This window comes from Bubalus kerabau, chromosome 6 (genome assembly GCF_029407905.1).
Source record: "Bubalus kerabau isolate K-KA32 ecotype Philippines breed swamp buffalo chromosome 6, PCC_UOA_SB_1v2, whole genome shotgun sequence".
NCBI classification, from domain to species: domain Eukaryota; kingdom Metazoa; phylum Chordata; class Mammalia; order Artiodactyla; family Bovidae; genus Bubalus; species Bubalus kerabau.
Genome location: NC_073629.1, coordinates 55,484,875 through 55,773,232, shown reverse-complemented (window position 1 = coordinate 55,773,232; position 288,358 = coordinate 55,484,875). Strand labels below are relative to the sequence as shown.

The 288,358-nt window shown below is 37.1% G+C and overlaps 2 protein-coding genes across 7 annotated transcripts; one reads left to right on the top strand and one right to left on the bottom strand.

Moving 5' to 3' along the window:
• Nucleotides 1–72,840: 72,840 nt before the first annotated feature.
• PKN2 (protein kinase N2) lies at nt 72,841–230,490 on the top strand. 6 transcript variants are annotated; one of them, XM_055585261.1, is made up of 22 exons: nt 72,841–72,953; nt 144,120–144,420; nt 166,909–167,063; nt 174,849–174,966; nt 175,351–175,496; nt 175,582–175,795; nt 191,853–192,038; nt 192,998–193,107; nt 202,606–202,749; nt 203,073–203,148; nt 203,728–203,902; nt 204,124–204,244; nt 206,287–206,417; nt 206,499–206,574; nt 206,652–206,743; nt 214,210–214,386; nt 218,834–218,896; nt 220,464–220,540; nt 223,592–223,734; nt 227,186–227,293; nt 227,762–227,842; nt 227,929–230,490. In XM_055585261.1, the coding sequence occupies exons 2-22, from the start codon at nt 144,189–144,191 to the stop codon at nt 228,130–228,132; spliced, it is 2,829 nt and encodes a 942-aa protein (XP_055441236.1). In that variant the 5' UTR covers nt 72,841–72,953; nt 144,120–144,188; the 3' UTR covers nt 228,133–230,490. The 6 variants fall into 6 exon arrangements, with proteins under 6 accessions (XP_055441236.1, XP_055441233.1, XP_055441232.1 ...); XM_055585258.1 differs by lacking the exon at nt 72,841–72,953 and adding an exon at nt 97,101–97,534 and having other exon boundaries at nt 191,853–191,990; XM_055585257.1 differs by lacking the exon at nt 72,841–72,953 and adding an exon at nt 97,101–97,534.
• Nucleotides 230,491–249,887: 19,397 nt separating this feature from the next.
• GTF2B (general transcription factor IIB) lies at nt 249,888–280,661 on the bottom strand. The gene is made up of 7 exons (XM_055585256.1): nt 280,506–280,661; nt 275,566–275,672; nt 256,920–257,053; nt 254,653–254,799; nt 254,181–254,310; nt 252,760–253,041; nt 249,888–250,306 (listed from the first exon to the last, which is right to left on the bottom strand). The coding sequence occupies exons 1-7, from the start codon at nt 280,520–280,522 to the stop codon at nt 250,173–250,175; spliced, it is 951 nt and encodes a 316-aa protein (XP_055441231.1). The 5' UTR covers nt 280,523–280,661; the 3' UTR covers nt 249,888–250,172.
• Nucleotides 280,662–288,358: the final 7,697 nt, after the last annotated feature.

Genomic DNA, 288,358 nt, shown 5'->3' with positions numbered 1-288,358 from the left:
CTGCATTGGAGAAGGAAATGGCAACCCACTCCAGTGTTCTTGCCTGGAGAATCCCAGGGATGGGGGAGCCTGGTGGCTGCCGTCTATGGGGTCACACAGAGTCGGACACGACTGAAGTGACTTAGCAGCAGCAGCAGCAGCAGCAATGGCGAAAGCAAACATTAAACAAATAATAGCATAAATGATCATTTGAATAACAATTTTAATAAGTGATCTGAAGGAAAAGCCAGTGTGTTCTTTGCTCATACAACAGAAGACCCTAACACAGAGGTGCTTGGGCTTCCTAGAAGCTGTGGTATTTATGCTGAGAGCCAAAGAATGAATGAAATTAGCAAGATGGAAGAGGGGGAAAGGGATGTGCAAAGCAGGCAAGAAAATAAGATGTGATAAAATTTCAAGATGGATGGAGGAGATGGCTATCTTCTTGGTACTTCTTTCTCAGCCCTTCACAGTATGTTTCAAAATACTGAACACTTAAGTTTTAGGAGCCTCATAAAATTACTGAAAGAGTACTCTTTGGTCTTTGGTCCCATGAGCAAAATGGCATGAGTCATTATTTCCTTTTGAAACACAGGAAATGTTCCCATCTTGTTGGGTTTTAGAATATCAATGCCACAGACCCATTTTAACCATGCTACATTTTTGCAAGCACAGGCTTTAATTGCTTAAGCGAAGAGTCCATTGTCCATTGTTTCTAGTAGTTTGAAAGCAAAAGAACATTATACATATAGAGATGTTCCCTCATATTTGCTTCTCCACTTCAGGAGAAAATTTTCTCCCACCTCCTATATACACTATATTTCTTAAGGGCAAGAATCATACAAGAACCAGGTCTTACCCAGCCCTGCATTTTCAGCTTTCAGCACAGTATCTGATACACAGTAGATGCTACATTTAAATCAAACGTTAATAATCATTTGTATTGAATCATACATTCAGATAATAACTGTGATAGATAACAGGACAAGATTTTATCAAGTTCAAAATTTAAAGAATCTTTGAAACATTTTTTTTAAACAGTCAAGCTTAATTTACAATTTAAAAAAATCTTCCATGCAATCATTTGTGAATAAGTGTTACCTGAGAGTATAAGTAGAAAGTACAAGCAAACAACCAATGCTTTCTCCTGGAATTAATCTCCTGAAATGAATCCAAGCTAGGGTAGTGCAGCCTGTTGATTCCTTAGCAGAGATTTTAGTAAAGATCACCTGACTAACATTCAGAACTCACATAATTTCAGCATCAAGTGATGCAAGGGGAGGCCTAGCGTACCTGGATGATACTTCTGCTCCTTACTGCCTGTCCCTCACTCCACCATGAGATGACAGGCGCTTGTGTTCTCAAAGTGCCACCACTTAGGCCAGCTCTTTCTCATTTTTGTTAAAGTATGGAAACAACTGCTATACGACTTCAACCATCATCTCGTCATCACATTCTCAGCAAGTTATTTGGGGTCCCAAGTGGCATTTTGTACTTCTATATATATTTCAGCAAAGTGTAATTCTCCTTTTTAGTGACTGTGCAATATAAAAAAGTTATTGCAGAAGAGATCACTATGACATTTTGATAAAAGAAGTTTTTATTTTGAGAGAAGAGAAAAATCATTGCAAATGTGAATGCAAATTTCCTTGAGAACAAAACAAAAAAGTAACTATGACAATGATAGCATTGTACATTGAAGATTACATCAGGCAGTACAGCTTCACAAAGTAAAAATTCTATGTCAAGTATAAACTCTAAATATCCATCTCCTTCGAGTTAATTATTAACTACAAATCTATATAGCAAGGAAGAAATGTCAAGTTATTGCTCTTATTCTATTACTGATAGACTGTGAAATATCTTAAAAATAATGTTCTAGGGGCATCCTTGGTGGCTCAGACCATAAAGAATCCTGCAGTGATGGAGACCAGAGTTCAAGCCCTGGGTTGGGAAGATCCCCTGGAGGAGGGCATGGCAACTCACTCCAGTATTCTTGCCTGGAGAATCCCCCTGGATAGGGGAGCCTGGTGGGCTACAGTCCATGGGGTCGCAAAGAGTCGGACATGACTGAGAGACGAAGAACACACACACCCAGGGCTCCTCTGGTGGCTCAGTGATAGAGTCTGCTTGCCAAAGCAGAAACATGGGTTTGATCCCTGATCCAGAAGCTCCCACGTGCCATGAAGCAAGTAAACCTGTGGGCCATAACTATTGAGCCTGTGTTCTAGGGCCCAGAAGCCACAACTGTTGAGCCCATGTGCCGCAGCTACTGAAGCCGAGAGCCCTAGAGCCCGTGCACCACAAGGAAGAGTAGCGCCCAGCACTCTCCACAACTACAGAAAAGCCTGCACATCCATGAAGACCCAACACAGCCAAAAATATATCAATAAATAAATGTTTTAAATATAATAATGTCCTAAGCCATAATTGTATGAGTGTATACATGCAGTACTTGGATACAATCTCAAAAACGACAGAATGATCTCTGTTCATTTCGAAGGCAAACCATTCAATATCACAGTAATCCAAGTCTATGCCCCAACCAGTAACGCTGAAGAAGCTGAAGTTGAACTGTTCTATGAAGACCTCCAAGACCTTTTAGAACTAACACCCCAAAAAGATGTCCTTTTCATTACAGGGGGCTGGAATGCAAAAGTAGGAAGTCAAGAAACACCTGAAGTAACAGGCAAATTTGGCCTTGGAATACGGAATGAAGCAGGGCAAAGACTAATAGAGTTTTGCCAAGAAAATGCACTGGTCATAGCAAACACCCTCTTCCAACAACACAAGAGAAGACTCTATACATGGACATCACCAGATGGTCAACACCAAAATCAGATTGATTATATTCTTTGCAGCCAAAGATGGAGAAGCTCTATACAGTCAGCAAAAACAAGACCAGGAGCTGACTGTGGCTCAGACCATGCACTCCTTATTGCCAAATTCAGACTTAAATTGAAGAAAGTAGGGAAAACCACTAGACCATTCAGGTATGACCTAAATCAAATCCCTTATGATTATACAGTGGAAGTGAGAAATAGATTTAAGGGCCTAGATCTGGTAGATAAAGTGCCTGATGAGCTATGGAATGAGGTTCATGACATTGTACAGGAGACAGGGATCAAGACCATCCCCATGGAAAAGAAATGCAAAAAAGCAAAATGGCTGTCTGGGGAGGCCTTACAAATAGCTGTGAAAAGAAGAGAAGCGAAAAGCAAAGGAGAAAAGGAAAGATATAAACATTTGAATGCAGAGTTCCAAAGAATAGCAAGAAGAGATAAGAAAGCCTTCTTCAGCAATCAATGCAAAGAAAGAGAGGAAAACAACAGAATGGGGAAGACTAGAGATCTCTTCAAGAAAATCAGAGATACCAAAGGAACATTTCATGCAAAGATGGGCTCGATAAAGGACAGAAATGGTATGGACCTAACAGAAGCAGAAGATATTCAGAAGAGACGGCAAGAATACACAGAACTGTACAAAAAAGATCTTCATGACCTAGATAATCACGATGGTGTGATCACTGATCTAGAGCCAGATATCCTGGAATGTGAAGTCAAATGGGCCTTAGAAAGCATCACTACGAACAAAGCTAGTGGAGGTGATAGAATTCCAGTTGAGCTATTTCAAATCCTGAAAGATGATGCTGTGAAAGTGCTGCACTCAATATGCCAGCAAATGTGGAAAACTCAGCAGTGGCCACAGGACTGGAAAAGGTCAGTGTTCATTCCAATCCCAAAGAAAGGCAATGCCAAAGAATGCTCAAACTACCACACAATTGCACTCATCTCACACGCTAGTAAGGTAATGCTTAAAATTCTCCAAGCCATGCTTTAGCAATATGTGAACTGTGAACTTCCTGATGTTCAAGCTGGTTTTAGAAAAGGCAGAGGAACCAGAGATCAAATTGCCAACATCCACTGGATCATCGAAAGAGCAAGAGAGTTCCAGAAAAACATCTATTTCTGCTTAATTGACTATGCCAAAGCCTTTGACTGTGTGGATCACAATAAACTGTGGAAAATTCTGAAAGAGATGAGAATACCAGACCACTTGATCTGCCTCTTGAGAAATTTGTATGCAGGTCAGGAAGCAACAGTTAGAACTGGACATGGAACAACAGTACATCAAGGCTGTATATTGTCACCCTGTTTATTTAATTTATATGCAGAGTACATCATGAGAAACGCTGGACTGGAAGAAACACAAGCTGGCATCAAGATTGCCGGGAGAAATATCAATAACCTCAGATATGCAGATGACACCACCCTTATGGCAGAAAGTGAAGAGGAACTCAAAAGCCTCTTGATGAAAGTGAAAGTGGAGAGTGAAAAAGTTGGCTTAAAGCTCAACATTCAGAAAACGAAGATCATGGCATTTGGTCCCATCACTTCATAGGAAATAGATGGCTAAACAGTGGAAACAGTGCCAGACTTTATTTTTCTGGGCTCCAAAATCACTGCAGATGGTGACTGCGGCCATGAAATTAAAAGATGCTTACTCCTTGGAAGGAAAGTTATGACCAACCTAGATAGCATATTCAAAAGCAGAGACATTACTTTGCCAACAAAGGTCCATCTAGTCAAGGCTATGGTTTTTCCTGTGGTCATGTATGGATGTGAGGGTTGGACTGTGAAGAAGGCTGAGCACCGCAGAATTGATGCTTTTGAACTGTGGTGTTGGAGAAGACTCTTGAGAGTCCCTTGGACTGCCAGGAGATCCAGCCAGTCCACTCTAAAGGAGTTCAGCCCTAGGATTTCTTCAGAAGGAATGATGCTAAAGCTGAAACTCCAGTACTTTGGCCACCTCATGCGAAGAGTTGACTCATTGGAAAAGACTATGATGCTGGGAGGGATTGGGGGCAAGAGGAGAAGGGGACGACAGAGGATGAGATGGCTGGATGGCATCACTGACTCGATGGACATGAGTCTGAGTGAACTCCCGAAGTTGATGGACAGGGAGGCCTGGCGTGCTGTGATTCATGGGGTCGCAAAGAGTCGGACACGACTGAGCAACTAATCTGATCTCTGATCTGATCTGTACTAGCATTAAAATCATGGACAGAAAAATGCAAGAATAGAAGTGATCAGGGATGATCTATGCCATAGTTACCAAAATAACTAATAAATAATATTTCTGTCTCATTCTAACAAATATGTAGTAATAAGTATAATGTATTATCAATATATGTGTTTAATATATACATATTATACTGATTTAATAATAGATTTACAACTTGAAAATTTATTTAGAGTGTTCTGTTCTAAAACTTTAAAATAACATCCTTTTAAGACTGGGGAACTTACTGTCACACAGGAACACTTAATGAAACACACATTTTTAACACCAGGGCAGAGCAGACAGCTTCGATTAGGAAACCTAGAGGATATTTCATTTGATTGCTCTAAAGATGAAAAGGCAAGAAAGAAAAAGGATGAAACAATTTCAGATGCTTTCAATGCACTTATCAAATCAGAATGAACTGCTTTTGACTATGGGTGCAATAAGTCAGAAGGCATTCACTAAACCAAAAAGCAAGAACTTCTGTTCCACCATGACTAATTCAACTTAATGAAATTATTTAAAAAAATAAAAACTACACATATGAGACATAAGAAAAAAAGGGAAGATAGAAAGGCAAGCAACAGCTGGTATGTTTCATGAAAAGACAATGGCTACGATTTTGAACCGATTAATGTTAGGATTTCTGCCTGACCTTGAATTTGACAAAATTCAATATAAAGACCAAGCTTATAAAAGGCCTTCAATTATAAGAGGTTATCTAAAGAGCACTTAAACTGGTTTTCAAGATGAAATACTAACTGAAGTTTGTATTTATTTCGTAAACAACCATGTTAACCTTGCTATTTGCACTGCCAATGACATCTTCCCAAGACTATAGAATCCCTTTGCTATAAATCTTTACAGATAAGCAGCTCATTCCTTGTTTGTCAAACTATGGTAGGAAGTTGTACCAGGAAAATAATATAGAAATGAATCAAATGCAATACTGTATATTACAGAAACAAAATATATTATAGAACATGCCGTATACTTCATAATAATCTTTTCTCCCCTAGAAACAAAATTGACATTACAGTAACCAACATTTATACCTCTGAGAAAGGCCTTAAGAGCTAATAAAATATAATAATAGTATTAATAACCCCTTGCATGTGTTTATTGCTTTATGGTTTACAATCCTCTTTTGTCAGTATTCTATCAGTTGATCTTTACAAGAGTCCTGTAAGACAGGTTAAGGCTTGTCTTAGAGAGGGGACTTGATTAGCCCAAGGTCGTATGGCTAATAAGAGGAAACTTAGAATTCAAACACAATCTAATTTTTCTTTGCAACTACTTCTGTGAAGTTACTGTGTTTGGTCAGGGATAGAAGATAGGAAAAAAGAAAATATTGCAATGTCAACACTCATAAAATTTTATTTGATCTATTATAAAAAACAGAAACCCAAAACTTTCAGCATTTAATATTTTTTAAATATCTTCCACAGATTTATTTAATAAAGCAATACTGCACAGAATTTCTTATATAGTAGAAACCTTATCAAATGTAATCAGGGACAGTATTAGGGTGCTAATTGAAGAAATCAGTGGAAGTATGAAATCATTGAAAGATAATAAATACTTAAAATATTTTATTTTGTTAAAACATATAAATGTTTTAATATTTTATATTTCTATGTTAAACGTATAAATGTTTTAATATTTTATATTAGATGTTATATAAAATATTTATTCACCAATTTTTTATAGGTGCAGATTTTTATTTGAGAATGGGCCCAGTGATTGTCATCTTAAATGTCTATCTTACAGCAGTCCCATATATAACTTATCATGTACAATTTTCAGTTTCAGTTTATTCAGTTTGAAGCAAGAACTTATTTAGTTGAGTAGAAACTGGATTTGCCTAATGTCAAACTATCTCCTCCATGAAATATATTGACTAGAAAGGGAAAAATGCAGTCACTACCTTAACCAAGTGATAACATAACCAGTAGTGAAATGTATCAACATCATGAACCCTTTGATATCAAGCACTGAGAATGGCAGAATATCACTTCTATAGTATTTTTGCCCAAAATGTATACACTGATTCCAATCATAAGGAAACAGAAAACAAACACAAACTGAGGGTATTCTACAAAATAAATGATCAGTTCTCTTTAAAAGTGTCATGGTCACAAAAAGCAAGAAAAGATTGTGGAACAGTTACAGATTGGAGAAGATTAAGGAGAAATAACAGCTAATTGCAATGTGAGATCCTGAATTGCATGCTGGAATAGAAAAAAGGAAATTAGGGGGAAAACTAATAAAATTCAAACAAGATCTGTTAGTAGTTAGTCATGCACACTCAGTTCAGTTCAGTTGCTCAGTTGTGCCCGACCCTTTGTGACCACATGGACTGCAGCACGCCAGGCTTCCCTGTCCACCACCAACTCCCGAAGTTTACTCAAACTCATGTCTATCACATTGATGATGCCATCCAACCATCTCATCGTCTGTCATCCTTTTCTCCTCCTGGCTTCAATCTTTCCCAGCATCACAGTCTTTTCCAATGAGCCAGTTCTTCACATCAGGTGGCCAAAGTATTGAAGTTTCAGCTTCAGCATCAGTCCTTCCAATAAATATACAGGACTGATTTCCTTTAGGATTGACTGGTTGAATCTCCTCGCATCCCAAGGGTCTCTCAAGAGTCTTATTCAACACAACAGTTCAAAAGCATCTGTTCTTCAGCACTCAGCTTTCTTTATAGTTCAACTCTCATATCCACACAGGACTACTGGAAAAATCATAGCTTTGACTAGCAGACCTTTGTCGGCAGAGTATCGTCTCTGCTTTTTAATGTGCTGTCTAGGTTGGTCATAGCTTTTCTTCCAAAGAGCAAGCACCTTTTAATTTCATTGCTGCAGTCACCATCTGCAGTGATTTTGGAGCCCAAGAAAATAAAGTCTGTCATTTTTTCCATTGTTTCCCATCTATTTGCCATGAAGTCATGGGACTGAATGCCATGATCTTAGTTTTCTGAATGTTGAGTTTTAAGCCAGCTTTTTCACTCTCCTTTTTCACTTTCATCAAGAGGCTCTTTAGTTCCTCTTCACTTTCTGCCATAAGGGTTGTGTCATCTGCATATCTGAGGTTATTGATAATTCTCTTGGCAATCTTGATTCCAGCTTGTGCTTCATCCAGCCCAGCATTTCTCATGATGTACTCTACATATAAGTTAAATAAGCAGAATGATAATATGTATCCTTGATATATTCCTTTCCCAATTTGGAATCAGTCTGTTGTTCCATGTCCAGTTCTAACTGTTGCTTCTTGATCGGCACACAGATTTCTCAGGAGGCAGGTCAGGTGGTCTGGTATTCCCATCTCTTGAAGAATTTTCCACAGTTTGTTGTGACCCACACAATCAAAGTCTTTGGCATAGTCAATAAAACAGAGGTAGATATTTTTCTGGAGCTCACTTTCTTTTTTGATGATCCAATGGACATTGGCAATTTCATCTTGGGATCCTCTTCCTTTTCCAGCTTGAACATCTGGAAGTTTTTGGTTCATGTACTATTGAAGCCTCACTTGGAGAATTTTGAGCATTATACTTTCCTAGCGTGTGAGATAAGTGCAATTGTAGGGTAGTTTGAACCTTCTCTGGCATTGCCTTTCTTTGGGACTAAATTGAAAACTGACCTTTTCCAGTCCTTTTCCAGTCCTGTGGCCACTGCTGAGTTTTCCAAATTTGCTGGCACTTTCACAGCATCATTTTTCAGGACTTGTAATAGCTTAGCTGGAATTCCATCACCTCCACAAGCTTTGTTCATAGTGATGCTTCTGAAGGCCTACTTGACTTCCCACTCCAGGATTTCTGGCTCTAGGTGAGTGATCACACCATTGTGATTATCTGGGTCATTAAAATCTTTTTTTGTATAGTTCTTCTGTGTATTCTTGCCACCTTTGCTTAATATCGTCTGCTCTGTTAGGTCCATACTGTTTAAATCCTTTATTGTGCCCATCTTTGCATGAAGTGTTCCCTTGGTATCTCTGATTTTCTTGAAGAGATCTCTAGTCTTTCCCATTCTATTGTTTTCTTCTATTTCTTTGCATTGATCACTGAGGAAAGCTTTCTCATCTCTCCTTGCCATTCTTTGGAACTCTGCATTTGATGGGCATACATTTCTTTTCTCCTTTGCCTTTAGATCTCTTCTTTTCTCAGCTATTTGTTAAGGCCTCCTCAGACAACCATGGCCGACTCTTCATGATCCCATGGACTGTAGCCCACCAGGTTCCTCTGTCCATGGGATTTTCCAGGCATGAATATAGGAGTGGATTGCCATTTCCTTCTGCAGGGAATCTTTCTGACCCAGAGATCAAACCTGCATCTCTTGCATTGGCAAGTGGATTCTTTCCCACTCTGCCACCTGGGAAGCCCAGTTAATATAGTAGTATTATGCTAATGTCAACATCTTGGTTTTGTTGATTGTACTATGGTTATATAAGATTAACACATTAGAGGAAGTTGGGTAAAGTGTATACAAGAACTCTATGTACTATTTTTATAAACTTATAAGTCCAAACAAAATCAGTTCAAAATAAAAAGTTAAAAACAACAAATACATGAAACATTTGCAAAGCAATCTGACTGCAAATGAGTAGGAATGCAGCCAAACCCCAATAGTTAAAATAAACAAAAGGGAGTAAAGCAAGTTGTAAAATAAAAGGAACCAAATGGCCAGCATTAAACAAAGAGAAACAAGATTCTAACTTCATAGATAAAGAAATGCAAGTTAAAATATCTTTGCTTTCAAACTGACACATTGGTTTTACATATAAAATTCAGTGTTTTATTGCATACAATTCAGTGTGTGAAGATACGGGGAGAAAGGCATTCATAACCACTACAGGTGGGAATGTAAATTGGTATATACTTCTTTGAGAAAAATTTTTTAAATTTAAATGTCCATATCCTTAGGGCCAGCATTTCCATTCTCTAAAAAGTTATTTTGAAGAAATAAATGTCAGGAATACAAAAGACATTTATTGCATGAAAAATTTTAAACAACCTAAATGTTCATCAATAGGGAAAAGAAATTATTATGATGTATTCATGAAATATTATGCAATAATTTAAAAATATAATCTAGAGTTATATTAGTTGACATAAATAGATATACATGAATTATTATTATGCAAAATATGGATAGAAAAGAACATGTATGGTAATTATCAATTATATAGTATGCCTGTTTATACTATATATACATAAATATATTTGTTTTTTTTCATATTTTGATTTTCTATTTCTTCTACAACTAACATATATGACCTTTGCAATAAAACTTTTTAAATTCATGACCCACTCAAACTTTATTTACTTTTCAAGGATCTCTGTGTGAGGAGGGTCACTAACTCCATTCAGCTAACAGATGGAAAACCAACTATGGGATAGGCCTGCACTTTTAGGACATGTCACTTGGTGGTACACTGTTTCTCTAGCAGATATTCAAGACATTTTAATTTGTTTGCCATACACACTTTGTGCTATGATCCAAAGATAAAAATCCAGTCCCATATAGCCAAACCTCAGAGATACTGTGAGTTTGGTTCCAAACCACTGCAATAAGCGAGTCTTGAGAATTTTTTTATTTCCCAGTGAACAAAAAAATGTATGGGGACTTCCCAGGTGGTCCAGTGGTTTAAGACTTCACACTGCCAAGGCAGGGGGCATGGGTTCAATCCCTAGTTGGGGAACGAAGATTCCACATGCTACATGGCACAACAAAAAAATTATTTTTTGATTCTTGAAAAGTTATGTTTATACAGTAGTAGTCCATTAAGTGTGCAAAAACATTATGTCTACAAAATAAAAAGACTCTAAGTAAAATTACTTTATTCCTAACATTGCTAACCGTCATTTGAACCTTCAGTGAGTCATAATCTTTTTGGTGATGGAGAGTGCTGCTTTGATGTTGATGGCTGCTGATTGGTCAGGGTGGTGGTTGCTGAAGGATGGGTGGCTGTGACAATTTCTTAAAATGAGGTTTGCTGCACTGGTTGGCTTTTCCTTTCATGAACGATTCTTCTGTAGTATGCAGTGCTGTTGGATGGCATGTTACACACAGCAGGACTTCTTTCAAAACTGGAGTCAATCCTCTCAAATCCTGTTGCTGCTTTATCAACTTAGTTTATGCAATATTCTAAATCCTTTGCTGTCACTTCAACAACCTTCACAGCATCTTCATCAGAATCAGATTCCATCTCAAGAAACCACGTTCTTTGCTCATCCATAAGAAGCAACTCCTCACCCATTTGAATAGTATCATGAGATTGCAGTAATTCAGTCACATCTTTAGGTTCCACTTCTAGTTCCCTTGAAATTCCTCCTTGATCCATGTGTTGCAGAATGGACGTTGTGTTAGCAGGCATGAAAACTACCTTAATCCTATTGCACATCTTCATCAGAGATCGTGAGAAATCAAGTGCATTGTCAATGAGCAGTAATACTTTGAAAGGAATGGTTTTGCTGAAAAGTAGATCTCAACAGTGGGCTTAAAATATTCAAAAACCACATTGTAAACAGATGTCCTGGCATCCAGGCTTTGCTGCTTGCATTTGTAGAGCACAGGCAGAACAGAGTTAGCATAATTCTTAAGGACCCTAGGATTTTCAAAATGATAATTGAGCATTGGCTTCAACTTCAGGTCATCACCTGCGTTAGCCCCTATCAAGAGAGTCAGGCCATCCTTTGAAAGCTTGAATTCAAGCATTGACTTCTCCTCTCTAGTTATGAAAGTCCTCTATGCCATCTCCTTCCAGTAAAAGGCTATTAGATGAAATAGAAACTAGACAAAGTTAAAAATCTGCTATTCGGTGCAGCCACTTTCATTGATGATCTTAGCTAAATCTTCTGGATAGCTTGCTGTAGCTTCTTTGTCAGTACCTGCTGTTTCACCTTGCACTTTTATGTTTCAGAGATGGTTTCTTTATTTAAACCTCATGGACCAACCTCTGCTAACTTCAGCCTTCCCTTCTGCATCTTCCTCACCTCTTTCAGCCTTCATAGAACTGAAGACAGTGAGGGCCTTACTCTGGATTAGGCTTTGGCTTAAAGGAAAGTTTTGACTGGTTTGATCTTCTATTCAGACCATTAAAACTGTCACCATATCCGCAATAAGGCTATTTCACTTTCTTATCATTCGTGTGGTCACTGGAGAAGCACTTTTAATTTCCTTCAAGAATTTGTCCTTTGTATTCACAACTTGGCTAACTGTTTGACACAAAAGCCTAGTTTTCAACTTGTCTCAGCGTTTGATATTCCTTCCTCAGTAAGTGTAGTCATTTCTTGGTTTTGATTTAAAGTTAGAAAAATGCAACTTTCTTTCACTGGAACACGTATAGGCTATTATTGGGTTATTAATTGGCTTAATTTCAATACTGTTGTCTCAAGGAATAGCAAGACCAAAGAAGAGGAAGATAGGTGGGAGAATGGCCAGTCAAAACACACAACATTTATCTGTTAAGTTTGCCATCTCATATGGGCACAGTCTGTGGTGCCCCCAAAACAATTACAATATTAACTTCAGAAATTTCTAATCACAGATCACCATAACAAACATTTGTTGCTGTTCAGTAACGTCTGACTCTTCATGACCCCTTGCACTGCATGCCAGGCTTCTCTGTCCTCCACTATCTCCCAGAGTTTGCTCAAATTCATATCCATTTAGTTATAGAGGTCATCTAACCATCTCATCCTCTTCTGTCCCCTTCTCCTCCTGCTCTCAACCTTCCCCAGCATCAAGGTCTTTGCCAGTGAATCAGCTCTTCACATCAGGTGGCCAAAGTATTGGAGCTTCTGCATCAGTCTTTCCAGTGAATATTCAGGGTTAATTTCCTTTAGGATTGATTGGTATGACCTCCTTGCAGTCCAGGGACTCTTAAGAGTCTTCTCCAGCACAATTCGAAAGCATCAATTCTTTGGCGGTCAGCCTTCTTTATGGTCCAACTCTCATATCTGCACATGACTACTGGAAAAATTATAGCTTTGACTATATGGAACTTGGTCAGCAAAGTGATGTCTCTGCTTTTAAATAATATGTTTAATAACAAACATAATAATAATGAAAATTTTGAAATATTCCAAGAATTTCCAACATGTGACACATAGACACAAAGTGAGCAAATGCTGTTGGAAAAATGGTGCCAATAGATTTGCTTGATGCAGAGTTGCTACAAAACTTCAATTTGTAAACAATGCAATATCTGAAAAGCACAATAAAACAAGTTATGCCCTTTTTCATTTATCTAAAAATGATTTTACCTTCTCTCAAATCACTGTTAATTTAATAGTCAGTTGCTCCATTGCCTTATGGTAGGCATTCAAGAAGACTCATTATTGGGCAAAAAAGACATAATTAAAAACAGAAACAACAGATGCATTAAAAATTGAACAGTTTCTTCACATCATTTTGCTGTCTTTGTAAATGTAGTTGAACGGGTTTCATGGGGGCCTTTAATATGATATTCTGCATTGTGGATCTACATTAGAAGAAAAGATCAGCATTTCTCAAATGTATTTCAATTCCCTTCTTTTGTATAAAGTATCTTTGAAGGAATGATATTCCAAGGAATACGACTTGGAAAACCCGCCCTCAACACTTGTCCATCTTGTTTAATGAAACCACCCTAGCATCAGTCCAGCTGAAGTTTCCATCATCCTCACTTCTTGTTGTGGACTTCATCTTGACTCCACTCATATTCCCCGCCACTATCATATCCCATCTTTTCATTTGCTATAAGTTGCCCACAAGGTGCTGAAGTCTGTCAAATACAAATCCTCTGTACTTAAAGCACTTCTTGTTTGTCTCTCCTACTAGACTATGAGCTCATTGAAAATAGTAAATATGTATAGCTCATCTCAGTACCCCCCTAATAACTAGCATGGTGTCTGTAACATTGTAGGTCTTACTATATATTTGAAGAATAGATACATTAAATAAGTAAATGAGTGAAAAGGGTAATATGTTTGTCAATAAAGACTAGAAGGAGCAGCTCAGTTCTAATAATACAAAAACATAAAACTTGCATTAAATATGCTAACATTAAAATGGCTTCCTCATTCATTCATTCAATCAAAAAACATTAAGTACATTGCAGACATTGTATACAAAAGTCAATAAAAAATAATTTGGCCTTCAAGATGTACAAAGTGTAGTAGATAAAAATTTATTTAATGCTTCAAATATTTTCATGTCTGATATTCACAATAATCTAACAATACATATTTTTCATATCTACATTTTAAATCTTTTAAAAAGTCATTTGTAGCTACAAAAGAACCTTATAAAATTGTGTAAGATATAAAGTAGAATGACTAAACAAGCTTCTGTGTAGGCACCACCCAATTTAAAAAGCAAAAACATTCAGATCCTCCATCTCCCCTTTTCATTTCGCCCAAGAGAAAATGCAAACTTGAATTCTCTCTTTACCTTTTTTTTCCACTTTATCTTTAACCATATTGGTTTTATTAAGCAATATACTACATACTTTTCCATGTTTGGACTACATGTGGAAACATACTGGAAACTTGCTGTTTCTCCCCAACATTGCAGTTTTGTCTTGTTCATGTAAGTCTTAATCCACATGGATTTCATTTTTCTATATGTGGTATGAGATAGATCTCCAAAGTCATTTTTTCACTTTCAGATTACCAGTCGTCCCAATAGCATTTAGTGAAAAGTTTGTCTTTTCCTAAGCAATGTGCAGTGTCAATGTTATCTCAGTCATAGGTCGAATTTCCATTTTTGGTATAGGTCTGCATCTGAGCTCTCTTTTCTATTTTGTTGGTCAATGTGTATACCCCTGCACCTAATCCCAGACCAACTGAAGAAACAGAGATGCATAGTAAATTGTTAATTTCTGATTTAAAAAAAAACAAAAAAACAAAAAAAAACAGTTCTTTCACTTTGTACTTCTTCTTTAGGAATGTTTCTTTTATTCTTAATCATTTGCTCTTGCATATACATTTAAAACTCATTTTGCCATATCTCCTTTCACATGTAACTGAGTTGTACCTCAAAATGGTTCACAATGAATTATGGTGAAGCCAAATATTGAACCCATTCCAGGGTTTCTTCCATCTAATACCAAGCATTACAGAGGAGATCTATTCTCACATGTTCCAATAAAAGACAAACTTATAAAGCTACTTCAGAATGTATCATGAAACAAATTTATCAGGAGATTCTTCAAAATGTAAAATGTTCTTTAAAACAAAGGGTTCCCTACACCCATACTAAGGTTTTTCAACAGATAGTTATGACGAGACTGCTAGTACTGATTCATCATTCATTCTCCCATTGTTTCTCACTGACAAAACCTTCATTTTGTTGGGAGATGAGGGCAAAGTGCCCAGCTAATAAAAACTAAATTCCCCAGCCTCCATTGTAGACAGACATACACACAAACAGAGGTATCCATGTGTCAGAGTTCTGGCCTAGGAGATATAAGTAGGTGTGTGAGGCAGGAAAAATGAAAATACCTAAGGGAGGTGGGGACAGACTCAGCTGGCATGCCCATTCTACACTTTGTGTCCTTTGTTCTCTCACCTTTCTGCATCTTCACGTGCAGACATGATGGCAGGTGCTACAGCAGCCACTTGCATTTGATCACAAAGGAAAAGCCAGCAAGTCCTTAGAGAACTGATATCCTTCAGTTTCTTACCATGCCTGCCTTCCTGCGTATTTTTTGTATCATGAAATAAAATTAAAATTTTGTCTAACTCAAGCCACTATTATTGATATTTGGGTGTTTTACTACACACAGCCAAATTTAAGCCATACTTGATAAAAGAGTAATTGAATTCCACATTTGTAAAGTTATACCTGCTTACAGTTATCTCTCCCATAGTATATAGCACAGAACTTTAGGGCTTCAAGCAGCCATTAAGTTAAAGCTCTTTGCCAGAACATAAAAGAAGCTCCACCTATAGGTATGCCTACCACTCATGTTGATGGTCAGAGTTAGCCACCTATAAAGCCTTCCTTGGACACGACTGAGCTACTAAACTGAACTGAACCGAACTGAAAGCCTTCCTCAGCGATCAATGCAAAGAAAGAGAGGAAAACAACAGAATGGGAAAGACTAGAGATCTCATCAAGAAAATTAGACATACCAAAGGAACATTTCAGGCAAAGGTGGGCTTGATAGAGGTCAGAAATGGTATAGACCTAACAGAAGCAGAAGGTATTAAGAAGAGGTGGCAAGAATACACAGAAGAATTGTACAAAAAAGATATTCATGACCCAGATAATTACGATGGTGTGATCACTCACCTAGAGCCAGAGATCCTGGAATGTGAAGTCAAGTGGGCCTTAGAAAGCATCACTATGAACAAAGCTAGTGGAGGTGATGGAATTCCAGTTGAGCTATTTCAAATCCTGAAAGAGGATGCTGTGAAAGTGCTGCACTCAATATGCCAGCAAATGTGGAAAACTCAGCAGTGGCCACAGGACTGGAAAAGGTCAGTTTTCATTCCAATCCCAAAGAAAGGCAATGCCAAAGAATGCTCAAACTACCACACAATTGCACTCATCTCACACGCTAGTAAAGTAATGCTCAAAATTCTCCAAGCCAGGCTTCAGCAATACGTGAACCGTGAACTTCCAGATGTTTTTAGAAGCTGGTTTTAGAAAAGGCAGAGGAACCAGAGATCAAATTGCCAACATCCACTGGATCATCAAAAAAGCAAGAGAGCTCCAGAAAAACATCTATTTCTGCTTTATTGACTATGCCAAAGCCTTTGACTGTGTGGATCACAATAAACTGTGGAAAATTCTGAAAGAGATGGGAATACCAGACCACTTGATCTGCCTCTTGAGAAACCTGTATGCAGATCAGGAAGCATCAGTTAGAATGGGACATGGAACAACAAGCTGGTTTCAAATAGGAAAAGGAGTACATCAAGGCTGCATATTGTCACCCTGCTCATTTAACTTCTATGCAGAGTACATCATGAGAGACACTGGGCTGGAAGAAACACAAGCTGGAATCAAGATTGCTGGGAGAAATAACAATAACCTCAGATATGCAGATGACACAACCCTTATGGCAGAAAGTGAAGAGGAACTAAAGAGCCTCTTGATGAAAGTGAAAAAGGAGAGTGAAAAAGTGGGCTTAAAGTCCAACATTCAGAAAATGAAGATCATGGCATCTGGTCCCATCACTTCATGGGAAATAGATGGGGAAACAGTGGAAACAGTGTCAGACTTTATTTTTCTGGGCTCCAAAATCACTGCAGATGGTGATTGCAGCCATGAAATTAAAAGATGCTTACTCCTTGGAAGGAAAGTTATGGCCAACCTAAATAGCATATTCAAAAGTAGAGACATTATTTTGCCAACAAAGGTTCGTCTAGTCAAGGCTATGGTTTTTCCAGTGGTCATGCATGGATGTAAGAGTTGGACTTGAAGAAAGCTGAGCACCGAATAATTGATACTTTTGAACTACGGTGTTGGAGAAGACTCTTGAGAGTCCTTTGGACTGCAAGGAGATCCAACCAGTCCATTCTAAAGGAGATCAGTCCTGGGTGTTCACTGGAAGGACTGATGCTAATGGTGAAACTCCAGTACTTTGGCCACCTCATGTGAAGAGTTGACTCATTGGAAATGACCCTGATGCTGGGAGGGATTGGGGGCAGGAGGAGAAAGGGACGACAGAGGATGAGATGGCTGGATGGCATCACTGACTCGATGGACACAAGTTTGAGTAAACTCCGGGAATTGGTGATGGACAGGGAGGCCTGGTGTGCTGTGATTCATGGGGTCGCAAAGAGTCGGACATGACTGAGCGACTGAACTGAACTTGTCTGGATGCCCCATATAAACTTTGATTGTTATTTCCCTCCAATTTCCCTCATTCTGGGGTTTGACATAAATGATGCTATTTTAATAAGCAGATATCAACACTTCAAATACTTTTCAAAACAGTCATAAGCCCTTGAAAGTGAAAGTGAAAGTCACTCAGTCATGTCTGACTCTTTGCAACCCCATGTACTATACAGTCCATGGAATTCTCCAGACCACAATAACTGGAGTGAACAGTCTTTCCCTTCTCCAGGGGATCTCCCTAACCCAGGGATCAAACCCAGGTCTCCCACATTGCAGTGGATTCTTTACCAGCTGAGCCACAAAGGAAGCATAAGCCCTTAAACGCAGGCAGAATTGTTGCATGAAGGGGGACCCCTTCCAGGGCCCGAAACTGGGCTCTTGTCTAACACTTAGAAATGAATTGTCTGAGGAGACACATGTGCTGACAAAGCAAGAGATTTTATTGGGAAAGGGCACCCGGGTGGAGAGCAGTAGGGTAAGGGAACCCAGGAGAACAGCTCTGCCACGTGGCTCACAGTCTCGGGTTTTATGGTGATGGGATTAGTTTCCGTGTTGTCTTTGGCCAATCATTCTAATTCAGAGTCTTTCCTGATGGCACACGCATCGCCCAGCCAAGGTGGATGCTAGCAAGAGGGATTCTGGGAAGTGGATGGACATGCAGTGTCTCCTTTTGACCTTTCCCAAACTCTTCCGGTTGGTGGTGGCTTATTAGTTCCGTATTCCTTACCAGGATCTCCTATCATAAAACAACGCATGCAAATGCTTACTATAGGGCCTGGCCAGGGTGGGCAGTTTCAGTCAGTGTGCTTCCCCTAACAGAATGGTAGGATTTAGTCCAATTTCCCTTGCAGATCTCTGTCATTCTAGACACTGATCATCTGGCAAGGCATCAAGCTAAAAGTTGTCAGGGAATCAGACACTTAAGATATAACCCTTGTCCTGAAAGAGTTTATAATGTAATAAAGAAAATAGACTCACTTGATGATTCAGCCTTCTGAGGTTGGAACTCGAATAGCTGAGATATGAGATTGAGTGAAAGGTCAAAGGGAACCTGTTCATTTCTACCATTTCATTTTTCTGCCATGGACCCAGAAAAAAAAAAAAGAATTGTGGCAACATTTTGCTTATCTCAGATGTCAGAGAATACCTGTTTCCTTAATTTTACATATAAGATTTCTGTTCTTTTTTATTCCTATTTCCTTATTTTGCATAATGAGTACTATCCCCATTAAATCTGTACGTCCCCAATCCCTTTAGAAAAAAAAGAACATAAAACTAATTTATGTGATATAATGCAAAGATCATTTGTTTTTGAATGGTAAATATTGGTTCTAAGACTCATTAGCTATGTGATTCTGAGCGGGTCATCTAACTTTTCTTAATACCATGCCTCTCCCCACAGCCTGAGTAAAGCCCCTTACCATAAGGAGTTCTTATGAGGCTCAAATGATAAAAATAGGAATTAAGCAAAAAAAAAAAAAGCAATGCATTGCAAATCTATCATAAACAAGCACTATTCAAAACATAGTGAATGAAAAAAGACACTTCCTGCCCACATGTAGTTACAGTATGAAAGTGAAAGTGAAGTCGCTCAGTCGTGTCCGACTCTTTGCGAATTACAGTATAGAATGTGAAAAAAGACATGTATAATAGTATCAGTAGTGAAAGTGTTAATAGGAAAAATAAAGCAGGCTATGTAATTATCATTATAGTTGAAAATAAGGCACTATTAGGGGGAAGTACCTTTTTTGGTATGCTCAACAAAGAGGAGCATGATTTGAACAGAGTCCTAAATGAAGTGAGACAGACTATGCAGGTATCTGGAGAAAAGCAATTTCAAAGAGACGAAAAAAGGCAAAGGCCTAGAGGCTGGAGTGTGTTTAACCTGTCAAGTACCCAGCAGTTGCCTAGTTAGCAGGACAGAACAGTTCCTTTGCAGCTCTGGGAGTTCCAGCTGATCGTTCTGAAACGAAGTTGCATCACTGCTTTATCTCCTTTGCTCTGGACTCTGTACCATGACACAAGCTCTTTCTTCTAGATTCCAATAACACGGGCATTCTCTCTCTTCTTCTTTTACTTTTAGCTTAAGCCTAGATTCTCACCACAGATACTTAAACAGTGTTCCCTTTTTTTAAGTTAACACACATTGAGAGCTAAACATATGTCGAGCACTTTACTTACTAAGCAATTTGTGTATCTTAAGTTATTTGATCCTCACAAAAATCCTAGAATGTAGCTATATTGTGTTCCATAAGTGGAAATAGCTTTGAGAGGTTAATGTGGTCACGTTCACACAGCTAATCAGAGCTTGAGTTGGAACTTGAACCTAAGCCATCTCAGGTTTATGCCCAACAGATTAACCACTATTCTATGCTGCTTGCTTGCCAGTTGAAGAAGGATCCTGCAAGCCCATTGATAAATAGATTTGACATAGACTGTTTCAGAGAAAATCCATTTTCATAATGAAATGATTCCCAGCTCTAGCCTTTCAGAACTTCTAGGGTATTTGCATTCATGCATACAACATTTCTTGAGCAAAAATTATGTGTAAGGAACTATGCAGGGTTCTGGGGACACAGTAAGCTGCTATGAGTTGTCTCTGTCCTAACAAGTCAAAGGTATAGAAAAACCATAGAAATGAAATGCATTTTCTTCCTTTAAGAGCATGATGTCACACAAATAGAATAACAAAATAATTATAAACAAAACGTTACTAAACTCAACTGCAAAGAAAAGTTGAAAATCACCTCTCTAAAGAGGTGGTCTTAAGTAGTCTGCCCTGTCCTAATCAGGTCCCATTTACCATCCTCAAGAGACTTCTCTCTACAATAGATTTTAAAATATCCCATTATAAGAATTAGCATTAGGTCCAAACATGTTCTTTATTGTTTGATGGTCTCCATCTATGTGCATTTTTACTACTTAGGGTTTGACAGGCTACAAACTAAATTTCAAAAACCATAAAATCTTAAAATGCTATTAACTCTCAGTGAACTTATTCTTTCATTTCCTGCCTCCTTCACCCTTATTAGAATTTCACCTTTTCTCTTTCCTCTATGAATTCCAGGCTCTGTGTGCCTATGCGGGTGAATGGCGAGCAAGCACCAAGACTATATTGAATCTGTTCTTATGCTCCACAGAAGATTAAGTCCTGTCCTTCATCTACAGACTACAAGCCAGTGAAGCTGAGGAGCAATCGAATAGCACACTCTGTTAGGCAGCAATGAATTTTATGACGTTTAAATGATCCCTAATGATTTTGGGGGAGAAAATCCAAGCTAACACCAACAGCACTGTGGAAGAGCATTTTCTGGGATGACAGAAACAGTCTGTGTGTCCAGTTCAATACAATAGCCACTAACAATGGTGACAGAGTATTTGCAATGTGGCCAGTGTGACAGAGGAATTGAATTTTTAATTTCATTTCATTTTAATAAATTAAAAATTTAAACCCCATATTTGGCTGCTGGCTACCATATTGGTCAGCACAAACACATAAGGGAAAGATTTCCCTTGATTTTTAAATATTCCTAATGGCATGAAGACTGCTAAAATTCTTAAACTGACTTCTATCATAAAACAATCATTTCATAATCCTCATCTTAGGGCCTGTACTGCGAATAAAAGGTGGCAATAGCCTGATTTGTAAAATTACATTTTCTTCTCGAGTGGCAACTGCAGATGTTATAGCTTGTTCATTAATGCCACAGAGCTAAATGTGCTACTTTAAAGAGATAACATTTACTAGAGCAAGATTTGGGGCATATTCAAAATGAGACTCCACCTAAAAGGCCAAAGAAAGCTTTTCAGTCCATCAATGAAAGAACTGACAAAATGTAGTTTATACATAAAGTAGAATATGATTTAGCCTTAAAAAGGAAGAGATTCTGACACAAGCTACAACGTGGATGAAACTTGAAGACATTAAGTGAAATAAGGTGGGCACATAAGGACAATACCACCTGATTCCACTTACATGACTTCCTAGAGTCATCAAAACCCCAGAGACATACTGTAGAAGAGTGGATGCTGGGGGCTCGAGAGAAGGGGTAATGGGAGTTATTGTTTAATGAGTGGAGACTTAAGACTTAAGACTTCCAGTTAAGGAAGAGGAAAAGTTCTAGTAATGGATAGTGGTGATGATTGTACAATAACATGAATGTAGATAATGCCATAGAACTACAAACTTTAAAATGGCTAAAATGAAAAATGCTATGCTATATATTTTTTACCACAATAAAATATTTTTAATAACTAATTCTTTAAAAAGTACTTCACATGATGAGTTCTTACAGAGCAAATCACACACTACAATGAAGCTAATCCTCAGTCTAACCAAAGCTCATAAAGGAAAAGTACAGCTCAGATTCAGCAAATAGTTCAGTTCAGTTCAGTTCAGTCACTCAGTTGTGTCCAAATCTTTGTGACCCCATGGACTGTAGTACACCAGGCTTACTTGTCCATCACCAACAAACAGAGCTTGCTCAAACTCATGTCCATCGAGTCGGTGATGCCATCCAACCATCTCATCCTCTGTCAGTTCCTTCCCCTCCTGCCCTCAATCTTTCCCAGCATCAGGGTCTTTTCCAATGAGCCAGTTCTTTGTATGGCCAAAGTACTGAAGTTTCAGCTTCAGCATCAGTCCTCCCAATGAATCGTCAGGACTGATTTCCTTTAGGATTGACTGGTTGGATCTCCTTGCAGTCCAAGGGACTCTCAAGAGTCTTCTCCAACACCACATTTCAAAAGCATCAATTCTTTGGCACTCCACTTTCTTTATAGTCCAAGTCTCACATCCATACATGACTACAGGAAAAACTATAGCTTTGACTAGAGACATTTGTCAGCAAAGTAATGTCTCTGCTTTTTAATGTACTGTCTAGATTGGTCACAGCTTTTCTTCCAAGGAGCAAGTGTCTTTTAATTTCATGGCTCAAATTCCTAATAACTCAGACATACTCCTTAACTTGAGAATGTGTGACTGGGTTATTTTTACTTTTTGTCTTGGGATCAACTTCATCAGTAAGGTTGGCCTGTGGAAATATTGAATTGCCCTAGGGTGCACTACTGACAGCAACTGGTAGCAGAGTAATTCTGATCTAACTTAACTTCCAGTGAAAGACTGCACTGAGCACATAAACCACAGACTGATAATGTGAAGGAGGAGGGAGCTGTTAGATTGGATGGGCCAAGGTCATGTCAGTGGTGCTCACAGCTGCAAACTGAAGACCCAGCATATGCCTCTATGTAGTAGACATTTAATAGATGTGCTGATTGTTTTCAGCAAAACAATGAATTAATTAATCAATAGGAAATATTTCTGCTTTGAGCCTAACCTGCATCTCCACATGTTGGGCTGCTCAGGAAAACAGATGGTATGTTATACCTGAATTCTATTCACTTGTGGGATTGAGAAATAATTGGGGGAAATAATTCTTCCAAGAGTCAAGCATGTAAGTTTGACTCAATAACAATGTTTCAGTTATACAGAGAATATTTATTTTGAGAACATCAAGGTTTGTGTTACTCGGAATTGTCTTCCATCCCAACACCTAGTCTTGCTGTGAGCCCTAAGGAGGGAAGAAACCATGCAGAAAAGTTCAATTCACTAAAATGTCTATGGCATCTTGGAAGCCCTCATCAGGATTTCATCAAGACCAAAGATGGGGGTGGGAAGTGATTTGAAGTGTAGCAGGATGGGTAGTGGCTTGAGTTGACACCACTGGTTTCAGCAGAAATGGCAAGACTAACATTCTGTATCAACAACTTTGGAGAGAAAGCTTTGAGAGAGACTAGAAATTACACCTGACACAGACTTCAGTGCCCTCAAAATGGACACAATGAAAACATTATTTGGATCTCCAAGTTTCCCGTAGTTGAAATTAAAGGGATGTTTACAAATATGAAATGCATCCCAAAGAGTTTCAGAAATATTTGAGGACAGTTTTGTTGAATCCTGGAGGTGGATGAAGGCAAAATTTCAATAATTATTATCTGTTATTGTCATTGGGTTTCCAGGTTGATGTTAACAAAGATGGCACACTTCCACTTGAACACTGTGACTGAGAAGATTACTGGGCTCATTCTTGATGGCACAAAGCCATCAAGAAAAAAAGAAAAGGATCACACTCCCCAGTGTCCTTTGTAGCTGTGAATGACCACATGACTCAGTTCAAGCCAAAGAATGTGTGCAGAAATAAAATATGCTCCCCTAGCAGACATTTCCCCAGAGTAGGAAATTGAAACCCACTCCTGTATTCTTGCCTGGAAAATTTCATTTCTTAGCACCTCGCAACCCTTTCTTCTTTTATGTGCCGGTTTCATCTTCGGGCTGTTTCTTTAATCAGACAAGATGGTAGAAACATTTCTAAGCTTCATATCTTCACCTTCAAAATCCAATGGAGAGCTTGGAGAGAGCAGCCTGGCAGGCTACAGTCCAAAGGCTCACAAAGAGTTGGACACAACTCAGCAAGTGAGCATAGTGGATATTTGGCAGGCCTGGAGTGACTTTCATTGATGCAACTGGGGTAAGGGGGATGCTACCAGCATCTAGTGGATAGAGGCCAGGGATGCTGTTAACCATCCTACAGTATACAGAACATCCTTGATTAATAAAAAATAATCTGGCCCAAAATGTTGATAGTGCTAATGTTGAGAAATTGATTTAAAGAAAAGAGACACATCCTTCTCTTCTTTGCCCCTTCCATTGGAATTGGGACACAATCATGACCCACGTTTGACCATGGAGATGAAAGCAACACCCTGGAGAAGATGGAGCAACACCCTGGTCCTTTACAGTTTTACAGCACAAAGTTACTACACCATATCAGATTTTAAATGAAAGTGAAATACACTTCTATCTTGTATAATATACTGTTATTTTGAGTCTTTATTTCATGTACCTGAAATTATTCCAACCCATACAAAAACTAAAAAAATTTTAAGTAATTCATTTGTTTGTTGGTTTGTTTGTTTTTTAATTTTTGGCTGCACAGGTTCTTCATTGCTGTCCACAGGCTTTGTCTAGTTGTAGCAAGTAGGGGCTACTCTTATTGCAGTGCACGGGCTTCTCACTGTGGTAACTTCTCTTGTTGCTTGTTTTCTCCATGGCATGTGAGATCTGGGGGCTTCCTTGGTGGCTCAGTGGTAAAAGAATCTGCCTGCAATGCAGGAGACCTGGGTTCAATCCCTGGATTGGGAAGATCCCCTGGAGAAGGGAATGGCTACCCACTCCAGTATTCTTGCCTGGAGAATCCCATGGACGGAGGAGCCTGGCAGGTTACAGTTTATGGGGTCGCAAAGAGTCGGACACGACTGAGCTACTAACACTTTCACTTTTCATGTGAGATCTTATCAGATCAGGGACTGAACCCATGTCTCCTGCATTGGCAGGCAGATTCTTTACCACTGAGCCACCAGGGAAGCTCTCCATTGGATTTTGAAGGTAAAGATATGAAGCTTAGAAATGTTTCTACCATCTTATCTGATTAAAGAAACAACCCAAAGATGAAACTGGCACATAAAAGAAGAAAGGGTTGTGAGGTGATAAGAAATCATTTGATCCCCCAGATCAAACTGCACCTATGACAAGACCTACCTCTGGCCCTTTTATTTGAGCCAATAAATGTTTTGTCACACAAATTTGAGTTAATTACTTGGTCACCTGCAACCAAAAGATTTCCAAGAGAGACAGAAAATTTTATGGTAGAAAAAAAATTCTGATAAGAGAAGGTTCACATGTGGGATCTTTTCATTTTACTCAAGAGTTAGGACATCATCTGCAACGTTTCCTGTATCAGGAAAACAATTACAACAGAAGTTTTGCCACTGCCTGTGTACTAGGGAACTGGATGTAAAGAGATTTGAATCACTAATGTTTCTTGGTGTGACATATGCCTCTTAGACTTTAGTCTGCTACCTTCATGTATTACACTCCTGTTTCTCTTCCCCCTACTTAACTTTACCCAGGTATCCAAACAGTCAGACTGGAGAGGAACTCTGTTTTCTTTCATGTTATTGTTCTTCTGTGTTTCATGTTGTTAGTCAAGGCTAGAGATCTTTAGCAATCATTCTGAGTATGTTTGATTGCTCAATTTCCCTAGGAATCATAAACTGTAATCCTTAAATAAATAGACCCAAATTTGTATTTGGGTTTTGTAAACTTCCACTTCATTTGCCTTTTTATTATTCCTCAGTTCCAGGTTCCCATTTTTATTAAACATTGCTTAGGAATTTATTTTCTGCTCAACAAGCTATCAACTTTAAGAGAACTTTGGGAGAAAATTCTTGTTTCCAAGATTTAACTGTTCTAATAATAGGATGTTAGGAAGGTGCCATGGCAGGTGATATTGTGGATGCTTTCAGACTAAAAGACTTGATCACTCAGACCAGACAGTTAATATGCTTGTGTCCATGATAAAAGTTTTAGTTCCCCTGTTGTCCTGTATTGTTGCAGTTAGCGGTCAGCCTCTGTGGTCGTTCTTGATCTTCATATATTACAGTGGTCGTGCTGCTCTTGATTCTAATATGTGCAGAACATTGTTGTCCCAGGTCTAGCCTATACTCAATATAATAGCCATAATTTAATGGCTCTGTAACCTAGGAAAGAACACTGGAATGGGTTGCCATTTCCTTCTCCAGTGCATGAAAGTGAAAAGTGAAAGTGAAGTCGCTCAGTCGTGTCTGACTCTTCGTGACCCCATGGACTGCAGCCTACCAGGCTCCTCTGTCCATGGGATTTTCCAGGCAAGAGTACTGGAGTGGGATGCCATTGCCTTCTCCTAACCTAGGAAAAGGTATCTAAATGCTCCAAGACTCAAATGAGAACAGATGGGAACCCAAATGAGAAGAGTGGTGTTGGGTACCACTGGTAATTACAGTGTTTCAATTCAAAAAGTCATATCCTACAACCAAAAGCTTTGGAATCTTAGCAATCCACTTCCAGGGATTTATTTTAAAATAATAAAAGACCTAGAGAGCTGTCAGGGATGTTACATTTCAATCTAAGACTTGAGGTCAAAGAACAGTTGCAAATGGATAAACTCCACAACTTTCACATATCAGATAATCAATGGAACTAACTACTACAGTGGGCTTCCCCGATGGCTCGGTGGTAAAGAATCCACCTGCCAATGCAGGAGACACAGATTCGATCCCTGAATTGGAAAGATCTCTTCGAGAAAGAAATGGCAACCCATTCCAGTATTCTTGCCTGGGAAATCCTATGGATAGAGGAGCCTGACAGGAGTCAGTCCATGGAGTCAAAAAGAGTTGTAAACAGCCACTAAAAACAACAACTACTACTACATTATTCATGAACAATTCAAGAGAAGATTACCTGGCAGAGCAGCTACCTTGACATTTTTATTAAACTACACTGACTCTTGCCTAGGGCCTTGGCATACAATGTTCTCTCTACTTGGAACAGTCTGTCTCCTCTCTGCCCTGCTGTTACCTGTACTTCCCATGAGACCTCAAGATAGCTCATATTTTCCCATGAGAGCTGAAGATCAGCTCTCACCCCAGACATCACTTTTTGTGGAAAACTTTCCCTACCTGATCCAACCATCCCACAGTTTCCAAACTATGGTCTTTATAAAACTTAACATAAAACTGAGTTTAAGTTGTCTATTTATTACTTACACAAGAGTATAACTTCCATGAGGACAGAGATATCTGTTATACACAAATACTAAGCTCTCAATAAATACTTGTTGAAGCAGCAGATTGATGGATAGCTGAATAGTAGGAAGGATGAATAGATTGGCACAGTGCATTTTCTCATGGTTGCACATTGTAAATCTGAAAAATGACAGGCCCACCTACAATTGCAAAGCATTTTTAATTTTCAAAGTGTTTTCTTTACCTTACTTCCCTGAGTGAGAAATAAAACAAAGGACAATCTTTTAAAATATGTGTGTAAAGATGGCTTAAAGATAAGAAAGTACCAAGAGTTTTAAACGACTTAAGAAAACATAATTGTATGGAAATCTGGATTTCTGAATTCTAACTCTGTATTTGTTTTGTTTATCCATATTCCTCTCCAGGATTTGGAACAAGGGCTTGAGTATTGAAAAGGCCATTGAGAAACCCAAATAGCATGACTCTTCATACACAATAAGATATTATTCTACTGCCATCTTAATATCATCAATCATTTGCACTAGTTAAAATGAAGATATACTCAATGATGTTATCAAGAAAATGAATGAGGTTAATTGAATATGACCAAACTGCAAACATATATGATTGCTTTGACTCTACACAATGGCCATGTGTTTTGCATATTGTTGTTTTCTAAGGGGCTGGAGATTACAGTTTTGATTAATTCTACTAATTCTGGGACTTAGAATCAAACTAAGAGGTATGCAATTCTTAGGCCCTTTCTTGTCCTTTATAAACCTTCCTTGGGAGGTCTTGAAAATGACTTTCAAAAACTGAAATTAGTTTTCTTTCTAATCCCCTAGAGATCAATGCAGTGAATTTCATCATGCCATGATGATTAAAAATGCTGAAATGAGTCATGATATAATTAGGGATTTCTTTGTCCAAATCAAGCCCCATGAACTATATCTCACACTGATTCAATTTATAAAAATCAGTCTGTTCTTCCTGATGCAGGAGATGAATTTTGGCAAGGAGACTTAAAAATCTCATAACTTTAAGTATATTTATTTAATCAGTCAATTTTTCTAAATGGTACTAAAGTGACTCAGGATTTTCCAGGTGGCTCAGCAGTAAAAAAATCCACAGGAAACGCAGGTTCTATCCCTGGGTCAGGATTCCCTGGAATAGGAAATGGCAACCCAGTCCAGTATTCTTGCCTGGAAACTTCCATGAACAGAGGAGCCTGGCTGGCTAAGTCCATGGGGTTGCAAAGAGCTGGACACAACCGAGCAACTGAGCACACGAAATATCTCAGTAAGTTGGCAGCTTATGCAAAGACATAGTAGCAGAGAACAAGGAGCACTACAAAAACTGCAGGAAAGTCAGTGCAGTACATGCAACATGAAGTACATGAAACAAAATGAAGGAACTTTTCCTCTTAGCCACTGGTAGGATAATTCCTCTAGGAGCTTAATTAACATCATATTTTTATTAATAAATAAAAAGTTTAATATGCTACTTGGGATGAGAGGTGAGACTACAAGGGACATATTTAAACTAAAAATAATGGCACTCAACAAGAATGGAATCTAGAAATAGAAGGCACTTTGTTTCGTTGAGCCCTTGGATGGAGCTGGGAATGTATATTTATAAACAAGGGTTAGAACAAAGCCAAATTGCTCAGTATAATAAAGGGATGAGTGTAAAGAGCTGGGGTGTGGTGCAGGCATGAGTGGATCCAAGAAGACTATATACCTTGGGGGGAAAGTAAAGACAAAGGGAAAAAAATTCTAGGAGTTCCACAGAAGAAAAGAAACTTCAGGGGGAACAAAATGTCAAATGGTAAATTGGGGATTGTTACTCTACCACATGTGATGGAAAATTCCCTTCCTATCCCCTGTGAATTCTTAGTGCTTCCCACTAAGACTTTTGTAAATAAGAATTTGTAAAGAGAATATGAAGACATGCAAGTGTTCTATGTCCATGTGGGTGTAAAGTAAAAATAAGGCTTGCTTTTACAGAGGAGACAGCTGGCCCCTGGGCGTCTATACATTGTAAGAGGACAGTGAGAAGGAATGAGTCTGGAAGGATAAGCAGGGTAATTTTATGACAGATCATGTGAGCCATCTAAAAATGTGTGCATCTTATCTCAGGGCTAATAGCAGTGAAAAAGATTGAAGGACAAGAATGACATCATCAGGTTTGTACTTAAAAAAAAATTACTCTAGCAACAACTCAGAGAATGGGTTAGAAGAAGCAATGATAGAGGCAAAGAAAAGTTACAAAGCTTTGCAGCAGTCTAGACACGAAATAAAATTGGCACTTAGTAACCTTAGTTCTTGGAGAAGGAAATGGCAACCCACTCCAGTATTCTTGCCTGGAGAATCCCAGGGACAGAGGAGCCTGGTGGGCTGCCGTCTACGGGTCGCAGAGTCGGACACGAATGAAGCAACTTAGCAGCAGCAGCAGCAGCAGACAAGAAACGGGAAAGCCTTGTACTGATTGCAGTAGCAGTGGAGACGGAGAGAACTGACAGCTGGACATACTAAAATGCTAAGTCAGTGGGTCTCAGTGACTGACTGGATGAGGGGGAAGGGGTGACCAGCCTCCCTAGTTTGCCCAAGATGGAAGGGTTCCCAAGATGTGAGACTTCCAGCTTTAAAATGGGGACAGTTCCAGGCAAGTCACTCCAGTTTCCATAGATGTAGGAACTTTATGCTAAAACCCAGAAAGTCCTGGGAAAACTGAGATGAGGTAATTATCTTAAACAGGAGTTGAAGTTGTGGATGAGTGAGTATGATATCTAATTTCTGGCTTGGGAATGGAAGTACCAGTCACTGAGACAAGAAAGACAGGAATAGGAACAAATTCAGGTGGGAAAAAAAAATACCATTTCATTTTGGGACATGTTTCAGAAGCCTATAGAACATGAAAGAGGAAATATCTAGGAGACAATTAGAATTTTTAAAGAATCTGATATTGGGGGAAAGAATGAAGGGAAGAGATAATTGGGGACTTTGGGATCAACATGTACATACTCCAATATTTAAAATGGATAATCAACAAGGACTTACTGTATCACACATGGAACTCTGTTCAATGTTATGTAGCAACCTGGATGGGAGAGAAGTTTGGGGGAGCGTGGATCCATGTATATGTATGGTTGATTTCCTTTGCTGTCCACCTGAAACTATCACAATATTGTTAATTGGCTATACTCCAGTGTGAAATAAAAAGTTTTAAAAAGATTAAAAAAAAAAGAATCTGGCACTCAGGCTATCTTTCTTAAGAAAGGAGATTGAATTTTAAGTATAGTGTTGGGAGTTATTGGCATATAGTTGGCACTTGAAGCTACGCAAATGAATAATATTGCCCAGGGATAGTTTATAACTGAGAAGAAGAGTGGAGGAAAGGAAGAGGAGGGAAGAGAAGGGATAGGAGGGGAGGGGGCTGAGGACAGATCCCTGGGAAACATCAAGACACATTCACAAGACATAAAAGGTGACTGAGATGGAGCAGCTATAATGGCAAGATAAAAACTAAGAATGCACTGTCTAGAATTCAGGACAAGACAATGTTGGAAGGAGGTGAGGTCAGTGTCAAGTGCTGCAGGCAGATCAAGTAAGATAAAGATTGAAAATTATCCTTTGGATTTAAGCACAACAGATCATTATTGATCTTGGTGAGAGTACTTTTAGAGAAATGGTAGAGAGATGCTAGACTGAGGAATGAATGGCAGATAAGAGAACAGAGATAAAGAGTAAAAAAAAAAAAACAAGTCTATTTCAAAAAGTTTCAAAGGAAGAGAGATATAAGTAGAATATATGGAGGAAGATGTGGGGTTGAGGAAAATTTTTTTATAATCAGTATCTTAGCCTGGGTCCTCTAGGAAACGGAGCCTGAAGTAAAGATTAAAACACTCTTGTTTGTGAAATCTGAGTCCAGGGATGCAGGGGTAAGGAAAGAGGGAAATAAGGCAAGCAGAGGTGCAAAGCAATGTGATGGGCTGCTTGGAGCCCTGATTGCCACTTTATAATGATGCACAAAGAAACAGGGGAATCTGCAGGCCTTTTTGAAAAGCTGTCAGAAGCAATCACACCTCAGCAGAGCCTGCAGAGGGGAAAGGTTGAGGAATTTATTTTATCCCTTCCTACTCTTGAATCTCACTGGTCATTTCATCCCACTGGGCACTTACTCCTCCACATTCTAGGCTATATCATCTGGCCTTAGCACTCATCAGGATGTTAAATTCCATGCCTGTAATGTAGTTTTTAATCCAATATGCATGAAACATTAAGGGCACCTTGGAACAGAGGATTGAACGTGTGGATCCAGGTGCTGGTGGTGGCTGTGGTTAATAGCCCAGACCAGGGACCAGCAGTGTCTTTGTAAAGAAAGTAACCAGGATAGTCTCAGGTGGACAGCAAAGGGACAATCACAACATTGTTTATCAGATATAATCCAATATACAATAAAAAGCTCTTAAAAAAATAACCAGGAAAATCTGAGAAGGTGCCCAAAGTTTGTGTTTCAATTACTGGAAAAGACTTAACACATTTAGGAGAAGGAAATGGCAACCCACTCCAGTGTTCTTGCCCGGAGAATCCCAGGGACGGTGGAGCCTGGTGGGCTGCCGTCTATGGGGTCGCACAGAGTTGGACACGACTGAAGCGACTTAGCAGCAGCATAGTATTAGAAGCCATAAGTCTTCAGAAAGTCACTGAAGTTTAGATGGAAACAAATAGAGGTTAAAAAAGAAGTCTTGAAGATGAAAAATCAACATAGTAAATAGAAGAAAAGCAACTACTAAGTTAGGGGAAAAAAAAAAAACTAGTAGATGTGATGCTCTGGAAGTCAAATGAAGAAAGTCTTTCAAGGAAAATATTATGTCTACTGCCAGAGATAGGTTCAATAAAATGGAGTCTAAAAATTAGCTGTCAGATTTAGGTTTGAAGGTCATTGCTGTTCAATTCTGTTAGAAAGGTGAGTGTAAAAGCCTCATTGCAGTGGGTTCAAAGAAAAAGAGAAACAGAAACACTTGAGAAAGTGAATATAGACATCTCTTTGGTGAATTTTGCTGTAAAGGAAAATAGAGAAACGGACTAGTTGTTGGAGGGCAAAATAAAAAGAAGCATTTATTTTTTAGATAAAATGTGGGGCAATTAAATGCATGTTTGTATGTTGTTAGAAATGATCCAGAGTCGAGAAAAAAGTTCATGATTAAAAAGAGGAGAGATGCCGTCAATTTCTTCCTATATATCCATTAGTATTTGTTTTACATATTCAGAGATTTCTATGTTTGGTATGTTACATTGTTATATATATAATAATGTTATAATAATATATAATGTTATATAGTTAAAAAAAAAAAAAAAAAAAAAAGACTTAACACATTTAGTCGCTGGGGAGGAGTCAATAGAGAAAAGGTTGACAGGAGAGAAGGAATCTCTTTGACTGAGAGGTTTGGCTACTGAAAAAAGAAGGTGGAGACAGAAGTAATTTCACAGGAAAGATGAAAGGAGATTGTCAATTCCCCACTTAAACTCTATTAAATTTCCTCAGTCCTTGAACATATTTATTTAGTGCTCACCTCCCTGATACTATTTGAGCTGGGCACCAAGAAAAGTCAACACTATAGTCCACCAACCTTAATCTAATCTTCCTCTAACTTTAGAAATCATATGTAAAGTTCTGTGCTCTTTGGGGACAGAGACAAAAATATAGGGTAGAATAAGATATTGTAGGGCTTCCCTGGTGACTCTGATGGTAAAGAATCTGTTTGCAGAGCAAGAGACCCGGGTTCGATCCCTGGGTTGGGAAGATCCCCTGGAGGAGGAAATGGCAACCCACTCCAGTATTCTTGCCTGGGACTTTCCATGGACAGAGAAGCCAGGTGGGCTACAGTCAACGGGGTCGAAAAGAGTGGGACATAACTAAGCAATTAACACTTTCACTTTCTGGTGGCTCAGTGGTAAAGAATCTGCCTGCAAGGCAGGAAACCCGTGTTTGACCCTGGATTGAGAAGATCTCCTGGAGGAGGAAATGGAAACCCACTCCAGTATTCTCTCCTGGGAAAATCCCATGGGCAGAGGAGCCTGGTGGGCTATAGTCTACAGGGTTGCAAAGAGTAGGACATGACTGAGCAAGCGACTGAGCACACACGCAAGCTATTATAATCAAATATTGTCAGGAAAGTAACAACCCAGATAATATCATCAAGGAATAAGGAATGGCACACTGCAATTTTCTGGGAAGGCCTCTTGGGCAAAGACTGGAGGGACGGCAGTAAGCCACCATCTTGGCTTTTAGCGTTTCTGTAAGACCTGGGTGCTGATCTTTCTTTGTCATCTACTGATTGTATCTGCCAAAATTACTTAAGCCTTTGAAGTCTTAGTTTCCTCTTTTGCAAAATGGAGATGATAATAATTGTTCCTAACACATTGAGTCAGAGAAGGCTATGGCAAGCCATTCCAGTACTCTTGCCTAGAAAATCCCATGGACGGAGGAGCCTGGTAGGCTGCAGTCCATGGGGTCACAAAGAGTCGGACACGACTGAGTGACTTCACTTTCACTTTTCACTTTCACACATTGGTGAAGGAAATGGCAACCCACTCCAGTGCTCTTGCCTGGAGAATCGCAGGGACGGGGGAGCCTGGTGGGCTGCCGTCTATGGGGTCGTACAGAGTCGGACACGACTGAAGCGACTTAGAAGCAGCAGCAACACATTGAGTTTCTGTATTAGATAATATATGACAGGAAAACAGTTTGCATAGCACCTGGAACATGCTAGGCATTGTTTTTTTATGGACCTTAAAGCTGTGCTAAGTGTTGAGGATTACCATGATGAAAAAGTCACAGATCCCTAAACCGGATAATCTTGCCAAAGAGGTAAAAAGGTTCATATCGGAAACAGATCATCGATGGGGAAGCCTCTGCACTCTCTGCTTCTGCCCCACTCATGACACCTCTGCCCTGGCTCTAAACACATAGAAATTCTGGACACAATTTAACAACAAGACAAACTTTAAATACACAGCTAAATTGTGAACAAGAAAGAAATACTATCTAGTTGTTAGAAATAAAGACAGAATTCAAAGTGAGAGCCATGAGCAGAAACTGAAGCCAAAATTTTACAAGGTGATTCAAAAAAATAGAGGCCTGGAGTCTTTAATACCTACCTGAGGGACAGGGGAGTCTAGGCCTCAGACACTTGATCTCTAGGACCTGAAACTGAGCTACCTGCATAAGCCTAGGAGCAAGGAAGGCTGCTCACTATGTGACATGGACCTGAAATAGGATCATCTATGCTAGAAGCAGTTCTCTGTATAGTACAGCAGATTAAAAACTTCTAAAAAAAAATTAAATCTGTGGTCTGAGTTGCACAGGGGCATGTGGTCTGAATTCAGACTACCTGTAAGTGAGGAAACCTAAGCTAGGAAGTTGACATAAACCTGGGCCAGAACAGATGGAACTTTTAAAAGTAAAAATAAGCTGGATACTGTTCATAGGAATATTTCCAGGACCTAGGACTCCCATGAAAAACAACTTACAGGAAGAATCAATGCACATCAAAAAAAAAAAAAAAGAATGTTTATCTTTAAGAACAAGAGGAAAAGAAAAATCTAAAATAAACTTCAAGATAAAGGAAGTGTTCAAAATTATAAAAGAAGAATCTGATGAGGCAGTAAAAGAACAGTGCTTCTGTAAAACACAGATCAAATTAAAAAAATGCTGGAAATTAAAAATACAAGCACTAAAATTAAATATACAATGGATAGGTTGAAATGTAAAGTAGACACAGCTGAAGAGAGATAAAACACAAAATCTAGAAAAATCACTCAAAATGCAACCTAGAGAAAATGAGAGGAAATAAATGAAAGCAAAATTAAGAGAAATAATGGATAGTGTGCTGCTGCTGCTGAGTCGCTTCAGTCGTGTCCGACTCTGTGCAACCCCATAGACGGCAGCCCATCAGGCTCCGCCATCCCTGGGATTCTTGAGGCAAGAACACTGGAGTGGGTTGCCATTTCCTTCTCCAATGCATGAAAGTGAAAAGTGAAAGTGAAGTCGCTCAGTCGTGTCTGACTCTTAGCGACCCCATGGACTGCAGCCTACCAGGCTCCTCCGTCCATGGGATTTTCCAGGCAAGAGTACTGAAGTGGGTTGCCATTGCCTTCTCCAAATGGGTAGTGTAGGAAATTCCAATAGATGGTCAATAGGAATTTCAAAAGAATAATAATCAGAAAGATGTAATATTGGAAGACAAAATGGCAGGAAGTGTTTTAGAATTGGAAACCCATGTATAGAATATGAATGGTATATACACCATTTTAGGACACACAGCACATATACCATTTTAGTGTGTTTGACTCTTGTCTGTCTCAAGTCTACTGTCTCTTTGAGCTACTACTGCAGTGATTGACCTCATTCGGGCAAAACACTTACCTCATCCTCATGCTGCACACTTGTCCCTTGTTACCTTGGCGCTTCTACATTTATATCAAGGTCCAGACGCTACAGTGCCCATATATGTATACCCCATGAATGAAAGGGAAAAAACACTCCACGGGTGAATCTCTGACATCAGCTAAGTTGTGTGCTTATCACGAATCAATCTGTAGTGTTTTCATTACTCTAATTCTTTACTGAATTAAACATTTTATAAACTGATGAAGTATGTGTGAGAAAAAAAGAATTTTTTAATGAAATTTAACTGGAATACTTTGATAAGACTAGATGAAAGCAGTTGCTAAAAAGTTACTGTCAAATGTAGATGAGACAAGCGTAAAAAATTGGGGAAAAAGTTAAAATCTCAAGGGATACAACACTAAGATTGCTTTGCAGGTATCTTCAAATTTTTGTTTGGCTTTCAGGAAATGAAAATTGGAAAACATAGGCAATGCATTATGATCATGATTGAAGAGGGAAAAAAAAAGACAAAAAAAACTTTAGAGCAAGGTTACATTTTAAAAACAAGTCCTTTACCTAACATCAAAATATTGATGAACTAAGACATCCCTGGTGGTCCAGTGGTTAAGAATTTGCCTGCCAATGCAGGGGACATGGGTTCAGTACTCTGGGCCAGAAAGATCCCACAGGCCATGGAGCAACTAAACCAATGCACCACAACTACTGAGCCCTGTGCCCTAGAGCCTGTGTTCTACAACAGGAGAAGCCACCACAGTGAGAAGCCCAAGCACTACAATAAATTAGCCTCCACTCATCACAACAAGAGAAAGCCCACGGGCAGCAACAAAGACCCAACACAGGAAAAAATAAAAATAAATAAATACATTAAATTTTTTAAAAATAATGGTGTATATATGTACATCTTTGGGATTTAATACAATATAAAGTAAAATGTTAATGGCATTCTCAATAGCCTTCCATGACATACTACTTCCATACTTATCTTCCAAATGCTGTGTTTGTTTCCCAAATCCAACCACTAAGCTAAATCCAGTGGTTTAACCAATTCTACATAATTTTACCTAGCTTAATTCTCCAATTTTATTTTCTAATCATATACCTTAACTTTAGCTCAATTAGACCTGTAATTCTTTGAACTCAGGCTCTAATTTTAAGCTCACGCTAGTCTCTTCAACTGGAAGAAAAGGAAGGAGAGAGGGAGACAGAAAGGAAAGAAGGGAAGGAGGAAGAAAGGGAGATGAAGCAAACAGGAAGAAAGGAAGAAAAGGAGGAAGGGAGGGACAGAGACAGGAAGGAAGAGAGGAAGGAAAGGAGGGGAGGAGATAGGGAGGGAAGGAGGCAAAAAGGATTAGCTGGATGAGCTAATTTCAACCCATCACCAACGCTCCCAGGACATCTGTCCTCCCACTCAGCTCAAACTACCCCATATATTGTTAGTCTCACTCAGTTGCATCTGACTCTTTGCAACCCCATGGACTATAGCCTGCCAGACCCCTCTGTCCATGGGATTTTCCAGGCAAGAATATTGAAATGGGTAACCATTCCCTTTTCCAGGGGATCGAACCCAGGTCTCCTTCACTGCAGGTAGATTCTTTACTGTCTGAGCCACCAGCGAACCCCATTTATTACATGTATTAAAATCTATGGATTCACAGTAATGGGTTATTACATGGGGCAAGCATAGGGAATGTGGGCTTCCCGGGTGGCTCAGTGGTAAAGAATATGTCTGCCAGTACAGGGAACCGCAAGAGACGCAAGTTCAATCCCTGGTTCAGGAAGATGTCCTGGAGTAGGAAATGGCAACCCACTCCAGTATTGCCTGGAAAATTCCACGAACAGAGGAGCCTGGCGGGCTACAGTCTTAGGAGTCTCAAAGAGTCTGACACAACTGAGCACACACACAGTTACACAGGGAACACATCAACCCATGAAAGAGTATAAATGAAGCCAAACGTGTGGAAGAGAGCAGAATTCAAAAATTTTGTAAGTAAAATGTAGGTAGCTAACTTTTAAAAGGACAGATGTAAATTTCAAGTGATATAAAGAGCTAATGTTCACTTGACTGTTTTATTCTGTAACTTTGCTTCAGTTCACTATCAAAAGAAATTTGTCAATATATACATAATCTTCTATGAAATGAGACGAGTTGTGAAGTCAATTAGGGGAAACTAAAGTACTCTGGATTGGAAAGGAAAAGACAGGACCCTCTGTTGGTTAACAGTCAGTTAAGCCCCAACAAAGGAGTTCTAAAACAACTGACTTTGTGATTTCAAAATAATTTCTAACTTAAATATTGAAGCTTTTGCATCTCTTCACTTCTTTCTCACTCCTGACCCAAGAGAGTTAATAATTTCGTTAGTTCCCCCCCCTTTTTTTTGCATTACATTTCTGCCCATAATTTTATTTTTCCATTGATTCAATAAAGTTTTTCTTAAAAGTGACAGAATTATAAAGACTCTAAGTTAGAAAAGACCTTGGGCTATTATCTTCCATTTTGCTATTTTCAGACAGCATCACAATAAAGCTATCCCAGGCAGATGAAGAACTATGTTGTTTTTTAACCTCCAGAGAAGATTCTACAATCTGCCAACACTGACAGCTCACACTGTCAGAAAATTCTTCCTTATATAATCTAAGTCTCTCATGCTGCTGTTCAAATCAGTTTCCACTCGGCAGAGCTGAGTCAATATTGAGAACAGCTGGTCTTCAGTCTCTATGTAGAAATTCTTCATTTGCTGCCACTGTAATGTAATATGATTGAATTTTCTGTATAGTTTGATTTAGTCCTTAGCTTATATCCTTCTCCAAGCTGATTAACCCCTGTTCCCCAACCTACCTGGAGAGTTCATTCAAACTCTGATCTGTACTCCCACTTCACTTTGTAAGCTTCTCTACCAGAACATTATTCCAATTTAGTGTGATTATATGTATACAGGACTATTTCCCCACACTTCCTCCTGCCTTATTTGTGTGCCTATCTCTGTGATTAACATACAATAGGTCCTCAATAAATGACTATTGAATGAATCAGTGAATTAATAAATGGCATCCCGATAAACAATTTTCTTCCAACATTTCAGGCATGGTTGTGGCCATCTTCTGTTAGCTAAGTTTCTTTGTATAACACATAATATAAACCAACTCTAGCAGTAAGAGCAAAAGCAGGGAAGTGAAAGCAAGAATATGTTACAGACTCCAAGAACTAAAGTGAGGCTCAGAAAGGATAGGATCTAGGGCAACTCCATGTATTTCTTCCGCAAGAAGTTGTGGCCTTCCTTTCAGAGCACTACACTGTGTCTCAGCTACCAACAACTTCCAGTAACACTGATGCTCTTCTAGCAACATTTCCATTTCATGGGAGAAATAAGCCCATTGTCTCACTTTAGGTGAGATGACAGACTGGAATCAACAAGCCATGGTCCAGGGAACTCTTTCCTAACAATGAGATGGCTGTCGAGACAAGGCAAAGAGAGCCCCTCTCTGTGTATCTTGGCAGCTCCTCAGAGAAGCGGAACCCTAGACTGTGGGGTCAGCACGAGAAGTGCCCACTCAGGCTCGTTGTCACCACTGAATTCTTGTGAGGATGTCACAGCTAAATAAATAAGGTAATTCAACCTTAACCTTTTTTAAAACTATTTTCTTTAGGCCTTACATTACCAAGATTTAAGAAGATAAAACATTTATACTACAGTGTTGCAGTGTAAATTTCCTTTGAATTACGGATCGGTACTTGAGTTAATGACAAATATTATTACAAGGTTTACGGCACACAGAAAAATCTCCCTTTCTGAAATTCGATGCAATTTATGTATCACTGAATTGGTAGCAGACTTATATGTGAAATACTGATTAGCAAGAAACAAATAGTGGCCAAGGCCACAAACATGCCCCAGTTGGCTCAGTATCCCTGCCCTATCTGGTCTTGAACTTCCTCAAGAGCATACCTACCAAAAAGAAGGTAGAGGAAAAGAAAAGAAGGGGAGGAAAAATGGACCAGCTATATGGCACTAACACTCTGCAGTGATTCAGGAGTATTCCATTTAAGTTAGATTCTTTCATATCGCTTAGCCCATTTTGTAATTGAGTTAAATACTTAGAGAGGTGAAAATAAGCCACAAATTCTTTCTATCCCCTCTCACAAAGAGGAGGCAGCTTCTCCATTCCCTAAATAGGGGATGGCCTTGAAACTGGGTCTAACTGAATGAGGAGAAAGTGACATTGTGTGAATTACACTGCTATGCCTCAAGAGACCTTATGAACAAGCCAGATAAGAGGATAAGAAACCATGTGGAAACTTCCATATTCTGGAGGGTGGGGGATTGCAGAAATAGATAACATACATCACAAAAACTCACAGCTGATTTCAGACTATAATAAGAAAACAGGGGTCCAATAAGGCATTTACATTATATATATGTTTCAGTTTAGTTCAGTCGCTCAGCTGTGTCCGACTCTTTGTGACCCCTGGACTGCAGCATGCCAGGTCTCCCTGTCCATCACCAACTCAGAGCTTGCTCAAACTCATGTCCATAAAGTCGGTGATGCCATCCAACCATCTCATCTTCTGTCGCCCCCTTTTCCTACCACCTTCAATCTTTCCCAGCATTAGGGTCTTTTCCAATGCGTCAGTCCTTCACATCAGGTAGTCAAAGTACTGGAGCTTCAGCTTCAGCATCAGTCTTTCCAATGAATATTCAGGACTGATTTCCTTTAGGATGGACTGGTTGGATCTCCTTGCAGTCCAAGGGACTCTCAAGAGTCTTCTCCAACACCATAGTTCAAAAGTATCAATTCTTCAGCACTCATTTATCCTTATAGGCCAACTCTTCGCATCCATACATGACTATTGGAAAAACCATAGCTTTGACTAGACAGACCTTTGTCAGCAAAGTACTGTCTCTGCTTTTTAATATGCTATCTAGGTTGATCATAACTTTCCTTCCAAGGAGTATGTGTCTTTTAATTTCATGGCTGCAATCACCATCTGCAGTGATTCTGGAGCCCAAAGAAAGTCTGTCACTGTTTCCACTGTTTCCCCATCTACTTCCCATGAAGTGATGGGACAAGATGCCATGATCTTAGTTTTCTGAATGTTGAGTATTAAGCCAACTTTTTCAATCTCCTCTTTCACTTTCATCAAGAGGCTCTTTAGTTCTTCTTCACTTTCTGCCATAAGGGTGGTATCGTCTGTATATATGAGGTTATTGATATTTCTCCTGGCAATCTCGATTCCAGCTTGTGCTTCATCCAGCCCAGTATTTCACATAATGGACTCTGCATAGAAGTTAAATAAGCAGGGTGACAATATGCAGCCTTGAGGTATTCCTTTCCCGATCTGTAACCAGTCTGTTGTTCCATGTCCAATTCTAACTGTTGCTTCCTGACCTGCATACAGATTTCTCAAGAGGCAGGTCAGATGGTCTGGTAATCCCATCTCTTGAAGAATTTTCCACAGTTTGTTGTGATCCACACAGTCAAAGGCTTTGGCATAGTTAATAAAGCAGAATTAGATGTTTTTATGGAACTCTCTTGCTTTTTCGATGATCCAGTGAATGTTGGCAATTTGGTCTCTGGTTCCTCTGCCTTTTCTAAATCCACCTTGAACATCTGGAACTTCATGGTTCACATAGTGTTGAAGCCTGGCTTAGAGAATTTTGAGCATTACTTTACTAGCATGTGAGATGAGGGCAATTGTGCAGTAGTTCGAGCATTCTCTGGCAATGACTTTCTTTGGGATTGGAATGAAAACTGACCTTTTCCAGTCCTGTGGCCACTGCTGAGTTTTCCAAATTTGCTGGCATAGTGAGTGCAGCACTTTCACAGCATCATCTTTTAAGACTTGAAATAGTGCAACTGGAATTTCATCACCTCCATTAGCTTTGTTCGTAGTGATGCTTTCTAGGGCCCACTTGATTTCACATTCTAGGATGTCTGACTCTAGGTGAGTGATCATACCATCATGATTATCTAGGTCATGAAGATCTTTTTTATATTGTTCTTCTGTGTATTCTTGCCACCTCTTCTTAATATCTTCTGCTTCTGTTAGGTCCATACCATTTCCGTCCTTAATTGAGCCCATCTTTGAATGAAATGTTCCCTTGGCATCTCTAATTTTCTTGAAGAGATCTCTAGTCTTTACTATTCTATTGTTTTCCTCTATTTCTTTGCATTGATCACTGAGGAAGGCTTTCTTATCTTTCCTTGCTGTTCTTCGGAACTCTGCATTCAAATGGGTATATCTTTCCTTTTCTTCTTTGCTTTTCACTTCTCTTTTTTTCACAGCTATTTTTAAGGCCTCCTCAGACATTTTGCATTTCTTTTTCTTGGGGATGGTCTTAATCCCTGTCTCCTGTACAATGTCATGAACCACCATCCATAGTTCTTCAGGTGCTCTGTCTATCAGACCTAATCCCTTGAATCTATTTGTCACTTCCACTGTATGATCGTAAGGGATTTGATTTAGGTCATACCTGAATGATCTAGTAGTTTCCCCTACTTTCTTCAATTTAGATGCTTCAAAATGATGCTTCCATAAGCCTCTTATCCTTCTCCATCAGAGGGCAGACAGACTGAAACCTTTGGAACTCGGAAGGTCATAATGGCTGAACTCTTACCTATAAGAAATGGGGGACATAAAGGCCTTTGTGCCTGGAAGCCCCACAGGGCCCTGCTTGGTTTCAGTACCTCTTGCTTTTTATTTGTGCTAAGTCTCTTCATTTGTGTCCAACCCTTTGTGACCCTATGGACTGGAGCCCACCAGGCTCCTCTGTTCATGAGATTCTCCAGGCAAGAATACTGGAGTGGATTGCCATTTTCTGTCCCAGGATATCTTCCTGACCCAGTGATAGAACCTGTGTCTCCTGTGTCTCCTGCATTGGCAGGCAGATTCTTTACCACTGCGCCACCTGGGAAGCCTTTTATTTGGTATGACACAAATCATAGTCTTCCTTCAGAAATTTTTGATATGTGTTTTTCTTTACCATAAAATTAATAAGTAAGTCCAGCTTAGTTTCCTAACATTTTCGAATGATGTTCATACTTAAAATGTGGTTAATTCATGATCATTCTTCTCTAGGTTATTTAAGATATTCAGACAGCCCATAAAATCTTTTTCCAAATGTAAGACCATTTGCAAAATTCTTGCCTCTCTTTTTGCATCATTTACTGAGAGAATTAAACTTATGTTTTATACGCTTCCAGTTCTGTTCTCCTGAGTGAATTATCTGAAAGTTAACTGGGTAGTTGAAATCTATGGTCCATCTCCCTGGATGTAGAGATTTGGCTTGTTCCACTTCATCTTCCCTGACTTCCTGATTTGGAGATCTGTCACAAGCCCCTGCTGTGAGAGTGTCTTTATTCTATTTTCCTTATCTTTACCCAGAGACTTTCAAGAACTCTTTGTTCCTCCTATTTCCATAGTTACTTTGGTATTTGAATATCTTCCTAGGTCTCATCCTGCTAGAGAGAGAAGTTTATGGATGCTTAGCCTGAATATGGAATGAGAGCTGGGATACTTTATAATAAGCACAGAAGCCAGCCTAGGAATTCCCACAGCTGGTCATATCATATACCCTTCTGTACTCATTATTTTTACTATGTTCTTTGATAATATTCTGCTTCTCAAAGACTAAATGAGTCAGTTTCTTGCCCTGAAAAAAAAAATCTTACTCATTTTGTATGGTTCCACCTTTTATTCATTTTTAATCTAATATCTTTATTGTCCTTATTTCCAGTTTCTGATTTTCTCTTCTCCTATAATGATTATTGGGTTTTCTTCCCAGGTGGCTCAGTGGTAAAGAATCTTCCTGCCAGTGCAGAAGAACTGGATTAGATCCCTGGGACAGGACAATTCCCTGGAGAAGGAAATGGCAAAACCACTCCAATATTCTTGCCTGGGAAATCCCATGGACAGAGGAGCTTGGAGGGCTACAGTCAATGGGATCACAAAAGAGTCAGACACAATTTAGTCACTAAACAACAACAACAACAAGATACCTTGCTTACTCTAAATCGAGCCTCTTTTTTTTTTACCTCAGAAAAGAGATAGTAATCACTCTGATAAACAGGAGACAAGAAAAACTAAGTTCCATAGAATAAGAGTTGGAACATTATTTTAAGAGATTCCTGCATTCTTACTATTTCTCCAGGCATCAATATACCAGGCACCTCTATTCACATTCATCACTTGCTCCTCCAAAAGAAATAATGCTTTTCTGGAAGGTTGGGGAGAGGGTGGGAGGGTACTCCATGAGAAGACCAAAACACTATTGCCTGAAAACATCAAAAATAAATTACAATCCTTTTTATTTGGAGTTTACATTAGGGGGAGGAGAGAGAAAGCAAAACTTTGATCTCTTTATTCAAAAAGCACTTATTGACCACCTTGGCTATACAGTTTACATCTGCATGCCTCAGTTTCCAAAGTGCTTCATGTAAATTATATGTGAGATAAGTAGGCAGATAATGAGCTATTGCACATGAAACACTTTAATGATAATACACTGTATACATGCAAGAAATATTTCCATTTTATATGTTAAGCAAATGGCGGTCTCAAAGAAGCTGTGAGACCTGCCTAATCTGATATGCCTGTTCTCCTGACCCCTGGGAACCTCTGCATCACACCTGTGAGTCTCCTCTATGCAGATCTCTGACTTTAAAGAGTTTACACGTCTGTTATGGGAAAATGCTGTACACAAAAAAGAACAAATAACATCACCACCACCTCTATCATCATCATCATTTAGTGCTTACTTTCTGCCAGGCATTGTTTTACCTGCAATGATTCATTTAATTCTCTCAGCAATCTTGTTAGATAGACATTATTTTTATTTTCAATGTAGCATAGAAATAATTAAGATGCAGAGAGGTTTAGCAACTTGACTGAGATCACCGGGAATAGTGAGTGGTAGTACCAGGATTTGAAATCAGTTTCCTGGTCCAGAGTCTATACATCACAGACCACTATACTTCACTGCCTTTCTACAAAACAGTATATGGAATTCCATATTCAGTATATGAGTGTGGTAGAGCATAAGGGAGATTCATGTTGAGGAAAAGAAAGAAAAACAAAGAGAGATGGATAGAAGGAGAAAGGAAGGGAATGGAGAGGAAGGGAGGAAGACAAGAATTTGTGTCCCCCCAAAAAACTAGTATAGAACAGAAATTTAAGTTAAGATTTACTTAACTGGAAAAAGCTAAGAAAATATCATAAGCAAAAAAGAAAAAGAAAGTCTGTGCTCGGTGTTTTCAGGAACTGCCAATGGAACCATCTGACTAAAACCGAGGATTTAGGTAAGGGCATAATAGAAATTAATACTGGAGTGTTAGGTATGAATAAGTTGTGACTGGTCTATAATAAAAAGCTAACTTTAGGACTCAGCAATAAACAACAGGAGACCAAAATGCCTTCCTAGCGAGAGGCTAAAGTCCTCAAAAATCTGTTTTTCTATCATAAACAGAATAGATTAGGGAGGGGAAGACACAAGACCTGTGGGGATGACTTAAGCAACTCTTGCGCTGGCCCCTGGAGGTCACAAGGGCTTGAACTAGAGAGATGTGAAGAGGAAGGGAAGGACAGAGAAGCCCAGTGGACATTATTCACGGAAGATTCATAGGTTCTGGTGACTGACAGGATGCAGAAAATGGGGAATGCAGAGCTGACTCGACACTTGCAAGCCTGTGAGAATGAGAAAATGATAAATGTCATTCATGAGAACAGGGTGTTCATAAGGGAACTGAGTTGGAGACACATTCGATTTGGACCAAGTAGATTTGGCGTGACAGGGTGACATCGAAGGGGAAACATCAAGGAGTCAATCAGCAAGTATCTATTGAGCCCCTCCTTTGTGTTAAGGCCATGTGCTGGTGCCTAGGGCTACTGTGTGACAAGACAGACAAGGTCTCTATGCTTGTGGAGCTTGGGGTAGAACCTGGACAGATGGAAGACTAGGCAGACTTGAAGAAAAGTCAGGGACAGAGATCAAGATTTCGAAACTCTCTATCCAAAGTGGTAACTAGAACCAAGATGCTGTCCTATACTCTTTCTCTCTCTGGCTCTTTTTTTTTTTTAACCTTCTAAGAGATTCTTACAAAAGACCCTGATGCTGAGAAAGACTGAAGGCAAAAGGAGAAGGGAGCAGCAAAGGATGAGACGATTAGATAGCATCACTGACTCAATGGACATAAATATGAATCTGAAAAAACTCTGGGAGATAGTGAAGGAGAGAGGAGCCTGGCATGCTACAGTAGCCCATGAGAATGCAAAGAGTTGGACATGATTCAGCAACTGAACAACAAAAGAGATTCCGTTATTATTATTTAGGCTCTCACCCCATCAACTGAATTACTGTTAAGAGTTGTTTTTCTTCACAGAGAATTAAATTTTTTAAATGCTTACTTAGGAACCCAAAGAGGCAGGGAGGTATTCCAGGTCAAGAATTTGCTTGAGTTGGCTACATCCTACAAATAGGGATGATCAAGCTCCCATCACAGCCAGCATCAAACAAGAAGAGAAGAATTTTTAAAAAAAATGTAGAACAGACTATTTTTAAATTCTACACAGCAATCTATTTGCTGATAAATGAGCTATGGCCCCTAATGTTGGCCACGCAGTCTCTAGGCCAGTGATGACTGTTTGCAGCTCATATCTGTGCATATCATTAGACCTTGTGCTTTCTTAATTACAGAGCAGAGAAACCAAGATCTTGATCATTTTTGATGTATAGGTCAAAGGTTGAAAATGGTGCCCAAGGGTTAGATTGGCCCACAGGCCTGTTTTGTTTGGCCTGCACAGTGTTTGCTTTTTTTTTTTTAAAGTTTGGGTCAATATTTAAAATTCAAGTTTTGAATTTAGAGGTTATAAACAAGACTCAGGATTTCCAGATGCTCTTGAAAAATTAGAGTACCCATCAACAATGGGTTAGCTTTTCTGACTGACAATATTGGAACAGAATTAAGTCAGATCTGTTCCTTTGGACACAGCTCATACCTTCACACGAGAAATACAACCTTTCAAATGTGTAGATCTCTGCGGAAGTTCAGCAAAGGCCCTTGTCTGCAGGAGATAGTAGAGCAGAGGTCTGTGGCCCCACGCTAAACTGATATATTAGGAGGAATAAAAATGAAGGAGTTAACCAATAACCAATAGAGGGCTCTTTCGGGAGAAAGGGGCTTTGGTCATTAACAGTGAGACCTTGAACAAGTAATTTATATTTTCTAAAACTTAGGTCTCTAATTTGTAAAATGAAATTAATAGAATTTATCCCCCAAAATTGTTGATTCCATTTAATGAGGTCATGTTGCATAAAACCCTTAGTAGAGTGCTTAGCTTCAGGTGCAAATACAAGCTGGTTTTTCTATATATTTTATTCATCCATGTTTATTGTGCACCTCTTGGAGCAACCCCCCCACCCAGAGAGTTAAAAAGCTGGCTTAAGACTCAACATTCAAAAAACTAACATCATTGCATCCAGTCCCATCACTTCATGGAAAATAGATGGGGAAACAATGGAAACAGTGACAGACTTTATTTTCTTGGGCTCCAAAATCACTGCAGATGGTGATTGCAGCCATGAAATTAAAAGACGCTTACTCCTTGGAAGAAAAGCTATGACAAACCTAGACAGCATATTAAAAAGCAGAGACATTACTTTGTCAACAAAGGTCTGTCTAGTCAAGGCTATGGTTTTTCCAGTGGTCATGTAGGGATATGAGAGTTGGACTATAAAGAAAGCTGAGTGCCAAAGAATTGATGCTTTTGAACTGTAGTGTGGGAGAAGACTCTTGTGAGTCCCTTGGACTGCAAGGAGATCCAACCAGTCCGTCCTAAAGGAAATCAGTCCTGAATATTCACCGGAAGGACTGATGCTAAAGCTGAAACCAATACTTTGGCCACCTGATACAAAGAACTGACACTGGAAAAGACTCTGATGCTGGGAAAGACTGAAGGCAGGAGGAGAAGGGGACAACAGAGGATGAGTGGTTGGATGGCATCACCGACTTGATGGACATGAGTTTGAGCAAGCTCCAGGAGTTGAAAATGGACAAGGAAGCCCGGCATGCTACAGTGCATGGGGTCACAAACAGTTGGACACCACTGAGCCACTGAACTGAACTGACTGTGACATTGGAAATATATAAGAATAAACATTGTTCATGTCCTTGGGGAATTCCCTAGTAAGAAGTCAAAGAGTTCAGGAAAAAAGGATTAGCAAGAGAAAAAAGTTTCTGAAGTGGACAAAACCATCTAAGATGAAAAATTAGAAATAAACAACTGGAAAGAAGCAAAAGAGTCTCAAGACCAGAGTCAAGAAGATTGTATATGGGAAAATATCACAAAAGGTGAAAGCGAAAGAATATTTTAGATTATGTTGAATTGGGGATTTCTATAAAGAAATAATGTTTTATATCATGTTAAATTTGGAATTTCTAGAAAGAAACAATATTCTTGCTCCACAAAATATTATCTTCAAACAATAACTCTGTGACAACTAACCCCTATAGCACTTGCTACATATCAATCACCATTCCTAGTGATTTGCATATATACATATGTACTAGTTTATTTACTTTGCAGAACAACTTTTCAGATAGGTTCTATGATTTACCTTTTACAAATGAATAAATAACAGCACACAGAGTTCAATAATTTGTCCAACGTTATTCTACTATTAAATGGTGGATCTAAAATTTATAATAAAACTAGGCATGTCCATAATCCATGCTCATAAGAGAATCTGGAAGTAGATCCTGGAAGAAGGGAGGTATTTTCATAGCGGAAACTCTTCCAAGGGAGAAAGAAAATGTGGTCTAACACATCAACCCAAAGTGCTGTTCTCCTGGGATACATATGCAGGTAACTTCATGGAATCTGTCCTTACACTTTTTCTGATCAACTTTGCCATCAGGAAATCTTGGCTTTAGTGCCAAACCATGCTTTTGAAGGTCTGAGGAAGAATGAAGGGAAGAAGATCTGACTTGGGGCATGTCCAGGAGCAAGCACACCATCTCTGCTTTCCAGCTGAGGGCTAAAATTTTAGGAGAGAAAGCTGGATTTGGAATGTGATTGACTGACCATATAAACAATGTCATAGGATGGGATTTTGGTTGCTCTTACACTGAAGATATTGCAATGAAGAGACCTTCTCAGAGTAGGAACACGTTACTAGCTCAGGGAAGCAAGAGATTCCCAGTGGCTTTCCAAATGGCTCCTGAATACGTGTCATGATTCAGTTACATACCAGATCAATACCAGGAAATCCACAAACACACAAAAGTCAATAATAATACTAGGACAATTTTACTGAGTACTTATTCTGTGTCAGATGTAGTCCCAAGTGCTTTCCATGCAATATGTAATTTAACCTCACAACTCTACGAGAGGGGCAGTATTATTTTCACTTTATGGATGAAGAAACGGAGACACAAATGCCTCCACAGCTAATAAGGTCTGACATTAGAGTTTGAACCCAAGTAGCCTGACCTGCAAGCTCTGTTCGTTTCCAAGGCAAACCATTCAATATCACGGTAATCCAAGTCTATGCCCCAACCAGTAATGCTGAAGAAGCTAAAGTTGAATGGTTCTATAGAGACCTACAAGACCTTTTAGAATTAACACCCAAAACAGATGTCCTTTTCATTATAGGGGACTGGAATGCAAAAGTAGGAAGTCAAGAAACACCTGGAGTAACAGGCACATTTGGCCTTGGAATACGGAATGAAGCAGGGCAAAGACTAATAGAGTTTTGCCAAGAAAACGCACTGGTCATAGCAAACACCCTCTTCCAACAACACAAGAGAAGACTCTACACATGGACATCACCAGATGGTCAACACCGAAATCAGATTGATTATGTTCTTTGCAGCCAAAGATGGAGAAGCTCTATTCAGTCAACAAAAACAAGACCAGGAGCTGACTGTGGCTCAGATCATGAACTCCTTATTGCCAAATTCAGACTTAAATTGAAGAAAGTAAGGAAAACCACTAGACCATTCAGGTATGACCTAAATCAAATCCCTTATTATTATACAGTTGAAGTGAGAAATAGATTTAAGGGCCTAGATCTGATAGATAGAGTGCCTGATGAACTATGGAATGAAGTTCGTGACATTGTACAGGAGACAGGGATCAAGACCATCTCTATGGAAAAGAAATTCAAAAAGGCAAAATGGCTATCTGGGGAGGCCTTACAAATAGCTGTGAAAAGAAGAGAAGCGAAAAGCAAAGGAGAAAAGGAAAGATATAAGCGTCTGAATGCAGACTTCCAAAGACTTTTAAGAAGAGATAAGAAAGCCTTCCTGAGTGATCAATGCAAAGAAATAGAGGAAAACAACAGAATGGGAAAGACTAGAGATCTCTTCAAGAAAATTAGAGATACCAAGGGAACATTTCATGCAAAGATGGGCTCCATAAAGGACAGAAATGGTATGGACCTAACAGAAGCAGAAGATATTAAGAAGAGGTGGCAAGAATACACAGAAGAACTGTACAAAAAAGATATTCACAACCCAGATAATTACCATGATGTGATCACTGACCTAGAGCCAGACATCCTGGAATGTGAAGTCAAGTGGGCCTTAGAAAGCATCACTACGAACAAAGCTAGTGGAGGCAATGGAATTCCAATTGAGCTATTTCAAATCCTGAAAGATGATGCTGTGAAAGTGCTGCACTCAATATGCCAGCACATTTGGAAAACTCAGCAGTGGCCACAGGACTGGAAAAGGTCAGTTTTCATTCCAATCCCAAAGAAAGGCAATGCCAAAGAATGCTCAAACTACCACACAATGCACTCATCTCACATGCTAGCAAAGTAATGCTCAAAATTCTCCAAGCCAGGCTTTAGCAATATGTGAACTGTGAACTTCCTGATGTTCAAGCTGGTTTTAGAAAAGGCAGAGGAACCAGAGATCAAATTGCCAACATCTGCTGGATCATGGAAAAAGCAAGAGAGTTCCAGAAAAACATCTATTTCTGCTTTATTGACTATGCCAAAGCCTTTGACTATGTGGATCACAATAAACTGTGGAAAATTTTGAAAGAGATGGGAATACCAGACCACCTGACCTGCCTCTTGAGAAACCTATATGCAGGTCAGGAAGCAACAGTTAGAACTGGACATGGAAAAAAAAAAAAAAAAAGAACTGGACATGGAACAACAGACTGGTTCCAAATAGGAAAAGGAGTACGTCAAGGCTGTATATTGTCCCCCTGCTTATTTAACTTCTATGCAGAGTACATCATGAGAAACGCTGGACTGGAAGAAGCACAAGCTGGAATCAAGATTGCCGGGAGAAATATCAATAACCTCAGATATGCAGATGACACCACCCTTATGGCAGAAAGTGAAGAGGAACTCAAAAGCCTCTTGATGAAGGTGAAAGAGGAGAGTGAAAAAGTGGGCTTAAAGCTCAACGTTCAGAAAATGAAGATCATGGCATCCGGTCCCATCACTTCATGGGAAATAGATGGGGAAACAGTGGAAACAGTGTCAGACTTTATTTTCTGGGGCTCCAAAATCACTGCAGATGGTGACTTCAGCCATGAAATTAAAAGGCGCTTACTTCTTGGAAGGAAAGTTATGACCAACCTAGATAGCATATTCAAAAGCAGAGACATTACTTTGCCAACTAAGGTCCGTCTAGTCAAGGCTATGGTTTTTCCTGTGGTCATGTATGGATGTGAGAGTTGGACTGTGAAGAAGGCTGAGCGCTGAAGAATTGATGCTTTTGAACTGTGGTTTTGGAGAAGACTCTTGAGAGTCCCTTGGACTACAAGGAGATCCAACCAGTCCATTCTGATGGAGATCAGTCCTGGGATTTCTTTGGAAGGAATGATGCTGAAGCTGAAACTCCAGTACTTTGGCCACCTCATGCGAAGAGTTGACTCATTGGAAAAGACTCTGATGCTGGGAGGGATTGGGGGCAGGAGGAGAAGGGGACAACAGAGGATGAGGTGGCTGGATGGCATCACTGACTTGATGGACGTGAGTCTGGGTGAACTCCGGGAGTTGGTGATGGACAGGGAGGCCTGGCGTGCTGCAATTCATGGGGTCGCAAAGAGTTGGACACGACTGAGCGACTGAACTGAACTGAGCCTGACCTGAAGCCCATATTCACCACAATTTATTACAGGTACACATGTAATTTTGATTTCTAAATACCTTTTAACTAGACTAATATTTTTCACTCAACTCACAGCACATTTCAGGCCTTATTAAGGCCTGAGCCAAACTTGTTTTCTAAACCTCAGAAGGCCTCCTAGCATTTCTCTCCTGCTAATGCTTCTCTGGTGGCTCAGTGGTAAAGAATCCACCTGCCAATGCAAGAGTCGTGGATTCAGTCCCTGGTCCAGGAAGATCCCACATGCCACAGAGTAACTTAGCCTGTGGGCCACAACTACTGAGCCTGTGCTCTAGAGCCCAGGAGCTGCAAACTACTGAGCCTATGTGCTGCAACTAGTAAAGCCCGTGCTTCCCAGAGCCCGTGCTCTACAACAAGAGAAACCACTGCAATGAGAAGCCCATGCACCACAACTACAGAGTAGCCCTTGCTCACCACAACTAGAGAAAAGCCCACGCAGCAATGAAGACCCAGCATAGCCAAGAAAATAAAATAAATATTAAAATTTTAAATAAAATAAATAAAATGTAGGTACAGACATAGATAGCAATGTAATGCTAGTTCCTAGACTTATTGAGAATGAAATAAGTATTTGAAGTTTGATTTGGTGAGCAAATACATCTTTAAGTCTATAAAGATTAAGTAGTGATGTTTTCTATTTATGTGGAGTAATTGTCAATTAAGTGGCATAATAAGATAGTGAGTCTATTATATACTTACCATATCGAAGTTGAATAAAATCTTACCCATGAAAAACTAAAATCTCTTCACTGAAGTCATATAACAGTTCACCACTAGATGGAGCAATTAAATTTTGTATTTTTTCACTAATGGCAAACCTTCAAGCTTGTTTTGAATTTAGTCCTGATTTTAGGTTACTTATTAACTGTGCTTTTTCCTTATCAGATGTTTTGATATTTATTATAGTCTCTAGTAGAGAAAATTTAATGAAACAGCATTGCTATTTAGTGCATCTGATGCTTGTAGACTTAAAGGTTTGTGAGAAAAAATTGGTCAGACAAAAGTTCATAATTTCAAGGAAAATACATAAGAAATTCAACTTAAACAGATTTTAATATGCTTAACAACTGCCTTAGCTGCCCTCCTATCTGTAATCTCCTACCGAACAATGTGCCTCATCCAGTCAAACCAAGCAAAAAATACCCTTGACCCACTAGAACAAATTTCACAGAGTTGGTTTACAGATGGCGTCATGTACTGATGGTTTTATATGTGCATTAAACAACATAAGTCCTGGCTGGAAGAGCCAAGATGCTGTTTGACAGTGGGCATAGGAAACACAACAGTTTAGGGGTAATGATTTCTGTGTAATTGAGGGTCATTTTCCTAGACAATGTGTATTATACTTTTCCCATTGAAAGCCAGAGCAATCATCATTTATTTAATAGATATTCATCGAGAGACTGCTAGGTGCTGGGTATCATAATCTCTATGACTTTCATCTCAGAGACAGAACCTTGTCTCAGAATTGGGCTGAGCTGACTGTGAGATATCAAACCCCACAGAACATTATTCTGAGCATCATTGTTAAGATAGCTACTCATAATATATGTGCTCATATTTCAAGCTGAGCCATATTCATATAATTTTGTGTATTCATTATAAATACCTGAGTTAGAGAATGTTTTTGTATATAACATTAAAATTCTCTCTGGACCAATTATAAGGGTCAAGATTCTGTTGATCAAAAAAAGCAGGTCAGGTAAGCAGCCCCTCTTAACAGAATGCTGCTGCTGCTAAGTCTCTTTAGTCGTGTCCGACTCTGTGCGACCCCATAGACGGCAGCCCAGGCCCCTCTGTCCCTGGGATTCTCCAGGCAAGAATACAGGAGTAGGTTGCCATTTCCTTCTTCAATGCATGAAAGTGAAAAGTGAAACTGAAGTCGCTCAGTCGTGTCCGACTCTTGGCGACCTCATGAACTGCAGCCTCCAGGCTCCTCCATCCATGGGATTTTCCAGGCAAGAGTACTGGAGTGGGCTGCCATTGCCTTCTCCCTTAACAGAATGATACCTCATTAAAGCTTTTTCCTGCCTGAATAGGCCAGCTGCACTAATGCTGGCTTTCCTCATGAGCTGGTTGGGTTAGGCATTCACTCACAGACCATTTCATTTTATCTTATTTAGAGTTTGAATAAGCCTGATTATCTGGTTTCCTAGTCCTTAGCAGATTTGAAATAACAAACAAGAAAGAGAATGACAATAACAAACATTTATTGAGTATCCATTATTTTCCAGGCATTGTTCTAAGCAGTTTTATTTCACTTAATCTTCATGACAACCTCATGAGGTAGGTGCTATTATTATCTGCCACTTCATTCATGAGGAAACTGAAGAGCAGAAAGGTTAAGTAACTTGCCCAGGGTTTCCTGCTCTTACAAGACACATCCGAGATTTCTACCCAAACAGCCTGGCTCCACACTCCCTCTCAAGTCCACTACCTCTACTATGAAGAAGGGATATTAGCTGGCAGGCCTTAGACAGCAGCAAGAAATGGCTTGACAGCAGGGGAAAAGAGGAAATTTGAATGGCAGCTGAACTGATTTAAAATTCGCAGTAACCTTGGATCGTTTAAAACACCAGAAAATTATTCTTTAATTACATGTTTTCTGGATTTTTTTCAGGATACTTCAGATTTTAAGTATTTATTTCCATAATCTCCATAGTGACACTCAAAATTTTCCCACTATTTTTCCTACTTTACAATTAAGAAAATAGTTACTACACACAAAACTTTCTTAGCAGTAAGTGCAATCAATGATGTAGCTCAGAGATCATGAGAGTCAGTGTCTGAGTGTGCCTGTGTCCTGGAGGAAATATCACTGATCCAAGTTCTCTGAAAGTTATTTGTGTTCCAAGAACTAGGGCCCATGATTAGGGGCCAGGATTTCTAAAATGGGGGCCTGGGGTGTATGCAGATGGCCTCTGCTAAGGGGAAAACTTAGAAAGAAGCCACCACAAATCTTATTCAGGTGGCAGGGCATGTGCCCCACCCCACTTGCAGAGCTAGTTACCAGACATGCAAGTGTGCATACTAAGAAACCAGTTCTCACAGCCAGTCCTGTGACTCAGCCGAAGACAGGAAAGCTGTGGTAATACAGACCCCTATCCATAAGACAAGTGAACACGAGGGAACACTGGGGTACTACTGCCTGCTTCCCCTGGAATCAACATCCCGTGTTAACTTTTTGGGGTATGCCTCCCCTTTTTTCCAAAAAAGGAAAAACTAGAAAACCTTTGGTGGGATTCCGTCAACCTCCTATTGTTGTTTAGTCAGTAAGTCATGTCTGACTCTGTTTATGACCTCATGGACTGGAGTGCTCAAGGCTCCTCTGTCCATAGGATTTCCCAGGCAAGAATACTAGAGTGGGTTGCCATTTACTTCTCCAGGGGATCTTTCCATCCCAGGGATTGAACCTGCATCTCCTTCACTGGCAGGTGAATTCTTTACCACTGAGCCACCAGGGAAGGCTGTTAACTTCCTATAGGAAGACAAAAACAGTATAAAATAAAAAGCTCAGTGTATAAATTATGCTAAGAGTGGGGTGGGTACAAGGATGGGTCCACGTTTTATGATGCCTGATGCTAGCACAATTTGGGAGTATCTTTTAAGAAAAGGAATAAAAACTTATGAATTTAATTTAATTAATTTAAAACAGGGTCAAAAATGAATATTTATACAGAATAAGAACAGAAATTACAATAAATTACAAATTTTGAAAAGCTGAAAAATATCACAAACTTCCCTAAATCCAGAAATATAACATTTTACTAATTAATTTTATGATAATGTAAAATAGTTTGCTATATTTTTGGCTATGTATTCTCTGATAACATCTTTAAATGATAACGATTTTATAAAATTATCTATAAAAGAAATTAAAAGATAATTTGTCTTTCCTCTAGAATGATTGATCAAAGATTTTTAGTTCCCTGATCAGGGAGCAAACCTGTGCTCCCTGCTTAGGGAGTGCAGGGTCTTAAACACTGGACTACCAAGGAAGTCCCCAAAGTTTTTTATTATTATATTATTACCAATAGATTAGAAAAGTTTCTTCCAGGTTCACAGTTCACTATTCCCAATGTCATTTTTAGGACTGCTGTCAAACTCTGAGAATATCAAATTTTTATTATAAATCAACTACAAGATTTTAGGGCAATTTAAGTTTTTTTGGCAGGAACTATGTTAAGAATTTTGCTGGCATATTGAGTGCAGCACTTTCACAGCATCATCTTTCAGGATTTGAAATAGCTCCACTGGAATTCCCTCACCTCCACTAGTTTTGATTGTAGTGATGCTTTCTAAGGACCACTTGACTTCACATTCCAGGATGTCTGGCTCTAGGTGAGTGATCACACCATCGTGATTATCTGGGTCATGAAGATCTTTTCTGTACAGTTCTTCTGTGTATTCTTGCCACCTCTTCTTAATATCTTCTGCTTCTGTTAGGTCCATACCATTTCTGTCCTTTATCAAGCCCATCCTTGCAATAAATGTTCCCTTGGTATCTTTAATTTTCTTGAAGAGATCTCTAGTCTTTACTGTTCTATTGTTTTCCTCTATTTCTTTGCATTGATTGCTGAAGAAGGCTTTCTTATCTCTCCTTGCTATTCCTTGGAACTCTGCATTCAGATGCTTATATCTTTCCTTTCCTCCTTTGCTTTTCACTTCTCTTCTTTTCACAGCTATTTGTAAGGCCTCCCCAGACAGCCATTTTGCTTTCTTGCATTTCTTTTGCATGGGGATGGTCTTGATCCCTGTCTCCTGTACAATGTCAGGAACCTCCATCCATAGTTCATCAGGCACTCTATCTATCAGATCTAGGCCCTTAAATCTATTTCTCACTTCCACTGTATAATCATAAGGGAATTGATTTAGGTCATACCTGAATGGTCTAGTGGTTTTCCCTACTTTCTTCAATTTAAGTCTGAATTTGGCAATGGTTCATGGAGTTCATGGTCTGAGCCACAGTCAGCTCCTGGTCTTGTTTTTGCTGACTGTATAGAGCTTCTCCATCTTTGGCTGCAAAGAACATAATCAATCTGATTTCGGTGTTGACCATCTGGTGATGTCCATGTGTAGAGTCTTCTCTTGTGTTGTTGGAAGAGGGTGTTTGCTATGACCAGTGTGTTCTCTTAGCAAAACTCTATTAGCTTTTGCCCTGCTTTATTTTGTACTCCAAGGCCAAATGTGCCTGTTACTCCAGGTGTTTCTTGACTTCCTATTTTTGCATTCCAGTCCCCTATAATGAAAAGGATGTCTTTTGGGGGTGTTAATTCTAAAAGGTCTTGTAGGTCTTCATAGAACTGCTCAACTTCAGCTTCTTCAGCATTATGGGTTGGGGCATAGACTTGGATTACCATGATATTGAATGGTTTGCCTTGGAAATGAAAAGAGATCATTCTGTCGTTTTTGAGATTGCATCCAAGTACTGCATTTCGGACTCTTTTGTTGACCATGATGGCTACTCCATTTCTTCTAAGGGATTCCTGCCCACAGTAGTAGATATAACGGTCATCTACGTTAAATTCACCCATTCCAGTCCGTTTTAGTTTGCTGATTCCTAGAATGTCGACGTTCACTCTTGCCATCTCCTGTTTGACCACTTCCAATTTGCCTTGATTCATGGACCTAACATTCCAGGTTCCTATGCAATATTGCTCTTTACAGCATTGGACTTTACTTCTATCACCAGTCACATCCACAACTGGGTACTGTTTTTGCTTTGGCTCCATCCCTTCATTCTTTCTGGAGTTATTTCTCTACTGATGTCCAGTAGCATATTGGGCACCTACCAACCCAGTGAGTTCCTCTTTCAGTATCCTATCATTTTGCCTTTTCATACTCTTCATGGGGTTCTCAAGGCAAGAATACTGAAGTGGTTTGCCATTCCCTTCTCCAGTGGACCACATTCTGTCAGACCTCTCCACCATGACCCATCCATCTTGGGTGGCCACACATGGCATGGCTTAGTTTCATTGAGTTAGACAAGGCTGTGGTCCATATGATCAGATTGGCCAGTTTTCTGTAATTATGGTTTCAGTGTGTTTGCCCTCTGATGTCTTCTTGCAACACCTGCCGTTTTACTTGGGTTTCTCTTACCTTGGATGTGGGGTATCTCTTCACGGCTGCTCCAGCAAAGCACAGCCATTGCTCCTTACCTTGGATGAGGTCACCCCTCCTGACCTTGAATGTGAAGTAGCTCCTCTTGGCCCTCCTGTGCCCGTGCAGCCACCACTCCTTGGACATGGGGTTGCTCCTCTCGGCTGCCACCCAACCTCAGACACGGGGTACCTCCTCTCAGCGGCCACTGACAGAATGACGACTTGTACCAGAAAGCCTTCAGTTAGCAATTATTATTAAAGTCTGCTCACAGTAAAGCCAATCTACTGACACTGGGTTGTGTTGAAGGAAAGTGCAGGTTGCAGTGATGGAAGTGTACAAAAGAGTCCAGGAGAGCTCGTGCTGAAAAAAACAAAAAAAAACAAACAAAAAAAACCATGAACTCAATATGCCAGCAAATTTGGAAAACTGAGCAGTGGCCACAGGACTGGAAAGGTCAGTTTTCATTCCAATCCCAAAGAAAGGCAATGCCAAAGAATGCTCAAACTACCGCACAATTGCACTCATCTCACACACTAGTAAAGTAATGCTCAAAATTCTCCAAGCCAGGATTCAGCAATACGTGAACTGTGAACTTCCAGATATTCAAGTTGGTTTTATAGAAGACAGAAGAACCAGAGATCAAATTGCCAACATCTGCTGGATCATCAAAAAAGCAAGAGAGTTTCAGAAAAACATCTATTTCTGCTCTATTGACTATGCCAAAGCCTTTGACTGTGTGGATCACAATAAACTGTGGAAAATTCTGAAGGAGATGGGAATACCAGACCACCTGACCTGCCTCTTGAGAAATCTGTATGCAGGTCAAGAAGCAACAGTTAGAACTGGACATGGAACAACAGACTGGTTCCAAAAAGGAAAAGGAGTATGTCAAGGCTGTATATTGTCATCCTGCTTATTTAACTTATATGCAGAGTACATCATGAGAAACACTGGGCTGGAAGAGGCACAAGCTGGAATCAAGATTTCTGGGAGAAATATCAGTAACCTTAGATATGCAAATAACACCACCCTTATGGCAGAAAATGAAGAAGAACTAAAGAGCCTCTTGATGAAAGTGAAAGAGGAGAGTGAAAAAGTGGGCTTAAAGCTCAACATTCAGAAAACGAAGATCATGGCATCTGGTCTCATGACTTTATGGCAAATAGATGGGGAAACAGTGGAAACAGTGTCAGACTTTATTTTTCTAGGCTCCAAAATCACTGCAGATGGTGATCGCAACCATGAAATTAAAAGACGCTTACTCCTTGAAAGGAAAGTTATGACCAATCTAGATAGCATATTAAAAAGCAGAGACATTACTCTGCCAAGAAAGGTCCATCTAGTCAAGGCTATTATGGCTTTTCCAGTGGTCATGTATGGATGTGAGAGTTGGACTGTGAAGAAAGCTGAGTGCCGAAGAATTGATGCTTTTGAACTGTGGTGTTGGAAAAGACTCTTGAGAGTTCCTTGGACTGCAAGGAGATCCAACCAATCCATCCTAAAGAGATCAGTCCTGGGTGTTCATTGGAAGGACTGATACTGAAGCTGAAACTCCAATACTTTGGCACCTCATGTGATGAGTTGACTCATTGGAAATGACCCTGATGCTGGGAGGGATTGGGGGGAGGAGGAGAAGAGGACAACAGAGGATATGCTGGCTGGATGGCATCACCGACTCAATGGACATGAGTTTGTGTAAACTCCGGTAGTTGGTGATGGACAGGGAGGCCTGGCATGCTGTGATTCATGGGGTCACAAAGAGTAGGACATGAGTGAGAGACTGAACTGAACTGAACGTTAAGAAACTCCTTGAATTCACAACATTCAATTGGCCAGGTTGCTAGGGTCTTCGAATCAGCCCAGTCAAGTGTTGGGCCCTGAAGCTTAAGCTTCAGTGACTTCATGATAAACCCTCTTCTGGGTAAGCAGACAATTTCCAGCTGAGATTTGGGAACCAGTAGAAAGCTCAGTGGAAGATGTCTAGCTACGCATAGTGGAACACTCCCACAAGTGGCCATCTGAAGACTGGGAGCCACTTCTAATCTTAACGACTAAGCTACACAGCATCAGCAACAACACAGAGGCTTCAGCTAGGGGATAAATCTCTGCAAGCAAAATAAGGAAGCATTGCGTGAATTTGGACCATGTCAGTCAATGGTAAGAGTGGCCAGAGCTATCATACATTATTGGTCAAAGGGAAAACATATTCCTTCTATTTCCTTTCTCGATGCCTGACTCCTTTAGAAGAGGTTTAATAAAATGCAGAGGCAAAAGGAATAGTGCATCATAATAGGTGGTTTTCAAAAATCAATACTTTACTTCATTTTAGAGGAGACCTAGAAAATATGGTATTGCAATTGATGTTTGGAGGTCACTCCTGATAAAACAGTGTATTGGCTTTGGAGGCAAGTGGACTTAACCTCAGACTTCATCATCCAGTTTAAATTATTTTAATATTGATTGATTAATTGATTTGGCTGTGTCAGGTCTTTGATGAGGCATGCAGGATCTTCATTGCATCATACAAGATCTTTCACTGTGGTGAACAAATTCTCTAGTTGTGATGCTTGGACTTCAGTAGTTGCGGCCCAGGAGCTTAGTTTCTCTGCAGCATGGGGAGTTAGTTCCCTGACCAGGGATCGAAACTGAGTCCTCTGCATTGCAAGGTGGATTCTTAACCACTGGACCATAAGGGAAGTCCTCACTTTCAAAATGTATTAACTCATGCTACCCTGGTTTCTCCTATACCCAATCTACACCCCATCTCCTTCATCTCCAAACAACTGTAAAAACAAATTCCAGGAATCATAACTGCTCATTGGCAAATATTCTAGAATGTATTTCTGAAAGAAAGGGCTTGTTTTGTTCAGCTTGGGCCACTCTAACAAAATACCATAAGCTGGGTAGCTTATAAGTGACAGAAATTCCTCACCATTCTGGAGGCTGAAAATCAGAGATCAGTATGCCAGCACATCAGGTTTTGGCCCTCCTCCAGGCTGCAGACAGCTGACTTCCAATTGTAACTTCACACGGCAGAGCCAAGAAAGGAAGCAAGCTCCCTCCTGCCTGTTATAAGGGCATCAATTCCATTCATGAAGGCTCCGCCCTCATGCCCTCATCTAACCCTAACCTCGCAAAGGCCCCATCTCCTAATACCATCACACTGGGGGAAGGGGTCAACATATGAACTTTGGGGGACACAAGAAATAGCTAGTCATATCTTCCTTTACCAATGTAAAAAACCAAAAACTTAAAAAATGAAAAACAAAAATTTTAAAAGAACAATGAACTGAAAGTGAAAAAAAAAATGTTTAAATCAGTTTTTTCCAATATGCATACATGGCAAATTCTGGACTTTGATTCATCCTTTTAAAACAAAGACAATTCCTATCCCACGTAACTCTCATTCTCTCATTATTATTACAAAGAGCAAGTAACACTTCTCAGAGCTTTAGTACCTCATCTATAAAATGGGAATAATAAATAACCACCTTATAAAGTTGCTATGAATATTGGAGGAGATGAAACATTTGAAATATCTGGCACATACCACCATTGAGAAAAAGAGATTAGTTCTCTTTCACTTTTGAATCCCAACTTCAACTTCAAACAATACTGCTACATTTCATGGTGTACAATCCTTGCTCTGATATTCTCTCTCAAGTATTCACAACAATCTGGAAAAGTAAATAGCTCAGGTTGTGTGTAATCCAGGGATCAGAGCGATTGACTTGCCCAAAGTGCACAGCTGTTTAACGATGGAATCAAGATTTGCATAGAAAAAGCTCCTTCATCTTCTGTGTTCTTTTGAACCTGTGACTTCAAGTGAAAGCTAAGTTTTATTCTGGATATTAGTTCACAAAGGCATATATATATATATATATAAAATAGTCTTAAGGAAAACTTCCATCTAAAATGGTTATATATTTAAAGTTTTTCAAACTATTTGATCTCAGAAATTTGTTTCTTAGATGTTCAGGACAAGAGGTTTCAGTTTTATCTATGCCAAAATGAGCTATGTGAAGGCTTTTAAAAACAACTACATTGACACTCAAGTGTCCAATTTGTACATATTTCAAGTGCAGTTTTTTAAAGTTGAATGTCTATTGGTTTTAAATAATCACATTTTAAATCTGTTAATGATAGTTCACAATGATTTTTAATTTCTTAACAAACATGCCTATATTTTCTAGTAAAATAAAACCAGAAACCATTCCTGCAAGAAATACCACAACCTGACCAAATGCTCATTCTAATTAGAATGTTTATTGCAATTCAGGTTGCAGGTGGCCCAAAACCCTTTAAATTTCCTTGATGTGGTGTACTTAGAAAGTAACAAGTCACAAAGTGTGTAGCTTTCCACCACAGCTCTTCCACTAGAAACAACAGCATGTGTTCGCTTAACCCACTTCATCTGGGTGAATACTAAGTCTTTCTCAGCTACAAACCTGTAGGAAAAGTTATCTTACAGCTCAATAGTCCTGTATTTTCTTTACATGAGTCTCACATGATTCTTCTTAAGGTCATTTCGAGGTATTTTATATAGTTTCCTGCTATTGTAGGTGAAATTCCCCTAGAGGGATTTTTTTCATTGATATTTGCTGTGCCTGAGGGCTTAGTCACTTCAGTCGTGTCCGATTGTTTGCGACCCTATGGATTGTAGCCCACCAGGCTCCTCTGTCCATGGGATTCTTCAGGCAAAAATACTGGAGTTGGTTGCCATGCCCTCCTCCAGAGGATCTTCCCAACCCAGGGATCAAACCCACGACTCTTAAGTCTCCTTCATTGGTGATTGGGTTCTTTACCAGTAGCACCACCTGGGAAGCCTGGTATTTGCTGATACATAAGTAAATGATTGGGCTTCCCTGGTGGCTCAGTGGTAAAGAATCCAACTGCCAATGCAGAAGACTCAGGTTCGATCCCTGGGTTGGGAAGATCCTCTGCAGAAGGAATAAGAAATGGCAATGCAATCCGATATTCTTGCCTGGGAAATCCCATGGACAGAGGAGCCTGGTGAGCTACAGTCCATGGGGTCACAAAAGAGTCAGACATGACTTAGCAACTCAGCAACAAGCAAATTATTGCAAACCTGGGTGACAGAAGCTCCTAAATATTTCTGGTAATGGATAATTACTAGCCAAAAGATTACACCAGAATTCAAAATGACCTTGAAACATTAGCAAAATGTTAGAAACAAAGAATATAGTATTTAGCGGAGCAGGCACAACACAAAACGACAACCACCCATTTTTCAAAAAGAAAGGGATTCTGGAGAAGGCAACGCCAACCCATTCTAGTACTCTTGCCTGGCAAATCCCATGGATGGAGGAGCCTAGTAGGCTGCAGTCCATGGGGTCGCTAGGAGTAGGATACGACTGAGCGACTTCACTTTCACTTTTCACTTTCATGCATTGGAGAAGGAAATGGCAACCCACTCCAGCGTTCTTGCCTGGAGAATCCTAGGGATGGGGGAGTCTGGTGGGCTGCCATCTCTGGGGTGGCACAGAGTTGGACATGACTGAAGCGACTTAGCAGCAGCGGTGGCTATACAAAAGACTGTCAGCAAAACATGTAGGGTCAAAGTGAATAAGTAGCTGACCATGAATGAGCAATGAAGGCCTACATTTTTTCTTATCAGGAATCTGGTATGTGAGAACCGTCAGTCCACATCCCTGGTGTGTTCAGTGCTAGTGGAACCTCTACCATGACACACACTAATGCTGACAGGCACCTCTTTACGAGCAAGGCAGAGATCTTAGAACCTAAGTTGACATGACAATGCTGAGGACACCTATACATTTTTTTAAAAATTAGAAGATGGAATTACCAAAAAGATAAAGGTGCTATAATAATAAGACAGAGACCAACAGTAGCCATGCACACAGATGACAAAAGATAAAACAGGCTTAACCTACAACTTGAAGTCTTGCCATAAATGGCAATGTTTTTGGATAGCAGGTTTATTAGTCACTAAAATGGATTAACACATGAGATTGTCAAATTTCCTGTTCTGGAAATGTAATTTATTAAAGTTCTCTACTGTGTTTCTCAATTCTAAGAATACTGACAACTCCAGTGACCTCAGGCTGTTTTTGAAGATGCTAGTGGCTAAGATATCCACAGCTAAGAAAGTAAATAATTCACCTTGCTCCTGAATACAAACAAAAGGATAGTCCAGCTAGTGAGTGACTGGGAAAGTACAGAGTGTTTATCTTACAGTGCTTAGTGGAAGAGGAACATGGCGTGTTTGTTATACCCAGCAACCATCCAGGTCTAGTCTGTGGTGTCTGCTGTGTTTCACAAGAAAAGACAAGGAGAAGCAACTTGGAAATAAGGTAGGATCTTGTTGGATCAAATACAAAACTACCTCCTAACACAGACAAAAAGAGACTCCCAGCATCTGAGAAACAATCCTTAATCAAGAGGGACAGATTCATTTAAAGAGGTTTTGGACCAAGGTATGAGAGTTTAAGGTTGGTATGACCTCTTAGAGAAAAACGTTAAGAATTGATAGGGAAACATAACAGCAGTGCTAAAGATTATAGCACAGATGAAGAATTACTCCATGCTTCATTTAAAAATAAAGAGGAATATACCTTTTTTTTCATGGTATATTCAGGATTATTTGAGATATGGCCTCTTGAACTGCCCCAGGTCAGTACTCATGTTTTTATTCACCTCTTTTTGGAGCCCCATGAAGGTCACTATTCATTTTTTTTTTTTTGGTACATACCAGTATGTTTTCCTTTCCCATAATCCTATGTTCTTCCCTTTGTAATATGCCCTTTTCTTACTTAAAACTTATTCTACAATTCATTACATTCATGCTGACAACTGTTTCCTATTGTCTTAAACTTAACCTCATGAAAATGTGCAGATAGATCTGTAATGCAAACTGACTCTCCCTAAATTGGCTGTCTTACAGTTTGCCCCCTGTATTTATATCATTTCCTGACTTGTAATTCACTACACTGGCAGTACAGAGCAATGACACTGAGTAAGGCTAGATGTGAAACTGGAAATACGTGTGGAAGAGTCAGTCTTCTACTTACAAAGGAAAACTATACTTAGAATACCTATAGTACAGAGACTTGAGTTGGCATAGTTTGGAACAGAACATGTGCTCTCATTTTGAATACAGGGAAGTAATACTTTTTCCCTTTGATTTTCTTTGTCAAAATTTTCAGGAGATGTCCTTAGATTATCAGATTAATGCTGACCTGAGACAGCAGAGAAAGGATTCCAGTTCTTACTCTGCTGACAACAGATCTTTACACATGGTTAGATTATAGGATAAGTCAACATATTTTTTAGAGGCACGCTTTTGTTCATAAGGAATCCTTGGTTTGGTCTAAGTTAGGCTTTAATTGTTTTCAGAACATTTTATTAAAGCTCCAAATATTATAATTAATACACACTAATAAAATATTATTTTAGGGTCATTAAAAATGATGAAAATAATACAATATTTGATAGCTCAGTGAAATCTAAATTTGCATTTTTATCATTTGAGATTTGGCAGAAATAGCAATCAAATATTACTCTGAATCAATGTAGATCACAAGGGGCCTTGTAGGAATCAATGTAGATCACAAGGGGCCATACAGACAGATAGGATTTTAACTGAGAAGTAATGGGGAGCCACCTTAGAGGAGCAGCAAAATCTGATTTGCATTTTAGAAATGCATCTCTAGTGGAAGTAAATACATCTAGTGGATGTAAATACATCTAGTGGAAGTGAGGCTAGAGACTGGGAAGCCTTTTAGAAGGTGATTGCAGAAGCCCAGAGGTGATAACAAGCATCTGAGGGAGGATCTAAGGCAATGGCCATGAAAATGATGAGAAGATTAATCTGAGATAGAGAGTAGGTTTGACATGACTAGTACTAGATGAGAGATAAAATACAGAACTGAGGAGGCCTTACAAATAGCTATGAAAAGAAGGGAAGCGAAAAGCAAAGGAGAAAAGGAAAGATATACCCATTTGAATGCAGAGTTCCAAAGAATAGCAAGGAGAGATAAGAAAGCCTTCCTCAGTGATCAATGCAAAGAAATAGAGGAAAACAATAGAATGGGAAAGACTAGAGATCTCATCAAGAAAATTAGAGATACCAAGGGAACATTTCATGCAAAGATGGGCTCGATAAAGGACAGAAATGGTATGGACCTAACAGAAGCAGAAGATATTAAGAAAAGCTGGCAAGAATACACAGAAGAAATGTACAAAAAAGATCTTCATGACCCAGATAATCACGATGGTGTGATCACTCACACTCACCTAGAGCCAGACATCCTGGAATGTGAAGTCAAGTGCGCCTTAGGAAGCATCACTACAATCAAAGCTAGTGGAGGCAATGGATTTCCAGTTGAGCTATTCCAAATCCTGAAATATGATGCTGTGAGAGTGCTGCATTCAATATGTCAGCAAATTTGGAAAACTCAGCAGCGGCCACAGGACTGGAAAAAGTCAGTTTTCATTCTAATCCCAAAGAAAGTCAATGCCAAAGAATGCGCAAACTACTGCACAATTGCACTCATCTCACACGCTAGTAAAGTAATGCTCAAAATTCTCCAAGCCAGGCTTTAGCAATACATGAACTGTGAACTTCCAGATATTCAAGTTGATTTTAGAAAAGACAGAAGAACCAAATATCATATTGCCAACATCTGCTGGATCATCGAAAAAGCAAGAGAGTTTCAGAAAAACATCTATTTCTGCTGTATTGACTATGCCAAAGCCTTTGTGTGGATCACAACAAACTGTGGAAAATTCTTCAAGAGATGGGAATAACAGACCATCTGACCTGCCTCTTGAGAAACTTATATGCAGGTCAGGAAGCAACAGTTAGAACTGGCCATGGAACAACAGACTGGTTCCAAATAGGAAAAGGAGTACGTCAAGGCTGTATATTGTCACCCTGCTTATTTAACTTATATGCAGAGTACATCATGAGAAATGCTGTGCTGGAGGAAGCACAAGCTGGAATCAAGACTGCCTGGAGAAATAGCAATAACCTCAGATATGCAGATGACACCACCCTTGTGGCAGAAAGTGAAGAACTAAAGAGCCTCTTGATGAAAGTGAAAGAGGAGAATGAAAAAGTTGGCTTAAAGCTCTATATTCAGAAAACGAAGATCATGGCATCTGGTCCCATCACTTCATGGGAAATAGATGGGGAAACAGTGGAAATAGTGGCTGATTTTATTTTGGGGGGCTCCAGAATCATTGCAGATGGTGATTGCAGCCATGAAGTTAAAAGACACTTACTCCTTGGAAGAAAAGCTATGACCAACCTAGACAGCATACTGAAAAGCAGAGGTATTACTTTGCCAACAAAGGTCTGTCTAGTCAAGGCTATGGTTTTTTCCAGTGGTCATGTATGGATGTGAGAGTTGGACTGTGAAAAAAGCTGAGCGCTGAAGAATTGATGCTTTTGAACTGTGGTGTTGGAGAAGACTCTTGAGAGTCCCTTGGACTGCAAGGAGATCCAACCAGTCCATCCTAAAAGAGATCAGTCCTGAGTGTTCATTGGAAGGACTGATGCTGAAGCTGAAACTCCAATACTTTGGCCACCTCATGAGAAGAGCTGACTCATTTGAAAAGACCCTGATGCTGGGAAAGATTGAGGGCAGAAGGAGAAGGGGACGACAGAGGATGAGATAGTTGGATGGCATCACCGACTCAATGGAGATGGGTTTGGGTAGACTCCAGTAGTTGATGATGGATAGGGAGGCCTGGCATGCTGCAGTTCATGGGGTTGCAAAGAGTCAGACATGACTGAGCAACTGAATGGAACTGAACTGAGGATAATTCTAAGTTTTCTGGCTTGACCAATTAGGTGGCTAGTGGTGTTAATAACTAAAGTAGATAATATAGAAGGAAATGTAGATTTGAACAAAAACAATAAAATGAGCTTGGTTGAAGATAAATGGGGTTTGAGGTAGAACTACTTGTTTGTTCTTTAGAAATATTGTGATTAGGACAAAGATATGAGCAGGATAAACATATGCATAAGTAAGTAAGTGTTAGTTGCTCAATCGTGCCCTACCCTTTGTGACCCCATGGACTGCAGCCCACCAAGCTCCTCTGTCCATGATATTTTCCAGGCAAGGATACTGGAGTGGGTTGCCATTTCCTTCTCCAGGAGATCTTCCCAACCCAGGGATCGAACCCATATCTCCTGCACTGCAGGCAGATTCTTAACCAACTGAGCTACAAGGGAAGCCTAATTAACAGGAGTTGATGAATTGGCTCAGGTGTGAAACACTGATTCCTAGCCATTTCCCAGGCCAACATACCTGCATGATATATCGCAGCCCCATTGGTGACTGTGTCAATAGTGGCTTTATAGGTATGTGATCTTAGCACTCTCTCCTTTGAGTGTTGAGAAAGAAAGTGACAGAATCCTTAAGAATGGATATACTTAAAGCACTACTGCTTAAACTCAATGTGTACAGATCACCCAGTAAGCCTGCTAGAAGGAAGATGCCTAGACTCACCCCCAGAGACTTGGATTCAGGGTGTAAGACCCAGGACTACACTTGTTTAAAAAGTAACTTCTACTATGTTGTATACACACTGAAGTTTGAGAGGTTCTAATAAAAAGAAAGAAGAAAAGGTAGTCAGAAGTTTGCATATGTGAATTTTACCTTTAAAATGACCATGTATTTTACTTCAATCCAATTATTCTTTTTGTTTGTTTTAAGTTCATGGTTTTAGTCAAAAGCTAGAGACTATTTTTCCTAGAAAAGTTTGTAACAAACACATTTTCCTGCTTTGATTCATAGCAGCATGATTCCCAAGACTTAACAAGGAAAAAACCTAAAGTTAAAAACAAAACAAGCCATGAAAAAGAACTGGTTTATAAACCCTGGAAATTTCTAATTTAAAATTTTAGACTCATTATGCTTAATGGAAAGGGTGCTAGACTGAAATTCAGAAAACCTGCATTATTTGGTATTAGTACTAACCTTGAGCAAGTCCTTGGAAGTTTCTAGGCCTTCATGTTCCCATTTACCACAAGAAAACCTTGCGTTGGGAAAGTCTCATAAGATTCTAGATAAAGATGAAGTGTGATCTTTTAACTTGTATAGTAGGTTGAGTCAAGTAAAAATGATGCTATTAGTATTTAACCATTTTGACCTACAAAAAAATGGCAATTCCGTATGTTTCAACATATCTAGGATCAAGCTGGAGGAGGCCATGGAAACCTACTCCAGTGTTCTTGCCTGGAGATTTCCCATGGACAGAGGAGCCTGGCATGCTATAGTCCATGGGGTGGCAAGGAGCCAGACATGACCGAGCAAACTAAGCACGGCACAGAACAGCACAGGATTGAGCTGACCCACTAGGCAGGAGCAGCCCAGGGGCTCTATATCACCCCATCTCACAGTCACAGTTTGCTTTATGTTCTCCAGCTACAAGTAGTCTTTCTCTACAGCCACAAGCAGAGCAGACACACATTTCCATCCTTCAGGTTCTGTGATTTCAAATTGAATACTCCTGAAGAAGGATTCAGATTATCATGGCTTGGATCATACCTTCACCTCAGCCAAATGCTGCAGGGTACCATTTCTGGATGGAAATGGATCACTTTCCTGTCCTAGTGACCAGAGGTATAGAATATCATGAATGGCTGCTGTTAGTTCCCTCAAAGAGGTGTGGTGCTGAACAGACAAAAACTAGATATCCTCTACATGTCTGTATGTCTCTGGGTGTGTCATGACTTAAACCATACTTTATTCATTGAAAGTAGACATTATGAACAAACCAGCCAGAAGGAAGATGATTTCGATTCAAAATCTTTATGACTTGGGAAGTTATTTCCTTCTTTTGAATCTATTTTCTCATCTGAAAAAAATTTATTATAAATACCTCAAAGGTTTATTATAGGATTATATGACAGTATGTATATGAAAATTTTCATGTGTATGACATTATAAAATACTATAGAATTTAAAGAATCTTTCATTCAATAAACTATTGAGTACCTACTAAGGGCTGTGAACCTTGTTAGGTGTTGGGAATATAAAGATGAATACAATATGATATTTTTGCCCTTTGTAATATCACAATAGAGTAGTATAACACCCAGTATTTAAATTACCTCAGTGCATCTTTTAAAATATTTTAAATAGATCAAGTGCTTGACAGTTGATTCAAAGAGTACAGTAGTGTAACAAATGCATGCATGCATGTTCAGTCACTTCAGTCATGTCCGACTCTTTGCAACCCTATGGACTGTAGCCCACCAGACTCCTCTGTCCATGGGATTCTTCAAGCAAGAATACTGGAGTGGGTTGCCATTGCCTCATCCAGGGGAACTTCCCAATCCAGGGATTGAACCTGCATCTCTTATGTCTCCTGCATTGGCAGGCGGGTTCTTTACCACCAGCGCCATCCAGGAAGACCTTTACAAATGCAGGGGTAGGCAATATATTACAGAATAGAGATATTACTAAAAATCTGAGTGTAAAATGAATTTCTTCAAAGCAAATCTTTCACTTGATTTACCTATACTGACAACACTTTATTTGGTTCTGTTCACCTCTTGAGCAAATGATTAATTTCCTCAAGATTAATATTTATTGCCTCAAAACTGGCTTTTATCAATAAACAATCATATAGCTAGTATTCTATTCTGTGTCTTATCTCTATACACACTTAGCCTGAAAACAGCAATTCTTACCACATAGTCTCTTGCACACACAATTTTCAAACTCTTTCCTAAACAAATCAATTTTGAACTTGATTTGTGTTAGTTTTTATTTTTATCTTTTCTTGGCACAATTCTCTTATTAAATTGTATTGTCCCACTTAAGCTCATGCCTTGGGAAAAGGTTGGTAAAACTGAGACTTGTCTATAAAATGATCTTACAATTGTCCTGCCATTTGGAATCTAAAATTACCAATATCACTAAGGACAGTCAAACATTTCTCACAGTGGTCTACATTCTCATCATTATGAAATACATTTTGACACATGACTCATTCAAAATGTTCAGATCAGTCGCTCAGTCATGTCCGACTCTTTGTGACCCCATGAATCGCAGCAAGCCAGGCCTCCCTGTCCATCACCAACTCCCAGAGTTCACCCAGACTCACGACCATCGAGTCAGTGATGCCATCCAGCCATCTGTCGTCCCCTTCTCCTCTTGCCCCCAATCCCTCCCAACATCAGAGTCTTTTCCAATGAGTCAACTCTTCGCATGAGGTGGCCAAAGTACTGGAGTTTCAGCTTTAGCATCATTCCTTCCAAAGAAATCCCAGGGCTGATCTCCTTCAGAATGGACTGGTGGGATCTCCTTGCAGTCCAAGGGACCCTCAAGAGTCTTTTCCAACACCACAGTTCAAAAGCATCAATTCTTTGGCACTCAGCCTTCTTCACAGTCCAACTCTCACATCCATACATGACCACAGGAAAAACCATAGCCTTCACTAGACGAACCTTTGTTGGCAAAGTAATGTCTCTGCTTTTGAATATGCTATCTATGTTGGCTGTAACTTTCCTTCCAAGGAGTAAGCGTCTTTTAATTTCATGGCCGCAATCACCATCTGCAGTGATTTTGGAGCCCAGAAAAATAAAGTCTGACACTGTTTCCACTGTTTCCCCATCTATTTCCCATGAAGTGATGGGACCGGATGCCATGATCTTCGTTTTCTGAATGTTGAGATTTAAGCCAAATTTTTCACTCTCCACTTTCAAAATGTTAACAAGATTAAACAATAAATTCTAAGAAAGTTTTCAGGAACTTCCTGCTAAAAAATATTTGCTTGCTCTGCACACAGTTTATATGACAATCACATATTTATTCAGCATGAACTGGCCACACTGCAATGAGTTCCTGTCACTACTGCTGCTGCTGCTGTTGCTAAGTCACTTCAGTCGTGTCTGACTCTGTGCGACCCCAAAGACAGCAGCCCACCAGGCTCCCCCATCCCTGGGATTCTCCAGGCAAGAACACTGGAGTGGGTTGCCATTTCCTTATCCAGTGCATGAAAGTGAAAAGTGAAAGTAAAGTCATTCAGTCGTGTCTGACTCTTAGCGACCCCATGGACTGCAGCCCACCAGGCTCCTCCACCCATGGGATTTTCCAGGCAAGAGTACTGGAGTGGGGTGCCATCGCCTTCTCCGCTTGTCACCACTAGAACTGTATAAAATTCTCAAACCAAAGGCTAGCTTAGTGTTCATAATGCCACTCCTTCTTGCTTGTACTTTATACTTATTGTTCAGTTTGGCATGGGTTCCTAGCTCACTCTTCTTGAAATGCTTTGCCTGGCTTTGCATATTCATTTATTCAGCAAATATTTACTGTATCTTTGGGGGGTAGGTACAAAATTAACAAGGCACAATCTTTGTTCTCAAGGCCCTTACAAAGCAGTAGAGGAGACAGAGACCTAAAAAGACAACACAGGAGAACAATGTAATATGGGAAGTATGGTTTGTGTCTATCTCCTCCTAGTTCCTTTAGGTGATTCTTCCTCAACTCTACTGGTCTAAAAACTCTACTGGCTGATCATATGGGTTCAAGGATGGGCATGAAACTTGCCCACGTCTATCAAAGGACTCCTCAGAGCTTTCCTGCTGGAGTTAGAAGGGGAGGAGTATCCCTATGTCACAAGCTTCAGGTGTGGAGCCTGAAGCATGCAGGTGATTTCACTATTCGAAATGAGAAGTAGCACTTTTCCCACCATATGGAGAAAACAATTCAGGAGAGACCACAGGTAACATCTGAGGAGTAGCAGAGGAGAGCAAGACCTGAGAGATGAAGAAAGCCTTGCTGGTCCCTCGGTCTGGTATGCCTGAAGCTGTCACTTCCCTAGACTGACCATATGGGTTGGTAGGCAATTCTGGGACAGTATGGGTGGCTCCATAATCATCAGGGATCCAGGCTCCTTCTGCTTTTCTGCTCTGCAGTCCTTAACATTTGACTTCCATTCTCATATATCAACTGCACTTTCAGGCGAACTTTTATTACAGTCTCTATCATTTCTTAACATTTCTGGCACAGACATTGTGTTCTGTGCCAGTTGTCATTTATCCTCAAGTGGTGTTGTTTTCCTTATGCTCTGCCCACTTCACTCATAACTGAGTTAAACTCTGTAAGCTTTGAGAGTATTGTCCCTAATCAAAATCAAGAGGGACATCTACTTAAGTACACTCCTATTGGGCTCAAGCAAGAAGTCTAACCACTCCTTTGTTGTAAATCTTCTGAAGAAAAAAAAAGACTCATCAATGGCCATGTTCTCAACTCCAAGGGTATGGGACAATGGTGTATCTACCTATTGTGAAGGAGATGAGGTATATCTAGTAAACTTACTAGATAGATGTAGATTGTTTTTAAAGTTTGCTAACAGTGCTGTCTTTCTTTTTAGAGAAGACTAAAGTTCATTCATATAATAACATCATTTTCTGTCTCTTGTATTCTTGTATGCTTGATAAAATAGGAAGATAAAAGGGTCAGAAGTACTGGTTAATTTACAACCTTGAAGCCTATTTAAATATATTCATAAGTGTGTCATGGGGGGATGGGTGGAAGGCTCCAGAGGGAGTGAATACAGGTATACTTATGGCTGATTCACGTTGTTGTACAACAGAAACCAACACAACATTGTAAAGCAATTATCCTCCAATTAAAAAAAAGTGTGTCAGAGATTTGAGCATCCTTTATATGCAGTAGCAGCAGAATATCTAAGTATAACCCCAAAGCAGGCAGACATTATGATAAAGCTTGGAAAGGGACAGGGAGTAGAGACCAACTGTCATCACTAAATATGCAAGTCATCTAACTAGTCATGAAAAGTGCCAAATGGGATTCGCTTGTTGGCCAAATGGGGCCCTGTGTGAACTTTAGCATATGTCAGTAGTCTCCTGGGAAAGTCCCACCTTAAGATTAGGAAAAGAAGATTGATGTTAGATTTAGGAATGGAGAGTTATGGATAAGGAAAGGGAATGATCTACTTCTGAGACCATGGCTTACTCCTCTAGTAATTTGGAAGGAGCAAGCTGTAAATAAAGGGTATCTAAGACGAAGAATTTCAAATCAGAGATGGTGTTGCCAGAGATGTGGACTCTGCTACAAAATTTGTCTTAATGGAAAAATAGAAGGAGTCTAGGCCTTCAGGTGTAGCTGTTAGCCCCAAACAATGAAAAAAAAAAGAAAATCACCTGAGAAAAATACTGGCAAGAACCTAGATGTTGGTGATGATGGCAATAAGCAGATTTTAGCAGCAGAAGATGGAGCAGCCAATTTTATAGGAAGAACTCATCCAAAAATTGTGTGATTTGGGAGAGTGCTTAGTAAGAGATATTATGAGCCTATGAGATATATTAGAGACTGTGACTAGCGAAGTGGCCTTAGGAAAAAAAATAAGGGATAGAAGTAAGAAACAGTTCAGTTCAGTCACTCAGTTGTGTCCGACTCTTTGCAACCCCATGAATCGCAGCACGCCAGGCCTCCCTGTCCATCACCAACTCCCGGAGTTCACTCAGACTCACGTCCATCGAGTCAGTGATGCCATCCAGCCACCTCATCCTCTGTCGTCCCCTTCTCCTCCTGCCCCCAATCCCTCCCAGCATCAGGGTGTTTTCCAATGAGTCAACTCTTCGCATGAGGTGGCCAAAGTACTGGAGTTTCAGCTTCAACATCAGTCCTTCCAATGAACACCCAGGACTGATCTCCTTTAGGATGGACTGGTTGGACCTCCTTGCAGTCCAAGGGACTCTCAAGAGTCTTCTCCAACACCACAGTTCAAAAGCATCAATTCTTCGGTGCTCAGCTTTCTTTATAGTCCAACTCTCACATCCATACATGACCACTGGAAAAACCATAGCCTTAACTAGACAGACCTTTGTTGGCAAAGTAATGTCTCTGCTTTTTAATATGCTGTCTAGATTGGTCATAACTCTCCTTCCAAGGAGTAAGCGTCTTTTAATTTCATGGCTGCAGTCACCATCTGCAGTGATTTTGGAGCCTAGAAAAATAAAGTCAGCCACTATTTCCACTGTTTCCCCATCTATTTCCCAGGAAGTGATGGGACCAGATGCCATGATCTTAGTTTTCTGAATGTTGAGTTTTAAGCCTACTTTTTCACTCTCCTCTTTCACTTTCATCAAGAGGCTTTTTAGTTCCTCCTCACTTTCTGCCATAAGGGTGGTGTCATCTGCATATCTGAGGTTATTTATTTCTCCCAGCCATCTTGATTCCAGCTTGTGCTTCCTCCAGTCTAGCGTTTCTCATGATGTACTCTGCATATAAGCTAAATAAGCAGGGTGACAATATACAGCCTTGACGTACTCCTTTTCCTATTTGGAACCAGTCTGTTGTTCCATGTCCAGTTCTAACTGTTGCTTCCTGACCTGCATACAGATTTCTCAAGAGGCAGGTCAGGTGTTCTGGTATTACCATCTCTTTAAGAATTTTCTGCAGTTTATTGTCATCTACACAGTCGAAGACTTTGGCATAGTCAATAGAGCAGAATTAGATGTTTTTCTGAAAGTCTCTTGCTTTTTCCATGATCCAGCAGATGTTGGCAATTTGATCTCTGGTTCTTCTGCCTTTTCTAAAACCAGCTGGAACATCTGGAAGTTCACGGTTCACATATTGCTGAATCCTGGCTTGGAGAATTTTGAGCATTACTTTACTAGCATGTGAGATGAGTGCAATTGTGCGGTAGTTTGAGCATTCTTTGACATTGCCTTTCTTTGGGATTGGAATGAAAACTGACCTTTTCCAGTCCTGTGGCCACTGCCACACTAATGAAGTAATAAACAGACAAGACTTGGAAACTGACAATGGATAGGTGGGAAGGGAGCAGAGAGGTAAGGAATAAAAATTCACTTTGTTATTTTAGGTCTAAATAACTAGAAGAAATATATAAAAAATATAGATATACTATCTTCATATAAATAAAGAAAACTGGTAGAAAGATTATTTTAAGGGGAAAGGTGATATGTTCAGCTCTAGATAATTTGAGTTTGAGGTGAATGAGAAATATTCAAGTGGAAATGTTCAGAAGAGTCAGTAACAGGAAATGTGAGACTGAAATTAAATGAGAGAGGTCAAGGTTACATTTCTAGATTGGAAGCTATTCTCAGTGATATTAGTGGAAGCCGGAAGAGAAGATGACATCACCAAGGGAGATGCTAGAGACCAAAGTGTGCCACGTGAGCATGTCTTTTCCCTTGTTCATGCATATTAACCTTAAATATGTGTACTGCAAATACTCATTTATCGCCTTGAACTGGTGATCATTTACAGCCTATCGTCTGAAACATAACACAACAGGGTACTTGGTTTGAATTTGAATTTCAAAATTAGATTAGTGCAATCAAGAAATTTAAATATATATGGTGGGTGAGAATATTTGGATACCAAAAAGTTGCTCCTAACTTGTGTTATAACCTAAGTTTAGTGACAGGTACATTAACATTTAAACTTGCTGCTGCTGCTGCTGCTAAGTTGCTTCAGTTGTGTCTGACTCTGTGCAGGTCCATAGATGGCAGCCCACCAGGCTCCCCATTCCTGGGATTCTCCAGGCAAGAATACTGGAGTGAGTTGCCATTTCCTTCTCTGCTGCTGCTGCTGCTAAGTTGCTTCAGTCATGTCCGATTCTGTGCGACCCCAGAGACGGCAGCCCACCAGGCTCTCCCGTCCCTGGGATTCTCCAGGCAAGAACACTGGAGTGGGTTTCCATTTCCTTCTCCAGTGCATGAAAGTGAAAAGTCAAAGTGAAGTCGCTCAGTCGTGTCCGACCGTCAGCGACCCCATGGACTGCAGCCTACCAGGCTCCTCCGTCCATGGGATTTTCCAGGCAAGAGTACTGGAGTGGGTTGCCATTGCCTTCTCCCATTTCCTTCCCTAGCCAATACTAAATGCATAGGTTGACTTTCACATAATATTTTTCCTTAATTCTATTGCGATATGTTTTTTTAAAGAAGAATTTCAAAATCACTTCTGAATTTTTTAAATTGTATGGCTTTAAGTTAGATGAATGAAATATGCCTTTTCAAATATAGCATTAAAGATTTTAGTACATGGTATTATCCAAACTATTACTATCTGTGTTCATGTTTAATTATATAAAGAACATTATGCAAATATTTACCTGAACAAGTAAGATATCATTATTAATGATGACTTGTGAATATAATTAGAAATGAGTAATTAGGAAAAATACAACAGTAATAAAGAGTATATTTCAAAAGTAGTACACTAGGGATATGAAAATAAGCCCTCTATATGTCCTTTACATACCAGTATAATATGCATATGGTGTTCCTGCCTATGAAATGATTTGAAATGGAAAGGTAGGAATAAAAGAATCATAATGGTCTCTTATCCTCTGAGTAATTTTAATCTTAACTACTATATTTTATTACTCAGATTTGAATAGACTAGGTATCTTAGAGCAAGTCTTATCTTCTGAAGAGCAGATTGTTATCTTATCTTCCAAAATAACATATTAAAAAAGGAGTTTTGAGGCTGGTGGATCAAGATGGAGAGTAGGAATACTCTGAGCTTACCTTCTCCCATGGACACACCAAAACTACAACTACATATAGAACAGTTATCTCTGAGAATGACCTGAAGTCTAGCAGAACAAATTTTCTATAATTAAGGATGTAAAAAAAGGCCATACTGAGAAGGGTGGGAGGGGCAGAGATATGGTCTAATCAGAACCCACCTGCCTAGTGCAGCAACCCACAAGAAGAAGGGTTATCACAACTAGGAGGTCTCCTCTGAGGAGAAAGGGGTCTGAACCTCACATTGGGCTCCTCAGCCCTAGGAACCAGCACCAGGAAATGAGCCCCCATTACACCTGGCTTTTAAAAAAACAGTGGGGCTTACCTCTGGGAGAGGAGGAGGGCTGTGGGACACCAAGACTCCACTCCTGAAGGGACTTGCATAAAAACTTACTTACTCCAAGTCCCAGCAGAGAAGTAGCAGCTTGGAAAGCACAAGGGTCATATGAAAAGAAAATTCAGATTTTAATTTTAGAGCATGTGCCAGAGGGAAGGGATCTGATGGAACTCTCTCCAGGGATGGAAGCATTCAAGGCACCCTATTTTTTATTAAACTCTCCTTCCATCTAGCTGGTACAGAGCTGGTAGCTACCATTTTTGTCACTCTCTATCAACCTTGCTAACATCATGCACCTTGCCCAGGCATTCTTCTGAGGACCAGCCCTGCCCAATAGGCCTGCCCTAGGAGGCCCCTCCAAAATGGTTCCCACCCCTCCCCACTTGGTGGGCAGCACTGGCCTGCACCAGCAGTATCCCCCCAAAATGGCTCCTGCATTGGGGGGGTCCAGCCCACACATCACCATGCTCACAACAGCTATAGCTGGACATCACAGCCAGTCATGCTGGGGACAAGTCCTGCATATTAGTGTGTCCATAATAGTCATAGCCAGGCCTCTCATTCAGCCAACTTGGGGGCAAACTCACCCACCAGCAATCCCACAGCAGTCACAGCCTAAACACAACAGTGAAATACATGCAGCACATACAGGGGATACCCCTAGAGCACCTAGCTCTGGGGACGGGGGGCTGGGGATAGTTCCACTGGCCCCACTGAACACTTCCTACATTAGGCCACTCTTTCAAGACTAGGAGACTTAGCTGACTTACCTAATACATCGAAACAAACACGGAGAGTTAGGTAAAAACGAGGAGACAACAGAATACCTTCCAAAGGGAAAAATAGGACAAAACCTCTGAAAAGGAACTAAAGAAATGAGGGTAAACAATCTACCAGGGAAAAGGTCAAAGAAATAGTCATAAAGACACTCACCAAATTTGAGAGAAGTCAGTGAAAGGGTCAACAAACAGAAAATATTAAAAAGAACCAATCATAACTGAAGAATATAACTAAAGTGAAAAATACACTAGAGGGAATCATCAGCAGATTAGAGGAGGCAGAAGAGTGGACTGAGATCTGGAAGACAGGGTAACGGAAATCACCCAATCAGAACAGCAAAAGGAAAAAAGAGTTTAAAAAATGAGTGTAGTTTAAGGGACCCCTGGGACAATATCAAGCATGCTAACGTTTTCATGATAGCGGTCCCAGAAGGAGAAGAGAAAGATATACAAAATCCATTTAAAGAAATAATGGCTGAAAATTTCCCTCACCTGGCAAAGAAAACAGACATCCAAGTCCAGAAAGCAAAGAGAGTTACAAATAAGATGAAATGAAAGAGACTCACACCAAGGCAGATTAGAGTTAAAATATCAAAAAAGTAAAATAAAATAGAGAATCTTAACAGCAGCAAGAGAAAAATAACTAGATATGTACAAAGGAACTCCCATAAAACTATCAGCCAACTTTTCAGTATTGACTTTACTGGCATGAAGGGAGTGACACTATACATTGAAAGTACTGAAAAAAACTTACAAATAAGAACACTCTACCAAGGTTATCATCAAAATTGAAGGAGAGATAAAGAGTTTACAGACAAGCAAAAGCTAAAGGGGTCTGTCACCACTAAAATGGCCTTTTAAGAGATATTAAAGGAACTTGTTTAAAAGAAAAAGAAAAATCCATAACTAGAAACAAGAAAATTATGAAAAAAAAATTCACTGGTAAAGGCAAACATAAACTAAAGGTAGTGAATCAACCACCTACAAAGCTAACATTAAGGTTAAAAGACAAAAGCCGTAAAAAATCACCTATATCAAAAATAATTGAGTGTTATATAAAATTAAAAGATGCAAAATATGATATAAAAACATAAAACAAGGCGAGTGCTTTTAGAATGTACTCAAACTTGAGTGACTATCAAAACAGACCCTACATACATAGGTTGTTACATATGACCCACATGTTAATCATGAACCAAAAACCTGTAATGGATACAAAAAAAATAGAAAGGAATGCAAACATATTAATAACACTAAAGAACATTATCAAATCACAAGAGAATAAGAAAGGAACAGAGAACTACAAAAAAGAAAATAAAACCTAGAAAATAATTCACAAAAGGGTGACATGTACATACTTATCAATAGTTACTTTAAATGTAAATAGGCTATATGCTTTAATCAAAGGATATAGGATGGCTGAATAGATAAGAAAAAAACAAGATCCATATATATGTTTACCACAAGAGACTCACTTCAGATCTAAAGACACACATACAGAAAGTGAAGGGATGGAAAAACATATTTCATGCAAATAGAAATAAATATGAATGGAAATAAAACTGGGGTACCAATACTTAGACAAAACACAAATATTTGTCTCTCCTAACAAGAGGCAAAGAAGGGCATTAAATAATGTAAAGGGTTCAAGCCAACAAGAAGATAAAATACTTGGAAATGTATATATACCCAACATAGGAGCACCTGAATAAATAAAACAAATACGGACATAAAGGGAGAGAATAGCAGTAATATATTAATAGTAGGGGATTTTGACACCTCACTTACATCAAAGGATGGGCCATCCAGACAGAAAATCAATCAGGAAACACTGGCCTTAAACAACAGGCAGATCAGACAAACTTAATGGGTATATGTAGAATATTCTACACCAAAACAGAATACAGCTTTTTTGCAAGTGTAAATGAAATTTTCTCCAGAATAGATCAAATGGCATGCCACAAAACAAGACTTCATAAATTTAAGAAGGTTAAACTCATATCAAGTATCTTTTCCAACTACATAGTATGAAACTAGACATTCATTACAAGAAGAAAACTGGAAAAATAGGATAGTACTTGGCATAAATGTTTATTATTGTCATAAGAAATCTATTCGAACCATGCAAATACACATATTCACATAACACATACATATTACATTTTGTTGTTTGTGACAGTTAGGTACAAAAAGTACCAAGGTAAACAGGTAGACACATAAGGAAGCTTCAATTCAGTCTCAAGAGTTACACTTAGAGCTAGTATAGGTCCTCTGGAGAGAGGTAAAATTGAATGTGTGTTTTATTTAACTTTAAGTTCTTCTGTTGTTTTAACCTCTTTGCTTCTTTATTCTTTACTGTTTACTCTTTGTGACTCAATTAAACAGATGCCAATATAGTCATGCAGAGAAATACAAAATAGTGCCAACACAGTCAGGTGAAAACAATAACAATAAAATTGTAGGAGCAATTTGAACTAAAGCTAGAACTCAGATCTTAAACTCTGTCTAAAATGAAAAGGAAGAATTTTCTTTTCTCTAGGTTGGCTGGTCATATTGTTCGGATTCACAGGATAATTCAAATTAAGAAGCAAATGGGACTCTAATACATTCTTTTGAAATTTAAGGAAATTGAATTTGGGTCACAAGTAACAAGTTGACAATTGATGGACAGAGTTGAATAAGTCATCCAATTAATTTAATTCTAATATATACATATATCTGTAAATTATTTTTGCTTTCAATTGCTAAATGTAAACATAATTATTCTATTTTGCTATCTATTCAGATACTCTATTTCACAAGTTGAGAGTGGAGAACTGACATAAATTTGAAAAAAATGTATAGATTTGACCAAAGGAAGAATTTTAAGATTGCAATTCACGGGGTAAAGGTGGATTATTTTTTTTTTTTTGGAAATTTTAGAGTTATTCTCCTGGTTGGGTTAGGTACAAAACATTTTAGAATTCTAGATTCTTAAAGTATACCAGTTCAGTTCAGTCGCTCAGTCGTGTCCGACTCTTTGCAACCCCACGAATCGCAGCACGCCAGGCCTCCCTGTCCATCACCAACTCCCAGAGTTCACTGAGACTCACGACCATCGAGTCAGTGATGCCATCCAGCCATCTCATCCTCTGTTGTCCCCTTCTCCTCCTGCCCCCAATCCCTCCCAGCATCAGAGTCTTTTCCAATGAGTCAACTCTTCGCATGAGGTGGCCAAAGTACTGGAGTTTCAGCTTTAGCATCATTCCTTCCAAAGAAATCCCAGGGCTGATCTTCTTCAGAATGGACTGGTGGGATCTCCTTGCAGTCCAGGGGGCTCTCAAGAGTCTTCTCCAACACCACAGTTCAAAAGCATCAATTCTTCGGTGCTCAGCTTTCTTCACAGTCCAACTCTCACATCCATACATGACCACAGGAAAAACCATAGCTTTGACTAGATGGACCTTTGTTGGCAAAGTAATGTCTCTGCTTTTGAATATGCTATCTAGGTTGGTCATAACTTTCTTTCCAAGGAGTAAGCGTCTTTTAATTTCATGGCTGCAGTCACCATATGCAGTGATTTTGGAGCCCCCAAAAATAAAGTCTGACACTGTTTCAACTGTTTCCCCATCTATTGCCCATGAAGTGATGGGACTGGATGCCATGATCTTAGTTTTCTGTATGTTGAGCTTTAAGCCCACTTTTTCACTCTCCTCTTTCACTTTCATCAAGAGGCTTTTGAGTTCCTCTTCACTTTCTGCCATAAGGGTGGTGTCATCTGCATATCTGAGGTTATTGATATTTCTCCCGGCAATCTTGATTCCAGCTTGTGCTTCTTCCAGTCCAGCGTTTCTCATGATGTACTCTGCATATAAGTTAAATAAGCAGGGTGACAATATACAGCCTTGACGTACTCCTTTTCCTATTTGGAACCAGTCTGTTGTTCCATGTCCAGTTCTAACTGTTGCTTCCTGACCTGCATACAGATTTCTCAAGAGGCAGGTCAGATGGTCTGGTAATACCATCTCTTGAAGAATTTTCCACAGTTTGTTGTGATCCACACAGTCAAAGGCTTTGGCATAGTTAATAAAGCAGAATTAGATGTTTTTATGGAACTCTCTTGCTTTTTCGATGATCCAGTGGATGTTGGCAATTTGATCTATGGTTCTTCTGCCTTTTCTAAATCCACCTTGAACATCTGGAAGTTCACGGTTCACATATTGCTGAAGCCTGGCTTGGAGAATTTTGAGCATTACTTTACTAGCATGTGAGATGAGTGCAATTGTGTGGTAGTTTGAGCATTCTTTGGCATTGCCTTTCTTTGGGATTGGAATGAACACTGACCTTTTCCAGTCCTGTGGCCACTGCTAAGTTTTCCAAATTTGCTGGCATATTGAGTGCAGCACTTTCACAGCATCATCTTTCAGGATTTGAAATAACTCCACTGGAATTCCATCACCTCCACTAGCTTTGTTCGTAGTGATGCTTTCTAAGGCCCGCTTGACTTCACATTCCAGAATGTCTGGCTCTAGGTGAGTGATCACACCATCGTGATTATCTGGGTCGTGAAGATCTTTTTTGTACAGTTCTTCCGTGTATTCTTGCCACCTCTTCTTAATATCTTCTGCTTCTGTTAGATCCATAGCATTTCTGTCCTTTATTGAGCCCATCTTTGCATGAAATGTTCCCTTGGTATCTCTAATTTTCTTGACAAGATCTCTAGTCTTTCCCATTCTATTGTTTTCCTCTATTTCTTTGCATTGATCTCTGAGGAAGGCTTTCTTATCTCTTCTTGCTATTCTTTGGAACTCTGCATTCAGATGATTATATCTTTCCTTTTCTCCTTTGCTTTTCACTTCTCTTCTTTTCACAGCTATTTGTAAGGCCTCCCCAGACAGCCATTTTGCTTTTTTGCGTTTCTTTTCCATAGGGATGGTCTTGATCCCTGTCTCCTGTACAATGTCACGAACCTCATTCCATAGTTAATCAGGTACTCTATCAGCTCTAGGTCCTTAAATCTATTTCTCACTTCCACTGTATAATCATAAGGGATTTGATTTAGGTCATACCTGAATGGTCTTGGTTTTCCCTACTTTCTTCAATTTAAGTCTGAATTTTGTAATAAGGAGTTCATGATTAAAGTATATATATGGACAAAAAAATCCAGACCCTGAAATGAATTGATGCTGTAACTGTGGGATATTACACTTATTCTGCATGTCTGTCTTCACCAATCTATTGTAATTTCTAACCATGTGAGGTAAAGAAGGAGGTGAGTAGGGGAGAGCAGGGGGTCTGTGTCAGGGGGAAAATGATGGTATGTTGGAAAACATATTTTGCCACTTATAGATATAACTACCATTTTTCTACAAGCTACCTCCATCAAAGAGATACATCGATATCTCAGCACGTGTAGAAAGAATGAATATGTAGAAAACCCTGACTATCACACTTCAGATCTTTCTCAGGAATGTCCTATCTTTCATCCATTAACATTGCCTTAGACAAAGATGTTCTGTATGCACTGCATACTGATAACACATTACATATTTAATATATTTTAGCTTCGTTTTTCACAAAAGTTTTTATAGCTTCTGGCCTCATTTACTTTTCAAAGAAAAACAATGAATTGAATGTATTATTACAGCTAAGAAATTTAAATTTCTTTCAGCATTTAAGGGATAAGAGAAAGCCTGAATTGAAATCAGCTTTCACTTGGTACGTAGGGCAAGGAAAACAGGTGTTAATGAAAAATGATTCACTTAGAGCTGTCATTACCAGCATTGTTAATCTATATCAGAAGCCAGTGGGAGGAGAAAAATGCATTAGAAGGTTAATAGTTTTGGAATGACAGTTCAAAAATGAACATTTGAAGTAATGTAAGATCTGCTAAATAACCAACAGGCTGTAAAAAATTATTTGCTTTATTTTTCTGTTAACTATACTCCATGCCAAACTGAGAAGTTGAAAATGAGAAAATTTTGTTTATCTGCTGGTTTTGTTAAATATAACAGAATTTTATCATTATACAGTTATATGCAAACAATGTCTACACTGTGAGCTATAATATATGGGCATAACATAAATAGTATTTATTAAAATAACTGAAGAAAGTAACAAGTGAGCATTTATTTCCCATTATGTATCTCCTCTTGGAGAAGGCGATGGCACCCCACTCCAGTACTCTTGCCTGGAAAATCCCATGGACGGAGGAGCCTGGTAGGCTGCAGTCCATGGGGTTGCCAAGAGTCGGATATGACTGAGCGACTTCACTTTCACTTTTCACTTTCATGCATTGGAGAAGGAAATGGCAACCCACTCCAGTGTTCTTGCCTGGAGAATCCCAGGGATGGGGGAGCCTGGTGGGCTGCCGTCTATGGGGTCGCACAGAGTTGGACACGACTGAAGCGACTTAGCAGCAGCAGCAGCAGCATGTATCTCCTCTATGTATCTATGTTCCTTTGTCTTTATTCATATACTGATGAATATATTATAATGAATTTCAAATTTTAATATGGTTTGATCAGTATCAAAGGTTATAATGTAATTGATTAATGTAATATTTTATTAACTGTTTTAGTACAGAGAAGTATTTATGAGACGTGTTTCAAGTCAGGAAGGCATGCATTTCTTAGGTGAATTACTCGAAGTACAGATTTTATCAGCAAAAGAAAACAGTGCAAATGGATATTGATAATATAGGTAAGCCATTTACCACTATTTAAGAAGTATTTATACTAAAACAAACATAATCTGGAAAAAAAACTTTAAAAAACTTATGTTCCTTTGAGTGAAAGCCCATAAAATATGTTTATACCCAAAATAGGTTGTATGATTATATATCCATTACTAAAAACTTTAAAAAATTCTAATTTATAAGGTCAGTCATTTTCATTCTTTGTTTTAATATAGATAGCTCTGAAGAGCTTTCCATTCTTAGCATGTGAAAAATAGGAAGTGTTTTTCTATGTCACAGATGAACTCATGAGAAAATCTTTGAATATCTTCTCTGCAGCCCCAATTTCAAGTCAATAGATTAAGTGCCCACATTGTTTGCAACTAAGTCACAGCTGTCTAAATTGCTTCAGAAATGTTTAGCAGATTGCTTTATAGCAGGATAACACAGTTTGAACCACAGTTTCTTGAATACATCTTGCTGAGAGCTTATCTCATTCAAATGATGAAGGCAGCTGAAGCATGGTATTTGAATCAACCACATTTTGTTCTAATAAAGGAAAATTTTAGGAAGCTCTAGTTGTGACAGGCAACACAGTAAAGCAATTGAAATGTGGATATTATATTTTACACCATTCAAACTACTTGTGTATATGTGTGTGGTGATATTTTAAAAATAAAATTTTTTCATTTGGCGAGAAGCTTACAGTTAAACTGTAAAAGCAATATACAAATCATGTGAATTGCGAACATATAAAAATAAATATGCAAATGAGTATAATATTCTTTTCCAAAATAGCATCTTTTAATAGGAAACACTTCATAAGAATCTTTACAGAGTGATGTATTTTAAAGTCATTTTTATATTTCATAAGTACTTATAACTAGCAGCTCTTATTTTTAATTAGAAAATACACATCTCTTCAGCCATACCTGAATAAACTATAGATACGAACATGAGGAATGGGTACATTCACATTTAAATTTTAAAAATTCTTATCAAAGAAGTTCTTATAAAGTACTTTCTACACATGAGCTTTACATATACTAGATGCTGTTGTGATTACAGAAGTCTGATATATTTTTTTTTTTACTCAAGAAGCTAAAAATCTACTTGGGAAACATGAGTATAATAGGATCCTAGGGTGTGTGGCTTATAAATATAAACCCAATAAATTGTAGATACTTTAAAAAGTTGTTGAGAAAGTGAATGTGTTATATACAAGTTAACTTTTGTTTTTAACTGATTAGAGAATGTATTTAAATATTTCAGAAAAATTCTATCAATGGCAAGTTTGAGAAGAAGGCTTATCTAAATATCCAGCTTGGAATGTATGCTCCAATTATCTATTGCCATGTATTGAGTTGGTCAAAAATTTCCTTTGATTTTTTTTAAGTAAAAATAAAAAGACACATTTTTCATTTTCACTAAGAACTTTATGGAACAATGGATTCACCATTTTATTACACTACCTTATGCCGTTTTTCAGGTAACTTCATAACTCCATGTTCCCAAAGGTTTTTAAGCAAAGAACTGTTACAGGTGCCTTTTCCAGTCTTCCAGGAAATTGAAAATTTTTTCCATTAAAAGAATTTTGTAAAGACCAAAACAAATGGATACCCAAAGTTGCAACATCTGGTGAATAGAGCAAATGAATCATAACTTCCCAGTCAAGCTGTAAGTTTTTTGCCTGGTCATCAAAGACACATGCAGTCTTATATTATCCTGAAGGAAGATTATGCATTTTTGACTAATTCCAGATGCTTTTCATTGAGTGCTGCCTTCAGTTGGTCTAACTGGGAGCAGTACCTGTTGGAATGAAAAATTTGGCTTTCCAGAGGATCTCATAATAGAGGACTCCATTCCAATCTCACCATATACACAACATCATCTTCTTTGGATGAAGACTGGCCTTTGGTGTGCTTCATGGTGGTTCATTTCATTTGCTCCATGAACTCTTCCATTCCACATTATTGTACAGTATCCACTTTTCATTGCCCATCACAATTTGTTTGAAAAAATGGAACATTTTCATTACATTTCAGTAGAGAATCACATGCAAAAATAAGGTTCCAAAGGTTTTTTTGGCTTACCTTATGTGGAACACAAGCATCAGAGTGATTAACATAACCAAGCTGGTTCAAGTGATTTTCATCACTTGATTTGAATATTTTGAGTATGTCAGCTATCTCCTAGGTGATATAACATTGATTGTTCTCAACTAATGTCTCCATTTGATCACTCTTAACTCCAACTGGTCTATCCGACCATAGAGCATCATTCAGCAAGAAATGTCCTGCAACTAGAATTATCTTACAGAAAAAACAAAATGAACTTTTTGGCCAACCCAATATACCTATTGCTCCCAACCCCTGAAACAAACAATTCTATTATGCTCACAAATTATAAATTCAGAAATTTGGACAGAATATAGCAGGGATTATCTCTTCCCATAATGTTTATGGCCTCAAATAAAATGATTCTAACATTTGGTGACTTGAACAAACAGGGGCTGAAATTGCTGAGACAAGATTTGTTACCAAAATGGTTCTTCACTCACCTGTTTGGGGCCTGGGCTAAGATGATTTGAAGGTTGGGCTTAGCTGGGACTGTCGACCAGAATATTTATATACAGCCTCTCCATGAGGCTTTGGCTTCTCACAGAACGGTGGCTGGATTCTAAGAAAGCTGAGATTAAGAGGGAGTGTTTTAAGAAAGAAGTGTTTTAACATAGTAATGTCTGCAGGAGAAGAAGGGGATGACAAGATGAGACGGTTGGACAGCATCACTGACTCAATCGACAGGAGTTGAGCAAAATCCGGGAGATAGTGAAGAACAGAGAAGCCTGGTGTGCAGCAGTCCGTGGGGTCTCAAAGAGTCAGACACGACTTAGCAACTGAACAACAACGCTTGCCATGACTGTGAAAAAAAATTGTTTTTTTTTTTTTTAAACTGACACAATGTATGTTTACTCTATGACACAATGTAGTCACTCAGTGACTAAAGAATCTGATAGTTACAGATCTGGAGCTTGTATTTTAAAGCTTGAGAAGTAGAACACTTTGCTGACTATAAATTCTATGTAATGGATACTGTGAATTGTCAACCAAAATCCAAATTCCTCTTCTTCAGTAAAAGGGTTGACCCATGACTAGTCAGACAGCACAAGTCTCAGCCTCGTTTGAGGCTGTGTGGTCAAGTACCTACATTCTCACAATGGAAAGGAAACAGAAATGATGTGTGCTACTTTTGAATCTGGGCCTTAAAGCAAAGTACATATCATCCTTCATGCTCTTTTTTCCTTCCTACAAGGTAGATCATGGAGTTGCTTGACCCAGCTTCAACCATGCAATTGAAAATAATGCCACAGAGGATAGTAGAGCAGTAAAATAGAAAGCCCCTGGATTTCTGGATGACCTTATGGAGCATAGCCATTCTGAAAACTTGGATTTCATGTGTGTGAGGGAGTAATACATTTCAGTGTTTTTTAAATCACAGTGTTGTCTGTTAAAAGTTTAGCTTTACTCTAATTTAGACAGTAGATGCACATGACTTAATAGTAGCTGGGTGCTAAAGAAATGATGGTAAGAAAAGCCAACTCCCTGTTGTCCAGCTCCCAAACACTTTAAAATGCTTGGTATGACTGATGTTGCATTCTTTGTGTCCATTCATTTTTATTGACATTTTGCAGTTGCCGAAGTTTTCTTCTCGAGGAAGTGCCACTAGCAAAATGGTCATGTTTTACATAATTCTTTTTTCATACCTATACTCCTTTTCTATTTTGAAAAGGATACATTTTTCATGTACCACATCAATGTTCCACTTGAAAACTACAGAAGTTTGTAATTATTTTGATGTGGTTGTAAAGCTTAAACTCCGGAAATACAGAGATCACACATCCATATTCACATTCAGAGAAATTGTACTAATTCAGAATCATCGGAAGTAGCTTCACAGGTTAGAAGAGCAGTTCACAAAGTGTGGTTCAGGTGGTCAGCAAGGTCAAACCTATTTTCATAATGATATTAAGGTGTTGACTCATCTTTTTCACTTTTATTCTCCCACAGATGTAAGGTAGAGTTTTTCAGAGGCTAAGTTCATGGGAAGAGGTCATCACTCTGATAGACAATGAAACGTGAATTTGTATATACGTGTACTTTAAAAACTCTTCAGTTTTTAACTTCTAACACAGTATACATTAGAAGCTGTAACCCACGTAAAAGTTCTTTAGTCTCCAATAGTTTCTTGGTCCAGAAAATTTTAATTTTTAATTATTAAAATGCATTACAGAATACTTTATACATTCCAAAAGAACAAAAAGTTAACAGAAATCTATATACTAACTACCAGATGGTTTGCCAATTGTAGAGTACATTTCACTTGAATTATGTAAACATAGAACACCTTTTTTGCAACAGGCAAATGAATGGCTGCATATTAATTTTTTTTTTTTCCAGTTGACATTTACTCACCAGTGAGATCTCAGAATAAGTATAAAGTACTTGGGAAAGAATCAACTGACCTGTGTTCAAGGACTCTGAAATCACCTTCTTTGTTATTATGTCTCTTTAAACTACAAGCCCCATGAAGACAAAGACTAGTCATGCATTGATAACCATTATACAGCAAGTGACAAGGAGGAAGGACTTTTCTCTTTCCAAAAAGCAGCTTTTTCTGCATCTTTGGACACATGGCAGAAAATAGTCTTTCTAGCACTAGGACCATAACACTTCCCACTCTAGAGCCACCAATTGACCAGCATTTCAATATTCTATTTCCAGTAGAATATTCTATTCTAAACCTGGACCTGTTCTATCATGGTCCATCCATAATTTTATGGATGATCTAGGTAAAGACAAATCAACATGGCTACAGAGACTTCTCTGGTGACAGAAGCGATTCTCAGAGAAGGGAATGAGGCTGAGCAGACGCCTCCAAAAGTACCTGCTATGGTCACTACAGAACTCATGTGTTCTGAACTTTAACAATCTTGCTCTTGAAATTATCTTCATAGAGCCTGACAAAGGGTTCCTAAGGAAGAAAAGGGTGGTGACCAAGTAGCTCTGACTCTGTCTCTCTTCTGAGTTTGCCTCTCCTTTGGGAGTCTCTAACTTTGATTACCACTGTTACTTTACTTTTATTCCTTGGGAGTAGGGAGTTATTCTTTCTTTTTTTTAACACTAACGTTGCAAAAACAATAACAAAACAAAAACAAAAAACCTTTCCATGAATTTTCCATAATGCTGTTGGAGAATTTCAAAAAACACTTTACTATTTAAGAACAAAAGAGAAATTGAAAAATACAAGGTAATAAAAACAGTGTGACTCACAAAGTAAAGGTTTCTGACCCTTTCCCTGGATATACAGTTCTTGTCTCATTTCTAAGAGAAAACAGAAGCCTTACCATTTGAATAGCTGACTGTCTCTTGCCAGCAGCCCAGAACACAACAAAAAATAAAGTTCAAGTCTACTAGGATTTTTACTGTAACAGTTCTTCTTTCTTAAGAAAATAGAAGATACTTTCTAATTATTGTTAATTAAAACTATTCTACATGTTTGGTCATTTCTATTTCTTAAAGACTTTATTTTCTTGGACTCCAAAATCACTGCAGACAGTGACGACAGCCATGAAATTAAAAGGCACTTGCTCCCTGGAAGGAAAGCTATGACCAACCTGGATACCTTATTAAAAAGCAGAGCCGTCACTTTGCCAACAAAGGTCTGTATAGCCAAAGCTATGGTTTTTCCAGTAGTCATGTACAGATGTGAGCTGGGCGGTAAAGAAGACTGAGAGCCAAAGAACTGATGCTTTTCAACTGTGGTGTTGAAGACTCAAGAGTCCCTTGGACTGCAAGGAAATCAAACCAATCAATCCTAAAGGAAAGCAATCCTGAATTTTCATTGGAAGCACTGTTGCTGAAGCTGAAGCTCCAAAACTCTGGTCACTTGAAACGAAAAGCCGACTCATTCGAAAAGACTCTGATGCTGATGGCAAAAGGAAAAGGGGGTGGCAGAGGATGAAATAGTTAGATAGCATCACCAACTCAATGGACATGAATATGAGGAAACCTCAGGAGATAGTGGACGACAGAGAAGCCTGGCAAGCTGCAGTCCCTGGGTTCATAAAGAATCGGACACGACTTAGTGACTAAATAACAAAAACAACTTCTTAAAGACCTTTAAAATATCCATGAAAAAAATTAATAGCTACCTTCATAACTAGTGACACAATTCAGATACTTTTTAGGTCTTTAATTTCTTATATGGAAATTAAATTTTAAAAACCCTCTTTTTCATAATTTTTTCCATTGTTAACATAAATGATAACATAACTTGAGATGAACTGTATTTAGGATTCTCTAAAGACATTTGCAAGTAGGGATTAAATACAACTCATTTGAACCAACATGATATATGTGTCCATTAAAACTTTTTCAAGTGTGCTTCATTTTGATAAATACATTCCACAATCTATTACTTGATCTTTCTCCTCACTATTCCCCCCATCATAGACTGGGATCTGGGTAGTAGTATGTTAAGCTAATTTACTGTTTAAATCACTTTTTTTTAGATTCTCAGGCAGTTTTTATATTGTCTTGACTCCCTTTTGTATTATTCTCCCCAACATAAACTAATATCAGAAATAATTCCTATAACTTTAAAAACTTTTTATGCTGGTTGCTTACATTTACATGTGATACCTGAAATTAAAATTACTATCAATACTTGATTTAGCATTGGAAACATGTAAAGTTTGAAGTCTTTTTCTTTGGTAAAAATATTAGAGAGATTATAATGTTTTGAGTTCAATTTAAATAAGGAATCTATTTTAAAGTACTTATAGCAGCATGCTGTAGGTTTAAACAAGCACAGGATTGGTAATTAGGAGACTAAGATTCCAATTTCCATCTCTGCCACTAATAATGTTTCCATGTTAATTAGTTAAGTAAATTATGGCTTATTTTCTTCTACCTATAATAAGAATTGGACTCAACATTTAAGTCTCTTCTAGTTTTAAAATTCCACAGTACTAATAGGTGAACACTTTTATATCTGTTTATTTTTAAAAAGAATGCTCATTGGCTATCTAACTCCTTACATAGGTATTTTTAAATTACATCATTATTAAGCACTTGCTATGTGTGTCAGCCATCTTAAATCCATTCTGGAAAAGGGCAAGAGAAAAACAAGCAAAATATATCTCATGCATTTGATGCCATTGAACTGTACACTTAAAGTTAGTTGATATATGTTTATTACACACAGACTATATATATATATATATATATATATATGTATCAGTTCAGTTCAGTCGCTCAGTCATATCCGACTCTTTGTGACCCCATGGACTGCAGCACGCCAGGCCTCCCTGTCCATCACCAACTCCCGGAGCTGACTAAAACTCATGTCCATCGTGAAAGTGATGCCAACCAACCATCTCATCCTCTGTCGTCCCCTTCTCCTCCTGCCTTCAATCTTTCCCAGCACCAGGGTCTTTTCAAATGAGTCAGTTCTTCACATCAGGTAGCCAAAGTATTGGAGTTTCAGCATCAGTCCTTCCAATATTCAGGACTGGTTTCCTTTAGGATGGACTGGCTGGATCTCCTTGCAGTCCAAGGGACTCTTGAGTCTTCTCCAACACCACAGTTCAAAAGCATCAATTCTTTGGCACTCAGTTTTCTTCATAATCCAACTCTCACATCCATACGTGACTACTGGAAAAACCATAGCTTTGCCTAGATGGACCTCTGTTGGCAAAGTAATGTCTCTGCTTTTCAGTATGTAGTCTAGGTTGGTCATAGCTTTTCTTCCAAGGAGTAAGTGTCTTAATTTCATGGGTGCAGTCACCATCTGCAGTGATTTTGGAACCCCTCAAAATAAAGTCTTTCACTGTTTCCATTATTTCACTATCTATTTGCCATGAAGTAACTGGACTGGATGCCATGATCTTTGATTTCTGAATGTTGAGTTTTAAGACAACTTTTTCACTCTCCTCTTTCACCTTCATCAAGAGGCTCTTTAGTACCTCTTCACTTTCTGCCATAAGGGTGGTGTCATCTGCCTATCTGAGGTTATTGATACTTCTCCCAGCAATCTTGATTCCAGCTTGTGCTTCATCCAGCCTGGCACTTCGCATGATGTAATTTGCATATAAGTTAAATAAGCAGGGTGACAACATACAGCCTTGATGTACTCCTTTCCTGATTTGGAACCAGTGTGTTGTTTCATGTCCAGTACTAACTGTTGCTTCTTGACCTGCATACAGATGTCTCAGGAGGCAGGACAGGTGGTCTGTTATTCCCATCTCTTGAAGAATTTTCCACAGTTTGTTGTGATCCACACAGTCAAAGGCTTTGGCATAGTTAATAAAGCAGAAATATATGTTTTTCTGGAATTCTCTTGCTTCTCCGATGATCCAGTGGACGTTGGCAATGTGATCTCTGGTTCCTCTGCCTTTTCTAAATCCAGCTTGAACATCTGGAAGTTCACAGTTCACAGTACTGTTGAAGCCTGGCTTGGAGAATTTTGAGCATTACCTTACTAGTGTGTGAGATGAGTGCAATTGTGTGGTAGTTTGAACATTCTTCAGCATTAACTTTCTTGGGGATGGAATGAAAACTGACCTTTTCCAGTCCTGTGGCCACTGCTGAGTTTTCCAGATTTGCTGGCATACTGAATGTAACACTTTCACAGAATCATCTTTTAGGATTTGAAATAGCTCAATTGGAATTCCATCACCTACCTCCACTAGTTTTGTTCATAGTGATACTTCCTAAGACCCACTTGACTTTACATTCCAGGATGTCTGGCTGTAGGTGAGTGATCACCCCATCATGGTTATCTGGGTAGTGAAGATCTTTTTTGTATAGTTCTTCTGTGTATTCTTGCCATGTCTTCTTAATATCTTCTGCTTCTATTAGATCCATACCATTTCTGTCCTTTTTTCTTGAAGAGATCTCTAGTCTTTCCCGTTCTATTGTTTTCCTCTATTTCTTTGCATTGATCACTGAGGAAGGCTTTATCTCTCCTTGCTATTTTTTGGAACTCTGCATTCACATGGGTATATCTTTCCTTTTCTCCTTTGCCTTTTGTTTCTCTTTACTTAGCTATTTTTAAGGCCTCATTAGACAACCATTTTGCCTTTCTTTTTCTTGGGGATGGTCTTGATCACTGCCTCCCGTACAATGTCACAAACCTCCATCCATAGTTCTTCAGGCACTCCGTCTATCAGATCTAATCTGTTGAATCTATCTGTCACTTCCCCTGTATAATCATAAGGGATTTGATTTAGGTCATACCTGAATGGTCTAGTGATTTTCCCTACTTTCTTCAATTTAAGTCTCAATTTGCAATAAGGAGTTCATGCTGAGCCACAGTCAGCACCTGGTCTTGTTTTTGCTGACTGTATAGAGCTTCTCCACCTTCGGCTGCAAAGAATATAATCAATCTGATTTCAGTGTTGACCATCTGGTGATGTCCATGTCTAGAGTCTTCTCTTGTATTGTTGGAAGAGGGTGTTTGCCATGACCAGTGCATTCTTTTGGCAAAACTTTAGCATAAACTCAGGCTTCGTGGTGGCTCACTGGTAAAGAATCTGCCTGCAACGCAGGAGACTTGCAGGAGACATGGGTTCAACCCCTGGGTTGGGAAGAAAGGAAATGGCAGCCCACTCCAGTATTCTTGCCTAGAAAATCCCATGAACAGAGGAATTTGACATATATGTATATGTATATATACATACATACACATGTATCTGAATTTGGTGGGACCCCAACATTTCACAATTGCCATATAAAATTGCATTACAGTTTTGGATACAAGTTGGTTTCTCCAAAGGACTCAGTCACTTTGGGGACAAAGACTTTCTTAATCCTAGCTGTAGTTCCAGGGTCTAGAACACTGTCTGGCTCTTACAGGGAGCACATTCGTTCTGGCTTTTCCAAGTATTTGATATATTTTAATTATCATTTTCAACCAATCAATGTACTAAACATGTTGTTACCGTTTAGTTGCTAAGTAGTGTCCAAGCCTTTGAGAGTCCATGGACCATAGCCTGCCAGGATCCTCTCTCCAAAGGATTTCCCAGGCAAGAATACTGGCATGGGTTGCCATTTCCTTCTCTTAAGAGCTCCTTCCCACCCAGGGATCAAACCCACATTTCTTGCTTGGCAGGCAGATTTTGGCGAATTCTTTACCACTGAGCCACCTGGAAATCCCAATGTATTAAACATATGATCAGTTTTTAAACGTTTGAAATACTTATCAGAAAAAATCTTTATCATGTGGAGTTCAGAAAACATCAAAGAACACTAGACCTTCAACAAATGTTTGTAAAACAAATGCATTAGACTTTAGAAGACAAAAAGATAAACTTAAACCCTAGCATCAGCCCAACAGATCTTACATGCAGCAATAAAAGTTCAGGACAGCATACTTAAAAAGTATGCTAATGAAATCATCCTTCAAGTAGCTATCTAACTAAACAATCGCTATCACTTTCCTTAAATAGCTTTTAACAAAGCCAAGGTGTCTCAGTCTCATATAGTAAGTCACCCAGTTGCCTAGAATATCCATTCACTGCTCAGACAAAAGCTAAGGGTCGGAGATTTTATTGACATTCCTGAATACTACAGTGTCATTTCTTGAACCCAAACTTAAGACTATCTAACTCTAGGTTACTAATAGACAGGTTAGCTTGGATGTTTACTACACCAGGGAAAGCTGGCTTTTCCCCATTCATGAGGTAAAACCGTCCCACCTCCTTCACTTTAGATTCAGTTAAATAATTCAAGAAACTACCTAATTAAATTCTAAGCTCAGCGGAATGCTACAGCCAAACCATAGTGCTAGCGGTAATCGGTCTGCCAATGCAAGAGACTCAAGAGAGGAGGGTTCGATCCCTGGATTGGGAAGATCCCTTGGAGGCGAAAAAGGCAACACCCTCCAACATTCTTGCCTGGAAAATTCCACGGACACAGGAGCCTGGCGGGCGACGGGTCCATGGGATTGCAAAGAGTCCGACACGAGTGAGCACACACACACACACATACATACATATACCATAGTGCAGCGCTTGGGAAATGATATTTTTAAAACACCGTGCATTAAAAGTTGCCAAAGGTCGAGAGCCGCTAACACGTCTTGAAATGTACAGACCACACCCAAGTTTCACCAGCTGAGCACCTTACTGGTCGCGGAGCGGCGCAAAGCAGGAGAGAGAGCAAAACGCAAGATTAATCGCTTGGGCTGCGGACTAATCTGTAAGATTTGAGTCTCGAAACGTTTGGTGTTGTGGAGGTTAGAAAGGGGTCCCTTTGCGTTAGGCCTAAACTTGGGCTAGAAAAGAGAAAGGGGCCTGGCGAAAAGAAAAGGAGTATGCTCCCGACTTCCAGCGTTCTCGGCAGGGCCGTTAAACGCAGCAGGAAAGCGGGCGTGTGTTTTCTTCTTCCATTTCCCGCCTCCCAGGAGACGCGAGCCCAAGCCGTTCCCCCCCTTTTCACCCCAACGGGGTCCAATGGCAGTCCCCGCCGCGGAGTCGCGTCGGAAGCCATCCCGCCCTTGGGGTCCCTACGCCCCACCTTCCCAGCCCGGCGGGAGGCGGTGGCCGTGGCCGTCACGTGACCTGCCTGCCGCCAAGTGAGGCCGCTTTTGCGACGAGGTGACAGCCAAATGGTGCGACAGGAGGAGCTGCCGCCGCGGCCGCACCGCCCTGCACCGAGAGGCTTAAGGCGGCTCCTGGCGTCGCCCAGAGGCAGCGACTGAGCAAAGGAGTCCGGCGCAGACGGGCGGGCGAGCGGCGGCGGCGGCGGCGGCGGCGGCGGCGGGCGGCGAGGGGGAGCCCGCTACGAGTACCCTCGCTCCCCGCCGCTCTCCATGAACCTAAGCCGCGCCTCCAGCAGGGGCTGCGCCTCCATGAATCCCTAGGTTTTTTCTTTCTCTCCCCACTCCTCATCCCCCACCCCGGATCCCGTCCCGCCTTCTCCCTTCGCCGGCAGCGGCTGCGTCCAGGTGCGGAGTTCAGAGCGGATCGCAATGGCGTCCAATCCCGAACGGGGGGAAATTCTGCTCACCGAACTGCAGGTAAGGGCCGCGGCCCGGGCGCGAGGAGGTGGCGGAGGAGAGAGGGAGGGAAGGAGAGGGTCTGGCTCCGGGTAGGGGGCCGTGGGGAGCCGTGTGGCCGCCGCGCCCCTAACCCGCTAAGTGCGGAAACTCGGGGATGTCACTCGGGAGCCGCTTCCTTCTGAAGCCAGAGCCTTTGGCCCCGCCGGAGCCCTGGCCTGCCACCGCTTTAATTTGACTCTACCCACCAGAGGGACCCCATCTTGCGGCCGAATTCCGCTCTCACCCGGTGCGGGGGCGGCCAGTCCGCTGCCCCCTTCTTAGTGTCAGAGCCGCCCGCGGACACCCCTGGCGCCCCCTCCCTCCTCTTGGCCGGGCCCCGCCCCGCCTTTCCCTCGAACACCGCTCCTTAAACTCCTTTGAATGACTCCTAAGCTGTTTTCTCGTCCCTCCCCTTCCCCTCCGACTCCGCACAAAGAGCGCCCCCGTAACTTCCAGCCCCCAGACAAGTTTTTTTTTTCTTTTTTTTAAGAAAAAAAAAAAAAAAAAAGGGAGTGGGGGGAAGTATCTCACCAAATGCTTGCTTCACTTCACCAGCCCTCTTCAGGTGACTAGATTTTTTTTTCTTTTTTATCTTGCGGGCCACTCTTTTTTTTTTTTTTTTTTTAAACGACTAGATACAGGTCCCCTTCTCAACTACTCCCCTGCTCAGATCCGGAAGCCCAGATGCTGATGCTTTTCAGGCTTTCATTTTCCCTCGTTTGAATACCAGAAAAAGAGCTACAGAAGTTGTTTACAAAGGGCAAAGCAGTCGACTCAGGGAAAATGTTGGGCACCACATGCTTGCAGAAGACGAGAACAGAATAGATCGCTTAATTAGTTAAGTCCACGTTAAGTAGCAATATTATTCTTTCCATTTTCCAGCTAAATATTTGATGATGTAGGCATGATTTTTGTTTTTAGACCTCTATGATGTGCGCTACCTTGTAGAGTTTATTTTTTTACTTTGGAGTGTACCAGAGATGTTTACATCTGGATTAAAGTTTCATGCTTGTTCTCTGACTTAAACTTATTTTGGTCTGTTTAAATATAGTCGTTTTCTAGCTACTTAAAGATTGAGATGGAAATTAAGAGAAGAAAAAAATAGCCCACTTACATTGATTTGTGTGTGTGTGTGTGTGTGTGTGCTGGGCAGTTAACTTTTTTGAGAAGGCTTAATCTAGGCATCCTGAAGGATTGATTCTTGATTTCAAAATTCAGTTGCTTCTACATTTTTTGCTGTTTAAATATATTTTTCGGTAAAATCCTGTATTAGTTGGTTTATTGTGCATTTAGATGTAAGCTTGACGGTACTGTTGTAATACTTGATATTTCCTCCATAAAAAATAGAAATTTCAGTAAGGTGTATCAATGCACCTTTGTGAGTTTGGAATCCTTTAGAAACGCACAGCTGAATTTCATATTACTGAACATGTTGCTGTATAGTGTTCTAATTACTCTTAGCTTTTTCTAAGGAGGTCTTACAACATACCAGTTTGCTAAATGAATGGAATTTGTTTTATTACTTTACATGAGCTTTTGAAGTGAAATTTGAGGCACATTGGAAACGCTTTCCATTATCTAGCCTTGAAATATGAAAAGCCTACTAATGACTGAAAAAAACCTTGGAAATGACAAGAGAATTTTCTTTGAGTAGAGTGGCTTCAGAATCATAAAGTATTTGGTATCCTTATTTGTATTTATAGAGAGTTGACATAAAAGATTTTTACTTTAGCACTGAATGTGAAAATATATTTTCATCTATATTAAAATATAAGATTTAGGAACTTTTGATAAGACCGTTTTTTACAGTAACAAGGAAGCATGTTAAATAAATAGGAATATTTAAACATGAGTATTTTAAAAATGGGACCAAACTAGGGGAACATCCAATCTAAAGCTAAACTTTTAAATAAACTAAAATATAACTCCCTCCAGAAAAAGCATAGTTTCTATTAAAAGTGTTACTGATAGGCTCTCATGTATATCCAGGGCATTTTTCTTGGTATACTTGATTCTTAGTTCTAATAAAGGTTATTGCATTTGAACTTTATCATGTTTATTAAAATAATTGAGAATAGTATTTATATCAGCACTCAAGATAAACCATGATAAAATTTGCTTCACAAGTATTATGCATCTGTTCAGACATTCTATTATTTCATTGGGTTATGAAACTAGAATATAGTAACCAAGTATTTATCAAACTTGTTTGGAGAACCAATTTTTAAAAACTGTCTAAGTTGTTTGAATTTATTTAAATTGAAAAGTTGTTTAATGTGAGGTTCTTAATGCTTTTCTGCTGTACAGATTTTAAGTATTTAAATAGTAATTTGTATAGCAAAATTTTAAATTGTTTAGTTGAAAACTGTTACTTTCCCTTATCTCACTGACAGTTACATGTTACAGCCTCTTTTAATGAAATTGATATTTATTTAGAAATATTGTATATCCAACTTTTAAAAATTTATTTTTCAAATTATATTACGGAATTTGAAATACTTTACTACTTGAGATGAAACCAGTAACTTTTGGTTATGAAAAGACAAAGAAAACCTGAAACCAGTCTTGTTAATTACTGTAATATTTTTGTATAATGTAATATTCTTCACTCTTGTTAGTCATTTAGGAGGCTTATTCAGCAAGGAATCATTAGTAAAGTATACACAAACTTTGGCTGGAGGCTTTAATGTGTAAGGAAGAATATTTGCTGTGGTAAAAACAAAAATAGGCTGTTAAAAAATATAAACTTGGTTGGTAATTTCTAATTATCTCTTATAATTAACTTATGTCCTGTTCTCTTGTTTTTTATTTGAAGTGTAGTGGGAAAATTAGTGAGATACTTTTGTAAAGCCAAAGAAATTAAAGTTTAATACCACAAAAACTGAATGAAAACTATATAAAGAATCTCAAAATGAAAATTTTGGCTACGACAGTAATTTTGTAGAGTGCAGACTCAAATATTGAGTAGCATACTAATAAAATTACCTGGTTGATTATTGGAAATTCATCTTCATCAGAATGGTTAATAAAGTGTTGGGAATCAAGTTCCCTTCTCAGCAGAATTTGTTTAGGTAGAGGTGACTTGCTTAAGTGGAAGGTTGAGTTAATTAGTCTTAAATTACAGGGATTCATTTCAAGAAACATTTATTGAGTAGCTACCAAAGGTATATCAGAGGGCATAAAGATGACAGGATATGGCTTTCACTTTCTACAGGAAAGTACAAAAACATTTCTTGATTATCTGCACTATGTCAAGCAATGTACTTGGTACCCTGTGTACTTTATATAATCTTGAAAACCATCCAGTACAGTTAATGTTGTTATTTCCATTTTACAGATCAGGAAACTTAAGTTCAGAAATAGTAAGTCATTCATGTTCACACTATAAGTCTTGAGCTTGAGTTTGGATTTATATCTTTCCCACTATACCATTTGTAATATGTGGACCCATAAATAAATATTTTGTATTCTGATGTTGTAAATATGTGAACTTTCTAAAAATTGACCCAGAATATAGTTAAACAAAGCTAACTTTAATTTAAACTTCTCTTTATTAGGTTCCTCTATAACAAGGAAAAGTGATTTCCACATTTAGTTAGGTCATTTGACAGTACTTTATTACTGCAAATAAGGTGTAGCATTCTATAAAGAATAACAGTACAAATAACCTTTTTTTCAGGTTTTCTTCATTTAAAATTACTGTTTCTGATGAAAGTTGTCAAACGTTTGCTCAAAACTTTCCAAAAGATTTCATATTTTTCTGTAGACTATCCATAAGATAAACTTTGCTTTAAAAATTTAAGCTATGTAACCAGGCTGTGCATATGACACTGAGTAAGTACTCAATACATTAATTCAAAGGTTCAGTTTGTCACCTAGGATGTCTTGACTGTTAGAAGTTGCTTATGATTACTTAGTTCTCTTTAATTTACATAGCTAATCCCTTGTCCCCAGAATATTCCCTTTAAAAGTTCAAAAGGATTTCTGCACTAGTTATGTTAAATCTACATATGAAGTGAAGTGAAGTGAAGTCGCTCAGTCTTTCTGACTCTTTGCGACCCCATGGACGGTAGCCTACTAGGCTCCTCAGTCCATGGGATTTTCCAGGCAAGAATACTGGAGTGGGGTGCCATTTACTTCTCCAGGGGATCTTCCCACCCAGGGATCGAACCCGGGTCTCCCGCATTGTAGGCAGACGCTTTACTGTCTGAGATACCAGGGAATTTTACCCATTTGATGGGAAATTAGGAGGTGACATCTATTTTGCAGTGATACTGAAAAGTAGACAGTGTCTGTGTTGTGAGGATTAAGACTTCAGTGTGAGTTGGAGGAATGTAGTATGAGAATGTAGGCACATGGGTAAGACAAGTTTCACAGCTTTTTTCAAGTTATCAATGGCTGGATGGCATCACTGACTTGATGGACGTGAGTCTGAGTGAACTCCGGGAGTTGGTTGATGGACAGGGAGGCCTGGCATGCTGCGATTCATGGGGTCGCAAAGAGTCGGACAAGATTGAGCGACTGAACTGAACTGAACTGGATGTAATACAGGTTTATTCTAGAAAATCAGGAAAATGCAGAAAAGCGCAAAGAAAATAAAATGTGTTCATAGTCTCATAGTTCTATCAGTCAGTTAACTGACAAACTTTTCGAACGTATGAGTCCGAGGGCATTTGAGTTCATTTCCTCTTTTTCTTCCTTTTTATTAAAAAAAAAGAGGGAGAGATACTTGACATATAATGTGTAATTTTAAGGTATACAACATACTGATTTGTTACTTTTTCTTCCTTCTATATCCTATATTGCTGCTGCTACTGCTGCTGCTAAGTTGCTTCAGTCGTGTCTGACTCTGTGCGACCCCAGAGACGGCAGCCCACCAGGCTCCCCTGTCCCTGGTATTCTCCAGGCAAGAACGCTGGAGTGGGTTGCCATTTCCTTCTCCAATTCATGAAAGTGAAAAGTGAAAGTGAAGTTGCTCAGTTGTGTCTGACTCTTAGGGACCCCATGGACTGCAGCCTACCAGGCTCCTCTGTCCATGGGATTTTCCAGGCAAGAGTACTGGAGTGGGGTGCCATTGCCTTCTCCGATATCCTATATTACTTACTAGAAATTTACAGAGAAATGAGGTTCATAGAGTTTTAAGACAGAAATAACTATAAGTTAAAAGTTGCCACTAGTTCTTGATAAATGGATCTAATTAGTTTTATTGACTGTTTTTGTCTCAAAATATTTTGATTTTGAATAAGTCTTTGTGCTGAAACTAGTGTTATAAAATGATAGCTCTAAAATGGTCACGTTTTCTTATTGTCTCTAATTAGTACAATAGAGATTAGTTCTAGTCTCCTTACAGCTCCTACTATTCACAAATGATCAATATATTTTTTAAATTATTTTAAGTTTTTATGTATTTGTTTTTGGCTGCGCTGGGTCTTCATTGCTTTTCAAGAGCTTTCTCTAGTTGCCGCGAGTGGAGGCTGTGGTGTGTGGAGCATAGACTCCAGGTGCACAGGCTTCAGTAGTTGTAGCACGTGGGCTCAGTAGTTGTGGTGCATGGGCTTAGTCGCTCCACACCATGTGGGATCTTCACAGACTAGGGATCCAACCCACATCCCCTTCATTGGCAGATGAATTCTTATCCACAGAGTCACCAGGGAAGTCCTGTTATCAGTGTTAAGTAGGAAAGGTATGGACAGGGAGGCCTGCTGCTGCTACTGCTGCTTAAGTCGCTTCAGTCGTGTCCGACTCTGTGCGACCCCATAGACGGCAGCCCACCAGGCTCCCCCGTCCCTGGGATTCTCCAGGCAAGAACACTGGAGTGGGTTGCCATTTCCCTCTCCAATGCATGAAAGTGAAAAGTGAAAGTGAAGTCGCTCAGTCGTGTCCGACTCTTCGCAACCCCATGGACTGCAGCCCACCAGGCTCCTCCATCCATGGGATTTTCCAGGCAAGAGTACTGGAGTGGGGTGCCATTGCCTGGCGTGCTGCAATTCATGGGGTCGCAAAGAGTCAGACAAGACTGAGTGACTGAACTTAACTGAACTGAAGGGCACTTTCCAGGTGTTTTCTGTTGGCCCCAGGGCTTTGCATCTGATTCCTTGGGCTCTCCTCTCTGATTTTTAAATTTGGCAACAGTAAATTTTCATGCCTCTTATCATGTAGTTCCTCTGTGTCTATTTTTAAACAAATGGGAAGAGTGGAGTGGTAGTTTGTAGAGATGAATATCACTTAAAATAATGTTACTTCCAGACGCATATATGATATATGAATAGAGTAGTTAATTTTGCATCATTTTCTAGTATTGTGTTCTATGTTAAACAATTGTCAAGTGTCTACTGTTTTTCAGAAACCCATTTTACTCTAGAGTATGACAAAATCATGTGACATTTAATATGGTTATATACAGCAGAGTTCAAACTTGGCAACAAAGAAAGTTAAAGCTAGTTAAAAGCTTTAAAAAGATATGTAAAATCTTGACTGGAAAAAAATATACTAATGGAAAAGTAAGCTTCTAATGTCTTAGAAAAGCAGAAATAGAGAACATTTATTTTGATACATGTCTAGATTCCCTTAATTTTAATCTAATGAAATCTTACATGAAGCTATCTTGTCACATTTAGTTTTTCATAATCTCAGAAACCTTAAAGTTCTCCAACACTATATATATAACTATTATCTGTTAAAAATTAAGAACAGGAAAGCCTGAGGAGTGTATTTGGTGATGATAATAAATACCTTAGATCCGAAGGTAACATCTGAAGGTAACATCATTTAGACATCAACATCTAAATGTTGATGTCATGTTATAGAGATGAACTGATAGATAAGAATTACATAATATATACCATTATTATAAGAATTTGTCTATTTTAGGAAATGGCAATGTTTAGTTTTTAAAATTGGTTGAAGCTTTACTGCTCTGGCTTACAAAAATCTTAATTTATTGGAATGTTGTTATTATAGAATTGAGATTTTATTTTAGATTGCAGAAAATATACTTATAACCCAATATGCGTGCTGAAATTATGTATTTTACAATTAATCATATTGTTTTCCCTTTGCTATAGTTATTTGTGTAGTAATTCTCTAAGGAGGTGCTTCTTTTGTCTGTTTCAGAATTTTCATTGAACAAATTTCATTAAATTTTCAGATTTTATTTTTCTTTTTATTAAACCTTAGGTACACTGGTTTGGATTAATCCTTATCCATCTATATATATTGTAATAAACACCCAGGAATCACTACACACTCCCTAACTCCCCCACAAAGCTAGGATCTTAACCTACACATGATTTTTCTTTATTCCATTCCCCTACCTCCACTTTCTTGTCATCCAGAGTAACCATCATGTTGAGTTCTGTGTTCATTCTCTTTCTTTGAATTCAGTTTTCTTGGACATATAATTCTAAAAGTTATATCTCTTATTGAGTTGTTTATAGTCTCTCCAAACTTGATTTTTCACTTATATTGCTGATTTAACCATATTGTATTTGCTGTGTAACATTTCAATGAGTAAAATATTCAGCTCTCCCCTTACGGGATATTTGGATATTTATCCACCGATTCTTCCTTATTGGGTGTTTATTTTATGGTTTTTGTAATTGTGAACAATGATGGATGTTCTGTGCATATTTTCTTCTTGCATATATATGAATTTCTAGTAATTATACACCAACATGTAGAATTGTCGGAGAAGGCAGTGGCACCCCACTCCAGTACTCTTGCTTGGAAAATCCCATGGACAGAGGAGCCTGGTAGGCTGCAGTCCATGGGGTCGCGAAGAGTCGTACACGACTGCGCGACTTCACTTCCACTTTTCACTTTCATGCATTGGAGAAGGAAATGGCAACCCACTCCAGTGTTCTTTTCTTGCCTGGAGAATCCCAGGGATGGGGGAGCCTGGTGGGCTGCCATCTATGGGGTCGCACAGAGTCGGACACGACTAAAACGACTTAGCAGCAGCAGCAGCATGTAGAATTGTTACTTCACATGGTAATGCCCAGCTTCCAGTGTGGTGGTGCCAATATATATTCATGTCAGCATATAATAGATAAAAGATCCTTTGCTTATCCATCTTCTCTGACATTTGGTATTGTCTTAATGTTTTGCAGATGAGGAAAGTGAAAAATGCGATCTTATCATGGTCTTGATTTAGGTCTTGATTTACATTTTCCTGAATTGGTTATTCAGTTATATGCATAGCTTGTCAATAAAGTGCTGTAGTTGATCAGATTTAATATTGAATATAAATAGAAAATAGTCTTCTCTTGCAGGATTTATTGGTATTTACAGATCTAGAATACTAAATACAGTTCTTATCATTTCTGTGGTATCTTTTGATGAAAAAATTAATCTTTATTTTAGTTAAATTTATTGATGGTCTGCCTGAAAAGCTTTTTGACAAATTGAGCACTCCTTAAAATTCCACTAAGAAAAATGCATTTGTTGAATATATAAATATATTTATATCATATAATCAAGAAAACTTTATAACTTAAGGTGCATTTTTGATAAATAAGTAAATTTTACTGATTGATCATGTAGCATTTTGATACATTGGCAAATTAGCCTGCTTCCTATTTTGCAACTCTTGTAATTGAATATATTATGCAATATGGCAAGTATGTATCAATACTCATCCAGTTGTTAAATTGGATGTGTATCCAATTGTTAAATTATATGTGTATCAGTTTCAGGACAAGAATTAAATCTTACTCAATTTTCTGTCCCTAGCACCCGACATATGGCTTATAGTTAATATATGCTTGCATAAACAAATGCATAATAAATAAATGATGTCTATGACTAATTCTATGACCAGTTACTACATCTGACTTCTCTGTATCCCTAAAGGTGATCATTCTTTCCCTGGTTGACCAAACTAAAAAAATCTACTGGTCACTTTTACTTGACTGCTGTCTCAGCTTATTCAGTTGATTCTTCTACTTATGTGAAGTGAATTCATTCATCACTTTGCCACTGTGTAAGTTTGGACTCTCATTATCATTTGGATTGGATTGCAATATTCCACCTCTACCTTTTCAGTCTCATTCTGTTTTTGTTTAGACTGTGTACAACTGCTAGATTGAGAAGTTGTCTGCAGCTTCCAGGGACTCCTGACTGCTTGTGAGATATAGTCCTAATTCCTTAGCTCAGCACTGAAAGCTGTCATTGTTGTGGCCTCAAAATACCTTTTAATTCTTAACTCTTTTCATGCAGACAACCTGTTTTTTAGGCATACTGTGATTAGCGATTTTTTCTCACCTATATTCTGTCTATATTGTTAGATTTTATCAACTGGAATGCTTCTTTAGGACATAGTTTAAATCAGCTTTTTAATTTTTTCCCTTATATTCCCCTAGTCATGTATAATGTCTCCTCAAAACTTAAGTAGGCTATTTTCTATCTCGTGACTTTTGCCATACATTGTATTCCACTGTAGTTGTTTGTATTCTATCTCATCTTCTCTCCTGTGTTGAATGCTTAAAATCTTTGATGAAAAGAACTATATATGCTGTCTTCATCTTTACCCTTTTGTCCTGAGCAGAGCAACTTGTACATAGTAGCTATGTATTAAAGTTTGAGAAGGCAGTGGCACCCCACTCCAGTACTCTTGCCTGGAAAATCCCATGGACAGAGGAGCCTGGTAGGCTGCAGTCCATGGGGTCGCTAAGAGTCGGACACGACTTAGCGACTTCACTTTCACTTTTCACTTTCATGCATTGGAGAAGGAAATGGCAACACACTCCGGTGTTCTTGCCTGGAGAATCCCAGGGACGAGGGAGCCTCATGGGCTGCCGTCTACGGGGGCACACAGAGTCGGACACGACTGAAGCGACTTAGCAGGCAGGTTGAATAAATATCAGTCTTTTGCCTAAAAGTCCCCAAATTTTAAGTGTATTACTTTAAACTTTTTTTTTCTTCTATTTTTGCTGTGGTATTTATGAGGGAATAGAACTGCATTATTGTTTTTCTTTAGGTGGAGCCAGTTGATCAGTATATGACTTTAAGTTTATTACCTTCAGTCGTAGTAATTTGATCTTCCCAAGTGGCTCAGTCAGAGAAGGCAATGGCACCCCACTCCAGTACTCTTGCCTGGAAAATCCCATGGACGGAGGAGCCTGGTAGGCTGCAGTCCATGGGGTCACTAAGAGTCGGACATGACTGAGCGACTTCACTTGCACTTTTCACTTTCCTGCATTGGAGAAGGAAATGGCAACCCACTCCAGTGTTCTTGCCTGGAGAATCCCAGGGACAGGGGAGCCTGGTGGGCTGCCGTTTATGGGATCGCACAGAGTTGGACACAACTGAAGTGACTTAGCAGGTGGCTCAGTAGTAAACAATTCACCTGCCAAAGTAGGAGTCACAGGAGCCACAGGTTCAATCCCTGGTTCAGGAAGATCCTCTGGAGGAGGAAGTGGCTGGAGGGTCGGGAAGATCCTCTGGAGGAGGAATACTGGAGAAGTTCTAGTATTCTTGCCTGGGAAATCTCATGGACAGAGGAGGCTGGCAGGCTATAGTCCTTGGGGTCACAAAAGAGTTGGACATGACTGAGCCTTTGAGCATGTACACAGTAATTCAGGGATCCTAAATTACCATGGGATTACATAATAATCCTAAATTCTTGAGGAATTCAGAATTTCCATAGGACAGAGGAGGCAGGCTCCTCCGTCCATGGGATTTCCCAAGCAAGAATACTGGAGTGGGTTGCCATGTCCTTCTCTAGGGGATCTTCCCGACCTGGGGATGGAATCCATGTCTCCTGCTTGGCAGACAAATTCTTTACCAGTGAGCCACCTGGGGAACCCAGTATGTAAGTTACAGTGTACAGTATAGTGATTCACAATTTTTAAAGGTTATGCTCCATTTATCAGTTCAGTTCAGTCGCTCAGTCGTGTCCGACTCTTAGCAACCCCAGGGACTGCAGCACGCCAAGATTCCCTGTCCGTCACCAACTCCTGGAGCTTGTTCCAAACTCATGTCCATTGAGTCGGTAATACCATCTAACCAGCTTATCCTCTGTCATCAACCTTCACCTCCTGCCTTCAGTATTTCCCAGCATCAGGATCTTTTTCCAATGAGTCAGTTCTTCGAATCAGGTGGCCAAAGTATTTTAATTTCAGCTTCAGCATCAGTCCTTCCAATGAATATTCAGGACTGATTTCCTTTAGGATAGACTGGTTTGATCTCCTTACAGTCCAAGGGACTCTCAAGAGTCTTCTTCAGCACCACAGTTCAAAAGTATCAGTTCTTTAGCACTCAGCTTTCTTTATAGTCCAACTCTCACATCCATATATGACTACTGGAGAAACCATAGCTTTTTATTATAAAATATTGACTGTATTCCCTGTGTTGTACACTGTATCCTTTTTCATACCTCTTAATCCCCTACTTCTGTATTGCCCCGACCTCCACCCCTCTCCCTACTGGTAACCACTAGTTTGTTCTATCAGAGAGTCTGCTTCTTTTTTGTTATATTCACTAGTTTGTTACATTTTTCAGATTCTACACGTAAATGACACCATACAGTGTCTGGCTTATTTCACTTAGCTTAACACTCTTCAAGTCCATCCATGTAGCTACAGATGATAAAATTTCATTCTTTTTTATGGCTGAGTAGTATTCCTTTGTGTGTGTGTGTGCAACACGTGCACGTACCACAATTTCTTTATCCATTCATCTGTGGGTGGACACTTAGATGCTTAGATAGCTTCCATATCTTGGCAAATATAAATAATGCTGCTATGAACATTGGGATTCATGTATCTTTTTGAATCTTTTGTGGGTTTTTTGGATATATATCCAGGAGTAGAATTACTGGGTCCTGTGTAGTTCTATTTTTAGTTTTTTTGAGAAAACTGTTTTCTGCAGTAGCTGTAGCAATTTACATTCTTACCAAGAGTTTAAGAGGGTCCTCTTTTCTCCATATCCTCACCAACGTTTGTTTAACTTTTTATTTCATCTTGAACCATAGTCGATTAACAATGTTGTGTTAGTTTCAGGTGTACAGCAAAGTGATTCAGTTATATAATACATGTATTTATTCTTTTCACATCGTTTTCCCAGTTAGGTTGTTACATAATATTGAGGGGAGTTCCTGTACTATACAGCAAGCAGGTCCTTGCTGGTTATCCATTTTAAATAACAGCAGTGTATATACATGTCAATTGGAGAAGGCAATGGCAACCCACTCCAGTATTCTTGCCTGGAGAATCCCAGGGACAGAGGAGCCTAATGGGCTGCTGTTTATGGGGTTGCACAGAGTCCGACACGACTGAAGTGACTGAAGCAGCATATACATGTCAATCGGAAACTCCCAAACTATGCTTCCCCCTACCCCGACCCCTCACCTCTGGCAACTATAATTTCCTTCTCTAAGTCTGTGAGTCTGCTTCTGTTTGGTAAATAAGTTCATTTGTATCTTTTTTCTTTAGATTCTGCAATAGGGGATATTATATAGTATTTTTCTTTTTGTTATTTGTGTTGTTTTTGTTGCTAGCCATTCTGACAGATGTTAAGTAATATCTCATTGTGGTTTTGATGTGCATTTCCCTGATGTGTTTTTTTGAATGATTTACATAAAGTTCCTGGTATATAGTAAACAGTAATCTTTCCCTTGGAAGTTTATATTTTAGGATTACTTCATTTTTCTTTAAATATTTAAGTTTTGTGGTTGACAGGCTGACTGAAGTTGGGCATAAAAGCTCTAGAGAACTGGTCATACTTCATAGGTTGTTTTCCCTTTTCTTCCCTCTTTTGCTTCATGTAGAATATAATGTGGATAGCTGTCTAAAAGGTGTATGTGTTTCCATGATTGTCTTAATTTAAAGTATCAGTATGCTGAAGTATGGTGTGTAAGAATAATAAAAGAAATCATAGATAAATGATGAACTTCCAGGATTAAGCTTTCATTTGAGAATCTGTTTCTTTGTCATGCAAAAAATATGCATTGTAAATATTGAGCAGTAAAACAGTTCAGAGATTTCATGAAGCAGTTTAAGTTCAGATTCTTATCTTGTCCTTTCCCAGAGGACTTTTTATAAATTTGAACTAAGATTATATAGTTCAAATTCCAAAATGGTCCTGTACATTTCAGCATTGAAAAAACAAACTTGTGGTAATAGACTTCTGAATTTTAATAAGTAATATCAACTCTAATTGAATATACTTGAGCTTTGATGTGTAAGTTATAGTAAATGTCCAATTGTCTGTTGCTTATTTGATAGCATAATTGACTTTTCATTTTATTGCTTTGGAGATTTTGTCTTTGCACTCCGGCATCAAGAGAGTTCTTTTTACTATAATTTTTTTTCTGGTGTGTGTTTTCGTTGTGTTAAAACCTCATAAAACTCTGTACAAAATTCTACAGTTAGTTTTGGCTTGTCCTTTTAAGGACTAGAAATCTTAAGTATCAGATCTAAGGTAAAATTATTTTAGTTATCAAATCCCTAAAAAAAAAAGCACTTAACTAAATCTTAAAAAAATGGACCTTTCCTTTCCTTTGAAGTTGGCCAGATGGTGAATAGCCTGTATTTGACTATACTGTAATGGTAATCATAGAAATGGAACTAGTATTAGTTATAAAGTTATCTCATATAAAATAAAGAGGAAAACATTGAAAAAATATGAGTAATATTACTAATGGCAATATCACTCTACGTTTGTGAAGCATTTTTGAGCACTGTTCTATGTATTATTTCAGTTGATTCTTAATCCTTTTAGTTAGGCATGAGGAGGGATTATTATACCCAGTTTACAGGTGTTCATGTTTACTCAGCCAATGCTTGCTTTAACATGAACTGTTGTCTTCTGATTCCTACCCTTCATTTTAGTCTTCTATACAATTCTAGTTCATTAACTTTTAAAGTTGTAATTTTTTTCTTTAGTATACCTAAAAATGGTTAACATTATTAGAGCTATTTTAAAAATGCTTGTTTTTTTTTTTTTCAAGAGAACAGAACTATAAAGGTAATATATAGTTTCCAACTAGCTATCAGTATTCATGGTAGTATCAAAGTCCTCTGTAGAATTTTTGTAATATAAAAATACTGTAGAGGTGTAGTGATGCCGGCAGCAGTAGTATGTAACTTCTGGAGAGTTTATCATGATTTAAAATATACAAAATTTAAAAATCATTTAAAGAAGCTATTACTAATGAGGTTGAATCATATTATGTAAATTATGTTAAAATGGGCCAGTCATGTTACCCACAATATCAACCTGCAAAGTGTTTCATTGTGCATGAGATGCATTAGTGCACTGAAAAAATACTTGTTTGTTTTATATCATTTAAAGGAATAATATATTTATTCATATAAGTGATGTTAAAGTTTAGTCTGTACTTTTTTCTAGTTTTTGACTGTGGGGTCAAATATAGTAACAAACTGCTTTAAATATAAAAGTTTTTAAAATTTTTATACATGCTTCATTTTATACACCCTTTTCCACTTGAGCATCTAATAACTTTCCTAAAATATTTTGTTGTGATGGTTTAATATTTCTAGTGATTGGAGCATTTGGGCCTAAATACATTCAAATAGATGTGTGAGAAAAAAGATGATCTGTTTGTTTTTGTTATCTACATTAATTTTATCCTCCTATCTTGCACTTAAGCAATTTCTCATTAGTGGTAGTATTCTCATCTCTACCCTAGTTTTTCCCTGCTAGGCTCTTTACAACCTGAGAGCTGTACTTTTATTATGCCCTTTTACTAAAATAGAATTCATGTTATCTTCTAAAAAAGTTAAATATAACTGTACAGTTAACTGAATGTATTTCTGTTTTGTTTTTCTTGTTGCTCATTATGTGACTTGCCCAAGGCCAGCTCTATTGCCAGGGCCTAAAACCAAATTAAACCAAACAACAAAATAGATAGTACTTTACAACTCAACTTTGACTTTACTTTGTCTAGCCTTGTGCCTTCTTAAAAGAGACAATACTCTCTGTCCAGCTAGATCCTGAAGAAGTAGAATGCTCAGCTCTTGGCTCTAGTGGGTTAATCTAATACACCTTTATTCCTTATGGGCTTACTATAGCTTTTTCTCAGCAGATCTGATGTTTTCATGTGTAGGAAGCACGGTATTCCCTTTTTTGGTGACTTTAGATTTCCAGTTAGCTATTTTATCAGAAGTACTTATTTGGTCAGATTATGATGCTTTTGAAAAGTTTTTTGATTGTGGTGAAATGTACATGACATTTGCCATCTTAATAATTCCTGTGTGCCTTAAGTTCAGCGGCATTAAGTCTATCCACTGTGTTGGGCAGCTGTCACCACCATCCATCTGTGGAGCTCTTCTCACCTTAGAAAGCTGACATTGTGCAACCATTCAGCACTAACTTCTCATTACCATCTTTCTTCAAGTCCTGGCAAAAACTATTCTATTTTCTGTCTTTATGAATTTGACATATCAATGGAATTATGCAGTGTATATCTTTCTGTGGTTGGCTTATTTCACTTCACATAATGTCCTCAAGGTTCATCTTTGTTGTAGCATGAATTGCCTTCCTTTTTAAGCGTGAATAGTATTCTGTTGTATGTATATACCATATTTTGTTTATTCACCCATTAATGGACACTTGGGTTGCTTACTTTAATGCTTTCTCTTCATATGTTTACACTGAGGTATTATACCTAGTTGTGATCATTTGATAGGCTGTAACTGTTCAATACAGTAGCCACTAGTCATATGTAGCTATTAAAACAAATTAATTAAAATTAAAATTTAATTCTTCAGTTGCATTAGCTACATTTTAAGTACTCAGTAGCCATGTGTGGCTAGTGACTGCCTTAGAAAAGCATTGATATAAAGAACATTTTGATCATCACAGAAAATTCTGTGGAATAGTACTATATAATGAATGCATAGGCCTATTTTAATATTTTTAAATTAAGGAAAACAGAAAAGTCTCTTGTGGATTATGGAAATATTTTTATTTGTATTTGAATAAAGAAATGTTTTCGTTTTGCTTAGGAAATAATTACGTCTGTTTAAAGATAGTGTTCTTTTGTGTTTTTTTTTTTTTACAGTGAGTCGAGGTTTTGGTTCACACTGATGGGGAAGTGTTAAAGTACTTTGTACTGAATGAATGTTAAGTAAATTGGTTTTCAAGGGAAGTAAATAATTAATGTCTTAGAAGTTTAATACATTAAAAATGTATAAAGTGTCATATATATTTATATATATCAGAGATTTTCAGAAAAATAGATTGCGTTTGAAATGCTGTTTTGTGTCCATCATTCTCTTAGGACAATATGTGTTGTGTTCTCTTTTAAGAGTGGGAGTTTAGTCAATCTCAGGTGTAGAAGACAGCATATGATGATTAGTAGTAATTTTTCCAGTTTTTCTTCATGTTGAAATCTTAAAACAGCTTTATCCTAGAAATTTTATGTTTAAAAATTTTAATTGTGTTTTTTATCAAGATATAATTGCTGTATAACAGTGTAATAGTTTTAGGTATACAACATTAATGATTTGATACAGTATATGTTGCTAAATGATTATCATAATAAATTAGTTAACATCACTATCACACATAGTTACACGTTTTTCTTATAAGAACTTTCATAAGATCTGCTCTTAACTACTTTCTAATATGCTATACAATATTGTTAACTAGAAATTCTGTACTGTATTCTAAGCATTTTTACTGTCATTGAAATTAGATGAAGCTTTTCTCTTTTTTTGCTGACAGTCTCAAATGCCATCTTTAGAAAACTAGGGGGCAAGTAGGGTGTGTGTATGTGTGTTTAGCATTCCTTCTATTATTCTGCGTTGTGTGTGTTCGTTAATACCAGTTTGTTGACCTGTCTTTTTAGATTACTTTTTAAAAATATATCAGAGGATATTTTTTAAATGCATGAAACAGTTTTTTAACCTACTGGTTATGTTTAGAAATTATTTTGATTGCTGAATAATTACTTGAACTTGAGAACTTATTTAAATCTAGCATTTTTATAGTAATTTAAAAAATTTTATTAATTCTGAGTATATTATTTGAAAGACTGTAAGTCAAAAATAAAATTCCTCATTTCTTATGAATAATGGTTCATATATTTCTTTTCAGAAGTAAATGGGAAATTGATCTAATTTCATTTTTCAAAGTCTATCAAATGACTTTTTTTATATCAAAACTTTTAACTGTTATTGCACTAATTTGAAAACAGTTTTTAGTTTGAACTAATATTAAGGAGCAAAAAATTAGGCAGTGTTTGTTCTTATCTAGTGGAAAGAGAATGGAGTGATATTGACAATAAGCAACTTTGGAATAGGTATCTTTTTAGGCTTAATTATTGAAGTTGGACTAAGAAAGGATACCAGTTCACATTCCAGCTCTTTGTAAAACAGAAACTTTTTGTTTTTCTGTGAATAGCTTGGCTTCCTATAGTTACAGTTAATGAGCTGGTACAGTAATGAGAAGTGGCTGAAGCTGAGGAAAGTAGATAATTTTTTAAATCTTGTATATGTAGATACCATAAAACACCTACAAATAATATACATTGAGTTCAGGAAAGAGTTATAAAACCAGAATTGCACAATTCACTATTTGAACATTAACATTTTATTTTTATCTGATGTGCTTAAAGCAATTTTTTTCATATCTAGACAAGGATAGAATTCATTAATTCAGTCAATAGGCATGCCTGTTGTGTGTCTGCTATTGTTATCAGTATAAGCAAATGAATTTTGGTATTATTGTGAAGTTAAAATAAGCACCTCTTAGTTTCAGTAGTCCTCAAAGGAAACTTTTTAAAAAATTAGTTACAAAAGTTGCATTATTAAGATGTGTATTTGAGAGACTCCTTGAAAGGCAGTCATTAGGCATTGCCAACTAGACAGCATACGAAAATTTTTTATTCAGAACTTTTCATTTATACAAAAAAGAACAGTTTATTTTAAGGAGTTGTAATGTTGAAAGGATTATGTGTCAAACTGGCCATGCAATTTTAAGTGCACTATAACTTTAGAAAACTGATCAAAATTATTTCTTATATTACTCAATAAAAAATAATTTTTAAATGTCCATAGAGTTTAGAGCAGAGGTCGCAAGTAATATGCCTTCACTGTCTGGGCAAGTAACAAAATAGTGAAACAGTTGAGTGTAAAGAACATACACGCAACGTGGAATTGACAAGTGTAAAAGCAACTGGCAGCAATCATTTCTTGACTGTGGTCATTTGTTTCCATGCTTTTTTTTTCCATTCTCTCATTGCTTTTTTGGGAGGAGAGATGCTCTAAATTTTAAAATATTTGTTTAAATTTTTGAAAGACTTCAACAAGACATTTTTAGGACCCTCTCTTCGAGTACAGTAATTTGTCTTTATTAAATTAAATATTGAAGTGCCTACCATATTCAGGTACTATGTTAAGAACTATAGGGTATACAAGTAAACATTGGACCTGGCTACTACCCTTTAGAACAGTAGTACTTCTTGGGATGGTAGAAATGTCATATATCCTTATGGTAATTGTTCCATATGGTAGCCACTGCTGCTGCTGCTGCTAAGTCGCTTCAGTCGTGTCCGACTCTGTGCGACCCCATAGATGGCAGCCCACCAGGCTCTCCCGTCCCTGGGATTCTCCAGGCAAGAACACTGGAGCGGGTTGTCATTTCCTTCTCCAATTCATGAAAGTGAAAAGTGAAAGTGAAGTCACTCAGTTGTGTCCGACTCTTCGCGACCCCATGGACTGCAGCCCACCAGGCTCCTCCATCCATGGGATTTTCTAGGCAAGAGTGCTGGAGTGGGGTGCCATTGCCTTCTCCGATGGTAGCCACTAGCCACATGTAAATCATGGCTGGAGGTCACACAGTTTCTAAGGGTGTTGTCCAGGCAGTTGCTATAGGACTTTAGAGAGGGGAGTGGTCACTTAAAGATAAACTTTAGAGAGGAGGTGAAATTTAAACTGGCTCCAGGGATAGGTGGAATTTTATTAAGAGGAAAAGATGTTCTTGGAGAGTGGGATAATGGGAACCAAATGCATGCAGGCAGGGATAGTTAAAGAAAACTTTTCATTCTGAAGGCTGCCTCAAATTATGTTTCTTGTTTTTTTCCTATTTTGACAGGCAGATACTTTAATAGTTGAAGTTGGCCTTGATATATTTGCTGGTTCTAAACTTTGGTCAATAGCTCAAGAAATAAGGCATTGTACTGTTTTTTATTCTTTGAGATGAACAGCCAAAAAGATGTAAAGAATGTAAACTTTTAAAAAATAGCTTTAGTACCTTTCACTCAGTTTCACTGTGAGTCTAACACTACTGTAAGAAATAAAGCCTTCTACTTTATATCATATTTACTCCTTTTCCTTGAAATATGCAGATTTCACCACTTTTAAAGTTTTTTCATCAGTTATGCGTTTTCTTTCTTGGATAATGAAAGATATTTTAACTCAGAGAGCTAAGGGGAAAGCAAATGAAAGCTCTCAAATGCTTAGTTTTCATGAGATATCCTAGTTTCAGTTGAAAATTTTTTCTATTTAATAGTTGCTGAATCTTTTTGGGGGAGAATTTAACTTGCAGCATAGTGTTTGAAGTATTATGTGTCTGTTCATTCATATATCACTTTAAAGGGACTTCTTAAGTAGTTTAGCCAGGGAAATCTTTGGCTAATGCACTGATATTTTGTGTAGAAAAATGTTTTGTGAATTAAAATACTCTAAAACCCTCTTAAATAATACCTTGTGAGAGAGCATTTCCTTGATTGTCTTATGTAAAAGTAGCAGTACTTTCCACTCTACCTTCCAGCACTCCTTTCCCCCTTCTGCTTCTGTGGTTTATTTATGTAGATTACATGAAATAGAGCATGTATTCCTCCTTTATGTGCCCCATACTTAGATGGGCACTCAGTAAGTAGTGTCCTCTAACCTTCCTCATTCATGATGAGTAAGCAAACTCTTGCCTTTTAAAATTTATAGTGAGAGATACTTTTTAAAGTGGTAGTAGTTATTTTAATTTATGCTAATAAATGGTAATTGTTTTCATGTATTACAATAAAACCTAAAGCATGCAGATAGTTTTATAACCTAAAGCACTGTTTCATCATTGTTATTACCATTTATTAAACACTTGTTATGTGACAGTCATCTGCTGGACATCTTACCCTTTTTATTTCACTGATCCTTACAATAACTCTATGAAGTATTAATTTATTTTCTTTATTTACATATGACAAACTGAGGCATAGGGAATTAAAATTACTTGCTGATATTACACAGCAAGTGAGCTCAACAGGCATATGAAACTAGGGCTGTCTAAGCCAGTGCTTTTGTTTGTATATTTTATATTTTAGTTTTTTCTTCCAGTTTTATTGAGCTATAATTGATATGTCATACTATATAAGTTAAAAGGTATATAGCATAATTATTTGACTTAACATACACCATGAAATAATTATCACAGTAAGTTTGGTGAACATATATCATCTCATTTCTTAAAGAGAAACAGGAAAAATATTTTTTTTCTTTTTGGTGAGAATGCTTAGGAATTTACTCTAATACCAGTATATGTATATGTATATATGTATATGTGTATATGTATATGTTATATGTATATATAACACAGAGCCGTGTTAATCATATTCATCATGTTTATTATATCTTGTCCTCATTTATGTTATAATCCATTTCCTTCTCCCTCCACCTGTGGTACCACCTATGGTAACCACAAATCTGATCTCTTTTTCTATAAGTTTGTTTGTTTGCTTGTTTTTGAAGTATAATTGACCTACAGCAATATGGTAGTTCTTGTTACACAACATATGGTTTGGTATTACTGTACATTTCAAATAATGACCACAATAAGTCTAGTTAGAATATGTTACCATACAAAGATATTACATAGTTACTGCCTTTATTCCCCAAATTGTACATTTTATACCGATTACTCATTTATTTTGCAATTGAAATTTATATTTCTTAATTTCGCTCACCTATTTTTTTCCTCCTCCACTTCACCCAGGGATCAAACTTCAGTCTCTATTCCATGATATATTTATATACACACCATACCTTCTTTATGCATTCATCTATTGATGGATGCTTGAGTTGCTTCCATATCTTGGCTGTTGTATATTGTATAGGCACAGAGAAATAAAATTACTTGTTTATGTTACATAGCAAGTTAGCCTAACTGGAATTTGACAGTAGGTCTATCTAAATCTAAATTTATGCTCTTTTCAGTGTATAGTTCATATTTTAACATTTTAAACAATTATAGAGGTGTACTGTTGAATTTTGTAATAAACATTTTCCCCATCACAGATGTGATTTGATTTACTATAGAATTTTTAGAACAACATAATGTGATAGAAAGCTGAGGCATCTTGTCTAGTCTATAGATCTATAAAGTATTAAGTGAGAGGGCAGTATACCAATTTAGCCAACAGTATATCAACTTAGCCTAATCTAATTTTACAGATAAGAAAAATGAGACCCAGAGAGATTAAGTGATTTGTCTGCCATCACTAAGTAAGGGAATCAAGACTAGAACTAAGGTATACTAACTCGAGTAGAATATGGTTTTTAATAAACAACCTTGAATGTAATAAAAGGAAAATATAACCATGTCTACGATAAGGCAATAAGATAATTAAAAGGCTTTCTCTTTTTAAAAAAACCTTTCTTTGTTGAGATCTAATTGACATACAGTAAGCTGCACAATTTGATATAGTTTTGGCACACCTCTACACTCATGAAACTGTTACTCATGAAAGCAATCATCGTAATGAAATGTCTATCACCCCCAAAATTTCTTTTTGACCCGTTGTGATCTTGCCATTACACACTCTTTCCTCAGTTCCCAGGCCCAGAAAACTGCTCTCTTTCTTTTTGTTTGAAGATTTTTTTTTTTTAATGTGGACCATTTTTAAAGCCCCTTTATTGAATTTGTTTCAGTAGTGTTTCTATGTTATGTTTTTTGCTTTTTGGCTGCAAGTCAGATGAGATCTTAGCACCCTGACCAGGGATCAAACCCACACACCCTGCACTTGAAGGCAGTCTTAACCAATGGACCACCAGGGAAGTCCCTTTCTAAAGTATAGATTTATTTGCATTTTCTAGAGTTTTACATGAACGGATCTTACAGTGTGTACTTTTTTTTAAAACATAATTTCTTACACTGTAGTGATTTTTGAGATTTTACCATGGTATTGTGTATAGCCATAGTTTGTTCCTTTTTGTTGCTAAGAAATATTCCATTGTGTGGATATACCACAATTTATCTATCTGCCTGTTCATGGATATTTGGATTGTTGCCAACTTTTGATTACAAATAAAGCTACTTACTAAGTTGGACTTTCCTAGTGGTTCAGTGATTAGGCCTCCATGCCATTACTTCAGGGGGGCATGGGCTTGATCCCTGGTTGGGGAGCTAGGATCTGGCATGCTGTGTGGCCAAAAAAAACCAAAAAGCAAAGCTGCTAGAAACATCTGTGTGCAAGTATTTTAGTGTATTTATGCTTTTATTGTTTTGGGGTAATTGCTTATGAGAAAAATAATTTGAGTATGAAAAATATCTCACTATTTTAATGACATCTCCTAACAGAGGTTTGGTGAGTTTCACTTCCTTATTGTTCATTCTGAATTTTCCCTGGTTGTGGTTTTTTGTTTGTTTGTTTTATTAACCAAAATATTGAAGGAAAGCAACTCTAACATTTTACATTTGTTCTTCCCAGGGTGCTTTAGATAATGTCAAAAGTAATCCATGAATAATTTACATTTGAATTGCTGCAGCACTTGGATCAATAATTGTTTTTACATTTTTCTTTTGAATCATTTTAACTTATTTTGTGTATTTGAAGAAAATCTAGCTTATCAGACAGTATGTGAGAAGAAAACTTACTTGCCATTTGGTTACATTCAGTAGCATGACTAGCACGAATGCTGATTGACAACTTGGAGTGAGGAGGGGAATCTCAAATTATTATTATTGTTATTGTTTCCTTGATACATAATGCCTTAGTGCCATTCTGTAGATTTGCGGTAATAGCCTACCTGTTATCCTCTAACTACGGTGTTTGTGGTTTAACCTGTCCAACTTGTAGTTCTTGTGTTAATGTGAATAGAAATAAGGAAACTAGTTATGGCTATTGACTGGCTCTCTGGAGGTTTTTGTTATCTAACCCCACCCGTAATGGAGTATGTCATTTTATAAGCTGTGTTCTATTTAGTAATAAAGAATAAGATAGTTCAAAGTCTTATTGTAACTATTTATCTTACTTTGGGGTACTGCTTATATCAGTGGAAAAGTTGGTTTTTCATTTTGGAGAATGTGAAATTGGATGTGTTGTGATATGATAGTCATATCACTTCAAAATTACCAATTTTAAATTGTGATTAAAATGTAGTTTAATTAAGTAATCAGACATAATTCATCGATGGGAATAAAGTATATGTTTTCCAAATAAAGTAGTCTAAACCCTTTAAACATATGAAGCATTGATTTTTAACATTGTTTTTAGAAATTACATTTATGCCGTAAATGTCACCTTTTGCTGCCTGATTTACATAACATACAAAGAAAATTTGACTCGTTCTTGAAATATGTAGTACTTCTTATTTCTGTACTAGATGACTTCAGTGGTAATTCTTTTTTCTTCTTTTCCACTCAGGTATTATTTCTCACTGAAGTATGTCAACTTTACTCCACTCAAAGCCATTTCTCCATTCAATAAATATTTACTGAGCACCTTCTGTATTCAAAGCATTATGGGGCCTGGTCAAAATGTTCAATAATGATCAAATATACTTCCTTCTTTCAGGGAATTTAAATTGTGAAAGGGAAGATAAATGTTAAGAAATTATACAGGGATATTGGGACTTCCTTCTAAACTAAGATAATGAATGGGGGGTTCGGTTCAGTTCAGTTGCTCAGTTGTGTCCTACTCTTTGCGACCCCATGAATCACAGCATGCCAGGCCTCCCTGTCCATCACCAACTCCGGGAGTTTACTCAAACTCATGTCCATCAAGTTGGTGATGCCATCCAGTCATCTCATCCTCTGTCGTCCCCTTCTCCTCCTGCCCCCAATCCCTCCCAGCATCAGGGTCTTTTCCGATGAGTCAACTCTTCGCATGAGGTGGCCAGAGTATTGGAGTTTCAGCTTTAGCGTCAGTCCTTCCAATGAACACCCAGGACTGATCTCCTTTAGAACAGACTGGTTGGATCTCCTTGCAGTCCAAGGGACTCTCACGAGTCTTCTCCAACATCACAAAAGAAGCATATAATCCTGGATCATCGCTAAAGCAAAACTTGTTTATAGGATTCATAATGGATACAATGTAAAGTTTGGATTAAAATTAGAACTAAAGACCAATCTGTTGGTTAAAAAAGTTAAAACAATTTAAGAATTTTCCATTGGTCTTATAGCAAACCAGTGACAGATCCATGACTAGAATTTCAGTTTTCTTATTCCTAATATCTCTCTCTGTCTACTGCCTTTAATATCCTACCTTTGCTTTATCATTGTCGATAGTTTTGGTTGTGAAAAGAGTTTCTGTATTGGAAGCATATGAGAGCCTGATATTTGCACATGCTCTCTATTAAAATAGACATGATTTTCAACTACATTTTTTATTGAGATGTCATTTTGCCAGTAATAATTTTAGTCATATTGAATAAGAGATATGCAGATGACACCACGCCTATGGCAGAAAGTGAAGAGCCTCTTGATAAAAGTGAAAGAGGACCGTGAAAAAGTTGGCTTAAAATTCAGCATTCAAAAAACTAAGATCATGGCATCTGGTCCCATCTCATGGCAAACAGATGGGGAAGCAATGAAAACAGTGAGAGACTTTATTTTGGGCGGCTCCAAAATCACTGCAGATGGTGACCACTGCCATGAAATTAAAAGACGCTTACTCCTTGGAAGAAAAGTTATGACCAACCTAGACAGCATATTAAAAAGCAGAGACATTACTTTGCTGGCAGAGGTCCATCTAGTCAAAGCTATGGTTTTTCCTGTAGGCATGTATGGATGTGAGAGTTGGACTATAAAGAAAACTGAGCACCGAAGAATTGATGCTTTTGAACTGTGGTGTTGGAGAAGACTCTTGAGAGTGCCTTGGACTGCAGGGAGATCAAACCAGTCAAAGGAAATCAGTCCTGAATATTCACTGGAAGGACTGATGCTAAAACTGAAACTCCAATACTTTGGCTACCTGATGGGAAGAACTGACTCATTTGAAAAGACCCTGATGCTGGGAAAGATTGAAGGCGGGAGGAGAATGGGATGACAGAGAATGAGATGGTTGGATGACATCACTGACAGGATGGCAGTGAGTTTGAGTTAGCTCCAGGAGTTGGTGATGGACAGGGAAGCCTGGCGTGCTGCAGTCCATGGGGTCACAAAGAGTCGGATATGACTGAGCGACTCAACTGATCTGATAGGAGATATGATTGAGCTGAAAAAAATGATTTCCATATTAATGAAGTTATTAAATCATAGATGTTTAAGTTATTACTTTGGATATACCAAGCATTTTAATAAAAGGAAAATACTTCAGGAATGTTTACTGCTATTGTTGTTCATCTGCTAAGTCATGCCTGACTCTTTGCAATCCATTAGAATGCAGCAGGCCAGGCCCTCTATCCTCCATTGTCTCTCAGAGTTTGCTCAGATTCATGTCCATTGGGTAGTTGATGCATTTTAACCATCTCATCCTCTGCCACCCCCTTCTCCTGTTGCCTTTAATCTTTCCCAGCATCAGGGTCTTTTCCAGTGAGTTGACACTTCATGTCATGTGGCCAGAGTATAGGAACTTCAGCTTCAGCATCGGTCCTAACAGTGAATATTCAGGGTTGATTTCCTTTAGAATTGACTGGCTTCATCTCCTTGCAGTCCAAGAACAGCACCGCATTTGGAAAGCAGATATTCTTTGGCCCTCAGCCTTCTCAGTGGTCCAACTCTCATGTCCATGACTACTAGAAAAATCATAGCTTTGAGTATATGGATCTTTGTTGGTAAAGTGATGTCTCTGCTTTTTAATATGCTGTCTAGGTTTGTCATAGCTTTCCTTCCTAGGAGCAAATGTCTTTTACTTTCCTGGCTGTAGTCACCATGCACAGAGATTTTGGAGCCCAAGAAAATAAAATCTGTCACTGCTTCTACTCTTCCTCCTATTTGCGGTAAAGTGATGGGACTAGATGCCATGATCTAGTTTTTTTGATGTTGAGTTTCAGGCCAACTTTTTCATTCTGCTCTTTTACCTTCAAGAGGCTCTTTAGTTCCTCTTCACTTTCTGCCATTAGAGTGGTATCATCTGCATATCTGAAATTGTTAATATTTCTCCTGGCACTCTTGATTTCAGCTTGTGATTCATCCAGCCCAGCATTTCACGATGTATTCTGTATAGAAGTTAAATAAGCAAGGTGAGAATATACAGCCTTGTTGTACTCCTTTCCCTATTTTGAACCAGTCAGTTGTTCCATGCAGGGTTCTAACTTGCTTCTTGATCTGTATGCAGGTTTCTCTGGAGACAAATAAGGTGGCTAGTCCTCCATTTCTTTAAGAATTTTCCTCATTTTGTTGTGATCCACACAGTCAGAGGCTTTACTGTAGTCAATGAAGCAGAAGTAGATGCTTTTCTGGAATTCCCTTGCTTTCTCCATGATCCAGTGAATGCTGGCATTTTGATCTCTGGTTCCTCTGCCTTTACTAAGCCCAGCTTGTACATCTGGAAGTTCTTATTTCATGTACTGCTGAAGCTTAGCTTGAAGGATTTTGAGCATAACCTTACTAGAATGTGAAATAAGAGTAATTGTATAGTAGTTTGGGCATTCTTTGGCATTGCCTTTCTTTGGGATTGGATTGAAAGCTAACCTTTTCCAGTCCTGTGGCCACTGCTGAGTTTTCCAAATTTTCTGACATACTGAGTGCAACACTTTAATAGCATCATCTCACGATTTGAAATAGCTCAACTGGAATTCCATCATCTCCACTAGCTTTGTTTGTAGTAATGCTTCCTAAGGCCCAGGATGTCTGGCTCTAGGTGAGTGACCACACCATCGTAGTTATCTGAATCATTTAGACCTTTTTTGCATAGTTCTTCTGTTTATTCTTACCACCTGTTCTTAATCTCTTCTGCTTCTGTTAGGTCCTTGCTGTTTCTGTCCTTTATTGTGCCCATCTTGACATGAAATGTTCCCTTGGTATCTCCAGTTTTCTTGAAGTGATCTCTAGTCTTTCCAATCGTATTGTTTTCATCTATTTCTTTGCATTGCTCATTTAAGAAGGTCTTCTTATCCCTCCTTGTTGTTCCTGGAACTGTGCATTCACTTGGGTATATCTTTCCCTTTCTCCCTTCTGCTTTGCTTCCCTTTCTCAGCTATAATGTATGTAAAGCCTCTTCAGACAGCACTTTGCCTTCTTGCATTTCTTTTTCTTTGGGATTGTTTTGGTCACTGCCTCCTGTACAGTGTTCCGAACTTCCAACCATGGTTCTTCAGGCACTCTGTCTACCAGATCTAATCCTTTGAATCTGTTCTTCACCTCTACTGTATAACCCTAAGGGATTTGATTTAAGTCTTATTTGAATGACCTAGTCATTTTCCCTACTTTCTTCAATTTAAGCCTCAATTTTGCAACAAGGAGCTCATGATCTGAGAGCCACAGTCAGCTCCAAGTCTTTCTTTTTGCTGACTGTACAGGGCTTCTTCATCTCCGACTGCAAAGAACATAGTCAAGCTGATTTTTGTATTGACCATCTGTTGATGTCCACGTGTAGAATCATCTCTTGGGTTGTTGGGAAATGGTGTTTGCTATGATCAGCATGTTCTCTTGACACACCTCTGTTAGCCTTTGCCCTGTTTCATTTTATACTCTAAGGCCAAACTTGCCTGTTATCCTGGTATCTCTTGATTTCCTACTTACACACTTCAGTCACCTGTGTTGAAAAGGATATCTTCTTCTTGTGTTAGTCCTCGAAAGTGTTGTAGATCTTCGTTGAACTGGTCAGCTCCAGCTTTTTCAGCATTAGTGGCTGGGGCCTAGACTTGGATTACTGTGATGTTGAATGGTTTTCCTTGGAAGCAAACCAGTATCATTCTGTTGTTTTTGAGACTGCATCCAAGTACTGCCTTTCTGACTCTTGTTGACTGTGAGGGCTAAGCCATTTCTTCTAAGGGATTCATGCCCATAGTAGTAGATATAATGGTCATCTGAATTAAATTTGCCTGTTCCCATCCATTTTAATTCGCTGATTCCTAATATGTCGATGTTTACTCTTTCCATCTCCTGCTTGACTATGTCTAACTTACCTTGATTAATGGACCCAACATTTCCGGTTCTTTCTTTCTGGAGCTGTTAGTAATTGACCTCTGTTTTTCCTTACTAGCATATTGGACACCTTCTGACCTGGGGGGGGCTCATCTTCCGGTGCCATATCTTTTTGCCTTTTCATGGGGTTCTTGTGGCAAGAATACTGGAGTGGTTTGCCATTTCCTCTCCAATGGACCACGTTTTGTCAGAAGGCTACACCATGACCTGTCTGTCTTGAGTGGCCCTGCACAGCATAGCTCATAGCGTTATTGAGTTACGCAAGCCCTTTCTCCATGACAAGGCTGTGATCCATGAAGGGAAGAATGCTTATAAGACCCTACAATTGTAGATAGAAATATGATCATTTACTAATATATTGCTGAGGAATTAGAGAGATGAAATCTCCATAATTTCAAACATACAGTATTAAAATGAGGTTTGAGGAATAGTAATCAAAATTTGAGGAGGAAGGAACTGTATTTTATGTACTTTTCTTTCATTGCCCACTACAGTTCTAATATAAACATATTTATGATTTGGTTGGTTTATAAAATTACTATACTTGGTATATTTATATATGTGTAAGCTTGCTCAGAGAAATGGAAACTTTAAGATAACATGACTGCAATTTTCAGATAAAGTAGATATGTTTCTGTGAATTTCAATCTGAGCCACTGCTTTATAGGAAGAATGGCATGATCATCTTTGTATCATCAGTGTCTAGAACTCTACATTTAATAAATTGTTGCTGAATGAAGCAGTTTTGAAAATGCAAACTTGTATGCTATGTTATAGAACAGAAGATATATGAGAGTTCCTATGCCAAGACCCAAATTATGGTTTATATCTGAACAGACTACTCCCACTTGTTTTGAATGTTTTTGTAGTACCTTGTGGAATATGACTTTTGTAGGAGGAACATGCTTGCAATTATGATTATTGTATACTACTATATAATTTGTCAAGAGAACTAAACACTCCACATTCTAAATTGTTAAGAATGTGTGATTCCTTCAGATGGGTAATTAAGAATGTGTGATTCCTTCAGATGGGTAATAATCAGGGGTTTTATGAGTTATTAAAAACAGTATATTAATGTACTGTTATATGTACCATAAAATATAAAATATTTTAAATTAAGGCTGTAATTCAGAATCTGTTTACGACACCAACTTGACTCCTAATATATTGGTGTCATTTTATTTGATATATTAATATTTGTGAACATCATCTTTACAGTATGAGAAAAAATCAGTGAGATACCACTAAAAATGTAAGTAAGTAATAGCTTGGAAGCTTCATTTTTAGTAATTATAAAAGAAGCTTATGTATTACATTGGACATAAATTTAAATATGTATTTAATACTTACATTCAGTATACTCTGTAACATGCCATTTAAACTTAATTCTTATCATGTTTTCAAGCAAATATATTCTCTGAGTAGAACAATTTTAAGAGGTTGGGGGGCCATTACCTTCAAAATTTCAGATGGGATTATTCTACATTAGATGACCATCCCAGAATTCTGTCGTCTTCTGAAAGTATCTTCTCAGTAATGAAATCTAGTATCTTTTACTGTTAGATAGCTCCTCCTTTATTTTTTGTATCATTCTTTCAAATGTGCATAGGGAGTATTAACTACCCATCTAAAGAAGTAAACATTACAAGTGCAATCGAATGAAGCCTTCTGGATACCTCTCTCTAGCATTTTTTCCCTTCCCATCCAACTACTTTACTTTATCCCCAACTACTTTACTAAATTTGGTATATTTAGAAATCATTTCCACACCAGAAGTTATTTCTTGATAAAAACTCTAATTCTGAAACTGTTTTTTCTTGTGTAATCAGCAGACCTGAAGACCAGTATGGACGGTGTAGTGGTTGCTCCTGTTTTCTTTCATATACCACATTTCCATCAACTTGCTAGTAAAACACTGTAACTTATCCTTCACTAAGTTTTAACTTGTTTCAACCAAGTCACTGAGCTCTTTTTTGTTTCTATTTGTAAACAGGTGTTACATATCTAGCATTAACTAATTAGGTTTACTTCTTCAGGGACCTTCTTTTGTGTTCTGTATAGTTTCATTGTTGTTCCCCAGGCCCAGCTCTGAGTAACTGACAACTTGCTTTCTATTTCTTCACCCTAATCAGTAAAATAAAACATTAAATGAGAACCCCAGGTCTGTTCCCCCCTTCCGTCCTCTCCCTTTCTCCCCTCCTTTTACCGTCCTTCCTCCCTCCCTTCTTCTCTCCTGTCTGTCCGTCTGTCTATAATCTGTTTATAATCTTAGTTTGGTTGCCTTTTATTGTATACTTTCAAACAACATGTGCATCTCTGGGCTTTTCCTTTCCAATCTCTTTTCTCTTAATATCTCTTTATTCTTACGCTGCCAAATTCTTACATTATGCTTGAAGGAAATATGCTACATATATTTTGTTTATGCCTATGTTTTAAAAAAAAATTTGCCATTTTAGCTAGCACATTGGAGTTTTTGTATGATAGGTCTGCTCTAAATTAAGCATGACAAATAAAAATTAATTTTAGTTCCATATCTTCTTCACTTTGATATCCTATAATCTTTTGCCAAAGCACTTTTTGACTGGTTTTAGTGATAATGGTAATGATTGAACTGACAAAGATTTTTGTATTTTACTAATTTAATCAGTCTATATTCTCTCAAGATAAAACTTTGATTGATCTTGACTCTTCTGGTATACTTGTAGTTGTTACTATTTTATTAGAGGCTTTTGGCTTTTTTTGTCATAGTATTTGACTCTGCCTGGTCACCACTTCCCTACCTATCTGACTGTCTCTATCTTATTGTCATCATTATAACCAAAATTTCTGAGTATTTCCAGAATTATCTTAGGAGGTGATAAAGCCCCTAGTAGAAACTCGGGCTAGAAGAAATGACTTGTGGTTCACAAGTATAGATAAACAAAAATACAGTGTGTAAGTAGACCTTTAAAAATGTTGTTTACCCTTTGTTTTTAAAAGTTTCAGTTGAGGTTCAAGAGGGAGGGGATATATGTATACCTGTGATTGATTCATCTTGATGTATGGCAGAAACCAACACAACATTATAAAGCAGTTGTCCTCCTATTAAAAATAAATCTTTTTAAAAAGTTTCAGTTAAAGTATAATAGTAATAGGTGTTTGCAACTGTTATCATTATTTCTTTTAGTATTAGGACTAGAACTATAGACACAAAACAGGGTTTGTATGTTTTATCTCCTGGGAAGCACAGGAATGGGGAAGGTTTGGAATGAAGATCACCAGTTTTACCTTCAGTCCTGTGAGGACAAATAAAATCTAGACACTGAGAAGGATTTGTTTCTCTGATCATCTAGAGCACTGCTTAATATAATTTTTAAAGTTGTTTAAATTTTTAACATGATTAATTTTGTATAAAGGAGGTATTCTGGGAAGTAAATTAGTCAAGGCCTTGTTGTATGCCTTTTTGTGAATATGGTGTATTTTCCTTAAAAGTCCTTTTTGCATATTAAGCTCCTAAGAAATAGGTAATAGCTAGAACTGGTTGACAGTTCTGTTCCTCGTGTTTTGAGAAGTCTCCATACTGTTCTTAGTGGCTCTATCAGTTTACATTCCCACCAACAGGGTAAGAGGGTTTCCTGTTCTCTACCCCCTCTGCAGCATTTATTGTTTGTAAGTTTTTTGATGATGGTCATTCAGACTGATGTGAGGTGACACCTAGAAGTATGATTGATTTTTGAGTCTTATTGTATCCTGTGATACTATTGGACTCTTTTATCCTAAAAGTTTCTGGTAAATTTCTTGGGATTTCCTATGTAGATGACCATGTTATCATGTAATAATGACAGTTTTACTTGCTTTTCAATCCATATGCCTTTTATTATTATATTGCAGTAACTGGATTGTCCAGTACTATGTTGGATAAGAGTGCTGAAAGTAGACATGCTTGTTCTGATCCTGCTCTTATTTAGCCTTTCACAACTACATATAATGTTAGTTGTAAGCTTTTTCTGGGTGCTCTTTATCAAAATGGGGAAGTTCTCTATCCTAGTTTACTGAGTTTCTGATTGTGAATGCATATTGGATTTTGTCAAATGCATTTTTTCTGAATCGTTATGAGCTCTTGTTCAGCTTAAAGTAGATATGAATGTCTTTTTTAAACCATATGTCCAGTGTGAAGTACAGCATCTAGCACAGGTAATGGGTATTCGGTAAATATTTGTGGGATAAATGGATCAGTTCTGTTTGGTCAGGATATGGGACAGTCAGATTTAATCAGGTGTTTATCCTTAGAGATCTGTAGGATCATGTAAGAGCATCAAGGGGCTTCCCTGGTGGCTCAGATGGTAAAGAATCCATCTACAATGCTGGAGACCTGGGTTTGATCCCTGGGTTGGGAAGATCCCCTGGAGGAGGGAGTGGCCACCCACTCCAGTATTCTTGCCTGGAGAATCCCCATGGACAGAGGAGTCTAGCAGGCTACAGTCTGAGGCTACAGTCTGTGGGGTCACAGAGAGTTGGAACAACTGAGCAAGTAAGCATAGCACAGCACAAGAGCCTCAAAGACCTCACTAAAATCATATGGTTTGAGTGAGATAAATATTTCCCAGAAGCTCAGGGGAGAAGAGCATGCAAAATGAGACAAAAAAATTACTAGTGGCATCTTTTAGAACAAGGGTGGAAATATGACCGTGAGTTCAATTTTGTGGTGTAAAATGAGATTATTTAGAGTGATAGAGAAGACAAACATTTATTGGGGAATATTTTTCTTGATATTGGAGAAAAATCATATATAGAAGTTTGAATTGCAGTTATTAGTAATAAATTAGAGAAAATTTTAGGTTTCAAAGCAGGGAGCTAGACCTGTCAATATTAGTTGGAACTCTGATTTGTGGTAAGAGAAAACTTGAAGTCACACTAATTCAAGCAAAAAAGGAATTGGTTGGCACTGTGACTAAGAAGTAGGGGCATGAGGGTATGTTTGCTTTCAGTTCAGTTCAGTTCAGTCGTGTCCGACTCTTTGTGACCCCATGAATTACAGCACACCAGGCCTCCCTGTCCATCACCAACTGTCGGAGTTCACTCAAACCCATGTCCATTGAATCAGTGATGCCATACAACCATCTCATCCTCTGTAGTCCCCTTCTTCTCCTGCCCTCAATCTTTCCCAGCATCAGGGTCTTTTCAAATGAGTCAGCTCTTTGCATCAGTTGGCCAAAGTATTAGAGTTTCGGCTTCAATATCAGTTCTTCCAATGAACACCCAGGACTGATCTCCTTTAGGATGGACTGGTTGGATCCCTTGCAGTTCAAGGGACTCTCAAGAGTCTTTTCCAATACCACAGTTCAAAAGCATCAATTCTTCGATGCTGGAAATGGCTTATTTCAAGCACATAACTACTGCTAAACCAATCACTAAATCTAAGGATTGAATACTCTCATCCACATGCAGCTTATGCTTCGTTTTGTGACAGGAATGGTGGAGAAGCCAGGCAAATTTTTTTAAGCAAGTCTGTTTTTTAGAATAATGACTTTATGTTTTGTTTTTTAAGAGGATTGTTGTCTGTGCCTGCGTCTTCTCAAAGCGTTAGGATGGTGAGGTAGAAAGTGGGAAAGAAAAGGAAAATTGCTTTTTCTTTTTTAACGTAATGATAATGTTAAACCACTCCCATTCCCACTTTTTATCTATTGAGAACCAACAAAATGCAGATTATAATCAGAATTGAAGAGACTGCTTAAAGATCTGATTGTCTGTCACCTGGATTATTGCAGTAGCCTCTGTATCATGTCTATTGTAGTGTAATAAACTCACCTCAGAATTCTTTGGGTATAAGAGGCGTTTCTTCTGCCAGTCTTGCCTGTGCTTAATTATGGAGCATCATTCATCTGGTGGCTAAGCTGGAATGGAATGTCCACTGTGGCCTCTCTCACAAGCCTGGTGCCTCAGCTGGAATGGCTAGGACAGCTGGAAAGCTTTGGTTCTCTTCCACATGGCCTCTCTCCACATGATCTCTCTCATTCTCCAGGGGCCTGCCGCTAGCAGAATAATCAGGACTTCTTTAAATAGTAGTTGAGTTTTCAAGAAGCAAAACAGAAGCTATTAGGCCTCTTGAGGCCTCTTCTTGAAACACCCTGCCCATCATCAGAATGTTACTTCCACTATACTATTAGTTAGAGTAAGTCAAAAGGCGCACTTTGAGTCAGTGTGGAAGGAGGCTACATAACGATATGAATATAGAGAAGCAGGATTCATTTGAGACCATTTAGTAACAATCTGCCATAGCTTCATAGCAGGTTTCCCTGTCTTTCCTTGCCCCCCTCAAATGTACTTTTAACACAGGAGGTCATACAGTATCACTTCTCTGCCTAAGCCCTATACCATTTCATTTTGAATAAAAGCCAAAGTCTTTATTGGCTTATGAGGCCCTATATAATCCTTAGATTGGGATTTATAGTTCATCTGAAACACAAAGTAGAAAGTAGGCAGTCTTGGACTTGTGTAGCAATTCAAAAAAGCTGTCAGTGTTCTGGGCTCTTCCTCTGCTTTGTCATCCTTGTTGTTTTTGTCCTATTGACCTATTACTGTCATAGGATGGCTCCTGCACCTTTACCTAGGCTTTGGGTCTGCATTCTAGGCAAAGAGAAATGGAAAAGTGGATGCTTCTTCCAAAATCCTGGGTGTCTCTTTGACAAGGATTTTCATATGACTATTTCTAGCTGCAAGGGAGTCTGGTAAAGTAAGAATTTTATCTCTGCACTTTGTTGCATCTAACAAAATGGAAATTTTCTTAGTAAGGAAACAGGGGCTGGATATTATCTCTCAGTGCTATGAGCCAGGAACTGTACCGTGGCTATAAAAGCACACTTAGAAATAATACAGTCAAGGTAGTTATAATAATTCCATTGTACTGAAAAAGAAATTGAAGCTTTAGCATGGTTACAGTATCAGAATATATGCATGGCCAGTCTGACTCTAAATGCTCAGTCCTTTCTGTCACACTGTATTAACACTGAACTTTTTGTTAAAACATGTGTGTTCACATGTGCACCACACATACACACAATATAGCCAACATTTGCTGCTTCTTTAGATTTTGTTTGGTTTTTGTGTCTGTCTTCCTTAATAAATAGAATACTTGAAAGAAAGTAGAATTGTGTCATTTCCATTATCTGCTGCTGCTGCTAAGTCGCTTCAGTTGTGTCTGACTCTGTGCGACCCCATAGATGGCAGCCCACCAGGCTCCCCCGTCCCTGGGATTCTCCAGGCAAGAACATCCATTATCTAGCACTCATTGAATATTTGAATAAATGAAGCTTTGTTTTGTTTTGTTTCTTTTAAATTAAAAGATGGGAGAACCAAACATAATTTGGCAGATGGGCAAACAGGTACAGAGGGATAGGATAACATGCTTGGGTTGTATAACTAGTGACAGATAGTTCGTGTTAGAAGTGGCTTCTTGCTTTCTGGTGAGAGCATTCTCTCCTTAGATGAGGAAGGTTGGATTAAGATGATATGAGAAAATAAGAGGAAATAGGTCCTGTTAGTATCTCTGAATTAAGGCACATAATAGTCCTTAGTTAATGCAAATCAGTAAAATAAAGGGAAATGGAAACTCCTCTCAGAGGGTAGTATGGAGTAAAAGAGCACCAAACTAGGAGTTAAGAGAATAATATGCTAAACATAGCCAGGTCACTGACTTTTATTTGTGACCCAATGTGCTTTGACCCTGCTTTCCTCAAAACTAAAATCAAGGGAGTTATACTACATGATCTTTGAAATCCCTTCTAGCTAAATAGTGTATGAATCATTATACCCAGTGAGTTTTTATGGGTTCTCTAACATTTCTTGGCATCTATCAGGTCAGGCTGTTTTATATTTCTATAATATAGAGAAAGTAACAGCTTTTTCACTTCTTCTCTGGGAACTTGGCCAGTGAAAAGTAAACATCCTTTCCTGTTTCTCCCTAAATGAAGTACTTGGTCATACGTGACAGACTTTTTTCTTCATTTTGTTCATTGAATGTGATCCTGTTCTTATTTTAATGTTTTTCTTAACTTCACTGTGAGTTTGTTGAAATATAGTAAATTGAAAATGTCAAGTTTATGTTTAAGCCTACAGATCAGAATTTCAGTATTTTGTAAAATAAAAATAGTTGTATTTATCAAATACATATTAACACATTTGTGTATTTGAAAATACTTGGCTGGCACATGATGTGATCTAGTTATAATAAGTGGGATGTGTAGTCTCATCTTTTGCAGTAGAATTGTATTGACTTGAAATAGCCTAGGTAAATAATAGCAAATATACTGTAGGGTATAAGATATCATTATAAGCTTTTATACTTGCCAAAAGTGAAATAAAGGGAAAGTTACTTTTGATGTCTTTAAAAAATGTAATCCCCTCCTAATTAGACAGGCAGCATATATTAATTGCTCTAAAAATTGAGAAAATATGGAAAGCTTTGAAGAACAAAATGAAAATCCTTCTTAGTTTTTTTTTCTTTTAGCTCAGACATAATATTTTAATCTCTCCCCTTCCAGTCTTTTTTTTTTTTTTTTTTCATTCTTATTTTAAACATATTTTTAAATAAAATTGTGTATACATAGCAGCAATACACTGAGGTGGACATACTACTGAGAAATAATAAACAGTATAAGTAAAAACAACTTTTCTTTATTCCCCATTCTGTTTGAAATTCTTTTGTTATGACACTTGGCATTTTGAACTTTCTCTTTCCTATATGTTTGTTTAAAGCCCTGCTACTTGTAAGTTTGTATGGGAGTCTGTCTGTGCCTAGCATATATTATTTTAAAAATTACTGCATTTACCATTCTATATAGTAATTATCTTATTAGTTTACATTTGTCAAAGTAGAATTACTGGGTCAAAGGGAATCACTATTTTAAAATTCCTTCTTACATATTTCCAACTTTTATAAAGTCTTAGAGCTTACATCTGGATTATTGCCAACAGTATGATTAGAAAAGTCTTTGTCAATTTAAAAGGTAAAAATGGTACGGTCTCTTCTGTGATAGCACAGGTTTTTTTTCAATAGAAATTAACACATACATGAAAGTGAACAAGGGAATGATGTTAAAAGTATAACGTGGGCACTGGCTTAGTTCATCTGTCATTTTCCCAAGAATGTTAATATTTTGAAGCAGCTGGCTTTTAGATTTTTTTAATTTTACAGAAAGCCTTAGCAGTATATGAAGACCTTAAGATAAAGGCTGAAAATCCTGTTTGATAGTTTGGAGCCTCTGTTATTATTAAAGAATAGTCTTCTGTTGATCTAATTATCATTCATTTGCAGATGAAAATACTTCTATTTTCTTTGTTATTTTTGCTGTTATATTCATTTATTTTATTTGCAACTTGGGATGACCTTCCAGTCTAAGGGTATATCATGCTTCAATTCTGGAATATTCTCATGCATTTATTTCTTCTTGTAGTGCTTCTCTCTCCTTGTCTTTATTTTCTTATTCTGGAGCTCTTATTAGGTGGATTTGGATCCTCTCATTCTGTCTTCCAGGCCTTTTAATTTCTCTTATCACTTTATGATGAATTCAGAGTAATTCCTTCAAGTTATCTCTCTGCCAGTATACTAATTTATTAGCTTAGTCTAATCTGCTCTTTAACCTATCCACTGAGTTTTTAATTTTGGTTCTTTTGAACTCAATCTAATTTTTGTTCTTTTGTTTTTTATTCATTGAAGTCTCTATTCCTCCTTTTATCTGTTTCTCTACATGAAATGTACTTAACCTAAAAATCATTTGATTGTACTGCTATAAATCCCAAGTGTTAATTTTACTTATGGTTTCCTTGATTTTGGATTTGATCCATGTGATTTGAATGACTGCATTAAGGATATGGATGATATAAAATTTAAAGTACATTAAAAATAGGTAGGATGAGTCAAGAAAGAGTTGAAATATTTTTTGAACAGTATTTTGTGATGGTGGATTTGGATTGATAGTGAAAGGAATAGGGTATAAGAAAAAAGACAGATGTAAGAAAATATAGCAGCAAAAATGTTAGATTAATTTATGTAGAATGGAGTGGCTAACTAAGCTTGTTGATTTCAGTGGTAATTAATGGTATTTCTTTTTTGTATAGATGCCTGGAGAGTCATGAATATTATTAGGAGTTTAGTTTTATGTTTAGGATTAAGTTTGGTTTTTCCTTTTCCTTCCTTTTATTTCTTTACTTTCTGAACATATTAATGAATTTAAAAGGGTGCTTGTGGTTAGAAGATGGATCAAACTTTGCTTCATTTTGAAAACATGGGAAAAGGTTACCTACCATTTACTTTTGGAGGAGACCTGAAGTTCATTATAATAGGAGCACAAAGACTTGACTAGTGGATGAAAGTGAAACACTTGTACACGTAAATTAATATAATGTTCCTACAGCCTTTCAGAGAACCTACTGCGACAGAGATTATCACTGAAGATTTTCACTGGTTAAATAGCTGTTTATTTTCCCGAGGCTGATTTATTTCACTGTGTCAAGATTATTATTACATTGCCTAGTATTGATTCCATTCATGATGTAATTGCTCTTATTTTTTAGGGTAGAGACATAATTTAATAGATGGAATAACTCATTTCAGTGTTCCAAATGGAAGAAAATTATATTTTCCAATAACTTTCACAGTTTATTGCAACTAAAATTTTCAGGAAAGGAGTAATAGTACTGTAACCTTTTGTATCAGCTGTTAGGGGGCATAGTTTATCTTCAATTCAGTTCAGTAGCTCAGTGGTATCTGACTCTTTGCAACGCCATGGACTGCAGCATGCCAGGCCTTCCTGTAGATCACCAACTCCCGGAACCTACTCAAACTTATATTCATCGTGTCGGTGATGCCATCCAACCATCTTATACTCTGTCGTCCACTTCTCCTCCCCCTACAATCTTTCCCAGCAACAGGGTCTTTTCAAATGAGTCGGTTCTTTGCATCAGGTGGCCAAAGTATTGGAGTTTCAGTTTCACCATCAGTCCTTCCAGTGAATATTCAGGACTGATTTCCTTTAGGATGGACTGGTTGGATCTCCTTGCAGTCCAAGGGACTCTCAAGTCTCCGACACAGCAGTTCAAAGGCATCAGTTCTTCGGCTCTCAGCTTTCTTTATAGTCCAGCTCTCACATCCATGCATGACTACTGGAAAAACCATAGCTTTGACTAGACAGAACTTTGTTGGTAAAGTGATGTATCTGCTTTTTAATATACTGTCTAGGGTGGTCATGGCTTTTCTTCCAAGGAGCAAGCATCTTTTAATTTCAGGGCTACAGTCACCATCTGCAGTGATTTTGGAGCCCCCTGCCCACATCCCCCGGAAAATAAAGTCTGTCACTGTTTCCACTGTTTCCCCATCTATTTGCCATGAAGTGATAAGGCCGGATGCCATGATCTTAGTTTTTTGAATGTTGAGTTTTAAGCCAACTTTTTCACTCTTCTCTTTCACTTTCATCAAGAGGCTCTTTAGTTCGTCTTCACTTTCCGCCATAAGGGTGGTGTCATCTCCATATCTGAGGTTATTGATATTTCTCCTGGCAATCTCGATTGCAGCTTGTGCTTCATCCAGCCTGGCATTTCTCATGATGTTCTCTGCATATAAGTTAAATAAGCAGGGTGAAAAATACAGCTTTACGGGCTCCTTTTCCTGTTTGGAACCAGTCTGTTGTTCCATGTCCAATTCTAACTTTCTTCCTGACTTGAATACAGATTTCTCAGGAGGCAGGTCAACCTCATCTCTTTAAGAATTTTCCAGTTTGTTCTGTTCCACACAGTCAGAGGCTTTGATGTGGTCAGTAAAGCAGAAACAGATGTTTTTCTGGAACTCTCTCACTTTTTTGATTATCCAGCGGATGTTGGCAGTTTGATCTCTGTTTGCTCTGCCTTTTCTAAATCCACCTTAAACATCTGGAAGTATGTTCAACACAGTTCACGTATTGCTGAAGCCTGGCTTGGAGAATTTTGAGCATTACTTTGCTAGCATGTGAGACGAGTGCAATTGTATGGTAGTTTGAACATTCTTTGGCATTGCCATTCTTTGGGATTGGAATGAATACGGACCTTTTCCAGTCCCGTGGCCACTGCTGAGTTTTCCAGATTGGCTGGCATATTGAGTGCAGCACTTTCACAGCATCATCTTTTAGGATTTGAAATAGCTCAACTAGAATTCCATCACCTCTACTAGCTTTGTTCGTAGTGATGCTTCCTAAGGCCCACTTAACTTCACATTCCAGGATATCTGGCTCTAGATGAGTGATCACACCATCGTGGTTATCCAGGTCGTGAAGATCTTTTTTGTATAGTTCTTCTGTGTATTCTTGCCACCTCTTCTTAATATCTTCTGCTTCTGTTAGGTCCATACCATTTCTGTCCTTTATTGTGCCCATCTTTGCATGAAATGTTCCCTTGGTATCTCTGATTTTCTTGAAGAGACCTCTAGTCTTTCCCATTGTGTAGTTTTCCTCTATTTCTTTGTATCGATCACTGAAGAAGGCTTTCTTATCTCTCCATGCTGTTCTTTGGAACTCTGCTGTTCTTTGGAACTCTGCATTCAAATGGGTATATCTCCTTTTCTCCTTTGCTTTTAGCTTCTCTTCTTTTCTCAGCTATTTGTAAGGCCTCCCCAGACAACCATTTTGCCTTTTTGCATTTCTTTTTCTTGGGGATGGCCTTGATCACTGCCTCCTTCCTGTATAATGTCATGAACCTCCGTTCATAGTTCTGCAGGCACTCCGTCTATCAGATCTAATCCATTGAATCTATTTGTCACTTCCACTGTATAATTGTAAGGGATTTGATTTAGGTCATGCCTGAATGGTCTAGTGGGTTCCCTACTTTCTTCTATTTAAGTCTCAATTTAGCAATAAGGAGTTCATGATCTGAGCCGCAGTCAACTCCCGGTCTTGTTTTGCTGACTGTATAGAGCTTCTCCATCTTTGACTGCAAAGAATATAATCAGTCTGATTTCAGTACTGACCATCTGGTGATGTCCATGTCTAGAGTCTTCTCTTGTGTTTTTGGAAGAGGGTCTTTGCTATGATCAGCACGGTCTCTTGGCAAAATTCTGTTATTCAGTTCAGTCACTCAGTCATGTCTGACTCTTTGCGACCCCATGAACTGCAGCACGCCAGGCCTCCTGTCCGTCACCAACTCCCAGTGTCCACCCAAACTCATGTCTATTAAGTCGGTGATGCCATCCAACCATCTCATCCTCTGTCATCCTCTTCTGCCCTCAATCTTTCCCAGCATCAGGGTCTTTTTCAGTGAGTGTGCTCTTTGCATCAGGTGGCCAAAGTATTGCAGTTTCGGCTTCAACATCAGTCCTTCCAGTGAACACCCAGGACTGATCTCCTTTAGGATGGACTGGTTGGATCTCCTTGCAGTCCAAGGGACTCAAGAGTCTTCTCCAACACCACAGTTCAAAAGCATCAATTCTTCGGCACTCAGCTTTCTTCACTGTCCAACTCTCCCATCCATACATGACCACTGGAAAAACCATAACCTTGACTAGACAGACCTTTGTTGACAAGTAATGTCTCTGCTTTTTAATATGCTGAGACATTATGTTGGTCCCAACTTTCCTTCCAAGGAGTAAGCATCTTTTAATTTCATGGCTACAATCACCATCTGCTATAGTTTATCTTAAGTTATTGATTATATTCTATTTATCTCCTGTTCCTTTCCAAAAGGTATTTGAGCCATGTCACAACAAAAGATGGGAATAAAATATGGTTACTAAAAATCCTTTTAGGAAAGGAAGCAAACATGGTAACTCCATATGATTTATATCCAATATCTAATTCTAGCCAGTATAGTTGCTGTGATTGAATATCAATTTTGCCTTTGAGCTTCCTGGACTGTGAATTCTCGTTATCACAAAGAGGAAAGCATGACTTCCTTAGCAGTGATAGATTTTCCTGAATTCTGAAAGAAAAATATTAGATAATTATATCATAATCAACAAATCATTAAGAAAACAAAACAGAACCACTCTGCCAGGCGTAAACTCAGCTCTCAAATTGTTCACAGTCTTTGGAGTTGTCAGATAAGAAAAGGAATACTTGTTTAAATAAAATCCACATTATCAGAGTACACAGGAGAGAGGTATTTAATCTAAATTCTAAGAGAGGGCATAGGCAGGAAATTCTTTTCCAGGGAAAAAATTATGGTAAATTTTGAGACAAAATTAAAGTTAACTAAGAAAAGAAGGGACTAGGAAGAGATAATTGAAGGAAGAAGGAAAAACAGTACATCCTAAAGGTGCAGCATGCATAGTAGCTAAGCCAGAAGAGATTGTCTTTGGCAGTTAATTTCTGTAATTTGATATGATTGGAATTTAGGGAGCAAATTGAAGTAGGAGTTGAAGTAGCCCAAGGGTAACTGTGTGTGTGTGAGGGGGCGGGGTGTGGGGGGCGTTGTTTTTGGGTTTTGGTTTGTTTTTCTTTTGTTTTTGAAAGTGACAGTCTTTGTCTGACTCTTCGTGACTCCATGGACTGTAGCCCTTCAAGCTCCTTCATCCATGGACTTCTCCAGACAGAAATACTGGAGGCATGGGTTGCCATGCCTTTCCCCAAGGGATCTTCCCAACCCAGGGATCCAACCTAGGTTTCCCACGTTGCAGGCAGATTCTTTACCATTTGAGCTATCCAGGAACCCCCTTTTGTTTTTATTAGCCTTTAAATATTAGTACCACGACTTCCAAACCTGCCACAGAACTCTCTGGGGTGCCTCAGCAAACTCTCAGGAAGCTGCAGTATACTTTAAAATTTTCAAGGAAACACAGTGATACCATTTGTTGCATACCATGTGAGCTAAACAGAGTCTGTAAAACTTCAATATTAAGGTTATTCTACAACCCATATGTACTGGCAGAATAGGAGATGAAGGTGGGAATGTCCAATCTGATTTCAGGTTTTGAGAAATTCCAAGTTACCCAGTGGGCAGATCCTGTTAATAAGCAACTAGTTATTAAAGAATGAAATAAAAATTAATGTTTCTTTCAATGTGTATTATTTTAAACAGATACTAAATTATTACAAGTATTGATTAAGTTATTTAGACCTTCAGATCAGATCAGATCAGTCGCTCAGTCGCATCCGACTCTTTGCGACCCCATGAATCGCAGCACGCCAGGCCTCCCTGTCCATCACCAACTCCTGGAGTTCACTCAGACTCACCTCCATCGAGTCAGTGATGCCATCCAGCCATCTCGTCCTTGTTGTCCCCTTCTCCTCCTGCCCCCAATCCCTCCCAGCATCAGAGTCTTTTCCAATGAGTCAACTCTTCGCATGAGGTGGCCAAAGTACTGGAGTTTCAGCTTTAGCATCATTCCTTCCAAAGAAATCCCAGGGCTGATCTCCTTCAGAATGGACTGGTTGGATCTCCTTGCAGTCCAAGGGACTCTCAAGAGTCTTCTCCAACACCACAGTTCAAAAGCATCAATTCTTAGGCACTCAGCCTTCTTCACAGTCCAACTCTCACATCCATACATGACCACAGGAAAAACCATAGCCTTGACTAGAAGAACCTTTGTTGGCAAAGTAATGTCTCTGCTTTTGAATATGCTGTCTAGGTTGGTCATAACTTTCCTTCCAAGGAGTAAGCGTCTTTTAATTTCATGGCCGCAGTCACTGTCTGTAGTGATTTTGGAGCCCAGAAAAATAAAGTCTGACACTGTTTCCACTGGTCCCCCATCTATTTCCCATGAAAGTGATGGGACCGGATGCCATGATCTTCATTTTCTGAACGTTGAGCTTTAAGCCCACTTTTTCACTCTCCTCTTTCACCTTCATCAAGAGGCTTTTGAGTTCCTCTTCACTTTCTGCCATAAGGGTGGTGTCATCTGCATATCTGAGGTTATTGATATTTCTCCCGGCAATCTTGATTCCAGCTTCTGTTTCTTCCAGTCCAGCATTTCTCATGATGTACTCTGCATAGAAGTTAAGTAAACAAGGTAACAATATACAGCCTTGATGTACTCTTTTTCCTATTTGGAACCAGTCTGTTATCCCATGTTCAGTTCTAACTGTTGCTTCCTGACCTGCATACAAATTTCTCAAATACAAGAAGGTCGTCTGGTATTCCCATCTCTTTCAGAATTTTCCACAGTTTATTGTGATCCACACAGTCAAAGGCTTTAGCATAGTCAATAAAGCAGAAATAGATGCCTTCCTGGAACTCTCTTGCTTTTTCCATGATCCAGCAGATGTTGGCAATTTGATCTATGGTTCCTCTGCCTTTTCTAAAACCAGCTTGAACATCAGGAAGTTCACGGTTCACATATTGCTGAAGCCTGGGTTGGAGAATTTTGAGCATTACTTTACTAGCAATGGAATTGTTAGGTATTTCTTTATACCCCTAGTCTATGGGGCATAAAGAAAAAAATTTCTGAGACACTTAAGTTCTGGATTAGTACCTAGTATTAAAGTACAGATTGGTGAAAGCAATTCATGTGGTATTTTCTAAGTCTATAAAGATAGAAGCAAAAATATCAGATATCTAGAGGAATGCAGTTAGCTTAAACTTTTTCATTTAAGAATTGTTTGCCTCAGTTTACTTTACCTGAAGCTAGACAACAGAAATTTGGGATTTTCTGTTTTTATAATAATCCTTCGTATTTGATGACCAGTCAAAGGTGGATTTATAAAGTTTGAAAACTGAATAAATAGATGTTAGGACTGACATTCCATTATAAATAGTGATAAACCTAATAGACATTTTAGTCCAGATAGGAGATCACTCTGTTTGTATTTAAGGCCAGTTGGTGTAGATCACCTATTTCAAGAATTTGTAAGAGCTAAATTGTACGTACAGATATGAAATTTTATTTGTTCTCCTCTTTTTTTTTTTTTGGTCAGAGTTTCAAAGGAGCTCTTGGCCCTAGAAGGTTAAGAACAAATTTATACATCAACTATATACTTCATTTTTAGGCTTCCCAGGTGGCACTTGTTAAAGAACCCTGCCTACCAATGCAGGAGACTTAAGAGACTCAGGTTCAATCCCTGGGTTGGGAAGATCCCCTGGAAGAAGGCATGGAAACTCACTCGAGTATTCTTGCCTGGAGAATCTCATGGGCCAAGGAAACTAACTGGTGGGCTACGGTCCATAGGGTCTCAGAGAGTTGGGCACAACTGAAGCGACTTGGCACACACATACTTCGTTTTTTGCGTAGTATGCCTGTTGGCACCAGGTAAATTCATACCAAAGCCAAGACAAAATCCTGGTCTTTGCATCTGTTAACACACTATTTTCAAAATATATGTTTTTCAGAGGTTAAGAATTAGACATAATTCTTGCACCAAGAATTTAAATAGAAATAATTTTATGGGTGTGATGAAGTCTCAAAAAAATAAAAGAAAATCTTTTAATTACTTAGATCTGTGGTTCAAAAGATACATAAAGGGTGAACATCTCTTCTGTGTCTTTCACAAACTTAATTTCTCGTCCCAAAGGTAAAAGTTAACTTAACAACCAATAGTGTTATAGTATTCGAAGTTAAAATAGTGAATGATGTATCAGTACAAATAGCCAGAACATGTTTTCTTGTTTTAAATATGGATTAGATGTGCTTACCTGATTTGATTTTCATTTTAAGATGAATAACTGATACTTTGTATTGTCTTAGCTTCTATCAGTAGGATATGGTTTAGACATTTTTTTTTTAGTAGTTATTTTTATGTAATGTCAACCAAATTATCAATTGGGATAGTTAGCCATGAAATATATAGAGTTCTAAAATAGTTTTCGCAAGCCCTAATACTTTTAATTGCTTAACTAAAAAGTAGTCATAAGGATATAATTTTATTTTTGCAAATATTATTTTATTTTTAAGAGATTTCTTATAGAAGATAAAATAGAATTTTTTCTTACCTATGGAATTTAATAATAATCTTTACTTATTAAGTGACTATATACTGGGCCAGGAATTATATTTGGAATTTCACATATGATATTTTAAATTACCATGTTACCTCTGAAAACTGCCTAATATTTAGATGTTGCAGACAATTAAACTGAGTATTTGAAAGGTTAAATAACTTGCTCAACGTTCACCGTGTAGGTGCTGCTAGAATCTAATTTGGGCTTGTGGAATATCAAACATCCACTGTTTTTACAGCCCAAAGATGCCTTTGTGTGCAGATGTGTTTATTTTAATGTAAATTTGTCAGGTAATGCTATTTAGTGAGTGGGCAGAGATTTTGAAGAATTGCCTTTAGTACAGTTTTATTCTTATACTGAATATTTTACTGAGCAAATAACTTTTTCTAAACTCCCACATTTGTATGTTTGTTTTTTTTTTCTGTAGGGCGATTCCCGAAGTCTTCCTTTTTCTGAGAATGTGAGTGCTGTTCAAAAATTAGACTTTTCAGATACAATGGTGCAACAGAAATTGGATGATATCAAGGATCGAATTAAGAGAGAAATAAGGAAAGAACTGAAAATCAAAGAAGGAGCTGAAAATCTGAGAAAAGTCACAACAGATAAAAAAAGTTTGGCTTATGTGGACAACATTTTGAAAAAATCAAATAAAAAATTAGAAGAATTACATCACAAGCTACAGGAACTAAATGCACATATTGTTGTATCAGATCCAGAAGATGTTACAGGTATTTTATTTGATGTTTATATAGTGTACTAACAAGAATGTATTATTTTATAAATAGTAAGATTTTTGCCATGTATAGTCTTTAGCCTTAACAAAAGTACAGGGGCTATATTTTCTCCTACAGTTAAGGTCTTATTTATATTTTATTCAGAAGTGTATTGAGTTGATGGATGTGAAGATTAAAATATTTACTTAGAGATGAGTAATTCTGCTGTCTACTCTCTTACTCTCTGTCACTAAGACATTACTTATTTTCCATTATTTGTGTTTTGTATTGGATCAACCACATGCTCTTACCCGATTCATTCTTGTGATCAGCAGCACAGGTTTGCCAGATGACTTTTTAAAGTTAAAAATGCACTGTATGACCAAGGGATATTTTTATTTTTTTGCAAAAGTAGTTGTTCAAACCTGTGACCTCTGTTCTTTGTGCTCTAAGTGACTGAATTAACAACTTACACTACCAGGCATTTTGTTTGAAAAAGAAGAAAAACATTTAAAAAGCCAAACATTACTTTTTTTCCTTCGGTATAAAAAATGAAAGGAAAATACAACCTATAAGTCCAGCTTAAGAGCATAATTTCTAAACATTAGAATTAACAGATGTTCTTGTTGGAAATTTTTCAAATGGTACAGAAAATAAAAATAGAAAAATGACCTCTATCAAGTCTAGGCCCTCTCCCTAAAGGTACTATTGCTTTTTTGTTGTATATCCTTACAGAAAAAAAAAAAGTCTGTATTTGTATCAGTGTTCATCCATTTATATTTATACATTCTTTCTAAACCTTTTTACTTAACAAATCATATAAGACACATTTGATCTAATAGTTTTGTCTTTGCAAAGAAAATATTTTAAACTAGTAATTTAATGTCTATAATCCTTAGTTTATTTATTTGCAAAGACAAAGAGTGGTATATGTAGAATGATGTATCTAGCACCATAGAAATTTTAGAAGAACCTGTGTGATTAGCTAAGAAAAAATGATATAAGTAAAATTAAAGTGAAGAAAGTACATAAATTTGATTAAGATCCATAAATTGCAAATCTTAAATGTTGTGCTTCTGATATTCCATGTACTTGATAGAATTTGTTTTAATACATTCCTTTCAACATCTGGGACTTACCTTAGGGGTTTCATTTGGAGATTCAATGTAGAGATTTTAATCATGTAAGAATAATTAAATCTTAAAAGTGAAAGAAATCATAAAGAAACCAGTCTTCTTATTTTAGAACTGAAATAATCCCAAATATGTAAATAAGTTTGCCCAGAATTACAAAACTAGCTAAAGAACTCTTCAATCTAGTATTTTTTTATCCACGTGTTCAATAATTACATTATAAATGGAAATTCGTATTATGAAATGCTTTTTTTAGTAATATCATATAAACTTGGAAATAGCCTGTTCTGTTGGAACTCTGCCGAGCTCTACATTCTTTGCCCATTACTTCTTTAGGAGAGTTCTAAAATAAGAAACTGTGCTGGAGCTTTAAATTCCATTTAGAGAAAACATTTTGCTAATCACAGAATACCAATGACTACCTTCTAATTGCAATATAAAAGTGTTTTTGCCACACAGAGAATAGCCCATTTGGTTTCCCAAGTCATTTTTAAACAACTAACTTTACTGTAGTGTATAAATTACTTATGATAAAATGCACATATTTTAAGAATATGATTTGATGTGTTTTAACAAATGGCTATATCCAGGTAACCATCACTACAGCTAGGGATCCTGACCATCACTTCAGTGGTTCTCGTATAGTATTCATAATAGTCCCGTCGATCTCTGATTTCCCATGCTTGGGTTTAGGTAACCACTGGTTTGCCTACTATCACTTTAGATTAGACTTGTCTTTCCTAGAGTTTCATATGAAGAAATGACCTTATAGACCTTCTGTCAGATTTCTTTTCTACCTCAACACTCAATTTGAATGTCACTGAATCCTTCCTTGACTTTCTCTGATTCTCTATTCTGCTTTGTCCACTCATTGTTGTATTATGTTGTATTACAATTTATTTCTGCAAATTTTAATACTCCTTACTAAACTATATGATCCTTGAGGACAGGACCATTGTTTTTATTCAGGTATTTTCAAGGTTTATCATAAAAGAGTGGAACATAGTAGGTGTTTAGTTGTGAATATTATATCTCAAAAAAAAATCCCAGTAAATAAATATATTATATTAGTTTTTATAATTATAATAATACCAAACCATAATTTATCATGGTATTTTATTTAATAACTTGGGGAATAAAACCTTAAATAAAGTTTTACGATAAATATTTCCAGAAACTTTCTTTGCTGTTCATTTGACTTATCAGATAATTACAGGGCAGATGTTCTATGAAACATAACATTCTAGTGTTACTTCTTAATGCTTAAGTTTGTTGCAATGAACTTGACAAGTTGGTTAAAATTTGAATGTATTAAAAAAAATAGTTCTCTTCGCAAATGCCATATGCACACATCTTGGTAATTTTTTTTTTTTTTTTGCTTTGTTTTGTTTTCATTTTCTCTTATAACTTGACTGCATTAAAATCAACAACACCACAGAGGATTAAGGTAGTTAATCATTAATTTTTACGTCAGATTGCCATGAAATTTTATGTTTTACATCGCATACTAAAGTAGACAAAATCATTTAACTTGATTAGATCTGACATAAAGAGTCAAGGACCTGGTGTTTGCTTTCAGTTCTCTAAAGTATAAGTATGTGCACATACTTATGTGCAGAAGTATTTGGCTAATTCCTGTTGACTTGAGGGTATGTGAGCAAAATGAATGATTCAAGGAGACAGGGATAGAATATAAATTTGCATTGTATATATGATTGCCATGTAAGCAATTAGGAGACCTGCTTTTAACTCACTTCTGCAATAATTAACTCCTTTAGCCATTAGTTTCTAATTTGTAAAATAAGGACATTTATCAGATAAAATTTAAGACTTTAGCCATAAATGTCTCTGAAATATTGCTTATTATAGTGTGAAGATGATCATTTGAGACTGTTAATGTCTAAAATATATGTGTTCGTTTATTCTTGAGTAGTAAAAAGTGAATTTTTTTTATGTTCTCTTCATGTTTATGATACTATAAGCTTCCTATTCACCTTCCATATATTTATAGGATAGTCTCATGGAGTATTATTATTATTATTCCCGCTTGGAAATTAGAAATGTATTGTAAAATGAGGCTGACTGTACTTTGTGAAAAAAGTTTTGGATCTCTGTAAAGTGGATTTGTAATCTAGGTCATAGTTGATCACTAAAACTCTTAAATATTTAAGAAAGAACTGATTTTCTGAATCTTTGGAATCTTATATGTTATTCTTAAAGAAGAGGACAAGAATATTTCTCATATTTTATTAGGTATAACTAATGATTTGTATAGTTTAAATCCCTCTGTTTTTACCTTATTTCCTTCTCTTTCCCTCTTCCCATTTCCATTTTCTCTGACCCCAACATGCTTAGATTGATTTTTTGCCATTTGAGGTGGGGGATATTTTCTTTAATATGTAGAATATTCAGAAAGGCAGTATTGATTTAGTATAGAACTAATAGTGTTGGAATTTTGTGTGTGGTTTTGCTTGTTTGTTTTGGCTGAAGTGCACAGCATGCATTATCTTAGTTCCCCAACCAGGGATTGAACCCATGGCCCCTGCAGTGGAAGCACAGAGTCCTAACTATCAGACTGCCAGGAAATTCCCTGGAATTTTTTGGAATTAACTTTGGGAACTTCTCAATTTCTGAGCTGTATCTGTATCGAGGGCGCCAACTTAATAACTAAAATGTAGTTTATGAAGTCTTTCTTGAATGAGTACAAGTGAGAATTTAAATTTCTTTTTTATTATTGGCCTATCTACCTAAATGTAGCATAGAAATTATAGTTGACTTTTATGTTTATTAAAAGGTGTAGCTTGATTTATTACGCTATTTCTACATAATCCTTATTTCTGATTGAATTTCTCATTTTGAGGTAAGCATATGTTGAATTAAGTTGTGAACTCCTAAGGAAAGGATTGCCATTAGGTTGGTAACTATAATCATTAATTAACAAGTCACTTTTAATGCCTCTGGATTTATTTTCTTGTCTTTAAAATCATGAAATTAGTTGATTCATAGACATCTAATATGTGAATTCTTGATGATATATTTTTTAAAGTTAATACACAGTAAAACTGATTCTTCCTGGGTCCCTCATTCAGTGAATTTTAATACACAGATAAGTTCATCTAAATACCACCACAATCAGGAAAAAGGGCAGTAGTATCGCTTTGTAGTCACACCCTCTTCCTACTCCATATCCCCTGGCAACCACTGATCTGTCCTCTGTCACTTATAGTTTGCTTTTCAAGAATATCATATAAATGCAGCCATAAAGTTTATAACCTTTTAGGTCTGACTTCTTTCACTCAGCATATTTCTGTTTGAGATTCATCTAGGTTATTGCATTTAGCACCAGTTTATTCTTTTTTACTGCTGAGTAGTAGTCCGTCATATAGATGTACCACAGTTTATTTATCCATTCTTCCACCGGGAACTTTAGAGTTCTTTTAAATTTTTTGGTAGTTATCAGTAAAGCTGCTATAACTGACCATTAACAGGTTTTTGTTTGAACATGTTTTTGGTCCATCTTGGTAAATACTTAGGTGTGTGATTGCTAAATCATATATTAATATGTTTGATAATATAAGAAACTGCCAAAGTGGTTGTATTATTTTTCCAGAGTGGCTATATTATTTTTCATTCTCACCAGCAATATATGAGAGTTCCAATTGTACCACATCCTCTCCAGCACTTGGTATTGTTAATGTATTTTTTTAAGCAGTCTAACTGGTGTGTAGTCATTGACCATATATATTATTGTAATTAGGAAAAGGAAAGAAAAAAAAAAATGGCACCATCTTAAGCAGAATTTATGAAAGAATTGTGCATGCTGTAGGTACAGAATGTAGGCCTTTTCTACCAACAGTTAGGCAATAAGCAGTTTTTGAATATTAAGGTGTCATGTAACAGATGAAGGCAGTTATGAAATTTTAATGCCTAAGTCGTTTATTTTAAACAAAAAAAATTACAGCCCACAATCTTGTTTCTTTTTTTCTTAATCTCAAGATCATCAACTAAGTTTTGTTTGTTTCATATCTGTATCACCTAACATCATGCCTGAGAGTAAGCAGGTCCTCATTACCTGTTTGTTGAATAATCAAAATGAGTTATCTTTTAAGTCTATATATTAAAAGCAGTCTTTGAGCTGCAGATTGATCAAAGACTGCCAAACTCATAGCTTTGTGCTTCTCCCTGATCTTAAGTTGCATTGGATTTGTTGTTCAAAAAGCCCCATTTTCCCATCTCCTATGTGGGTTGGCTAGGGTGTAGTCTAGATGTTTCTGCCACATGCCAGATCAGCCTCAGAGCTCAGAAGGATTTATAGCTACCCAGTGGTTCTATCAGAGAAGGCAATGGTGCCCCACTCCGGTACTCTTGCCTGGAAAATCCCATGGACGGAGGAGCCTAGTAGGCGGCAGTCCAAGAGGTCGCACAGAGTCAGACACGACTGAGCAACTTCACTTTCACTTTTCACTTTCATGCATGGGAAGCCTGGTGGGCTGCTGTATATGGGGTTGCACAAAGTCAGACACGACTGAAGTGACTTAGCTTAGCAGCAGTGGTTCTATCCAGCTTCCCTGGTGGTTTAGCCAGTAAAAAATCCACCTGCAATGTGGGAGACCTGGGTTTGATCCCTGGGCTGGGAAGATTCCCTGGAGTAAGGCATAGCAACCAACTCTAATATTCTTGACTGGAGAATCCCCATGGACAGAGGAGCCTGGCAAACTACAGTCCATGGGATAGCAAAGAGTCACATGTGACTAAATGACTAAACACAGCACAGCACAGTGGTTCTATCATTTCATAGACATTTTTTCCATATGTTTTGACTCTAAACTTCAGTCGTCAGTTTTGTTTTCACACTTGGGGCCTAGTTACTGGCTTTTATAAATTAGCTCTGGGCCTTCTCAGTACTTCATTCCTTTTTAGTGCTGAATAGTATTCCATTATATGAATATACCATGTTTTCCTTAGTTATTCACCAGTTGATGAGACATCTGGGTTGTTTCCACAGTTGACCTTTTATAGATATTGCTGATACGAACATACACATACAACTTTTACATAAACTTATCTTTATGAAGGTATTTAACTTTTCTAGAGCATTTTATTCATGTGGATTTAAGTTACCAGCTGGTGCCATTTCTTCTCAATCTGAAAGACTTTTAATATTTCTTGTAAGAAAGTTCAGATAGCAATAAATTCCCGCTATCTTTGTTTAACTGGGAATTATTTCACCTTCATTTTTGAAGGATAGTTTTGCTGGATATAGAATTGTTGGTTAACGGTTTTTCCATCTAGGACTTTGGCTGTGTCATCCCACTTCTGGTGATCCTTTATCCTTTCATATGAGGAGTCTGATATTCATAGTTATTGTTCTGTATGTAGTGAGTCTTTCCTCTTGCTGCTTTCAAGATTTTCCTCTTTGTTTTCAGTTTTTAATGCTTTGACTATGATGAGCTTAGGTGTGAATTTCTTTGTATTTATCTTGAGCTTCATAGGTGTGTAGATTAATGGTTTTCATCAAATTATGAAAGTTTCTGGCTTTCATACATTTTCCTTTCCTTTTTCTGTTGCTGGTATTTCTGCTTAATTAAAAAGCATCACTACAAACAAAGTTAGTGGAGGTGATGGAATTCCAGTTGAGCTATTTCAGACCCTGAAAGATGATGCTGTGAGTGCTGCACTCAATATGCCAGCAAATTTGGAAAACTCAGCAGTGGCCACAGGACTGGAAAAGGCCAGTTTTCATTCCAATCTGAAAGAAAGGAAATGCCAAAGAATGCTCAAACTACCACACAGTTGCACTCATCTCACACGCTAGTAAAGTAATGCTCAAAATTCTTCAAGCCAGGCTTCAGCAATACGTGAACTGTGAACTTCCAGATGTTCAAGCTCTTTTTAGAAAAGGCAGAGGAACCAGAGATCCAACTGCCAACATCTGCTGGATCATGGAAAAAGCAAGAGACTTCCAGAAAAACACCTATTTCTGCTTTATGGACTATGCCAAAGCCTTTGACTGTGTGGATCACTATAAACTGTGGAAAATTCTTCAAGAGATGGGCATACCAGACCACCTGACCTGCTTCTTGAGAAACCTATGTGCAGGTCAGGAAGCAACGGTTAGTACTGGCCATGGAACAACAGACTGGTTCCAAATAGGAAAAGGAGTCCATCAAGGCTGTATATTGTCACCCTGCTTATTTAACTTATATGCAGAGTACATCATGAAAAACGCTTGGCTGGAAGAAGCACAAGCTGGAATCAAGATTGCCAGGAGAACTATCAATCACCTCAGATATGCAGACGATACCACCCTTATGGTAGAAAGTGAAGAGGAACTCAAAAGCCTCTTGATGAAAGTGAAAGAGGAGAGTAAAAACGTTGCCTTAAAGCTCAACATTCAGAAAACGAAAATCATGGCATCCGGTCCCATCACTTCATGGGAAATAGATGGGGAAACGGTGGAAACAGTGTCAGACTTTATTTTTTTGGGCTCCAAAATCACTGCAGATGGTGATTGCAGCCATGAACTTAAAAGACACTTACTCCTTGGAAGTAAAGTTATGACCAACATAGATAGCATATTGAAAAGCAGAGACATTACTTTGCCAACAAAGGTCCATCTAGTCAAGGCTATGGTTTTTCCAGTGGTCATGTATGGATGTGAGAGTTGGACTATGAAGAAAGCTGAGTGCCTAAGAATTGATGCTTTTGAACTGTGGTGTTGGAGAAGACTCTTGAGAGTCCCTTGGACTGCAAGGAGATCCAACCAGTCCATTCTAAAGGAGATCAATCCTGGGTGTTCATTGGAAGGAATGATGCTAAAGCTGAAACTCCAATACTTTGGCTATCTCATGCGAAGAGTTGACTCATTGGAAAAGACTCTGATGCTGGGAGGGATTGAGGGCAGGAGGAGAAGGGGACAACAAGGATGAGATGGCTGGATGGCATCACCGACTCAATGGACATGAGTTTGAGTGAACTCCAGGAGTTGGTGATGGACAGGGAGGCCTGGCGTGCTGCGATTCATGGGGTCCCAAAGAGTTGGACATGACTGAGCGACTGAACTGAACTGAAAAAGTATAATATTCTTATCTTATTTTTATACTTAAGCTTGGTTCATTGGGGTTTTTCCCTGTGACAGCATATCATAGTCACAGACAATGATGGGTTAGATGTTATGCTCAAATGCTTTTTGGGTCCGATAATCTTATACCCTTTGCTGGTAGGAATGCAAAAACAGTACAGTCACTTGGGAAGACAGGTTTGTTTTTTTTTTAATTGGAGTATAGTTGCTTTACACTGCTGTGTCATTTTCTGCTATACAGCAAACTAAATCAGCCATATATACTCCTTTTTTTGGATTTCCCTTCTAGTCAGGTCATCACAGAACACCAAGTAGAGTTCCCTGTGATATACAGTAGGTTCTCATTACTTATATATCTTATACATAGTAATGTGTACGTATCAATCCCAATTTCCCAATGCATCGCACTTCCCCACTTCCCATTGGTATCCATTAATTTTTTTTATACATCTGTCTCTTTGTTTCTGCTTTGCAAATAAGATTCCACACGTACGTGTTAACATTATTTTTCTTTCTGACTTACTTCACTCTGTATGACAGTCTATGGGTCCATGTACATCTCTGCAAATGACATAATCTTTTCCCTTTAAATGGCCAAGTAATATTCCATTGTATGTATGTACCACATCTTCTTTGTCCGTTCCTCTGTTGATGGACATTTAGGTTACTTCCATGTCCTGGCTATTGTAAATAGTGCTTCAGTGAGCATTGGGGTGCATGTACCTTTTTGAATTATAGTTTTCTCTGGGTATATGCCCCGGAGTGGAATTGCTAGATCATGTGGTTCTTCTATTTTTAGTTTTTGAGGACTTTCCATACTGTTCTCCATAGTGGCTGTATCAGTTTACATTCCCACAAGTAGTGTAAGAGGGTTCCTTTTCTCCACACTCTCTCCAGCATTTATTGTTTGTAGATTTTTTTAACGATGGCCAGGTATATCACCAGTGTCAGGTGATATACCTCATTGTAGTTTTGATTTCCATTTCTCTAATAATGAATGATGTTGAACATCTTTTCATGTGTTAGCCATCTGTATCTTTGTCTTCTTTGGAGAAATGTCTAGGTCTTCCGCCCATTTTTTGATTGGGTTGTTTGTTTTTTTGAAATTGACCTGCATGAGCTGCTTGTATATTTTGGAAATCAATCCTCTGTCAGTTGCTTTGTTTGCAACTATTTTCTTCCATTCTGAGGGTTATCTTTTTGTCTTATTTATGGTTTTCTTTGCTGTGCTCAAAATTCTCCAAGCCAGGCTTCAACAGTACATGAAATGTGAACTTCCACATGTTCAAGCTCATTTTAGAAAAGGCAGAGGAACCAGAGATCCAATTGCCAACATCCGCTGGATCATTGAAAAAGCAAGAGAGTTCCAGAAAGGCATCTATTTCTGTTTTATTGACTATGCCAAAGCCTTTGACTGTGTGGATCACCACAAACTGTGGAAAATTCTTCAAGAGATGGGAATATCAGACCACCTGACCTGCCTCTTGAGAAATCTGAATGCAGGTCAGGAAGCAACAGTTAGTACTGGCCATGGAACAACAGACTGGTTCCAAATAGGAAAAGGAGTCCATCAAGGCTGTATATTGTCACCCTGCTTATTTAACTTATATGCAGAGTACATCATGAGAAATGCTGGGCTGGAAGAAGCACAAGCTGGAATCAAGATTGCAGGAGAACTATCAATCACCTCAGATATGCAGATGACACCACCCTTATGGCAGAAAGCTAAGAGGAACTAAAGAGCCTCTTGATGAAAGTGAAAGAGGAGAGTGAAAAGTTGGCTTAAAGCTCAACCTTCAGAAAACGAAGATCATGGCATCTGGTCCCATCACTTCATGGCAAATAGGTGGGGAAACAGTGTCAGACTTTATTTTTTTGGGCTCCAAAATCACTGCAGATGGTGAATGCAGCCATGAAATTAAAAGATGCTTACTCCTTGGAAGAAAAGTTATGAGCAACCTAGACAGGATATTAAAAAGCAGAGACATTAGTTTGCTGACAAAGGTCCATCTAGTCAAAACTATGGTTTTTCCAGTAGTCATGTATGAATCTGAGAGTTGGACTGTAAAGAAAGCTGAGTGCTGAACAATTGATGCTTTAGAACTGCGGTATTGGAGAAGACTCTTGAGAATCCCTTGGACTGCAAGGAGATCCAACCAGTCCCTTCTAAAGGAAATCAGTCCAGAATATTCATTGGCAGAACTGATGTTGAAGCTAAAACTCCAATACTTTGGCCACCTGATGCGAAGAACTGACTCATTTAAAAAGACCCTGATGCTGGGAAAGATTGAAGGTGGTTGGAGAAGGGGATGACAAAGGATGAGATGGTTGGATGGCATCACTGACTCAATGGACATGAGTTTGAGTAAACTCCGGGAGTTAGTGATGGACCAGGAGGCCTGGCGTGCTGCAGTCCATGGGGTTGCAAAGAATCGGACACAACTGAGCAACTGAACTGAACTGAACTTGGCTGTTCAAAAGATTAAGTTTAGTTAGGTCCCATTTGTTTATTTTTATTTTTGTTACTCTAAAAGGTGTGTCAAAAAAGATGTTGCTGAAATTTATGTCAAAGTGTGTTGTGCCTATGTTTTTCTCTTAAGAGTTTTACAGGATCTGACCTGTAATCCACAATCCTATCCATGCTGTTTTTGTAAAATACTAAGAAAGTTCAATTAAAGGTTGTAGTAGTTATAAATTATTTCAGCAAAATTACTTCAGTTGAGTGACATCTGACAAAGGTCACCCTGAGTACACAGAAATCTTGATTAAGATCCATTAATAACTAATGAGCATTTATTATAATCTGGACAGTTTCCAGATGACTGTATATGGTAAGCATATCTGTTTAAACAAGAAAGCTGCATCTGGAGGGAAATAACACAGTTAACATGATTGTAACACAGGTCAAGAATCTGGAGCAGCTTATTTTAAAAATCAGTGTATAAGTAAAAACCAAAATGTTGACCAGTGAATGGTAACTAAGAGACATAGATTGTCTTTGTGAGAGTGGTAAATAGGAAGATAGTGCTTCAGTATATTACTGCTTTTATTAATTTAGATTTGGCTAGATTTACTTCAATTATATTCAATTATATTTCCTCTTATTTTAAAAAAATTAAATAAATAGTTTTGTTCCCTAAACAGACATCCTGGCTATAGAAGACAACATTATGAATATTGAGCATTGGGAGTCAGCTAGGTGTCAAGACCATAGTTTGTATAATCCAAGGTCTCATTCCAGCTGGGCCATCATGTATTTATGTGGTTGTATACCACTTGTAGTGGTACAGCCTCTCCAGGCCTTGTTTCTCATTCATAAAACAAAGAAAATACAGACTATGCTCTTTCTATGGTGTTTGGTGAACAGGGGTTTTAATAGCCTAAGAAAAGGTCAAGTATGAGGCATTTAATTGTTGTTCTTTAGTAACTAAGTCATGTCCAACTCCACAACCCCATGGAGTGTAGCTTGCCAGGCTCCTCTGTCCATGGGATTTCCCAGGCAATAATATTGGAGTGGGTTGCCATTTCCTTCTCCAGGGGGATCTTCCCAACTCAAGAGATCGAATCTGTGTCTCTTGCATTGCAGGCCGATTCTTTACCACTGAGCCACCAAGAAAGTCCATGAGACAGTTAAGCTTTTCTAAATCTGAACATGAAACCTGTATTGGCATGTAAGTAAAATCTGAGGAAACTTTCCTGAGGCTGGGAAGTAAAGATTCAGTTACAATACTAACCTCCAAGAAAATCAAGGGAACAGTTTAAGGCTGAGCCTTAGTTAGGAGTCTTCTATGGATGAGGACTGCTCCTGTGTTCTAGAACTCTTAACTCATTTTGAAAGCCAACCGCTCAGTTGTGGATTTAGAGAAAATACTAAAAGCACCAGAAACAGTATATCTGTTGCTCTATACGTTGTTGGGGAAACTACTAGCAAATTCCATTTTTACTCATCTTTCTGCCCTTGGAAAATGTTATCCCTAAGGAGAATAACAAGAATAACTAGAGAATTGGAAAAAACATATACTTCTGGTTCACTGACTAAGCTAAAGCCTTTGAATGTGTGGATCACAACGAACTGGAATATTCTTCAAGAGATGGGGATAGCAGACCACCTTACCTGCCTCCTGAGAAACCTGTATGCAGGACAAGAAGCAGCAGTTAGAACTGGACATGGAACAATGGACTGGTTCAAAATTGGGAAAGGAGTACGTCAAGGCTGTATTAATGTCACCCTGCTTATTTAACTTATATGCAGAGTACATCATCCGAAATGCTGGGCTAGATGAATCGCAAGCTAGAATCACAATTGCTGGAGAAATATCAACAACCTCAGATATGCAGATGATACCACTTTAATGGCAGAAAGGGAAGAGGAACTAAGGAACCTCTTGATGAAAGTGAAAGAGGAGAGTGAAAAAGTTGGCTTAAAACTCAACATTCAGAAAACTAAGATCATGGCCTCCAGTCCCATCACTTCATGGCAAATAGATGGGGAAACAATGGAAAAAGTGACAGACATTTTTTTCTTGGGCTCCAAAATCACTGCAGATGGTGACTGCAGCCATGAAAATAAAAGACGCTTGCTCCTTGGAAGAATAGGTATGTCAAACCTAGACTGTTTTAAAAAGCAGAGACGTCGCTTTGCTGACAAAGACCCATATAGTCAAAGCAATGGTTTTTCCAGCAGTCAAGTATGGATGTAAGAATTGGACTGTAAACAAGACTGAGTGCTGAAGAATTAAACTGTGGTGCTGGAGAAGACTCTTGAGAGTCCTTGGACAGCAAGGAAAGCAAACCAGTCAATCCTAAAAGATTAATCAACCCTGAATATACTCATTGGAAGGACTGATGCTGAAGCTGAAGCTCAGATACTTTGGCCACATGATGCAAAGAACTGACTCATTGGAAAAGACCCTGATGCTTGGAAAAATTGACGGCAAGAGGAGAAGGGTGTGACAGAGGATGATAATGTTGGATAGCATCACTGACTCAATGGACATGAGTTTGAGCAAACTCAGGGAGATAGTGGTGGACAGAGTGGCCTAGTGTGCTGCGATCCATGGGGTCGCAAAGAGTTGGACGCAATTTGGCAGCTGAACAGCAACAAGGAGCTTTTAACCATGTCGTATTTTCTGCTGACTTCTAGAGTGGTATTTCAAACCAAGATGGATTTTCTGGGCTTCATCTGAGAATTTATAGCCTTATTACCTTTTGGATAATTACCTGAATATAGGTATTATCCTACTGACTTTGCCTTTTGTCATGTTTAAAGTTGAACTCTTCTTTTCTGGAACACTGCCTCTAAATCTTTCCCTTTTGTTTTCTGCCTTGTTAATGGCATGGGCCCCATAATCTATAAATGAAATCTGACATTTACTATAGATTTCTTTCTCTCTTTTCTACTTTCAGTCTTCAGTGTAAGTCATTTCACCAAGCCTGTAGATTCTACCTCTGACATAGGTCTCGAATTTGTATTCTCAATCCTCACTGCTAAAGCCTCCAAGTTCAGGTTTAATCCAACCTAAACAGTGCTACCAGTAATTTTTACTTAGTATTCAGTTTTGATCCTGTTACTTTCTTGCTTTAAATCTCTCAATGACTCCATTCTTTACAGAATAGAGTACAAATTTGTAGCATTACAGAGATACCCTTCATATAATCTGGGCTCTGTCTCTTACTTCAATTCTGACGCTGTTCCTCCCAAATCTAATTATCCCATCTTTCCTCCTACCATTTATATTTGCTTTCTCTCTCTCTCTTTTTTTAATCTTTCTTCACATGAGTTTGGGGTGTTTGTGTTTGTATGTGTGTGTGTATTGGTAGAATCTAGGTGGTGGGAATATGGGTGCTCACTACACAATTCTTTCAATTCTTCAGTATACTTGAAAATGTTAATGTATGCACACATATACTATTTAGAAATGGACATGCATACCCCTTTATGTACGTATATAGACTGTATCTTCTAAGCTGTCTGAGAAAAGGAATTTTTTTCTCAAGTCCTTTGCACAATACCTGAATATTTATGATGTAACTATTTCCCTGTGTTAAATTCCCTTTGTTCGAAATATCTAGTGTGGTTTCTCTTTGTCAACTAGACTCTTAGTGGTATACCTTCTTTCCATACCGTATAAGAAATTAAGAATAATTTCAGTCTACTTAACTCCACTTATGTGCTATCATCGTTCATATTCTAGTTCTATCATTGTATCTTCAATTCCATAAATTAGATTAATTATTATTTTATATAGTCATTGTTGGTTTACATTTATTTTCTTTGTACATCATTTCCTCATGCTTCTCAGACCTTCCTTCATTTTGTTTCTTTTTCTTCTTAAAGGTATAGACTTTAGAAAGATATTTTCTCTGGTATATCATTCTAGGTTGGAATTTAATTTCTATCAATAGCTGTAAACTATTATTTTATGTCTTCTGGATTGCCCTGTTGTTGAATAGGCAGCTGCCAGTCTAATACTTAAACTGTGCTGATATTCTGCCCTTTCTCCCTAGATGTTTTTAACAAGCTGTTTGTCTACAGTGTTCTGTATAATGGTATATGTTTCCTTTCATTTGATCTGCTTGGGATTTGTTGGGTTCCTGAATCTGAGATTTGTGTGTTTCATTGATTATGAGAAGTGCTTAACCCCTCTCCAATATTGCTCCTCCTCTATTCTCTCTTCTGTTTCATTTTGTTGCTCTAACTAGACGAATAGTAATTTCTTCAAGTCTTTGCCCATTTCTCTAATAATTTCTTTCTGCATGTCCAGTTTGGTCTTGACCATGTACATTATGTTTCTAATTCTGCTGTCCATCTATCTATATACATATATATATATTTTACTACTACAATTTATGCTTAGTTTTGTTAATCTTCGACAGTCTCTTGTTTTAGTCATTCTTTTGATATGTTTTTAATTTAACTTTACCTATAAAATATACTTTTTCACATTTTGTGCAACATAATGATAACAAATGAAATCTTTGCTATGCTACTCCTAGTTTTTTTTCTCACTCATGGTGAATTTCTTTTTCTGCCTGTACTTTGTGATTTCTAATTGTTGTACATTTTCACTGGAACTTTACCTGTGGGAATTATTTTAGTGCCTGGATTTAAAGTGCCTTCTTTCAAAAAGGATTTGCATTTGTTTCTGTAAGATGCCTGAAAGCATTAATCTGAAGCCAATTAAAATTCATGCTTAGTTTTGGCAGGGTCACATAGATAGTATGGTTTCCTGCGTCAAACCTGTATGAGAGCAATAGGAATTTTGTTTTTTGTTTTTTAAAGAATATCCATTTCCCTTCCCCCTAGTCACCCCAAGCCAAAGGCAAGTCAATAAATTCAGCTGTTATGGATGACAACTTTTGAGGTTCCTGTCTTTAATCATGTTTTTCCTGGTCTGACTGACTACTTTGTAAGAGTCCTTAGGCCTTTTCTTGAACTCTTATTAAAATCCAAGCTTTACTTCACTAGGATGATGAGAACCCAATAAGTACTTTTGTTCAGAAAAGCAAAACCATTCTCAGAAGCACAAAGGTACAAACGTCGCTTATATCTGTCCTGGAATTCTGTCACATGCACCATGAATGCACTGCCTCCTCCCTAGCCCCCAAGTGCAAGTAAGTCTGAGAAATCTTGCTTTTTTGTTTTTATTTTCCCCTTAATAAGCTGCCTCTTATTTTAAGCATGAAAGAAGGAGATTACACATGGAGTATTAAGTTAGTCAACCTACCTTGTCAGGTACTTAAAGACTTCAAATATTTCCTAGCTAATTTATTTGAGGTGTTTTGTAGCACTGTGATTTTTTTTTATAACTGTTATCTCTTCTAGAGTTATTTTTGTGGAATTATAATTTCCTAGAATGTTTTCCAAAGCTATCATACACAAAAAAAGACAGTTACAGGCCAATATCACTGATGAATATAGACACTAAAATCCTCAATAAAATACTAGCAAACCAAATCCAGCAATACATTAAAAGAATCATACACAACGATCAAGTGGGATTTAGCCTAGGGAAGCAAGGGTTTTTCAGTATACACAAGTCAATCAGTGTGATACACAACATTAACAAATTGAAGAAAAAAACTGTATGATCATCTCAATGGATGCAGAAAAGACTTTTAATAAAATTCAACATCCTTTTATGATAAAAATTCTCCAGAAAATGAAGATAGAGAGAACATACTTAAACATAGTAAAGGCTATATATGGCAGTCCCAGAGCTAACGTCATACTCAGTGGTGAAATGTAGAAAGCACTTCCTCCAAGGCCAGAAATAAGACAAAATTCTCACCACTTTTATTTAACATCATTTAGGAAGTCCTGCTGCTGCTGCTGCTAAGTCACTTCAGTCGTGTCTTACTCTGTGCAGCCTCATAGATGGCAGCCCACCAGGCTCCACCATCCCTGAGATCCTAGCCACAGCAATCAGAGGGAGAAAAAAAAAAAAAGGAGTCCAAATTGGAAAGGAAGAAGTAAAACTGTCACTGTTTCCACATGACATTGTGCTATACATAGGAAATCCTAAAGATGCCACCTAAAGATGCTTATCGATGAATTCAGTAAATTTGCAGGATATACAATTAATATACAGAGATCTATTGCATTTCTATACATTCACAAAAGAAATCAGAAAGATAAATTAAGGAAACAGTCCCATTTACCATTGTATCAAAAAGAATAACTAAGGAGGCAAAAGACCTGTATTCCAAAAACTATAAAATTCTGATGAAAGAAATTGAAGATGATACAGATAGAAAGATATATCCTGTTCTTGGATTGGAAGAATCATTATTGTTAAAAGGACCATATTACTCAAGGTAATCTACAGATCAGTGCAATCTCTTATCAAAATACCAATAACATTTTTCTCTGAACTAAAACAATTTTAGAATTTATATAGAAACACAAAAGTCCCTGAATAGCCAAAACAATCTTGACAAAGAACAGAGCTGTAGGAATCAAGCTCCTTGACTTCAGACTATACTGCAAAGCTACAGTTATCAAAGCAGTATGGTACTGGCAAAAAATCAAGGGAATAGGCTAGAAAGCCCAGAAATAAACCCATATTCTTATGGTCAATTAATCTATGACAAAGGAGGCAAGAATATACAATGGAGAAAAGACAGTCTCTTCAGCAAGTGGTGCTGGAGAAACTGGACAGCTGCATATAAAAGAATGAAATTAAAACATTGTCTGTCGTCATGTACAAAAATAAATTCCGAATGAATTAAAGGCCTATTTAAATCCAAAAATGTTAAACTTCCAACAAGAAAACAGGCAGAACACTCTTTGACATAAATCATGGCGATTATTTTTTTGAACCCTCTTCTAAAGTAAAGGAAATAAAAGCAAAAATAAACAGATGAGATCTAACTAAAAAGCTTTTGCACAGCAGAGGAAACCATTGATAAAACAAAAAATGTATTGAATGGGAGGAAATGTTTTCAAATGATACAACTAATAAAGGATTAATATGTAAACAGCTCATACAGCTCAACGCTTTTTAAAAAATTTTTAAAATAGCCCAAAGAAATCAATAGACACTTAGCCAAAGAAGAAATGCAGATGGCCAACAGGCACATGAACAGATACTCATTATTGCTAATCATCAGAGGAATGCAAATCAAAACCACAAAGAGGTATTGCCTCACATCTGTCAGAATGGCTATCATCAAAAAGCCTATAAAAAAACAAATGTCTGCAAGGAGATGGAGAAAAGGGAATCCTTGTACACTGTTGATGGTAATGTAAATTGGTGGAACCACTGTGGAAAAAAGTATGGAGATTTCTCAGAAATAATATGACTCAGTAATTCCACTCCTGGGTATATATCCAAAAAAAACCCAAACCACCAATTCAAAAAAAATGCATGCACCGCAATGTTCATAGCAGCATTGTTTATAATAGCCAAAGTATGGAAACGACCTAAGTGTCTATTCTCTGATGATAAAGAAGCTGTGGTGTGTGTGTGTGTGTGTGTGTGTATATAATGGAATACTACTCAGCCATAAAAAGAACAATTTTGCCATTGTAGTCATATGGATGGACTTGGAGGAGGACATTGTGCCAATGAAATAAGTCAGAAAGATAAATACTATATGATACTGCTTATATATGGAATTTAGAAAGTATGACAAATGAATATAACATAAAATAAGCAAAGTTGTTGCTAACAGAGAACAAGCTAGTGGTTACCAGAGAGGAGAGGAAAGTTGGGGGAGGGCAGTGTGGGAGAGTGAGGTACAAACTATTGAGTGTAAGATAAACTCAAGGATGTATAATACAACGCTAGTAATTACAAATATTTTGTAATAACTGTAAATGAAAAGTAACCTTTAAAAATTGTATAAAAGTTTAAAAAAATTTTTAACAAATAAACTAGAGAAAGCAGGTTGAAAGAGAAAACAGCTAAAATCTAAAGAATACAGCACAGTGTTTTTCTAACCTCTAAATGAGTAAAAAGTGGGCTTTATAAAACAAGACATTTCTAAAGTTGAATTTCTGATTGGCTTATGTATACTTGTGACTTTTGCAAATTACTTAGCCTCTCTGAGTATGCTTTTTTATTTGTAAAATGAGGTTATATTACAAAATTTGTGAATTCCTTTGGAGATTAGATGGCAGAAATATCAGCTGCTTAACTGAACCCTGACACGTAATTTTATTGAGCCCTACATTTTAGCCTAAGCACTATTCAGGATTTATCTTCACAGTAACACCCAATTTGTGGTTAGATAATTATAACACAGATACTAAGTATCTGATTAAGATCACACCAATAAGTAACAGTCACAGGATTTTAATTCAGACATTCTGACCTCAAGAGCCCAGACTCTTAACCATTGTGTTCTTTTTTTTTTTTTAATTTTATTTATTTATTGGCTGTGCTGGTTTTTTGTTGTTGGGTACGGGCTTTCTATAGTTGGGGCAAGTGAGGGCTAGCTACTCTTTGTCTTGGTGTATGGTCTTGTTGTGGAGCACAGGTTCAGTAGTTGTGGCACACAAGGCTTATTTTCCCTGTGGCATGTGGAATCTTCCTGGATCAGGGATCGAACCTGTGTCCTTTGCATTGATTGCTAAGCGGATTCTCAACCACTGAACTGTCAGGGAAGTCCTCCAGTGTGTTATTTCTTATGTTCTTAAAATTCTTTTAAAACTCAAGATGTAATTTTCCGTGGAAACAGTATTAGACATTATAATATACAAATTGACCAACTGATAGAATGAATGGCTATTTCAGTGTCTTGGACAACGTGCTTTAATGCGCAAGAATTTCTTATTTAGTATCTTTAATAGTTTATAATCTGGTTTCTATGTAAATGCTTCCAGAGACAAGGGATTTTATTACATTTTTAAGGTAAACCATTTAATTTTTAGATAACTCATAATATAAAGAATTTCTCTTTTTCTGTGATAAAAGTTTTGCTATCGCTACCTTTACCCATTGTTTCTAATTCTCTACCCTATGAGAAGATTGTGAAAGGACAGCTTCTTTCATAATTTTTTAAATGTTTAGGCAAAAATCATTTCTCTTTCTCACTGTAGACTAAACACCATCAAATATTTTATAAGCAATACATTTCCATACGTGTCTCTAATGAGGACCTTTTAACTCTGATTCATTCCAGTTCTTTTAAAAAATGTGCTTACTAGAAATTAACTTTATGTACCAGATTTTTTATAATTTTAAGTTTTTTCCAAGAGTCTTATATCATTTATATTTTAAAAAAGGGAAATGGAGGAGAAAACGTAATTGTTCACAAATCTGAATATACTTTTTAGTCATTACTGTAACGTGCATTTGATTTATGTATTCAGCAAACACTTGTACACTGACTAGTTCTAGTTAATGTTTATTGGATTTACTATGCACCCTGCCCTTTTCTAAGCTCTTTACACATAACATTTAGTCACAATAATTCTGTGGGGCAGAGGTCATTTTCACTATTTAACAGATGAGAAATATGAAGCACAGAGCTATTAGGTAATTTATCCCATATCTCATGGTTTGTACTAAATCTCAGGGCCCAAACTGAGATTCAGACCTAGGCACAACCTCTGAAGTGTGTGTGTATGGGTGTGTTTGTGTGTATAGTTATGTCTTAATCTAGGCTACTTTAACAAAATACCATAGGGACTTCCCCAGTGGTCTAGTGGATAACACTCCACACTACAAATGAAGGGGGGCCTGGGTTTGATCCCTGGCCAGGGAACTAAGATTACACATACCACAACTAAGCCTGTGAGCTGCAACTCCTGAGCCCACACACTGCAGCTAGAGAAGCCCTTGTGCAGCAACAAACACCCAATGAAGCCAAAATAAATAGTAAATAAAAATATAATAATAATTAAAGGAACTACTTCTTAGCAATTAAAAAAATAATTTAAACAAAATTTTAATTGTTTTAAATTCTTTTTGTTTAAAGAATTTAAACAAAATACCATAGACTATGGTATTTAAACAAAATACCATAAACTAGAAATTTGTTTCTCATGGTTCTGGAGGCTGAGAAGTCCAAGATTAAGGTGCCAACATGGAGTTACAATGATGGCCCTCTTCCTCGTTTGTAGACATCTTTTCACCATATCCTCACGTAACTAAGGGAGACTACCCTATGACCTCATTACTCCTGAAAGCCTCACCTCCCAAGTTCTCTCACATTAGAGGTTCAACATATGAATTTTGGGGGTGAACAAACATTCTGTCCATATAAATATATTTAATAGTTCTTTTGTGTGCCTGAAAAATTATCTACCTTTTATAGTAGTTTTAAGTGTATGTCACTTATTAAAAAAATCAACTTTTGGAGCAGTTCGTTTGTAATATGAGAATTCAGTAACAATAAAAACCATTCATGAATTTCAATCCTAGTTAATAACTCTGACTTTACCTATTTCCTGATGTGTAAAGCGTGCCTAATATCTGTCTCAAATGGTTGTTTTTCTTAAAGAATTAATATGCATGTATACACATATTTGTGTGTATAAATTATACTGTTAAATATGTAAGTATACACACAGAGTCTAGGACACTTGTTTACAAGACTTACAAACAGCTAAAAGGTAGCATAGCACAGCAATTATTAAGCTAGACTTTGGAACAGAACTGACTTACTAGCTGTATGACCTTGGGCAAGTTTCTTAACTTCCCTGTGCTGTAGTTTTTTTTCTGTAATATAGGTATAATACTTGTTACAGTGCGGTTATGAGGCCTAGTGAGTCAAGAAAGTCCTTAGATCAGGACTTACACCTTGTAAAGTAGCTATATAAATTATAAAATGATATTATTTTGTATCAGTATATAACATAGTATCTGTATTTTTGTAAGTTCATTAACTTGGTGTGGATAAAACACAAAATAGTGAACTTCAATATGAGGAATTTTAGATATGTGGTCAAATTATTAGATGTGTTTCAACAATAATGGATTACCAAGAATAATTAGAATGTTGTATTTGAAGTTTTTGTTTCTGTTTTTGTTTCCAAATAAAAGTACCATGGTATGCTTTATGAAAAGCAGTGGACTTAAATTTTTGGTCTTCCTACACCCCCTACCATCATAGTCGAAAATAAAATGTGAAGGCTTTATGCATACACTTAGATTATTACTTAATTAATGCTAGTATGATATTTGAAGTACCCTTAGTCCTGTTTATAAGTAATTATTTTAGTAGAGTTTGTTTGAGAATGCTTTATTTTCTAACTAGTCATGTAATAAGTAGGAAATTTAGTTTAATTGTTGAACAGATTAGTCAAAATGATTTAATTATAAAGTAATTGTGCTAGTAAAACTTTGAACAGTGATTAAACTCAGCTTCAGACTCAGGATAGTCACTTCTATAGTATCCTTGGCAGGTGGTCCTACAACTCCACTTGAATATTTTTCTGATATATTCTCATATTGTCTGTAAGCGTGAAAGTGAAGTTGCTCAGTCGTGTCCGACTCTTTGCGATCCCATGGACTGTAGTCTACCAGGCTTCTCTGTCCATGGGATTTTCCAGGCAAGATTACTGGAGTGGGTTGCCATTTCCTTCTCCAGGGGATCTTCCTGACCCAGGGATCAAACCCAGGTCTCCTGCATTGCAGGCAGATGCTTTACCCTCTGAGCCACCAGGGAAGCCCATATAATAAATTCTCATATTATCTGTAAGCATAAGGAGATTCTATTTAAATGACTTTAAGCTTATCTCAAACTTTATAATTCTTTATTCTTTGAAAATATTAACTTGCAATTTTAAGCAGCAATTCATCCTAGTAAATAATTTTTAATGTGCTGTTTGACTTACAGATTGCCCACGGACTCCAGATACTCCCAGTAGTGACTCTCGTTGTTCCACCAGCAATAATAGGTTGATGGCCTTACAAAAACAATTGGATATAGAACTTAAAGTAAAACAAGGTGCAGAGAACATGATACAGATGTATTCAAATGGATCCTCAAAGGTAAGTACAGTAAATAAATGTAGGCGTATACAGTTGATTCTCATTATTCACAGATTTCCCCATGTGTGATTTAGCCTACCTGATAAAATTTATTTGAAACCCAGAATCAGAATTTGTGGCACTTTCACAGTCATTTGTGGACAGGGTACAAAGGTATAAAAAATTTATCTGATGTGAATGTTCACAGTTGATGTGAACGAAATGATACTCTTCTTGTTTAAGCTCTTATACTGTAAACAAGTATCCTTTGCATGGTTTGTTTAGTACTACATTTCTTGCATTTTTTGCTTTTCATGATTTTACTGTTTAAGCACTGTATTAGGATTTCTGAAATCTTTTTAACCTCCAAATTTATAAGTATTGACAATAAAACAAGTTGGAAACTAAAGATTTCTAAAGTAATACTTTCTAAATTGCTCATTTCTACCAAAATCAATCAGTACAATTTTTTTAAGTAGAATTGTCTGAGTAAAGGGTGCAGAGGAACTGTCCACAGAAAACTGCAACTTTTCTGTAAATCTATAGTTGTTCTGTTAATAAAACAAAAAATTTATTTAAAAAGATTTAAGCTATAATGAGTTTTCCATCACTATATATAGATCTTTAGGAAAGAACAAATGAAAAGAGAAAACATTCTATTGTCAATGATTGGACTCATCTTTGGGTACTTTAAGGCATCTGGTATGGACATGTTACTCCTAATTGAAAACTAGTGTTATAGGGAGCACTTGTTATTAATGGGAGTGTGTCCTTTTTCTGAGATATAATGTGAAAGAGAAAATGTTAGGAACAACCAAACCAGTTTAACATGAAGGTCCTTTCCAATCTAAGGTTTTATAGTTTTATAATTTTCAAAAAGTTTTAGCAAGGTGGATTTATTATAAAATCCACCCTTTTACTTTCAGCTTATTTATTTTAAAGATTTTTGTCTCTGTGAATTAGTTTCTTCCATATTTTAATAGAGATTTCATAATTTCAGAATAAAAGTGAGTAGGAATTTTTTTTTTTTTTTTTTTTTTAAGTTTAGCAGGAATTTAAAATTGGGGGAAGAGAAGGGGACAGTGGGAGTCTTTGCTTGGAGACATGTACCTTACCTAGGTGTGTGTGTATATGTGTGTGTTTATGTTATAAATAAGATTTTTTTAAGCTTAATTGTGAAAATTAGTTTCATTATATGCCATATTTCAAAATAATTTTAAAATTATTTTTAGAGAAATGTATTATTCCTACTTGATATATTATTTACATGATTTAATACTTAATAGTATACTACTTCACTAACTTTGAACTTTTATTATGGAGTAGTAGAGTTGATTTTTCTGTGTTATTATTTTTAGTATTGATCATTAGTTTGGGTTTTTGTTTTTGTTTTTTTCCCACTTTTATCAAATGTTATTTTGGGCTTCCTTTTTAAAAAGCAAATATGGTGTTCTTGAAACTGTGAATGCACCATATTATGCTGAGTGTTTTGAAATGAAAACATTCTGGAGTAAACTTTTAACCTAGGGTTGATGGATTAGATTGAGAGATTGATGAATCCTTGAAGTTATAAGAAAATTGTAGCCTGCCAGGCTCCTATCTCCATGGGATTTTCCAGGCAAAGATACTGCAGTGGGTTGCCATTTCCTTCTTCAGGGGATCATCCTGACCCAGGGATTGAATCTGCATCTCCTGCATTGGCAGGTGGATTCTTTACCACTGAGCCACCAGAGAATCCCCAGTATTCTGATACATAAGATGAATCAGAGGATGAATAAGAGTGCCACAGGTTTCACCGTACTCTCAAAGTGGTTTGTAAGCAACACCCTCCCTTTCCCAAATTTAATAGATTTATGGATGTGTTAAAAGGAAAACATAACTTATAATAACCACAGGTTGAAAAATAAAGAGGCCTGTGAGTAGAACCTGATAAAACAAATGGATAATTTCCATTTGTTTTTAATTAGCCTTTTATTTTTAATTAGATTCATTAATTTGAGAAGGGGTCAAGTTCAATATCCAGAGCATATCAACAGCCATTATAGTCTCTGAGATAGGTCTGTGAGTTATTCTTGTCTAGATTTGGTTCTAATAGTAATAGTCATCAGTTCTAGCAGTTATTCTCAATGAAAAGCCATGACTTAATGGGGAAATATCTGAATCTCCAGAAAGGCACAATAAGACATTTTCTTTTTTCCTTTTCCCCCACTGAAAGAACTTTAAGCAATGAGGTATAGTGAGAGGTGTAGCTAGCATAAAGACAAACCAGGTTATAAGTACTTCGTACAAAATTAAGCAGTTGAAATTCTATCTTATAAGATGTGTTTAGCTGCTGAAAGACTTTTAGCAAAGAAAATACGTGTTCAGATTTAAAATTTAGATAGTTCACATCCATCTTCCTCAGACTTGAAAAATTAATGAGAGGGTCAAGTCTACAGACAGCAAGTTTAAGGAAGCTTTTGTAGTAGTTCAGGTTAAACATGCTTAAAGCCTCTTATAGCACCAGTAAAAAAAAAGAAGAAGACAGAGTCAAGCAGTTTTGGTAGAATAAATATTATGTGCTATCTGGATATAAGGAAGAAGGAAGAATCAAAGATAATTCTTAGATTGGTTATATGAACAGACTGATAAATGATATTATTCTTCACAAAGATAGGTGTTTCTTAATAAGGAGCAGATTTAGGGATAGGTATGATGAATTCAATTAGGCAGTAGATAGTCCCCTTCAGAATTTTGCTTATTCGATTCTGTGATACAGTTTTTACCCCTGTACATGTTAGAGCCTGTGTTGTCCTTTTGAAAGGTAAGTCAGGTATTTTCACATGCTTATTAAAAACCCTGCAGGGACTTTCTAGTAATTTTAGAACAAAATCTTACAAAAGAGTCCTTACTGTGATCTGCAAGTTCATACATGATTTACCCCTGGTTACCTTCCTACCTTATCTTCTAAAACTCTCTCATTCGCTCTCATTACTCTCTAGCCATACTGGCGGCTTTACTGTCTTTTGGACATACCAAGCACACTTACCTCAGAGCCTTTGCATTTACTGTCTCTGCCTAGATAGCTCTTCTCCTAAGTACTTTCATGGCTTTCTCACTTCATTACAATCTGTGCTCATATGGTACCACTTCGAAAAGTTCTTCGTTACTATCCTATGTAAAATAGCACCCCCTGCCTCTCTTTATCCCTTTCACTGCCATCACCTCTACCTGAAGTAATAATTTACACAATTTCTTTATCTATTTTCAACATTAAAATGCAAATTCATGGCTCTTAAATAGTACATTGATTTTCAGAATAATTTCTGAGGGCTTGATAAGACATGTTGAAGAAATGTTCCCTGTTCTTATATTCAGATGACAGACCAAGGTGTTCATTATTATATATTGGATTGTTTCTAGCCTCTACCACTTTTGAAAAAAATGCTTCTACGTTTTTTCATTCTCTTTCATCATTGAAAGTACCTGACCATCTATCTAGGCCTTCCTTTCCCAGTCTTTTAAAACAGATAGCCAGTGGGAATTTGTATGACTCAGAAAACTCAAACAGGGGCTCTGTAATAACCTAGAGGGGTAGGATAGGGAGAGAGGTTCAAGAGGCAGGGGACATGTATATACCTATGGCAGATTCATGTTGCTTGGCAGAAACCAACAAAATTCTGTAAAGCAATTATCCTTCAGTAAAAAATAAAAATAAAGTTCACATATTCCAATCTTATATATACCAAGGGAACATTTCATGCAAAAAAGGACAGAAATGGTATGGACCTAACAGAATCAGAAATATTAAGAAGAGGTGGCAAGAATACACAGAAGAACTATTCAAAAAAGATCTTCACAACCCAGGTAATCATGATGGTATGATCACTCACCTAGAGCCAGACATCCTGGAATGCGAAGTCAAGTGGGCCTTAGGAAGCATCACTACAAACAAAGCTAGTGGAGGTAATGGAATTCCAGTTGAGCTATTTCAAATCCTAAAAGATGATGCTTTGAAAGTGCTGCACCCAATATGCCAGCAAATTTGGAAAACTGAGCAGTGGCCACAGGACTGGAAAAGGTCAGTTTTCATTAGAATCCCAAAGAAAGGCAGTGCCAAAAAAGGTTCAAACTACCGCACAATTGCACTCATCTCACACACTAGTAAAATAACGCTCAAAATTCTCCAAGCTAGGCTTCAACAGTACGTGAACTGTGAATTACAGATATTCAGGCTGGTTTTAGAAAAGACAGAGGAACCAGAGATCAAATGCCAACATCCACTGGATCATCAAAAAAGCAAGATGGTTCCAGAAAAACATCTATTTCTGCTTTATTGACTAGGCCAAAGCCTTCGACTGTGTGGATCACCACAAACTGGAAAATTCTTCAAGAGATGGGAATACCAGACCACCTGACCTGCCTCTTGAGAAACCTGTATGTAGGTCAGGAAGCCTCAGTTAGAACTGGACATGGAACAACACACTGGTTCCAAATAGGAAAAGGAGTACGTCAAGGCTGTATAATGTCACCCTGCTTATTTAACTTCTATGCAGAGTACATCATGAGAAACGCTGTGCTGGATGAAGCACAAGCTGGAATCAAGATTCCCAGGAGAAATATCAATCACCTCAGATATGCAGATGACACCACCCTTATGGCAGAAAGTGAAGAGGAACTAAAGAGCCTCTTGATGAAAGTGAAAGAGGAGAGTGAAAAAGCTGGCTTAAAGCTCAAAATTTGGAAAACTAAGATCATGGCATCTGGTCCCATCACTTCACGGCAAATAGATGGAGAAACAGTGGAAACAGTGTCAGACTTTATTTTTCTGGGCTCCAAAATCACTGCAGATGGTGATTGCAGCCATGAAATAAAAAGACACTTATTCCTTGGAAGGAAAGTTATGACCAAGCTAGACAACATGTTAAAAAGCAGAGACATTACTTTTGTCAACAGAAGTTCGTCTGTTGAAGGCTATGGTTTTTCCAGTGGTCATGTATGGATGTGAGAGTTGGACTATAAAGAAAGCTGAGTGCCAAAGAATAGATGCTTTTGAACTGTGGTGTTGGAGAAGACTCTTGAGAGTCCTTTGTAGAATGTAGAATGCTAATTACTAATAGTCAACTATTTTATCTAGTCTGTTAGGCTGTGTGCTCAGTCACGTCTGACTCTTTGCAGCCCCATGGACTGTAGCCCACCAGGCTCCTCTGTTTATGAGATTCTCCAGGGAAGAATACTGGAACAGGTTGCCATTTCATTTCCTTCTCCAGGGGATCTTCCCGACACAGGAATCAAACTCACATCTCTTGCATCTTCTGCATTGGCAGGCAGATTCTTACAACTAGCACCACGTGGTCTGTTAGGTTGAACCAAATGAAATTGCTATTTGTTTAGTTAAAATCAGTCAGATATTGGCATGTTCTTATGGTTCAACCTATTTATATAAAATTTTTCTCATAATCTTAGGATAAAAATCAATATTTTTGTAATGTATAAACCAAGTCTTATGCTTTGGATCTAGCTTTTCTCTTGCCTTGAATGTATTAGGTGCTCAGTAAATAAGTCCATTGAATGCCTGAGAAAATACAACTGATAGTAAAAATTCATTGAATGCTGGAAAGCTTTAGATTGACATTCAGTAACTGTCAATTGCCTGTGATAGGTAACATCCAATATCACTTTTAAAAACCTTTTTCACACTTTAGCATCTGTGCAGATCTTTCAGAAGTCCATGTGGAAAAATCATTTACCTTTTCAAATGAAATACAAATACTTGTCTTTGCGTGTTAAATTAAAATAGTTAAGAAGGGTATTTCTAAACAAGTAAATGACAGAACTACTGTTTACAGATAGTGATAAAAGTAATAAGAGGAAGAGCTTATTTGAAAAGCATAGTATTTTAAAAACACTTTACTTAATATTTATACTTTTACATTAGAACTTCATTAAAATAATATAATTAATCATTGTTTTTATTCCTCTAAAAGACAACGTTTTAATGGCAATCATGCTAGGCATATAATTTTAGTTTTATCTAATGCTTACAGCAGCTCTCTATTGTAGAGAATGGTATTCCTATTTACATGATTTCTTTAGGAAACCTATATATCCCATTAAATTAGAAGTTTTGAAGTATTAATATTTCTATTATTTTAATCTGGTCTCAAAGAAATAGAAAAGTTATTTCGAATCTTTAGTCTGATTTTCCTCCTGGATAACAGAAGGAAATTTTAAAGTTTTTTCATTTTAAACTTGGAAGATTAATATGTATATTCATAAAAGCATATATAATGAGTCATAGACAGCAATTAGATTCAAACTAGTGTCCTTAATGGTAAAGCATAGTTTTAAAAAAGTATAGTGTGTGTGTGCACGTGCATGCATGCACAGATACACACACACACACACTTCATGTAAATGAATATTTAAAGGACTTAGTAAACTATTTAAGCCCAACTCCTTGATGTGAAATCTGAATATTTTATTTAATAAACAACAAAATCTGACCAGATGCTCGTTCCTAAATTATTAACTATAGGAATAGGAGAGAAATGAAAGAAAAATTCATATATTTGCTAATTGCTTTTGCCTTCAGTGCATGTTAACCTAGTTTGGTGTTTAATGTGATACATTTTTCACTTCACTTTTTTTTTCCTTATATATATTGTCTCTCCCATCATAAATATCTCCATCCTCCCCTTTATTCAGTGTCATGATATATTGTGTGTGTTTGATTTATTGAAATGATGCTGCACATCTGATGCCTGTCTCTTAGCTTCTAGTATTTTCAAATTAATACAGACTGCCTTAGTAGAGATGCATAAACAATATGAAAAAATTGGTCTTTCCTATGATTGAGTGCTTTCTAACTTGATGCTTAGTTGTATTTATCATTCCTTTTTTTTTTCTTGTAGATTGAAGCATACTAGACTTTGACAGCTAATATAACTAACTAGGAGATGGCATTAACTTCTGTTACTTGTCTCATGACTTTAAAAAAAAAAAAAAGAAACCCTATATTGGTTACTGTGGCTGCTGTAATCAGTTAACAAATTCATTGGCTTAAAACAACTCAACTTTATTATGTTACAGTTTTATAATTGAGAAATTGGAAATGGATTTCACATTCTGGAGTATGTAGGAGAAAATTTGTTTCCTTGCCCTTTTTCGCTTCTGGAGGCTGCCATGTTCCTTGGCTCATGGCCCTATTCCTCTGTCTTTGAAGCCGAAAACAGTGGCTCCCGTTCTTCTCACATGACCTCCTCTTCTGTCTTCCTTTTCTACATTTAAGGACCCTTGTGATTACATTGGGCCCATCTGACTCTCTATTTTAAGATTGGGTGATTGACAGCCTCAGTTCCATCTGCTATCTTAATTCGCCTTTGACATATAAGGTAACAAATTCACAAAGTTTGGCGGATTGTCCCATGGACATCTTTATGTGGATTGTTATTTTGCATACCACAATTCCTAAAATGGTAAGTTTTTTGTGATTCAGTGTTACCGGAACTTGAATGAGAAGAAGGACATTATTTCACTTAATTCAGGCCCTTTCTTGAAGTCTTGAGACATATAACAGAAGTTTATTCAGTAAAACTAACTCCCAAGCTTTTAACTAATGGAATTGTTTTTCTTATTTTCCATCCGATCAGTTTGATAGTTTTTGAAAGTAAATGTATCTACAAGTATATATATTATAGTGCTCAGAAATATATTCTTTTGACCTTTGTTTTTCACTTGCTGGTATCATTTGATGTTAATTAGAAGTTATAAAAATGTTTTATTTGTCTGTGTTTCTGCTTACCTTTTCAAACTTACTTTTCATAGGATCGGAAACTCCATGGCACAGCTCAGCAACTGCTCCAAGACAGCAAGACAAAAATAGAAGTGATACGAATGCAGATTCTTCAAGCAGTCCAGACCAATGAATTGGCTTTTGATAATGGTGATGGAACAGATAAAATTGTCATTTCTTACCATTATGGGCATATATAGTACTAAATTAATTTTATATAGGAAAGAAGTGGTGGTTCAGAATTAGGGAGGAAAGAGGCATACTGTTTTTTATCTTGAGTTTTTATCTTTGAGTTTGGGTGGCAAAAATAAAAGATTGTGTATTTTAACATTGTGTCTGTTAAGTGTTTATTTACTTCAGTGTTTATTGATTTTTAAGTACTAACTTTTCTTTTAGTATAAGGATTATTGATTTTTAAGTACTAACTTTTCTTTTAGTATAAGGATTACTTTGTTTTTCTTGAGTTTTAGTCACTATGTATTAGAAAGTCAAATAAATGGTTCAATTAAGTTTTTTTTTTTTCCCCTTCTTTAGCCAAACCTGTCATAAGTCCTCTTGAACTTCGAATGGAAGAATTAAGGCATCATTTTAGGATAGAGTTTGCAGTAGCAGAAGGTGCAAAGAATGTAATGAAATTACTTGGCTCAGGAAAAGTGACAGACAGAAAAGCACTTTCAGAGGTAATTTTAAATAAAAATTTTAGCTTAATAAATACTCAAAGAATATAATTATTTAAATGATAATGTTATCTTTTCCCTATGTAAGGCTCAAGCAAGATTTAATGAATCAAGTCAGAAGTTGGACCTTTTGAAGTATTCATTAGAGCAGAGATTAAATGAACTTCCCAAGAATCATCCCAAAAGCAGTATTATTATTGAGGAGCTTTCACTTGTTGCATCACCAACACTAAGTCCACGTCAAAGTATGATATCTACCCAAAACCAATATAGTACCCTGTCCAAACCAGCAGCACTAACAGGTATGTAGCATATATCTTCCTGATTTTTTTCATGCGTTTTAAGTCTATATTTGGTTCTGATTTAATAATAATGAATAAAAATGTGTTTATACAATTTTTAAGTATTGTGGTAAGATAGAACAGAATTTATTACTTTAACCATTTTAAAATAATGGTTAATAACATTTTAATAATAACCAGATAATGGTTAATAATATTTAATAATATTTTAAAATAATCAGAATTCATAGGCATTTAGTATATCCACACTAATTGAACAACTCTAACCGGTTTCTGGTTCTGGGATATCTTCATCACTCCAAAAGGAAACCCAGCACCCATTAAGTAGTCATTCCCAATTCCCCCTTTGCCCTCAACCCCTAGCAGTCAAAGTTGATTTTCTGTGTCTATAAATTTGTCTATTATAGATGTTTCTTATAAATAGAATTTTATAATTTGTGTCTTTCTTTGTCTGATTTCTTTCATTTTTCTGTACTGTTTTCAAGGTTCATTCTTGTTATAACATGTATCAATACTATATTCGTTTTTATAGCTAAATATTCTGTTGTACAGGTATATGTCTGATTTTATTTATCTGTTCATTAATTGATGGACGTTTGGGTTATTTCCACCTTTTGACTACTGTGAATAGTGTTTCTGTGAATTTTTGTTTACAGGTTTTTGTTTGAACACCTATTTTCAGTTATTTTTAGAATATACCTAGATGTATAATTACCAGGTCATATGGAAATCTTAGGTTTATATTTTTGAGGGACCATCAAACTATTTTCCATAGGGGCTTCATCATTTTACATTTCCAACAGCAAAGCATGAGGGTTCCCATTTCTCTGCATTCTCCTCAACAACACTTGTTACAGTAAGTCTCCTAGATACAAACATGTTCATAAGTCCAATTGTTCATAAGTCTAACAAAGTTAGCCTAGGTTACCAAACACAGTCAGTTGTATAATGCTGTACTGTAATAGGTTTATAATGCTTTTCACACAAATAATACATAAAAAAACAAAACATTTTTAATCTTATAGTACCTTGAGAAGTACAGTCGTGCAGTACAACAGTTGACATACAGGGACTGGCATCAAGTGAACAGGCAAGAGAAGATACTGAGTGGAGGAGGGAAAGGGTGTGTGAGATGGTAGAGCTGAAGGATTGTCAGCAATAGGAGATGGAAGACAAGCTGCTATTTCACTTACGCCTCATGTTGATGGCACAGGTTCTGGTTCTTTGCTGGATTCAGTTCTATCTAGCTCCTTGAAAAAATGATTCAGTGATGTTTGTTTATGCTCAGCTCTCGGTCATGTGCAAATCTTTGCGGCCTGATCAGCTGTAGCCTGTCAGGCTCCTCTGGCCAAGCCAGTGTCTGGTTAGTAGCTCTTTTCTTTTCTCCTCATAGATGACACCATAGCACAGGATTGCATTCTGAATGGTTGTTGCAACCTTTCGTGTACTGTTCTATGTTCAAGTCCTGGCCTCAATAACTAATAGTGCCTCCTCACATAAAGAAAATCCCCTTGCCATTTCCTGCAGCATGAGTCTCTTTGGTTCTTCAGTTACTTCTTCTTCCTCCTATCTCTGTCCTTTCTCTGGGCCTCCAATTCCAATAGGTCTTCATTAGTAAGCTCCTCATATGGAACAACAAGTTCAGTGAAGTCATCCTCTTGCAGATTTAGCTTAAAATAATGATACTGTGCTACTGTACTCTATATAGTGTGTGCATGCTAAGTCACTTCAGTCATGTCCAGCTCTTTGTGACCCTATGGACTGTAGCCTGCCAGGTTCCTCTGTCCATGAGATTCTCCAGGCAAGAATACTGGAGTGGTTTGCCATTCCCTCCTCCAGGGAATCTTCCCAACCCAGGGATTGAACCCACATCTCCTATGTTTCCTACATTGGCAGGCAGATTCTTTACCACTAGTGCCACCTGGGAAGCCACTCTATACAATACGGGTACAGAAAAATCACAGTCACTTGTAGAGGATGCCTACACATGACGGTATACCCCAAACGCGTGAGCTAACTTATATGAACATGACTGGACATGAACACATGTTCACATCTTGGAAAGTTCTCAACTTGAAGGTTCGTTTGTGGAGAATTTACTGGACTTTTCCTTTTTTTTTTTAATTACTGCCATCTTAGCTTCATTTTTGAAAGTGTGGTAGTGGTAGCAAAGTCTCCAACTATTTTTGTAGATTTGCTTGTTTTTCCTTCCAGTTATATAAATTTTTGGTTCATATGTTTTCAGGCTCTGTTGTTCAGTGCATATATGTTTATAATTTTTATATCTTTAAATGGATTGACTATTTTGTCAAAATATAATATCCTTTTTCTACTGTAACAATTTTGGATTTAAAGTAGTCTATCTGATGTTAGTGTAGCCATTCTAGCTCTCTTTTGGTTACTGTTTACACTGAGTATCTTTTTATGTTCTTTCTCTTTCAATTGATATATGTCTTTGGTTCTAAAATGAGTCTTTTTTAGACAGCATATAATTTTGTCACGGTTTGGGTTTGTTTATTTTAATCCATTCTGTCAGTCTCTGCCTTTATTTTGAACAGTTTAATCCATATATGTTTAAGATAATTACTGATAAGGTGCAGTGCAATTCTGATGCTGACTACCCAGAGTTAGGTCAGATTTCGTAGGTTTATGGCACAGTCCCCCACAAGACTGCCTTCACTTCAGACACAAGCTGCAAGCTTGGGGTTTCCCCAACCACTCACACTTCTGACCAACTGGCTAGAAATTTAGGGGTTCCTACTACCACCTCAGACAAAGTAATTCCATGGAACAAGTCACAGAACTCAGGAAAGCTCTATATTTATAAGTAAAATTTTATTATAAAGGCTACAAATTAAAACCAAAGAAGAGACACTTAGGGAGAGATCTGGCAGTTTCCCTGCTGTCAGTATGCATCACCCTCACAGAACATCAATTTCTGTTTTTAGCCAGTAATCTCACTTTAGCTCTGAGTATTTAGAATTTTTATTGTGGCTTTATTAGTGGGTTGGCGAAAGGGTTTGTTTGTTTTTTTCCGTAAGTTGGCTCTAGTAGTACTTAATTGTCTTTAACTTCATTGGAAAAAATTTTGTTGGATTGTATTGTGACAGCTGTCATATCAGCATGCATTTTTTAAAAACTTGTCAAAATTAATGAATTTTTGTGTAGCCATTTTAATATTGAAGGGGGCAGGAAAGAAGTAACATTTTAGCATATTATGCTTTATTATTTCAAGAAAGGTAAAAATAACAACTGAAACACGAAAAAGAAAAAATTTGTGCAGTGTATAGAGAAGGTGCTGTGACTGATGGAATGTGTCAGAAGTGGTTTGATAAATTTTGTGCTGGAGATTTCTCACTGGATGATGCTACATGGTGGGGTAGACCAGTTGAAGTTAATAGCAATCAGATCAAGACATTGTTTGAGATCAGTCAATAGTATACTATGCAGGAGACAGCCAACACACTCAAAATATCCAAATCAAGCATTGAAAATAATTTCCACCAGTTTAGCTATGTTAATCACTTTGATGTTTGGGTTCCACATAAATTAACCCTTCTGGTCTACATTTCTGCATGCGATTCTCTACTTAAATGTAACAAAAACATTCTGTTTTTAAAACAAATTGTGATGGGCAATGAAAAGTGGATACTGTACAATAATATGGAATGGAAGAGATCATGGAACAAGTGAAATGAACCACCACTAACCACACCAGAGGCCAGTCTTACTCATAAGAAGATAATATTGTATAAATGGTAGGATTGAACTCTTTCCAGAAAACCAAACATTTAATTCCATCAAATAGTGCTCTCAGTTAGACCAACTGAAGGAAGCACTCAATGACAAGCATCCAGAATTAGTCAACAGAAAAAGCATTATCTTCCATCAGGATAGCCTAAGACCACATATGTCTTTGATGACCAGGCAAAAAACTTGGCTGGGAGGTTCTGATTCATCTGCCTTATTCCCCAGACATTGCACCTTCAGATGTCCATTTACTTCAGTCTTTACAAAATTCTCTTAATGGAAAAAAATTTCAATTCCCTAGAAGACTGTAAAAGACATCTGGAACAGTTCTTTAAAAGATAAAAAAATTTTGGAAAGATGGAATTATGAAGTTGACTGAAAATTGGCACAAGGTGGTAAAACAAAACAGTGAATATGTTGTTGAGTGAAGTTCTTGGTGAAAATGAAAAATGTGTCTTTTATTTTTACTGATAAAAAAACCAAAGGAACTTCTTGGCCAACCTAATACATAGGAGCGAGTGATTGAATCATTGGCCACTTGATTGAAATCAGTCTCTAGACCCTGACCTTTTCCGACTTTTCCTGACTGATATGTGGGTCAAAACATGAGCTCTCTAACCATATAGTTGGTCTTTGTGCTATAGCCAGCCCCCATTCTGGAACTATGCACAGGCCTACTGTGAGTCATTTTGTTAGCATAAATTCACATGTGGTCTGAGGAGTCCACCGTGAATAACAAAGATACTGCTCTTACTAGGGAACTGACAAGGGTTTAGAAGATCCCTCTTAAGAACCAGGGAAATAAACCAGCCAAATTCATTATTATGGAACCAAAAGGCTTACTTCTACCATTTTGCTATTTGTTTTCTGTAAGTCTTAATCTTTTTTTCTGAATTCTTTTGCTTTCTTTTATGTTTGGTTAATATCCTAAATTTATAACAGTAGGTCACAAAAACTCTGCTCCTATACATCTGTGCATCCTCATCATTATATTTTTGTTGACATAGATTATGTCTTTATGCACTGTGTGCCCATTTGATTAGATTGTATTATATATTATACTACAATTATTGTTTTATCCATGTCTTTTAAGTCATAAAGTAAACACGGAGTTACAAACCGAAAATATATTAATAGTGATACTGGCTTTTTAATTTACCTATGTAGTTAGTTTTACTGATGCTATTTTTTTTTCTATGATTTCAAGTTACTGTCTAGTGTTCTCTTTCATTTCAGTCTGGATGATTTCTTTTAGTATTTCTTCTAGGAAGATCTGCTAGTGATAAGCTCCCTTAACTGTTGCTTATTCTAGCATCTTTTATTTCCTTCATTTTTTGAAGGTTAGTTTTGCATATATAGCATTCTTGGTTGACAGGCTTTTTCTTTCAGCATTCTAAAAATATCATCCCAGCCCCTCCTGGCTTTTATGCTATCTGATAAAGAATCAACTTTTAATCTTATTGAGGATTTTTGGTAACTAATGATTTGCTTCTCTCTTGCTGCCTTGAAGATTCCCCTTTTTGTCTCTGGTTTTTCACAATTTGATTATAATGCATCTCAAAATGGTGATTTCTTTTGAGTTTATTCTACTTGGATTCTTTGAGCTTCTTGATGTGTAGATTCATGTCATTCATCAAATTTGGGATGCCTGTGCGTGTGTGTGTGTGTGTGTGTGTGTTTATTGCTTACTTTAGAGATTCACATATGCATATTGAACTTAATACAATCTGTGATCATAGTATATACTCTCTTCCAAATTAGTTGCTGACCCTTGAGTAACACAGGCTAGGGATGCCAGGCCTCTGCAGTCACAAATCTGTATATAACTTCAATCAACACCCACATGTCTTCAGACTCAACCAACTGTGGATCATAGAGCACTATGGTTAAGTATTTAGTGAAAAAAATTCACATGTAAGTGGACTTGCTCGGTTCAAAGCCATGTTGTTCATTTCCAGTGTATATCTTCTAGTTTTGTTTTTACTTTAAAGAGCAAAAACTTTAAAGGTATAGGTGATCCATGTTTGGTTGAATTAGTGCATATGGGATTACAGATATGGAAAACCTACTATGAAGTTACATGCACATTTTTGACTGTGCAAATGGTCAGTGTCCCTAACACCCACATTGTTCAAGGGTCAACAAAGTATTTTTTTCAAAAAACAAAACAAAGCATTGTCCTTTATATCTAGTGACTCATTATTCTTTCTGCTCTTGTTGTACTTGAAATTTTCTGTTAAAATTTTTCTGTAGCCTGTAGTCCTTTTTTAGCATTTATTGTAGTAAACATGTGCTAGAGTCTAATTTTTCTCTTCACAATAACATCCTTCATTCCCCAACATTGAATTTCCTTCATTTATTTTTCCCTTTCTTTTCCTAAGACTGCACTTTGAATTCAGGTATCTTTAAGTTTTCTGATTTTAAAGCCTGCTCAAATATGGTGTTGAACAACTCTAGTAAACTTTAAAAATTTCAATTAGTGTACTTTCCAGCTCCAGGATTTCTATTTGGTTCTTATTTATAAATTCTATGTCTTTATTAATATTCCCTATTTGTTGAAATACTATTCTCCTTTTTCCCTTTTGGTTTCTTTTAGGTCTTTGACCACATGTAAGCTTTGACCATTTGTAAGACAGTTGGTATAGTCAATCCAACTACTACTTTGTGTAGTAAATCCAATGTTTTGACTTCCTTAGGGATGGAGAAGGAAATGGGAACCCACTCCAGTGTTCTTGCCTGGAGAATCCCAGGGATGGGGGAGCCTGGTGGGCTGCAGCCTATGGGGTCGCACAGAGTTGGACATGACTGAAGCAACTTAGCAGCAGCAGCAGCAGCAGCAGCAGGGATAGTTTCTGTGAATTTCTACTTTTCTTGTGAATTGGCCATACTCTCTTATTTATGTGCTTGCCTCATAATTTTTTATTGAAAGCTGGATATGGTGAATATTATTTGTAACTCTGGAATATAGTCCCATTTTCTATAATTTCTTATTGCTGTTTGACACACGATGTAGTTGTTTAGTGACTTTGTAATTATGTGTGGTCACTGAAGTCTGCATTAAGTTATTAGTCAACTAGTGTTTTGACAGACATTTTTTTTTAATGCCTGCAGGTAGAAAGAAAAATTTGCCTTATGTTTGCAGCTGAATTCTTTGTTTGTGTGCCAAGGCATACTTTCAGCATTCATCCAAGCATTTCATAATTCTGCCTTTTCTTGTACAGAGCTTGAATATCAGCCCGATGTGAAAGCTTAGTGCCTTCTTAGATCTCTTCTGAGGATGTCTGCTTTTGCAGCTAGTCTTCTGGTTTTCCAGTAACATGTAGAAACATTGCAGAACTCTTATTCCCTAAAACAGCTTACTTCCTATCTCCCGCCCCCCTAAGACTATAGGATGTCTCTTAAATAATATAGACAACTGATATCCTTTGCTCCAGGCTTCATTTGCCTTTCAATGCCTTGTACTTAGCTGTTTCTCTGCTTTGAAAGATTTCTTAGTTAGGTGAAAGAAAGGTAAACCTTTTCCGTTAGTCCTCCAGGGAGTCTCTCTGAAGAGGTCAAAGCAGCCATCCAGCGTTCTTTGAGAATGTAGTCTTCTGTGCTCCCTCTGGCACCAAGAACCTGTATCAGAAATATAGCCTGCTATCTTCAGGACTACTGGGCTTCCCTCGTGGCTCAGTTGTAAAGAATCTGCCAGCAGTGCAGAAGACACTGGAGCCGTGCTTTTGGTCCCTGGGTCAGGAAGATCCCCTGGAGGAGGGAGGGCAAGGCAACCAACTCCAGCATTCTTACCTGGAAAATCACATAGACAGAGAAGCCTGACAGGCTACAATCCATAGGGTAGCAAAGAATTGGACATGATTTGAAGTGACTGAGCACAGACACCATCATCAGGGCTATCACCAAGCCATTGGGGTTGGGGAGAGGAGAGATGAAGCAGAGATACATTAAAATGCCCCAAAGCTTTCCTACCAAGTGTTCATTGCATTTTTTGATCAAGCATTTGCTTGGTTGCAGTAAACCTATGACTGTTTCCCAGATTTCTGGTAGCATTTATTCTAACCAGTTTTCCTGGTTTTGTTTGTTTTCCTGTGTTTCTGTAAAGAAATTGCCTTTAAGGTTTGCTACCCTACCATTTTCTTACCATTACCTACAGAGATTTTTATGGCCCATGTGAATATGACATTTTGGATACACAGGCCTTCCCCATCCCCAAGAATCCTTAAATTATCAATATGAATGTCAACAGGGGCTTTACCTTAAAAATAACGTCATTAAATATTTTGAGGATATGAAAGTGTTCTTCAGAATTGCACAGGATACTGTCACATTCTAGTAGCTTTGGATATCATTATCAGTTTTATATTATGGCAGACTTCTACATTAAATCTTGAAGGACAAATTTATAGTTGGACAGTGCTGTTACTACTATTAAGATCACTCTAAAGCTTCAGTTACCAAATTGAGTTCCTAAATTTGTGGTACCTTGGGATACCAAGTGAATTCACAAGTTACCCTGGGATGCCAAGTGAATTTTCCTTCACTGCTATATTAATAAATACTATAGGAAAATCAATATGGAATAGAAAATAATAGTGGCACTTTTCAATCTAATTCCAAAGTTTGATAAATTGTACAGTGCCCAGTAGGTACACATATCTCATTAGGAAGTGATCATGGTTATTTAAGAATGAAATATGATTACTTTTCAGTATATTTTTTTCAAATAGTTATTAATTTGTTATAATATCCTACAAAACAGAACTGTTCAGTGTATCATTTAGACTACTAGCACAATGAAAAAGTTGAGATACTAGGCTACTATGAAACAGAAAAGTTTGGAAGCCTCGGGCCCAAACTTTCTATTGTATTTTAAATGTTTAAAGTATTTATTGTTTAAAGCATTTATCTTATGAGGTATCACCTCGCACTGGTAAGAATGCCCATCATCAAAAAATCTGCAGACAGTAAATGCTGGAGAGAGTGTGGAGAAAGGGAACCCTCTACACTGTCGTGGGAATGTAAACTGGTATAGCCACTGTGGAGAACAGCATGGAGGTTCCTTAAAAACTTAACAGTAGATACCATATGATCCAGCAGTCCCATTCCTGGGCATATATCTGGAAAAAAAACCATAATTTGAAAAGATTCATGCACCCCAGTGTTTATTGCAGTACTATTTACAATAACCAAGACATGGAAACAAGCTAACTATCCATCAACAGAGGAATGAATAAAGATGTGTTACATATAAACAAAAGAACAGACTTTTGGACTCTGGGAGAAGGTGAGGGTAGAATGATTTGAGAGAATAGCATTGAAACATGTATATTATCATATGTGAAATAGATCACCAGTTCAGGTTTGATGCATGGACAGGGTGCTCAGGGCTAGTACATTGGGATGACCCTGAGGGATGGGATGGGGAGGGAGGTGGGATGGGGGTTCAGGATGGGGAACACATGTACACCCATGGCTGATTCATGTCAATGTATGGCAAAAACCACTACAATATTGTAAAGTAATTAGCCACCAATTAAAATAAATAATTTAAATTTGAAAAAGTAAAAAAAATGTGTTACATATAAATAATGGAATGTTAGTCAGCCATATAAAAGAAGAAAATAATTCCATCTGCAGTGACATGGATTGACCTAGAGATTGTCATGTGCATGCCTGTGTGCTCAGTTGTGTCCAACAACTGTAGCCCGCCAGGCTTCTCTGTCCATGGAATTCTCCAGGCAAGAATGCTGGAGTGGGTTGCCATTTCCTACTCCAGGGAATCTTCCCAACCCAGGGGTTGAACCTGCATCTCTTGGGTCTCCTGAATTGGCAGACAGATTCTTTACTACTGCGCCACCTGGGAAGGCCATAGACTATCATACTGAGTGAGAAAAGCAAATATATGACATTGCATATGTGGAATCTAAAAAACAGGGTACAAATGAACTTACCTATCAACACAAAACAGAAATAGAGTTACCAGTATAGAAAACAAACTTATGGTTACCAGGGAGTAAGGTGGGGCTAGGGATATTGGGAGATTGAGATTGACATATATACACTACTGTGTTTAAAATAGATAATTAATAAGGACCTATTGTATATAACACAGGGAACTCTACTCAATACTCTGTAATGACCTATATTGGAAAAGAATCCACAAAAGAGTGGATATTTGTATACGTACAATGATTGACTTTGCTGAACACCTGAAGCTAGCAGAACATTGTAAATCAACTATACTCCAATAAAAAATTTTAAAAGTAAATAAAGCATTTATCTTTCCAACCACATCCTCTATAACTCGTATCACACATCTTTTGTCACAATCTGATTTGTGTACAGTGCCTATTAAATGTCTTTGACTTATTATATGTCTCCTTTTTTAAAAATCAAAACTGGAATATAGACCTGTGAAGAACAAAGACTTTGTCATCTACCTACGTGTACTCTTAATCCCCATCACAGGGTACTACTTTATACATTCATTTCAGTTCAGTTCAGTCGCTCAGTTGTGTCCGACTCTTTGCGACCCCATGAATCGCAGCACGCCAGGCCTCCCTGTCCATCGCCAACTCCCGGAGTTCACTCAGACTCATGTCCATCGAGTCAGTGATGCCATCCAGCCATCTCATCCTCTGTCATCCCCTTCTCCTCCTGCCCACAGTCCCTCCCAGCATCAGAGTCTTTTCCAATGAGTCAATTCTTCGCATGAGGTGGCCAAAGTACTGGAGTTTCAGCTTTAGCATCATTCCTTCCAAAGAACACCCAGGACTGATCTCCTTTAGGATGGACTTGTTGGATCTCCTTGCAGTCCAAGGGACTCTCAAGAGTCTTCTCCAACACCACAGTTAAAAAGCATCAATTCTTCAGTGCTCAGCCTTCTTCACAGTCCAACTCTCACATCCATACATGACCACTGGAAAAACCATAGCCTTGACTAGATGGACCTTTGTTGGCAAAGTAATACATTCAGTAGATACTTGGTAAATATTATTTGATAATAAGACAGGGACTGTACTTAAGTTTCCCCACCTAATGGCTCAAGACTAAACATAATATTCAAAACTTAAGAAAGATTCACTGGTTAAAATATAGTTGCTAAAGTCTTTTTAGAAAAGTAATAAAGCTACATTTTAGAAAATCAGCTTGTGTGACTGGAAATTATTTTCCTTTTCTAGTCTAGATGGTGCCTCTTCCTAACTCTTTAACCTTTTTTTAGTCGAGCCTAAAAGGAAGTATCTTAAGATATTTTGGTTTTTTAAAAAATTCCTTTAATTATCTACTGTACTTTAAATTTGGAATTAACTAGAAAGAGAAATAGTAGTGGTATTAATAAAGGATTAGACATGATAAAGGATTAGTCTAGATAAGTAGTTGGAGTATTTACTGCCCTGACTTTTTACTGCATGCTATTATTTATGGTTTGTCTCATTTACACTTGTTTCTTTTGCAGTGCTATGCTTATAATACTGAAATTTACAAATTACTTTGATACAAAGTATGATTGAATTTTTTAGTCCAAAATTTCAAGACTAGTTTCAAGTTTTTATAAAAGATTTCCTCAGAATTAAAAAAAAAAGTTACTCAATTGTACCAAGTTGAAATATTGAATTAGTAAAATTGACATAAAATAATTTTTCCAGAAAGTAAGATAAATTAAAAAATATTTACCTATTCTAATGGAGTTCATAGCTATTGCTTATGAACATTTACTTCTTGGCTTTGCCTGTTTTTAAAATTTCATATTATGAGTTATAAAAGTAAAAAATTTAATTTTAAGCTATTTCTTATATGGTTCTATGCAGATGCAATTGTGTCACCTCATAAAAGAAAGAAACTTCTATATACTTAATAAAGATCTTAAATGTCTCCAGGTTTTTTCCTAAATGAAAGCAGGTGTTGAACATTGTCATCTCCTAATACATTGAGATTACTAAAATATTTAATTATTTACCAGGATTTGAAGTAGTAACCAGATGTTTTCAGTTTTCCCAGGATGACTTTTACATCCAAACATTTACAGTGGAAATGAACTAAGTTTACCACCTTAACAATAACAAAAAAAAGCAAATAAAACACACAGACACAAGTTGTTTCTTTTGAACCAGAATTGAAATGATATTCATTAAACTTACAATGAGCCTTCATGCTTTACGGTGAGATAAGGTTTCCATAGCCAAACCAAAAATAAGTTTGAACTTTTCCCTCATGCTTAGCCATCTTTATTGGGACATATTTGAAGTAATACACAAATTTTTCTGGTTTTAAATATAGTTTTACAATTTTTAGTAAATAAATATACCTGAGCTACCATTATCAATATCCAGTCTATAGAACAGTTTTATTGCATATATTTGAATTACATAATTTGAGAAGTTTTGTTATATATTTAAAGTTATGAAACCATCACCACAATCAAGTTAATTATATACATCATCTCCAAAAGTATCCTCATGTGCCTCTGTGAAACCCCTCCTTCTTGCTCTTTTCATGCTTTTTTCCCCATACCTGGCCCCAGGCAAATCACTGGCCTGTTTCTGTCACTAGATACTAGTTTGCATTTTGTAGAATTCTGTATTAATTGAATCATACAGTGTATACTTTCGGAGGGGAAATCTGGCCATTTTCACTCTGAATAATTCAGAAGAATTGCATGTATCAGTAGCTCCTTTCTGTTTATTGCTGGTAGTATTTAATTGTGTGACTATACCATAACTTTTTTACCCATTCACCTCTAGTTGATAGTTGGGTTGTTTCCATTCTGCACTTCTTTCAAATATAACCGCTAATAACATCCTTGTATAATTTTTGTGTAAACGTGCATTTCACTTCACTTGGATAATACCTAGGAATGGTGTAGCTGGATCACATGGTAGTCTTCTGATAATGGGTTCTTTATCCACTTTTATATTTGAAAAAGCTTCATTTTTGAAACATATTTTCAGTAGATTTAGAATTCTAGGTTCATGGTTTGTTTCCTCAGTACTTTAAAGATATTACTTCTCTGTCTTGCTCTCATTGTTTCTAATGAGACATCTGCTGCCGTCCTGATCTTTGTACATACTTGTCTTTTTTTCTCTGGTGGCTTTTAAAACTTTCTTTTTATCATTTGTTTTGAGAAATTTAATTATGTTATGCTTTGGTGTAATTTACTTATTTTTCTTTTGCTCAGTGTTTATTGAACTTCTTGGAAAGTTTCAAGCACATTATAGTTTTAACCATATTTGGAAAATTTTTAGTCATTATTTTTTCAAATGTATCTTCTGTTCTCTGTCCTCTCTACTTTTCATGAAGGTCTTTCAGTACTCATGTATTAGGACACTAGAAGTTAAACTCACAGCTCACATATGTGTTGTTTTGGGAGTTTTAATTTGTTTTTTGTCCTCCAAGTCTTTCCTTTCTATCTTCTATTTTTGATCATTTATATTGCTCTAGCTTCAAGTTCACTAGCCTTTTCTTTTGTGATGTGAATGTGCCACCAATCCCATCCAGTTTTTTTTTGTTAATCTCAGACAGTGTAGTTTTCATCTCTAGAATTTTTTTGTTTTTTTTTTTTAATTTCTTTGATGTCTCTCTTCAACATTTTAAACAGAATATAGATAACTGTGTGAATGTCTGCTAATCATAATATTTATATCAGTTTTATTTTTTAAATGGGTCCTACTTTTCTGTTTATTTGCTTTCCTGGTATGATAGGCAGAATATTAAGAATGACTTCCAGAATCCCTCCCATGTGAATATGATGGAGCATCAGTCACTTCTGTGATGTGGCAAAGGAGAGTTTTACATATGTGATTAAGGTTACTACTCATTTGAGTTAATGTAAAGGACAGTTATCTGGATCAGCTTAATACAGTCACATGAGCCCCTCAAAAAGCAGAAGAATTTCCCTGGCCAATTATTATTATTAAAACTGCTGAGTTGTGTCTGATTCTTTGTGACCCCATGGACTATATAGTCCATGGAATTCTCCAGGCCAGAATACTGGAGTAGGTAGCCTTTCACTTCTCCAGAGAATCTTCTAAATGCAGGGATTGAACCCAGGTCTCCTGCATTGTGGGCAGATTCTTTATCAGCTGAGCTACAAGGGAAGCCCAAGAATAGTGGAATGGGTAGCCTATCCCTTCTCCAGTGGACCTTCCCCACCCAGGAATTGAACCAGGGTCTCTTGCATTGCAGGCGGATTCTTTACCAACTGAGCTATGAGGGAAGCCCTCCCTGGCCAATGGAAGAAGGGAAAGTCAGAGAGAGATGAATCATAAAAAGGATTTTATGTGCCCTTGCTGGCTTAGAGATGGGGTCATATGACAAGGGATGCAGGTCACCTCTAGAACTTGAAAATAGCCCCTGGCTGTCAGTAGCAAGGAAATAGGATCCCTATTCTTATGGCTTCAGGAAACTAGATTCTACCAATAACCTGAATGAGTTTAGAAGCAGGTTCTTCAGATCTTCCGGATTAAGAGCCCAGCCTGGCAGACACAATGATTTCAGCCTTATAAAATCTTTAGCAAAGAATGCAGACCCTCCCACTCAAACTCTGGCCTACAGAACTATTGGGTAATAAATGGGTGTTGTTTTAAGCCACTGTGTTTGTGATAATTGGTAATACAGTAATAGAAAACAAATACACCTGGTAATCTCTGAGTGAATGCCAGACATTTTGAATTTTAGCTTGTGAGGTGCTGGGTATTTTTGTATTCCTACAAATATTACATATATTTTTGAGCTTTATTCCAGGTCACAATTAAATTACTTGGAAACAGTTTGATCTTTTGGGTAATGCTTTTTTTAATTTTTATTTTTTTGAATTATTTTTGGCAGTGCTGGGTCTTCGTTGCTGTACACAGGCCTTCTCTAGTCATGGCAAGCAGGAGCTACTCTTTGTTGTGGTGCCTAGGCTTCTGTTTATGTGGCTTTGCTTGTTACAGAGCACAGGTTCTAGAGCCCACAGACTTCAGTAGTTGTGGCTCGAGGACTTAGTTACCCTGCGGCATGCAGAATCTTCCCAGGCCAGTGATTAAACTCATGTCCCTTGCATTGGCAGGTGGACTCTTAACCACTGGACCACCAGGGAAGTCCCTGGGTAATATGGGACTACAGCATTGTTTAGTCTAAGGATAATTATTCTCTGTTCCTGAATCAAAGCTGAATACTTAGTCTGAGGAAGCTTCTGTACGTCTCAGGAATTCTGTCTCTGGATAGCTGTATTTTTTCCTTTATGCTGGCTGTGAGGTCTAGCTCTCGCAGTGCAATCTCTCTCGTTTCTGTCTCCTTAACTCAGGTAGTCCACTTGGCTCCACCTGAGTCCCCCCTTTCTGTACTGATGTCCACTAGCCTTTAACACTTTTTTTGTACTCTTTTTTTTTTTTTTTTTTTAAGTTGTTTGAGTTGAGAGTAAATACAGACTTTCTTTACTTTGCTGACAGTCCTTTGGTTACTTTTAAATAATTAAAAACTTTAAATAAAATTAAGTTTTAATTATTTAAGTTTAATGGGACAGCTTTTCCCAGAAAATACTCTTCCTAAAGTGCTTACTATATGCGCTATCTAAAATTTTAATATTGAAGAACCATTTTAAAATTTTAGTACACTAACTCTAGCCCAAATGATGACAAAGCCATATCTCCAGATAGCTAAGCTCAGAGGTCCTCAGTTTCATTTGAACACCTTTCATATGTATTTGCCTAAGGAAACTACAATTATTTTATGCTTGGATAATTATAGCCCATTATTACTTGACTAACTAAACTATTAAAGTGAAAAGATAACGTTATTTTACATCTCAAATAGAACAGAAATCCATCTATTCAACCCCTCCAAAAAAACCTATAGTCATTTTCTATGTTAACTGTGCAATTATTAAAAACAACTGTTATTCACATAGTCAGATTTCCTTGTTTCTAATTTCTGTATGTCTGTTTTAATAGGCATATTATTTAGCTTTATATTTCCCCTCCCACTTGTTTTATCCATGTAATTCTGTAATTCTTCCATGTAATTACAGAAGTGACTATTCATATACACTAGAAGATGATGTAACTAGTTTTGTTCTGTGCCCTGTAGGCAGCTTTTGGGAAGTGCTTTTCTTTCTATAAATTTTTTTTATAGTTGTCTTAAGTGAGAGTTTTTAATAAGTTTTCTAAATAAAGCAAGAAAGAAGATAGTTACCTCAAAGAACCTCTGAGAGAAGAGATTTTGTTATTTTAGCAAACATTTCCCCCCCTATTTCTTAATAGTTAACAAAGACATAATTTTATGTGTGGAGAATTAATGTTTTCTTACTTGATACTTATATATGCTATAGGTACTTTGGAAGTTCGTCTTATGGGCTGTCAAGATATTCTAGAGAATGTCCCCGGACGGTCGAAAGCAGCATCAGTTGCGCTACCTGGTTGGAGTCCAAGTGAGACCAGATCATCCTTCATGAGCAGAACAAGTAAAAGTAAAAGCGGAAGTAGTCGAAATCTCCTAAAAACTGATGACTTATCCAGTTCAGTAATCAGATTTTTTTTTTAACAATCAAATAACAAAGTCCAATACAGAGGGCTGAGCGGTGGGGACAGAAGACTGAGAAGAGTGAAAATTGGACAACAAACTTTAAAATTATGATTTCCATAATTTAAAATATCAAAAGCTGTAATGACAGGAAAATTTTAAAGGCTACAAAATTTACCATACTGAAAATGTTGGAAAACTGAATGACATTTAGCATTAATTTCTTTGGAATAATGAAATACTGAACACCACTCTTTATGACAAACTTTTTGTGTCACATCTTGATTCTTTAAATGGAATAATGACACTTCTAAAGTAATGAAGAAATTTTGATAAATAACCATGTTAAATTAGGATTATAGCCTAGTGTCCAAGAAGTAAACTGAAATGGGGGAATGGGTAAAGAATAAAATACAAGAGGTTTATGAAGTACTTTGGAGATACTCTGAAGTAGTCATAATCTATGATGTATAACTGGTGGGAAAGGCATGTAACAATTCAGCCTAGTACAGTATATCTGCTTTCCTGTATATGGAGAGAGACTTGAGGAAAAATGTAAAAATAAAAATCATTTAAGGTAACAACCTTAATAAATAGCAAATGTAGAGGGAGAAAAACTGGGTGATTGATAATAATATATAAAAATACACCCACACATACATGTGTGGCAAACGACTACTGGCCACCTGTAAGTCCTTTCAGTAATTTCCTGATGTAAACGAAATAGCAATTACTATTTATGTTTTTATAAAACACAAAAGATAACTTGGAAGGGTCTAGTAGAAGTGTGTGTGTGTGTTGATATACAGCTAGCTGTTTAAGATTTAAAAGCTTCAGTAGTGAGTAAGAAAAACTTATTTCAAAGTACCATAAGACTTTTGTTGACATAAAACAGTGTTATTTCTATTTTAAAGGTTTTAAAATACTTAATCAAATTTTAAATTGTAATTACAGATGATGTCTGTGCAGTTTTGAAGCTGGACAATACTGTGGTTGGTCAAACTAGCTGGAAACCCATTTCCAATCAGTCGTGGGACCAGAAGTTTACACTGGAACTAGACAGGGTAAGATGAGAAACTTTTTACCCGAATTTTCATTATATTTATAATTCATTTTACATGCATATTTTATGTTTTAGAAGAGTTTGATAAATTTTATTCTTAACAGAATCTAAGAAGAACCTAGGTATTTTTGACATTTCTCATCTGATGAGGTATATATAAATCTACCTTATCAGATTGCTGCAGGAGCTTTCATTAGTGCAGTGATTTGAAAATATATACTTTGTGCTAACCTGAAAGATCGACAACCAGGTGAGATCTAATATTGAACTATTTTTTGAATTTTAATAATGTGCTCTCTAACCACTAAGGAGATTTTTCTGACTCACCACTTGTGGGTTATATTATCAAAGCTGGATTTGAAGTGAACTGTTGTGCTCAGACATTCCTCCATGTATCTCAGTGGAGTTCATGGATACTGTGAGTAGCTAGAATGTAATCTGTAATCTGCTGCAGAACCCAGCAGAAGTAAACTTGGTCCAGAGTAGAGTTAAATCCATGGTGATAATTTTACTTACATTCTGATTTATCCATTGGTGTGTGGGAAGAAAATATTAAAATTTAATCATAATTTTATCTAAAAGATAAGAAAGATGTTTTTATCATTTAGTATTCAGGTTAATGGTACATATGTCTTTAAAAAATTACGTATATTAGTGAAAGCAGATTTATAGTGCTTAATGATGATATGAGGTAGCACTTACTACTCTGGCCTCTACTTTTAAAATATTTTTTCTGGTTTATTTCTTTTCTATCTCAGAGGCAGCATCTTAATCAGGCCCTCACCATTGCTTTTCTTGGTTCAAATACTGTGTCACCCACTTAAATGTATTTGGACAAATGCTTAACTTTTTGTGTATATCATTTTCCTTATCTATAATACTATCCACCTCACTGAAGGGCTTTCCTGGTGGCTCAGCAGTCAGAGAATCTGCCTGTAGTGCAAGAGACGATTTCCCTGGACAGGCAAATGGTAACCCAGTCCAGTATTTTTGCCTGAGAAAGCCCATGGACAGAGGAGCCTGGCAGGCTACAGTCCATGGGGTTGCAAGGGTGGGTTATGACTTAGTGACTAAACTACCACCACTAAAGAGCTTTTGATAGGGAAATTGACATCTGATTTAGATGATCAGATGTAAATAATACAAATATTGTTGTTGTTGTTCAGTCGCTAAATAGTGTCCGACTTTGCAATTTCATGGGCTGCAGCATGCTGGGTTTCTTTGTCCTTCCCTTTCTCCCGGAGTTTGTTCAAACTCATATCCATTGAGTCAATGATGTCAGCCAACCATGTCATCCTCTGTCACTCCTTTCTCCTCTTGTCCTCAATCTTTCCCAGTATCAGGGTCTTTTCTGATGCTCTGAAAGAGCTCTGGAAAAGAGCTCTTTTCCAGAGTCAGCTCTTTGCATCAGGTGGCCAAAGTATTGGAGCTTCAGCTTCAGCATCAGTCCTTCCAATGAATATTCAGGACTGATTTCCTTTAGGATTGAGTGGTTTGATCTCCTTGTAGTCCAAGGGACTCTCAAGAGTCTTCTCTAGCACCACAGTTAAATGCATCAGTTTTTTGGCACTCAGCCTTCTTTATGGTCCAACTTTCACATCTGCATGACTACTGGTAAAACCATATCTTTGACTATGTGGAGCTTTGTTGGCAAAGTGGTGTCTCTTCTTTTTAATACGCCATCTATGTTTGTCATAGCTTTTCTTCCAAGGAGCAAGTGTCTTTTAATTTCATGGCTTACAGTCACCATCTGCAGTGATTTTGGAGCTCAAGAAAATAAAGTCTGTCACTATTTCCATTGTTTCCCCATCTGTTTGCCCTAAGTGATGGGATCAGAGGCCATGATCTTCGTTTTTTAAATGTTGAGTTTTAAGCCAGCATTTTCACTCTCCTTTTTCACCTTTATCAAGAGGCTGTTTAGTTCTTCTTCGCTTTTTGCCATTAAGGTGGTGTCATCTTCATATCTGAGATTGTTGGTGTGTCTCCCGGCAATCTTGATTCCAGCTTGTGATTCATCCAGCCCAGGATTTCACATGATGTTCCTTGCATGTAAGTTAAATAAGCAGGGGCTTCCCTGGTGGCTCAGACTGTAAAGAATCAACCTTCAGTGAGGGAGACCTGGGTTCAGTCCCTGGATTGGGAAGATCCTCTGGAGGAGGGCACGGCAACACACTCCAGTATTTTTTGGAGCTTCCCTGGTAGCTCAGTTGGTAAAGAATCTGCCTGCAGTGTAGGAGAACTGGGTTCAATCCCTCGGTCAGGAAGATCTTCTGGAAAAGGAAATAGCAAACCACTCCAGTATTCTTTCCCATGGACCAAGGAACCTGGCAGGGTGACAATATACAACTTTGATGTACTCCTTTCCCAATACAAATATAGAAGCTAATAAAAAAGTTACTAGCCCATAATGGGAAAGAGTTTATAAAGGAAGAAAAAAAAAGCTCTAACAATCAAATCTTAAGCAGTATTCCTAGCATAGGAAAAGAAGGAAGATTTGCCAAGGAGAAGTAGAAAACTGGGTAGAATCAGATCATAACCTTATGAAAGCTTATCCAGTATCTAGTGAAGAGTTGCTAGGATGTTGAGATGATGAAATTCCTGTTACAGATGAAACACTTCAAAGCAAATGGGATTTAAAATCAATTATAGATTTAACTAAGATTTGGTAACTGTCTTTAAAGTGAAAAGGAGGGGCTTCCCTTGTGACTCAGTGGTAAAGAATCCACCTGCCAATGCAGGAGACATAGGTTCAATCCCTGATCTGGGAAGATCCCACATGCCTCAGAGCAACTAAGCCCCTGCACCACAACTGTTCAGCCTGTGTTCTGGGAGCCACAACTACTGAGCCCATGTGTTACAACTACTGAAAGCCTGTGTGCCCTAGAGCCCATGCCTGCAACAAGAAGAAGCCACAACAATGAGAATCCAATGCACTGCAACTGGAGAGTAGCCCCCACTTGCTCCAACTATTAGGTTCATACAAAAGTAATTGCAGTTTCAGACCATGAATTTTAAATCATTATGATTAGGCTCAAGCCCATTTTTAGCTATCAAAATAGGAACCATTGCAATCAATACATTTTGCCAATGAGAAATAAGATTGTTTATTCTTGTACCATAAAAATCATGCTTCAGGATTCAATAAACTTTTTGAAAGCATTTTCTGCCTCCTGCTGGTTGTGTGTTTTCCCTGCATAAAGTTGTTGAGATGCTTGAAGAAATGGTAGTTGGTTGGTGAGAGGTCAGATGAATATAGTGGATGAGGCAAAACTTCATAGCCAATTTATTCAACTTTTGAAGCGTTGGTTATGCGATTACGCAGTCAGGCATTGCTGTGGAGAATTGGGCCCTTTTTGTTGACCAATGCTGGCAGCAGGCATTGCAGTTTTGGTACATCTCATCGATTTGCTGAGCATACTTCTCAGATGTAATGGTTTCTCTGGGATTCCAAAAGCTGTAGTGCCTCAAACTGGAAGCAGACCACCAGAAACCATGACCTTTTTTTGGTGCCAGTTTGGCTTTTGAAAGTGTCTTGGAGCTTCTTCTCAGTCCGTCTGCTGAGCTGGTCATTGCTGGTTGTCATACAATCCACTTTTTGTCGAATGTCACAATCTAACTGAGAAATGGTTTGTTGTTCTTGTGTACAGTAAGAGAACTTGTGTACAGTAAGAGAAGACATGCTTAAAACAACAGTTTTTTTTTGATTTGCAGTCAGCTCACGAGGCACCCACTTACAGAGCTTTTTCACCTTTCTGATTTGCTTCAAATGCCAAATGACTATAGGATGGTTGACGTTGAGTTCTTCGACAACTTCTCACATAGTCGTGAGGGGATTGGCTTTGATGATTGCTCTCAGTTGGTCGTTGTCAACCTCTAATTGCCAGCCACTATGCTCTCCTCTCCTTTGCAAAACTTGAACCACCACTGTACTGTCTGTTTATTAGCAATTCCTGGCCAAATGCATTGTTGATGTTCTGTGTTATCTCTGCTGCTTTATGAACTCAAATAAAAAAGTCATTCAAATAAAAAATGTCACTTGAATTTGCTTTTTGTCTATCATCATTTCTATAGTCTAAATATAAAATAAACCTCAATTATTAAGTCATCAGCAAAAAACATAAAGTAAGAAATTCACATTAAAGTGATGTATAGTGTTGTTGTTCAGTCACTAAGTTGTGTCCAACTCTTTGTGACCCCATGGACTGCATCACACCAGGCTTCCCTGTCCTTCACCATCTCTTACAGTTTGCTCAAACTCATGTCCGTTGAGTCTGTGATGCCATCCAACCATCTCATCATCTGTCGTCCCCTTCTCCTCCTGCCTTCAATCTTTCCCAACATCCAGGTCTTTTCCAATGAATCAGTTCTTCACATCAGGTGGCCAAAGTATTGTAGCTTCAGATTCAGCATCAGTCCTTCCAATGAATATTCAGGGTTGATTTCCTTTAGGACTGACTGGTTTGGTGTCCTTGCTGTCCGAGGGACTATCAAGAGTCTTCCCCTACACCACAGGTTGAAGGCATCAGTTCTTTGATGCTCAGCTTTCTTTATGATCCAACTCTTAACATCTGTACATGACTACTGGAAAAACCATAGCTCTGACTATATGGACCTATAGGCAAAGTAATGTCTCTGTTTTTTAATCTTTGTCTAGGTTTGTGATTGCTTTTTTTCCAAGGAGCAAGTGTCTTTTAATTTCATGGCTGCATGAAATCTATACATCATGAAATTAAAAGAGCAGGAGTCACCACATTTATTTAAGAATGTATTCCAGTATCAAATGGCAAAGTTCAACAATGCGAAACCGCAATTACTTTTGCACCAACCTAAACAGAAAAGCCTATGCAGCAACGAAAACCCAGCACAGCCGAAAATAAATAAAATTATTGTTATTATTATTATTATTTTTAAATTATAAGGAGGAACACATAAAACAAAAATTAAAGTAGGGATAGCAGTGAGATTTCCATTTGTGTGTATTGACTAAATGGATTGGTAGTAACTTCCTCAAGCTCACTGTTAAGGTTTATTGGATGAGTTGTTGTTTATGCTGATCAAGTAGCAGTGTTTGCCAAGTGCTTTAAAAGGGGCAAGTGGTAGGTTGTAGTACATGTTCTGTTCATCCTTGAACATCCTTGACTGTATGCTTTGTGAGTGTGGAAGATAAAGCAAAATCAATGATGATAGATTTTATTTTAGTACCAAGAATAGTACTGTTAAAAAATAAATTGCTACAGTAAGTTCTCTCTCAGTGAGGTTTTTTAACTTCTCATTTTATATCAGAGTGTAGTTGATTAACAATGTTTTATTAGTTTCAGTTCAGTCACTCAGTCATGTCCGACTCTTTGTGACCCCATGAACCACAGCACACCAGTCCTCCCTGTCCAACACCAACTCCCGCAGTTCACCCAAACCTAACTCAAATCCTTTGAGTCGCTGATGCCATCCAACCATCTCATCCTCTGTTGTTCCCTTCTCCTCCTGCCCTCAGTCTTTCCCAGCATCAGGGTCTTTTCAAATGAGTCAGCTCCTCGCATCAGGTGACCAAAGTATTGGAGTTTCAGCTTCAGCATTAGTTTTTCCAATGAATCTTCAGGGCTGTTTTCCTTTAGGATTGACTGATTTGATTTCCTTCCAGAGTGATTATATATCAATAAATTTCAGAGCTGATAGTGGACCATGAATGTCCTTCAGAATGCTCTTTCTTCCTTGATAATTTGTATGAGATAGAAAGTTAACAGTGGCAAAAATGAAGAAACAGCAGAAGATGATGAAAACCTGGTAAAGAGTGAATAATTTACTATTACCCAACCTACACACTTAGAAAACTACAAAGTTTGATAACTGTTGTTTGGTAATGTTTTACTTGCACTGTAATCTTCATCTGAAATTGTTTTTCTTCTTCATGATATGAGACTTTCTTCCCACTTTGGAGTAATTCTCTCTTGAAACTTTGAAGACACTGCATAGCTAAGTAAAGCTATTCATCCCTTAGGCCAGTTTGACCTTCTGAGTTCCTAATGTGCATGTTACCTATCCCTGACTGGATTAGAAGCTCCTCTTTGGGGAAGGCCACATTACTAAGCATGATAAATACTTCTGTTTATGTAGTATATTTTACCTTTCATGTGCTTTTTTAGTTTTTATTTTATCCCTTATATTTTTAGAATATTTATTTATAGAAAATGTTTATAGAAACGTTTATAGAAGATATTATTTTAAACTGACATGTTCATGCTCAGCATTTTGCCTAATGTCAAGCTTCTTTGCTATGACATTCTAGAACTAAGTTGTCTATACTGTTTCTTTTCCAAAATACAAAAATTCATAGATCTTTTCATTTATTTTTTAATTTATGTTGTATTTTTGGTCATGCCATGTAACTTGTGAAATCTCAGTTTCCCAACAAGGAACTGAATCCAGGCCATGGCAGTGAAAGCCCAGAATTTAAACCTCTAGGCCACAGAGAACTCCCAGATAGATCTTTTTAGAGTTTTGAGATACTGTAGAAATTATCTAGATTTAGAATGATCTAGACAAGTTAAAATTATGTTCATGGGAGCTTGGGGCTCTTGTAGAATTATTTCAGATACAACACAAACTATTTTTCTGTATGTGTTTTGTTTTGAGATTCAGGGTAAGATGTCATTTGAAATTTGGCAGTTTAAAAAAAAAGTTTTGAAAATTACTGATGTAAACCAGCCTCCTCATTTTACAGATTAATAAGGATATTTTGTGTTCTAGAGGTTAAATAACTAGCTCAAGGTATAAACTAGGATTCTGAAGTGTACTATCAGTTCTGAGTTCTTTCTGTTCTTATCAGGTTACCCTTTTTATATTTTCTTAGAAAATTTCTTCTTTATTAATATTTATTAGAAACACAATAGCTGTCTAATTTCACATTTTTTCTGAATTCCCTCAGCCTTCCTCTAGCAAAAAGTTTAATCCTTCCATGAGAGATTGAAATAAAAAGCAAGAATCCTTATGTATAACCTCTTACCATTCACATTTCCTTTTGATTAACTTTGCTAATGTAATGGGGAACCATCTTTATCAATATTAGAAACAGGATGAATTGAAGCTTGGAAAAATTTTAACAGGAACCAGTTCTGGAGAAGGCAATGGCACCCCACTCCAGTGCCCTTGCCTGGAAAATCCCATGGACGGAGGAGCCTGGTAGCCTGCAGTCCATGGGGTCACTAAGAGTCAGACACAACTTCACTTTCACTTTTCACTTTCATGCATTGGAGAAGGAAATGGCAACCCACTCCAGTATTCTTGCCTGGAGAATCCCAGGGAAAGAGGAGCCTGGTGGGCTGCCGTCTATGGGGTCTCACAGAGTCAGACATGACTGAAGTGGCATAGCAGCAGCAGCAGCAGCAGTTCTGTTAAGAGCAGAGTCCTAGAGAATGTTCACTGATCAATGGAAAAAGAAGAAGAGAATATTGACAGAGTGGGAGCCAGTAGAAAGGTCGTAGAATTAGTGGATTAGAAGTAACAGGTTGAAGGATCAGTGGATGTTGAGGGGCTAGAAAGACTGAGCTACTAGAATGTTAGGAGGTGATGGTCAGAGAAGGATGCAAACAGCTGAGGCTGTGGAAAGATTATAGATACTGGTGGGAGTGAGAGGCTGAAATGTAGGAATGAGGACAAGATTAGTAGAGAACTTCTCAAGGGATTCCTATTTATTGTTTTTGCATTATCAGAAATTGCCAATACATACTATTAAACTATCCACACTCCTGTCCTCATTCTTCCAAATAATTAAATTAAATCACTAACTTAGGGTTTATATTATTATGAAAGAGAAAGTGTTAGTCACAGTGTGAAAAGTATAACAACTTTTAAGTATTACTAATTCCATCCCCAGCATCAATACTACTTTCATTTGCCTGATTCAAAACAAGTTTTCCTCCCTGATACTGTTGGAGAATATGGAAAGTAGACTTCTCCATTTCTAGTTTAAAATAATGTAGTCTAAACTACCAACCTCTGGTTCAATTATGTAGTTTATAGTTCCAAAGATAACTGTTTTCAAAATACTTAAAATTCTAACTTGAATAGAATAATATAGCATTAATACTTATCACTTCTAAATGCCATTGTTGATCTTGAAATAATTATACTTCCCCTTTCATGACAAATATTCTTTCCATTAGTAATATCAGAAAGAAGCAGTGAGGTAGGAGGTCCTCAGCTCATGTGCTCACTGCCAAGGTGTCTTTTCCTTGTCATTTTTCCTGATTGTCTGTGAGACCTTCTAGCACATTGTGTCTTGACTGATTTTTTTCATGTGTTGTTTTTTGTAAGTATTTTCTGTAAGTCAAATGATTTTATTATGCATACTAGGAGTTTAGATAATAAGATGCATAAGTTCACAAACTGAAAGTTTTTATATGAAAGAAATAATGTATTACTTTGTTGAGCCTAAAGGAAAAACCATTTATCTCTTTCTATGGATGATCCACAAAATTCTGAAAAACAAAATAATGGGGAAGTCATGCTTTATAATTTAAATGTATGTAGATTATGACTTGTATGTAGAGGTCTATTTATGGCTTTGCCTCCAAATTATAAACTGTGTTCTACAAGTATATTCTACAAGTATATTTAATAAAATTGATTGTTAAAACCTTAAATATATTTTTCCACATAAGCATTATTTTTATAGAGTTTTCCCTCATGTAGATATGGTATAATATACTTGTCCCTGGTTTTGTGCAGCTTTATTGTTTTGTTTTGTCTGATATTGTAATAAATGAACATCTTTCTGTAAAAAACTTGGTTTTCTGTTTAACGCTGACCTATGCAGACCCCTGTTGGTCCTGTTACTCAGTATTATTCTTTAGAAGATTAAATGATCTAACATTCTTAAAAGTGTTTGGCATAGTGTGTGGCACACTGAAAGCAGAGAATAAATGCTGTTTACAGATGTTTTCCTGATTTAGCATTGAGATAATAAGGTTTGGACTTCCCTGGTAGTCCAATGGTTAAGACTTCACACTCCCAACGCAGGGGCCACAGGTTCAGTCCCTGGCCGGGGAAGATCCTACATGTCACATAGCCAAAAAAATAAATAAGAAAGAAAAAGGTTTGAAATGGGTTCTTTGAGGTGAACACTGAGGTCATACAATAGCACAACAAATGATACCAGTTGGAAGAGGAAAATCCAAAAGATATTGAAGCTGTGAGATGGGGAAGAGTTTCTGTGGTCATTCGTCTGTATTGTTAGTTCCCAGTTATGTATTCTTTATCTAAAAGAAATACCTTAACTGAGGAGTGTCAGAATATGAATTTCTTCCTTTTAGTAAAATATATGTTTGTTAAAGTAATACATAACAGAGAAACATTATAAAAGCACTCTTTAAAATAGTGTGACCGTTGTGTATGTTATCTTTGTTTATTGTATTTGTATTTTGTACTTTTTGTAATATTTTATTCACATGTTTGTCCAATGATGTCTTCCCTGTTTTCTTTATTTTTTATTTAATTATTCTAGTCACGTGAACTGGAAATTTCAGTTTATTGGCGTGATTGGCGATCTCTGTGTGCTGTAAAATTTCTGAGGTTAGAAGATTTTTTAGACAACCAACGGCATGGCATGTGTCTCTATTTGGAACCACAGGGTACTTTATTTGCAGAGGTAATAAATGTATTTTATTTTAAATATGCATAACTGCAATTGAAGTTATATATGTAAGCAACATGATGTAGAAGTGGGAAGAGTATTTAGGCTGAATGACAGATAACTTGAATTCTTGGCTCAACTCTGCCACTAAATAGTATATTACCCTAAGACAAATCATTTTTCTTTTCTAGGTCTGTTATCTTATCTAGAAAATGAGGGGATGGAACCAAATTATATCTCAGATTCTCTTAAGTTTTTAAAACTTAGAAGTTTACTGAATTTCATGAACCATGAATCTAATACTGTATTCATGTCAACTTAAATTTTCTTCACTGCAGGTTACCTTTTTTAATCCAGTTATTGAAAGAAGACCAAAACTCCAAAGACAAAAGAAAATTTTTTCCAAACAACAAGGTAATTACTAAGAAATCAGGTACAGAGTGTTTTGGTGTTATCTTAAATGTTTTAAATGTACATACTGTTTAAAAAGTGATACCCATCTTTGCTTTTTGCTTATTTGTTCAGTTATTTACTTAATTTTGTTAGGGAAAGTTTTAAACATATATATAGAGACTAGTGCAATGTAACATCACTCAGCTTCAACAACAGTCAACTCATGTCCAATTTTGTTTCATCCATGTTCCATCACTCACAACTTCCTCAGCTTATTTGAAGTGAACCCAGACATCATATTGATTCATCCATAAATATTACAGTTAGTATCTCTAAAAGATACGAATTCTTTTTTTTTTTCAACCTTAACCGCCTATCATTACTAGACTTAAATGAGCAATTCCTACCTATTTATTTTTTAAACAGATTTTGCTTTTTTGCACTAGCCTTTAATAACAAATAGTTAAGAACTGTTTTTTTAAATGACAGATACTGTTTGTTCTTCATAAATTATAAACCAATGAATATGAATTTTTCAGTTATGGCTTTTGGTAATAAAAAAATTACTTGTTCGGTTTTCTTTATTTACAATATCCACAGGCAAAACCTTTCTCAGAGCTCCTCAAATGAATATTAATATCGCCACATGGGGAAGACTTGTGAGAAGAGCTATTCCTACAGTAAATCATTCTGGCACCTTCAGCCCTCAAGCCCCTGTGCCTGCTGCAGTGCCAGTGGTTGATGTACACATCCCTGAATTAGCACCTCCAGCTAGGTATGTATTTTAACATTTTTAAGCTTTTATAAAATAATTATTGTGACACTCATACATATTGATTACAGTGAATCTATTAGAAGTCTCATTTTTTCCAAATAGTATTTTGAAGTTAGTGCTCGACTTTTAAAAACAATAAAATTGTTTGCTTTAATTTTAAAGCTATTTAAAATATATACTTTTGATTACTGCTTTTGGTGAATTGCTTTATCTTTTATAAGTGATTCAACAGTAACCAAGTTGGACTTTGATCTTGAACCTGAGCCTCCTCCAGCCCCACCACGTGATTCTTCCCTTGGTGAAATAGATGAATCTGCAAGAGATTTGGATACACCAGGACCGGTAAGGCATTTTAAACCTTGTATAATTCCTTTTCACCAAATAAATTACCAGTTATAGCATCATGGTAATTTATCAGCTGTAGCATCATTGGGCTTCCCTTGTGGCTCAGATGGAAAAGAATCTGCCTGCAATGTGGGAGACTGGGATTGGATCCCTGGGTAAGGAAGATCCCCTGGAGGACATGGCAACCCACTGCAGTATTCTTGCCTGGAGAATCCTCATGGACAGAGGAGCCTGGAGGACTACATGGAATTGCAAAGAGTCCAACACAACTGAGCAACTAACACTATAGCATCATAGTGAATGAGATGCACTTTTAAGTTGTTTCTTGTGAGTGAAACATAAAAACCACTGGATGCCCATGAGCCACTAGAGATGGAATAGGTTGCTTATTCTAGGAGCTGGGAGTATGGCTGATATTAGATGAAGTATTTCCTGACTGTGCATCTTCTAACTAGGTTAACATGATACCTGAAAATGCATATAAAATGAAAGTAATGTATTCATTTTTTTTTAATTGAAATATGATTGATTTACAACACTGTTTCAGGTATACAGCATAGTGATTCAGTATTTTTTTCAGAGTCTATTTCATTATAGCTTTTTACAAGATAATGGTTATAATTCCCTGTGCCATACAATATATCCTATTATCTATTTTATTTATAGAAGTTTGTACATAATAACCCTATACCCTTAGTTTGTCCCTCTCCTATTCCTTCTCCCCCTGGTAACCACAACTTTGTTTTCTAAATCTATGAGTCTATTTCTGTTTTGTAAATATATTCATTTATATTATTTTCTAGATTCCACATATGGGATATATACCATTTCTTCCTCTGACTTACTTCACTAAGGGTAATATTCTATAGGTCCATCCATATTGCTGTAGAGGGCATTATTTCATTCTTTTTGTGGGCAGAGATTAATTTTCCATTCTATATCTATATACCACAGTTTAAAACAATTATATTGAAGTATAGTTGATATATAGTGTTGTGCTTAATTTCTTCTGTAGAGCAGAGTGACTCAGTTATACATATATTTTTTTCCATTACAGTTTATCACAGGATATTGAATATAATTTCTTATGCTATATAGTAGGACCTTGTTGTTTATCCATCCTGTATATAGTAGTTTGCGTCTGCTAATCCCACATTCCCAATCCTTTCCTCCCCCAACCCCGTCGCCCTTGACAACCACAAATCTGTTCTCTATATTTCTGAGTGCTTTGTTTTGTAGATATGTTCATTTGTGTTATATTTTAGATTCCACATATAAATGATATCATGTGGTATTTGTCTTTCTCTTTCTGACTTAATTCATGTATCATGATAATCTCTAGGTCCATCCATGTTAGTGCAGACAGCATTATTTCATTCTTTTTTAATGGCTGAGTAATTCTACTGTGTGTCTGTGTGTATATATATACACACACACACCAAGTTTTCTTTATCCATTGATCTACCAGTGGACATTCAGGTTGTTTCCATGCCTTGGCTATTGTAAATAGTGCTGCAAGAACATAGGGGTGCGTGTATCTTTTTGAATTAGAAATTTGTCTCAGTATATGCCCAGGAGTGGGATTGCTGGATTATAGGGCAACTGTATTTTTAGCTTTTTTAAGAACCTCTGTACTGTTTTCTATAGTGGCTGCACCAATTTACATTCCTACCAACAGTGTAAGAGAATACCCTTTCATGTGCCTATTGGTCATCTGTATATACCGCATCTTCTTAAACCAGTGGTCTGTTGGTGGACACTTTGGTTGCTTCCATGAAACTAGCTATTGTAAATAGTGCTGCTGTGAACATTGGAGCTCCTGTGTCTTTTCAAATTAGTATTTTTATTATTCATTTTTTATATTTTTAAGATAAGAGTAATATATAATTAATGACCATAAAAATGAATACATAATAATAATATCTGAATTTTATTTTCTTATTCATATTTATATTGACTTAACATTTTTTCTTTATTCTTACCTAATAAGTTGTTTTCTGAATGTTTCTATGATTTAATGAGTGTTTAATATTTTGCAGGATTCAGAAACTGTTTTTGATACTGAGAATGACAGAAACAGAATACTTCCAAAATCTCAATCTGAATATGAGCCTGATATCCCTCAGTCAGGCCTAGAGTATAGTGGTATTCATGAACTTGAGGACAGAAGGTAAAGAATATATCCACAGCTTTACTTACCTGTTTGGTCCCATGCTTTTGCCATATTTTTAATCGGCATTACTGTTTTCAGATCTCAACAAATGTTTCAGTTCAGTCTACAAGACTTCAGGTGTTGTGCTGTCTTGGGTAGAGGACATTTTGGAAAGGTAATCTTTTAAATTTTCTTTCTTTGTAGGCATTCTAATCATTCAAATGAGAAATAATTATTTTAATCTAATTTCAGGTGCTTTTGGCTGAATATAAACACACTAATGAAATGTTTGCTATAAAAGCCTTAAAGAAAGGAGACATTGTGGCACGAGATGAAGTAGACAGGTTAGTTTTTAAAAATGAAATTGTTACACTTTTCTAAAGTTATAACTTATGAAAATCGATGTATTCAGTATATATCGAAATGACAAAATTATCTCTTTCAATAATACAGTCGATTGTTGAATAACATGGTCTTCAACTACGTGGGTTCACTTAAATACGGATATTTTGCATTTAGTAAATGCTATAATATTACGTAGTTTGTGGTTGGTGAATTCATAGATGTGGAAGAACTGCAGATACATAGGGCTGACTGTAAATTATGCACGATTAATCCCCATGTTGTTCAGGGATCAACTGTAATAAGTAAAGAAACTAAATAAATTCATGCATAAGGTGGGTATTGATTAAATATTATTGTTCTTTTTAGCTAATTCCCTCTTCCCATTCTTACGTCATTTTACTGCTTGGTGAATACCAAAAAAAGTTGATGAAATCTTTAATTCTAATAAGTTTTTATACTTGGAAATTTTGAAATATTTGTATGAATTAGGAACTATTACACATCTGTGGTTGGGTGAGGCTATTTCGCATTTCATACTACAGAAGTAATAAGATGTCATTTACAAGTAATCTTCAGTTAAGTGGTTAATTCCTTCTGCTTTGTAAAATACACCTGTATCTATTTTTTCTCTATTTCTCTTAAAATGGTAGCTTTTGACCACAGCATCTTTCCTTTCTGTGTGTAAATTGGTATGGATTCATCTTCATATACGATTATTAAAATGTAAGGACTTTGGGGATAATATTGTAATTAGGTTAGAGAATATACTTTAAAAAGACTATCTCAAATTAATGGAGTGGTTCAACCTGGAAATTGTTGTATAATAAAATAGCATTTTATTACAGAAAGAGACATTTATTTTATATTTAGAAGAACCAGGAAGCATCAGTTGATATTACTAAAAGACAGCCCTATATAATGAAAACAGCCTGGGATTATGAGTGAGAAGAGTCTCTAGTCCTGATTGTTCCTTCTTAATTAATGATTTGATCCCAGGGCAATTCACTGAACATCTCTGAGCCTCAATTAACCCACATATTTTTAAAATACATTTTTTGGAAATACTTGCCTTACTGAATTGGATTATTGCCATATAATATATCAAATTGCTATTTTTAATATATTTCCATTGTATGGGAAGTTCTTAGAATTAGGATCAATCTTAAAAGATGAGCGTTTCCTTTATGTAAATCTTTTCCTTTTGGATTTGCCTATTTATTTTTTATCTGTTTCTCATACTCCTCAATTATGTCAAAATAAACTTTTCCTTGATCTAAAACAACTCAAGATTTTGCATAATATTTATAAAATATTCTGAACACCATAGTATATGCTAGCAGTTATATCAGTAGTTAAAGCAAGCCTTTAATTACACTGTCAGTCTGATTTTAATTACAGTAATAGTACGGTCAGATGTTTTTCTTTTCTGGAAGAATATTTGCTTTATTCCAGATCCATAATGGTTAATTCATTTATAGCCTAAAATAATCGTTAGTAATATGAAAGTGGTAATTACTTGGTGGTTTATATAACTTTCTGCTACATTGTTACTGTTTTGAGCCACATCTCTCTAGGAAAAAAAAACTTTGCAATTAAATATAGATAGAATAATGTTAATATTACTATTAAAGAAGAATGTCTGGATCAGCGGATGAAGCTTAGCCAGATTCAGTGGACATGGGTTTGGACTCCGGGAGTTGGTGATGGACAGGGAGGCCTGGTGTGCTGCAGTTCATGGGGTTGCAAAGAGTCAGACACGACTGAGCAACTGAACTGAACTGAGGACATTACCCCTACTTTAAGAGGTGGCAAGAATACACAGAAGAACTACACAAAAAAGATCGTAACGACCCAGATAACCACAGTAGTAGGCTCACTCACCCAGGCCAGATATCCTGGAGTACGAAGTCAAGTGTACCTTAGGAAACATCACTATGAGCAAAACCAGTGGAGGTGATGGAGTTCCAGTTGAGCTATTTTAAATCCTGAAAGATAATGCTGTTAAAGTTCTGTACTGAATATGCCATCAAATTTAGAAAACTCACTCAACAGTGGCCACAGGACTAGAATAGGTCAGTTTTCATTCCAGTCCCAAAGAAGGACAATGCCAAAGAATGTTCATATTACTACATAAGTGCACTCGTGTCACATGCTAGCAAAGTAATGCTCAAAATTCTCCAAGCTAGGCTTCAACAGTTTTGAAACCGAGAACTCGCAGATCATCAAACTGGATTTACAAATGGCAGAAGAACAGAGATCAAATTACCAACATCCTTCGGATCATAGCAAGCTAGGCCTCCCTCATAGCTCAGTTGGTAAAGAATCCACCTGCAATGCAGGAGACCCTGGTTTGATTCCTGGGTCAGGAAGAGCCGCTGGAGAAGGGATAGGCTACCCACTCCAGTGTTCTTTGGCTTCCCTTGTGGCTTAGCTGGTAAAGAATCCACATGCAGTGTGGGAGACCTGGGTTTGATCTCTGGGTTGGGAAGATCCCCTGGAGAAGGAAAAGCTACACACTCCAGGTTTCTGTCCTGAAGAATTCTATGGTCCATGGGGTCGCAGAGTCGGACATGACTGAGCAACTTTCACTTGACTTTTCATTGGATTATAGAAAAAAGCAAGGGAATTCCAGAAAAAAAAATGTCCTTCTGCTTCATTGACTATGCTAAAGCCTTTGACTATGTGGATCACAACAAACTGTGGAAAATTCTTCAAGAGATGGGAATACCAGACCACCTTACCTGCCTGCTGAGAAACCTGTATGCAAATCAAGAAGCAACAGTTAGAACTGGACATGGAACAACGGACTGGCTCCACATTGGGAAAGGAGTACGTTGAGGCTGTGTATTGTCACCCGGCTTATTTGACTTATATGTAGAATACATCATGCGAAATGCTGGGCTGCATGAAGCACAAGCTGGAGTCAAGATTGCTGGGAGAAATATCAATAACCTCAGATAAGAGGAACTAGAGAGCCTCTTGGTAAATGTAAAAGAGGAGAGTGAAAAAACTGGCTTAAAACTCAACATTCAAAAATCGAAGGTCATGGCATCTGGTCCCAAATGTCGTTTGTTACTTCATGGCAAATAGATGGGGAAACAATGGAAATAGTGAGAGACTTTATTTTCTTGGGCTCCTGTTACTACAGATGATGACTGCAGCCGTGAACTTAAAAGACACTTGCCCCTTGGAAGAAAAACTATGACAAACCTAGACAGTGTATTAAAAAGCAGAAATCACTTTGCCACCAAAGGTCCGTGTAGTCAAAGCTATGGTTTTTCCAATAGTCATGTACAGATGTGAGAGTTGGACCATAAAGAAGGCTGAGTGCTGGAGAATTGATGCTTAACTGTTGTGTTGGAGACGATTCTTGAGAGTCCCTTGGACTGCAAGGCGATCAAACCAGTCAATCCTAAAGGAAATTAATCCTGAATATTCCTTGGAAGGACTGATGCTGAAGCTCCAATATTTTGATCACCTGAAGTGAAGAGCCGACTCGTTAGGAAAGGTTGTGATGCTGGGAAAGATTAAAGGTAGGAGAAGGGGACGACAGAGGATGAGATGGTTAGATGGCATCACTGACTCAATGGACGTGAGTTTGAGCAAGCTCTGGGAGATGGTGAAGGACACGGAAGCCCGGTGTGCTGCTGTTCCATGGGGTCACAAATAGTCCAACACGCCTGAGCGACTGAACAACAACAAAATTAATCTCAGTTCAGTCCCTCAGGCGTGTCCATCTCTTTGTGACCCCATGGACTGCGGCACACAAGGCTTTCCTGTCCATCACCTACTCCCGGACCTTATTCAGAATTAATCTAGCCTTAGTGAAAGGTTGATGAGTGATCTTCATTTTACTTCAGTTATCAATTCACTTATTCAGTAACATGGAAGTAAAATAATCTCCAGTAGAAACAGGGAAATATAAAATTCAGAGTGAGAAATAAAACTTGCTCATAGAGGAATTTGAGGAAAGCATCAAAAAGAAAACAATTATAGGAAGGCAAGAAAAAAATTAATTTAGGAAATAAGAAAATAGATTAGCATGTTTTTAAAAATAATGTAACTTGAAAGTCTGAATAGTAAATAACTAAGAAATCCACTATATCCACTTTTCAGTTCATTCTTTTAATAGATCCATAGAATTCAATGTTATTGCATATAAGTGCAGTTTTTTAATAGATATTTCTGGAATACTTAATGTCAGTTTTATTTTCTAAATTTTATTTTTCTAGTATGAATCTTATTATTTTACTTATAGAAAATTCCAAACGAACTTATTTTTTGTTTTTTGGTTTGTTTTTGTTTTCTGCTACTTTTATTGAGACAGAATTGACCTGCAGTACTGTATAAGTTTAAGGTGTACAGCATCATTATTTGATTTATGTACATCATGAAATGATTATCACAGTAAGTTAAGTGAGCATCATATAGATACAAAATTCAAAAAATAGAAAAATATATATTTTTCCTTGTTATGAGAACTCATTATTCTCTCAACAACTTTCATATATAACATACTGCAATGTTAATTTTATTTATCATATTGTACATTATATCTCTGGTACTTACTTACCTTATAACTGGAAGTTTGAACATTTTTTACTGCCTTTACACAAATTATGCACTAACTTCAAAGTAATGCAATTCATGTACGAAGATCACGTTTTCCACCTACCAATAGTTGAACTTTCTGAGTGCCATCTTCCCCTACTCCTAAGTAAGAATGTTAAATATATGTTACAGTTATGCCTCCTCATTCAGCTTAGTTTCTGTACCAGTTCAAATTTCCAAGCAAAAGAATAGACTTGGAAGTACATTTTTGCAGTTGCAGAACAAAAACATGGCTAGCCAGATTTTTTATATATATCATATATACATACATATGCTTTAATCCTAAGATTAGCCTTATTAGTGATATAATTTTCTACTGACCAAAATAACTATTTATACAGTTTTTAAGTTTCTAACATATCTAATAATGTACTAAAGGAAGTATGCCAAAAAAATGTTAGAATTGAACTAGTCACTTAGGGAGATAAACCATAAATACGTTATGCAAATAAAAGAAATTAGATATGCTTGAGTTAAAGATAAACAACATAGACAATCACAGCTCATAAAAGGGGAAACATCAAAGTGACAGTGCACTGGTGGATGTAGGTAAGACCTTGTAAAGAAGAATGGATTGTGCTGGTCTTTGGCAGATGGAAGATATTTGGGAACATGGAGAGGAGAAATGACAATTTTGGGAAAAATGTTTTGGACAAAATGACTAAAGTTTCAAGTTTTTCATGGACTTTTAAGGAGAACATACAATTTAGATTAAATTGGGAAAATTTAAAGACTTATGGAGCAGCTTTTTGGTGTGATGTAACATGCTTAAAATTATTATTCTTGTTTGGGTCTGTAAAAGAGCTTTCCTCCTTTACCTAAGATATATATCCAGTCCTCATCAATATTGTCAGTCCTCATCAAATAATTCTATGAATGGGATTAAAACCATTTTAAGGAGCACTCTCATCAGTTCTTTAGACCATTTATGTGTTCAACACAGGTCTAACCTTATAGTTACCCATCCAGTTGAGAATCAGTAACTCACCCATAGTGGATTAGTAATTCATGCATGAATGATACACAGTGAAGAGGCCATGTTTGTCGTCTGCTTGACAACAAAACATCTTGTCAGTTTGTTACTTCATGTGTATATTTTATCCTCATTAGCCACAATTTAGATAGACTGAGTAAATCACTTGTCTTAGAATCTAATTTGCAGATCTTGCCCAATTGTACATTATTTTCCAATACAGTTAAATGGTGATAAAGTCAAAGCTATTAACTTTTCTTTTTAATCATCTGTGAATTTATTTCTAATAGTGACTTAATTTGCAGTAGCATTTAGAAACCTTGCAAATGTATGTAGACATAAGCCAAACACTCTAGAAGCAATTATAATGGGGGTTTCTGAGTATATATAAAATTATAAACAAACTGTATGAAATAGAGGGTAAGAGCTCATATAGAATATGACCATATTAGATGTACTGTAAACACTATTTCATAGGAGCTATATTTACTGTATTTAAAACTGAAGAGGTATTTTAGTTCATCATTCAGAATACAACTATATTAACAGCATTGAAAATTCCATGTTCCTTCTACACAACAGTTATACTTTTAAATGTTTTAAAATTCTCTTTAATTTTCTTGAGTCATAGCAATATAGTCTGGATATCCAGACAAATGCTTTAATCTTTAACCTTTTAAAATTAATTCTTAAGAGATCCCAAAGAAAGGAGAATGAGTCTACCTCCTTCTAACATTAGAATTTTGGTTTGGTATTTTGAAATCAACAACCACATATACACATAAACACAAATCTAAACAGTTCTTTAATTTTAAAAATAAAAGCATTATTAATGCTTTTCAACAAACTTTAATAGCAGTTTTTTATTCTGGTCTCAAAAACAAACCAAAAAATGCCTATTTTATGTTAGAAACATAAATGTAAAATTAAATTTGTATAGTTATTTTGATAAGTCCTTAAAACGTTAATTCAAAGTTATATTTGAATAACGTTTGACCTGGTTTTCTTCTGCTTTGAGGTTTTTTTTTTCCTTTCAGTTATATGTGTATGTGTGTCTATTTTTCAAATTCTTTTCCCATTTAGGCTGTTACATATTATTGAATAGAGTTCCTTGTTGGTTATCCACTTTAAATGTACCAGTGTATATATTTCTGCTTTGAGATTTAAGTCAGGTTGATTTACTAAATGTTTTCAGGGGACAGAAGGTTGGTATTTCTTGCCATTTAGGCAAAATTAATGTTTCAGAGTCAATAAGTTTGACTGCTGTTCTTTTAAACAGTTTATAAGAATTCTTATAGGGAAAACCTGTGATAGCTATATAGATTTTATAGATAAATTGTATCATTCTCCAAGAGCTTCCTTTAAGCATGTTATAGAATTCTCTATGAAACTCCTTTATTTTCCAGTAGCCTTCTAAATTAAAATATTATATAGTGTATTTTTACCTCTCAGCTTTATATGATAGAATATTTGGATACCATAGCTTGTGAATTATACACTATCCTTGAAATCACCTTGATCACAAAGTCTATATTTTAAAATTATGCTTTAGGTTCCTAAATCCTCTGACCAATTTCTGAAAAATTTTCACAATTCACTTGCAATTAAGACTTTTTTATGATTACCACTAGTCTTATGTGTGCTACTCTGATACTATCAATAGTGAATTTTATGTCATGGTAATCATATTTAGATTAAAGTTATTTATATATCACATAGCCCAAATTTTCAAAGCATTTATAGCAAAATGACATATTTTATGGTTTTAAAGTCATAATGATTAAGAGCTTCACTTATTTTAAGAGTTTAGTAAAAACAATGTTATTTGCAACTAGAACTTTAAAAAAAATACCAGTGATATTTTAATGTTTTCTCTTACAGCCTGATGTGTGAAAAAAGAATTTTTGAAACTGTGAACAGTGTAAGGCATCCCTTTTTGGTGAACCTTTTTGCATGTTTCCAAACCAAAGAGCATGTTTGCTTTGTAATGGAATATGCTGCCGGTGGGGACCTAATGATGCACATTCACACTGATGTCTTTTCTGAACCAAGAGCTGTGTGAGTATTTAGACATTTCTCTGAGTTTCTTCATGACTGATTGCTTTCTGGGAAGAAAGAAAACTCTCTGAATTTTAGATTTATTTTTTTCCCTCAAATGGAAAATAGAGGAAGGAGTCTTAGAACTCTTTACTTGCCTTTTTGCCATATATAAATGTATCTATTTTTCTCTGTTGTTCATGTTGAAAATTTCATGTATTACCCTAAGTCACACTTGGCTAAGTTAGATATACCATATAGGTTTGTTTTAGTAGAATTTCTTTTTTTTTCTAGTATATTTTATCCCTGATTAATGCCATCTGGGACCATGGCTTTAAATATTAACTATACTCAAAGTACATTGTTAAGTGAAAAAATAATTTAGAAGAGTTCTTATCATATATTTGTATGAAATATTTATATTTGCATTTTAAGGGGTAGTTTAAAATAGTTTGCCTTAAGTATTAAAATACTTAATGCATGATATGCATGTCACCTCCAATGAAGGGTGTAGAATCCAGATTTTTAATAATAACTGAGTATACTGTTTAAAATTTATATTTCACTGAATACTTACTGGATGTCAGGTACTGTGTTAATTATTTTAATTTATCACCATAATCCTTTTTGTAGTTTTTGAGTGTGACATTATATGGAAGTTTTGCTTATTCAGATGCAAAAGAATAAATAATAACAAACACTTGTGACTAAACATAATGTGTATATATTCTCCCCTGTTGTTATCTCAGTTCTGTAGCTCTTAAGTGTGGAGCTAGGGATTTGACCCCAGGAAAATTTACTCTTAATAGCTACACTCTATGTGCAGGTGTTCACCAAATTTATGTCTCCAGCCCTTATATCGTTCCTAAACTTCCAACTCTAATAGCATTCAGCAGCCAACTTGACTTTTCCCTTTATGTAGCTGATAAGTATTTCAAGTATCTCAAAATGAGCTCCTGATGTTTTCCATTTCCCCCCACTTCACCCACCACTCCCCAACCTGTTGTTCTTCTAGTCTTCTCTCTTATTAAATGGTAATACCATGTACCAGTTGTTCAGACCAAAACACAAGGAGTCATTCTTGATTCTCTTTTTTCCTTACCTGCAACATCTAAATTCTGCCTCCAAAATATAAAAATCATAAACCAGTGATTAGTAAATCTTTGTTGTTGTTGTTGTTCAATCACAAAGTTGAGACCAACTCTTTGGTGACCTCTTGGACTGTAACCTGCCAAGCTCCTCTGTCCATGTGATTTCCCAGGCAAGAATACTGGAGTGGGTTGTCGTTTCCTTCTCCAAGGTATTTTCCTGACCCAGGGATTGAACCTGCATCTCCTGAATTGGCAGGAGGATTCTTTACCACAGGGAAGCTCAGTAAACCTTTATTGGGTTTATTATAAAATCTTTATCTCTTGTCTGTATTCTGACAACTGACATTTGTGTAACATTTTTACTTTCCTCCCTTTATTTGATTCTTACCATAACCATTAGAGGTATAACAGAACAGATAGTAGTACTGTCATATTTTCAAATTTCAAATAAAGAAATAGGGCATTAGTTCTGGTGGATAGTGAAGCTTTCAATAAAAGAGGCAAAAGCCACAAAATAATAGGCGGCCATTAAAAATTTGTTCCCTGCATATTTAAAAATTAAAAGCAGGCCATCTAGACTATGCCTAGCCCTGTACTAACTGCTGTGGAAATTTTGTTTTTGTTTTGTTACCCTTTTTTTTTTGAGATAAATGTAAATTCCTATTCTGCATTAACACACTTTTTATTCTTTTTGAGAGTACAGATTACATAGTACCAATGAAACAATTAACCCCAGTGAAATACAAGAATAAAATGCTACATTGCAATACTTTATATCTGCAGTACCTCCCTCTAATCATTCAGATCTCACCTGCAATGTCATTTCTTTGAAGGTCCTTTCTTGAGTACTTTATCTAAAATATCACTGTATCAATAATGTCTAAATCAGGCCATTCTATTCTGTTTTATATTTTATGTTCCCCATTCCACTTTATTTATATCTGAGATTGTCTTATTTATTTTTTACATTTTTGGTTGTCTGTTTCCACTCACTAAAGGGGCACAATGATGACTTATGTCTATCCTGTGTACTAGTGGAACACCTCGAGGGGAGGGGTGGCTCACATATGCTAGGTAAACATATTCTTATTGCTTGAGACAATGGAATCAAAATTAGTCCTAGCCTTGCTGTGTTCTAGCTATGTGATTTTAAATTAGTTACTCTGTGAGAGCTTCATTTTCTGTTTCTGTGAAATATTTATCTTAAAGGTTTAATTTGAAAATACTCCCTGTACTCAGTTATTTACTAAGTATCATTAGGACAATCTTTTTACAAATAAAAGAGAAATCAAGGTATTTTTATAATTGTCACAGTTTTGTTTTGCCACCAAAATAAGTTTGCTTTAAAAAAAAAAAATACCTTAAGCAAGTTTAGAATCACATTGTTTTATTGGACTTCACTTCTGATAATTATTTAAGATCTAATGTATAATAAAATATTTATTAATAGTTGAATTTTAAAATTCTCAAAATTATGGCTCCATCTTTATAAAAATAAGTAAACACAAAACATATCTGTATTATCTATATGTACAAATAAGTGCATTCTGAAAGTTTGGAGAACAGTCACCAAACTAATAAGAGCAGTTATCTCTATGGATAGTAGTGGCGTTAGGATGAGATGGAGATGTATGAATGAAAAATTGTGCTTTGGGGTATGGGTGTTATGTGTTTTTTATAGAGGAAATATCCTTGTATTACTTGTAAAAATAAGATTCTCTTAAGTGTCTCCTTGTAGGCTATTCTACACTGAAGACAGCCCTGCATTTTTTAATTCATTCATTTATTATTGACCTACCTCCTCATTCGTTAAGGCTATTGTGTATCAAGGATTTTGCTCAGCATTTAAGCTGAACTCTGAAAAATACAAACATGGTCCAGTCTCTCAAGAGTTAATATTCTAGCTTGGTTGAAGTTTTCCTAAGATCGAAAGCTATTTAGCCAATTTCCAGACATCTTCACCTGTCCCGAGACAATTTGAGGTCAATATGCAAACACAAACTCACTTTCCCCACAAAACTTGGGCTACTTCTATTTCTTCACCTCTTCATTATAATAAAAAGGAAACCTTGAGAATCATTTTCAGCTTTTCCTTCTCCCTCATCCTTTATATTAATAGCTAATGAGACACTAAGTCCTGTTGTGCTCATTTTAAAGTTTCTCTTAAATCAATCTCTTATTCTCTTTGTGGTCACTACATTAGAGGTTCTAATGATCTTTCATCGGTACTATCACTTTAGCTTTATCTGTTCCTTATCCCTCTGGATATCTACCTACTTGCACTCCAGCCTTCACACTACTATCAAGAAATTTCTCTCTAACATAAATCTGATCATTCTGCTCTCTTTAAAATGGTTTGATTCAGTATTGCTAAAAGAAGAATTTTCAGTACAGGCATACCTCAGAGATATTGGAAGTTCAGTTCCAGACCACTGCATTAAAACAAATATTATAATAAAATGAGTCATGTGAATTTTCTGGTTTCCCAGTGCATTTAAAAGTTACATTTACACTATACTGTAGTCTATTAAGTGTATGATAGCATTGTCTTTTTAAAAAATGTACATACTTTAATGAAATACTTTGCTAAAAAATGCTAACTATCATCTGAGCCTTTGTGATAGTAATGTCAGAGATCACAGATCACCATAACGAACATAATGGTGATGAAAAAGTTTGACATATTAAGAGAATTACTAAAGTGTGAGACAGAGACTTGAAGTGAGCAAATGCTATTGGAAAAATGGCACCCATTGTGTTTCCATTCAGGGTTGCCACAAACCTTCAATTTGTTTTAAAAAAAAACAAAACAGAGTTATCTGTGAAACACAATAAAAGTGAAAATGCAGTAAAACAAGGTATGCCTTTGTTCATAATATGACAATCAGGGTCTTTTGCAACTAAATCTCAGGCTGTCTTCTCAGCCTCATCTTCCACTACTTCTTCCCTCAGCATTTACTTCAGCCACAGACTTGTTATTGGTTGTCAAACATGCTATGCCTTGTACACCGCTATTCCTTTCCCTCTTAGGGAAATGCCCTATATTTCTCCCACAAAAGTTCTACCTTTTATAACATCCTTCTGCCTCTATAATGGCATATTGTAATTTTTTCCAAAGAACCAGATCAAATATCTACGCTTAAGAACTTAAGTGACCCCCACCCAAACGAAGTTAATGGCTTCCATTTTAGAGACTGTATTTTTCTTATTTTTAAAAGACTTAGCACATATCTTACATGTCTGGCACATAGTAAGGACTCAATAAATATTTGTGAAATTAGTTGACTAGAGTTCTGCTTCAAAGCATAAAGGTATAAACTCTGGGATTCAAAAACAGTGGAATTTATTAAAATTCTTTGATTTAATTCTTGAAACAGATTTTATGCTGCATGTGTAGTTCTTGGGTTGCAGTATTTACATGAACACAAAATTGTTTATAGGTGAGTAAAATTTTGATATCTTCTAATTGCTTATTGATAGGAAGTAGAATTAAAGATGATTAAGAATAGTTTCTGTTTAACTATCTTCATAATTTTCTCTTTCATATGGTAAGTGACCACTAAAAAAGTTAAAACCCAATTTTGAAAGACATAGTTAACATAATAATTATATGATGAACTTCTCTGTTACTGGTCCTCTGACCATTACCTAATTAGAATAGTCAAATTGTAAGCTGGCCTGCTGCTGCTAAGTCGCTTCAGTCGTGTCCAACTCTGTGCAACCCCATAGACAGCAGCCCACTAAGCTCCTCTGTCCCTGGGATTCTCCAGGCAAGAATACTGGAGTGGGTTGCCATTTCCTTCTCCAGTGCATGAAAGTGAAAAGTGAAAGTGAAGTTGCTTAGTCGTGCCCCACTCTTAGTGACTCCATGGACTGCAGCCTACCAGGCTCCTCCATCCATGGGATTTTCCAGGCAAGAGTACTGGAGTGGGGTGCCATTGCCTTCTCTGGTAAGCTGGCCTATGATAACACAATTTACCAACAATATTCATCCTGGTGAATATTTATATTCAGTTGATCTACTATAGAAAATTTCTATAGACTACTACTACTGAAAATTTGTTCATGATAAGTAGCTTGTGCCATTTTGCTTCCTTCATTAAGCCTTGCTTAATGAAGTGTACTTGAGGACATAGCTGATTAGCTGATTTATGTACTGGCACAAACTCCTTACCAAATTGTAGACCAGTTAGAAATACTTCATAGTCCAGCAACTCGTCTGTGGCTAACACCTTGAACAGCATTGCTCTAGATCAGACAAATTGTAGGAAGGCCAGTCAGAATTAAAAGACTATAAACATGAGTTTATTCAACTTCTAACAATGTTTTCAAGGTAATGGTTTCCTCATGACCTTATTTTACTCAAAGAATAAAATATTTTCATGTTAATTTGTAATCATTTAGTATGACTTAATAACTCCCTCTTTAATTTGAATTATTCTCTTAGAATGTTAAACCTGCTTGCTCATACCCTATTTATGCTGTTCATTGACAGTTCTTTCTTATGGATGGTATGTAGGGAATTCAAACAAGTCTCAGAGTTCCCTGGTGATCTAGTGGTTTGGATTCAGCGCTTTCACTACTGTAGACCAAATTCAGTCCCTCATACAGTAACTGAGATCTTATATGCCACGTGGCATGGCCATTAATTTATTTATTTATTAAGCTTGAATAACATGAAAGTATAGGTATCATGAAAGATACATGAACTCTTTCTAAGCTTTAAAATATATATTTAAATAAATAAAACATTTCTCTTAGATACATTCTTACTTTTCTACATAATGGAATATTCAGAAATTATATTTTGTAAAGTAATAATCTTGCCCCAAAATGAAAATGAATATTTATAATATAGTATTTATAGTAAATCTCAAACCATAATATGAAAAAACTCATTTTTTAGTAAAGAGAAAGTGTAACTCATATTAAAATGATGTTTCCACTTTATTATCTACTGATTTTATTGATTTTTTTTTCATTTTGCCTTTTTTTTATCCTGAACAGAGATTTGAAATTGGATAACTTATTACTAGATACAGAGGGCTTTGTGAAAATTGCTGACTTTGGTCTTTGCAAAGAAGGTAATTGGATATTTTAAAGTGCCTTTTCTAATAAATTACTATTGCTTTGTTCTTTGGAAGTTTTCCCGGTTTGTCTATGGAAAGCAAAATGTATTTTTTAATTTATTAAAAATTAAACTTTATTCTTTATTGAGGTATTACAGATTGTTCATATAACCTAATCTATAACAATTATTAAGAATTTATTCTGTGAACAAGAATAAGATTAGGTTTTCAGAAATCACAGTATGGAAAATAAGACTCTCTTTGTATGGTTAATAATTTTGTCACTACTCTAAGAAAGCATTGGTTAATCACCAGATTTTTTGCTTTGCTGTGATTGTGCAGAGTAAATTTAAATTACATATGCCTAAAAACCTCTCCTGCCTCTTAAAACTTTTAACATTTTAAATAGGAAAAAATGCATATGTATTTTATGTATATATATGTGTGTGTGTGTACACAGAAGTAAATAAATACCTAAACTGGGACAATTTGAATTATATGTAGCATAAGAAAGTGTAAAAAGCATGGGCTTAGGCTCTGTGTCTTTGGACAAGTTACTTCTAACCTCATGGAGTCTGTTTTCTCAGCTATAAAATAAGTGTAATTCTTCTTGTTTAGGAGTATTATGACAACTAGAGAGAGTGCCACGATTTGCGGCACTGTGCCTAATATAGTAAATAGGCACATTTAATGCATTGTATTGTAGGAAACATGGTCTCCCTCTCTACCCTGGTACTTCTTGTTTCTTATTCAGCTTTCTTCCCACCATATGCTGTAGTGCTCGGCACATCTTGAGTATTCAGTGAGTATTTAATTAATAAGTAGTTGGATAAATGAATGAATGACTTTTGTAAAGCTTTGTCCATTATTTACCCACTGACCTCCTAATTATTGAATCCAGTGAGTTTTTTTCTTTTATTGGATCTCTCTGTATTGGACATGTACCAGACACTGTTGACTGAAATGGTTTTGTTCCTCCGAGTCTGGCCTTAGCCCATTGCTATTCTTAGGTAGTTTTTAGCTAGCAATTATATACTGCTGCTAAGTTGCTTCAGTCGTGTCCGACTCTGTGCAACCCCATGGACTGCAGCCTATCAGGCTTCTCCGTCCATGGGATTCTCCAGGCAAGAGCACTGGAGTGGGTTGCCATTTCCTTCTCCAATGCATGAAAGTGGAAAGTGAAAGTGAAGTCACTCAGTCGTGTCTGACTCTTAGCGACCCCATGGACTGCAGCCTACCAGGCTCCTCCATCCATGGGATTTTCCGGGCAACAGTACTGGAGTGGGGTGCCATTGCCTTCTCCCAATTATATACTAATGATTCCCAAATCTATCATTTCCTTTCCAAACATATATAGTCAACTATCTACTAGACAGTTTTACTTGAACAGTCAGTCAGTAGGTACCTGAGTCACTATCCAGACAGAAATAGTTTCTTTTCCTCAGTCTCACTGGCAGTTGATGGCACCATAATCCTGTCTCCCAGTCTGAAAATGTGAAATTGTTCTGGACTGTCTCCTCTTCATTACTTTCCACATCCAGTTAATCACCAAATTGTATTAACATCTACCTCCTTAATGTTTGTTTTTTTTTTCAAACAATATTTAAGTTTTTCATCTCCCTTCTATTTCCGATCATCATCTTGTTTTAACAAAGCTACTTTAATAGCCTCTTAACTTTTCTGTCTCTATTCTTTTTCTTCCTCAAATCTCAACCTGCCATATAATTGCTAAAATACAAAAGAGGCCCATATAAATTCAAAGCTGAACATGGTACGTCCCTACTGAAAACCTTCAGTGACAAAGACGTGATCTTTGTCTGCCTCTCCTGATCTGCCTGCCTCCTTCTCCAGCCAGATCTCTCGCAGCTTGCTTCTTAGTACCTTCTGTTGCAGCAAAACCAAACTGCTTACAGTCTTTGTCTCTCCACCATTATCACTTATCTCAACTCTATTTGCTGACTAACATCTGCTCATCCTTTATGCTTCTCAAGTATCACCTGCACATATAAGCTACCTGAGACTCATCTCCTCCTATCCCAAGTACCAAGTCAGCTTTCTAAGATGATCTGATCATCATAAGATGAATGAGCTTTTAACACTTTAGAATACGTTCAGACATTTTCTTCAATAAATAGAATTTTATTTGACTAATTTATTACTATATTATGAGGAACATATTTGGGCTTCCCTTGTAGCTCAGTCGGTAAAGAATCTGCCTGCAACGCAGGAGACCTGAGTTCGATTCCTGGGTCAGGAAGATACCCTGGAGAAGGAAATGGCATCCCACTCTAGTATTCTTGCCTGGAGAATCCCATGGACAGAAGAGCCTGGCAGGCTACAGTCCTTGGAGCCGCAAGAACCAGACACGATTTAGTGACTAAATATGAAGAACGTATTTAGAAAACCAGTTAGCTAAAATGTTAATACTGTATCTCTATATAATATAATACACTTATTCAACTCTTGATTATCCAAGGGTTTGCTTTTGGTAGTTTTCAGACTACACTCAATGCTATTTTTATAATAAAGCAAGTAAGCATATTTTAAAAATTTAATTGACAGGGTAGAAATTAAAGTTTAGAATAAGTTTTTTTTTTCTTTTGTAACTTCTTAGCAGCACTTATAAAGTAATGACAAGAAAGAAAAAATAAGTAGTAAAATGAAACACGGAAATTTTATTTATTTTTATCTATTAATTAAATAATAGAGTTGCAGTTTACTCCATATTAATTTGTAGCATTTTCTTTAAAATCTTTTTCATGGGCTACCCTGGTGGTCCAGTGATCAGGACTCTGAGCTCTCAGTACAGGGGATCTGGATTTGATTCCGGATCAGGGAACTAGAGCCCACATTCCACAGCTAAAATATTCTATGTGCTGCAGCTAGGATCTGGTGAAGTAAAAAATAAATAAATAAATAAATATAAAAAAAGAATCTTTGATGTATTTTGAGTTTGATCACCATGCACAAATTGTACACCTTTAATTTTGCTTCCTAGCGATATCCTCTGACTCTTATGCTAGATTTTTTCTTTGCTAACAAATACCTGAATTTTATCTTTTTCAGGAATGGGATATGGAGACAGAACAAGCACATTTTGTGGCACTCCTGAGTTTCTTGCCCCAGAAGTTTTAACAGAAACATCCTATACAAGGGCTGTAGATTGGTGGGGCCTTGGTGTCCTTATATATGAAATGCTCGTTGGTGAGGTAAGTAGTATAAGATAGATAAAAGGGAAAGATGATTGAGAGAACAAAGCATGTCATTTATAAAACCACTTAATATGTTTTTTGTATAAATAGAACTTAAGCTTTATAAATACTTACATGTATTAGTAATGCTTATGATCCTATGTTACCTTCACTGTCTTTTTTAGGTTGTTATATTTGTGGAATGTATACCAGTGGTTTGAAAATAGTTTATTTGAGTGTTGCTATGGGCTTCCCAGGCGGCGCTAGTGGTAAAGAACCTGCCTGCTTGTGCAGGTAGACATAAGAAATCAGGTTCAATCCCTGGATCAGGAAGATTCCCCTGGAGGAGGGCAAGGTAACCCACTCCAGTATTCTTGCCTGGGGAATCCCATGGACAAAGGAGCCTGGTGGGCTCCAGTCCATGGCGTCACAGAGCGTAGGATGCAGCTGAAGTGATCTAGCACACTCGCATGGTTATGTTTTACATACATAACTGATCATTTCATAGGAGATAGAAAGCAGGAAGACTGATAAGAGGAATGTACTCTGTATCTATAAAGAAAAGTCAGCTATACATTGGTCAGAAATAAATGTTACCTTCAGAAGCAATATAGCAGAATTGAAAAGATTAACATTTTTTTCCTACTATTTTCTTTATATTAACTTAAAATAAATTTCTGGGGATAACTTAGTTTTACACAGAAATTGTTACCACTTAGAAAACAGTGAATTATATCTAATTAATAAAATAGTAAGAAGAGATTAATCTATTTTGTTATAAATTGTTTAAAATGATTAATTAGGGTGGAATTAAGAAAGAGTAAATATTTTTTAGACAAGTAATTGAAAACTACCTAGATGGGCTTGATGGTCTTGAGATGAAAGAAAAATTTTCTTATGGAATTGGTTCCTTGTTCTGCAGTTTTTCCAATGCCAGTGACCAACCTTGTATATTCTAGGCATGACAGAACTAGTAGCTGAATGAATGAATGGCTAAATTGTTAAATGTCAGAAATTTCTAGTTTTGTTCTGTGATTGTCATTTAGTGGCACTTATCCCACACAACTAAATAAATGATTTTAGTTCAGCCACTCACAGTGCCCTTTGATATGTAAATTGGAATGGAAACTTGGAAAAGAAATAGTGAATTAAAATATATACTATGTGCTAGGTAGGCACGGTTCTATGTGCTTTATAAGTATTAGCTCACTTAATTTTTCATCAACCTTTAATGAGCTCAATAGTAGTCTTATGTTTATTTCCAGATGCATAATTAGAGACACAAAGAAGTTAGGAACTTTAAAGTTTTACAGCTCTCATATAGTAGAGCTTGGATTTTAACTTAATCTCTAAACCATTGTACTTTGCTACCTCCAAGATAGGGGATCCACACAAATTTATTTCACCTCTGTTTAGAAAAGAGAAACGCATACAGTGCTTTAAGACAGAAAGATATATTTTACACCTTATTAGCAGTTTTCTTTACTTTCTACAAGTGCCAGAAGTACCATAATAGTTGTTTCTATAAGCTCTGATATATTTAAACATTTTTTTAAGTAACATTTTTGTTGCTTTTTTTTTTAATTTAGTGTTCAATTATGTATGAGATTTGTTACCAAAAATTAGGTGCTTGCTTAAAATTTACTCTTTGGAGATGACATGCAAAAAATGAGAGTCTATTATCAAATACTATAGAATTAAGAGCCAGTTAATTTTACTCCCCCTGATTCTAAAGTATCTGGGAGATTTGGCAGTGAATAGTGAGGAAGTTCCTGTTTCATATTGTTTAAAGGAACTTCTCATTGGTTAAGCTCTTACTAGGAGATAAAAGACAGTGAATCTGGCTATTTCTTCACAATTGCCTTTTGCAGTTTAATTTCTTTTTAGCACCTCCATAAAAGGAGAATTGGGAAAAGAAAATTAAAACTCACTGGTACATATAATTTGTAATTTTATAGCACTGGTGAAATCTTAGCATTACCTTTTCTTAAATTTATAAAAGTGAGGTTTGGCTAAAGTTTATATCTAATTCCTCTATTAATACAAATGATTGAAAACTCACTGGATATATCATATTTTCAAATTTGTATGAGTTGTGAGGACTTGAATCAACCCTAGGAATAAGCTAACATCAGGTCCCCTTTCTCTGTGCCAAAGAAGAGTGAAGGTATCAGAGAAGTTTAAAATAACCTTAGATACTAGACTTAGATCCTTGACATCTGAACAGACTATTGAATTCTTTTAATATGTGCTTAAAATAGATTTGTTAACCTTCCATTGTTAGTACTGTTAGCTTATAATCTATTTGCAGAAAAAAAACTTGAACAGCTTAACAAGTATGTAAATATATTTTCACTATTCAAAGACTTGTGGAGTGAGTTTTCAAATACAAAATTGACTTATCAGATAGGAGTCAAAATTGCTTCGTATTACCATATAAAATTCTCATTGAAAATCCTTGTGAAATAGGATTTTCCCCTGACTTACTGTATCAATCCCAGAAATTATATTGTCCCATATAACAGGTGTTCAGTGTATGTATTCTGAGTGAGTAAATGAACAAGCCTGATTTTGTACAACAAGCCTGAGTTTTATCAGGCCAAAACTGAAATTTTGATAACTGAAAAGTTTGAAATTTTCTTAGATACAAACAATAATATTAGCAGTTCAGCTTTAGTATGTTGGGTTTTGAAATGATTTTCATAGGTTCCTCAGGTCAGAGATCCCTCTCTTGTTGATACCGCTTTCTGCTTGGCTCTTGTTCTTTAACAACCAACAGGAAGTAAGCAGCCAACTCTAAGGTGTCTAAAATTCTGAGGTAATAAGTCATATCTCATAGCCATATTTTCAGTGTAGTTGAGAGTTTATCCCTATGTACATCAAATTGTTATACTGAATGTTTATTTAACTACTTTTTTTTATTACTCAGCATAATTACTGTCACTATGAGCAACCATCCTAACATTCTTCTGCTGAACTGCCTCAAGACCTGTTGTGTATAGAGCATTAAATATGCCTGAAAATAATGTGATTTTTGGCTCCTTTCAGTTTAATTTTGTTTACAGTTGCTTCTTAGTACAGTCAAATTGTCTCTAATTGTGTTTTGCCATTATTAATTTAATATTGACTGGAATTCAGAACACATTCATGTCTGATGTATCTCCACAAACTGTGCTTCCCTCTGTAGTAACACTTCACCTTATGCATTTCCTTCTGTCTTTCCACAAGATTTCAATAAGCGTATATGGTGTGTCCTCTGGATAATAGATACCTATCTATTGTGTATCTGTTGTAGCTTCTTGTAGTCCTTATTTGTTTTGGTGGAGGGTTCTTGTTTCATTTTGTTTTTCCTTTTCCTTTTTCTTAGTTTCCTCACTACATGGTTCTTTGTTGTATTTCAGAACTTTGAATAGATAAGATTTTACTATATTGAAACGCATTTTGACTAACTCAGGGATATTTCTTCTAGTCTCCCTTCCCTGGTGATGATGAAGAGGAGGTCTTTGACAGTATTGTAAATGATGAAGTAAGGTATCCAAGGTTCTTATCTACAGAAGCCATTTCAATAATGAGAAGGGTAAGAATTTTGTTGTAATATATGTGTTTTATTTATAAAATAAATACGATACTCCAATACGTTGGCCACCTGATGCAAAGAACTGACTCATTGGAAAAGACCCTAATGATGGGAAGGATTGAAGGCAGGAGGAGAAGGGGACAACAGAGGATAAGAGATTGGATGGCATCATCAACTCAATGGACATGAGTTTGAGCAAGTTCAGAGAGGTGGTAATAGACAGCGAAGCCTGGTGGTAATGGACAGGGAAGTCACGGGGTTTCAAAGAGTCAGACACGACTGGGCGACTGAACTGACTGATATTAAGAATATGTCCCAGTAGCACTTTAGAAATTGTTTTTCAGTCATAGATGTTTATGGTTTAGACAAACACATATCAAAAGAAACTCTAAAAGGTTGCAAGTTACGAGAATCCTTCTCAGTGAATCTCTGGTTTTATACTTACTTTCTTCCTTTGTATTGTGTTAGTTATTAAGAAGAAATCCTGAGCGACGCCTTGGAGCTGGTGAAAAAGATGCAGAGGACGTGAAAAAACACCCATTTTTCCGAGTAAGTGTGAAAGTTTACAAATTTTCTGATACTCTAGCAGTTAGAAGTAGGAAACTAAACTGGTCATTTTATATTTTGTAATCCAGCTAATTGATTGGAGCGCTCTGATGGACAAAAAAGTTAAGCCACCATTTGTACCTACAATTAGAGGACGGGAAGATGTTAGTAATTTTGATGATGAATTTACCTCAGAAGCACCTATTCTGACTCCACCTCGAGAACCAAGGATACTTTCAGAAGAGGAGCAAGAAATGTTCAGAGATTTTGACTACATTGCTGATTGGTGTTAAGTTCCTACACACTGTGAAACCAAGCAGACTGACTCACAAGAAGACCTCTTAAAAATAGCAGCCCTTCATTTGCTGTCTGTGCCAACAAAAGCTGAGTTTTTTTAAACATATGAAGATGTGTTTAAAAGTACTATTCTAATACCTTCTTGAAAAGTAGCTTTTCAATGTATTTTAAACAAAATTCTGAACACTGGAAACAGTTTCATGGAGTTTAAGCTGAATGAACATCGGCCATGAAAATCTATCACAAATTATACTTTTGGATCAATAGTCTTATTTTTTAAAATCAGAGGGGAAAAAAAACACTCTTCTACAGTCCCTAGCTTTGCCATATGCCTGCCTTAAATGGAAGGAAAGTTAATTAGTTAATTTTCCTTAAGTGTGTTTTACAAGAAGAGGAAAAGAGGGCTTAGGATGTTATTACTATTCACACGTAGTATGATTCTGTTTGAATAAGGCAAATGCTCTTATTTTTTTAAAGAAATTACTGTAATATCCAAAAAAATGTAGTAATAGTTTGTGCACATTTTGGGGCTTTTTTAAAATGAAATGAATTGATGTCTTGTATTATACATTTTCTATATTTATTAGAAAATTTTTATTGCCTTATCTTTACCAACCATGTTAACAGAGCCTCATAGCTTTCCAACTGAGCTACTTGCCAAACGATCTTATTAAATCAACCATGCTGAAACAAACAGGAACAACTAAACATCTGCATTTACTTAAAATTTTAAGAATGAGGACTTAATGATCATCCTGAACCAAGATACTGTTACCTGTATGCATTCCCAAAGTCTAGATGCTTAGTACATTCAGTCATACTTTATTCCAGAATCAGTGAACTGATTGCTCCTTTTTTTTGATATGCATTGTACATTTATCAACCTAGTTCATCTTGTTCTTGTGTCTACTGTAGAAGGGAACTATATCTTTGTTAAAACATATGGATTATCATTGTATACATGCTATGAACATGTATATGTGCAAGTTGTAATGTATTCTATGTTGTAGGTTTATTATTTAATTTCACCACTTCATCACTTTTGTACAGTGGCCAAGCAGACACCTCAGACTCCAGCATTTACATTAAGTGCATTTGTACATTTTAGGCCACTGGATCCAGATTTTATATTGGCAGTTACTGAGGGCAGAAGCAATATATTATAACAGAATGTATAAATATTTTTGATAAAACAGTCTATATTTTATAAAAATTACTATAACACTAAAGCTGTACCTCAAAAGTCTCAAAAATAATTTGATCAAATACTTTGTACAAGGATCCATTTGTGGCTTTTTAATGCCCTTATAGGAAAGTCTTTTTGCAAGCCATGACTTTTCTACTTGCCTGGAGTTTTGGGTTTTTTTGTTTGTTTTGTTTCAATTATTTTCCCTCCTAGTCCATAACTTTATTGTTTTTCCTTAGTTCAATAATAACATCTTTGATTCCGTGCTTAGCATGTTAGCGTTGTCATACCTCAGGAATAGCAAGTTGTTAACTAACCAATAATGAGTTAACCATTTAATCACTATTGTCTTATGTCTTAAAAAATGCTGAAGTTCCTATGAGAAAATGAAATCCTGTTGATTTATAGAGGTTTTTTGAGCTTAAAACATACATGAATATTCCACCTTGCCAGGGTATGTAGGCATGTTTTTGCTATACTCTGAGAACAGTTAAAATTGTTCAGAGATAATTTCTATTTCCTTATAAATTGATTATAAACCATGATCCCTTGGGGGAAAATCATATAGGAAAAGGGAGCAATATGTTGTTTTAAAATTATTTTAAAATGCCAGTTCACTTCCTTGGTAAAGGACAATAGAGGATCTTAGCCAAACTGTCTGCTTTTAATTTAAACAGTGTTAATACAACATTAAAAAAACACTAAATACTTTTGAGGTACAGTCTGCTCACCTTTTCTGGTTCTCAAATATGCATAGAAAGCAATGTCTAAAATAGGTTTTTAGCATTAAAAACTGACATAGCATTTTGTAACTACACAGTGTACAGAATTTTTTTTTTTAATTAAAGTCAATCACTAAAAAAAATTATAGGGCAGGGTATATTCACACAATTAAGCTGAAGAAAGCACTAATTTTTTTCTGTAGTTTTAAAAAAATATATATTTTAGTCAGATTTAAAATTTTTAAACTCTATAGAGTGTAAATATATTTTGTTATTACTGTATGTGTAAGTGACTGCTCAAGCACTTTGTAAGGAAATTAGGATATTTTAGAATGGTACACTATGCATTCAAATGAAATGTGCCTTTATGTCATTTTAAGAAAAAGTGTTTTGCAGTCATAAATTACCACAAATGCACAAATTAAAGTTTAAATAGATTGTAATTTGTAATTTTGTTTTTAAGTATTATTTCCTTTTGGAAACTTACTGTTGGTCAAAATATGTATTAGCTTTACTATATTCAAGATCTTGAAGATAAGTTAGCTTTAGTTAATTTTCTTGCAGGTACTTTTAGTCCTGGGGAAGGGCAAAATCATTAAGAATCAAACCGAATTTTCTACTTCACTGGTAATACTGGGAAAATTTTGCATTTTTTTCCTGTAAGTTTAGTAGCATCTTTCATTCAGTGGTTACTTATGCAATGCCTTCTGTGTGCTAGACACTAAGTATAGAAAAGTACAAAAAAGAAAGCACCAAAGTCTTCATAAATGAAGAATGGTATACATTAATGCTAAAATGTATTATATGTACTTTTGTTTGAGATTATTTATTTAATTTTAGGACATTTGAAAATAGGTAAACAAAAACAGATTACTAGCCATTTTGTAGTCATCTTATTCAAAAATTATGAATGGAATATTTTAGAAATGTAAAAAAGATCCATGTTGTCTCTGTGACACAAATTAAGGTCATAATGTAAATCACATTATGTTGACTAAGTGAAAGCTGCATTATAGATTGAAGTCTAACAGAAGTTTTACAAGTGCTGCTAATCTTTCCAAAGCACTGAGGGGTGAGTATGAGAAACCCAAAAGAGCAAATGCCAGCCCATGGATCGTGTTTTTAATTCAGAATTCTTATTTACCTTCTAGCTATTTTTTGATATCTAGTGTTGCTCTGATATAAGCTTCATATGTATATACAAATATAACTGTGTATTTATAAACATATGTATATAAATATATACATATATAAATAGAGGTAAGTTTTTGAAGTATCTTCTAAGTGTAAAAAATCTTGCATGATTTGTACTTCTAGTATCATGACTAAGTAGAAGCTCTCAGACATCCAAAAGGACACATATTTTGAGTCATTGCTAGTCTCATTAAAGATAAAAGTGGTCTCTGGCAATTCCTCACTCCAAAGTAGTCAAACAAACTTTTGAGCATGAATCTGGACACACTAAGGCTTCAGCATCTAAGAGTTAGGGAGTATCCAAGCACAAGAGTGAGAATACTCAGAGATGGGGAGATTAGTCCAGAGAAGTTGAAAGTTGGAGAGGATAAGAGCCAGGATGGAGCTGACTTTGGAAATGCAGGCACCCAGAAGAAATAGAGTTGCCAAGGATGGATTTCTGTAGCACCGCTGTTATGGGGATAACAAACTTTGGAATTGCAATAGAACTTACATTCTGTGCTAAAATTCTCTAGAGGAGCTCAAGTTCTATTTTACATATCACTGTCTGTCTACTAGTAGAATCAAATATTTTCTGAATTAAACTTCTCCAGGATGGAAATATATAGGATTTTCACAAATTAAAATCAAGCAGTACACTATCACAGATCACCAAATAGATGAGTGACAGGAAGTTATCTTTAGTGAAGCCAATAAAAAAAGCAAATACAGACTTCCCCTTCAAAAGATTGCAAACATTAGGACCCTTAGATGCAGAATATAACTATATAAAAATGTTTATATGCCTAAAATTTACCAGTATAAATAAGTAAAATGATATTTGAAGGAAATTAACATTTTGAAAAAAATTTTTTAAATATATATAATTGACCAAGTTTGAAACTCAGTGGAAGCAGTACAGCAGATGAGACAGGTGAAAAGAGAACTTAGTAAGTCAAATAAAGCAATGAGAAAATGAAAAATATGAAAGGAGTTTTAAGAGGTATGGAAGACAGAAGGGAGACTCAATCAGAAGAAACAGAAGAGAGGCAGTATGTACAGAGATAATGGCTGCGAATTTCCCAGAGATGAAAAATATTTAAGAAGTACCATATTCTCCACGCAGAAACATAAATTTATGCATGGAATCATTGTTGTGAAGCTGCAAACCACAAAGGCAACATCTTGAAAATATGCAGGGGGAAAGGACTGATAGTATAAGGGCTTCCCTGACGGCTCAGACAATAAAGAATCTGCCTGCAATAACAGGAGACCTGGGTTCCATCCCTGGGTCAGGAAGATCCTTGGAGAAGGAAATGGCTACCCACTCCAGTATTCTTGCCTGGACAATTCCATCATTGTAGTGAAACTGCAGACCGCAAAGACAACATTTTGAAAATACCAGGGAGAAAGGACTAATTATCTATGAAAGAAAGACAAACAGTTAACTTTTCAATAGCAGCAATAGAAGCAGCGGAATATTATTTTCGGAGCATTGAAAAATGAAATGTCAACCTGGAATTGTGTAGAAAGTAAAATTATTTTTTTTAAGAATCAGAGAAATTTAAAATATTTTTTAAAAGTTTGGATCAAGAGTCGTACTCAAAAGGAAGTGCTTCAAGAAGAAAGAAAATGATCCCAAAATGATGATCTAAGATACAAAAAAAGGCTTGTAAGCAAATAAAATGGTAAACAAGGAAATTTAAATAAACCAGGTCCACACATAGAAGCTTTTTTTTCCCTAGGTTAAGTTAACAGAAACCTGGATAGCAAATGTAAGAAAGTGGAGAGACGATCGGAGCTAAAGTATTCTGTTGTGTTGTTGGGGTGTCAAGGTACTGATTAACTTTAGTTAAATATATAATCATAAAATGTCAAGGATATTCACTGAAAGAATATAGTGTATATAAATTTCAAATCAAAGATAAGATGGTAGAAGTCTAAATGTATAGCAATGTAAATAGAGAAAGCTGGTTAAAGGCTTTAGTTAAAAGCAAAGTAAAAAAGGAAATTGACTTTCTAATGTTTACAAAAAGATCAATCTAAAATATACATAGAGAAGTTGGATGTAAAAGTAGGAGGAAATGTATATGATGCAAAAACCAGTCAAACTGAAGCTGTGCTAGCTTTACTTAATATCGAACAAAACTGATTTTCGATGCATCTTGAAAAAAAGACGTTTTTGTCACCAAGAGTGGAGTGTTTCTACACAATGATAAAAGATTAAATTCACCAAAAAGGTACAGTAATTCAAAGCACATATGTATCTAATAAAGTAGTCTCTAAATACAAACTTTAAGAGCAACTTAAAAATAACAAATATTCATCAGGGTGGAAGAGTTCAACTCATATTCTTGGACAACAGACTTTTTAATTAGCAAAGATATAAAATGTTGAAGAAAACAATAAGCTTGGTCCAGTGGGCATACATAGATTTCTGCATCCAGCAATTAAGAGAATCTACATTCTTTTCAAATACATTTACAAAATGGAGCATTTACAGAAATTGCAGAAAATTATAAAATTATACCAATTATATTTTCTAACTAGAATAAAAAGATTAAATATATATGAATTTTATCTCATAAATATTGATATAAAAATACTAAAAAATATTAACAAATCAGGTTCAGTGATATATACAAAACACACTATTCCATTAGCAAATTAAGAATGACTTAGTATTAGAAAATCTGTAATTGTCATTTACCATAGTAACAGGTTATAGAAGAAAAGGTAATAGATTTAGAAACAGCTGATCACATTCATGCTTTAATAGGGCATGGCAGAGTTGGTTAAACTGATAAGTGATATATATAGTAAAACAAAAAAACACAAGTAACAAAACTCAATGGCATCATCCCATATGAGGAAACATTCTCTTTAAAACTGGGGAATAGGGCTAGGATGCCTGTTATTACTACTTTTCAACATTGAACTCTGCTACTCTCAATAATATAAGCATTCAAAGGAGGAAGTAAAATGGTTATTATGATTATCAACCTAGAAAACTCAAAGACTACAATTAGCTAACAATCATAGTTGATCTAAGATTCTGGTTATAAGATGAAGATACAAAAAGCCGGTGACATGTCTTTGGATCATTATCAAGTAATTAGAATACAAAATATTTTTAAAAAACAACCTTTCAATAGCAACGAAATTTAAGTTACCTAAAAATAAATTTAACAAAAGATGTGCAAAATCAGTTGTTTCTGTTTTTTTTTTTTTAATTCTTTACGGGGAGACATTAAAGAAGACCTAAGTAAATGTAGAAATATCCCATATTATCATGTGCTACCAAGTTTTCCTCAAATTGCTCTGTAGGTTTAATGCAACTCCAGTCAGATGTTTCAACATCTTTTTTTGGTAGAACTTTACAAGTTCATTCTAAAATTTATATGGGGCTTCCCTGGTAGCTCAGCTCTTAAAAGAATCCGCCTGCAATGCAGGAGACCCCGGTTTGTTTCCTGGGTTGGGAAGATCCCCTGGAGAAGGGAACAGCTACCCACTCCAGTATTCTGGCCTGGAGAATTCCATGAACTGTATAGTCCATGGAAAGTTTATATAGAACAAAAAGTCAATAATAGTAAAGAATAGTTTAAAAAATTTCTGAAGAACAAAGAGAAAGAGAAGGAATTTACCCTACCACATATGAAGAATTTAAAAAGTGTTGCAATTATTTGCAGAATTGGTACATATTACAAATTAAACAATAAGGCCAAGGAACAGACCCACACATATATATAAAACTTGATATACAAAAGTAGCAACCTGGGGACTTCCCTGGTGGCACAGTAGTTAAGAATCCACCTGCCAGTGCAGGGGACACAGGTTCAATCCCTGGTCTAGGAAGATCCCAGAGACAACTAAGCCCATGCACTGCAACAGGAGAAGCCCCCACAGTGAGAAACATGCACACCACAACTAAAGAGTACCCCTGCGCACCACACCCAGAGGAAGCCCACACAGTGATGAAGATAAAATCAATAAAAAGTTTTAAAAAGAGCAATATGACAATTTAGTGGAGAAAAATAATGTTCCATAGATAGAGCCAGGAAAATTGCTTACCCATATGGAAAGGGAAAAAGAAACTGAATTTCTGTGTAACACCATCCTAAAATTTCAAATGAAGTAAAAAAATGTCAAAAGACATCAATCAGTGAAAATACTATATACATAGGAGAAGAAAGCACTAAAATTAAGAAAAATTCATAATTCAACCATAGTAAAATTCAAAAGTTCTGTTTATGAGAAAACATCATAAAGTAAAAAGGCAAGTCACAAACTGGAAGATTATTTCCATCATGTAACAGAATGATAGCTAATATACATTAAAAGTTCCTGAAATTCAATTAGGAAGACAGTGACAAAGTTCAAAAGATATGAACAGATATTTCACATGAACAGTATATGTATCCAATCTCAACTGTTCTTAGAAGCTACAAAATCAAGACCATACTGAGATAAAATTGTGTGCTGTGCTCAGTTGCTCAGTTGTGTCCAACTCTTGTGACCCTGTGGACTGTAGCCCACCAGACTCCTTTGGCCATGAGATTATGCAGGCAAGAATACTGGAGTTGCCATTTCCTCCTCCAGAAGATCTTCCCAACTCAAGTTGAACCCACATCTCCTGTGGTTCCTGCATTGGCAGGTAGATTCTTTACACTGAGCAATTGCACGCATTCAGTTGGCAAAAATTTTACATTCAGCTCATATCAAGTGGTAGAGATGGAGTGGAACAAAGATCTTGTGTAAATTGTTTTGAGGAGTATAAAGAAATAGCCACTCTGGGAACACAATTTGGTATTATCTTGTAAAGTTGAACATTTACATACTTTGGTACCCAGCAATTCCACTTGGGTACTGTAGCCTTCCCAGGTGGTGCAAGTGGTAAAGAATCCACCTGTCAATGCAGGAGATGTAAGAGACATGGGTTCAATCCCTGTGTTTGGAAGATGCCCTAGAGGAGGAAATGGCTACCCACTCTGGTATTCTTTCCTGGAGAAATTGCATTGACAGAGGAGCCTGGTTGGCAACAGTCAGTGGGATTGTAAAGAGTTGGGCGTGACTGAGCATACAGTGCCCTGTATCCTAAAGAAACTCTTTTTACATACACACAAGACTGTTCCTAGCACTATTTGTAAGCAAAATTGGAAACAACCCAAATAGTTATCAATGGAAGAAAATGGTTTAATATAATTAAACTGTGAAATATTACAGAGCAATGATGATCAACTGCCCCTATAGTGAACAGTACAAAAGAGCAAAATATGTGAAAGAAGCTAATAAAGACTATGTACAGTGTCATATAAGTTTTTAAAAGTTAAAAATTAAGCCAAACCAAACATAAATGTGATTAAAAAAAAATTGCTTTTCTTTTCTTTTTTAAGCAAGTAATTGTTGAAAAATAAAGATAGAATTATCTGATGAAAGAATATGATAGGGGTGGAATACACATGATGATGCGAAGAGCTGACTCATTGGAAAAGACCCTGATGCTGGGAAAGATTGAAGACAAAAGGAAAAGAGGGAAGCAGAGAATGGGAGAGTTGGATAGCATCACTGACTCAGTTCAGTTCAGCCGCTCAGTCCTGTCTGACTCTTTGCGACCCCATGGACTGCAGCACACCAGGCTTCCCTATCCATCACCAACTCCCGGAGCTTGCTCAAACTCTTGTCTGTTGAATCGGTGATGCCATCCAACCATCTTATCCTCTTGATATTTGAGCAAACTCTGGGAGATAGTGAAGGACAGGGACGCCTGGCCTGCTGCAGTCCATGGGGTTGCAAAGAGTCAGACATCACTTAGCAACCGAACAACAATAATACTGATAGGTAGAAGTTTAGATCTTCAGTTTGGATGGTGATTTAATCAGTTCAGTAATATTAATAAATTATATACTCCTCACCATCTTGAATCCTCACTTTTCTCCTTTTCTACCTTATATTGCCATCTCCATCATACTGTTTAATGTATATCCTCAGCCCCCTGCTCCTCTCTTGCTTCTTAACCCTGTTAAACCCATCCAAATCTATATTAAATCTGTTTCTGCATCTAAACAACCATGCTAGCTTGTCTCACTACCATGAAGTGAGCCAATACTAAATTTCCTTAGTCTGGTGGTTCTCAAACTTTAAAGTGTATTAGAATCTCAGAATCATTAGATGAACTTGTACATGAGGTTTATCAATCAGATTGTTCGTTTTGTTTTTTTTTTATATTGGTTTGTATGAGTTCTTTGTATATTTTGGATACTAACTCCTTCTCTGATACATGGTTTGCAAACACTTTCTCCCATTCCATAGGTTGCCTTTTCATTTTGTTAATTTTCTCTTGCTGTGCAGTAGCTTTTTAGTTAATGTAGTCCCACTTATTTAGCTTTTGTAGCTTGTGCTTTTGGTATCATATCGAAAAAGTCATTGCTCGGACCAGTGTCAGGAAACTTTGTTCCTATGTATGAAGTCTTATGGTATTAGATCTTAGGTTTACATCTTTAATCCATCTTGAATTAATTTTTGTGAATGGTGTCAGAGATCCAGTTTCATTTTTTTGCACATGGTTGTCCAGTTTTCCTAGCACCCTTTATTGAAGGGGCTATCTTTTCCCCATTGAGTGTTCTTGGATCTCTTGTCAAATATTGCTGCTGCTGCTGCTGCTAAGTCGCTTCAGTTGTGTCCGACTCTGTGTGACCCCATAGACGGCAGCCCACCAGGCTCCCCCGTCCCTGGGATTCTCCAGACAAGAACACTGGAGTGGGTTGCCATTTCCTTCTCCAATGCATGAAAGTGAAAAGTGAAAGTGAAGTCTCAGTCGTGTCCAACTCTGTGCGACCCCATGGACTGCAGCCCACCAGGCTCCTTCGTCCATGGGATTTTCCAGGCAAGAGTACTGGAGTGGGGTGCCATTGCCTTCTTCATGTCAAATATTAATTGATTATAAATGCGGGGGGCATATTTCTGGACTCTGTACTGTGCTATGTCCACTTTTGTGCAAGTACCATGCTGTTTTAATTAGCTATGTAGTATAGTTTAAAATGAGCAAGTGTGAATGAATGCCTTTGGTTTTGTTCTTCTTTCTCAAGATCACTTTGGTCATTCAAGTTTCCTTTTGTGGCTCCAAACAAATTTTTAGGATTATTTTTTTCTATTTATGTGGAAAATATCATTGGAATTGTGATAGAGACTGCACTGAATCTATAGATAACTTTGAATAATACAGATGTTGTATATAGAAACACAACTGATTTTTATATGTTGATTTTACATCCTGTAACTTTACTGAATTTGTTGATTAATTCTAATTTTTTTGTTTCAGTCTGTAGGGTTTTCTTTATATAATATCATGTAATCTGCAAATAACAATTTTACTCCCTTCTTTCGAATTTGGATGCCTTTTCATTTCTTGCTCAACATTTTTCTCACTCCAGTTTTGATTGCTTGCTAACTTTGCTGTAGCTTTATTTGCTTATACGTTGGAGCCAGAAATACTGTCTTTATGTCAAAGTGATCAGTTTTTCCTTCAGCATCAAAACACATTGCCATTATTAAGATGAGCATAAGTCAAGTTTTTAAGTATTAGGATCACTTAGCACAAACACCTGTGAAAGGCATGTGAAATTGAGACCAGCTGAGAGACAGTTCACCTGGCTCCCTTATCATGTTCACTCTGAAAAATAGATTGATTAAGATATGGAGTAAAACAAGAGACAAACTGGTAGCAAAATGTACTTTTCTTTCTCTCTTGTTTAGGTGTACATGCCAAGTAGGTATTTGTATAAATGAAATATGTGCTTGATGTTGCCAAGGATATATAATTAAGTAATTTGTAAAACACCCCTCCTCTCTTCAAATAATCAGCACTGTGTATCTCCTAGGCATGAACATAAACAGAAAGAAATCTAAGATATCAAGATCACCGTCTTGGCACTGGGCTTTCCAGGGCAGTTTAAGTGTTCCCATTTTCACTGACATTTTAGATCTTGCCTTTTAACCCCACCCACTTTCTATTCGGTTCTACTTTATTCACTTGCTTGTCATCCTAATCAGATCTCTGACCTGAAACCATTGCCTGCTTGTGACCTTAGTATTACCACTTTTCCCTGTTTTTAGAAGCACAACAGTAATATTTAAAAATTTTCAGTATTCTACCATATATGATCGCATTTAATCCCCAAGGCTATCCCTGTGAAGGTGGCCGAGTGAAGTAAGTTGCCCCAGCTCACACGGCTGCTAAGTGGCAGAGGCAGAACCTTGAGCCCTTCTTTGCCCAGTGTTATTTTTTTTTTTCGTGTTATGCTACAAATCTTTTAAGTTGGTTTTAAGTTAGACCAGTAGATAGTCAACTCCCCCTGAAAGTAAGATGAAGACAGAATAAAATTAAAACTCCCATTTACTTTCCCCCAGGAATACTAACTACATCAGTGGTATTACATACTTCTTATTGCGTTACATCAGGAGAAATGTAATATCACATTTTTCCAAGTTTGATCACTTGTTTAAGTTGATGACCATGAGAGCTCTCTTTGTGAAGATATATTTTTCCTTTATAACTAACAGACAATCTGAGACAATACATTTTTTCCCAAACAACCTTCCTCCCAATACTTACCTGAATAACTTACTACATTGGGAGTTGCAGAATAATTTTCCAACCCTAGTATTTCATCTACATGTGATAACTGCCATTCCTGTTAAGTTTTCCCTTTATCCTCCTAACCTCACTTAAAAAATAAAATTGAGTATTGTGTGGGTTTTTTAAAATCATTGTATTATAATCCATTGCTATTACTATTTTTTTTCTTGGATGCTTCGTCCCCAGACTTGAACCCATTGGTGTTTGAGTACCTCCTTGCTTGCTTGTGCTATGAGATGTTTGTTCTTGTCCCAATATATGCAATCCCTGCAAAACCTGGAATTAGCCCTTTCTATGAGAAAGAATATTTAGAAACTTAAAATCTGCTGTTGTGAAGTCATGATTTCTAAATCCTTTCAGTTGATATAGAAATAAACCTTTTTCAAAATTATGAGTTTATGCTGATTTAAATGGAGCATTGCAGGATTCTTTATCAACTTTTCTTCATTTCATATTTTTATGTCTCTTCTGCCATTATAGACCCTCATTTTTAAGAGTCTGTATTTGTGATTCAGTTTCATACTAGAAAGCATTATTTTTCACTTGTTTTAGAAAAACTTGTTCAGTTTACCAAAGTGATCACTATATTTGAAAAGTAACAGGAGGGACTTCCCTGGAGATCCAGTGGTTAATACTCATTGCTTCCACTGCAGAAGGCACAGGTTTGATCCTTGGTCAGGGAACTAAGATCCCACATGCCATGCCACATGGCCAAAAAAAAAAAAAATGATATGAAAGCTTAAAAGCTTCATGTCACTACCTTCAATGCCTCAATGGGAAATAGGCAAACACATCAATGGTCCTGAAAAAATGCAATTTTTAGGTAATTGTTGATACAGTTCCTAATTTCTATTTTCTTTTTTGCTATTTATACAAAGGCATCACACTCACAAGTTTATTTCTCCTAGTGTACAGATTCATATTTTAGATTCTCAGTGGAATCCAGGTCAGTATTTTTGACATTGATAGCATTATGGTGAATTATAATATTTGCTTCTTCATGCGTTTTATATTTTAGTGAGCCATTTTTGAATTGCTGGTTTATTTTGTGAAATATGGATATAATATAAAAAATTAATGAAAAATGTGAACTAACCAAGACTAAACAATATGCAAATGAAAATACCTTATTGCCTTATCTGATTGGCACAGTCTGTGTTGGTGCATGCAGTATTTAAGAATGTAATTATTAACAAGAGTTAGGTTTCTATGGAAATAGTAACTACTTTTATCTTTTACAAATTTGAAATTGTGTGAAAAAACCTTAATCCCAGTAATTTTATCTTTGGCCCCCAAACTGCTTATAAACCACTTAGTAGACTTCTAGGGATTTCCAGCATTTAAACACTGTAAAAAAAAAAAAAAAAAAGTCATAGCTTTTTCTAATCCACCATCCTGGGCTCATCAAAACCCAGGCTTTTCTGATAAAGCAAATAAATTGCACTTTGATTTCTAAAGAACCCCTGATGCCTCCTTGGTACCTGCTTTTTCTTTGCACACTGATACTACTGCTTCACTATTCCTTCAAGTTGTGTTGTAGTCTAGTTAGAATAGGTAAGAAATAAATGCCAAAATGACCTTTTAAATGTTGTCATTTGAGGCCAATGCTGTAAATTGGAGACCTTTGAAATGAGGCCTATGAAGAAAAAAGCAGTCTAAAGTGTGCATTAACTGTTTGAACTGGAAATTACTTCTAGTTTAGTTAATAAAACTATATAAATTAAAAGTAATGCATATATATGTATTTCTTTATTCTGTGTTGTGTCTTTTCCATGTTGAGATGTCCAAGCCTAGAATTCGGGAAGAGGCCTAGGCTGGAGAGGTTTACAGTGGGAACAAGGGGCGATCTTTCAAGAAGTTTGGCTATGAGAGCAAGAAAGTGCCAAGGAGCAAAGAGTTTAGGACCCAGAAGAGACTGCAATGTGTTTACATGTTGATGGGAGGGTGCAAGCCAGCCAAACTTTTGTCATCCCCACAGGATCCAGGCAGTAGGAGGCCGCCTGGTTTGATTCATGGTGATCATTTTCAGTCTTCCCAGAGATGGGCCTAAACCCAGTGAACTCAATGGTAATCATTTTCCAGATTCTGCTAAGGGAAAAACATTCTCTGACCACTCACTCTCAATATAGAATTAATCAAGTTCTCACTTGCGCCCCCACCATAATCTGCAAAATACTCTCCATGCTGTATTGCATTTATTTGTGTACATGTCTCTTTTCTCGATAAGTTGTGTTTTATTCAGCTTAGATGCCAAGTGCACAGCTCTGTTGCTGATGCACTGTAGCATTCAATAAAGAGTAATAGGCTTTTATTAAGTAATAAGATTCATTAAAAAAAAAAAATCAGGCCTTTGTGTTACTCTACGGAATCTTCACAACAACCCTGTGAAAAACGCTAAGTATTCGCAGTTTCTAAGTAAGAAACCTGAGACTTAAGAAAGCTAAGTAACTTGTGCAAAGTCACACAGTAAGTGGAAGAGTCAGGACTCCAGCCCAGTCTTTCACAAGATTCATGCTCTTAAGCTCCCTATAGTCAGTTGGTGATTGAATAAGTGAATGACTGGATGGGTATAAAGGAATTCAAAGGGATAAAATTCCCATAAATGAACTACCACACCACTTTTTAAACATAACACATACTCAGAATGTGTAGTTGCTTGACAAATGCTTTTTGTTGGAAAAAAAAAAATGGAACAGTTGCAAAACTGAAATTAAGGGTAAACTGTTAACCACTGGAGGCTTCTTGCTTTCTTTCTTATTCTTTGTAGAATACAAAAAGGATTAACATCCATCCTATCTTTGTTCATCTTTGTATACATTACTTCAAGAGTTTAATGATACTAAAAAGACCAACTCTTCATGGGAAAAGAAAGTGTCTTTTGCTTTAAAACTTACCTGCAAAACAATAAGGCCCTATAGCAGAAAACTATAGTCAATATTGTGAGATAAACCATAATGGAAAAGAATATGTATACATAATATGTATGTATATCATACAAGAATGCTGCTGCTAAGTCACTTCAGTCGTGTCCAACTCTGTGCGACCCCATAGACGGCAGCCCACCAGGCTCCCCCGTCCCTGGGATTCTCCAGGCAAGAACACTGGAGTGGGTTGCCATTTCCTTCTCCAATGCATGAAAGTGAAAAGTGAAAGTGAAGTCGCTCAGTCGTGTCCGACTCTTCGCGACCCCATGGTCTGCAGCCTACCAGGCTCCTCCATCCATGGGATTTTCCAGGCAAGAGTACTGGAGTGGGGTGCCATCGCCTTCTCCATCATACAAGAATATGTATACATAAAATAAATGTATATATATATAACTGAATTTGCTGTGCAGCAGCAACTAATGCAATATTATAAATTAACTATGTATCAATAAAATACAAAAATAAATTTTTAAAAAATAGTACTATTGCCTGAAAAGATCACACAAACCTATCTATCCCCTCCTACTTCAGGCATAAGGTTGATTACATCTGTAACTGTCTTAGAGCCACCCAGAGCAGTATGTGAAGCCCTTGCTTGCAGTATGTGCTGGGTGTGACTGCCGCTCATGGTCCCCAGGGCCACCAGCCTAAGCTTGTTGATCCCGCTGGCATTGTATCAAGCCATCCCATGACTGAAATAACATGGGGATGTCATGATCTCAACTTTGAGATCTTAATTTATACCTAAATTAAGAACTCAATTTTATATCTAAAAAACTTCAAGAAAGTCTGGGATTTTTGGTTTGTTTTTGGTGGGTAGTTTTGCTTTCTAGCCCCTGCTATTTGGGCAAGTATGCTAGAAAGTTAGTGAAGTGACAGTGAAAGTCTCTCAGCCATGTCTGACTTTGCAAGCCCTTTATATAGTCCATGGAATTCTTATCATTGCATAATAATTACACTATATTTTACAGATTGAACTTTACTTAAATCATTCTAAAAGTGCCCTTTGTTCCCCTTCCCCCATTTTTTTTTTCTTTCAGCATTCTGAATTGTTTCTTTAGGTTTAACCTAAAGGCAATTGTAAGAAAATAACCCAAAGAATTCATCTTTATTTCACGTTGCTTCTTCAGACAATACAAGATAGGCTTTTCCCAAACCCGCTCATTATTTTCTCTGAATCATTGCCAGGGCCATTTTCATAGTAAGAGTTGAAAGTTTCTCTTTTTAAGTAAACTACTTTGTTCTAGAAACTTGCATAGAATGAGAAAAGAAACCTAAAAAGTTTAGTGCTTAACCATTTGATCTATAAATGAATCATTTAGTCATAAGTATATACTCCAGTGTGGTTTCCTATCCCAAAAAACAAATCAACCCTCTTTATTAAATTCAACCAATTCTTCCTATTGAGGTATAATTGAAAAATGTCACATTTCATTATATTAATATAGTTTCAGGTATATGACATAATGACTTGGTATTTTTATTGGATTGGCCAAAAGGTTCATTCAAGAAATTGTTTTGTAAAGTTATCACCACAATAATTCTAGTTAACATCTGTCACAATACATGGTTACAAAATTATTTTTCTTGTAATGAGAACTTTTAAGATCTATTTTCTTAACAACTTTCAAATAAGCTATAATCACCACCTATATTTTACATCCCCATGACTTACTTTTTAATGGAGTATAATTGCTTTACAATGTTGTTAGTTTCTGCTGTACAACAAAGTGAACTAATTTTGTGAGTTTATACCCTTTGATCACCTTCAGCCATTTCTCCCACTCTCCCCACCCAAGCACCAATTTGTCCTCTGTGAAGTCATTTTGATTTTTGTTTTTGGATACCGTGTGTGAAATTGAATGGTGTTTGTCTGACTTATTTCACTTAGCATAATGTCCTCAGGGTCCATCCATGTTGTCACAAATGGCTGAAGAATATTCCATTGTATCTATATATCGCATCTTCTCTATCCATTCAAGGATCAGTGGACACTAAGGTCATTTCCAGAGCTTGGCTATTGTAAATAATGCTGAAATGAACATGGAGGTGCATATATCTTGAGTTAGTGGTTTCGTTTCCTTCAGATGAATACCCAGAAGTGGAATTGTTAGATCATATAGTAGTTCTATGTTGTTTTTTTTTAAGGAATCTCTATACTGTTTCCCGTAGTGGCTGTACGAATTTACATACCCACTGATAATGCATTGAGGATTCCTTTTTCTTCACAGCCTTGTTTAACACTTGCTTATCGTCTTTTTGGTAACAGCCAGTCTAATAGTTGTGAGGTTATACCATACTGTGGTTTGGATTCATGTTTCTGTGATTATAGTGATGTTGAGCACCTTTTCATGTACCTGTTGGGCATCTGTATATCGTCTTTGGAAAAATGTCTATTCAGATCCTTTGCCTATTTTTTTAATTGAATTGTTTGGGAGAGAGGTTGCTTTTGTTTTGGTATTGAGTTGTATGAGTCTCTATATTATTTTGGATATTAACTCCTTATCAGAGATATGACTTACAAATATTTTCTCCCATTCTGTAGGCTGCATTTTCATTTTGTTGTTTCCTTTGCTGCGCAGAAGTGATTTCACCTCACTAGTGATGTGAACATTTCACCCTAATGATGTTCTTACTGTAAAATGAAGGAGTTATAGTAGGTCATTCATTTTTAACCTTCCTTTCAAAATCTCCAACACATAACAAAGTCAGAGCAGAAGCAGCCTGGGGGCCCAGGTCATCACACAGTGGAGGCCTGTCTTCCATCGAAGCCCTAGCCTACATAGTTTGATGTCCATGCTACTGGAAAACCCTTAATGAAATGCCTTTTAGAGTTGTCATTCAGCATCCACCATCTCCAATATGATGGCAGACTCAAAAGTCATAGAGCTAAACTGTGGTGTAAGAGCCCAAATCCAAGCCCCTATTTTGTACTGAAGAATATACCTCTGCTCACATTGACAAATTAGGAGTGAGAGGAGCTGTTCAAATACCAGATGTTTGTTGGGCCACAGCAATGCAGCAGGATGTTGAAAGTTCTGAGTCCTTTTCTGATATTTCATTGTTAAAGAAACTGATTTCTGCATGTTAATCTTGTATCCCACTTCAACATCCTAAGATAAACCATAATGGCAAAGAGTATTTTTAAAATGTATATATGTGTATAACTGAATCACTGTGGCTTATACAGCAGATTTACACATTGTAAATCTTCAGTTTAAAAAAAAAGAGGAATGATGAACTAAAAAAAACCCCAAACCAAATAATGGCTCTACCAACCATAGGTTGTTGCAGGTCAGAAAGACTATGAGGTTATGGTACTCTGCAGAAAAAAAGTTTTATGGTCACTTTTTCCCTTCTCCTCTTTTCCCAAGTATGAGCTTGAGCCTCCCAGAATGGCAGCTAAATGTCCCCCCAGCCAGAGAAATGCCAGTAAGAATTATGAATGAAGTTTGCTTTTGAGAGACGCTGGTGCCCCTATGGCCTGGAGATCGGCTGAATGGCAGTTTCACAGTGACACCTTAAGATCTTGAGATCCTGATGAAAGAAATATGTATGTGTAATATCTGAGATGGGGAGAGTGAGGTGTTTAGGGGGCCAGGGAATCTCTCAGTAGCTCTGCAATTGGCAGATGAGATTAAAACTCCAGCAACAGGAAAAGTCAGGGCCACTGACAATTGGAAATATTGGCATGGGGCACAGAGGCCTCTTGGCTGGATTAGGACCAGATGGGTAACAGGCTGACCCTTCCCAGCTGTTCATCTTGATAATTAAAGTAAATCTTGCACCTGTGATACAAAATTAGCTCAGAAACCAAAGATAACCCTGGGTAAAGTACATTTGTTGCTCTGAACACAAAGGCTTACTATCAAGAGGCATTTAGTCTAAGCAGCATTTCAATTAGTCAGATAGAAGAACAGTTTCTAGCTATTAACTCTTTGTCATCTGAGCTGATTTAAAAATAATTCAAACCTCACTCTGAGGAACTTTCCCCAGAGCCAGATACAAATACTACATTGAATAATTCTGTTCATTTAGAAACCGGTCTATTTGAAAGCTACGACTAAAATCAGTCCTGAAGCAGCATCCTATGAAATAAACTTCAACTTTATGGTTTAGTAGAAAAGAACACTGGATTGAGAGACCACCAGACCTGAGTTAGTCCTCTCTCTGCTAAGCAAACTTGGACACAGCTTTTGGTTTCTCTGTGCTTCTCTCAACTACAAAATAGGGAGATTAAACTGGAGTAAACTCAGATTCCATGAAATTCATAATTAAGTCCTTGAATGAGATTATTAGCAGAGACTGCCAATTATTGTGGCTTTCAGTTAAACCTTTGTTTCAAATACCCAAATAGAAGGGGCCACAGTAAACGAGTTTTCTACTGTTCAAAAGACGCTGGCATGCACTTTACCTTCTTTGTTCATAGAAATGGCTTGCACAGCTCACGAATATTCCTAAGTTGCTGAAATGTAGGCCCCCGAACAGAAGGTGGCTTCAACTTCTACAGCTCTCAGTGAAGTGGGGAGCTTTTGCCACCTTGAGGTTAAGACTCTAAGTGCTGTTCTCTAAAAATGCAAATACATTTTAAAATGTATTTAAATACATTTAAAAAATGATCCATTTTTTAAAATATATTTTTAAAAAAGACCAAGTTATTGATATAGCTGAGTAGCAGGAGCTAGTTCCCTTTTCTTTTTGCTTACCTACATTTTTCTAGTTATCTTATGGCATCCGGTCCCATCACTTCATGGCAAATAGATGGGAAAATAGTGGATGACTTTATTTTCGGGGACTCCAAAATCACTGCAGATGGTGATTGCACCCATGAAATCAAAAGACACTTACTCCTTGGAAGAAAGTTATGACCAACCTAGACAGCATATTAAAAAGCAGAGACATTACTTTGCCAACAAAGGTCCGTCTGGTCAAAGCTATGGTATTTCCAGTGGTCATGTATGGATGTGAGAGTTGGACTATAAAGAAAGCTGAGAGCCGAAGAATTGATGCTTTTGAACTGTGGTGTTGGAGAACACTCTTGAGAGTCTCTTGGACTGCAGGGAGATCCAACCAGTCCATCCTAAAGGAGATCAGTCCTGGGTGTTCACTGGAAGGACTGATGTTGAAGCTGAAACTCCAATACTTTGGCCACCTGATGCAAACAGCTGACTCATTTGAAAAGACCCTGATGCTGGGAAAGATTGAAGGCAGGAGGGGAAGGGGATGATAGAGGATGAGAGGGTTGGATGGCATCACCAACGATGGACATGAGTTTGGGTAAACTCCGGGAGGTGGTGATGGACAGGAAGGCCTGGCATGCTGCAGTCTATGGGGTTGCAGAGTCGGACACGACTGAGCGACTAGACTGAATACATTTTTTAGGCAAGAAAATGAAAAGACTAAACAAATATTACTATACCCAAACTGCAGCTTTATTTTAAAAAGAAAATATAACAAACAGAAAGGAATTAAATACCAAAATGCTGGTGACTATTTCCAGGTAGCTCATGGGTGTTTTCATTATGCATTTTCCAAATTTCTGTAATGCACATGCACTAACCTTTGATAATTGCAAAAATAACCTTTAAAAAGATCTATTTATCTGGTTGCAGCTTGTAGAACGTCACTACTGAACAGTGGTTTTGTGGTCAATCACTAAAAATTGTGGCGCATTAGAGGAGGGAGGCTACTGCTCTCAATCTACACTTGTAAAGATGGAGATGTATGGTGCCCAGGAAGGGAGATGTGATGCCCAGGAAGGGAGAGTAACCTAGGATTCTGTTTCTTTCTAGGTCCCACTCTGGGTGAGATAGGATCTATGTGCCTGGAGTCTACATTTCACCACTATCCTTGCAATCCTTGATTTGGGTTATAGTGTTCTTGTGTCGATTTGTCTAGTATTCTCCCACAGCTGTGAGTAGTACTATTGCAATGTCCTACATTTTGTGCAAAGGAGAAATATCATTTGTCTTCATCGTCTGACCTTTCCCTTCCATGGTCAACAGAAATGACAGGGGAGGTCTGATCTTCTAATAGGGAAAATTCCTTCCTGGACCAGGGCTGGAATTTGCCTACCAAGGCCACAACAGGAGACTGTCTTTTAAATCTAGTTAGTACTGAAAAGTGAAGTGTTAGTCACTCATTCGTGTCTGACTTTTTGTGACCCCATGGACTGGAGCCCACCAGGTTCCTCTGTCCATGGAATTCTCCAGGCAAGAATAGTGGAGTGGATAGCCACTGCCTTCTCCAGGGGATCTTCCCTACCCAGGGACTGAACCCTGGTCTGCTGCGCTGCAGGTGGATTCTTTACTGAGCCACCAGGGAAGCCCAAACTAGTGTTAACCTCTTTACAAATGTATAAGAACCATGAGACCTATTTTGAAGCAGTACAGTTTACAGAGATGTTTAGCATGGCTTCAAGGCCCCAGTACAAACTACCTAACTAGTAAAAGGGCAAAATGTTGTTGGTCTTCGCTTGCACTGCCTAGCAGTCAGTTCAGTTCAGTCGCTCAGTCGTGACAAGAAACCTTAAATTAGTGTTTATCAAAGAGTGATATGCAAAACATCTTCACATCACAACCACCGAGGGGGGGTGCTTGATAAAAAAATTCCTGGACATCCTTAGGCCCAACAGTTTCCATTTTAAATACTGTTTTAGACTATGAGTATCCAAAATGTAAAAATAACAAAGAAGTATAGATATGCAGATTCTATAGACTAAAATGTAAACATCTGAAAACTGCCATCTGTCTCTACTACTAATTATTCCACTCAACTAGCTCACTAAGAAAAAACACATACTTACACATTCTTACATTTCTAAAGCCAGTGCCTTTCAAGGCCCCGTTTAATCACTTCTTGCTTATTAATACACAAGTATTAAAAAATCACACACATACCGTCTTTCAACCTGCAAACTAAATATGTTCAACAGTGGTTCCTCAAAAGCCTGTTATTTCCAGAACTTTATTAAAATAAGAAAATTAAATATATATGAAAACAGTAATGGAAAACAAGGACCTCTATCATCTTTATTAGCTGCAATATGCATTATATGTGATTATATATATAAATTAAAAAATTACATATGTAACATAATTATAACAAAAACTTTAGTTTTGAAAAACATTTTATTCAAGAATTTCAAATATTTTCCAAAATACAGTTTCCTAGATAGCTACAAAAGAAAGCAAATTTAATATGAAATTTAAATCATTAAATATGTTTCACTAGTATATACATACAGAATGCCAAGCAATTTATATTTAGCCCTGGAATGCGTACCATGTCTTTCGTTTTTCCTTATTAAAGGCTCAATCCAGCACTTGGTATATATAGGCTATGTACAACAGGCAAAGTTCAGTGTTCACAGGAATTTCACATTAGCTTCCTCAACTTATAGCTGTGGTAATTTGTCCACAGGGGTGTCAAATTTGAAGTCTGTAGGAAAGAGATCTGGGGCCCGAGGATAGATTAGTCTGTACGACTGCCTGATTGTAACATCAGCAACACCAGCAATATCTCCAATCTCTAAAAGACAAAAATCAAAGTATTAAGTATAACTTCCATCCTACCTCCCTTCCACCTGCATTCTAATCTTGGGACCTGGTAGTATAAAATGTCTAAGTGAAAAAGAAAACAAAAATACTTTTTAACAGTTAAAAAGTAGAAAGTAGGGCTACAGTAACAACAATAATGGTCTCAATATCTATTATCTCAAAGGGTTGTTGTATTAACATTAAAAAGTTTACTATATGTAAAACATCTGAACAGTTTAGGGCATAGCAGAATGTGTGGTAACTATTATATTGCTTCCTGTATTTAGAACTGACTTCTTCGCAATAAATTTTTTTGAGGATCACAGAAGTAATCCACGAATACATTCTTATAAAGAAATTCACTTTATTATTTCTGTGTTTTAAAGTTCCCCTACATCTCCCCTAGCAAACCTCTATTAAGAGGTTCTTATAAGGTTAAAACCAAATGGGATCACACTATAAATATTCTCCAAACTTTTTTCTATTTAACACATCTGAGATCAAATAGCTATATATTACAGCATGATGTAGATGGTTTTCACTATTATACACATGCTGGAGCATATATATTGAGCTCATTTGAGTTATTTCTATAGTCTATTAAAGACTCCAAGAATCTGCATTTACCATTCAAACTCAAGTGTCACTTTTTTCTTTTTTTAAATGAAGTCCCAAAGGACTGCCACATGACAATTATTTGGTTAGTTATACTTAATCAAAATAGATTTTTTAAACACATCCTTTAATACAATCTCATTTTCTCTTTTCAGAGTTTTATCTTTTCCAGGTTCAAATTGGTGAGATTTTATGGCTTTGAAGTGTGGATGCGGCCATCAATAAATAATTTTAAATTTCCTTACCTTATGTTACATTATATTTTTCTGGACATAAATACCAATTTATATAAACTATTTGTATATCAACTAGCTGCTGGGCAGGGAAAGAAAGGACCTTATATTTCAAGAAAACCCTTCATGTAAAACACAAACAAAGTGTCAAGAAGATTAGAATAAACTTTACAACTATTAATAGGAATGAAGGTAAGGACAATCTGTCCAGCCACAACTTCTCAATTTTCCAAGAAGACTCAAAATTTTAATGAAAAATGCAAGTGGAGCCCAAAGGGAATGGATAATGGCACATTTAAATAACTAATGGCTGGCTTCTTCTGCCTAACCATTCTTCTATCTAATTTATTACTTTTATTAACATAGGAACATACAGCCTAAGCTGAGGTAAAAGGCTATTCTGAATAGGGTATTAAGTTATTGCAGCAAGTAATTTCACTACCTCACTTTTAAATTTAGGACTGCTCCTTTTTCTTTATAAAACTTTTTGAGGATCATAGAAGTAATTAATTAGTGAATGCCGTGTGTTGTGCTGGAGGAGAAAATGGCAACCCACTCCACTATTCTCCCCTGAAAAATCCCATGGACAGAGGAGCCTGCTGGGCTACAGTCCAAAGGGTCGCAAAGAGTCAGACACAACTGAGTGACTGAGCAGAGCACAGCACACAGCTTCTCTTTCTTTATAAATCTTTTTGAGGATCATAGAAGTATTAACAAATACATGCTTATAAAGAAATTCACTTAATATTTGTCTGAAAGTTCTACAACAGTAAATTAAACAATAGCTGAAGGCTGAACAGTATTTTCATGAAGAAACTGTGAACAGCATATAAAAGAAGAAAGGGAATAGATTTCACAGAAAGGTAAAACCTGATGGTCAGCACACATTTATAGTGTGCATATCTGTAGGGTTCAGGCCAGCTCCAGAGAAACAAAGCATGGCTGCCTCCTATCAAGATTCAAAAGGTAAGTTTTGAGGTGGGAAAAAAACAAGACTATTATTCCAAATAGCCAGAAATATTTAGGGGATACAAATAAAAACAATTTCTTAAAAATGAAAAAACATGTATGAACTAAAATTACTTAATTCAAATGAAGAAAAAAGTACATAGGGTTATGCCTGCAAAATATTTTTATTTATGAGCCACTTAAAAGCAAAATATTATATTTTCTTCAGTTTTGATGCTAAGGAACTACCTCTTAAACATAGGCTCTGGATATTTGCTGTCACACCTCAGAGAACTGCAGGTTCAATTCCAGACCCCTAAAACAAAGCCAATATTGCAATAAAGCCAAACATAAAAAATTATGTTTACACTGTAGTTTATTAAGTGTGCAAAATAATTTTGTCTAAAAAAAGAATGCACATACCTTAATTAAAAAATACTTTATTACTAAAAAACAAAAATGTTAACCATCATCTGACAAACAGAATTGCCATAAATCTTCCATTTGTTAAAAAAAAAAAAATGCAGTGTCTGTGAGGTACAACAGAATGAGGTATGGCTGTACCTGCCTCATAACTTAAAATGGAAATATTTTCACATACTACAGCCTTCCCAATTTTATCAATACTCTTCCTGATGAAGAATCCTACCTTTTTGGGTCCTTTTCTCAGCTGATGCCTGTGAGGCCATGTAAATAGCAGCTGCTGCCACAGATATCGGGCTCCTTCCAGGAACCAAATCCAGCTCCACAGCTTTACGGGCTATATGAGTCGCTGCCATCTGTACTTGCTTAGGAAGACAAAGGTTGGAACAAAACCTGGACATGAAGTCCCCAGTTGTAATCAAATCCACACTGGTTTCTAAAGCTTTCAGAATAAGTTTAAAACATCGACCAATTTCTTTCTTAGAAATTCGTGATACAGCGCATATTTCTAAAAGACAAAAAAAGTTTAAATAAATCAATCCACCTAGGCCGTGTAGTTCACCTTAAAAATCTTATCATTTTTTATTATAAAAGTAATAAACTGCAAAATTCTATCCTGCCTTAAAGATCAATCTAATTCTCTCAGTGACACTTCTCACAAACTAATTTAAAATTTCTCAATTAATTTAAATGTTTACAAAAGCTTTTTTTAAAAAAAAAAAAGCTAAATGTAGGTCTTAATATTTCAAAATATTAACTTCTCTGAAGTTTCAAGTCATGCAAGTTTCTTCAATCAATCAAAAATTTCTTTGATATGTATTAATCTGTTGTAAGGGGTATATCAAAAAAAATCAAAGAAAATATTCAAACTAAAGAATGCCTCTCAAGTTACACAATGTCATACATACATGTAATCCCTGCAATTACAGACACATCAAAATGTGATTAAGTATTTGACCCTGTTGTTCTAAAATTTCAACTAACACTAAGAATAAATTTAACAGAAGTCTTAGTTTTAGTTGCAAGAACCACTGCCTCTTCAGTCTGACACAAGAAAACATATAAAATATTCCTGGATGAATCAAGGGTAATTATAGTCTTAAGCTAAAATGTACAAGTATCACAGCAACACTGAATAAGCTGTCATGTTTTCATGCATAAACTGAAAACTACATGAAAAATATTAGTTCTATCAAAGCCTTCAACCTAACTGAAAATGAAAACTGTCTAACTCAAGAGAAAAATTTCATTGATTCTAAGACTTGACTCTCTCACCTGTAGAGACCTGTGCTTGCTGGGAGCGGAAACTTTGCTGTACATCCAGTGTACAGACTTCCAACAAAAGATTCTGAGGCCAGGCCTTGAAGCTCACAAAATACAGTCAGAAGACCTTACTAGCAAAGAACACGGGGCTTACATGGACTAACATGACTTTACATGGGAAAACAGCCTGAAAAGAACACGACTGATATGATCATAGAATTTTTGTCAAGGAACAAAATAAGGTGCTGTTTAGAAAGATACTTAAGTGGATTACTGTATGTAACCAGGAAGCTTAATTTACTAAGCATCCAAGCTGCTTGACTTTGGCCTGTCACTTTAATATGAAATAGATTAACATTTATATCTAAACAATTAAAAACTTACCTTTAAATGTTCTAGGAACCCCTTCCTGTCTGCAGGCAATATAAAGACAAGCAGAAGCTATGGCATCATTGGCTCTCCCCTTTAGGCTCTTCTGTTCATACACTTGCTTGAATAGGTTATTTGTTCGATCCTTCAAAGCAGAGAAAAGTGAAAGTCGCTCACTCGTGTCTGACTCTTTGCGAACCCATGGACTATATATATAGTCCATGGAATTCTCGAGGCCGGAATACTGGAGTGGGTAGCCTTTCCCTTCTCCAGCAGATCTTCCCAACCCAGGGATCGAACCCAGGTCTCCTGCCTTGCAGGTGGATTCTTTACCAGCTGAGCCATGAGGGAAGTCCTCAAAGCAGAGAAACTAAGTTTAATTAATTCTAGGCCATTTAATTAACCATAAGAGCAAAATTTCATGTGTTCACTAAAATTATTCTAAGTCAAAGCCAGCACAGTTTACAGAATATAGACAAGAACTTACAACTATATTTCGAGGGAGGTTGATTCTGTCTGCCATGGTAGTGATTTCTTTAAATGCATTCATCATTGCCCGATCAGAACTGCTCATGGTTCTCCTATTCTGGTACTTAGAATTACCAAATTCATCAAAACTTGCAGCTCCTGTACCCTATAAAACAAAGTTTTATAACTTGTGCAAAAAAAAAAAAATCTGAAAACCTGAATGAACAATTATTCTAAGAAAACAACTTGCACAATCTGACTCCATATTACCCAAGAAATCTACCCTGAGCAACCTCTATTCCTCAAAAGAAAAAATACCAGGTTAAGGTGGTTTTAAAGAGTTTTTCTAGCAAATACTTTAAATGAAAAATATTATTATAGAATTAATAACATAAACCATGAAATTTCACAGACCTAGCAGAAAAATCACAATTATCTCCAAAAGGTGCTTAAAAAGGTAAGCAAACAAATCTCCCAAGTCCAGCCCCAGCACATTGATTAATGGAGAAACATTAGCAGCATTACCACTAAAAGTCAGAAGACAAAAATGCCTCCTGTCACTACCATTTTCTAACACTGTACTAGAAAAACTAGCTAATATAACATAACTATAAAATGTAATTATATAGCAATTATATTAGTATAATTATATTAAAATTCAACAGGAAAGAGATGAGAAGTACAAATCTGAGACCAAACTGATAAACTATCTTCAGATAATATCTTTGTATATACCTAGAATTATTCAAGAAAATCACTCAAACTGTAATGAATTCATCAGAGTGGCAAGGTCAAAATTAACAAACAAAAGTCAACAGCCTACATACATGTAATCAATCAGAACATGCAAGAAAAACCTGCAATTACAACAGCAACAAAAAAGGCAAAATATCTAGATTAACTTAGAAAGAAAACTTTTAAGAAGTCAGTTTTCCCTGAGCCAATTTGAAAATAAATCTAACCAGTGAAAATAATTACCAAGTTGTTTTTTTTTTTTAATAAACAAAGTTATCCTAACATTAAATGGAAAAGACCAGTAAAGAAAATGCTGAAAAGGTTATAAAAGAAGATTAATGCTCCCAAATACTAGAATAGCATAGTGTGTCCTTAGACAACTAGACCAGGTTAGAGAAAGGATAGAAAGTCCAGAAATATTCCCAAATACATACAGAAATTTAACATATGACAAATGTAGCATCTTAAAAAATTTCTTTGCCACAAACGCATAAATAATTGTTACAGGAATCAGAAGAACCCAGTAGCAGTGGTTACCTGTTTCTGACAGGGAAAAGGGACTACGGTAGAAACAGAGTTTAGGGGTCAAGAGTGAGGAAAACTACTGTTCTTTTTACATGTTTTTGAATCATATATTTCCTACTGGAAAAAAGTAAATATTAAAAAAAGTAACTATTAGTTGCAATCTTAAAATTTATAAACGTTCTTAGTAATTTTTCCAGCCTGTAAAGCTACATGCAGAAACTACCTACTTTAAAATACTCTTGAATATTGTCAACTTTTTAACTTAGCCACACCATGTTTTTCAAACTTAGTATGTAAATTATAGGGCATGAAAATATGACCTGCTTTTGCCTAATTTCTTAAAAATGGACTATGCAGTAGTATAAATTGAGTCCTAAAATAGCATATGCTTCCTGGATGAGTTCTTTGAAATAATGCCACTATTACTTCCAATTCAGATAGCAGAGCAAAAGCCAGCCAGGCTGCCAGGAAGATTATGCTACTGCTTCTATATAACAGCAGCAGGTACCATTTACTGAACACATTATATACACTACATGTGTATAGATACTTGATACATATTTCCATGTAACCCTCAAAATGTCTCTAAGGTTGCAGTACTGTCACTTTACTGATGAGAAAAGTAAAGCTTAGGAGAGTCATAAATTCACCACTATTAGCAAATAGTCTATTATACAGCGATCCAATTTATCTTAGTGGTCTTAAGGGAAAAGAGAAAAGATTACTAATATTCAAGGAACATTTTAATATGAACTCAAAAAGCCTACAACACTCAATTTTTTTGGGCAAAACTGCTTCATTAAAACAAGGGCCTGAGATATCGAGTCTGTAACTTCAATGTATTAGTTTCCCATTTAAGACAGAAGAAATAAATAAGGCAACCATCATTACCAGTAGTCTTACTGCTGATCTTACTCTCAGATAGAGATTCCTCACTGGAACAGTGACTGATAATTTTGCAAAGTTTCCAACTCCAGGTCTTTGGTCAGTCTGCACCTGGCATTTCCTGCCCAATGGATTTATTACCTTGCCAATCATAGTAGACAAATCTCCATCACTCAGAAGAGGATTCTGAGAATCTCCAACTCGAGATGGATCTTTTGTTGCTTTATCATTGCTGAAAGTTCTCCACTCAGATCCTACATCGATAACTCGGTCACCTGAGAATATAAATGGAAATCTGAATTGTCTCGTCAAGATAGGATTTATTTAACACAGCCTAATGCCCAACTTAGCTCTTTTATTCCCAGAAAATCTCAACACGAACATCAGGCTTCAGCTTAAGTATCTTGTCTCAGATATTTATCTTAAAGTATTCCTATTGTGACAGTTCTATAATAACCCTCTTTAAACATTACGCTATGATTAGTCGTATTTTAACTCCTGGAATAAAGAAGTAGACAAAATAAAGACAAAAATAAAGTTAATCAATTTGATAAAAAGCTATGAAGAATCAAGATTTGAAAAAAAAAAAAAGAATCAAGATTTGAACAAAACGTGCAACAGGCACAGAAATAAAAACCAGAAAACACTGTTCATGATGTTATTAATACACAGTTTAAAGAAATTACAAAGTTGTTATGGGCAATGCTCTGCAAAGAACTAAGCCTAAGAGGATACTTTAGTAACTATCTGAAAATATTGAAAATATTTGGGGGTCAAATAATTCATACAGAATAAACTTAAGCCTAGAATCAGTAAGCAGAAAGGTAGGTAAACTTTTCTTTTTACACAAAAAAGCAGTGGCTAAAAACGCCACGCTAAGAAACCAGACAGGTAGATTTGGTGTAGATTACTGCTTTGAGGGGAATGCCCAATGGCTGGTAATACCTCTACCACAGACAAGCGCTAACAAGAACACCTGCATATGCTAGTCACTATGCCCTCTGTAAATGTTATTTTTCAATCCTTAAAGCTTTATAAAAATAGGTATCACTTTTATTTTATTAGAAATAAAATTAATTTGCCGAACATCACACAACTAAAACTGAAATGCAAATGGGATTCCAGAATCTGTTCTATACTGCATTTATAAAACATTAGCTTTTCCACCAATGTGATAAAATTAAAAGCAGGAACCAGACCATTTTCATCTGTGGCTATATATAGCAAACAGAAAGGAATGGAAGAAGTAAGTTATCTCAGTAGTTAAAAAAAAGTTGGTTTGACAGTCAATTAATATAATGGTTAAAATTGTGGACTCTTATCAGTTGCTGCTTAGCCTTGGACAAACTTCCTCATTTCTGTAGTAGTTCAATGATTCAGCTTGAAATTTCCCCAATTACCTTATTTTAAATTAAGTAATACAGTTTCAATCCATATGAAGTGCTTAAAAACCAGTTCAAAGTAAGTTGCTTGATATTAGCTATTTAATGCTATAAAAATAAGATGACATTCTGACAGTTTGATATTAATTCTGAATAAGAAGAGCACCAGTTATAAAACATTAACCTCCATATTAGACTTTACAAGAATTAGAGTGCTCTGCTGCAGTATCTGGTATGTAGGACAGCACAGGAGGTGGGGAGAGAACAGACGGAAGGAACTCAACGCAGATTGCTGCACTTTCTATATACGGTAAACTAAAATGCTTATTAACAGAGTAGAGTGATCTGCCCTTAGAGTTTTATTTTAGAAAACAAGTAAATACATAACAGAATCATTCCTGATGATTTTGAGAAGATGTTTTCTTCTTTGAATACTCAAATCACTTGGGAATAACCAGATCTCATTTGGACTATCATGTGTCCATGTCACAAGGCAAGTGGGATAGAGTTAGGACACCACTTGCCACACCTTAGGCAGTGAAAATGGCCAAGGAAAGCAGAAGCAAGGAGATCAGGTAAGGCAACTTCTGTGGATCAGAGATTCGGCAGGTGGCCCAAAATAAGGAGAAAAAGTTAAATGAATAGGATGGTCAAGATGCATTTCTCTGCTTCCTCCTCCTAAGAGCAAACATCACTAAACATGAGAAGCAATTCTAATTAAGTAAATTGAGTTTTAAAACTTACGTGACATTAATGTAAAATGTGTAACTGTGCAGAGTTTTACTACAATATTAAGCAAGGCCCTGTCTTAGAGAGACTACTCTAAAGAGACTCATTTTTGTTCCTTTCTACAGAAGAGTAGCTGCTTACAAGAAATAGTTATATAAGCAAAATAAAATTACCTGTATTCCCAACACCCAAAGATAGCCACTGTCAATACTGTGGTATATATTTTCTTTTCCATTCATCTGTATACATATGTTTTTTTGTGAGATTAAAATTATAATGTCTAGTCCCTTACAAGCTCTTTTCACTAAATTTCTAATCAAAACTAAATTTCTAATCAAAACACCAAAACAAAACTTTTAGACAACGTTTAGCCCTTTCAATAGTATCCACTCCTCAAAAGTGTTGCCATGTCTCCATTCTTCCTGTTTTCAAAGGGAGAAAAGTGAATCTAATTTTCCTAGTCAGTAAAATAAAAACACACAACAAAAAACTACTGCAGCCTTCAAATCTAGTTACTTAAAAATTTAAGTGAAAAAAATCAAATGCCATCATTAACTTTTAACACTTTAATTTACACAATGGATGTAAGAAGAGAATACCTTCCTTATCTTACCAGCGTCTTCAGTCTCTCTGGAACACTAAAGATAAAGTACTAGTTTGCTAGTAGCATTTTCCTTTTGACCCCAAATTAACTTACCATGAGTTTCTTTTGTGCTTGCTTTTACTGCCTCAAAAAAGACAAATTGGATTAGGAGGGGAAAAAAAAAAGTTGGCCTAGGATAGTATAAATAGAAAGCCCAGAACTGGGTAGTGATGTAATTTTTCCACATACGTGGGAATGGTCTACATGACTCATTCAACAATCTGTGGTTTGTGCTCAGAGTCATTCCCTCTTTTTATACTTTACTGCTCAAAACATAGCATTTATAGAAAATAAAATTTCCAAAATAACTCAAACAGCACATCATGAAACTACAACTAGACCATCAGATTATGTGCATGAGTAATAAGAAATACAGCAGATCATTCAGAAAAAAAGTCAGAACACATAAAATATTTTCTTGAAGAACATCTAAATGTGGTAGCATTTTTAAAAGTTGCTCTGGAAAGAAACTGCATTACAGAATCTTTTCAAGGAGTAAGTGTACAAGGCAGCCATACTGTTTAGGTATAGTCAACCTTTGACATGCAGAAGCCCAACAATTAGCACATACGTGCAATAACATACAACGTCACAGAGCCCTCTGTTCTACAAAGAGAGAAACATGCCAACTTTTAACAGTTCCTTTTTAAACCACACACTGATTTTTATAAAATCAACATCAGATAAAGTCTGTATCACAGCACTACTACAATATATATAATACCACTATTCCTCCCTCCATCTATGTTGTGTGATCTCTTAACACTCTGATCAAATTTCCCATCCGAAAAGGTAAAGAGATTCACTAGTATACACACATGCACAGGCCTCAATCCATGTTATCAGAAAGGTGTCTAAAGAGTATCAACGACGATATTTTACTATATTCTAAAGTAATGAGTTTCATCTCTCTTTTTTCAGGAAGAAATTGAGAGTAACTGCCAAAATCATTCACACTAGTTTAAAACTGTTCAACTACTTTGGCACACACCTACCTTATGATTTGTGCACCACAACTACTGACCCTTGCTCCAGAACCCAGGAGCTGCAACGACTGAGCCCACATGCCGCAGCAACAGAAGCCCAAGCGCCCTGGAGCTCGTGCTCCAATGAGAAGCATGTGCACTGCAACTAGAGCGCAGCCCTTGCTCTCCACAACCAGAGAAGGCCCAGGCAACAACGAAGACCCAGCACAGCCAAAAATAAATAAATTGTTTAAAAATCTCATTTTCTAACTAGAAATTGCTATTGTATTTCACATGCCTATATTCGGCCACTTTTAATAGACTTAATTTTTAAAAAATGATCTAAATAATCCAGATACAGAGTCCCATCAATGGCAAGGAACTTGTTCCCTTTCCAGTGCTTAACTTCCATTTATATTTTGTATCTAAAGCACTTGTCAGAACCTTCAAAACAATGCCTTTGATTTAACACAAAAATGTCCCCGCTACTTCGACATTATGCATAAAAGTGACAGGTGAACTGAAAGTCTTCCGTTAAAGCATCAAGCATCATTGTACTCTACCTCAGAGCATCTTAAATGAGGAAAAAGTGTTGTGCTTATTAAATGTCTATCATCTCAGTACACTACAGTATTTATTACATATTATCTTCTTACATAGCACATTGTAGGCCATTATTCTTCTAGTACTTTCGTGTTAAGACAAACTAAGTTATTTGGAGATAATAAACAGATTCAGCAGTTAGGTGGCTTAAAACAAAGATTTCTTTCTTATTCACATTACCTGTGTATAGAAGGGGACAGAACTGCTTTCTATGCAGTCCTTACTCAGGATGATGGAATTGCTACTTCTTGAGACAAGCCAGTCATCATGGCCGGGGAATGAATTATGCACTGACTTTATCGTTTCCAATAGTAACATTTCTACTCACAGGCCACCAGCCACAGCCAAAACCAGCCATGGGATGTTTAAATTCAGAGCGAGTGGGGAAATAAAACTGTACCATGTGGCCCAAGAGAAGAACCAGAAGTATCAGTGAGTGGTCATTGGTACTCAGCAAATAAAATCAGCAAATAAATTTGACAATCAGCAAATAAAACTCAAGCTCTAAAAAAACAAACAAACAAACAAAACAAACAAAAAAAAACTCAAGCTCTGTATTTTTGTGATTTATGTATAAATTAATTTTTAAAAGATTGTTCTATGACTTCCTTCTGTGTCACAAGACAAACAGGACTGAGAGTTAACTTCACTGTATTAGCATTTGTCACAGAGAAGTAATTCATCAGTAAAATTGTAGGTCCCTTTAAGGTAACATTTTTCCTGGTTAGCTGCATACAAATTTCTGTTAATAAAACTTTTTAAATGTTAAAAGGATACATTCCCCAGTGGTGCACAGGAGTCTTGATTTTGCAACCCTAAGGTCTTCTGTGAGCAATGTCAAGTTTTCTTGTACCTTTAATACTTTATCATATTCACCTGCATCTTCAAATAGTATCATAATGGCTATCCTGTCTTTACCACTTTCCAAAATTCACTCTTTATACTCAGGTTTGTTTTCTGTTTTACTGTTTCAATCTTCTAGAATGTTGAGTCAGCTTATTGCTGTACAACAGTTTCACTGTGTTTCTCTCCTTGTGCTATCTTCTTTCTTTCTGACCCTTTTTAACAGAGACATTAAAGAAGCTTTATTTCACTGATCACAAAAAAGTAGTTATTTTCTATAATTTTTTACTGGTAAACTATATCAGGAGAGGGCTTCCTTGGTAGCTCAGCTGGTAAAGAATCTGCTTGCAATGTAGGAGACCCTGGTTTGATCTTGGTTCAGGAAGATGCCCTGGAGAAGGTAATTGGCTACCCACTCCAGTATTCTGGCCTGGAGAATTCCACGGACTATCAGTCCATGGGGTTGCAGAGTCAGACACGACTGAGCAACCATCACTATTATCAGGAGAAGAATTTTCTGTTAAGTCCACAGGACTGCTGTTCCTCCATTGTAGCTTGTATTCATAAGCCTCAGGTTGATTTTTATGCTTATTCATCCTATAATGAATTATCAGTCAAAGTCCACTGGAAAACCTTCCAATCCACCTCCTCAAGTATTCTCAGCCTCTCTGCATACTCACAAATCCCTGGCAGACAAAAAAGAACCCAAACAAAACTAAACTTCTGGTATGATTCAAAAAATGTATCAATATTAGAAAAGATACAGGTAAACATGTAATTAAAGCAAAAACAATAAAAAGTAACTTCAACAAGATAGAACTTTGTCAGGTTACCAGTCCATGAGTTATAATAATAATTTTGGATTAGTGTGACTCCCTATCTTTTTGATAAGCCATCCTCATCATGATTTGCATTCTGCAGCATATGATGACTATTGGTAGTTCCCTCCATCATATCTGTATTCTAGCCAATGGGAAGCAGAAAAAGGGAAAGCACATCCCTTAGGGCTGGTTCTAGAGATACACAGATCTTTTCTACTTTACAATGCATCTTAGAATTCAATCACACGGCCACAGCTAACTACAAGGGAAGCTGGGGAATACACGCTAGCTGAGCAGCCATGGGACCAGTTAAAATTCAGGGATTCTTATTATTAAAGAAAGAACTGGGGCTTCCCTGGGGGTTGTGGTAAGGAATCCGCCTACCAATGCAGGAAACAAGGGTTCCATCCCCGGTTTGGGAAGATCCCACATGTTGTGGAGCAACTAAGCCTGAGTATCACAACTATTGTGCCTGTGCTCTAGAGCTCATGAGCCGCAATTACTGAGCTTGGAAGCTGCAACCACTGAAGCTTGCATGCCTTAGAGCCCGTGCTCCGCAACAAGAGAAGTCACTGCAATGAGAAGCCCACGCAACACAAGTAAAGTAGCCACCACTCACCACAACTAGAGAAAAGTCTGTGCAACAACGAAGGCCCAGCACAGCCAAAAATAAATAAATAAAATTACAAAGAAAAAAAGAATATATCAATAATACAGTGATCTTAAAAAAAAAAAAAAAAAGAGTTCAGTAATAGCTACTGGGAAACAACCAACAGTTTCTGCTACATGGAGTAATGGGATCAGGAGAAAGAAAAGTATATCTCCTAGAAACAAGGTACTTTGCCCGACAGTCTAAAGGAAACAGTACACGGGGACAAATTAAACATTTAACCTTTGTATCAGGCAAGCTACTAAAGCTACAACCAACGGTATTTTGTAGTACAACATTAAAATCATAATGGCTTAAGATAGAAATTTTAATAGAGGGGAAAACTGCAACATACCAAAAGCAGCCAGGAAACCAATACTGGAGAGATAGTCTGACTTTCTAGCCTGACCTAGACTCAGTATATTTTTGTTCTCTGTTTTCTATTGTAAATTAACAAAAGAATTTTTTAAAAAGAGATACTGAGAGGAACTGCCCAAAATTGGAAATCTTTCTGCCATCTTTCTGGAAAAGGATTTAAGTTATTTTGGTGTACCACCCACCTCTACTAGAGAATTCAGAAGAGTCTTAGAACAGTATTTCCCAAGCTATTTGTTTTCATAAGTTAGATTTATCTAAAACCATTTAATTTAAAACAGCAAAAGTTTTAAAAAGTGCTGGTAAGTCAAAAGCTTCAATAATCAAAAATATATTATTATTCAGGACTTCCCAGGTGGTGCAGTGGTAAAGAATCCACCTGCCAAGCAGGAGACATGGATTCAATCCCTGGGTTGGGAAGATCCCCTGCAAGAGGAAATGGCAACCCACTCCAGTATTCTTGCCTGGGAAATCTCATGGTCAGAGGAGCCTGGTGGGTCTGTAGAGTCTGACATGACTGAAGCGATTTAGCACACACTGGGCTTTTACTAAGTTTCAGGCACTAAATACTTTACATATGACATCCAGAACCTTTCCTAATATGTGAGAGACCTGAGGCAAAATTATAAGCGGAGATCAACAGGGTTGAAGAGTCAGATACGAAACTATTTAGGACTAAACAACAAACAACATTTATTATTATTTAAAATGGTAAGTCCAAAGCATTGAATTTTTAAATTATGTGCCCTGGAAAACTGTTTGAGCCATCACATTGTATTTTTTTAAATCTAAAGCTGAAAATGAAATGCATCATTAGCTTCCACAGCTTCCTCAGTCATCTAACCTTTCTCACATTTCAAAGAATCCAAATTTTTAGTCTAGGGTTACTATATATTCTTATCAGAAATCGTACATTGAGGATAATTTTGAAGGGAACTTTGGTCAAGACATACTTCATAAAAAATACTATTAATAATATAGTCAGTCTCTAAATCAATTTATGTTCCCACAATGCAAACCAGATACCAACTCATAATGAATTATCCTTTAGAAACAAACCAAATCATGGTTAATTTCCCAGACCAGCCCATAAAAGTCTATTTTATCCATGTTTAGACCCTTGGAGATGGGGAGAACCTGTACAAGTCAACAGTGATAATTACCATTTGGAAAATAGTCCCATCCTTGAATATGTGAACAGACCTTGCTTCTCCTGAAATACAGGCACATTTGCAGCAGCAGCATCTAAGCTAAGGAGCTATGGCTCTGATATAAGATGCATCTTAACTTAGCCACAATAACATTTAGTCATTCACACACTAATCCTTTCAGGCCTCTATCCTATGGAGTATGTTTCTTTACCCCTCTACCTGGAATGACTTTCCCTCCATAAACCCTAACATTCTTAATGATCATGTTTTCAATGTAAATTCAATAGTAATTTCCTCAGGAAGTCACCATTTCCTTCCTAGTGCTCTCCTCAAACTCAAAGGAAGATCTGTAATAGAACTTTTACCACTTTGTTGTTTTAATTCACTCCTTCCTTCCACACACTAGCCAAAGAGCGAGTCCAGAGCTTGCTTATTGCATCTCATCTTTCCAACACTCTCCCTGACCAGCAGTGCTTAACAGAAGTACAACGACCAAAGGCTTTTCAAGTCCAACAGATCTAGATTTAAGTGACTATGTCACTTACTAAACAAAGAATCTTAAGTTAATTACCCAAACACTCCAAGCATAAGTTTCCCTTTCTGTGAAACAAAAACCTACCTCAAAGAACAGCTGTGTTACCCAAGCAAAATTAGTTGTTCTCTAATGCTTAAGAGAAAGTAGTGTCTATATTAAAAATTCTGAATTAGGTAAAAACACTGTGTCTGAGGGCTTACAAGCCATGACAAAGCAAGAATCTGAAAATGAATACAAATACTCCTTACTTTAAAAATACAACTTGGCCATCTTAAACTAAATGTTTTCCTTTAGGAAACATTGCTAATGCAAATTTAAAGATGATAATCTGATAATGTTTAAAATACTATAATTGCAGCATTAAATATGCTAGACCAATAACAATCTCTCAAACACATTTTGCATACGACCTGCTAGGGAGAATGGCATCTCAGACTTAGAATCACCCTTTTTCCTACAAGGTTAAGAAAAAAGGAGCACTTACATTCCCAAAATATGTATCACTGAAATCTCATACTAAAATTCTACTGTTTATTTTATATATTACCTCATTTGATTCTTAATAGTTCCTAGTAAACATGAGATTTATGGTACATGCCCTTGAAGGGGGGGCCGTACTTATTTTACATATAAAGAAAGCTAAGCTTGGAAAAATTATACAACTTGACCTAAGTCACATTACTCATTAAGTAGTAGAGCCAAGTCTAGACTGCAGGGCCAAGGACTACTAGTTTTTCCAGGAGCTATGGACACACACAGATATCTGGTTTACAGGAATAATTTGAAGTCTAGGTCTAGAGACATGGGAAACATGAGGGCAAAGATGAAAAGCCTAAAGAAGTACAGAGATCTCAAAGAATGTGGCAATTTATAAAATTTACAGAATACATCTGTGTTTAGAGTTTCTGAAAGTGGAGCCTGCAGTCTTTTTAAACTGCTTAACGCATATTCACATTCATGTCTCAGATTCACTGGTATTAACAATATCCAGAATAACTTAAGAGGGGAAGGTCAAAGTGATTCATTTTTCTCTTTCAAATTCATCTAAACTATTCTCCCAAGAAAAAGAAATGCAAAACAGCAAAATGGCTGTCTGAGGAGGCCTTACAAATAGCTGTGAAAAGAAGAGAAGCGAAAAGCAAAGGGGAAAAGGAAAGATATACCAATTTGAATGCAGAGTTGCAAAGAATAGCAAGGAGAGATAAGAAAACCTTCCTCAGCGATCAATGCAAAGAAACAAAGGAAAACAATAGAATAGGAAAGACTAGAGATCTCTTCAAGAAAATTAGAGATACCAAGGGAACATTTCATGCAAAGATGAGCTCAATAAAGGACAGAAATCGTATGGACGTAACAGAAGCAGAAGATATTAAGAGGTGGCTAGAATACACAGAAGAACTGTACAAAAAAGATCTCCATGACCCAGATAATCATGATGGTGTGATCACTCACCTAGAGCCAGACATCCTGGAATGTGAAGTCAAGGGGTCTTAGGAAGCATCACTACGAACAAAGCTAGTGGAGGTGATGGAATTCCAGGTGAGCTATTTCAAATCTGGAAAGATGATGCTGTGAAAGTGCTGCACTCAATATGTCAGCAAATTTGGAAAACTCAGCAGTGGCCACAGGACTGGAAAAGGTCAGTTTTCATTCCAATCCCAAAGAAAGGCAATGCTCAAACTACCGCACAATTGCACTCATCTCACAGGCTAGTAAAGTGATGCTTAAAATTCTCCAAGCCAGGCTTCAGCAATACGTGAACAATGAACTTCCAGATGTTCAAGCTGGTTTTAGAAAAGGCAGAGGAACCAGAGATCAAATTGCCAACATCCGCTGGATCATCGAAAAAGCAAGAGAGTTCCAGAAAAACATCCATTTCTTCTTTATTGACTATGCCAAAGCCTTTGACTGTGTGGATCACAATAAACTGTGGTAAATTCTGAAAGAGATGGGCATACCAGACCACCTGACCTACCTCTTGAGAAACCGGGTATGCAGGTCAGGAAGCAACAGTTAGAACTGGACATGGAACAACAGACTGGTTCCAAATAGGAAAAAGTGTACATCAAGGCTGTATATTGTCATCTTGCTTATCTAACTTATTTGCAGAGTACATCATGAGAAACGCTGGGCTGGAAGAAGCACAAGCTGGAATCAAGACTGCCGGGAGAAATATCAATAACCTCAGATATGCGGATGACACCACCCTTATGGCAGAAAGTGAGGAAGAACTAAAGAGCCTCTTGATGAAAGTAAAAAAGTAGAGTGAAAAAGTTGGCTAAAAGCTCAACATTCAGAAAACTAAGATCATGGCATCTGGTCCCATCACTTCATGGGAAATAGCTGGGGAAACAGTGGACACAGTGGCTGACTTTATTTTTCCGGGCTCCAAAATCACTGCAGATGGTGACTGCAGCCAACAAATTAAGACGCTTACTCCTTGGAAGGAAAGTTATGACCAACCTAAACAGCATATTAAAAAGCAGAGACATTACTTTGTCAACAAAGGTTCGTCTAGTCGAGGCTATGGTTTTTCCAGTAGTCGTGTATGGATGTGAGAGTTGGACTATAAAGAAAGCTGAGCGCCGAAGAAGTGATGCTTTTGAACTGTGGTGTTGGAGAAGACTCTTGAGAGTTCCTTGGACTGCAAGGAGATCCAACCAGTCTATCCTAAAGGAAATTAGTCTGGGGTGTTCAATGGAAGGACTGATTTTGAAGCTAACACTCCAATACTTTGGCCACCTGATGTGAAAAGCTGACTCATTTGAAAAGACCCTGATGCTGGGAAAGATTGAGGGCAGGAGAAGGGGACGACAGAGGATGAGATGGTTAGATAACATCACCGACTCAATGGACATGGGTTTGGGTGGACTCTGGGAGTTGGTGATGGACAGGGAGGCCTAGCGTGATGTGGTTCATGGGGTTGCAAAGAGTCGGACACGACTGAGCGACTGAACTGAACTGAAACTATTCTCCGGTATTTTCCTTACATTACTTTTAAGAAAAACGAAGGAATTCTGTTTTAAATGGTATTCAAAAAGTGGCTTTAAGTTGATAACACTATTTCTATACAACACTTCACTGTGAAATCCTAATTTATAAAAGTCTTGATAATTTACTAACTTAATACTTTACAGCCTATAAGTCACATATAAACAATGTACAAGGTCAGATTTATGAACAAATTGATAATCTAAATATGATTATACTGCCACCTAGTGCTCGACTTTTATAGTGACATAATCACACAGGATTGTGGGGGGGACCCACAATCAGTGCTGGTGGGGCCAACAGTTTCATGGTAGAAATGACAAAGCTTTGCTTTAAAAATTGGCCCTATTTGAGAGATCACTACCAATATCTTAAGGGTCACTGACAAAACAGCCAATGACAAATACTTCAAATGTCTAAAATAACAATCTTATAATTCAAATGTCAACTGTTACATATGTAAGTAGTTTTACAAAGAGCTAAAAAGAAATTGGAAACAATCTAAATTATAGGAGAGACTAAATACTACACAACCATTTAAATACTGGGGAAAAATTAAACAGGACATCAAATTGTATTTTCCAAAGATAGCAGCAATAATATCTCCCATCCACATATTCTTCTGCAATATGACATTGTTACCCTCACACTGGGGCTTCCATGGTGGCTCAGCTGGTGAAGAATCTGCCTACAATGCGGGAAACCTAGGTTCAATCCCTGGGTTGGGAAGATCCCACGGAAAAGGGAATGGCTGGCTACCCACTCCAGTATTCTGACTGGGAGAATTCCATGGCCTGTATAGTCCACAGGGTCACAAAGAGTCAGACATGACTGAGCGACTTTCATTTACTACCCTCACACTGAGGTGGGGCTATTTCTTCTCCCCTTCCAGTCTAGGTGGGTCCTAGGACTGCTGTGACTAACAGAATACAAAAGTGACCTTGTTTCAAGGCACAGCCCTTAATTACTTGAGTCCAGCTTCCATTCTCCCTCAGAACACTTGCTCTTGGGATATCTTTCTTAGAAACCAACCATCATGTATGAGCTATTCTAATACAACTATGTAAAGGCTTTAGAGCATGACACTTCAACACAGGGAGGGTCAAGGAGCAGAAAGGTACCAAAATGCAGGTGAGAAACCATTATGGCAGTGGACCCTCCAGGTCCAGTTAGGGCTGAAACAGTGGCCTAAGTGAGTCCTTCACAAATTAATGACATATAAAATTTTGAGCAAAATTAAATGGCTGTTACAAGCCATTAAATTTTAAGTGGTCCATCATTTAACTGAAACAGAAACTGGTTCCAGAAAGTATGATGTTGCTTTAATAAAGTCCTAAAATATGTGGCACTGGTTTTAAGACTGAGTGATGGGCCTCAAGTAGCCTACAAATGATGGCTTGAAGGTCAGTGAGAAGTGTTATTAGAGACTATAAAAAGGTATTTTATATCACACAAAACGTATTTTTTGTATTATGAATTATTTCACTTAGAAAAAAATAATAGTAATAGGCACTCTTACTTGATGACTCAGTAGAGAGGGGTACAATACGGCTCCAAAAATGACAGTTAAGCAGTATCTGGTCTTGAGTTTAAAATTAAAGGGAGTTAGTGACAATGGGATGCCCTAAGTTTCAAGAACACATTAATATTAAATATTAAGTACAGAGTTGTCCAGAAACAATCTAAAAGAGCTTGTTTCTAAAGTTGTCTGGTGACTATTTAAACAAAAAGCTATTCAAAGTGCTTGTTCAAGAAATGTTATAGCCTAAAAACTAAAAACTTTGAGGCAGTGTAAAATTTCATGGCAAGTATAATCAACACTATGTACACCAAAATTATTTATTAGAAGACATATGATGATGCTATCTAAATATAAATCACTATGAACATCAATATCTCAAATGTTTAAAAAGTTACAAATTTTATGCCCTCAGTGGACTACAGAATATTTGCCCAGCTTAATTTCTTCTCTATCTCCCGAGTATTAGAGATAAAGGTTGAACTGAGCTGACAAAAGAAGAGCATATGCCTTTAAATCAAAATGATGATGGAAATCTGCTTATTAATATATGACAATGATATATGTTTCTGTGTATATGTATATATGTGTATGTATTTTTAAAATTTAGACTCATGGAAAGTCATGATCAATTAAACTATTTTCAACATAATTTGCCTGATGGTAACATCAGCAAAATGGAACTTTCTGTTTGCAGACTCTTTCTTGCTTGCCTCCTCTTGTCTGGTCATGAAATAGATTCTTCACTTGCAGGGCATCATATTATACATTTAACCACAATACCTGTGAATGAGGCTACTGTGTATGTTAAAACAAAAGTTTGTTATATTTTATGTCAGAAAACCCAGCATCACAAACAGATATTTCCATATACAGAAAAGTTTAATCAGATTATATTTCAAATTTTTCAGGCCTTAAAATCAAGCCTAGGGACTTCCCTGGTGGTCCAGTGGTTGAGAATCCACCTTGCAGTGCAGGGGACATGGTTTTGATCTCTGGTCGGGGAACAGAGATCCTACATGTCATGGGGCAACTAAGTCCACATGCCACAACTAGTGAAGTGAAGAAGTGAAGTCACTCAGTTGTGTCAGACTCTTTGCAACCCCACTGACTGCAGCCTGCCAGGCTCCTCCGTCCATGGGATTTTCCAGGCAAGAGTACTGGAGTGGGTTGCCATTTCCTTCTCCAGGGGATCTTCCCTACCCAGGGATCAAACTTGGGTCTCCTGGACTACAGGCAGACTCTTTACGTCTGAGCCACCAGGAAAGCCACAACTAGAGCGTGCCACAACTAGAGAGTCTGTGCACCACAATGAAAGATCCTGTGTGATGCAACTAAGACCAGATGCAGCCAAATAAACTGGAAAAAAAAAATTAGCTTGCATCAGTAGAATGAAAAATACCATTTTTAATGCTGTTCAATAATAATAATAAAGCAAAATTAAAAGGAAATTAACTGTCTTTGGTTAGAGATAGAAAAAAAAAAAACAAGTAAAATTTAGGATTCTAAGCACTAAAAAGAATATAAGACTTGAGAATTGTATCTTCCTTCTCCAGTTACTTAATTTTATCCAACTGTCTTGCTAGTTACAGCAGAAGTGAAGCTGATGGAAAGACTGGAAATATAATACAGTATTTTTCCACTATTTCTTTTTAAATGGCGACAGAAGTTAAGAGAACCAAGAAACTGAAATTCTAATTAATCTTCTGTCTCTGTCTCACTCTTACATATAATCAGTTCAATCTTACTACTTGGTAAGAATTAGAATGCTCTCATTTAACTTGGGGGTCAGCAAACATTTTCTGTAAAGGGCCATAGAAAACATTTTATAAAGGCTTTGTGGGTCCAGAGGCCAAACTGAGGTTGTTATTATTATTATTATTATTATTATTATATATGTAATTAAACAAAAAGAGAACAATCCACTAGTTTTTAATTGATTAAATTAAGAATATAATAATGACCAAATATAATTCGTTATAATACAATTTCTACTACTGAGAATAACAGAATTCTCTTTTGAAGGGATAACATATCACTTAATCAGAATTCAAAGTTAGTGTTCTCTAACCATCAAAAAAATTTTTTTAATCAATTACAAATGGTCATCTGTCAGTGTTATATTAATAAAATTTTATGTATCTTACTTTTAAAAATGTCTTCCCTCATGCAGACAAGTACAATCAAATACTGACATTAATCCACAAGCATTTCTAATAGAGCATATTCACTGTTTGGAAGGTATTTATAGAATCTTATTACATTCTTCTGATATTTGCCTTTTAACATGTCACTATATTGTAGATTAAAAAATCACTTGCAATTAAAGGTTAGGTAGAATCTCCTTAATTGCAGTTAAGCAGCTTTAAAATATGAAAATTTCCTTTGCACTTGTATCCTGGTCTGAAAAACACTGATTAAAGTTTGAGTTTGGAAAATATATCCACTGCAGATTTGAGTGGGAATTAAAATCTTAGTTTTTGTTTTAACTTCTGACAACCATGGAAGTATATAAGATGTATTAAAGAAATCTGACATTACTTATGTTTTAAATAATGCTAGTTGTCAAACTGGCTTTACTACAGTGTAATCAATCACCACTTTGCCTTTGCAGTTCTAGATTGAATTTATTAATAAACACTAGCAACTCTGCAGGAAAACCTAATTTCTGAAGCCATTTGTGTTCAATAGTAGTGGTTGAAGGCAGTACTGGCTCAGAAAAACTTCAACCTTGCCCCAGAGCTTTAAAAAAAAGTCACAAGAAAACTTTGCCATTATTAAGTTACCAAATGACTGTGTGGTTGGGCAAGTCAAGATACTCACTCAGCTTCTATTTCTGACAAAAATGTATAGAACTGATGACAGTTAAGTCCATGAGATTAAATGAAATTCACCACTGACATTATATATGGATCAATAACATGTGATGAATTCAAACCTTTTCCACAGCATAGCAGATGAATAATACAATGGATAACTATACACTTGAAAAATCTTCCATTTTCACAATTTTTATAAAAATCTTCCATTTTCACAATTTTTATAAGTTTGTCCAACTAAGTCTTCTTCACTACACATTATTTTTAACACATCCTAGCAGATTCCACTTCAGGTTGTACTGAATCAGTATTTTGGCAATTTAATTTAGAAGTAGTTTCTCCTGTAGTTGTTCCATGCAGCTGATTCAGTCTATGAAACTCTGCACTGACTCTATGAATAAACAAATCAGCAATATCAGCAACACCTGTCTAGTCATCAAGAGTCTAGGAAAAATACTTGAAATAAATTATCTTGTTTTTAATTTACTACTGATGTCACTCCCAATGTCCTCAACTCTTCAAGCAACTGTTTCTGCTGAGAGGCTAGCAGTCTTAACTAAGTTTATATTCTCTGGACACATTTCTTTAGCTACTATAAACACACACAAATAACTCATCATTGGTAAATGATCTTCCCTGTTTGGCCCACAAATGAGCCACTCAGAAACTTAACTGCAGCCTTATTTTTATTCTTTTACTTTTGTGAAGAAATTCAGCTGTGATGAGATTTTCTACTTGACGTTTTCTAAATTTTATGACCATTGTTTTCCTGAGTTAGCAGTATTGTGATGAGTGCTTAGCCTGATAACATCAATTGTCTTCTTCTAGTATATCTATAGTATGGACCACATGATAAGGACAATGCTTCGCCATTTCATCCAGTTACAAACAACTTATGCTCTGCTGCTAAGTCGCTTCAGTCCTGTCCGACTCTGTGCGACCCCCTAGACGGCAGCCCACCAGGCTCCCCCGTCCCTGGGATTCTCCAGGCAAGAACACTGGAGTGCGCTGCCATTTCCTTCTCCAATGCATGAAAGTGAAAAGTGAAAATGAAGTCGCTCAGTCGTGTCCGACTCCTAGCGAGCCCATGGACTGCAGCCTACCAGGCTCCTCCGTTCATGGGATTCTCCAAGCAAGAGCACTGGAGTGGGTTGCCATTGCCTTCTCCGACTATGCCTTAAAAACATGACATTCAGAGTTCATCTTTTTTTTTTTTTTTCCTCATTTTGACTTGATGGGTATGCAATGGTATCAAAATAAATAAATAAGAGTTGCTGTATGGAGGTATGCCTGGCACTCAAAATGCTGCAGATGTATAACTGGGATTTGTAGTGCACTGAGCAGCAGTATGATGTGATGAGAACAACATATAAGGTTTCTTTTTTTTTTATTTTAACTGGAGGCTAATTACTTTACAATATTGTAGTGGTTTCTGCCATACATTGACATGTTTCTTTTACAACCACTAAATTCTGCTATGCAACATAAAAGCAGCCACAGACGATATATAAACAAATGAGTGTAACTATATTCCATAACATTTTATTTATAAGTTTGACTTTGATAATATTTTCACATGTCCCCAAATATTATTTTGATTTTTTAACTATTAAAAAAATGTAAAAGTCATTCTCAGCACACAGGGCATATAAAAATAGGTGACAGGTCATAATGGAACTATGGCAGTGGAACTAGACTGCTGGACTACTTAATCCTCAGTTTCCGCTATCTCTAAAATGAAGATATACCTCATAGATGTCACTAAGGAAAAACTGAGTGAATATGTAAGTCATTTAGAACAGTGCCTAGCATATAAGCTTATTAACTGTTAATATACTTACTGAGTAGAATGTAATTGCAAATGGGTTTCAATTCCTACTAACAACTCTGTATGATTTAAAACTCCCACTGGAGGTCTGAGGCAAGCAGCCTACTTGGATGAATATTGCACGTGCTCCAAGCATGACACTTCCACAGTATAACACTATCCATGTTTCTGTTACACTGCCCACAAGCCTACTAGCAGTTTCATTCTTGAGTATTTCAAACCTTGAAGTATTATACCTTTTCTCAGGTGCTGGAGACAACCCCACCATAAGAAAAATTTCTGAACAGACTATCTCTATCCTAAAGTTATACTACAGATCTAGATTAGTGAGCAAGTAGGAATAAAGTAAAATTTTAAGAAGCAGTATTTTGGGCAATAACAATTTCACACTAGAAATTCATAAATAAATCAGTCTGTATGAGCAAATGAAATTTAAACCAATCTTTTTTTGATGACTAAAAGGCCTTGCATGAGACTCAATACCTCTATAAAGACATACCTTTATTACTGCAAAATCATTCATGCTTATCTAATTTCATTCCTCTGAAACAAATCATGTTTAAATATAAGAAAATCACAAAAGGTAAATTACATTTACTCATTATTTCCATATGCACAAGTATGCATCAAATATTTAAGCCAAAAAACTCAGGAAACAAAGGCCTAAAGGCCTTTCCTTCTGGATTAATTACCTCCATTTTAGATGTCCATCCTACCCCACATTATGAAGTATATGTGTTTCTATAGACAGTAAAATATGGTCTCTGATTTTACTCTCACATTTCCTTTTTTCTAAATCTATTTGCTTTATAAAAAAAATATGTATTATCTGTAAGAGGAAAAAGTAAAAATGTATTAAAAGAGAGTTTGGAAAATATACAAAAGCAAAGTACCCAAAAGAGTGTTTTCAATTAAAATCATAGTTACTGCTTACCTACAACCAGTCCACATTCAGGACAGATCATATCACCAGCTCTGTAGTCCTCCACTAGGATCGCATCTGGATGGTTTGGACATGTGACTCTTGGAAGAGCATCCAAACTATGTGGAAAAAAAAAAAGATTTTTTAAAATATCCTTCTAACCAATATGCAACAAAGTACTCATCTTTTGGAGGGGGGAAGAGGTGGATTCTGAACACTTTCCCAATAAATTTACAGTACATTTACACTTATAAGACATTTAAACTCAGATTTCACAGTAAACATCTTAGTTACTTTAAATCCTACTTAGTAATTAACAGATAATACTGGAACTGCCTTTTGTAAGAATAGTTCCTGGTTTGCAGAATGGAAGCCTTTAAAAATGTAAACAGAAAACAAGCTTTTTTTTTAACATGCAGACTACTAAAATGTTTATAAATCTTGATTGGTATGAAAATGACTACCTACCATCATAACACGCAACATGTACATATAACCATCCGGTCTGCAACCCTTGACACTTACTTCTCTAGTGAAAGAATAAATTGCAAGTATGTGTTTTTCTACTCGCTGGATACCTTAGTAACAAACTTGAATGTACAGTGAACCTAAAAAGGATACAAACCAAGGTGGTAGATGTGGCTCTGCTGAACTTAGGATGATTTCATTTAGTCCAGAACTAAGTTTGTTAGCACTCAAGAAATGACTTCAAAAGCTACTTTTAAATCTATTTGTGATATTAATAATTTGCTTGATTATTTTATTTTGAAAGTAAGGCAGTATTGGGAAGACACATCAGCCTTAAGTGACCTGACAGAATCGGTTCTAAAAACTATCAAAGACATTTAACATAGATTTAATAATTATTTCTATGGCTGTGGTGTCTTACAATCACAAATGTCTGGTATCATTGAAAATAAGCTCTTTTTAAAAGTTCACTTGAAGTAATACAGAACAAGCTTCACAAACATATATATAAAAGATAACATCAACTATTCTTGAAGTATGTAAACAGGTATCTGTGGTTTTGGATAAAGTTTCTCAAACTAGCAAACACAGTTCAGAATGGTAACTTTCAACAGAGGTAATATCCACTGAAAAACTGATAAAATAATCCATATTCCCAAATGTACACGTTCAGGTTAACCAGAACACACCTTGACTCTTCTCACTGGGAAAACAGGGAATGGAGGTTTAGTTTATATTCATGCTTATTAGACTCTTCAGAGTCCCTTGGGCTGCAAATCAAACCAGTCAACCCTAAAGGAAATCAATCCTGAATGATGCTGCACCTAAAGCTAAGCTAAAGCTCCAATACTTTCGCCACCTGATGTCAAGACATAACTCACTGGAAAAGACCCTGATGCTGGGAAAGACTAAAGGCAGGAGGAGAAGGGGGTGACAGAGGGTGAGATGCTTGGATGGCATCACTGACTCAATAGACGTGAGTCTGAGCCAACTCTGGGATATAGTGAAGCACAGGGAGGCCTGGTGTGCTGCAGTCCATGGGGTTCCAAAGAGTTACTGAACAACAACATGCTTATTCCATAAAATTCTACTAGGAAAATATTTTAATAAATTATAATAAATAAAACATTAAGAAATTAGTATAAATTATTTTTTTTAAACTTTGTCAAAATAAAGGACAGTGTTAGAAAAGTAACAGTAATTACAAATGTGTACAATGGGCAGCCATGTGGCACACAGCATTCAAAGGACTGATATATTTTGTACTATTAAAAAGTAGAATATTGTGTGCATGTATATGTATATAAAAATGATATGGGAACAACTCAAAGATATGCTGAATGAAAGAGTAACATAGGGATTTCAGAGAAAACTGAAAAAAGAACTACAGTTATATGCAATAACATGAGTAAATCTCCAAATGCTGACCAAAAGACACCAGACACAGAGGAATACATACGCATTTATATATAAAGTTTAAGTTAGGCAAAACAAATCTATAGTGTTAAGAATAAGGATGTGGTTTTCTTTGAGAAAGAGTACTGACTGAGGGCATAAAGGAGGTTTCCAGAGTGCTGCTGCTCCTGGTGGTATTTCATCAGGAGACTTGGGTGACAGCTACGTGTATGTGCTCTTTGTAAGTGAACTGCACACTTAAAATCTGTGTGCTAAATAACTTCACAAAAAAAGGTAAAAAGCTAGAGAGCATTCATTTTTTATATTAGACTACTTTTTGGAAGGAAGAGGGGTTAGGATTATATGCGTATGTTTGTGAAACCACAGAATCACTAGGAAAACACCAAGAAACTGGTTACGATGACTGCTCTGGAGAAGAATTAGATGGCTAGGAGTGAGGGAAAAAAGACTGCTTTTCTTCTTGCTTTTTATGATTTGCATGTGTTACCTATTCAAAATAAAACTGTGCTCAAGCAGTTAACTTTTAATTAAATAACCCACAAGGGTAATACAAAAGAGGAACCACAAGAGTAGGGCAGTGGGGGAAGTAAGGGAAAGAAACGAGAGGGAAGGAATGGAGTAAACCACCACCACTGACATTAAAACTTAGGCTGCCTAAGAAGCCACGAAATTCCAAACTTCATTTTATAGCTATCCTTTACTGGGTGCCTACTATGTGTCTGCTGCTGCTGCTGCTGCTGCTAAGTCACTTCAGTCGTGTTCGACTCTGTGCGACCCCACAGACAGCAGCCCAGCAGGCTCCCCCTTTCCGGGATTCTCCAGGCAAGAACACTGGAGTGGGTTGCCATTTCCTTCTCCAATGCATGAAAGTGAAAAGTGAAAGTGAAGTCGCTCAGTCGTGTCCGACTCCTAGCGAGCCCATGAATCGCAGCCTACCAGGCTCCCCCGTCCCTGGGATTCTCCAGGCAAGAACACTGGAGTGGGTTGCCAGTTCCTTCTCCAATGCATGAAAGTGAAAAGTGAAAGTGAAGTCGCTCAGTCGTGTCCAGCTCTTAGCAACCCCATGGACTGCAGCCCACCAGGTTCCTCCTTCCATGGCATTTTCCAGGCAAGAGTACTGGAGTGGGGTGCCATTGCCTTCTCCGACTATGTGTCTAGTACTGTACATATATTATTAATCTTCATTAGCAACCCTTCAAATTAAGTATTACCTCTATTTTAAAGATTATGCTCAGAGAATGATTTTCCTGAAGTCACAGAACTAATGAGTGGTAGAGTTTAGATCTGAACTCACAACATTTGTATTCTTCTCTGTGAAAACATCAAGCAGTTTCATAGTCCAGTAACTGTCCCTCTTCCTCAGGGGGAAAAAAGCTATCACAGAAATACTAACATCCACCTTTGTTCTCATGGGTAGAAAAAACTCAAAGAGATGGACAACTGCAATAAGCCTAGGAAGAATTTATTTCAAAGAAATATCTCAGATTTTTCCTTTTAATGAAGAGAATAAAGCACACAAAGGAAATGTTTTTTTGTTTTTTTTTTTCGGTAAAGAATCAATCAAGTGAATTTACTATATTTAACTACTACAGTATGTTATAATAAAGCCCCAATATAACCATATTCATAGTAAATCTGCCATAGGAGAATGTTATATATAGGTGTCTTTGGGAAGCTAGTTCTCCATTTACCTATAAGGAAGCCTAACCTAACAGAGCCACACCCAAATAGAATGATTGAGCATTTAATCACAGAATTACAATCAGTAAACAAGTGTTACTGGCCTTAAGAGTTGTTTCCAAGTAGTTTAGCTAAGGCTGCCTCCTGCCCCATCCTTTAAAAATACAGTAACATAAAGTAGTAAAGGCTTGGTACTCACCAGAAAGGGCCTGGTCTACTACTCAAAGCTTATTATTTTGTGATGATGGCTTTCATCAGGAACTCAATTCCAAACATGAGAACAAGTTCAGAAAAATTATGCCAGAGTTACCTTGGCTTCCAGAAGCTATAGAACTTAATCTGATACGTTTAATACATTATGAGTTACCAAGTGTGATACCAGGAAACATATCTGAGATTCTATACTCTGTTCTAATACTAACCTTGGAAAAGTCAACATGGGCATGACTCAGTTTACACTTAGGCAAAAATCCTACTATCTACCTCCTATTAGTCATGAGAGACATAATTAGGGTCTGCAAGCATTTTTCATGTCACAGGATTAAAGGCTGTCTCTAATGGCACTGTATGCATTTGCAGTAGGTATCAATCAGTACATCACGTTTTTAAAATATATTAGTGACTTTCCTGCTGCGGCTGCTGCTAAGTCGCTTCAGTTCGTGTCCGACCCTGTGCGACCCCATAGACGTCAGCCCACCAGGCTCCCCCGTCCCCGGGATTCTCCAGGCAAGAACACTGGAGTGGGTTGCCATTGCCTTCTCCGAGTGACTTCCCAGTATACATTATTTTCTGCAGGCAAAATTTTCTTCAGGAGTATACAGATGACATCTCTAAAGAAATCTCTTAAGGAGACTTATCAACTCTTCAGAAATGCCTTAGCTTCCACTTCAAAAGGCCTCGGGGATGGCTATCAGTTTCCATCAGGTTTACCAACGCTGACGTCCCTAACTTTTTGCCAGATGGATAAAGGCCTAGAACTAACCCCTTCCCGCTCTCTAGAAGAGGATTCACGGACCCTCGGCTGGCAGACCAACAGATTAAAAAAAAAACAAGCGTGGAAAATTTAAGAAAAAAGGACAGTTGGATCATACGCAAAAGACCCGAGGCCAGGGGCTGGGGACACCGGAGCCCCCCCACACGATAATGCCTGGGTGAGAAAACGACCAAGGACGCTGGAGGAGAAACGCCGGCGGCTCGTTACCCCCTGCGACACCCCTGACAGCCCTGCGTCTGGAAGTGCCTTTGTCCCGGGCGGCCAGCCGCTCCGGCTGCCTCTCCCCGCACTTCCGAGGCGTTCTGCTCGACGAAGCAGCGGGAGCGGCCGCCCTGCTAGCCCCGGCACTCGACGCCCGCCCTTCAGCTGGCTGGGCTCTACATGACGTACTAACCGGCTGGTAGACGCCATCTTCACGGCCACTGCGGCTCCAGCTACAAACAACGACAGACGCAACCGCAAACAGGAAGAGACAGTGGCGACGAAACGCCGTGAGACGGGCTTTTATAGGCGAGTCGCCCACGCAGTCGTAATAGGGCGTGGCTACGGGTCCGGAGAAGAGCCAAGAACAGTGAGCTCGGGTACGCCCCGTGCTTTGCGTTTTCTTATTTCCCTATTCACTTTCGGTCATTTTCTATGTGGCTGGGCAAATATAGGAAATCACCTGGAAAAATTCCCAAGGGCACCCTGCAAATGTGCTGCACCAGAGATACCTTCAACTTGACTGAGTTACAGCACAAAATACTGAGCTTCGTGGAGGGGGCAAAGCCCCCATCAGTTCAGTTCAGTTCAGTTCAGTTCAGTCGCTCAGTTGTGTCCGACTCTTTGCGACCCCATGAACCGCAGCACGCCAGGCCTCCCTGTCCATCACCAATTCCCGGAGTCCACCCAAACCCATGTCCATCGAGTCCGTGATGCCATCCAACCATCTCATCTTCTGTCGCCCCCTTCTCCCCCTGCCCTCAATCTTTCCCAGCATCAGAGTCTTTTCAAATGAGTCAGCTCTTCTCATCAGGTGGCCAAAGTATTGGAGTTTCAGCTTCAACATCAGTCCCACCAATGAACACCCAGGACTGATCTCCTTTAGGATGAACTGGTTGGATCTCCTTGCAGTCCCAGGGACTCTCAAGAGTCTTCTCCAACACCACAGTTCAAAGGCATCAATTCTTCGGCGCTCAGCCAGATTCTTTATAGTCCAACTCTCAAATCCATACATGACCACTGGAAAAACTATAGCCTTGACTAGACAGATCTTTGTTGACAAAGTAATGTCTCTGCTTTTTAATATGTTGTCTAGGTTGGTCATAACTTTCCTTCCAAGGCAAGTGTCTTTTAATTTCATGGCTGCAATCACCATCTGCAGTGATTTTGGAGCCCAGAAAAATAAAGTCAGCCACTGTGTCCACTGTTTCCCCATCTATTTGTCATGAAGTGATGGGACCACATGCCATGATCTTAGTTTTCTGAATGTTGAGCTTTAAACCAACTTTTTCACTCTCTTTCAGTTTCGTCAAGAGGCTCTATAGTTCTTCCTCACTTTCTGCCATAAGGGTGGTGTCATCTGCATATCTGAGGTTATTGATATTTCTCCCTGCAATCTTGATTGCAGCTTGTGCTTCCCACAGCCCAGCGTTTCTCGTGATGTACTCTGTATAGAAGTTAAATAAGCAGGGTGACAATATATAGACTTGACATACTCCTTTTCCTATTTGGAACCAGTCTGTTGTTCCATGTCCAGTTCTAGCTGTTGCTTCCTGACCTGCATACAGGTTTCTCAAGAAGCAGGTCAGGTGGTCTGGTATTCCTGTCTCTTGAAGAATTTTCAACAGTTTATTGTGATCCAGACAGTCAAAGGCTTTGGCATAGTCAATAAAGCAGAAACAGATGTTTTTCTGGAACTCTCTTGCTTTTTCTATGATCCAGCGGATGTGGGCAAAGCCCGCATCCCCGAAGGCTAAATACCCTTCCCCCAGCCTGGAGTCAGCTACTCCAGTTTGACCACAATTCTTACTTGGCAAAGGGGCGATTCCACCAAGGTATTTAGAAAAAAGAGAAATTCACTTAGGTCAGCCCCAACAAGTGTCAATTCAGGCTCTATCATCAGCTAGCAAGCTTCTTAGGCATGTCCTTTGCACTTTGGGGTAAGCGGTAATAGTATATCTGCCTTGTGTACCCTTTTAGAATTGGCAGGAGATGAAACAAAAACCATATGCGATCACTGTACCTGTGAGGCAGGAAGATGTGGGTCCTACCCTGACTGTTGTTTTCATGATCTTTGCAAATGAGGCATAGCTGAAATATAGAGAACTTAGCAAAACTGGTTAGATACTGCAAAAGGTCTCTAGGTTTATTAATTAGCCAAACTAATGTCAGAATAGTAATAAAAATAACAGCAACACTATCACTACTTTACTGAAAACAAATCACCCTTGACCCGGAGGGAATTGGAAGAAAAAAAAGGTGCTCCCGGCTTCTATGGGGAGGAGAACTTAGAATATAGTGGCTGCTTTGTTCTTTGAGCATGGGACTTAAATGCTGCTGAGCCCTCATTGTTTTCTTGCAAGGTGGGACAAACGCGTTTCCTTAGAAAGAACAAGCGGCCAAAGTTTAGGCACTGAAATCCAGATGGAGTTGGGAGAGCATTTTGTGTGTGTATGTGTTGGGGGGTGTCTTCTGTGCCCTAATACTGTAATTTAAAACTTGATTGTGCTTTTGTGGGGGATTTCTCCCTCAATATCTGGCAAAGTTTCAAAAGGCCAATTTTTTTGAGCTGTGCCAAGTAAAACCCCAGAAAGAGATTGGGGGTGCTGCACCCTAATCCAGCAGAAAGTTTTCATAGTGGAGCATTTTGGCTTAGGAGAAGAAGAGAGAGGAGAAGGAAGGGAACTGGGCACCCCTTGAGAATCAAGATAAGGACCTAATTGTTTATAGTAGGCATTCAGTAATGTTTGTGGAAGGAAGAAATCATCAGAGAAATTGAAACCTCAGAGGAGGTTTCAGTTTCAATTTCCACACCATAGAATTTACCTGTTAAGAAATCAGTGATTTTTAGTAATTTTACTGAGTTGTGCAACCATCCCCACAGTCGAGTTTTAGCACATTTCTGTCATTCCAATAAGATCACTCATGACCATGTACAGTTAATGCCCACTCCATTTCCAAGACTAAGTATCACTCATCTACGTTCTGTCTCTATGTTGTTGCTGCTCAGTGGCTAAGTTGTATCTGACTCTTTGCAAGCCCATGCATTGCAGCATGCCAGACTTCCCTGTCCTTCACTGTCTCCCTGAGTTTGCTCAAATTCATGTCCATTGAGTCAATGATGCCATCCATCTCATCCTCTGTCACCCCTTTTCCTCTTGCCCTCAGTCTTTCCTAGCATCAGCATCTTTTCCAATGAGTCGGCTCTTTGCATCAGGTGGCCAAAGTATTAGAGCTTCAGCTTCAGCAGCAGTCCTTTCAATGAACATTCAAGACTCATTTCCTTTAGGATTGACTGGTTGGATCTCCTTGCAGTCCAAGGGACTCTCAAGAATCTTCTCCAAACACCACAGTTCAAAAGCATTAATTCTTCGGTGCTCAGCTTTCTTTATGGTCTGACTCTATAGATTCGCCTTTTCTGTACTTTTCATGTAGCTGGAATCATAGTAAATGTGGTCTTTTATGTCCAGCTTCTTCCTCTTGGTTTAATGTTATGGAGGTTCATTAGATTTATCTTATGGCCTCTTTTGGAAGCATTTATATGTAAGTGTCTGTTATAAAAGTGTCTATATGATGATATTGCAAAGGTGACAAATTCCTAACTTAAGCAAGATTTGACAAATATTTAACTGGAAATTATGGAATATTTGAAATATATCATGTGACATATTTGGCTGGACTAGGAATAACTGAGGATTCACTGAAATGTATGACTGGCTCTGACTAGGATTCTTTTGGAAATGAGATAAAATGCCTGGAACATTAGACAAACCTTGCTTGCCTGGTGGCTGAATGGCCATATGTATTACTTCTAGAAATGTGAGGAGTTTGTATTTTAATTTTTAAAATGTTTTATTATGTATGAAGATTTTCAAACACACTAAAAATTAGAGAAAATACTCTAATCCTCATATACCTATCATCCTGATTAAAGTTATCATGGTTATCATGAATTTTCCACATTTGTTTTATGTATCCTTTTCTTCCGTGTTTTCTCCTTTTGCTAGAGTATTTTAAAAAACAAATCCCATATATCATCTTGGTGTATACATTACTCTACATTTCTAAAAAACGTGGACTTTTAAACCTTTTTATATAGCTAAATTGTTGTTGTTGTTGTTCAGTCACTAAGCCGTGTTCGACTCTCTGTGACCCCATGATTTCATGGGATTCTCGTGGTAAGAATTCTGGAATGGTCTGCCATTCCGTCCTCCAATGGGCCACATTTTGTCAGAACTCTCCACTATGACCTGTCTATCTTGGGTGGCCCTGCATGGTGTGGCTCATAGCTACATTGAGTTATGCAAGCCCCTTTGCCACAACAAGGCTCTAATCCATGAAGGGGATAGAGCATAATAACACTTACAGAATTGCCAATGATATTTTTGCTCACTAAGTTTCCAGGTGGTAATAGTCCTGGGCCTGCTTCTTGCTGGTTTGGCTACACTGGGCAGAAAGGTAAAGCCCTGCTGAAGGTGGCAGGGGGCCAGAGAGGGAAAGGGAAGGCCCCACATGGAACTGCAAAACCTAGGTAAGTTCTTGAAAATAACCCTGAGCTGCTTCTGCATTGGGCCATCTGTCAGGCACCTCACATTCATCATCTTATCTAGTTCTTAGTTATCTTGTCAGGCAACAATTATTAGTCTCCTTTTAATATCTTAGGTTGAATAGGTACATTGCCCAGGGTTACACAAATAAGTTCGTGCTGATGACAGAATTCAAAGCCAGGAATGACTGACACCAAAATTGTCCTACTTCTCTGCAGGCCTACTATGTAACTGTTACTGCAGGACTATATTTTTAAGCCCAAATCACTGTGCCCCGGGAAATACAGGTTACATCTGTAGAAGCATTCATTATCCTTTTGATTCTTTAATAAAGGCATAAAGTTTTATTTAAATTCAGGTAGAAGTAGTAATAAACATTAATAATCATGATATTAATAGTATTAGTAAGCACTCATATAGCACTTACTATGTGCCAGGTACTATTTTAAGGCTTTGCATATATTAAATATTAACTTATTTAATCTTTCCAACAACTTTATAAGTTGGATACTATTATTGTCCCCACTTTATAAATTAAGGCACAGAATGGTTAAGTAACTAGCCTGAAGTCACACAGCTAGTGAATAGAAGAGCTCGGATTTGGAGCCCAGAAATTTGGCTCCAGAGTCCTATTAGAAACTCAATATACAGAAATTCAGCTTACAGACTTTAAGATCAGGAAATGAGTTTAACAAGCAGTGTACCTGCAGCTATTGTGTGGGCTTGATTTTGTGGGGCAGCTGTACTCCAAAATATTCTAGCCAGCTGTCTGCCTAGGGACCCTTGTGTTTGTCAGTTCATTACTACCTAAACTGAAACGTGCTTGGCTCATGTGCTTAGTCGCTGCCTGGTCATATCCCATTGCTAAATGCACTTGCATATGTGATCCTGAATTTAACCTTTCCATTTGTTTATTGGTTTCTTTGAAAGCTTTGATTCTCCTGTACTGGCAGCTTGTTGTCCATTTGAGAATAAATCTATTTTTCCACTGAGAAAAGGCAGCAGCTTCTTCAAGTGTTAGGACGGAGAATATAGGCTTAAAACATTAATAATCTATAAGTAGAAAATATTAATTGTCATTATCTCCCTACAGAATCAAGGAAGAAGAGTACAGAAATTAACTCACTTTTTAATTCAGTGTTCAGTGGGCAGTAGTTTCTTTTAAACTTCTAAATTACTCTGCTAAAACAAAACAGAACAAAACAAAATAAAGGGTTCACACTAGTAGCCTGTGACTTTTAATATCAATATTTTTTCCAAAAAGATGTAATTTGACAATAAGTATATGACTTCAAAAGTTATGTGACACTATTTAATGTCATTTTATTATATGTCTTGAATTCAATATTTTTTCCAAAAATAACAACATTCTCATTTTATACTTTAAAAAAATGGGGATATTGAATGATATATGAGACTGTAATTTTCTAAAAATATTTCTTAAGTCATATATAAATCTTACTATAAATAAGATTTGGCTTTAAAGTCCTACAGTGGTTTTTGTGTAATGAACTGTTGGGAGAAAATGAGAACATGAAATACATTCATGTGATCCATTACTTGATACTTTTTAAAGACAGAATTTTAACATTACTGTTTCCATGAAAATCACATGTTTAAAACCTTATTGTATAAAATGCCTATTTTCAAATAATCTCTTATTATTTGTGTATTAAATTGAGTTTATTAATTATAAAGTATAACTATGTGATGAGAATATAAAATTGCTCTCATTACTGTTTCTCCTAATGGCCACTCATTGCTCACAGTATTATAAATTGATACAACTCCTTTAAAAAGCAATCCAGTGATACTCCAAAATGATTTACATGTAAAAGCCTCTTGAGCCAGTAATCTCACTTCTGAGATCTGGAGTAAGGAAATAATCTAAAATATGAGATACTATATTCATGAAGATGTCCACTGCGGTGTTATTTATAATTTTAGCAAGATAAATGATAAAAATAGGAAAATTGCAATTTTTGTTGTAACATTATAAAACAAGCAACATTTACCTTTGAAACAGGAGAATAATAAAATCTCAGTGCAATTTAGGCAGCAAAACCAAGGCATGTGCCAAGACCCTTTTCTAAGCAATGCTTTACCAGGGTTGATTCTGTTACTACAGGTGCTTGAAAATAAATGGTGGTGAGCTCACTGAGAGGTGAGGTATCCTAATTTATTGTTTGGACCTTTGTGACTAGTCTTTCACATAGAGAAGACATCCAATAACTGTGGTTTAAATGAGCTATTGGTTGATTGAATGAAAGAATAGATTTTAAAATATCATAATATCATTATTCTGACTATTATTATTCACAATAATTAAACCAAATTAGTGAAGTTTTACAAAGAGTTTTCCCATTATGGCTAGCTTTTCCTCTCCCTCCCCTGCCCCCCCAGTACTTTCTCTTGTCTATAGAATTGTATATTACCTGCTCATTCTATTTTCTGATCTTTCCTACTACCTAAAATTTTGCTCTTTTGCATTAATGAGATGAAAGGACCCACCCCACACTTGTGAAATAAAGCATTTTTCACCCCCTGTCTTGCCACTAATCTTAGCCAAAATGGGTAGTCTCTACTCAGTTTCTCATGTTCAGACATCAAAAGAATCCATGTTATCACTACTAGTATCATTATTATCTGAGTATTAACAGTGTGCCCACTATTTTTTCCTTTATTTTATTTATTTGGTTTTTTTTGGCTGCTCTGCACAGCATGTGGGATTTTAGTCCCCTGTTCAGGGGTCCAATCCACATCCCCTGCACTAGGAGTGAGGAGCGTTAACTACCAAACCACTAGGGAAGTCCCAACAAGGTGCCCACCCTTAACGAGTATTTTAAATGACAGTATGGTAAGTAATTTCCATATATAGCTTAATAGATGTGGTGTTCGATACACTATCAGTTATTTAAAATACTTTTATTGGGATGGGTTCTTTCAAGTTAAAAAAAAGAAAGAAAGTTAACATGATTGTAGTTTTTCTATTAAAACCGCAAAACTGACAAAGGGTTAGCGATCTTCTACAGTTTTAATGACTTTATGGTATTTATATCCAGATGCAGTATAAAAAGCTGCATAGGAAGCCCCTGTCACTTAATTGAATTCAACTGTTCCCACCTAGTATTTCCACACCTCAGGCTAATTTTGTAGAATTCTCACCAAAATGCTCACTTCTAATATGTCTTTGGACTATCATCTTTACTTTTTCAGTTAGGTTAAATTCTGACTGTAGTCTGATGTTATTGTCTACTTTGTGAGTGAGGGATTGGCATTGTCTTTCTGAGTTCTTTTCTGTTATGTGGAAGTTAATGTTTTTTTTTTATTAAATCCCCTACAAACCTGAGATCGGTAGTTTGATTTTACAATAGAGATCCTAAGAATTTCCCACTAAACTAAATGGTCACAACTTTCTACATCTAAAATAACTAAACTTGCTTGAGTCTTTCGAATTTTCATAAAATTGTTCCAGAGTAAAATGATACAAGCTACACTT

Bases quoted from the DNA above. Each gene is read 5' to 3' on its own strand.
- PKN2 (XM_055585257.1), top strand. From the start codon at position 97,487: ATGGCGTCCAATCCCGAACGGGGGGAAATTCTGCTCACCGAACTGCAG. The intron at 144,421-166,908 runs GTATTTTATTTG...TTTGACTTACAG, and splicing joins AGATCCAGAAGATGTTACAG to ATTGCCCACGGACTCCAGAT. The intron at 220,541-223,591 runs GTAATTGGATAT...TATCTTTTTCAG, and splicing joins CTTTGGTCTTTGCAAAGAAG to GAATGGGATATGGAGACAGA.
- GTF2B (XM_055585256.1), bottom strand. The intron at 257,054-275,565 runs GTAAGCAGTAAC...TTATATTCTCAG, and splicing joins TGAATGTGGACTGGTTGTAG to GTGACCGAGTTATCGATGTA. The intron at 250,307-252,759 runs GTAGGATTCTTC...TTTGTCTTTTAG, and splicing joins TGAGAAAAGGACCCAAAAAG to AGATTGGAGATATTGCTGGT.